This window comes from Mesoplodon mirus (genome assembly GCF_964341445.2).
Source record: "Mesoplodon mirus genome assembly, chromosome: 13".
Taxonomy (NCBI): domain Eukaryota; kingdom Metazoa; phylum Chordata; class Mammalia; order Artiodactyla; family Ziphiidae; genus Mesoplodon; species Mesoplodon mirus.
This window is the reverse complement of record NC_138989.1, coordinates 82,262,634-82,501,226: the sequence shown is the minus strand read 5'-3', so window position 1 is coordinate 82,501,226 and position 238,593 is coordinate 82,262,634. Positions and strand designations below refer to the sequence as shown.

The window sequence follows — 238,593 nt, the reverse complement described above, 5'->3', positions numbered from 1 at the left end:
AGGATAGAGCTGAATAGAAGGTTCTTCCTATGTTGGCCCCCAGATTGTCCCAGGGCCTTCTTGAGGGCAGGGTCAACATAACCCTTCACAATCTCACCTCTGCTCTGTCATCCCGACAAGTAACGGAAGCCCTATAGTTCAAAGCCGTGCTTTAACATGGCAAAAACTTTTACCCTAACACATATGTAAAGCAATACAAAACTCAGACATTTTCTACTAGATGAAATAAATTCTCTTTATATTTTCTAAACTTATTTACCGCTTCTTGTTGATTATCCACTTTAGTGTACCTTCTTATTTTGAAAGAGGAGGTGAGGATCCATATAGTAAAAATTAAGAAATACAAATACAGGTTTAAATAATAGCTAATTTTCAGAAATACTCTGATTAAATATTTTATCATGAATGCTGCCCATTTAGAAGGACTCATTGTTTCAAAATATTTTGGTTGAATTTTAATTTTGTTTTATTTTAAATGTGTATAGAAGAATCCAAAAGGCATTTTCCTCTCTAATCTTATTTATACCTTTTAGTCTCCTACATCAGAGGCTTTTAAATCAATTACTTGAGATATATATATATAATCCAATCTTGTAATTCAAGACTGAATTACAAGAATGAAGTATTTCCTAAGTAATTATTTAGTAAGTATTTCCTAAGTAATAGTTATTATTACTTATTTCCTAAGTAATTTCCAACAGAGGAAAGAAAAAAAATCAAATTATTTTACGCTAATTCATACTTTATAAGGCAAGGTCAGAGATTTCCTGTTAATTTTTTAAACTAACTAAAAATCGAAGAACACTAGGAAATATTTTGACAGTTCCTTTTAGTTTATCAAACCAGTGGAAATAGACACACTGAAACTGACATTCAGTTCTAATTAAATTAATTGATACCAATAGCTCAGCTTTGAGAAACTCAGGTAGGTTGTAGAAATGCTTGCACAACATCTTCTATTTTTCGTGTTTCTATTAAAAAAAGATTCAAATATTTGTCCAAGAGTAGTAATGCACTTTATCAGTGAAAGAATAAAAAAATCCAAAATCTTAACATCTAGAAAGAAGCAAAATAGTGAGTTTTTTTAGAAGTGGGAATTAAAATTGCAGCTCTGTAAAATATCTTCTAACTGCTTATCAAAGCTACCCTGGGTTCACAAGAATCCTGAGTGTCTTTCAAAATAAAATTCTCTTCATCCTACGTTAGTGTTAAAAATTTCTTGTTACTGAAAATATAGCCAGATTCATCACTTAATGAATAATTAATAAATAGAAAACCCCATCACCAAATCAGGGGGAAAAAAACAGAAAAACTTTGTCTCAAGGTCTAAGGCATTCAACAATTATGCCTCGCTTCATGAATATATTTGTAAGATGTTCCAGACACAAAAGATCGCTTCAGGAAACTGGCTTCATTTGAACCATGGTTAAAATCCCTGAGAGAATTTCTAGGGAAAAAAAATACTCTAAAACCCTCCCTAGGCTCGCTTCATGGTCTTGGGACCAGCGTGGCTGCCCGGCGTCCCACAGGCAGAGGGTCCCACAACTGTGGGTTAATGCTCTGCGGTGGAATTCTGAATGGCTTTCTTTTTGAATTTGATTTTTGTTAAGTGGAGCATGCTCTGGGGGCTTGGAGCCTCAGCTCACACGTAGTCGAGCTCCCCTGCCTTCCCGTCAGGTTCTAAGTCACCTGCTCCACGAACTCGCCTCCAGGCCCACCTGTTCACCCCCGCCTGGTCCCTGCCTAGGGCCCATCTGAGCGCTGATTGGATCAGGGACCGGGCCAGAAGCGCATGTGCAACGCCTCGGCATGGGGCGTGGCTCACCTTGGGCCGGCAGCACCTTGTCTCATCCTAGATGACAGGCAGGACGACGCTCTTGCCCTCCCTCCTTCCAGGTACGTAGTGCGTCCCTCAGCGGAAGTTGCAATACCCTTGGCCTTGGGTAGAGGCAGCAGACCCACGGGCAGGAGAGATGCTGCCTCTACTGCCCGGCAGTGCGGGCGAGGCGCGTTGGTTTGACATGGTCGAGGGTGAGGGGTGGAGGGATTGGAGAGGTAGCGGAGACCCAACAGTCGGTGACTTACACTCGCACCAAGTAGGGGGAGGGGGCAGCCGTGAGGGTCTGCACTTGCTCTGCAAGTGTCCTAGTACCTGAGGGAGCATAACATCAAAGAGCAAATAAGAAACACCATGGTGGGGGGGGGCTTCCCTGGTGGCGCTTCCCTGGTGGCGCAGTGGTTGAGAGTCCGCCTGCCGATGCAGGGAACACGGGTTCGTGCCCTGGTCCGGGAGGATCCCACATGCCGCGGAGCGGCTGGGCCCGTGAACCATGGTGGCTGAGCCTGCGCGTCCGGAGCTTGTGCTCCGCAGCGGGAGAGGCCACAACAGTGAGAGGCCCGCGTACCGCAAAAAAAAAAAAGAAAAGAAAAAAAAAGAAACACCATGATGGTAGAGAAACAGACTCTTAGGAACAAATACCTTTTGAGTAATTTAGTATTTCCCAGGAATTTGTCAACCTTAGTAATATTTACACAAGTCTGTTATGGACTGTAGCTTCAGTAGGATAAGCAAATATCTATATAGATATAGATGTAGATATTTGCTTATGAAAGAGGCCATTTTGGTTTAGACTGATCACTTGTGCTGCTTGTTCTCTTTTCCACTCAAATCCATGCTCACCCTTCTCCTGTCTGCGCTTGCTGTAGGAGGCTGACCGCTCTGGCCCCATCCCCTGGGCTTCCTTGCCCCCTGGTGTCCAAGTAGGTCCAGCAACGTTAGGAAAGAGTATGAGTGGAGACCCGGAGCAGAGAGAATTCCGGTGCTTGTTCCCCTGGTCCGTCCTAGCAGGACTGGAGTTTGGACAGAGGCCGCCTTCCTTGGCTCTAGGTCTTGTAGACACGCCTCTCAGCCACCACTCCCTCGCTCACAGGGGCTGTTCCCTCTGCTTGCCATTTTGGGTGGTAATGGACTTGCCACTGTGGCTAGTTCCTGGGTGTCATCTTCCCATGTTAGTCCTTACCTGTGCTCACCACTCTGTGTACTCTTCCTTACTTATGCTTTGTTTGGTTAAACCTTTTGGGTCTGCCTTGTGTTTTGCCAGCACTCTTGAGTGATACAGCACCTCTCCTCTCTTCTCAATGACTGCAGTTCAGCTTTGTAGCTGGAGGAGTTTTATTGGAGCATATATCTTAGAACCATGCTGTCATTTCATTTTCTGGATAATCCCTAAGCATCCTCTGGTGGCCTGACAATATGCTAACTTGGCTGGGCTAGCCAACATTTCCCGGAATTCTCGTCCCTGTATATTTCTGGTTAGGGCGGGGGCTACAATGACATTTGAGAAAGGGAAGTGAAGTAGCACTTATACTACACTTATGCTCAGAAGATCGGTAGAGAGGCACAGGTAATGTGGCAGCTCCCTCCTGGTATTATTTACCTGCTGGGTCACCCAGTGGATGTAAGCAGTACCTGAGCCCTGCAGCTGTGCCATCACCACCCACCTCCTCCTTTTCACGTCTGTGATGCCTGCGCCAGGTGTGTGTGTTTAGCTCTAAGATGAAAAGCGCCAGGTCCCAGTCTGTCTTTGCGGGCTCCAGCTCAAGTTCATGCACCCAGTTCCTTTTCCTGTTCTCCAACCTTATACCTTCTTCCCTTTCTGCCTGTAGCCCTGCAGACTGAAGGCCAAACACCAGGCAGAAAAAAACTACAGCCTTACAGAGGCTGCCTAACTAACTATAGTTCCCAAGATTGTGTGAGGTCAATCTTTATAACATATCAATAGTTGAATAACCAAGAATATATATATAGTGGTTCTGCTTCTCTGGTAAAAACCCTCACATATTTACACAACAATTCTTTTATCTTCCCATATGTACATTAGACGTTCAAATACTTTCTGTTATTTATCTCTCTATTAACACCATTTCAACTGTTACTTCAGAGCCTCATTACCTTCTAAAATATCTTAGAAATAGCACCGTGAGATTGTATTCTCTTTGAGAACATAATTAACTAATTAACATCAGTCTGGATGCCTGATTTGAGGCTATTAGCATCCTCACAGAAGCTAAGATTTGGAAATTAAATTCAAATGAGCTATTTTTCACATTTCTCAAACTATTGTACGTTATTAGGTTTTTCAAAAATATTTTAAAAATCATTAACTTTTAAATTTGAAATGACCTGTACATTTCATTTATCTCTATTAATCCCATTCTTTCTCTCTTGCCTTGTTTCTCTTTAGTTTATGCATGTCTAAATTTGTCAGAAAATGGGTGTTATTTATTCTTTCATTAAATTACTCCTAGGAAGCAGCATCCTTTCATCCCATGTTTTATCAGTGGAAGGCAAAGACCTTCTTTTATTGGGCCAATAAAACTCCCTCCATGTGAACACATTTCGGATTGTGACGTTCTTTGCAATCACAGGAACATTTTCCATATTCTTCTTATAGAATTTTTTCCCAAATATTTGAAACTTACTATGTCATCCATGTCTTCTGTGTGTGTAAGAAACAAAGGGTCCTAATTAGTATACTAAGAAAAAATTCTGGATGTGGCTACATTCCTAGTTTCTTATTTTGGAATTTATTCTTCAAAGTTACGACTCTAATGCATAGAGTTTATTCATTGTCTGATACCCACATCTGGTAGAAAATGTGACACGACATTAGGTAATAACATTCAGAACAAATTATTTGGGGACTTTCTTTTTTATGAACATCTTTGCTTTTCTGGATTATGTGATATTGTGGATTGTACCCAAATATTTTTATATTAAAAAAGGGAAAAATTTGTTTTTATAAAGATAAGTATAATAAACATGACCAGCATATCTAAGAATCATAAGACCTTTTGTTTATTTCATAAAGGAAGGTAAGAGAGCAAAAGTAGAATCTTAATTTGTCCATTTATGAAGTTAACTAAGTATAGCACAATAATTATTTGGAAAAAAATTATACTTTAAATATCTTTTCTATTCACCAGCCTGAAAAATATTATTTAATGCAACCATTTTTTTTACTGTGTGAACTTCCTCTTAAGAGATAAGGAAGACCATTCATATTAACAAGAACATGCATTATCTTATTTAATTAAGTGCCATCCACAATGGAACTCATCAATCTGAAGGGGATAATGGAGTTGGGTAATGTTAGACCATTACAGAAACTAAACCAAGAATTTTTTCTAACTTTAAAAATTATTTTCTAAATCAAATATGTATATTGGCACAGTGTTCACTTTAGTTAAAAGATGTTTATTTTAAAAGTGATTGGCACCGAACCTGGACAGTGTTCTATTCCATTAATTGTATAGTCCTGGGGAGCTCACTACAAATAGATGCGAAGCATGGTCAGTACCGAGCCAGAACTAAGTTTGTAATTAACACAGAGTTTGTTTTGATGGGCTGAGGGAAAGGGAGAGAAATAAATAAATTCATAGCAAGGGCATCTGAAATTAACATTAAACTTTCCACAGTGAAATATATTTTGTATAATTTACCACTAACAAATTGATTTTATTTGTATGATACATATTCCATAACTCTTTAAAATATAGGCTAGTATGATCAACAATGATACCAAAACATATTCATTACCTAGATTTAGAAAAATCACTGAAAAAGAAGCAATTTCTGTTCTGTTTTCAATGTGGAGAGAAAGGAAGAGATCATTTGCCTTATGCATTTTATTCCTTGACTAATGGAACAATTATTGGACATTTTGGAAAAAAAGAAAAGATTAATATTTCAACAATAGATGAAAATTACCAAGTAATGTTTAGATACAGAACTCCTAGTGGAATTCCAATACATAATTAAAGGTGAAGTGCTACTTTCCTTTTCAGGAAAACAGAGTAATTAAATTAGCCTCTTTTAAATAAGATTGATTTTTTCTATTCCTTTTGAACTGGTATAAGTTGATTTCAATATTTTCTATTTAGTAACATTGAAATGATCCTTTCACATTTTGTGATAATATTAAGCATATTATTTTTCTTGTATTAGATGCCTAGCATTCTAGTTCATATTAAAGTTATTTATATATGCACTTTCAATTCCTGATAACTTACACATGGATGTTAGCTCTTTAACTGTCTTAATATCTTAAAATAAGCAGAACAAACATTTAAGTGCGTCAGTGTGAGCATATTTATATGTCTCTAAAATTTTGACCACATTCCTCACTCTGTTGGTTTCAGCATCACTAAGTTACAAGAGAAATTTTGGGTGTTGTACTACTGACTGATTTTCCTACACAAATTCAAAGGCAAAGATGGTGGTTTAAGTCTAGGAAATGTTATTGCCAGAAACACGTCTATAGTATTTTAGGTCTATACAAAAATAATCATTGGACTTTTTCTCACTCATATTTTAACTTTATGAAGTAATGTTATGTTGACTCTACTGCACGAATTTCTACTCCAGAATATAACTGCCATGCTAAAACTTTAATACAGACCAATCTATCTGCACAATTGTCTGCCATGAAATTACTGATTGATCCCTTTGGTTGGACCCTGTTAACTGATTTCTTCTCTCTGTTTAGATAGATTTATAGACCTATTAAACATTACATAAAGCCAGTAATGTAGAAATGTTATTTAATGAGGCTGCACAGCCAGTGTTACAAACTATGATGTTAAAATTTAAAAGCAGGTTTAGAGAATAGGACTGGCTTTAACATTTTTTTTCCTTAGAAAATTGCAAACACTTGAAAATAATGAGAACTTGTTAAAAATATATTAAACTTAAATTAAACAATTAAACTTAATACAGTGAATCAAAAACATACATGAAAAGCTTTCTCTTGAAATTAATCACACACTTATTGCCATTTATTATATTTTCATGCTTTCACAAAATTCTTCCATGGTCAGAGCACAGTAGAAATTTAGAAAATTCTAAATAATCAAGTGTTGCAATTTAATATTTTATCTGAATTTTAAGATAATTCTCCCTAAGCATGTTTCATGTTTACTTTTTAAAAGCATCTTTTGTTACATTGATGAAAGAGTTGCTTGATCCAGCAGTTTGTGAACTGCTTGGAAGGAAAGCCAGGATCATAAGGCTATGGCATGGTTTCACTGAAAACAAGTGATGTCTCACTAACCTTATTTCTTTTTTAGGCAGTGTGACTAAAGGGGAAATTAAAGGGCATGCTGTAGACCCAGGGTATCTGGACTTCAGCAAAGCATTTGACAAGTTCTCTCACATGATATCTTTAAGGATTAGATAGAGAAATGTTAGCCAGAGGCAAGGACAGATTGCTAGTTAGAGCTCTGGATGAATGATCGCCATCAAGAAATGTCAAATGATCATTGTCAAGGGTAAGCTCTGTCCTTGGCCCTTTGCTGATCGAATTTATTAATGGCTTAGATAAAAATGTAGAGCCCCTTAGATTTACAGCTAGTATAAAAAAACTGAATAGAATGATCTGGACAATTGGATTGAATTTACAAAGACGGAATTTAGCACAATAAGTTCTTGACCTTTGGTTGTAAAACTTTTTTGAACAAGTGTGATTGGAGGAAATTTATCTCAGCGATTTTAGTGAAAATATGAATCAACCATATGATGTGACCTTAGCAAAGCTACATTGACCTTGAGCTGCATTACCAGAACTATAATGTCCAGAGTGAAGAAGGCTGTTGTTTCAATCCACTCAATCAGACCCCACTTGGGAATTATATTATCTGTGTGCAAATGGGAGCTTGTTCAAAAGAAAGTGACCGGAATGGTGAAGGAATTCCAAAGCGTGTGATAATGGGAAACAGCTAAAGAAATGGGGGTGTTTAACTGGGAGACCAGAAGACTGCAGGAATCTAAAATCAAGGCTTTAAAACATTTGAAGGATGGCCAGGAAAAGAAGGATTAGACTCCTGTGTTGTCCAAAGGGGGAACACTGACCATCCTCCGTATAGAAGAGGCAAAGCTCTTCCTGCATATCAATTTTAGCTTATAAATGTAGAAGGATTGATGGGATTATCAAGTCACCACTTTACAACTATGACTGAAATCACTGCCTTGGGCAAGGATAATCAATGGATTCTAAAACCAGGGAGAGAAAGGTTGGTGAGGAATGAGGTATTCATATGGTATCAAATCATCAACCCACAGATTACTTTCTGCTATAACACTTATTTTAAAACCACACTTTGGTTTTGTCAGAGAAACTACTGTTATATAAGTTCATCTTAAGTAAAATCAATTTCAAGTTTTTAATAAGTCAGATTCTTTTTGAGCTAGCAAAAAAAGACAAACTCATTAGGGGAAAATATCAGTTACGTTGCCTATGTTACATAAATCTGATTCTACTCTTGTTTTAGTTTTAGAATCAAGTGTGATGAACTATGATCACAGGGCAGTCACCTGTGATGTTATTACAGCTCTTCATCACTGACAGAGCTTTGCTTTTTCTATACTTTGGCTTCTCTTTGAATTGTTCATCTTCATACATTTTCTCTATCAATGGGAAGGAAGTAAATTTTATTTACATAAATCTAAGACCGTTTAAATACCAGATGATTTCCCAAACCTGAAAATTGATGATCCGTATATCAAAATTACAAGACCAATTGTTACATTCTAATTTTTACTCAGAACAAAACTTTCATATAATAGACTTGACCTCTGTCTCATAGAGTCACAGGCCAGAGCAAAATTAATTCTTATGGAGAAGAATAGTGGAAAAATGAGGGTGAGAAGTGTGGAAAGATGGGAAACAGGTCTAGATTCTCGATCCTGTGGGTGGTGAATGAGACAGAAGGCGTCGAACATGTGCCTGGGTTCAGAAGAGCAGACTCCAGATAAGGGCTGTGACCTGGGAGTGATAAGGGCTGTCTGCGCTGCTGTGTCTGAGGCCAGGGTGTTAGGGCACAGAAAGCCAGGATTAGGAGACAACCTCGAAAAGCCAGGAGAACTAGCGCATTTCACACATTGGTGAATGCATACATCGTGGGGATGATTCTTTTGCACCATGGTTGATAGTCAAGATACGTCTATAATTTTTGAGTGACAAATGACTTACCTCTTTCACCCTGAAATCTATAACTCCTGGAACTCTGACATCTCAGTTTTGACTGACAGCTGGCCATAGTTTGCAGTTTCTTTCTTTCTTTCTTTTCTTGGCCTCACTCCGCCTCTCACGGGATGTTTGTTCCCCGACCAGGGATCGAACCCACGACACTGAAAGTGTGGACTCCTAACCCACTGGACCACCAGAGAATTCCCCACAGTTTTCAGTTTCTTGATATCATGTTGGAAGCCATACTTAGACCATGGATGGCATCAGTTCTCTGTCTTTGAAGGGTTCACTCTTGGAGAAGTGCTGGAGGAAAGAGAGAAGTTGACTCGATCTTTCTCACGTCTTCTCTTCATTGATCATATACTTGCTCAGCATGCTCCGCACCAAATTTCTGAAGCAAAAGAGGAATCTCTTCCCCATCTGCTTTTTTGTGCCTCTCTTTTTCCTCAAGGGAGACCGAAATTTATTTAACTAGGTTTCAGCTGGACAAAATTGATAGTTAGGGAGAGAAGGAAGCATATAATATGATTATGTGTGCCCCAGTACCTCCTAGAAATAGCTCTGTGGACCAAATTCCCCTAAGGAGATGGCTTGCTGTTGTATAATCCACAGAGCATCTTATAATTATTTATTCCTTTTCCTGCTCCCAATTTCACTGATTAACTTATCTAACTGTGCCATTAAAACCCATGTATCATTTTTTCACCATTAATCAGTTATTCATGAGTTTTATCCATGTCTGAAGTATGTTCATCAGGAAAAAGAACCTCAATTTGCATTTTAATTGATCAATGTATAGTGTAGCTGATAATACACATGGTGATTTCTGGTTAAGTAAAAGCTTATGTTTAGGAAGATTAAAATGATCTTTATTTGACAATTCTCTGATGTGATTGTCATACATGTACTAGAGTAAAAAGTAGGGATTGCTTATATGTTAAGCTGGTTTTACCAATAACCATACAACTAGGGTTGCAAGATAAAATATAGAAGGCCCCATTAAATTTAAATTTCAGGAAAACAAATAATTTTGTATATAAGTACACATACAACATTTGGGACATACTTATACTAAGAATATTCACTGTTTATCTGAAATTCACATTTAACTGAGTGCTCTGTGGTTGTATTTGCTAAATCTGGCAATCCTGAGCACATACGTATATACAACTACACACAAAGTCAAAATAACTACATAATTGTCTGCTATCAACAAGGCTTTCCTTTATTAACCATGAATACCTTCTAAAATATATTTTTTATAATTTTGAAAGTAATTACGTTATTGGAATTAGTTAAGTCTTATCAAATTTCTTTATCTATAAAATATAAATAGCCTTATCTATATATAGTCTTGAATAACGTTATTAGTAGTACCAGGACACAGTGCTGACTTTCGCTTTTGGTCTTGCTGTTGAGAGAATCATGTTCTAGCCTTCCAACTTTTCATTGTGTAAAACCATGTAATACTTGCTATCTAATTTCATATCTATCAGATAACAAGTACACAAAACTTGGCGTATCTGTCTTAGACAAACATTTGTTTAATTGATCTGCAATTTTCTTCTTTCTTAGAAGAGTTAAATACTGTCTTTTAAATCAGTTCGTGTCCCTACTTCAGAAGAGCAGTAAAATACCAGTAAATAAAGACCATGAACATACTGTGTCTAAAAATAGTCTTAATTTCTACTTCTCATTGTCCTTGACTTCAAGGGAAATGTAGTAGTTTCCAATTACTGCTGGAATAAATTAAGCAAACTCAGTGGCTTAAAACAAGACAAGTTTATTCTCTTACAGTTCTGCATGTCAGAAGTCCAAAATAAATCTCATGGGACTAAATTCAAGGTGTCTGCAGGGCTGGTTCCGTCTGGGGGCTTCAAGGGAGAAGGCATTTTCCTACTTTTTCAGCTGCTAGAGGCCCCTTGCACTCCTTGGCTCGTGACCCCATCTTCACATCACCCCCATCTCTTGTTCCATCATCACGTGACCTGCTACTCACTCTGATCACCCTGCCTCCTCTGTATGACCCTAGTGATTCCATTGGGTTCACTCAGGGAATCCAGGATAATCTCGCTCTCAGAAGCCTTGATTTAACCACATCTGCAAAATCCCTTTTACCATGTAAGATCACATAGTCACATGTCCGGAGAACTAGGATGTGAATCTTTGGGGTGGGTAATTATAGAGTCAACAACAGGAAGGGATTTCCACAGCTGTTATAAATATATTATGCATATATACACACACGTATATGTACACATGTTCATATGCACGTATCTTACATGTGTACAGTATTTATATATATATTTTTAAGAACAATGCTTTTCACTCACATGAACTAATTTGAATATTACAAAACACAGCAGGGTAGACAAGACAGGTGTTGTTTTACTGCTTTTCGTAAACTTATGAGTAATCACAATAACAAACTTTTTTGAGTATTCACTCTATGCTAGGCATAATGTTGTAAATACTTTATTTCCTTAGGAAAACCCTATGAGGTAGAATCTATTATTATTCTTATTTACAGATAACAATAATGAGGTATAGAGGGGTTAAATAATTTAGCAAAAACAACAATTTTTAAAACACAAGCTTTTTTTTTTTTAAGTATTTACTCCGGCACTATAGTACTTCATATATATTGTCCCATTTAATGCTTACAAAATTTAAGTGAGTACATAACGGTATTTTTTAAAATAAATTTATATATATATTTATTTATTTTTGGCTGTGTTGGGTCTTTGTTGCTGCGTGTGCGCTTTCTCTAGTTGCGGCGAGCAGGGGCTACTCTTCGTCGTGGTGCGCAGGCTTCTCATTGCGGTGGCTTCTCTTGTTGTGGAGCACGGGCTCTAGGCACGTGGGCTTCAGTAGTTGTGACACGTGGGCTCAGTAGTTGTGGTTCGCAGGCTCTAGAGTGCAGGCTCTGTCGTTGTGGTGCACGGGCTTAGTTGCTCTGCGGCATGTGGGATCTTCCCGGACCAGGGCTCGAACCTGTGTCCCCTCCATCAGCAGGCAGATTCTTAGCCACTGCGCCACCAGGGAAGTCCCATAATGGTATTAATGCCCAAGTTTAAGAAGAGGTTAAGGGATGTGCCCAAGGTCACACAGTTTGTAAAAGGCAGAGCCAGGATGCAAACCTAGATCTATTGGATTCTGGGGATCATATACTTTAAAAGCTGCCTGGGTGATTCTAATACGAAGCCACAGTTGCAAGATCCTGAACTCCTAGGAAGTAGCAGGTTATGAGCCACAGGGAAAGCAGAAGATAAGAACATTGCTCTGGAGGTCAAATATGTACTTTGTCACTGGCCTTTGGGAGGTTTGCTACATCTTATAGGAGGTGACTATATGCAGGAGGTGACTGAGAGCCTGCGAAGATCCATTAACTATTTTTTTGGTAGTCAGTGTTCTCCACAGAAGAACCAATAGAACCGAGAGAGAGAGAGAGAGAGAGAGAGAGAGAGAGAGAGAGAGAGAGAGATTTATTATAAGAATTGCCTCATATGATTACAGAGGCAGAAAGTCCTATGGTCATGTACAACTTGGAGAACCAGGAAAGCTGATGGTGTAAACTGGAGTTCAAGTCCAAAGTCTTAAGAACCAAGAGCGCTGATGTCTGAAGGCAGAAGGAGGTGGATGTCCCAGATCAAGCAAAGAGCAAATTCATCCTTCCTCTGCCTTTTTGTCATGTTCAGGCCCTCCACGTATTGGAGGATGCCCACCTGCAGAGCAAGGGCAATCTTCTTTACTTAATCCACCGATTCAAATGCTAATCTCTTCCGGGAAACACCCTTGCACCTGTTCCCAGAAACACCCTCAGAGACTCACCCAGATATAATGTTTCACCGGGGCACCTCTTAGCCCAGTCAAATAGAGACATAAAATTAACCATCATGGTTTCATTCTTAATTGAGTATGGGGTAGGTTTATAATTCTGGGTTGGAATTTTTCCTCAAAAGTGTGACCGCACGGCCCCATGGTCCTTAAGCTATTTGAATTCCTCTGCCTTTACATATGACCTGTTTTTTTCCTTCAAGGAGCAATTAGGATCTTCCTTTTATCCCTGTTGCTTTAAAATTTCACAAAGATATTCTTTGACATTGGTCTTTTCCCATTCATTGTGTTATGCCCTTGATAGGGACTTTTATTCCAAACATTCTTACTTTTCAGTTTGTGGGGATGTTCTCATCTTATACCTTTGATATGTCTATTTTCTCTGTTCTCTGTTTCCAGAATTCTTACCGGTTGAATGATGGGTCTCTGTTGTAACCTTATTTTTTCATACTTTTTCTCATATTTTCTCTCTCTTCTCCTTTTAATTCTCTGAGAGATGTGCTCAGCTTTATCTCTCAATCCTTCTATTGCATGTTTTATTTCTGCTATCATAATATTAATTTCCCACAGCTGTTTTTGTTTTATGCATGCTCCCCTTGATGTAAGATCAGGCTTTGTTTCATGGAGGAAATATATTCTTGTATAACTTTAAGAATCTATCTTTTTTTGGGGGCTTCCCTGGTGGCGCAGTGGTTGAGAGTCCGCCTGCCGATGCAGGGGACACGGGTTCGTGCCCCGATCCCGGAAGATCCCACATGCCGCGGAGCGGCTGGGCCCGCGAGCCATGGCCGCGGAGCCTGTGTGTCCGGAGCCTGTGCTCCGCAACGGGAGAGGCCACAGCAGTGAGAGGCCCGCGTACAGCAAAAAAAAAAAAAAAAAAAAAAAAAATAATCTATCTTTTTTCCTCTGCTTCCCAAACTTTCTCTATCCTTTGCAATTTTCTTTTCTTTGTTCTTTTTTCTTTGTGTGTGTGGAGGGTATAGTTGTTTTACAATGTCGTGTTTTTGCTTTGTTCTTGATCTTTCATTTCTGGGTTTCTTCAGATGTCTAATGGTCCCTCCTGGTCTATTACTATTTTAAAATGAGGCTCTAAAAGACTTATTCGGAAGCTCTGTGTGTTTGAGCAGGGTTTTTTTGTCCTGTGAGTGTCATGTCGGTCTACTGAGACACAGATGTATCTTTAAGGTTTGTTTTTTGTTTGTCTGTGTGTTTGTGTTCTCTTTTTTCACTGGTCAGTTTCCTCAGAAAGGAAGACATGGCTGTCTGCATTCTGGGGAAGGGGACAGAGGACACACTTTCCATGACGAGGACTTTCACTTACCCCCACCCCCTTCCCAGTACAGGGGAAAGTGTGCATCTGTTTCCTGCCAAGACCCAGCCTGATATACTTTTGTCTGTGCCAGAAATCTGTAGTCCAGAACCCTCTACTTCAGTGTATTCAGTGAATAAACCTCTAGTCTTTGCCACAGATGAAAGGAGGAAACAAGTATTTAATATGTACAATAGGATTCAAGTTATCTAAAAATCAGTGTGCCCACATTCTATTTCCACATACCTCCTATATGTTTATATAGGCATACACAATATCTGAAAAAATATACATTGTACTGTTAACAGGGTTATCTCTAGGAAATGGTTTGTGGGGAGAAGGAAAAGAGTGGGGACTTCTAATTTTTAGTTCTTACAATTCTATACTTTTCATGGCTTTATAATGATTTTTGAAAACAGCTCCTAGTGTAATTCCGATGTCCATCTAGACTCGGAAACACTGGCATCTATCTAATTTCTGGGTTCCCCTCTCATCAGAGTGTTGGAATATTGGCTGTGATAGGAATTATAGCAAAGGCTGCATGGCCAGATGAAAGAAATTTTGCAGAAGTCTTCCTGTATGACGTTATGGGAACGTGGGTGTTGCAGAAAGGAAATGGTAAGCTTGGAATTCATGTTTTTTTTTTATTTAATGCATTTTTGGCATAACAGTGTCTGAGTAGTTGTTTTACAGAGTACTGTGGACATTTAATAGGTATTGATAATTATCTCTACAATCTACCTGTGACCCTAAGCAATGCTGTAAAAGATGATGCAATACAGCTTTAAGCTGAGTAAATGTTTCTGTTCTGAATGTTCGCTTATACTTAAAATATACATATGAGAAATTGATATAAATTGGTTCCTTTTTGTATCTATATATCTCTATCTTTTTGTATGTATGTATCTATCTATATTGGAATATTTGTAAAAACAAAGAAAAGCCCTAATTACCCGACCACCTTAACACAATGACTATTTTAAAAAATATTTCTTTACGTTAGAGGTTTTGATACATTCTCCATGTAAATAAAGGTTCTTAAATTTTTGTCTGATTTTTATGATTCTGAAAATTATTTCACTTTTCAATACATTTCACTTTTCTGTACACTGATTTTTTTAAATAGATAAACTGTAGTATGTTTGAAAAGTATTTTTCCGTTAAATAAAAAAATAAAGTATTATGTTTCTGAGTGTCTGTTGTTACTGTTTCCACCCGCTAAAAAAACATTCCATTGCTACTCAAAAAATGTCACATTTTTTTCCCCGAAACATTGTCAGAAATTCCTGGGTAGTCTTTTTTTCTGTTTTTAATTCTTTGCTAGTGTGAAAGGGAGTGAATATTATGCTGTAGACCTTTGTCTTATGCACCATTGTAATTAAATTTTGAGAAAAATAATTTTGAGAAAGAACTAAAGCACCAAATATTTTATTTGTAAGCACAGTTAAATCACGTGTGGATCTTTTGTTTCTGGAGATGGGAAAGGTAAATCGGGCAGTTCCTCTTACAATTATGAGGCAGATTCCGTTAAGCTTTCCTGCGCGCCCAAGTTAGCAAACAATGTTATTTGCTGATATTCACTGTTAATTATTGGTCTTCACACAAATCGAAGCAATGATTTGTAATTCCTTCAAGCTCGGTCCATGTTTTGCCTTGCATTGTAATGCCCTACAAATTTGTGTAAAGAAATATATCATTGGTAAACAGAAAAAAAATGCCTTTTTGAAAAGAATTACTTCAGAACTTTCAATAAGACTTTTTTGTCGGTTTTGTTTGTTTCTGGCTTCTGTCTGAACGTTGGAGTAAGCAGCGCACTGGTTTGTGAGCTTTCCGTTGTCTGTGAATTAGGTGTCCTCTAACGCTTTTGTTTTTATGTCTTTAACTCCATGTGAACTGTGGGCTCCACCACGCCCTAGCTAGTTTTTACTGAAAAGAGGCACACCTTTGAAAAGTATGCAGGATGTGCTGTCACTTTTTCCTTGTTATACAATCTTACCATTGAGTAACGATGCTCTTGATGTTTAAGCAATTACATAAAGCTAGAATGAAGAAAGAGTCATTGCTTGTTTATTCGAATGAAAGTGCAGTGGTTGGAAATGGCTGTAAATTTTCAAATAGAAATCTTCCTTGCGAAAGACCGTCGCTCATTTATTGAACACGCCCTTCAAAGAGATTTTTATCTCAGATTCCCCTTGTTTTTCTTTTTTTTTGCGGTTCGTGGGCCTCTCACTGTTGTGGCCTCTCCCGATGCGGAGCACAGGCTCTGGGCGCACAGGCTCAGTGGCCATGGCTCACGGGCCCAGCCGCTCCACGGCACGTGGGATCCTCCCGGACCCAGGGCACGAACCCGCGTCCCCTGCATCGGCAGGCGGACTCTCAACCACTGCGCCACCAGGGAAGCCCTCCCCTTGTTTTTCCCCCTAACATGTTGGTGTTATTTAAGATGGCCAAATGGAATGCTTTACAAACTGAATTTACAGAGTTTCACTCTCTCTTACCAGATTTTGCCGAATGTCCTAGCCACTTGTTCCTTTTACCCAGAGACAGCAGGCAGGATGTAGGCTGAGCCCATGGGGCGATGCCCCTAGGATTCAGATGGTTGCCCAATCCAGCTCGACAACCTAAGGCTCTGCCTCAGGCCAAGAGAACAGGACCTCTCCTTCCACTGCACTATTTTAGAAATTCCCCTCAACAGTCACTCCCACAGAGACACACACAGCAGAGGAAAGATAAAGATATCCCCTGAATGGACTTCTCTGTGATGGACATATATTCATGAGATTTCCACCGAGTTTCATGGTGGGAGTCTCTCCAGGAGTTGCTTATTAACTAAACGGCTACCCTTTTTCATGAAGTCATGCTCTGTTTGATCGCTGCGGGTGTGTTTTGCCCTTTCCTTTTCACTAGTTTTTCCACTCACTTTTTATTAGGAATGGGAATGGCAGATTCTGTGGTTTGGTTTCCTTTCTCTGCCTAGACTTCCTTTCCATCCCCATCTGACTGAAACGGGACTGTGGCTGAAGACATGAAGTAACTTTGCCCACGTTGCTTACAGCCGGTGAGCTTCAAAGCAAACATTTGACCGAGGGTTGACTCCCCAGCCCTGCTCCGTCCTGCACCAGGAGGCACGAGCTCCAAAGCCTCAGGGACCTGTCAGGTTAGTGACAGAAACCAACTGAGTGGGGAAGACGAGCAGCCCTGGGGGGTCAGCGGCTCCCTGTGTCGGGTTCCCCGTGGAAAGCCATCCCGTGCTTTTCGTCCCATTTAGTGACTTCACATTCCTTTACCTGCCCTGGTTAGACCCCGTTATCTGAGCAGAAATCAAATCCAGATAAAAGAGGCAAAGTGACAATTTCCTACACACAACGTAAGTGTGGTAAGCTGTCAGCCAGATGCTGGGTCCACTCAGGATTTCCATCTGAAATGAGGAGGATGAATTATGTCAAATGAGAAAACTAAGACAATATAGTGATGAGTCTGATGTCCTTTATTCAAGGGAATGCAACCCACGGACTGGGGGAGCCCAGTGCCCCACGAGCAGTGGAGCACACTTCCTGAGAGATTTGGGGCAAGAATGGGCTTTATGGAGCTTTAGAAGAGGCAACTCAGAAACAGGGCGTGATTGGCTAGGAGGTAGGGGATTTCCTTCTAAGGCAGCAGGTCCTATTTTCCAGGGTAACGTGAGCCAGCTAAAGCTAAGTTGGAGGACTGTGATTGGTATTTGTTAGGTTTCCTTGACAGATGTTGCGCCTAAGTGCAGGCTGACTTCGGTTTAGATTTGTGACATGGGCCGGGCCACTGGGGCGCCTCCATTTTGTGCGTCCTGATATATGAATTCACTTCATCAGTAGGATCAGGGCTGCGATGGTGTGGGAAACAGAAATGGGCAGGCAGCAGGAGGGGCCTCCCCTCAGCACACGGAGATAAGTAGCACCTGATTTCCCTTCTCGAGAAGCATTGGGCTTGTCAGCACACTCCAGGTACCCAAGGCGCTTGCGTGAAGGACCGAAGGGTTTGCAGGAGAGGCAGGGGATGCCTGGCAGACCTGTTTCTCCCTCTACTTACCTGCATGGTGAAGGCTCTTGGTGTATGTCTGTCTAGACTGAACTGCAGAAAGAGAAAACAAAAAACCAAAAAACTCCCACCGCCCTTGATGTTAGTTTGATGTTCTGTTAGAGCTTGAACCAGAACAGGGTAACGGTTTATTATTAAATTAGGTTCTGAGGGACTTCCCTGGCGGTCCAGTGGTTAAGGCCTCGCTTTCCAGTGCAGGGGGCGCGGGTTTGATCCCTGGTCGGGGAACTAAGATCCCACATGCCTCACAGCCAAAAAAACCAAAAACATAAAACAGAAGCAATCTTGTAACAAATTCAATAAAGACTTTAAAAATGATCCACATCAAAAAAGTCCTAAAAAAAAAAAATTAGCTCTGAGCCTGCTGGTACTCAACTCCAAAAATCCATCTGTTGACTCATTGACTGTCAGCTGTATTAAGTATCAGCTATGATAGCGTTGCCTGCGGGTAACAGAACACCCAGGTGGAAAGGTAAGGGGAAATTCTTCCATTACGAGCAGTCTGGAGAGAGGGTGGCTCCCTGGGTCATTAAATCAGAGGCTCAAGACATCACAGAGGATAAAGTTTTCATCTCTCTGCTCCGCCTTCCTTACAGCATTGAGCTACCTCCTGCCAGTCCCTACGGTCACACGTTGGCTGCAGTAAGCTTCCAGCATCACATGCTCACACGAGAGTATCCAGAAGCTGATGGGCAGTGAAGAGCACCTTCCCTCTCATGTCCTGTTTTTAGAATGGATCCCCTACAGAGTCCTCCTTCCTGTCTCATTGGCTGGTATTCCATCACCTGCCATCGAAATGAGCAAAGGAGGTTCACCCCTACCCAGGACTGGGACGGGCTCATCTCCTTGATAACTGAATACAACCCAAGGAATAAAATGCACAGTGAGTGTTATTCACTGGCCCCATGAAAAGGTCTGACACTAAGCACCATCCCGAGGGTAGCACAGCTGTCAGTGGTATAGGTGGTTCCCAAGAGCTTTTGTCACAATGGTTTACACAATTCTTTCATCTGGGTAAAAGAAACTACATCTCTCTCTTTTTTTTAAAACAGAGACTAGTCAGCATTGATATTCACTCAAACATGTTTGGGATATTTATTAGCTAGGCACTTTCGCACTTATGTATGTCCCAGAGTAGAGAAACTAAGAACAGGCTATTAAAATATATGGTGATTAAGTCTTATGTGACAGCATGCTCACACCTGGTGAACTCCACAAAGCAAACTTGTTTTATTTTTACCATGTGTTACCCAATTTAGCTTGCTTCAGGAAAAAGGCTAACAATTTCCAACTGGAAGGTGTCTTTTTCTGCAGTAAAATAAACACTCCAGCACAATAGATTTCCCTGACCAAACTGATAAATACTTCCAAGTGGAAAGCCTAGTTTAAATGAAACGAATGGGATCATTGAAACTTAAAAAAGATGAATCCTTCCTCAAATACTTGATAGACATTGATTTCAATACTGTTTTGAGAGGCAGTTTTTCAGTTAAGAAAAACACTTGTTCATTACCTTATTACCATGTATGGAGAAAAGTGAATAAACCATGTAAAACTTAACTTGAAAATAGCCACAGAATTTTAGTGACTGTGATTTGGGAAATACAGCCGTTTCAGTTCCCTAATGTAAAGAGATGCTGAGTAAACTGTAGATGTAACTGCAAAGGAACTTATGCATTATTCAAGACAGTTACTCAGAGTTTAAAAAATCTTAATGTCATTTTTTATTTCCTGGATGTTTTCTGTGATTTTTTTCAAGTCTAAAAATATAGTAAGTGTGGGAAAAGCAATAAATTAACCACACTGCAATTCTTCATAAACTTATTTTTTGTAAGATCTTTGTGAAATTCAGAAACTTCTAAGGAATTTACTACTATTTGCCTCTATTTGACAAAATGAGAGTAAATTCATCTAATGTTGATCTTTGATTTGGGTAAATATATCAAATTTTGCTTATCTTCTCTGTGATGATCAGTTCTCAAAATTGGAAATTAGCATGCTTCACAAGGCAGTTATCGACAAAACTGTTTTGATTTATTTTCTAAAGGCAGATCTCTTTTAAATATATTACTTTTTCTCTCTGGAAGCTATATTGGTAAATGCTAAAGCAGTATATTTACCAGGTCTTTTCTCATGCATCACCACTTTTGATTTCCATAACACTGAAAAATAAAGAAGTGTTCATATCATTTCCACTCTACAGATGGAAGTGGAGCTCCAGAGATCGAGTTTTCCAACCCAGCCATGGCAGAGCTAGACCTTGAATTCAGATTTTTTGACCTCAGTAAACTGTTCTTTTTTTTTTTTTTTTTTGCGGTACGCAGGCCTGTCACTGCTGTGGCCTCTCCCGTTGCGGAGCACAGGCTCCGGACACGCAGGCTCATCGGTCATGGCTCACGGGCCCAGCCGCTCTGCGGCATGTGGGATCCTCCCGGACCGGGGCACGAACCCGTGTCCCCTGCATCGGCAGGTGGACTCTCAACCACTGCGCCACCAGGGAAGCCCCTAAACTGTTCTTTTTGAATTAGTGAATGTGCATCTGACCAGAAGGACTGTTGGCATAAAAATACCAAAAGTGAACGTTTAGGTTTCTTTCCTAAATCTGTAAATGATTGCTGGGGAAGGTAATGAGATAACTTTGGGAACTCTCATACTTACTCTTGATATGTAGAGTCTGATCCTTACTTTCTCTGTGAAGGCATGAAAACAATCTTTTTTTTTTCTTTTTTTAAAATTACTTTTTATTGGAGTATAGTTGCTTTACAATGTTGTGTTAGTTTCAGGTGTAAAATGAATCAGCTATATGTATACATATATCCACTCTCTTTTGGATTTCCTTCCTATTTAGGTCACCACAGAGCACTGAGTAGAGTTCCCTGAGCTATACAGTAGGTTCTCATTAGTTATCTATTTTATACGTAGTATCAATAGGGTACATATGTCAATCCCAACCTCCAATTCATCCCACCCTCCCTTTCCCCATTGGTATCCATACATTTGTTCTCTACATCTGTGTCTCTATTTCTGCTTTGCAAATGAGATCATCTATACTATTTTTCTAGATTTCACATATATGCGTTAATATATAATACTTGTTTTTCTCTTTCTGATTTATTTCACTCTGTATGACAGTATCTAGGTCTATCCACATCTCTACAAATGACCCAATTTTGTTCTTTTTTATGGCTGAGTAATATTCCATTGTATATATGTACCACATCTTCTTTATCCATTCCTCTGTTGATGGACGTTTAGGTTGCTTCCATGTCCTGGCTATTGGAATAGTGCTGCAATGAACTATTACACTGGGTCGAGCAGATGAACTTAACAATAAGCACACCATCTTTGGAAAGGTTCATGTCCAGTTATCTTAGGCTTCTATGATATATATGATCAACTTATCTAAGAGCTGCCTTCATAAAAATATTCCCTAGGATATTTATTTATTATTTCTAAAAATGATGGTATATCGTATATTCCTCTTATAATAAACTATGAGGGACCACCTGAATTTTTATGTGTGTTTTTCAAACAAGTCATTGGTTTTAACTTTAAATTTTTCTTTATAAAATTGTATTAATGGTATTATTAACTATTATGTGTCTTTTTGAATTCTGGTTTTCTCAGGGTATATGGCCAGTGGTGGGATTGCTGGGTCATATGGTAGTTCTATTTTTAGTGTTTTAAGGGACCTCCATACTGTTCTCCATAGTGGCTCTATCAAGTTACATTCCCACCAACAGTGCAAGAGGGCTCCCTTTTCTCCACACCCTCTCCAGCATTTATTGTTTGTAGATTTTTCGATGATGGCCATTCTGACCGGTGTGAGGTGATACCTCATTGTAGTTTTGATTTGCATTTCTCTAATAATTCGTGATGTTGAGCATCTTTTGGCATGAAAGCTATCTTACAGTCTTGAAAAATATCATGGATGGGCCCCCACTTAGATTATTTAAAGTTAAGGAAAGATACTAGTACCAGACACTGGTGTTGTTTATTCCTTTTCCATCTAGGCAATTGACTTTGACCTCAGACCTAGTAGTCACTTTAACTAAAAGCATAACTATAGGCATGCTGCAGGGTGGCATGGAATGAGAGTACGTGCCAATGTGAAGAGGCTGGGGCATCTTCATTTTATGTTGTTTATGAACAAGAGAAGCACTAAATAAGTGAAAACAAGTGAACACACTTATCTTCTTTTTTGATACGCTGAAAGATGAGTCCAGTGTACGATATCCGTAGACCAGCACTTGCGAACCACCCGCAAGGGTGAGGGATGTGGGACCTCGTGTCTAGTCCTCCCTGTGTCACTAACTCTGCCACCTTCCTTCAGGAGCTACTTCTTGCTGGGTCTCAGGTTTTTCTTGTAAAATAGAGAAGGCATTGGATTAGATAACTTCCAAAGGGCTTTCAGTTCTAGAATGTTAGACTCTTGCATTCTCTTAGGAGTCTTTGGCAGTCTGAACCGACCTCACGGTGCCTTGCCACCCCAAGCCAGTTGGTCAGCATTTTCCCACCCACCATTGACTAGAAGTGATGTACTGATTTTTATGCTAACTTGCTAATTAGAAAGGTATGTCTACTGGGGAAAGTGGGCAAAAGAGAGAGAGCTGAGAGTGGTGTTTTTGTCTTAGAGCTCCAGCAGGAAAAAAAAAAAAAGAGCAGATGACCAAAAGGAGATGGATAATTCCAGTGCAGTAGAGATGTTGTTTCTGTCTCTAGCCTTGGTTGCCAAGCCAACCTCAGAGTAAATTCCAGAATGGTAACTTCTCCCTAGTCATTGGGACACACTTTCATTCATTCACTTATTCATTTATTTATGCATCCATTCAACACATTCTACTCTGTGTCAGGTACTAGTGGAGATACTTTCGTGAGCTAATGATAAACATACTTGACAATATCAGTTAATACCTCAGCAGAGATGAGGTTGACGCCTGAAGAGGGAATTGGATTTCAAGATTCACTTTCAGAATTTGAGGAGCAAAGAGGAAACTTCTATGGAAAGACCTCCAGCATGAGGCTGGATTGCACACTGTCAGGATGGTGACTGGTTACAGGTACAAGTGAATGGAGTTCCTGTCCCTGGAGATGCCAAATACAAAGCCATGACTTGGTTTGGTCTTGTAGGTTCTCAACATGAGGCCAACGTCAGACTTGGGACCAAGAGGTTCTCTTGCTCCTGGCAAGTTCCAGAGTTTTACACAGTTGTGACTTTGTCCCCTTGAAACTGTGGGAAAATAAAACTGTTCTAAGGAACACCAGCTCTTAGGCACTTTTATGAGAAGAGTGAAACTGTGTCACTTATTAGTTGTGTAATCCTACACTAATGTCTTTAAGCTTTTAAACACATTCTCCTCATGTGTAAACAATCTCCTCATAAAATCATGGCGAGTAAATGAGGGATTAAATCGTGCACACACATATATTCACTTTAAGTCATAATTATTATTAAAAACAAGCATTTTCAAAATGGAGAGTCCTTCTGTGATCTTATTAATCATTCCATAATCTTCTTGAAATCCTAAAGCCCAGCTACTGAACTAAATATATTCAGGTTTACTCACTGCACTGCTATGGTTGAGCAACCTGCACGCCCATCAGTCATCTAAAAATTGTAAGGAATTTCTGATTGTAAAGGAGGTACAGTCTTTAAAGTATCCTAAATAAAACCCTTTCATCTGTTGGCACAATCATCGTCTATGTTTATGTCTTTAAACTAAAACTTAAATTCGGTTATTGCAATCAGCAATAACAAGCTCTTAAAAGTTCCTACTGCAACCACACCAACAAAAAACTAACTTCAATGGTTAAGCAGAGGAGAAAACTGTAGATTATCTAGTGACTATGATCTGGTGAGTTTGATCAATGATACAATCTGACAAAAAATTCTTGTTTCACTTTACTTGTCTGAAAAAGTGCTTTAACCTTTTCTATAACCCCATGTATATGCTATAAACAGTGGTTGAAGATGTTAATTAAATAGATAACATATCATAGGCACTTGCACACTAAAGCAGGATGCAGAGACTAGACCGGATGAGTACCATTGTGACAAAATTTGTGAATATTACATCTCGATCTGAAACCAGGTGCTTTTTCAAACCAATAATTGGATTCAAAGATTGCAGAAGAAAGATGAATGCACATGAAGGATAGACCTAAAATCCTAGATCTTACTTAACTCCAAGTTCCGATGGGGCAAGGGCAGTAACATTATTTTTGTATCTCTACAAAAAAGATATTTCTAATGGATAATTGATAAATACATGATAATTTTACTTCAAATATATAACACGTTAAAAATCTTTTTTTTTTTTTTTTTTTTTTTGCCGCTCGGCATGCAGGATCTTACTTCCCCAGCCAGGGATCAAACCCATGCACCCAGCATTGGAAGTGCAAAGTCCTAACCACTGGACTGCCAGGGAATTCCCTAAAATGGTTAAAATCTGGACATGTATCTTTCAAAAAATATTTTCACAACTGACACTACATTTATCGTTAGTAAAACAATATTCTTCATGAAAACAATATCTCTTGCTATAGTGTGCAATTCTTGCATATTCTTCTATTATGACAGAGGTGATAAATCATTATTATTTTAGTTGACAGATATATAAAACTAAAGAGTATCTTTTTAAAATAAGTTATTTATTTACTTTTTTATATTTATGGACTTCTATTTATTTATTTTTGGCTGCGTTGGGTCTTAGTTGCTGCGCGCGGGCTTTCTCTAGTTGCAGTGAGCGGGGGCTACTCTTTGTTGCGGTGCGTGGGCTTATTGTGGTGGCTTCCCTTGTTGCAGAGATATGGCTCTAGGCGTGCGGGCTTCGGGCTTCAGTAGTTGTGGCACGCAGGCTCTAGAGCGCAGGCTCAGCAGTTGTGGCGCACGGGCTTAGTTGCTCCGCGGCATATGGGATCTTCTCGGACCAGGGAACGAACCTGTGTCCCCTGCATTGGCAGGCGGATTCTTAACCACTACGCCACCAGGGAAGTCCCAGAGTATTATTATTGATGTGACTAATATTACTTTGAAAACATTTATGGTAAGTGAAGTATGCAGTTAATAGCTCTTTGAGGCAAATCCCAGGTTTGATTTTACTCTGCTTTCAATAATATGATGCAAACTTGCTTAAAATCAAAACAAGATGTTACCTCAATAAATTGTTTTTTCATTCGGTTTTTTTCCCAACTCTGTGGTCTCATTTAAATATGATGTATATTTTTCTATGCCCATGCTGTGTTATAAGAAGTCATACAGAGTATATGGGGCTTCATTAACATTGCATATTTCCGATTAATTGTTTAAATTTCAATATAGTCTTGAATTTCTACTGATATTCAAAAACAATTCAAGCTGCAGATCTCTGATTATTGATATTGGTGTAATTCTCTTGATAGTTACAATGAGCTTTGCGCTACAGAAGTAAATTACTAAACATAACCAGTATAATGATATACCTCAAATGGAGCTCCTTTTGAATCATAGCTTAAGTATTTCAGTAGAAGGATGGCGCTGAGGAAAGAATTTACAGCCAAATTTAATACCCCATGGGACAGAGATAAAAATTCACAGGGCAATTGAGAGTGACCCTTTATAGATTTGTGGAAAATGGGGGCAATTACTAGAGGTTTAATGCTTAGAAATATCTTACCATTATATGCTAGCAGGAGCCACCAAATAAACCTTTCTGAAGTCTTGAAAGTAATACAGGTTATAAATTAAACATTCAGGAGGATAAAGAATTGACCATTAGCTGATAATTCATGACAGTCTCCCCATTCGAGAGAGGAAAGTTATGTTACTCCTTTGGGGTCCTATTCTTAGGCTTCACCCAGAATAGAATACCAGTTTATCACATACAGAAATAAAGATTGGCCCTTGTGGCTTCAGTCCATACATAGCTCTGATGTCAGTGAGGAATTGCTGCCTGCTTTTTAGTAATAATAACATGTAACAAATTATCTAACTACATTGGATAGGATGGTTGTGCCAGTTACCGAGTCATCAGCTCTCAGCTCTGAACTACCCTGTCTCTGCGCTTTGTGACATGGGGGCTGGCATCTCTGCCAACCACATTTCAGCCCTGCCTACTGGCTCCCTGTGGGTCCTGCCTATAGAGCGGGGCTGGAGGGATGCTGCCAGGCTGGGGAAGAGGGTTCTCCTTCCTGTGGGTTTCCTGTCTAGTCCTGTTGCTCTGAGCCCTACCCCAGGAACAGCAGCTGATTATGAGGACAGAAGATGAACCAGTTGGCAGCTTTTCTAATCCATGAAGGACTAGACTCAATGTACCTCCTCAAGATGCACCAGTATCCTTTGCTGTGCAAAAGCTTTTAAGTTACATTACGTCCCGTTTGTCTATTTTACTTTTTATTTTCATTACTCTAGGAGGTGGGTCAAAAAAGACCTTGCTGTGGTTTATGTCAAAGAGTGTTTTCTCCTATGTTTTCCTCCAAGGCTTTTATAGTGTCCGGTCTTACATTTAGGTCTTTAATCCTTTTGGAGTTTATTTTGTGTATGGTGTCAGGCAGTGTTCTAATTTCATTCTTTTACATGTAGCTGCTAACGAATATATATATATATATGGAATCTATATCCATATATATATACATATCTATATCTCTCTATATATATACATATATATATATGGAATCTAAAAAAAATGGCACTGATGAACCTAGTGGCAGGGCAGGAATAAAGACACAGACATAGAGAATGGACTTGAGGACACAAGGAGGGTGAAGGGTAACCTGGGACAAAGTGAGAGTAGCATGGACATACATACACTACCAAATATAAAATAGATAACTAGTGGGAAGCAGCCGCATAGCACAGGGAGATCAGCTCTGTGCTTTGTGACCACCTAGAGGGGTGGGATAGGGAGGGTGGGAGGGAGGGGATATGGGGACATGTGTATGCATATGGCTGATTCACTTGTTGTACAACAGAAACTAACACAGCATTGTGAAGCAATTATACTCCAATAAAGATGTATAAAAAAAAAAGATACGCCAGCATTGACCAGAAGTCTTGGTTCCAGTGCCAAAGAGCAACCCCTCTCAGGGGTCTGGGATTCAACTCTAAGGGACCTTTCCTCCAAGCTTCTCTTTAGTTCCTCAGAGGAGGGACCATCTTCTTCCTACACTTGTTACCACGGTGGAGGGTAAGTGTTCTCTTTTTTACCTTTTCAGTGCCTCAAACATTTCTTTATACTAAATTCTCTACATTAAAATAACACGTTATTTCTTTCTCTTGACTGATACAATTGTATTTGGAGGAAAGGAGTGAAAACAATTCAACTATAAAAATCAGTCATCTAATAGGGCTGGTATTCAATACTTTACAGAGGTCCACATTTACTTGGAAGGTCAAATGGCTAAATTTTATAATATTTTATTAAGAAGGAGTAATGTGAAAGTACTCTAAAAATTGACCCGATCCGAGGGTTTTTCTCAGTTGTTGTAATATGATTTTGCTGTATCTTTATTGAATATTTAATTCTGCTACAGAAGGCAAGAAAGACAATGGTGTATTAGTCAAGGTTCTTCAGAGAAGCAGAGCCAATAGGAATTATATATGTGTGCGTGTGTGTGTGTGTATATATAAGGTAGAAATTTGTATCACATAGTTATTGAGGCCAAGAAGGCCCATGAACAGCCATCTGCAAGCAAACAACCAGGAAATTGGTGGTACAGTTCAGCTGGAGACCAATGGTCTGAGGATCAGGGGTGTAAGTCTCTGCCTGAGTCTGAAGGCTGGAAAGCCAGGAACACTGATGTTGCTGCTTGAGGGCAGGAGAAGATGGAGTTCCCAGCTAAAGCAGAGAGAGCAAATTTGCCCTTCCTCTGCCTTCTTGTTTTACTTGGGCCCTCAACGGATGGATGATGCCTGCCCCGTTGGTAAAGGTGGATCTGTTTTACTCAGTCTACTGATTCAAATGCTCATCTTTTCAGAGACACCTTTGCAAACACATCCAGAAATAATGTTTTACTAGCTATATGACACCCTTGCAAACACATCCAGAAATAATGTTTTACTAGCTATGTGGGCAGCCTGTAGCCAAGTAAAGTTGACACATAAAATTAGCCATCATAAATAGGATGGATGAAACTCATGGGTGTTAAGCACAGCTAATAAATAAGCTAGTAGCTTATGTGTTATAGGTAGAATTCATAGGATGTGTTAAAGATGGAACATGAGTCAACAAGTAGCTTGAGAAACATGAGCAGAATTCATATGTTAAATATAGATAGTACATAACATTCTAGAGATATATGATAAATAGAACGAAACCAGAAAACTTTTTTTTTTTTTTTTTTCGGTACACGGGCCTCCCACCATTGTGGCCTCTCCCGTTGCGGAGCACAGGCTCCAGACACGCAGGCTCAGGGGCCATGGCTCACGGGCCCAGCCGCTCCACGACATGTGGGATCTTCCTGGACCGGGGCACGAACTCATGTCCCCTGCATCGGCAGGCGGACTCTTAACCACTGCACCACCAGGGAAGCCCCTTGTTTGTTTTATAGAAAGAAAAATATGAGAACGATCAAGTCATAAGGTATGGACCACGTCTTTTCCAGATGGAGAGCTAGTCATCCCTAGGTTGGCTACTCATTTGGACCCATCCTGCTGGCCCCATTTGTGTTCTAGTAGACAGTACCTTGGTGGTTCAGCAGGCCAATGGGCAAGCTATAGCGGAGGCCAGGTGTCTGTGGCTCTATGTTCTAATGGCGGAAGTGCATGTTACTGATCCCAGGCACTTACTGCTTAACTTCAACTCTGGTGCTTGTAACTATGAGAGAGAGAGAGAGAGAGAGAGAGAGAGAGAGAGAGAGAGAGAGAGTTTTGATTATAGCAATCCTAGCGGGTGTGAAGTGGTTTTGATTTGCATTTCCCTAATGACTAATAACACTGAGCATCTTTTCATGTGCTTATTGACCATTAATCTTCTTCAGATCTTCAGAGAAATGTCTATTCAAATCCTTTGTCCATTGTATTAGTTAGGGTTCTCCAGAGAAACAGAACCAATAGGGTGCATTTATGTAATATATACATATAAAGACAGAGAGGGTGTGTGTGTGTGTGTGTGTGTGTGTGTGTGTGTGTGTGTGTACGTGGAGAAAGAGAGAGAGAGAGAGATTTTAGGGAATTGGCTCACAGCACTGTGGAGGCAGATGAGTCCAAGTTCTGCCGGGTTGACTGGCAGGCTGGAGACCCAGGGAAGAGCTGATATTTCAGCTTGTGTCTAAGGTAGTCTGTAGGCAGATTTCCTTCTTCCTTGAGGGACCTCATGGTTTTTCTCTTAAGGCCTTCAACTGATTGGATGTGGCCCACCCATATTATGAAGCTTAATCTACTTTACGCAAGGTCTACCAATTTAAATGTTAATTTCATCTAAAAAGTTCCTTCACAGATACATCTAGACTCATGTTTGACCAAATATCTGGGTACTGTGGCCTAGCCAAATTGGCACAAAAAAGTAACCACCACACCCATATTAAAATATTTTAAGATCAATTGTTCTTACTGACATATAATTCACGTGCCATAAAATCACTTTTTAAAAATAGTACAATTCACTTATTTTTAGTCTATATACAAGGTCCTGTAACCATTACCATGATGGAATAGCAGAACATCATCACCCCCAAAAGAAACTCCGTACTCATTAGCAGCAACTCCCCATTCTCTCACCAGCCCATCCCCCCCCAAATCCTCCTACACCCTGGCAACCAATACTCTACTTTCTGTCTCTATAGACTTGAACATTCTGAACCCTTCATATCAATGAAATCATAAATATGTAGTGCTTTGTACCTGGTTTCTTTCACTTAGGAAAAAGTTTTCAAGATACAACTATGGTGTAGCATATATTAGTTTTCTTTCTTTCCTTTCTTTTTTCAACAGCTAAATAATATTCCATTCAATGGATATATCATACTTTTTATTCATTCACTTATCAGTTGATGGATGTTTGCATTGTATCATTTTTTTTTTGGATGTTAAGAATACTGCTGCTATACATATTTGTGTATTGATTTCTACATGAACAGGTTTTCATTTCCCTTGGGTGTACACCTAAGAGTGGAATTTCTAGGTCATATGGTAATTCCATATGTAGCATTTTGAGGGACCACCAAACTGTCTCCCACTGTGGCAGCACCATTTTACATTCCCACAAGCAACGTATGAGATTTCCAATCTCTCCACACCCTTACCAATCAGTACTTGTTATTTTCCTTTTTTGTTATTGTTGTTTAGCCATCATAATGGGTATGAAGTGTAAATGTAAACACATTGTAATATTTTTTTAACATCTTTATTGCAGTATAATTGCTTTACAATGGTGTGTGAGTTTCTGCTGTATAGCAAAGTGAATCAGCTATACATATACATATACATATATCCCCATATCTCCTCCCCCTTGTGTCTCCCTCCCATCCTCCCTATCCCAACCCTCCAGGTGGTCACAAAGCACCTAGCTAATCTCTCTGTGCTATGTGGCTGCATCCCATTAGCTATCTATTTTACATTTGGGAGTGTATATATGTCCTTGCCACTCTCTCACTTCGTCCCAGCTGACCCTTCCCCCTCCCCGTATCCTCAAGTCCATTCTCTGTGTCTGAGTCTTTATTCCTGTCCTGCCACTAGGTTCTTCAGAACCATTTTTTAAGATTTCATATATATGTGTTAGCATACAATATTTGTTTTTCTCTTTCTGACTTACTTCACTCTGCGTGACAGACTCTAGGTCCATCCACCTCACTACAAATAACTCAATTTCGTTTCTTTTTATGGCTGAGTAATATTCCATTATATATATGTGCCACATCTTCCTTATCCATTCATCTGTTGATGGACACTTAGGTTGCTTCCATGTCCTGGTTGTTGTAAATAGATCTATTGTAAATAGAGCTGCAGTGAACACTGTGGTACATGACTCTTTTTGAACTGTGGATTTCTCAGGGTATATGCCCAGTAGTGGGACTGCTGGGTCATATGATAGTTCTATTTTTAGTTTTTTAAGGAACCTCCATACTGTTCTCCATAGTAGCAGTATCAATTTACATTCCCACCAACAATGTAAGAGGGTTCCCTTTTCTCCACACCCTCTCCAGGATTTATTATTTGTAGATTTGTGTGTGTGTGTGTGAACTGGATATTTGTTACAACAAATTGGTGATGTGATAAAGACAGTGTTACCATGGCCTGAATGTTGGACACAATCACAACAAAGCTTTATTTGTAGATTTTTTGATGATGGCCATTCTGACTGGTGTGAGGTGATACCTCATTGTTGTTTTGATTTGCATTTCTCTAATGATTAGTGATGTTGAGCATCCTTTCATGTGTTTATTGGCAACCTGTATATCTTCTTTGGAGAAATGTCTATTTAGGTCTTCTACCCATTTTTTGATTGGGTTGTTTGTTTTTTGGATATTGAGCTGCATCAGCTGCTTGTAAATTTTGGAGATAAATCCTTTGTCAGTTGCTTCATTTGCAAATATTTTCTCCCATTCTGAGGGTTGTTTTTTCGTCTTGTTTATGGTTTCCTTTGCTGTGCAAAAGCTTTTAAGTTTCATTAGGTCCCATTTGTTTATTTTTATTTTTATTTCCATTTCTCTAGGAGGTGGGTCAAAAAGGATCTGTCTATGATTTATGTCATAGAGTGTTCTGCCTACCTTTTCCTCTAAGAGTTTTCTAGTGTCTGGCCTTACATTTAGGTCTCTAATCCATTTTGAGTTTATTTTTGTGTATGGTGTTGAGTGTTCTAACTTCATTCTTTTACATGTAGCTGTCCAGTTTTCCCAGCACCACTTATTGAAGAGGCTGTCTTTTCTCCATTGTATATTTTTGCCTCCTTTATCAAAGATAAGGTGACCATATGTGCATGGGTTTATCTCTGGGTTTTCTAGCCTGTTCCATTGATCTATATTTCTGTTTTTGTGCCAGTACCATACTCTCTTGATTACTGTAACTTTGTAGTATAGTCTGAAGTCCGGGAGCCTGATCCCTCCAGCTTCTTTTTTTTGTTTCTCAAGATTGTTTTGGCTATTCGGGGTCTTTTGTGTTTCCATACAAATTGTGAAATTTTTTGTTCTAGTTCTGTGAAAAAGATCATTGATAGTTCGATAGGGATTGCATTGAATCTGTAGATTGCTTTGGGTAGTATAGTCATTTTCACAATGTTGATTCTTCCAATCCAAGAACATGGTATATCTCTCCATCTGTTTGTGTCATCTTTGATTTCTTTCATCAGTGTCTTATAGTTTTCTGCATATGGGTCTTTTGTCTCCTTAGGTAGGTTTATTCCTAGGTATTTTATTCTTTCTGTTGCAGTGGTAAATGAGAGTGTTTCCTTAATTTCTCTTTCAGATTTTTAATCATTAGTGTATGGGAATGCAAGAGATTTCTGTGCATTAATTTTGTATCCTGCAACTTTACCAAATTCATTGATTAGCTCTAGTAGTTTTCTGGTAGCATCTTTAGGACTCTCTATGCATAGTATCATGTCATCTGCAAACAGTGACAGCTTTACTTCTTCTTTTCCAATTTGTGTTCCTTTTATTTCTTTTTCTTCTCTGATTGCTGTGGCTAAAACTTCCAAAACTATGTTGAATAATAGTGGTGAGAGTGGACAACCTTGTCTTGTTCCTGATCTTAGAGGAAATGGTTTCAGTTTTTCACCATTGAGAATGATGTTGGCTGTGGGTTTGTCATATATGGCCTTTATTATGTTGAGGAAAGTTCCCTCTATGCCTACTTTCTGGAGGGTTTTTATCATAAATGGAACACATTGTAATTTGATTTGAAGTTCCTTAAATGCTAATGATATTGGGTATCTTTTCATGTGTTGATTAGTCATCTTCTTTGAAAAAGTGTGCAAATCTATTCAAATCCATTGTCATTTTTCAATTGGTTTATTAGTCTTTCTATTGTTGAGTTGAAAGAGTTCTTTATGTATTCTGGTACTAGACATTTATTTAATTTTCAAATATTTCCTCCCATTCTGTAGATTGTCTTTTTGTTTCTTGATAGTATACTTTGACACACAGAAATCTTAAATTTTGGTGAAGTCTGGATCATTTTTCCTTGGTTGCTTTCACTTTTGGTGTCATATCTAAGAAACCGGTGCCTAATTCAAGGTCATAAAGATTCAGACCTGTTATCATCTAAGAATTTTATGGTTTTAGTTCATACATTCAGTTTATTAAGTAAATAAATTCATACATAGAAATCCTAAAGTAAAAGTAAAATGTAATTTTTCTCTTTTTCTACCTTTTTGCAATTTCAAACATGTCTTTAATGACAATGATTATGGTGAAAACTCCAAATATATAATTTTAAAAATCCAGTGATATAGAATTATTTGGTTAGTGGAAATACCCAGACTAAACTATAAAAAGGACTATACATCCTTTTTGAGAGTTTTATTGCATGTTTGTTTTTACAATGCTCAAAATAAAGTTGTTGTATTTGATATCAAATTGACACTAGTTAATTTTATATATATATATATATATATATATATATATATTTGCAATTTCTAATGCTAAGTAGCTCCTGTAGCCTTCTTTTATATACTGTTTAGATGTAAGTCATTTCTGTTTTCTACTTATTAGGTTTTTTTTGCCAAATAGGTTTTCAGTTTCTTTTTTATTCTTCATTGAATCATATTCTTGCTATATATTACCATAGAGAATCCTTAGATAGCTCAATAGTTAGTATATGTTGTTTAAAAAAGTTTATGAGCAGCAAACTGTGCATTTGACAGCACAGGAAATGATTTTTATTTTCCATGGGGTAAATAATTCAAATTCTGACTGCAGCATACAGGCCATTATCAGGACAGTCCTCAGACCTCCTGACTGGTCATTTCATGCATACAAGAAAAAGCAAACCAGCATCTCTTATATTTGCTGTCAACATCGCCTGAAGCAGATTTAGAGTCGTGCATAGGAAAATGATTTATTACTTGAACCTTCCCCATTCGTAAAACTTGTCTCTCACCAGCACTAAGTGAATCCTCTGAGCTGATGCTGCACAGAGGCTGGAGCACATGTAAGCACTGTCTGAGCTGCTCCTTTTCCTGTGAATGCCATTGCTCCCTAGCTAATCTCAATAGGTTCTTTGCTGCTGACTTCATGCTGGAAAGACTGTGCCCCATAATTTCATTAGTTGATCATTCTAATCTGCTAATTTAACTTCTTTTGAGCATTGTGTCCCTTGCAGCGACATTTTTGAGACTTAATGGACAAGTGTACAGTTTCCGGGCAGTGTGCCTTCCTTTACTGAACCACTATGGCACCTTCCTCAGTTGATTTAACTCTTCTGTTCTTTGGTATTGTGAGGTGTTCAGCCAGAGCTACTGATGTGTGCTCATTATGACCAGTTGTCTACAAAGCACCTGCTTTCCTGAGAAAGGATCTTATTACTAAAACATAATTAGTTCTTGCCAAGAAGAAGACTTACGTTTCTTTGGCTGGCTCAGTGCTTGATCAGACTGCCTGTTTGGTCTTTGTTGTGCTCAGCCCAAATTTCTTCCTTCTCCTTTTGTTCTGGGAAGGTGCTGCTACGAATCACTTTCCATCCTCCCTTCTGGAAGCTGGATCGTGCTGTGCCTGGCCCGGCAGCAAGATTGTGCCCCGATATGAGTACAATGGTTCTAGTTCCTGCCACCTTCTCAGGGGAGTCGTTTGGGTCAAAGGACGGCCAAAGAGTTACATTCTGCACCTCCCCCTCCCCCATGGCTGTCAGCAAATACTGTCCCTCCCTCTGTTCCTCTTTCTGGTCACCCTCCTCCCTCCCTCATTAAAGGACTCCCATTGGAATCAGTAGGGGCAGGGCCTGCAAAGTCAGGGTTTGTGCTACCATCTGTCCCTTTGTTCCAGGACAGCTGGTTCCAGCAGAGCTGGCTTAAAAACGGAAATACTCCCACAGGGGAAATCACCTGACACTCAAAAGCACCTGAGCAAAAAGAAGCAGAATCTCCTATAACGAACTCTGTGACCTTGGGCTTGAAGCCTCATTTCTTCAAATTTCAGTTTCCACACTTGAAAAAGGTGAGAGTGAACTGGATCTCTTTCTTTATTTCCTGCAAGTTGATCAACGCTTTGGGAATCTGATGAAAGCCACGGACTTTCTCTTTAAACAGTGCATGTGTACAAATAAGAAAAATGATAAAAAGTTAGGGATTGACTGACACCCTGGAGGGCCAAGGCCACTAGGTTAAAATAAAAAATAAAGAAGCAAACAAACAAAACCAGAAACACAATCTCTAAGTTTGTGTTTTGACATCTCACATTCTGCGGTTCCAGCCTCCTCTTTCCACGTTCTTGACCTGCCTGGAATGTCCTCAGCACTGACGTGTCCCTCATGCCTCATTTCTGTGTTATGTTGTCACATGTTTGTTTTCCCATGAGTTAACTGTAAAGGGACACCTTTTGGCAAAATTATGAAGCTGGGATGAGACACTACAGGACCCTATCATTGGCCATTTCTTTTCACCTTTGAAATTTCTCTCTCTCTTTTTTAAAAATTATTTTTAAAATTGTGGTAAAATATAATTAGATAAAGTTTACCATCTTCACCATTTTTAACTGTACTGCTCATTGGCATAAATAGATTTGCATTGTTGTGCAACCATCATCATTATCTATTTCCAGAACTTTCTTTATCGTCTGAAATTGAACTCTGTACTCATTAAACAATAACTCCTCATTCCTCCAGCTCCTGGAAACCACCATTCTACTTTCTTTTTAAATTTGACTACTCTAGGTATTTCATATAACCGGAATCATATAGTATTTGTCCTGTGTCTGGCTTATTTTACTTATCATAATGTCCCCAAGGTTCATCCATGTTGTAACAGGTATCAAAATTCCATTCCATTGTAAGGTTAAATAATATATCATTGTATATTTGAGCCACATTTTGTTTATCTATTCATCTGTTGAGGGACACTTGGGTTGTTTCTGCATGTTGGCTATTGTGAATAATGCTGCTATGAATAGGTGTGTACGAACGTCTGTTTGAGTACTTGCTTTCAATTATTTGGAGGTATGTACCCAGAAGTAGAATGGTAATTCAATTTTTAATTTTTGGAGGAACTGCCATCCTATTTTCTGTAGCAGCGCTAACATTATACATTCCCACCAACAGTGCACAAGCATTCCAATTTCTCCATCTCTTCGCCAACACTTGTTATCACTTGTTATTTTTTGTTTTTTGTTTCTTTAGAGTAGCCATTCTAGTGGGTGTGAGGTGATATCTCATTGTGGTTTTGATTTGAGTTTCCCTAGTGATTAGTGATGTTGAGCATCTTTTCATGTGTTTATTTGCCATTTGTATTTCTTTGGAGAAATGCCTATTCATTTCTCTCTTTTTAACTCATACATTTATATTTATTTCTGTGCTTTATTCCCACCTCTTTCTCTTAGATTTTTGCTCAGTTGGTGGTGCTAAATACACATATAATTTAATTGTGTGGTAGTTTTGAGTGTAAAAAAAAGGAACAATTGCTTAGTTTTCTCTTATTTATTACTATTACTCTTATTGCATTTATGTTACTAAAATTGAAATGAATCTAAAAAATAAGCATCAAAAGAAACTTGCCTGCTCTCAATTATAACATAATTCTCAGTGCCTACCCACCTACTAATATAGACACACTTTGAAGATTCTATGCATCTATCAGATTAGCTTAATTATTTCCACTGGTACCATTTCACAGGGTTAAATTTTTTTCTATAAATTTTATTTATTTATTTATTTATTTTTAATTTTTGGCTGTGTTGGGTCTTCATTGCTGTGTGTGGGCTTTCTCTAGTTGCAGCGAGAGGGGGTTACTCTTCGTTGCGGTACATGGGCTTCCCATTGCGGTGGCTTCTCTTGTTGTGGAGCACAGGCTGTGGTGCGTGGGCTTCAGTAATTGCAGCATGCAGGTTCAGTAGTTGTGGTGCACGGGCTTAGTTGCTCCGTGGCATGTGGGATCTTCCCAGACCAGGGCTCAAACCCATGTCCCCTGCATTGGCAGGAGGATTCTTAACCACTGCGCCACCAGGGAAGCCCCACAGGGTTAAATTTTAATTAATACTTGGATCACTAATTATTAACTAAATGTCTTCAAAAAAATTACACCATGATGTAACATTGAAACTAAAAGACAAAGATTTCACAGAATATTGTTACATGCCAGGCAATGTAATGAAAAACAGGAAAACTGGCTAAATCTGCCAAGTGTTAATAGAAATCCCTTGGAAAATTATAAAATACTCAGAGATAAATGACACTTAAAGCATTACATGCCAAAAATTTGGGGACAAATCTAGAGCAGAATAACATAAGTTTATGTCTTTGGATACATTTATCAGAAAGCAAATGAGAATCAAAATCTCCCCTGGCCTTTGAGATAAAACATGTACTAGAACAGCCACTTGGCCTCTGATATGGAAGGCACACGTACAGGCCCTACACATCTGTATTGCCTGCTGATATCTGGACTGTAATGAGAAGGAAATAAATTTCTCTCTTTCTTAAGCCACAGATAGTTTGGGCTTTGTTAGGGCAGCTGAGCCAATATCCCAACCAACAGAGATCTACTTCACACCTCTTACAAGATAAACTCCACCCCTGTGAACTGGAAACATAATGGAAATGGTTAAGCCATGACACTAACCAAGGAAGATAAGGAAAATGTCTTTGACACTTGGGGTGGACGAGGTGTTTTAAATAAGACCCCAAAAGTACCATCCATAGGGACTCACAATGAGAGAGATTTGAGTACATAAAAATTAAGTAAGGATTTTTGTTGAATGAAGGACAATATAGAAAACACTAAGTGAGTGACAGAAGATCAAAAGATATTTTCAATGTGCAAAACGAGGACATAGATCAGTATCTAGACTATGTAAGGAACTCTAGTCAGTTGACAAGAAAAAGATAGGGAACGGTACTCATTTTCTGTTTGCTGCTATAACGGATGACCACAAACTTGGTGGCTTGAAACAACACAAATTTACATCCTACAGTTTTGTAGGTTTCAAGCCTGACGTGGTCTCACTGGGCTAAAATTAAAGTGTCTGCAGGGTTCTGTACACTCTGCAGACTCTAGAGGAGAATCTCTCTCTTTGCCTTTTCTTTCCAGCTTCTAGAGCTGCCAGCATTCCTGGGCTCGTGGCCCCTTCCTCCACCCTCAAAGCCAGCACAACAGCATGTGAATCTTTCTCACACTGCCTCACTCTGACCTCCTTTTCTATCTTCCTTTTCCACTTTTTCTTTTTTTTAAATCACTGAACTGTACACTTTATTTTTTATTTATTTAAATAAATTTATTTTATTTATTTATTTTTGGCTGCATTGGGTCTTCGTTGCTGCACGCGGGCTTTCTCTAGTTGCGGAGAGCAGGGGCTACTCTTCCTTGCAGTGTGCAGGCTTCTCATTGCAGTGGCTTCTCTTGTTGCGGAGCACGGGCTCTAGGTGTGCAGGCTTCAGTAGTTGTGACACAGGTTCTAGAGTGCAGGCTCAGTAGTTGCGGTGTGTGGGCTTAGTTGCTCTGCAGCATGTGGGATCTTCCCGGACCAGGGCTTGAACCTGTGCCCCCTGCATTCGCAAGCAGATTCTTAACCACTGTGCCACCAGGGAAGCCCTCCTTTTCCACCTTTAAAGCCCCTTGTAACCACACAGAGCCCACACAGATAATCTAGGATAATCTCCTTATTCTAAAAGTCACCTGATTAGGAACCTTAATTCTCCTTTGCCATGTAAAATAATGTATTCATAGGTTCCAGGGATTAGTATGTGGACATCTCTGGGGGTAACATTATTCTGCCTACCAGGCACACACCAGTACAAAAAACAGGCGATATGAACTTCTAGAAGGGGGAACACTAATGATGAACAAATTTAGGTCAGAAACTACCAGCACAATGATCTAAAGCATTATCTGGAAGTTCATTCATTTATTCGATCAAAATATTTATTAGGCAGATAATGTGGGCTAGATTCCTACAGAAATGCAAAGATGGAGAAGGTTTCGAGCAGTCAACCACAGGCCCCTTTGAGACCCAGCCTGCCTTGAGCCATACAATGTGTCCTAAAATACTATAGGTAAAAAGTCTTTTTAGAATAGGCATCCTCAGAAAATCTACAAACAACAAATGCTGGAGAGGGTGTAGAGAAAAGGGAACCCTCTTGCACTGCGGGTGGGAATGTAAAGTGATACAGCCACTATGGAGAACAGTATGGAGGTTCCTTAAAAAACTAAAAATAGAATTACCATATGACCCAGCAATCCCACTATGGGACATATACCTTGAGAAAACTATAATTCAAAATGCACCCCAATGTTCACTGCAGCACTATTTACAATAACCAGGTTATGGAAGCAACCTAAACGCCCACCAACAGACAAGTGGATAAAGAAGATGTGGCACATATATACAATGGAATATTACTCAGCCATAAAAAGGAATGAAATTGGGTCACTTGTAGAGATGCAGATGGACCTAGAGTCTGTCATACAAAGTGAAGTAAGTCAGAAAGAGAAAACAAATATCGTATATTAACACATATATGTGGAATCTAGAAAAATGGTACAGATGAACTGGTTTGCAAGGCAGAAATAGAGACACAGATGTAGAGAACAAACGTATGGACACCAAGCGGGGAAAGCAGGGAGGGGTGGTGGTGGTGGTGGTGTGATGAATTGGGAGATTGGGATTGACATGTATACACTGATGTGTATAAAATTGTTGACTAACAAGGACCTGCTGTATAAAAAAAAATAATAAAATTCAAAAAAAAAGTCTATTGATTGTGGACACCTGCCCTATGAGAAATGTTCTTCAGAATTCCAAGACTTTTGTCTTCATCTGGAAGTCAAAATGACAGTGTTTAATCTACCTGATTGCTGTACAAGGTTACCTTCCCAAATTAAAAGACCAAAAACATTAATAAAAAATTACCAGGGTTACCTCTGGATTACCTTTTTTTGTCTTAACTGATATCCCACTTTCCCATAGAGATACCTAACTTTAAAATGGAGCCAGCCCTGAAAAATACCCACTGTATCAACACGCATTCTGTGGCAGCGACTGGAATCAGTATTTTGTTTACAGATCCAAGATACGTTCAGCACAGCTGTATCACTGGCCAAGGCAGGCCTGAAAGTCAGGGTCATTTTCTGATTGTCAATTAAATAGATTACTTTCTGCTGGAGCACAAATGGAGGTCATTATTATTAAAGTTGAGTTGAGAGAGGTTACCCACATGGGAATCACCTGAAGATTACAGGAAAATATATCTTTGTGCTGGATCTCAAAGGAGCTGGCTTTTATTACATTTTCCTGGAAGTAACACTTGCCCAGCATCATATATCTGACTGCAATAATGAGGTTATGTGACTTTACACATTGAAAAAAATATCTAAACATAATCACAATATTACTTTGAGCTTCCCCTGCACTCTTCATCCAAGGACTTTATCATTAGCTAATTAAATCTCAGAGTTTGGAAATGAAAGTGTATACTTACCTCATTTTACCAAAGAGAATGTTTTGGGGAAGTTAAAGGATAGGCAGTTACCCCAACTGAAAGGAAGTAGGGAAACGGGGCAGGTATGTCTTGCATTTACCGAATAAGGTAGGTGATAAATGTAATGAATCTCAAAGGTTCACGTGAGGACCACCCATCTAATCTATCACTTTCAAAGGGCTGCATCTAAATGTCACCAGATACAGGGGGAAAACACTCTCACAAATTCACAGGAAAGGACATTCTGTGATTTTCCTCAGCAATCTATTTTGGTGTCTTTACAAAATAAGTCCTTTATAAAATAAATTCTTGTTCTCAATTTAATGTCTTCTTATTGCTTTTCTTTTTATAACATGTTCTTGAGATATAATTCATGTGCCATATTATTCACCAATTTAAAGAGTACTTTTCAATGGCTTTTAATATATTCACAGACGTGTGCAACCATCACAAGCAATTTTGGAACGTTTTTATCATTTCATAAAAGAAACCCCTCACCCCTTAGCTATTACCACTCTATGCTCCAATGTTCCTCAAATCTAAGGAAGCATGAAATCACTTTCTGTCTCTATAGACTTGCTTATTCTGGACATTTCATATAAATGAGATCATATAATTCGTGGTCTTTTGTGTCTGGCTTCTTCCACTCGGCATAATGTTTCCAAGGTTCATCCATGTTATGACATGTCTCAATCCTTCATTCCTTTTTTTAGCTATATAATGTTTTATTGTTATAGATATGATTTATCCATTCCATACACTCATTGTTTCTCTTTTCATGAATTGATGGACGTTTGGGTTGTTTCTACCTTTTGGCTCTTATGAATAATGCTGCTGCAAACATTCATGTGCAAGCTTGAGTGAATACATATGTTTTCATTTGAGGGGGTATAATACCGAAAAGTAGAACTGCTGGGTCATATAGTAACTCCATATTTAACCTTTTGAGAAACTGTTGACTATTTTTCAAAGTTGCTGCAACATTTTACATTTCACCAGCAGCGTACTGTATAAGGGTTCTTATTTCTCCACACCCTGGTGGAAACTTGTTGTTCTCTGACCTTTTTTAAAAGTTTCAATTAATTTTTTTATTGAGGGAAAATTCACATAACATTAACATTTAAAAGTGTACAATTCAGTAGCATGTAGTACATTCACAGTGTTGTGCGACCATCATTTTTATCTAGGTCCAAAACATCTTCATTACCCCCAAGAGAAGACTTTGTAGCCATTTATCAGTTACTCCCTATTCCCCCCTCCCGTCTTCAAGCCAGGAAGAGAGGCCTCACCAGAAACCAAATTTTCAGGCACCTTGATCTTGGACTTCTTGCCTCCAGAACTGTGTGAAAATAAATGTCTGTTGTTTAGGCCCCTTGGCCTGTAGCATTTTGTTATGTCAGCTCGAGCAGACTAACACACAGATAAATGGAATCATAAAATATGTGGACTTTTGTTACTTGCTTCTCTTACTTAATAGAATGTTTTCAAAGTTCATCCATATTGTAGCATGTATCACTACTTCATGCCTTCTTATGGCTGAATATTATTCAGTTGTGTGGATATACTATATTTTGTTTATCCATTCCTCCATTTACGGACACGTGAGTTCTCTTCACCCTTGGCTATTGTAAATAGTGCTGCTATGAACACATGTGCAAGTATTTGCTTGAATACCTGTTTTCAATAGCTAGGGGTATAAATCTAGGAGTAGAATTGCTGGGTCATATGTTGATTCTGTGTTTACCTTTTTCAAAAACTGCCAGAGTGTTTTCCACAGTGGCTGTACCATTTTGCACTTCCACCAGCAATGTATGTGGTTTCCAGTTTCTCCACATCCTTGCCAACAATGTTACTGCCTCCAATTTTTTGCACTTTTTTTTTTTTGCGGTACACGGGCCTCTCACTGTTGTGGCCTCTCCCGTTGCGGAGCACAGGCTCCAGAAGTGCAGGCTCAGCGGCCATGGCTCACGGGCCCAGCCGCTCCGCGGCATGTGGGATCCTCCCGGACCAGGGCACGAACCCGTGTCCCCTGCATCGGCAGGCGGACTCTCAACCACTGTGCTACCAGGGAAGCCCACTGCCTCCAATTTTGATTATAGGCATCCTGGAGGGTATGAAGTAGTATCTCATTCTGTTTTTTGATTTGCATTTCTTGGATGACTGATGATGTGTAGGATCGTTTCATTTGTTTATTGGCCATTTATACATCTTCTTTGAAGAACTATGTATTCATATCCTTTGTCCATGTTAAAATTCGGTTATTCACCCTTTCATTGTGGAGTTGTAAAAGTTCTTTACATATTTTTGTTAATAGATCCTTATTGGATATATGATTTACAAATATTTTCTTCCACTCTCAGGTTGTCTTTTCACTTTCTTGATAGTGTCCCTAGAAGCACGAAAGTTTTAAATTTTGATGATGTCTAATTTATTTATTTATTTTTGCTTGTGTTTTTGCTGTCACATCTAAGAAACTATTGCCTAATTCACACTCCTGAAGATTTATGCTTATGTTCTCATCTGAGAATTTTATAGTTTTAGCTCTTGTACTTAGGACTTTGATCTATTTTGAGTTAATTTTGTTAATGGTGTGAGGTATGAATCCAAATTCGTTGTTTTGCATGTGGGTATCCTGTCCCATTTGCAGAAAAAAATTATCCTTTCCTCGTTGAATTGTCTTGGAACACCGCTTGATAATCAATTGACCATATATGTGAATGATTATTTCTGGACTTTCAATTCTATTCCAGTAGAGTATATGTCTGTCCTTATGTCAGTACCAAACATTCTTGAATACTGTAGCTTTGTAGTAAGTTTTGAAATTGGGAAGTATAAGTCCTTCAACTTTGCTCTTTTTGAGATTATTTTGGTCAGTCTGATTTCCACGTGACTATTATTTTCATACGGATGAGGTTGTCAGTTTTTACTAGAAAGGCAGTTGAGTATTTGATAGAAATTGCTATGAATCTGTAGCTCATTTCGGGAGTATTGCCATCTTAACAATAGTAAATCTTCCAATCAATGACACAGGTTGTCTTTCTATTTATTAGGTCTTCTTTAATTTCTTTCAATGATATTTTATAGTTTTCAGTATAGAAGTCTTACATTTATTGTGTTAAATTTATCTCTAAGTATTTTATTCTTTTTGATGTTATTGTAAATGGAATAATTTTTTCCTTTTCATTGTTTTAACTTGAAGTATAGTTGATTTACAATGTGCCAATCTCTGCTGTACAGCAGTGGAATAATTTTCTTAATTTAATTTTTGGATTGTTTATTGCTAGTATATAGATATAGAATTGATTTTGTGTATTTATTTTGTATTCTCTAAACTTGCTAAGGTCTATTTTCATCTAATAGTTTCTTTGTGGATTCCTTAGGATTTTCTCTATATAAGATCATGTCAACAGCAAACCTAAATAGATGTACTTTTCCTTTCTAATCTGGATGGCTTTTCTTTTTCTTGCCCAATTACCCTAAATAAAACTTCCAGTACAATATTGAACAGAAATGGTTATAGCAGACATCCTTGTCTGCTTTGCTACATGTATAATTAAGACTCATATTTATTAAATTGTGCAAAAAAGGCATAGTTCAAATTTATGTTGCTTTGCTATTTGAAATGGAACATGAATATATCTTGGTTCCATCCTTCCATTTTAAAAGGGCATAAACTATTTATTAACTTTCTATCTTGGTATTGGGAGGATAAATTAGAATTTGACAATCCCCTTAAAAATTAAATATTATGTAAATTCACAGGACAAAGTTAGGGGGCATGATTAGGAAAATTCATGAGAGTGGGATGAAACCTCAGGCCTCAACCATTTTTCCTTCTTAGAGATCAGAATTATTAATAAATCGTGAGCTTTATTCTTAAATAAGGCAGGCTGGGGTCCAGGTGACTTTCCTGGAAGTCGCACAGAATGTTTGCTGCCCTGGGGGACTGTGAATTACTTCTGCATAGCTATTGGTTAGAGCCCTTTTGTTTAGGAATCCTGCTCGCATTGTCTTCATAAATAAATTAGTATCCCAATTAATATAAAAGTAGCCTGTAAAAGGATTGCCCCTTTGGGCCAATAAATTTCTTCTCTCTGAAAAATGAGGAAAAGGGGTCAGAGCACTGCTTTTTTTTCCTGGAAATTTCGCCTTGATATGGCTGTACAAATGGTTGTAAGGTTGTGACCTCCAATCATTGAAGCCTCCCTCGCTGAGCAGCAAGGTTGTTTCTGGGGCCCAGGACCCCTCTTATGAAGGGAGCCCCTCCCCTGTGGTTATACCTGCAGGTAGCACTGGGAAATGGTCTGACATTGCATTTGATTCCTAGAAAGAGGATTATTTCAGTCCTTTTGGGCTACTATAACAAAATAGACTGGATGGTTTGTAAAAAACAAATTTAATTCTCACAATTCTGGAGGCTGGAAAGCCCAAGATCAAGGCACCAGCAGATTCAGTATCTGGTGAGGACCTGCTTCCTGGTTCATAGGTGTTTTTTTTTTTCTTCTGTGCCCTCACATGGCAGAAGGGAGGAGGGAACTCTCTGGAGCCTCTTTTACAAAACCAGAAATCCCACTCATGAGGAGCCCACTCTCAGGACCCAATCACCTTCCAAAGGTCCCACTTCCTAATATCAGAATGAGGATTAGATTTTAACATGAATTTTTTTTTGGTGATGGATGGGGGCAAGACATTCAGTCCATAGCAAAGAGGCATCCTTCACTTTGACAGCTGCTCAAATGTTTATTAGTTGTAACTACCTATTATGGAGGTCCTGGGATAAGTGCTTTCTCTGAGTTATCTCCTTTGGTCCTCAAACAGTCCTATCACTAGGTACTATTATTAATCCCAATGTCTACTTGTAGAAGTTGAGGTTATAGAGGCATCAGGTTGTTTTTCCCCTACCCCAAATTCTTTCCCCCCATTTTCTGTTAATACCATCCTTTTCCTTAGTGGAAGTCTTCTGCCCACCTCCTTGTGACCCTAGCATAGTATCTTGTTATTAGATCTAGTTAAAATATCCTGCCCTACTGTTCAGAGAGTGTGAACAAGTAACCTAGGATCAGGTAATCTCATAATAATGATTCTGATGAAGTTCTTATCATGGATTTGATATCCAGATGTTGAGGGAGAAGGTTTCCTTTTCTCCTAGAGTCATTACATGGAAAGATGGAAGCCTGGATCACAATCCTCTCTTTCCCTACATTTGTGGAGAATTTTGCCAGCAATATAAGAGAATGAAACACACTGAGAGAAGCATAGCAAAGAGATTGAGAAAAAGAATCGTGATATTTTTGAGTCTCTGAGGCCAGATCCTTTTCTATAGTGAGATAATAAAAACTCATTTTTGCTTACTAGTTTGAGTTAGAGTTTTGTCATTTGCAACCATAAGCTTATCCACAATTATGCAGCTAAGGTTGCAAAGCTGGTTTTAAATCTCTGCCTGTCTGGCTCTAAAGTTTGTGCTCTATGCAATACTTTGGTTATACAGCTCTGAGCCAGATATTTCAAGTGAATCAAAGTATCAGGAATAAAGTATATGAAAGACTCAGGCTCACCACCGGCAGACCTACTGTACATAACCCCAAGTGTTAAAATTCATGTCCAAATTGTGAGGAGAGCAAAACTGCACGTCTCTTCGAGAAAACAAAATTAAGCATTTCTTTTTCTCCTAGAATAAATCACCATAGATAGTAGTCATATGAGTTCTTAGAAGGGCAACTGAATATTTCCTGTGTAAATATCTTCATCTAATCTGAATGATCTGATATAGCAGACTGAGGCAATGACTGATTTCTGGGTATGACTGTAAGGTTGAAGAACAATTGAGAATTAAGTGGATCTCGGGAGTAATTAGTAGAATTTGACCTGTGCTCTGGGTCCACATGTGGTTCTCCATAACGTTGCAAGGCTTGTGCTGATAAGCAGACCTCAACACAGAAGATCTTCATCCTTCACCCCTTTCCTGATCCACATATGTACTGCCAGTTGAATGACTGCCATTTACCATCATGTAAAATTCGACGTGTATTTATTTTGTTTGCACTCAAATAAATATAACAAAAACTGTTGTGAGTATACATAGAAAATTACAAAGATACATACACATACAGTTCTCCATACATCTACGCAGATACCTATTGTCCATTTTTTTCAAGTACTTGGGCATCATTTAAAATATTTGACCTTGAAGTTCAAAATTACAAAAGCCCTAGCTGTTGACTGGGATATAAAAAAGTAGACATTAATAACTAAAGTATATGCAACAAAGACAGCAACCACCCTTCTAAATAGATCTTGGGTGAAATAGGAAATATCAAAACAGTAGTTTCAGGATGGTTGAGAATAATAACAGAATATTATAAATCTGAATTCATGATATATGATTGATGATTTTCTTAGGTGCAGATTCATGGACTTAAAATTCACTATAACTAAATAAGAATAAAAGTAAAGCAACAAAACCTTAACCTCAAGAAGTTAGAAAAGGAATGGTAAAACAAGCCTAAGGAAGGAAGGAAGGAGAAAGTAACTGATATTAAATAAAAGTACAGTTAATACATTAGAATATATATATATTTTTGGCATGTGGGATCTTTGTTACCTGACCAGGGATCGAACCCTTGCCCTTACAGTGGAAGCACAGAGTCCTAACCACTGGGCCACCAGGGAAGTCCCTATGTATGTTTTTTTTAACAGTAGAATTAATAAATTGAAGGTTGATATTTTCAGGAAAAAATTGGCAAATCAATACTTAGTCTAATAGGAAAATGATGGATAACTGTTTTGCTTTGAATGTAATAAGCAGGACTTAATGATTTTTGTCTAATTAAAAAGCAATATATGCTCAACAATAAGTTAGAATATAAAAGCAATGTAAACTATATCATTTCATAGTTTGATCCCCCATTTTACTTACAAAATGGCTGTTTTAAATTATTTTTCTCCCACAGTATCATCACCCCATACCCACTGACATCCTCAGTTTATTATCACCTAAGACTGTTCAACTTAGAAATATCATTGAAAAATTATTTCTCTTATTCCTCTGAACTGTTTTGTGCCTTTTGACCTTGACATTTCAAATCTACAGCTAAATCCTTCATACCTGTATAACTACAGATACTTCTCAGCTGGTATAAGTGCCTCCATATTTCCATTTTTGGTCCATTTGGGACACTTATGCATCAGGAACTATTGTCCTAGGGTTGAGCAAGGCAGCCACTGTTACACTCTTGGCCAGGCAGGCTTAGGTATGGGCTGTCAGAGTCTTGGTTAAATATCCACAGTCTCTTTCTTCCCCCGTCTGATTTCTTTCTGGTTTCTCCCATTAGCCACAGTCAACTGGATGCCTGAGGGCCAGGGAGCCTGGGTGGTGTAGCCTTTTCCTGTGTACAAGTCAGTTACCTGCAGAGGCTGGCAGAGAGGGGAGGAGCCACTGGAGGGCCACATGGAGAATAACAAGCATGCTAGCTGCCCCTTCCCCGTCTTCTCTTCCTCCCAGAGGTAATCTGGCCGCACAGACTTTCTCATTTTCCCTGACTTTGACAGACTCACTCTGAATTCTTGCCTTTGCATGTACTGTTTTCTTTGGCAGAAATTCCCTTACTCCATTTCTTTGCCTGGGAAACAAACTCCTACTTATCCCTCAAGCTCCAGCTCAAATGTCACCACTCTTTTACCTACACACTTGTAGAGGCAGCAAAGTCCGAACAATGGGACAAAGAAGCATAAGGTCGGGTCCTCAATCAGCCACTTACTAGCTGACGTGGGCCAGGTACTTCTTTGATTTTACGTAGTCCCCCACTCCCCCTTTTTTTTTTTTTGCAAAATAGGAATGGGAATTGCTGCCTTGAAATCCTTTCTCCAGGGATGAAAAAAATCCGTGAGATAAAATGTTCTCTAAAATGCAAATCACTTTACAAATTTAGTTTTGTTGTGGTTGCTCTTACCATTGCTTAGATTTTTTCCATTAGTTCAGACCAATCACAGTGCAAAAGGCAACTTTAGTGGCATTCAAATACGAATTCAAATTCCTACTCACCCCCTTTTCTTTCTACAGCCCCCTTTTTCTCTCCTGTTCAGTTATTCCCCCCCCCCCCCCCACCCCCAACCCCGCCGCCGCTCTCATTTCTTTTTCGGCTTGTTTACTCTGAACCCAGGTATCCAAGGTCATTGCATGATTGTGCAGGTTCATCTCACAGTTAAAGAGGTTAAGTCATTTAGTAACGGCAGGGAGGTAGGGGTGGAACGGGGTGGGTCATCCTAACAAAACGCTGCACTCTAAGTTGTAAAGTTCTGGGAGCTGAGAATTCAGACTGGCAGGGTCATAAACGAACCACTCTCAGAGGGAGGGTGCAGGGCCGACTTGGGCTTCTGCGCGAGCCTCCGCAGCCCGCGCCACAGCCCGCGCTTGGTCCCCGGAACCCCAGGCAGGCGGGAGCGGTGGCGGGTCCGGAATTCCGGAGGAGAGCACGAACTGGCGAAGACTACAACTCCCGACGTGCACGGCGGCCAAAACCCGTTCTATCCCTGCTTGACTCCTCATTCTTTCCAGTTCTTACGACGGAGTCCGCTGTCTAGGAACTGCATAGTAGTCACTATAGCGAGACTGTAAGCTTCTCTGTTGGCGCGGGGACCGGAACAGCTCACGGAATGCCTCTCACTCTTTGGGTCCTTCGCTCAGGCGTTGAGGAACTCGCTTTCGGACCGGCCGGGTTTCTAGGGGGACAGTAATTGTGGTAGGACGCTGTGGCGCGGCAGTTTAATTCTCCGGCGGCGGCTGGTTGAGCGGGACGAGATGGTCCTGACGGGGCTCATCAGGAAACTGGGTAACAGTCTGAGTTGCCCCTCGCCCGGGTCGCCCACCCGTCGTGGCCACTTGCTGAGAATGGCTGTGTCACGTTGCCGAGGCCGGGCCACCCCGCCACGGCTTCCTGTCTCGTCCGGGCTTCGGCAGGGCAGCCCCCGGGGGCCCACCTCGGACTTTGTGTAAACTCCGCAGTTCGCGTCGTGAATGCACCAGCGTCCTGCATGTGGAAAAAACTGGTTTCTTTATTTCCTTCTTCACCCCGCTCCCGCTCCCAGCGTAGATAACGAAGTTTTAGGGTAAACTCCCTGTGGGCGTCTCTTTGGATTCGGGAAATAGCTCTGTGCTGTCTTCTTTGACAGGTCATCAGCTGGCCGAGATCAGGGCACGCGCTCTCAAGAATATTCTCTGCAAGATTGAGCACAGTTTAATCTGCTGTGCTGATCTGGTTCAGGAGAGGCTCCTTTTTCTCCATTTGCTGGAATGGTTCAATTTCCCGTCCGTTCCAATGAAAGAAGAGGTTCTGAGTCTGTTGAACAGATTGGTTAAGGTAGGATCATTTTGAAATAAAATAATCAAACAAGTGAGTATTTCGTAGTCATTTAATTGTAGCATTTGTTGAAAATTTAAATTATTAATTTTTTAAAAAACAGCTGTGAATGTTGAATTTTAATTCATTTGGGTATATAATGCTGCATCCTCCTTTTCTCTTATTTGTGATGTTGAATCTCACATTGTCTCTGCTGTGTTCTGAAGTAACACAGTTTGTGACTCAGGTATGTTCTGATTTGGGGGAATCGTCTTTGGAGGTTAATACTTACTCTGTTTTCCCTTATGGTTCTGTTATTTACATGTAAAAATGAGATGTCTTTGTATAAAAGAGAACACATTTAAAGATAAAGTTATAGATCATGATACTAAACAGCACAAGTATGTTACATTGTTTTTCCCGTATCTGTTTTTCAGATTTATGTTTCTCAGTCTGTCTTGAGAGTAGTTAGTTGTCAGGGTCAAATATCAAAGTGGCAGGTTTAACTTTTCCAACCTGTAACTCACTATGCAGTTGTAGGGGATACTTATTACTTTGGCGTCCTTTGAGTGATTGGAGGTAGAAGAGGATACAGTGAGTGTCAGTGAAGAGAAGTAATCAATTTAATAAATAAAAGTAGGAATGGATAGTGTGCATTTCTAGTGTTCAGTGTCTGGGCTTTTCTCTTATAAGTGTTATTAAATGTTTTACGTATGTCTCTGTAAATCTACGTCTTATGTATATCACCGCAAAAATTATGCTTTAAAAAGGAACATCTGGTATACCAAAAATAATGTCATGTTTTGATTGCTGTAAAATAATGTCTAGAGATTTTGATATTTATAGTTGTTCTCAAGACACTCCTTTTCTTATTTCAGTATCCCCCAGCAGTCCAGCATTTGGTTGACCTTGGTGCAGTCGAATTCTTATCTAAACTTCGTCCTAATGTGGAGCCGAATCTACAGGCTGAAATTGATGGCATTCTGGATGGACTTTTTATTCTTCCTTCAGAAGTTCCTGACCTATATTCTGCGTCTTACCAAACCAGTCAAACTGGTAACTCTTTGGAATCATTCTGATGAAATCAATCAGTCAATCAATCTGTTAAAATATAATATATTGGTTCTAATGGTTAATTCTAAGGAAAAGGAACCTTAGATTAAAAAAACAAACAATCCTCCTCCTCTCCCCCCTGCAACTCTTATTTTTCTTATGTTAACTTACATGAATTTGATCTTCATTCCCCTCCTCTAATGTTACAGAGAGGAGGATACTTGTGTGTTTTTGTTTTGGTCAAGGGGCATAAAAGATGAAGTGACTTTCTTTTTGTGAGACTAGTTTGACAGATTATTTTTATAGCAATAACAACGGATTTTCATTGAGCACTCATTACTATGTGCCAGACGTTGTTTTATATATTCTATACTTGCATTTTGGGGCTGTGTTCTTCATATAGGGAGGATGTCTGCCCTGCTCATGATTTTGTTATGGGGTCCAATCAAAATGAGCTACACATGGTATACTGGCTAAAATCAGAGTCAAAGAGACATGGATTTAAGTCCCACTTCTGCCACTAGTTGGGTGACCTTGGCTAAGGTACTTAATCCCTCTAGGCTTTAGTTTTTTCATCCAAAAATTGGTACAATAAGCAAGAACATCTTATAAGATTTTTTTTTTTTTTGCGGTACGCGGGCCTCTCACTGTGCCTCCCCCATTGCGGAGCACAGGCTCCAGACACGCAGGCTCAGCGGCCATGGCTCACAGGCCCAGCCGCTTCGCGGCATGTGGGATCTTCCCGGACCGGAGCACGAACCCATGTCCCCTGCATCGGCAGGCGGACTCTCAACCAGTGTGCCACCGGGGAAGCCCCTATAGATTTTTATGAGGATTAAGTGAGGCAATGTCTGGACGGTGCTCAGCATAGGGCCCTGCGTATGTTAAGCACAGAATCCTTGTCTGCTACTGTTACTTGTTATCATTTGATGTCCAGTATAGTGCCTTGCTCATGGAAAGCATTTAAATTGATTTGAAGGAAAGAAAATGCTCTTGAAATTTATATGATTGAGTAGTAAAAGTATAAAAAACTGTGTTTTTGCTCATTTAATCTGTTAGACCCTATTCTTCTCTGTGCCAGTGCTGTACTGCCACTGCTGTGACCCCCGGTCCTGCTGTTAACAAGAACAACAGTAGCAGCTGCCATTTACTGAGTTCTTGTGTGATTGTGGTTTTTAACAGTGTATTTTACAGTTTCTGTCTAAGCTATAACAAATAAAGTAGACTCTTAAATCATGAACTTTCAACCTAGTTCCTTGCAGGTGAGTTTAGAGGTATGGTCTAGGGCTAATTTTTAGTTTTCTGTATTAACATTAGAACTACTGGCATGAAAACTTCAAACAGAAAATTACAAAATTTGGATTTAGCCTTCATTCTCAATCTCATCACAACTGAAGTGATAAATATGTAATCATGTATGATAGAGGATCGTCAGAGTTATTGAAAGATAGTGTCTGACTCTTGCTTTTGACAACTTTTTCTTAAAAAACATGAAAATTGAAGTGATCAGGAAATATGTAGAGTAAGGGAGAGGAGAGAGATGGACTAAGAAGCTGAGATGAACAGTTCTTGAATAAATACCTTGTAACAGATTCTTTATGTACATTGTGGATGTTTTCATTCTAAGAAATAATTGTAGTTACATAACAGTAAAAGCGAGAGGAAAAAACCCCCTCAATTCGAAATTGACTCGGCATCCACATTTTTTTCCTCTTTAGGAGGACAGATTATTCAGAGAACCATAACTGGATTATTTTTCTAGTTTTTAAAGTGATTCAAAAACTTAAGATAAACCATTTATATTTGAAAAGAGCAAGTTTCTCTTTCAGCAAATAATGCATCAGTAACACAGTAATATATATTTTCTTTTCAGAATTGCCACAGCAACCTGAAATCTTAACGGGATATTTTCCTCAAGACAAAAGTACTTTCCAGCAGATGGAAGTACCTCCGAGACCTATGGGTGTGTATCTACAGGGACGTAGGTCCTGTCTACCTGGGAAATTGGAAATTAATGTACTTTGCCTTATTGTTGTGAAGACATATTGTGGTCAGACTTAAATGTTTAAACACCAAACTGAATGTTTGTTCCCTCAAGTTAGATTAGGATATAGAGTCTAAATGGTGAAACTGTATGTTATTCTAAGTGCCTTTGACCAGCTCTCTAGGCAGTGGTAACGGTGGCCATGGTACTTGGTGCTTATCGAGCCGGGAGTCTTTGTCAAGAGCTGAGCTGTGCACTGTACATGCCACCTCATTAATTCTCCAGATCACTAAGCGGTACTGTCGACCCAGTGACTCAAGCCAGAGGCTCAGGGTCAAGTTTGTTTCCTCATTTATCTTTACTCCAACATTCAGTTGACTGAAGAGTTCTGATTTAGAGCTTCTCTCAGGAATCTCATCCAGGTCTTTTTGCATCTGGTCTCTGGTCGGTCATATGCCGCCTCCTCAAAGAGACCTTCCCGAGGACTCTAGCCAGAGATCACTTTTTATCTACATTTGGTTTTCTTCCTATATGTATTTATTATATTATGTATTCATTTACTTCCTGTTTGTCTCCCTCATTATAAACTTAATGACAGCTGCAAATACTGCTTTACCTGTGTGGGTGTGGGGAACAGTGCCAGAAATGGATTAGGCACTCAGTATGCATTTCTTGAATGAATGAATGAATCTTCTTGGAGTCCCAGTGAGGTTGATATTATTATTAACCCCATCTTACTGGTGAGAACACTGGAGCTTAGAAAGGATAAAACCTTTGTACCAGGTGACACAGTTAGGGCTTGGTTAAGTGAGCGTGTACTTCACATCTTACTGCCTGCATAGTTGAAATAAGGCTGCTTCCAAGGATATATATGCGGACGTCAAGCATCCAATTTAACTCAGTTTGGAGGCCCTCTGTTATAAAAAACGATTTCGTAGAAACTCTCAGGTTGAGTACAGCATAAGAAAGAACAGAAAGCTTGTTCAGCTGTTAAAATACTTTACCTTTCCTTTCTGGAAAAGTTTTGTTAGGCTTATAGGGAGCTTTGGTTTTGACATGGTAGTTCTTTGTGTTTGTGGCTGAGAGGCTTAACTGAGTGACAACGAGAGACATCTGAAGGGAGATATCTGAAGGGAGTGTCTCCAGGGCTGGGCATCATGGGTATTTGAGTGAAGCGGTTGAAACATTCAGGAGGATTGAGATGGTAACATGTTTCTATGTGAGTTGCAGTTTGTGGATTGATGGTGTGGCTTATTTTGGGTACATCTTTATGTGTGCAGTATGAGCCTGTCCTTCCCTTCACCCACCTCTTGTTTTTCCCTTAGAAAGTAAACCCTGCTTTTGTGTTAGCACTTTTGAAGGAAGCAACTGCTATGTTTGAGAATTTAATAATACTATTATCTGAATTTAACAATTCCATGCTCTTTCAGAGCATTTGGCAGAAAGACTACTGGCCATTTGGAAGGGCTTATATGTTGCCACCTTAACCTGTACACTGTGTGTTTAAAAATAATTTGAAGGAAGGTAGTATAAAATTGCATTTGGCTTCTCGGATTTCTTTTAATCTTGTCTGAGCACTGATATTTGATCTTTAATCTTATGGTCTTCAAGTCATCTTCAAAGAGGTTTCAATATCTAACACGATTTAGGATATTTGAACATGACTAATTAAATATAGTATATGATTACGTTTATATCGTTTTTAATTGCTATAGTTAGAGATCTCCAAATGCCAGTTCCTTTTTTGTTTATGTTCTATGTTCTGGTTAGCCACATGGTGAAATAGAAAATTTAATTGATGCTCTAAATGTCATTCAGTATTGGTTTGTGTTTAATACCCTTCTAATAATAATATGTGAGTTCTGTTTAAGTTATGAAAAGAGAGCTCTGCTATTTATTCTGTGAGGGAACAAATTTGCAGCTGATCTTTTTGGTATATTTTAGGGTACTGTAAGCTGTGACTTTATTTGAGGACTTGTTTTAAAGGTGAAGCCTTATTCTGAACATTGTGAGTCTGTCAGCATTGTCTCCTTTGATGCCTTAAGTTTTGCTCTTCCATTAGCAGCAAATCCGACCGTGAAGTGTTTGAAGTTTTCTACCTTCCCTTGGCTCCCCCTGACCACAGCTGATAGGCATGTTCTCTCCTCTAATGAAAGGTATGGTACCTGATGTATTTCAGGTGTTTTGGCTTTTGGTATTGATATTTATAACCATGAAGTCTGAGAGTTATTACTGTACATTTTCATCAGGAAAAAAGATACTGAGTGGCTGTGATAGGTAGCAATGGGAATATATGAATGATTTTCATTATTTCAAAAAACAAGCCAGAAAATTCCTGTTTGCCTTTAATCAGGCTTCACATCAAGTTTCTTTTTTGTGCTTAGAATCCTGTGCACTCCTTGGTGATATGAGTCATCTCTTATTGACCAGATTGCCTGGCCATTGCTTAGACCCTTGGTGGACAAAAATGGAGAAATTAAACGTAAATGCAGTCTTTTTAGTAGACAGTGTATTTCAAAACATGGACTCTGTTAGGAGAAGGTTGGGGACCACTGATCTGATCTGATGTATTGGATTTTATTTGGTCATCACCCCGAAAAGTAGATCGCCAATATCTAGAAGTTTGGAGACCGTTTTAATGTCTAGTTTCACTTTTTGCTGAAACGTAATTTCAGTGAATGCCACATCAAATGAGTTGTCTGCCTTTTTTTTGGTGAGAATCTGAAAAATAAAGACCAACTTCTAGAGTTAGGGCCCAATACAGGGGGATGCTATTAAATGACTTTGGATGATGGCCCTTTTTACTGATGGGCATCAGTAAATTCTCTTGGAATAACATACTGAAGAGGTAGTGTGCACACGGGGATGGGGCAGGGGTGGTGTTGATCTGTCACTTCTGAGTCGGTCGCTAAGGAAGGAGGAGGTATGGTCTCTAGTGGGCGCCTGTGGGTGGTGAACTGTGGGTGGACTGGAGCTGGGCTGAGAGCAGGTTTGGTTTCTTGGGGTGAGAGGTGAACGACTGTGACATCCCTAGGAGGGCACATATTGTCAGAGAAGTTGAGAGGTGTCCTCTCCATGAGATGAGAGGAGTACCAGCTTCATTCCCCTCGAGCAGGGAAGAGCAGTAAGGAATCTAATTCCTGGAATTTAACTCTGTACTTACTAGATCTTCTCTGTCTTATTTCCTGATTCATTCAGCAGATTTCATTGATCTCATTTCATGGCATTGTGATAGTCTTTGGGTATACAGTGGTGGACACTGTGTAGTCCCTGCTCTTGAGGAGGGTCTAGTGGGGCTACGAAGTCAACAGGCAGTTACCGTAGCACAGGTTATGGGCACATGAAAGAGCACACCTACCCCAGGGTTGTTCATTGATTAGGGAGGAGATTTGGGAAGGCTTCCCAGGGCAAGATGTCTTGGCTGAGACCTGAAGGATTGTGAATAGGTTACCTAGAATCTGGTATAGGTAAATTCTTTTTAAAAATAAATAATACTGTATTTTGTGTATTTTGTAGCTCTTTAAGAAGTAGTAACCACACTTTAATCTGGAACACCTGTGAACTGTTGAAAGATGTTATCATGCAAGATTTTCCTGCTGAGATTTTCCTTCAAAGGCCAAAAATTGTTCAGGTGCGTTTCCTCTGTAATAGTTTTAGATTTTGAAACAGGGAAGTTTTTGCAATGAAACACATTTTGCAAAGTAGGAGTCCTTGGGAAGCAAATTTGCCCTACCATATTTAAATAATGAAGTATTTGGTTCTTTAGACCACTTACTCTCTAACTTACTTAGATAGTGGTTGTTCTCCTGATAGGAAGTAGTCTCATTTGACACATGCAGTCCAGTTTGACGACCTTGAACTTACCATTTATGGATCACTTGGGGAGACTAGACCTGGGAAACTGAGGTTGGGCAGCAGTGACCAGTCTTAATAGTTAGAATTGCATCACTTTGGGTATCTAGGCGTTTAAGGCACGGTGCTGGATACTGTGGAAATATGGCAGAGGTGAGCAATGTAGGTGGATTCTTTGCAGTGCAGTTTATTGCATACGTGTATAGTAGAGAGACTGGGATCCCGGGCTGGGATTGTGGTGTATCCACGGCATCTGGTAAGGCTTGGTACCCTTGCTCCGCAATCACGGGGCTGAGATGGGTGCTGGTGAATGGCAACTATGACTTCATACTGTCCCAGCTATGAGTGATAGCAGAGGGAAAGCTGTAAATTATCAAAACATGCAAAATGATTCAGCTGTTGGAGATGTAAGAGGCTTCTTGTGGTTTTTAAAAAGTACTGTGTAACTTAATGTCCTGAATGGGGAATAATTCCTGTGTTCTTCACGATAGGTACTCAACTAACAGTTCAGATATGAGAAACGCTGACTGTTGTATTTACATTTTATCTTACTTTGACCCATCTTCCTGCATTATGCCAAGTCATTTTTGCCCTTTTCTGTTTCTTATGCTTTATAAATATTTGCACCTTACCTTAATTCCTTTGACTGTTCATTTAACCTCACTTAAGCTCCACATCCTTCTTTGAAAGCCGAGCACTTTGTTCCCTTGATCATTTTCATAGCTCTTCTTTATTTCAGAGCCTTTTATCTCTGTTGAAACTGGCCTTTGGAGGAGATGGAAAACATCGCCTGGCATTGCAGTCAGTGTCCTGCTTGCAGCAGCTGTGCACGTATTTAAGAAACAGACTTAACTTTCACCGAGATCCAAGTTTTTTCTCTAGTAAACAAGGTATTTATGTTTATATATTCCTTGGTCACTGGTGGGTTTTGTAGATTCTTCCAAGAACTCCCCATTATATTTACTGTCAGGGTTATTGTGTATACATTTTCACAACATAAATTCCCCATTCCTGAATGTAATCAAATTATAATCTTTGAAAACAAACCGTACGAATGACAGAAGCACTCATGATCCCATCCTCTTTTTTTTGATAAGAGACATTTGCAAGGTGTTTTTCTCCCACGTATGCTGAGTGTTGTTGGGAGCCAAGGACCAGGATTCTGAGTCCAGCTATTCACGTGGGACTTCGGGCATTTTAGCAAGTTATGTGTTGTGTTAAGAAATTGTTTGGTTTGAAAAATACCTATTTGTATTTTATGAAAACTATTTTTATGCAACTTGTGATGTAGGCAGATATTATATGATAGCAGTGCCAGACTTGTCAGGGAAAAAGCACCACCTCATGGCCAAATAGAGTACTAGGCTGGCCTTGTCAAACTAGCATTTACAATTTAGGATTTCTGTGCACTTATGTAATACAATATATATTGAAAGTCGAATATTAAATTACAGTGGTTTGTCATCATGCTTCATAGTTAAGCCCTATTTTGTTGAGAGTTTCACTGATCCTGTGCTACTTGAATATTTATCCTTTATGTTAGCTTTATTATAGACCTCAGGGGGCATGGGGTTTCCTCATTAACATTCTTGAGAGCTTGTGGGTACCCCATATTTCATCAGAAAAAGAGTTATAATGTGGGTAAAAATAGTGGATAAATCAGAAGACTTATTCGTGTATTAAATACATATTTATTTATCACCTACTCTGTGCCAACCGATACTCTAAGGGGTATAACACTGAACAAAACAGATAAGGTCCCCACCTTTACGAGCTTGTATTGTAGAAGGTTGGGACAGGTAGTAAACAAACAAGTTTTTAGATATGAAGTGCTCAAAGGGAATAAGAAGAGTGATGTGGCAGAATGTGACTGGGGATGTGGCTTTCTCGGGTAGGATGGTCAGGGAAGGTATCTGACAGGAGGCAAGCTGAAGTGTGAGAAGGAACCTCCGCTTGAAGAGCGGCAGGAAGAGTACTCCAGGAAGGTCGGAGGCCTCAGCCCTGAGGGCCACACGCTTGAGGAACGAAAATCAGGCTGGTGTGAGTGGAGCGTAGTAAGCAGGCTGGGGGTACAGAGAGGGGAATGGGGTGAGGTCAGAGAGGTGGCCTGGGCCCAGGGTGCAATGGCACTGGCAGACCTCTGTAAGGATTTGATCAGTATATTCGCAGTATTGTGCGAGCCCCACCATCATCTGTTTCCAAACCTTTGTCATCATCCTAAGTGGAAGCTCTGTAACCATTAAGCAGCTCTCCCCATTTCCCCTTCCCTCTGCAGCCCCCGGTAATCTCTCGTCTATTTTCTGTCTAGGTCCCTAGACAGAGAGCGGGATTGTACAGTATTCATCTGGCTTATCTCACTTAGCGTAATGTTTTCAAAGTTCACCTATGTTGTAGCACGTGTCAGAACTTCATTTTTACGGCCGAATGACATTCCACTGTATGTACACACCACATTGTATTTATGTATTCATCTGTTGGTAGGCGTGGGGCTTGTTCCCACCTTTTGACTGTTAGGAGTGATGCCGCGGTGAACGCTGGCATATCTGTTTGAGCCTCTGCTTTCGATTCTTTAGGTGTTTACCAGAGCAGAACTGCTGGGCCATACGTTGATTCTACGTTTAGCTTTCTGAGGGACCGCCAAACGTGTCCCACGGCGGCTGCGCCGTTTGACATTCCCACCAGCAGCGTATGAGGCTTCCAGTTTCACCACAGCCTCGCCCAAACTTGTTTCTTTTTCTTTCTTTCTTTTTTGTTAACTGTAATCCTCCTAGTAGGTATGAGGTGGTATCTCGTGATTTTGATTTGCATTTCCATAATGACTAGTGACTCTCTAGTGACTTTTCACGTGTTTACTGGCCATTCTTATATCTTTGGAGAAATGTCTATTAAAGTTTTTTGCCCATTGTTAAATTGGGATGGTTGACTTCTTGTTTTTCACTGTTGAGTTTTGGGAGTTATTTATATATCCTGGATACTAAATCCTTATCAGGTATATGATTTGCAGATATTTTCTCCCATTCTGTAGGTTGTTACTTTCTTTGTTTTTTTTTTTGAAGATCTATTTATTATTTACTTTGTTTATTTTTGGGTGCGTTGGGTCTTCGTCAAGGCACTCGGGATCTTTGTTGAGGCATGCGGGATCTTTTGTTGTGGCGCACAGGCTTCCCTTTAGTTGTCACGTGCAGGTTTTCTCTCCTCTAGCAGTGGTGTGCAGGTTTTCTCTCTCTAGCAGTGGTACATGGGCTCCAGGGCCCGTGGGCTCTGTAGTTTATGGCACGCAGGCTCTCTAGTTGAGGTGCACAAGCTCAGTAGTTGTGGCGTGTGGGCTTAGTTGCCCCACGGTATGTGGGATCTTAGCTCCTGGACTAGGGGTTGAACCTGCGTCCCCTGCATTATAAGGCAGATTCTTTACCACTGGGCCACCAGGGAAGTCCCGGTTGTTACTTTCTTGTTAATGTCCTTTGACGTATGAAAGTTTTAAATTTTGTTGAAGTCCAATTTATCTCTGTTTTCTTTGGTTGTTTGTGTTTTTGGTGTCATGTCTAAAAATTTATTGCCAAATCCAAGGTCATGAGGATCCACCCCTATGTTTTCCGCTAAGAGCTTTACAGTTTTAACTCATATTTAGGTTGTCAATACATTTTGAGTTAAGTTTTGCACAAGGTTTGAGGTAGGGTCTCTGGGACGGTTTTAAGTGGGAGGGTGCATGATTCGGTCTCTAATGTTGTAAGTGAACAGTGTTGGCTAAAAGGTTCCGTGTAGTCAGGTCAATTAGACATGAACCTAAATGTGCTAAGGGAGTACTGCAGAAAAGGTTGACTTTTACTTTTACCTCATAGAAGCATTTATACTATCTTAATTTTGTTAATTTTTTTTCCTGAAGAATGACAAGAACTACATAATCAGTAATCTGTCTCTACCAAGGAATAATTTTATTCTTTTTTTTCTCCCCCAGATACAGTTTCCCAAAATTCTTCTTTGTCTTATTGTCATGAAGCAAGAGTCACTCATCATTCCCAGAATCCTTCTCCAGGAAGCAGCAGCCCTCGGCCTTCTGTGGTGGGACGCACAGGCCAGCGACCCAGAGGAGACGGCCAGGACTGGGACGCCGCATCTTCCAGGTGACTGTAGGAAAGCCAGGTTAACTTGTGTGTGTGTTTCAGTTTTAGAGGGAGATTGTTGTTTTGCTCTTTCGTCTTTTCTTAACACAGGTATTGGCCTTGTGTTAAACCAGTGACTTTCATACTTTTTTGACCATGACCCCCAGTAAGAAATAAGTATTATACTGCAACTTGGTACTCAGTACACAGACATATACTCTGTGTATGTGTGCGTGTGCATCTGTGTGTGTCCACTGAAACAAAATGTTCACAAAATTGTTCTCTCATTCTGTGTTACACAGTGCATTTCTATTTCATAAAAAAAATGGTGATTCTGACCCACTGAATTGTTTTTAGCAGCCACAAGTGGAGTGTGATCTAGTTTAAAAGCATAGTTTTAAATGCTAGATACTTTTTGATAACATTTTAAGCCCACTTTTGTAAGTTTAATCATAATTTAGATGCATTGGTGTTTACTATTAAAGGGAATGATTGGAGAATCTATAAAACAAAGTCCCCTTCAAGGTGCACAGTTACGGTATTTTATTTGTTGGTGTAAAGAAAGATATTTATATATCTAGTTTTCTTAAAGGCATTGGCATGGTATTTGTGTGTTACCTCATTAGGCTACAAGCATCTTAAAACCTCTTTTTAAAAAAAATTTATTTATTTTATTTTTATTTATTTTTGGCTGTGTTGGGTCTGCGTTGCTGTGCGTGGGCTTTCTCTAGTTGTGGTGAGCAGGGGCTACTTTTTTTTTTTATTAGTTTCTGCTTTATAACAAAGTGAATCAGTCATACATATACAACTGTTCCCACATCCCTTCCCTCCTGTGTCTCCCTCCCTCCCACCCTCCCCATCCCACCCCTCCAGGCGGTCACAAAGCACCGAGCGGATCTCCCTGTGCCATGTGGCTGCTTCCCACTATCTATCTACCTTACGTTTGGTACTGTATATATGTCCATGCCTCTCTTTCGCTTTGAGGGACTACTTTTTGTTGTGGTGTGTGGGCTTCTCGTCGTGGTGGCTTCTGTTGTTCTGGAGCACGGGCTCTAGGTGCGTGGGCTTCAGTAGTTGTGGCACACGAACTCAGCAGTTGTGGCGCACAGGCTTTATTGCTCCGCGGCACGTGGGATCTTCCCGGACCAGGGCTGGAACCCGTTTCCCCTGTGTTGGCAGGCGGATTCTTAACCACTGCGCCACCAGAGAAGTTCTTAAAAAGCTCTTTTTAAGTCTTTTCTTCAGTGTCATTCTGCTAAATGCTCAGTGAGACCAGCACTTGTCTGTTGGCTTGATTTTTCTCTTGTGACGTGGCTACTGCTGCTCCAGGCTAACACTGACTCAGGCTTGCTGCATGTTTGGTGTTACGTTAAGTGCTTCGTGTGCTTTGCCTCCCGTGGTAGTCCTCATAACAGTCCTATAATAGAATTGGTATTATTATTATCATCATTTTATAGAAAAGCCTGAGGTTTGGAGAGGCTGGGAGCCAAGCCCCAGTTTATACAGCTGGTGAAGAGCGAGGCAGGGGTGTGGGCAGGGGTGTGGACGGGGCAGGGGTGTGGGCAGTATATGGTCCGGGAGCCTGTGCTCCTCGTCCTTACGGGGTGGCTGGTGTCGATCAGGTGTGGTTTTTCCCTTTACCTCATTCTCTGAGCTATATCTAGTGTGCTACGTGCTTGTAGATGTTCACTCCTGAGTGAACGTCCTCCTGGGCCCTTTCAGAGTTTGAGAGAAGCCCAGCTCATTTCCATATTTTGGGATGCTTGGCTTATTGGAATTGAAGAAATGACAAAATGTATTAAAATTTGGGAGTTTTACATGTTCAGTAGTGTGAGTGCATCTCTGTGATTCAGCTTCAATGGTGGATAACATCAAAAGTCAACATTTTGAGGTGCTCTATAAATGTGAAGTTCAAGCCTTTCTATAGCACTTTTATCCCCACCCCACTCGTTTACACCCAAGGTAAAATTTTTTTATAAAGTAAGCCAAGAAGGGATGTTCTATTTTGGGGTACATTTTCAAAATCATATGATGTTGACTGTACTAAATAAAGTAATCCATTTCTCATCATGTTTTTCTGGCATTTTCTAGAATTCTTCAGTTGCTAACATTGGCTTACTTAGAACATTTGGTGAAAATCACAGAAAATCTAGGAAACCATACGAACTATTTAGTTTTGCCTTTATAAGTTACAGAAGAACTTTGCTATGAATCTGTTTGCTTTCCTTTAGAAATGGATGGGTTATCAGTTTTCATGCTGATTGCTGCTATAGGAATGTTGACACGTTTGGAGAACATCAGTTTGAAAAGCAACATAAAAAAAGCATTCTTGGTTTCACTTACAATTTTGAGTCATCTTTATGGAATTTAATCTCATAAATTTGTCAAGGTTTCTGTAAATCTGACCAGAATTGTTTCATGGAGCAATATAATTGTGCACGGTATGAGTCTCCTAATATGCCAGGCAGCAGCTATGCAGTAAATCTGTTTGGGGGCCGTTTCCATACTCAAGGTTTATTGTTATCCTTGTCTACTTTACAGTGGAAGTAGTAGTCACGCTCATGTCAACTCAGGGGTCTCCCTCCCTTCCCCTTTGGACATGGTGCACCTGGACCTGCCAGAGCTGGAGGCTGAGGACACGCTAGAGCTGCGATTTCAGCAGCTGAGCCTGCCCCAGCTCTGCGTCTCCATCCTGGAGTCTGCCGTTCCTCTCTTAAGAACAGGTTGGTTGTCCTTGAAGTCAGAGTTCCTTTTGTATACTTGGTGTTGTTTTGTCTATTTTCTAGGACTCTTAATTTTTCTCATTTTTGCTTTCTATCTGTCTTAGGACCTTTAAAATCTGGATTTACTTACCTTTTTTTGGGGTACAGATTCCTAAGAACTTAGTAAGGTCTTTATTATGTCTTAATTAAACGCGGGTGCCATGGAGCACTGTTCAGATAGAGTATCGCCTTCCATTTCTGGCCTTTTATTGCACAGACTTCTATTTGTGTGTGGCTATTTTGAAGGTAAGCACTGAAAAAACAATGCAACTGGAGTAAGTTAGAGAAGATGGGCTGGCATAAATAGACCAGAATAAAACACTCTGGCTTTTGCTCTTTAGACATTTTTTGAGTTGCTTTCGGTTGTTCACTCCTCCTACTCAGTTTTTTTTTTTTTTTTTTTTTTTTGCGGTACGCGGGCCTCTCACCGCTGTGGCCTCTCCTGTTGCGGAGCACAGGCTCCGGACACGCAGGCTCAGCGGCCATGGCTCACGGGCCCAGCCGCTCCGTGGCATGTGGGATCTTCCCGGACCGGGGCACGAACCCGTATCCCCTGCATTGGCAGGTGGACTCTCAACCACTGCGCCCCCAGGGAAGCCCTCCTACTCAGTTTTTACTTGAGCTATGAAACATGTTAAAAACCATAACAAACCCAACACTGGATTTGTACCTTTGCAATAATTTCTTTTTCTTAAAAAACAAAACAAAACTCAGAAAACCCAAACGTTCTGGAGTTACATTTTCTCTCAGATGTGCTGGGTCAGTTTGCAAAGATGTACTGCAGTATATACACTGGGATGTAGTTGTGATTCTAGTGGAGGGTGATGAGAAGGATAACAATATGGCCGATGTCCAAGAGAGTCTAGTAATCAAACAGGTTACCACGCATTGAGTACCTGCTGTGCTCGGCCCCCGGATGTGGTCTTGTGCACATCATTCTGTGCACGCCTCGCACCAACCCATTTTATACATCCCTTAGTGGTAATTACTGCTTTTCTCCCTGTTTTACAATGTGGAAGCTGAGGTTTAGAGTGCTTTAGAAACTTATCCAAAGTCAAATAGTGAAGAACAGAGGCTTGAACTACGGTTCTGGGACCAGAGTCCATGCATTTTGCAAGGTAAAGAAAGGTTTGGAATAAATAATGATTTTTATTCTCTAAATATATACATTTTAAGTAGTTGATAAACTTGTCAAAATATAAATACAAGATAAACAGGTTTTGCTTTTTTTTGTTTATACTGGCTGAGTAAAAAATCTGTCCCATGCTGATGGTTCTTTAAGTCTTATGGCTATTTTTTGCCTGCTTGGAAGTGATAGGGAGGAAGGCAGGAGGTAGGTGTATATTTGGGAACATTAACAATTTTTTTTATTCTGAAGAAAACTCTATACCTTAACTTCTCACTGACTGAAGAACTCTGCTTCCAGGAGTGAGGAATACATATTAATTCATGTACTAATAATGTGACACGAAGGAAGATCTGAACTTCGGCATCATCAAGTGTATATGTTTGTCTGCATGGTATACTGAGGAGAACAGTTTTAGATTTAATGATTTTGCATTTAACCTTTTCTTAATTTGCTGTAAAAAGTCAGATTGATAATTATACAGCTGTATCATGGTACATAAAATTTTCTAAATGTTCTCTTGCCCTTTTGTGGAAAATTATTGCATAATTTGCATTTGTGCAGTGTCGTAAGAGATTTCAAAGAGAATTTGCTCCAGCTGTTCTCATGAAACAACTAATCTAGACCCTTATGATCTGGTAGTTTGTTTTACTTTTATTCATTAGAAATTGACCTTTGGTATGTGGGATAGGAAAGTCTTGATTGAACATTCACCTTACTTAGAATTATGGGTGGTGGAATTCCTTTGTTATTCTATTTCTGTGGAGAAAGGAGATTGCTCACGTGGGTGTGACTCTGACAGCACAGTTTCCTCCGGAATGTTTTTAGAGTTTAAGGTGAGTGTAGGTTTCCCAGGTAACTCCTGTGTAGGAAACTACTAATTCATGACAGGGCTTAAGCCTTCTAGTCCTAAGTGGGAAATTTATTAGACTGCATCTTCTCAACTAAACCTGTGCTTTGTCACCTATTACACGTAACATGGATGGTCTCTGAATCTGAATCTGAAAAGTTATTTTAATCTATTTCACAGTGCTTTTAGTTAGATTTTTGTTATACTCTTCCTGAGTATCTTTCCCACTTATGAGCACATTTGATTTTTTGTAGTTAAATAGTGTTATGATCGAAACAGAAGTCTAATGGTGATTGTATATTGTGACTTCCCTATTCGTCTCTTTTAAACAATTCTAAAAACATCAAAAAATAAAAATAAAAAGAGAATAGGAATTTGGGGGCATTAGCTAACCAGAAGATTGAGCAATATGATATTCAGCTTTATTTGAATTAACTTTTTTTTTCTTCTCTCTCTCTCTTATTTGTATTCCTAGGTAGTAGACAAATGATAATAAGAGTTCTGGAATTGCTTGCAGAGGATATGGTACTCACTGGTGAAGCGATTTCACCAGATATCTGGGATGACAGCAGTCTTTTTGCTATAGATATGGTGAGAATCAAGGTTTCCCTTGGGATGCGGGTAATAATATTAGTATTTTAGTTTATCTTGGTCCTTTTAAGCTGGTTTCATTGTCTCATTAGTCTTTGAAAACTTTCTTTGTTTTAGACACAGTAGATCCCAGGCTTATTTTGCGCATAGTCTGGAATAGGCCATTTCTCCAGAGATTCTGGTTACTTTTAATGGGGGAAATGTATATCAAGACCAGAAACAGGCCATTAGGGCTGCTTGTAGTTATGGTGATATCATTCTTTCCCTTCAGGAATAGAACTAGGAAATCTGTATTTAAAAAAAACTCATGCATTCAGACTGCTACTTCTGAGTTTACACTTGTATTTCTTTGCTTGGACTTTATTGCCCTTCATAGATTCTTAGCAACATCAACATAATTGCTTATGAGTTTTAACCTTCAGCATAAAGTAAGTAATTTCACAGTAGCAGTATTAGTATCACTGTGGTCAATAACTAATAAAGTTCAAGATTTTCTTGCAGTTCTTTTTGACTTAGACTAAATCTCACTAAGTACATAAAGTCAAAATTCTGTGCCTTAAAGTCACTCAAAAGAATTATTTTCTCTGTTACCAATTCAGTATACAGTTAGATTTTTGTTTCAATTTGTTTTCATCTTTGGGAATTGTTTTCTCTTCATAAAAGTGTAACTCAGGGATGTCTCCCTGCCATCCTGTTTTCTAGTTTATTTTTTCCATTTTTATTTTAGTTTTTGCAAATGTAAGAAAATAAATACATAGATTCTTATTCCCTCTCTCACATCTTACATAAAAGGTGGTATATCATATACAGTTTCATACCTTGTTTTTACAACGTAAGAGTAAATCCTGTATAGTAATTAGACTTATTGTTGTGACCATTATGTATAGAAATATTGAATCACTATGTTGTGTAAGTCAGTTATTCTTCAAAAACAAGCAAAGAAACGAACTCAGAGAAAAAAAAAATCAGATTTGTGATTAACAGAGGTGGGAATTGGGGAGAGGGGGAATTGAATGAAGGTGATCAAAGGTACAGATTTCCAGTTTTAAGATGAATAAGTACTAGGATGTAATGCAGAACTGCTGTGTGTTATGTATGAAAGTTGCTAAGAGAGTAAATCCTGAGGGTCTCATCACAAGGAAAGGAAACTTTTTTTCTGTCTCTCTAATGTTGTTTCTATATGAGATGATGGATGTTCACCAAACTTAACGTGGTCATCATTTCATAATGTATGTAAGTCAGATCATTAAGCTCTGCACTTTAAACTTACACAGTGCTATATGTCAACTATATCTCAATAAAACTGGGAGAGAAAAGAATGCATCCTGGATAGATGGATGGATGTAAATGTAGGCATGGAGATTATTCCACGTTCATACGTGGAGATCTTCATTCTTTATTTCAGGCTGCGAGTGCTTCATTGTATATTTATTCACTCAATAAACATGTTAATAGACATAATTGCTAACAAAAATTATGTGAAATGAGTAATGTGCATTTTAAAAAATTAATTAATTATTTTTGGCTGCGTTGGGTCTTCATCGCTGTGCACGGGCTTTCTCTAGTTGTGGCGAGTGGGGGCTACTCTTCGTTGCGGTGTGCAGGCTTCTCATTGCGGTGGCTTCTCGTTGCAGAGCATGGGCTCTAGGCGTGCGGGCTTCAGTAGTTGTGGCATGTGGGTTTCAGTAGTTGTGGTTTGCGGGCTCTAGAGCGCAGGCTCTGTACTTGTGGCACACAGGCTTAGTTCCTCCGCGGCATGTGGGATCTTCCCGGACCAGGGCTTGAACCCGTGTCCCCTGCATTGGCAGGCAGATTCTTAACCACTGTGCCACCAGGGAAGCCCTCCCCCAATTTTTTTTTCTCCCTTTTTTTTCTTTTGCGGTACGCGGGCCTCTCACCGCCGTGGCCTCTCCCGCTGCGGAGAACAGGCTCCGGACGCACAGGCTCAGCGGCCATGGCTCACGGGCCCAGCTGCTCTGCGGCATGTGGGATCTTCCCGGACCGGGGCACAAACCTGTGTCCCCTGCATCGGCAGGTGGACTCTCAACCACACCAATTTTTTTTATCTACACAAATCTTTTGAAAAGAAACACAACTGAAACATTTTACAGTAGGTGTAATATATTGTTTCAAGTCCTACAATTTATTTATAAAATAGGGATAATAGTTCTTATCTTAGTTTTTCGTTAGTCCTTAAGGTTATCACATTATTCTGTAGTACTTTTAGAACATTTTCACATATTGAAGGTTTTCAGCAAGTGAGTTTTCCTTGAGAAGTGTGAAGAATGTTTTATCAGTTGCTTCTTAAAATAGCTCAAGTTTCTTGGCCAGAACATTTATCTGTAAAAGTTAGTCATTCATTTTTAACTTTTGGCTGCTGATCTTTTATGATTCAATGAATTATTTTTACTTTAAAGGTTAAATCTGTTGTGCAAGTGCCAATTGGTATGTTAGAAATGTTAATTAGTACTGCTGGAAATTATATTTGACTTATTTATTTAAAAGAATAAATGCTTCCTAGGAAAAATCTCACCCCTTTGGGCTATATATTAATAGAAGCAGACAATTAAGTAGAATTCCTTAATGTCCCTACTTTTGTGAGGTTTACACAGAAGGCAGAAGCATATTTTTGTCGTGTCATTAAAGGAACCAAGTAATAAATGTTGACCAATTCAGTAATTGAATGCCTGTAGATATGTTATCAATTCTCTAGATCTTTCCAAATAGTGCTAATAGCATTCATGTCTGGAATTCCATAACTCAGTTTATGTAAGCATAGTCAAAGAAATTTTTTCTCCATAAATTGAATATTTTTATTTCACTCGAAGTAAACAAAAGAAAAAATATTTTCACTGAAATTATATTCTGTTAAAATAAAAATTTTTTTGGTAAGCACTTGTAAAAGTTAGGATGACCTGAAGTATGTCATCCCTTTTTTGCCTACCTATGAAATTAAGTTTGTTTTTTCCTTATTCACATGGTAAGTTAGGTTCACGGGAGTAAGGCTCTTTTCCTCATGCCAGATAACCCCAGACTCTTGGGGCTGTTTTCTGTTCATGTTTTGCCTTTCTTCTTTCTGTCACTGCTGTCACTCAGTGTCATGAAGAGCAGTCTTTTCTCCTTCTTTATGACTCATTCCTTCTAAATTCCCATCTGACCAGCTGTGAGGTAGTAACTTAGATTTCCAGGCATGTTGGAAGAATTGCTGGTTGAAGTTCAAGTGAAGTTGAGAGGATTATGAAAGTTTCTAGAGAGAAGGGCTTTGGTATCCAGTAAGGGCTCGAGAAGGGTAATTGAACCAGATTGTGAATTTATAATTGGCTGAGTGACATCGCTAATTAGCGTATGCTTTTTCTGCTATGCCACCAGTCCAGAGACAGGTATTTTTAGTTCACCAAACATTCTTTGATTGCTTATTATATGCTAGTGATAAACGGAATAGTGCCTGCCATATCAGTAAACAAAGGATGTCACAGTCATCAGCGATTGCAGCCACCTCCGATGGTGAGCTGGTGAGCGGTGAGGAAACTCAGGAAGGAAAAGAATACCTGCCATCTAGCAGCCATCAGACTGCAATGATTTCAGTGAGCCCAGACTCTTGCATCTTCCCGTGCGCAGAAAAGCGCTAAATTCCTTAACTTGAGATATCTGGTTTTCTTTAATTAACAGTAATCTTTTGACATTCAGACTCCCTGCCCTTTGTTACAAAACTCCCAAGTACCCTAGCTCCCCACCTCGCCTCCACGGAGCAGTTCGCTCAGGGTTACTTGAGATGCGGCCTCCCGGGCTTGAGGTCCTACAAATTCCCGCTGAATAAAACATAACTCTCAACTTTTAGGTTGTGAATAATTTTTTAGTCGACCCTGGGCCCTGGGGGTGCAAGATGAATAAGCAGCAATTCTTTTCACTCTTGTGGGAGATAGATTAAAAGTTGACTGTATTCCCCATGCTGTGCATTTCATCCCCATGACTCATTTATTTTGAAATTTGCAGTTTGTACCTCTTAATCTCTCTCACCTACTTCACTCATTCCCCCCCTCCCTTCCCCTCTGGCAGCTACCTGATAAGTGATAAGTGAAATATGATAAGTGAAATCATACGTTTTTTGTCTTTCTCTATCTGCCTTATTTCACTTAGCATAATACTTTCTGGGTCCATCTGTGTTGTCACAAAGATTTCATTCTTTTTTATGGCTGATTAATAGTCCATTGTATGTATATGTGTGTGTATGTTTGTTTACCCATATGCGACATCTTCTTTATCCATTCATCTGTCGATGGTCACTTAGGTTGTTTCCATATCTTGGCTGAAGTAACTAGAGCTGCTTTAAACATTGGGGGGCACGTCTCTTTGAATTGGTGTTTTCATTTTCTTTGGATATAAACCCAGGAGTGGAATTGTTGGATTATACAGTAATTCTCTTTTTAGTTTTTTGAGGAATCTCCATGCTTTTTTCTATGGCGGCTGCATCGATTTACATTCCCACCAACAGCATACAGGGGATCCCTTTTCTCCATATCCTTGTCAACATTTGTATTAGTGGTCTTTTTGTTGATAGCCATTCTGATAGGTGTGAGGTGATATCTCGCTGTTGTTCTGATTTGCATTTCTCTGACTAGTAATGTTGAGTATCTTCTCATGTGCCAAGGGTGCTTTGAAAACACTCCCAGCCGAGAATCTCAGGGAGGGCTTTTTGTAAATCGTGACTGAATTGAGTTTAAATTCCAAATACGATTTGGCTAAGAAAGTAAAGGTAGGGCTTTTTGTCTGGCAGAGGGGAAGAGAATGATGGGGAGGAATGAATAGTGCTGATTGGTGGTCAAGGGTAGGGCTGTTGGGAGGAGTGCAAGCAACCAGAGCATACAATGTGAGGTGGATGTGGTGGGAGAGAGGCTGGAGGGTTCAGGTGGGGTCTGCTCACAGAAGGCTTTTGACATGCTGCTGAGTAGTTTGGCTGTCATTCTGAAGGCAGGATGAGCTTGCTCTTAAACAGAAGTGCCTGGTGAGACTTGCATGCAGAACAGTAATTGGCTGCCTTGTAGAAGGGGAGTGGGGAGTGTGAGGCTGGGAGCATATGGGGGAGAGTCACTTATTTCAGATGCTTTATAGAATCCAAAACCTGTTTTATATTGTGCAGATAGTGGAGAAATTGTGTTTGCACTATAAATTCTGTTTTATTGGGAATATTTAGAATATTTTGCTCATCTGATATTTTAAGTCTAATTTTGTAAAAGCTTTGACTATCCTCTGAAAACTGGCTCTTTCTTTTTTTTCTCCATCAGCTACTTTACAGCTGTTTAAATATCTTTAGCCCAGCAAATTAAAACTGTGGACCAGATAGTATTGTTTTAAAATTCTTTCTTTTCTTAAAACATTAAAAACAAAACACTTTTTTTTTTCCTTTGGCTTGGAAGAAGTGTTGGAAATAGTAAAAGCTGCAAGACTGATTCTTATAGTACTTCCTTTTCATACTATTTTGAGAAGTACGTCAATTCATCATTAGAATTAGCAAGGTTATTTGAAACAATTTCACAAGTAAATAGAGTTTTACAAAAAGCCTTGCAATACTGAGGTCTTAAATGTGTTCATTGATTTAAATTGTAAATTGTCAAAGTTAGTCTTGAATAACAGAGATATGTTGTCTGTAGATGTAAAAAAGTACTTTAATGGAGAAGCACTGGGTGGAAGAATTGCCTGTCCATGTAATAAGACTGTCACTGTGTTTCTAATTTGTTTTCTCTAGACCAGTGGTTATTAATATAAGTGCTATTAAAATTTTCTATTTTAATTTTATAAGGGTGGCCCTACGTTTGGTTGAAATTTTTAACTTTTAGTTTTATTTCCGTGGGCTCAAAGAACATAGTCCTAAATATACATTGACCATTTTTGCGATTAAGTAAATGGCTAGTTTTAGTCAGTGTTTCTTGGAAACTCGAGGAGTTGTAGTCTTTGAAATGTTCAAAGTTTATATCTATTTAATTTATTAATTAAGGTAAAAAAGACTGAGTTAAAACCTTTAAATCCAACTTCAGGTCTTGCTTGATATTTATGTTATTCAGACCACAATGACTCATTCATGTTGGGTCTTTACTCTCTGTTATGCATTTCATCAATAGAAAATTATCTAATTTATCTAATTTTTTTGTTCTGAATTATTCATTTTTTATATTTCATACATTTTTGTTCATATTTCACTACACTAGTTTTTTTTGAATTTTTGAATTTTATTTTAAGTATTTTTTTATACAGCAGGTCCTTATTAGTCATCAATTTTATACACATCAGTGTATACAGGTCAATCCCAGTCTCCCAGTTCATCCCACCACGACCCCCACCCCGCCACTTCCCCCCTTGGTGTCCATACGTTTGTTCTCTACATCTGTGTCTCTATTTCTGCCCTGCAAACTGGTTCATCTGTACCATTTTTCTAGGTTCCACATACATGTGCTAACATATGATATTTGTTTTTCTCTTTCTGACTTAATTCACTCTGTATGACAGTCTCTAAATCCATCCACATCTCTACAAATGACCCAATTTCGTTCCTTTTTATGGCTGAGTAATATTCCATTGTATATATGTACCACATCTTCTTTAGCCATTCATCTGTCGATGGGCATTTAGGTTGCTTCCATGACCTGGCTATTGTAAACAGTACTGCAATGAACATTGGGGTGCATGTGTCTTTTTGAATTATGGCTTTCTCTGGGTATATGCCCAGTAGTGGGATTGCTGGGCCATATGGTAATTCTATTTTTAGTTTTTTAAGGGACCTCCATACTGTTCTCCATAGTGGCTGTATCAATTTACATTCCCACCAACAGTGCAAGAGGGTTCCCTTTTCTCCACACCCTCTCCAGCATTTATTGTTTGTAGATTTTTCGATGATGGCCATTCTGACTGGTGTGAGGTGATAGCTCATTGTAGTTTTGATTTGCATTTCCCTAATGACTAGTGACGTTGAGCATCCTTTCATGTGTTTGTTGGCAATCTGTATATTTTCTCTGGAGAAATGTCTGTTTAGGTCTTCTGCCCATTTTTGGATTGGGTTGTTTTTTTTTAATATTGAGCTACTTGAGCCGTTTATATGTTTTGGAGATCAATCCTTTGTCTGTTGATTCTTTTGTCTGTTTGATTTGTTTGCAAATATTTTCTGTTTGTCTGTTGATTCGTTTGCAAATATTTTCTCCCATTCTGAGGGTTGTCTTTTCGTCTTGTTCGTAGTTTCCTTTGCTTTGCAAAAGCTTTTAAGTTTCATTAGGTCCCATTTGTTTATTTTTGTTTTTATTTCCATTACTCTAGGAGGTGGATCAAAAAAGATCTTTCTGTGATTTATGTCAAAGAGTGTTCTTCCTATGTTTTCCTCTAAGGCTTTTCTAGTGTCTGGCCTTACATTTAGGTCTTTAATCCATTTTGAGTTTATTTTTGTATATCGTGTTAGGGAGTGTTCTAACTTCATTCTTTTACATGTAGCTGTCCAGTTTTCCCAGCACCCCTTACTGAAGAGACTGTCTTTTCTCCATGTTATATCCTTGCCTCCTTTGTCATAGATTAGTTGACCATAGGTGCGTGGGTTTATCTCTGGGCTTTCTATCCTGTTCCATTGATCTATTTTTCTGTTTTTGTGCCAGTACCCTATTTTCTTGATTACTGTAGCTTTGTAGTATAGTCTGAAGTCAGAGAGTCTGATTCCTCCAGCTCTGTTTTTCTTTCTCAAGATTGCTTTGGCTATTCGGGATCTTTTGTGTTTCCATACGAATTGTGAAATTTTTTGTTCTAGTTCTGTGAAAAATGCCATTGGTAGCTTGATAGGGATTGCACTGAATCTGTAGATTGCTTTTGGTAGTATAGCCATTTTCACAATGTTGATTCTTCCAATCCAAGAACATGGTATATCTCTCCATCTGTTTGTGTCATCTTTGATTTCTTTCATCAGTGTCTTATAGTTCTCTGAGTACAGGTCTTTTATCTCCTTAGATAGGTGTATTCCTAGGTGTTTTATTCTTTTTGTTGCAGTGGTGAATGGGATTATTTCCTTAATTTTGCTTTCAGATTTTTCATCATTACTGTATAGGAATGCAAGAGATTTCTGTGCGTTAATTTTGTATCTATCCTGCAACTTTACCAAATTCGTTGATTAGCTCTAGTAGTTTTCTGGTAGCATCTTTAGGATTCTCTATGTATGGTATCATGTCATCTGCAGACAGTGACAGTTTTACTTCTTCTTTTCCAATTTGTATTCCTTTTATTTCTTTTTCTTCTCTGATTGCTGTGGCTAGGACTTCCAAAACTATGTTGAATAATAGTGGTGAGAGTGGACATCCTTGTCTTATTCCTGATCTTCGAGGAAATGCTTTCAGTTTTTCACCATTGAGGATGACGTTTGCTGTGGGTTTGTCGTATATGTTCTTTATTATGTTGAGGTAGGTTCCCTCCATGCCCCCTTTCTGGAGAGTTTTTATCATAAATGTGTGTTGATTTTGTCAAAAGCTTTTTCTACATCTATTGAGATGATCATATGGTTTTTATTCTTCAGTTTGTTAATATGGTGTATCACATTGATTGATTTTCATATATTGAAGAATCCTTGCATCCCTGGGTTAAATCCCACTTGATCATGGTGTATGATCCTTTAATGTGTTGTTGGATTCTGTTTGCTAGTATTTTGTTGAGGATTTTTGCATCTATATTCATCAGTACTATTGGTCTGTAATTTTCTTTTTTTGTAGTATCTTTGTCTGGTTTTGGTATCAGGGTGATGGTGGCCTCATAGAACGTGTTTGGGAGTGTTCCTTCCTCTGCAATATTTTGGAAGAGTTTTAGAAGGATGGGTGTTAGTTCTTCTCTAAATGTTTGATAGAATTCAACTGTGAAGCCATCTGGTCCTGGTCATTTTGTTTGTTGGAAGATTTTTAATCACAGTTTCAATTTCATTACTTGTGATTGGTCTGTTCATTTTTTCTATTTCTTCTGCTTCAGTCTTGGAAGGTTGTACCTTTCTAAGAATTTGTCCATTTCTTCCAGGTTGTCCGTTTTTTTTTGGCATAGTGTTGCTTGTAGTAGTCTCTTAGGATGCTTTGTATTTCTTCTGTGTCTCTTGTAACATCTCCTTTTTCATTTCTAATATTATTATTATTATTTTTGTTTGTTTTGCGGTACGCGGTCCTCTCACTGCTGTGGCCCCTCCTGCCGCGGAGCACAGGCTCCAGACGTGCAGGCTCGGCAGCCATTGCTCACGGGCCCAGCCGCTCCGTGGCCTGTGGGATCTTCCCGGACCAGGGCATGAACCTGTGTCCCCTGCATCGGCAGATGGACTCTCAACCACTGCACCACCAGGGAAGCCCTCTAATATTATTGATTTGAGTCCTCTTCCTCTTTTTCTTGAGTCTGGCTAAAGGTTTATCAGTTTTGTTTATCTTCTCAAAGAACCAGCTTTTAGTTTTATTGATCTTTGCTATTGTTTTCTTTGTTTCTATTTCATTTATTTCTGCTCTGATCTTTATGATTTCTTTCCTTCTACTAACTTTGGGTTTTGTTTCTACTTCTTTCTCTAGTTCCTTTAGGTGTTAAGTTTAGATTGTGTATTTGAGATTTTTCTCACTACATTAATTTTTAACCTTTTATGTACAAAGATAATGTCTTTTTTGTATGTGTAGATTATTTTTGATTTTTACTTCAGTATGAAATCATATTTCACTTACAGGGAAATTTAACCTTTTTTAGTACAGTTATTGTACTTGGTCTTCATGCAGAAGTTTTGCTATTTCTTTTGTTTCCTTTTTCTTTTTTACTCTATAGATTATTTTATCTTCCTTTTACTTCTGTGGTGATTTGGAAAGTATCATAGTTTTAATTTTATTTGTGTTTATCTTTAAATTTTTCAAATGATCCATGTAAGTAACAAAAAAATGTTTACTCCTTTATATAATTTTTAAAATTTTGTAAAATATACATAAAATTTACCATTTAACTCTTTTTGAGTGTATAATTCAGTGGCATTAGGCACATTCACATTGTTGTACAGTTGTCGCCATTATCTGTTTCCAAAACTTTTTCATCATCTCAGAGTGAAACTCTGCACCCAGTAAACAATAACTCCCTACTCTGCCCTTCCCCAAGTCCCTGATAACCACTATTCTACCTTCTTTCTTTATGAATTTGTATATTTTAGGTACCTCATATAAGAGGAGTCATACAGTACTTGTCTTTTTGTATCTGGCTTATTTTACTTAACAATGTTTTCAAGAGTCATCTTGTTGTAGCATGTGTCAAAATATCATTCCCTTTTAAGGCTGAATATTTCATTGTATGTATACCATCTACTGCATATTGTTTATCCATTCGTATGTTGATAGACACTTTTCTACCTTTTGGCTGTTGTGAATAATGTTTCTGTGAACACTGATGAACAAATAAGTGTTTGAAATCCCTGCTTTCGATTCTTTTGGCCATATACTCAGAAGTGACATTGCTGGATCATATGGTGATTCTATGTTTAATGTTTTGAGGAACTGCCATACTATTTCCACAGTGACTGAACCTTTTACATTTCCACCAGCAATGTACAGGTGCTCCAGTTTCTCCACATCCTTGTCAACATTTGTTATTTCCTATTATTTTTGATAATGTCCATCCTAATGGATGTGAAGTGTATCTGTTGTGGCTTTGATACTTTATGTAACTTTTGTAGGCCCCATATCTTTTAGTTTTATTTCCTGTTTATTTATCCTTGAATTAAAAAATTTCTGACATACGTTATATTTTTGTCTTTAGCTTACAGGTAATTTCTCATGTTAATTTTCATATATTTTCCGTGGAAAGTTGAGAGTGAGAACTCCAGTGCTTTTTTTGTTCTACCCCTTTCCTGATCCTGTCCTTTCAGCAGCTAGTTTATAGGGTCATGTCAACATATCTAGGATATATTTTGGTCTATGTTGTTGTGACTTGCCAGTTAGTCTGCTGTATTTTAGTTTTCATGTTTTATGCATACCTTTCAATTTAAAAGATATAACTTCTGTTTAAGTAGTAACGTATCTAGAAATTTATGATGGTGGAACATTTGCTCTGAAACAACCTTATTACCTGAAGAGGGAGATTATACAATTTAATATTTCATTGTTTTTTAATTATTTGACTTTCCCTGTTTCATTTCTTTAGTAACTTTGGGATTACTTTGAGGGCGGGATCATGTCTCTTGAACTAATGCATTTTCCCCCATATACCTGCCACTGTGTTAAGCATACACTAAACCCAATAAATACTGGATGAGAGATTTACATGCAGTGTTCAAAGTTGGAACAATTAAGCACTAGAAACTAGGAGGAACTAATGGTTCATTAAGTTTTTGTATTTTGTTTATTTTTATTAGTTGGAGTTCATCATATTAAATACTTAAAAACTGTTAGCTTTTAAAAAAATTTAGGTATACTTATCATTCTTTCCTACCATTAAAAGTATCTCTGCATGTATTGGTTATTCTTATAGAGAGGAATACATTTATATTATTTAATGATAACATTTTATATTGTTCTCCATGACATTTCTATATTGGCCCCTAAAATTGATGGTTTTCTTCTGTTTTGTGTTTAAATGTTTGCAGAAAAAGAAACTGCTCATGGTGTTGGGGTCCCTTGGAGACAGCATGTGCTACCACAAAAGCAACATCAGTCTGGAACAACCAGAGGCGGTGCTGGTGCACCACAGGATGGCCTTTGTCAGCATTTCGCTGTTTGCAGTCCGACTGCTGCAGACGCTTCTCCCTGTTGAAAAGGTAAGGCAGGTAGCGTGGCTTCTTTGTAGTTTACTGGGTGTTACAATCACTGTCCTGTTGTAAATTCCTTCTGATGATTTCATGGTGTACAAAGATTTTATTGGAAATGTAGAAATTGAGAAATGGCTAACATTTTTAATTAGTTTTGACAAATCAATTGATAGAAAAAAATACAAATTTTTTAAGATAACTTTTAAAAACTGTGGTGTTTAGAAAGGTGCACAGTTCAGTGCATTTTTACTAAGTGAATATATCTGTGTTTAGAAAGTGACCACCCCCCAAAACATGAAGTAGAACATGACCAGCCTTTCAAGGCCGCTTCCCGTTGCTTAACCTCTCCTGTCCCCACCCCTGCAAGCTAAACTCCTTTCTGACTTCTGTCACCATAGAGGGTTTTTTTTGTTTTTGAGCTTTATATAAATAGACGTATAAAGTATGTAATTGCTCAAGAATTTTTTTTTTTTGAGATTCATTTTTGTTGTTGCTTGTAGCAGTTGTTAATTTTTATTGTAAAATACTATTCCATTATGTGACTGTATGTTAAAGGTGATTTTAATAGGTGTAAATATTTCTTTTAAATCATCTTATTGACTGTACTTTAAAGTGGAGGTTATATCTCTGAATTTGAACGTCGGTGGTAAAAATGTCTCAGGTGACTCATATGCAAGTGTTGTGTAGTATACTTATTGCAAAAAGAAAGGTGTGGCATCGTGCTTAACTGAAGGTATGGGAAAAATTACTGCAGCTAAAGAACTATTTCCTGTGCCTTTTGTTGTCCTTTGTTATAGCCACGTGCCCTTTTGCTCCGTAGAATTCTGCAGAGCATGTAGTCTAAACTCCATTTAATAACACATATGCAATATATGCAATATAGTATCAGGTCATCTGGAAAAACAAGAATAGAACATTAAATTTTAAATATAGTATTTTCCTTTAGGGAAAATAACATTTCTGTTAATTTTTTTTTTTTGCGGTATGTGCGCCTTTCACCGCTGTGTCCTCTCCTGCCGCGGAGCACAGGCTCCGAACGCGCAGGCCCAGCGGCCATGGCTCACGGGCCCAGCCGCTCCATGGCATGTGGGATCCTCCTGGACCAGGGCACGAACCCGTGTCCCCTGCATCGGTAGGTGGACTCCCAACCACTGCGCCACCAGGGAAGCCCGCATTTCTGTTAATTTTAATTTTTAACATTTTTATTAATTGTTATGTTTCTGAATAACACTCTGTGTTAAAGAGTGATAATTTTCCAAGGCATAAACATTATAAATTGAAGAATTTCAGTCATATAAAACTGGAATTGCATTTAAAATGTAGGTGTCTCAACTCTACATGATAATGTTATATAACTGAAAATTTAGTAGTGCTACAATAACTTGTTATTCAGTATTACAAATGATCAATCTATGTATAGGTTGAGGTATTTTTGGAAAAGTTACTTGTCAGTTGTACCAGAGAGCTTATTTACTGCTTTTTTGATTATAGAGTTTTTTTCATCTATGTGCTTATTTGGGCAGGAATCAAAATAGAAGTCAATAATCTATTTTATTTGACTTACTTTAGTGTTAGAATAATGTAAAACCAGCCCTCCATGTCTTTTTTTAAGGTAGCTATTTTTTGTTTTTGTTTTTGAAGGTAAATCAGTATCTAATTTTGGGGAGCTCTTTTAAATATGTAGCTTGGAACTTCATTAGAACAGTAAGTGGGGTCATTGAAGAGATTGTAATTAAGGTATCAGCTTATAGATGGTTATAATTGCTTTGATTGATTAACTAAGAACTTTAAAATGAGATCTAAACAAACATGCTCTTCCATTGCTGTTAAATTTCTCCTTCAGTTTATATAAATACAAGGTTATGCTGCCCTCTGCCTGTTGCTAGCCCACCAAAAATTGAAGTGGAATTTGGACTCTGAAACTTTCTACCTTAAAAGTGGCTTTTAAATATTTGAGTTGCCACTTACCAAATATGTAATTTTGAAGTTGGGAAATGATATAGTATGAATCTGTGTAGAGATTTCCTGAATTTGAATGTTTTGACAAAATGCCCTTGAAGACCTTTTCTGAAATTGATAATTGCTGATTTTAAATGAATTTGGAGAATACCCATGTATAGGTTAAAATTATGCATTGGCAAATGTCATTACCAATGTTATAAATTAAAATTAAAAGTGTTCTGGTTGGGTAAATCAAATTGGTAAGACAAATGAAGTTAACTTCATATGGGGGAACCATCTGGGAAATAAGAGCTAAAAATACTGGCCCTGTGCCAGAAACAAGATCCCAGAGCATCCTAGGAACCCCTGTGACCCTTTCTCAGCCAAGCAGACTGAAGGCAAGGAAGAATTTATACCACAAGATTTTGACATTTTTAGTGAGGTATATAAAATCTAATAATTGGTGTAGCTGATTGATTCAGAACAGCGTTTCTCAAAGTGTAATGTGCACCCAGATCACCCAGAGATCTTGTTAATCCGATCTTGCATGTTCTGGTCTGTAAGGTCTGGATAGGGCCTGAGAATCCGTACTTCTGACAAGCCATGCCAGGATAACGCCCTGGCTGCTCTGAGTGGCAAAAGGTTTAGAGAAAACAGTATTATACCCCTCCTCCTCCAGCACGCACAAGATGACGATGTTGACTCTTTTCTATCTAATACTGGTAATGGCTTTCCACTGAAATGTTGTCACTTTTAGTTCCAACTGACACGTGACTAATGCTTATATATGTAGGACCACCGTCTTCAGTCTGGGGTGTAAACTGTGATGGGTCCATTGGCCCTGCAAGGATTAAACGTATGACATTACCTTGGTGCTTTGAGTTGCTGAGAGGAGTTTCAGATGTAGGTATGCAGAATGAAAATGTCAGAATTCCTTAATGATGGGGCGAAAAGAGGAAAGAGAGGAAATTAGTACTTATTGAATGTGATATGCCGGACACTCTGCCCAGTGCTTATTTAATCCTCACATCAGCTATTATTTTTCTGCCTAGAGTCAGAGAAAGCTCTTTTAAACTAAAACACAGTGCCTTTGGAGTTAGACCCACTAGGATTTACTATCTTAGCGCAGAGCCCAACTCGCTGAGTCTCCTTTGCTAATTCCTCTCTATCTTCCTAACCTCTTAAAGGGGTGGAACCCCAGGACTGGCCATGGCCCTCATGAGATATCATCCCATTTTGGTCTTTAAGTGCCATCTATTTGCGGACACCTCCCAAACTTATATTTTCAGACAACACGTGTCACCTGAACCACAAACTCATATGTATATATCCATATCCTTTTTGACATCTTCACTTGACAGTTGATATCTCCGACTGAACATGCCCCAAGCCTTACTTCCCTGCAGAAATGTGTTCTTCCTCTAGTCTTCCCTAGCTCAGTAAATGGCACCTTCATTCTAGTTGATTGTTGATCAGGAAAAAACCTTAGAGTCATCCTTGATTCCTGTCTTTCACACACACTTAGATCCAATCCCTGAGCAACATGTGTTATTTCTCCTTTGAACGTCTATCCAGAACCTGAACACTTCTCACCACTCCCACTGCTGCTACCTGAGTTTAAGCCACCATCCTATCTTGCCTGGATTATTGCAGTAACCTTCTCTTTGGTCTCTCAGCTTCCACCCTTGCTCTTTTCCATCTGTTCTCTCCAGACTCATCCTGAGGCTTGCTTGAAACCTTCCAATGCTCCTTCTGAGGACAAGTCCTTAAAGTGACCCAAGGCCTTACCTGATCTGGCACCACTGCCCCCTGACTCCATCCCTCAGCACTAGCTCCAGTGGCCTCCTTGCTGTCAAATATACTCTGTGTCCGAGCCTCTGTACTTGCTGTTCCCTCTTCTGTGAGTGCTTTTCCCTCAGATATACACTCCTCCATTTCTCTGCTTAGATGTTACCTTATCAGAGAGGCCTTCCTCTGCTTCCATCTCCTGTAACTTCCCTATTCTTCTCCATCTTTCCTATCCCCTGTTTTTAAAATTTGCTTAGCACTCCTAGCCACATTGGACAAGTATGGTTTACTCTATGCTTTCTCCACTGGAGTGTTAACTTCGTGAGGGCAGAGGTTCTGTTTTATTTCCTGCTGTGTCCCTAGGATCTGGAATGGTGCCTGGCATACGGTAGGGGCCCAGTGAGTATTTGCTGAGTGAGCAAATAATTGGTGACTAGGTAATTTGGTTTCTTGCTCTCTCTCTCTCTTTTTTCCCCACTAGGAGAGTTCTTTACAGAATAAGAGAAATTTCTCTCAACTTTATAATAGCTGCTGTCTTAATAGTTGGTTTTTTTTTTCATGCTTAGTAACCTAAAATTTTGATTCCTTTAGCTTTTGATATTCACTTGGCAATTGTATTTCATTTAAAAGCATTATTTAGGGCTTCCCTGGTGGCACAGTGGTTAAGAATCCGCCTGCCAATGAAGGGGACACGGGTTCAAGCCCTGGTCTGGGAGGATCCCACATGCCACGGAGCAGCTAAGTCCGTGTGCCACAACTACTGAGCCCACGTGCCACGAGCCCGTGCTCCGCAACAAGAGAAACCACCACAATGAGAAGCCTGTGCACCGCAACAAAGAGTAGCCCCTGCTCGATGCAACTAAAGAAAGCCCACGTGCAGCAAAGAAAACCTAATGCAGCCAAAAATAAATAAATAAATTAAAAAAAAAAAAACAGTAATTCTAAAAAAAAAAAAAAGGCATTGTTTAGCAGATTCAGTTCTTAGACTTTCAGGCAGTTAATGATTAGCCTTAAAATAGGTTATCCATGAAAAAATTATGACCAAACCTACTTTAATAAAGGCAGCATTTCAGCCATAGTAGTGAACCCTGCCAAATGGTTTTCTCTGAACATTGAATTTTCAGGCCTTTTCATTTTCTTAATTGATGCCTAAAATCCTATTGCAAAGCTGGAATCATTAAAAGAAACAAAATCTAGCAAAGGGTTTTTTTAGTCTTAAATCAATTGATTTAAGTTATAAAACATACACTATTTCATTTGGCCCCTTGATTTTATACTAATTAAAGGTCAGTCTTTTGTGAGTGTTCTAGAACTATTTTAAATATGTTGAATTTCTCCTTTCCCCTCTAAAACACAAACAAAACCAAATAAAAATGAATTTTTGTTCAAATCAGTCTATAGCTGTACTTGATTTAGTGTTATTCAATTCAATATGTAGTTAATAAGCCCTGGGCTTCAGGGGTTTATTGCATTTTTCTGGAGATTTGTGTGCACCTGCATGAAAAACTTAGAGAAAAAGGCCTGGTACCTTCAGTTCAGTGGCAGAGGCATAAACGAGGTATGGGCCCAGAGGGAGAGCAGTTCTGGGTGTTGATGTGGGGAAGAGGAGGTATCCTGAATCCTAGGCTTTGGGAAGGAGTTGAAATTTGGACTTGGGATATTTTGGGCAGAGAAAAATTGCAGTGAACCTAGGTGTAGATAAATGATGTGTTGGGGAATAGAATTTTCTTTGGAAAAGCATAGACTTTGTGATAGAGAATTACTAAAAAAGTTGAACTACATTAATATTATAGTTTACTATATTTATCTAAAAATGGTTAATTTTTTTTTTTTAATTTATCAAGGCAAGCCACTTTTTACCAGAGCCTATGTCAGCAGCATTATTTCTAGTTTCTTTGGACATGCCTGTTTCTTTGGAATATCCAAATATTCATGAAGCTGTTGTGGCCTATTTGGAACAGCTGAATTCTGAAAACTACAGTATTTATAAACGAACTGCAGAGGCTGTTTATTCACTTGAGTGTACCTGTAACTTCCTGTCTGATGTTGGGAAGGAGGTAAAAAGTTTTGTTAATATCTCTTTAAAATTCCTTTGATAAAATATTTAGAAAATTTAACCTATAGTTTTCAAATTGATGGACATTTAACAATTGAATTCTTAGGGGTGGGATCCATTATTACTGAATGGCCCAATTATAAGATTAAAGTAAGGGTATGATTTATATAAAAGTAAAATGAAGATTTAGATTAATGAATGGTATATATTCATGAGACCAGTGGTTTTTAAAAAACAATAATTATTATCAATATCTTTATTAGTGAATTCCTCTCTGAAGTGGCTTTCTGTGGGTGAACAGAGTGACAATTGACGTAAACAGAATTATAAGGGCCATTTTAGTGCTTATTTGTAGACACATTTTTTCCCTTAGTATTTCCCTTAATATTTAGTGCTTATTTGTAGACACATTTTTTCCCTTAGACACATTTCCCTTAGTATTCCCTTAGTATTTGTAGACACATTTTTTCCCTTAGTATTTCCCTTAGTATTCCCTTAGTATTTCCCTTAGTATATATGTGTCTTAATAGACACATATTTTCCCTTAGTAAACAGAATTATAAGGGCCATTTTAGTGCTTATTTGTAGACACATTTTTTCCCTTAGTATTTCCCTTAGTATTCCCTTAGTGCTTATTTGTAGACACATTTTTTCCCTTAGTATTATAAGGGCCATTTTAGTGCTTATTTGTAGACACATTTTTTCCCTTAGTATTTCCCTTATGTGTAGACACATTATTTCCCATAGTATCCCTTAGTATTTTTCCCTTAGTATTTTCCCTTAGTATTTCCCTTTATTTAATAAAAAATCAGGCTCTTTCTGTGCATAAATATTTATTTATGCACAGAAAGAGCCTGATTTTTTATTAAATAAAGCCATGAACTAGATTGTAAGGTAGTTGGATGACTTTCGATACCATGTTATAGCAATAGTTATGTATTTGTTATTTATCCCTTTTAGGATATTATTTAGTATATTATCAATTAGAGGGTTAATGAGTCTTAAAATAGACATTGACTACAATAGTTGCTTACTGTTTGAAAATACCAAAATGGGCCCTGAAGATCTTGAAAAATTAGGAGCAAAATTTTATTCTGTTTGGCCCCTACAGTGGAGTTTTTTTGAACTTCATATTTTAAATTTTCCTTATTTACCCACTATTGTTTATTTTTATTTTCTTTTCCCCACATCTTTATGCCACTGTATCTTGTCTCCTCCATGATAGAATTTTGAACTGCCTTTTAGTTGAATTATTTCTGTGGCATTCTGCATGGTCAGTTAATCACACAGGTATTGATCACCCCCTATTTTCCCTAGAACCAGTCAGGATGTTAGAAGTGGGAGGTGGATCTTAAAATACATGAGTCCTGCCTTGAGCTGCAGTTAGTAGAGGGATAAGGCCACAAGTGAGCAGTCAAAGAAGCATGCCACTCAGAGGTAAATAATATAAAGTCTTAAGTGGCGTTGAGTTAGGCATGTTCCCCACATTTCTCCTCCTAGGCTGACGTTTTTGGTTTGCTTGTTGAGCAGGTTGACTTAAGCAAATGTGAACAGTCTCAGGGCCTGTGGATGATCTAATTTCTTGAAGCTGCTTTGTTAGCTGTTGAGAATTTTATTGTACATGGCCTTGACATTTACTGTTCCATTCTCTTCTTTTTTTAGGGAGAGAAGAATCTCTTAGAATTAGTGGAGCTGGCAGACAAAGCCTTACATAGCTTTTCCTATCATCAGCATTTCCCCCTAATAAAGGAAATCATCTGCATTTGTTCAAAGATGTAATATTTTCTTTCTTAATATGATTATATTATTATAGGTTTTGTGTGTGTGTGTGTGTGTAAGTTTAGGAGCAATGAAAATGAAACTGGTCTTAAATCTGTTATTTTTTAGTTTAAATTGCTTTTATATGTTTTGACTTTTAAACTGTATATGTATAGTAGCATTAGGACAGTTAACTGTTTTATTCAAGAGTAAGCTTTAAAAATGTCATGCCTGTAATCAACATGGATTATCCTTGGATTTTTATACATTTGTTTTGGTGTCTTTCCAAACAGGTATTCAAGCACATTTGTTTATTTATCTTTAACATTTTAATTAATAACTTGAATTGAGGATTTTTTAAATGTAAATTTCATTATTCCTACCTTTTATATGGATTTTTGGAAAGCATCATGCATTGGTTAATTTATTTGGGGGACATTGGAACAGATTTTTCTTTAAAACTTAGTATTTTCATTGCTTTTGGAAAGAGTAAATTCCATGGTGATAAATATCCATTAAATATGGGATTTATTTTTCTTTCTATCTATCTATCTATCAATCTATCAGTCATCTCACATAATTACCTTTTTTTTTGTGGTGAGAACATTGAAGATCTACTCTCTTAACACATATCAAGTATACAGTACAGCATTATTAACCATAGTCACCAGAACTACCTATCCTGCATAACTGAAACTTTGTACCCTTTGACCAACATCTCTGCATTTCCTCAAGCTCCTGGCAACCACCAATTCTACTCTCTGCTTCTGAGAGTTTGACTTTTTTAGATTCCACATATAAGTCAGATCATGCAGTATTTGTTTTTCTGTACCCTGACTTATGCCACTTAGCATGTCCTTCAGCTTCATCCATATTGTCACAAATGATAAGATTTCCTTCTTTTTTAAGGCTGAATAATATTCCATTATATATATATTATATATATATATATATATAAAATATATATATATATATACACACACATACACATACATACCACATTTTAAAAAATCCATTCATCTATCAACTGACACATTGTTTTCATGTATTGGCTATTGTGAATAATTCTGGAACGAATATGGGAGTACATATATCTCTTTGAGGTACTGATTTCATTTTCTTTGGTTACATACCTAAAAGTGGAATTGCTGGGTCATATGGTAGTTCTGTTTTTAGTTTTTTGAGGAACCTCCGTACTGTTTTTCATAATGGTTGTACCATTTTACATTCTAAATATAGGTTTCTAAAGACATTTTGTTTTTTTGTATTCTTTAAGAGAGAATATTCCCTGCCTTGAAACAAGTAAATGCTTGAGTAAATATTAATTCTGGGTTAGTTAAACAAGATCTCAGTTGTAGGAACTGGAGTAGGAAGAAACCCCTTTCTCTGTGCTTTTCAGTCTCATGTTTAGTACCTTACTTGCCTTAGATGTCTTGGATGTTTACCTTTTTACCAGCTGGAAATCTGCACAGGCCAGTCCATTATTACAAGGAGAAAGTCAGAAGGTGTTTCTACGTATGTTGTCTCACCCTTTGCTACAAGTGAAAGTGAAAACTTACCACTGTTGTCTGGAAATTGTTAAGGTAGATTTTTTTGATTTTGATTTTTTGGGGGAGCATTAACAGTGGATTTTCTGATTATAACTCCAAAATTAAATTACTTGACCTTTTGGATATAAGAGTTATTACCATAAAAATAGATGGTAGTTATTAGTCAACTCTAAGAAATTTATACTATTGAATTCCCTTAGTAAGTCTAGCAACTGAATTGCCTTATTAGCAGTTTTAATAAGAATTACATTTATGTTGTGTTATTTAATGATGGAAAAATTGTAAGGAAAAGTTGACTTCTATCAAGTATTCAAAGGTGATTTCTATGCTCAGGAAAAGTTTTAGGTTATTATGGCTTAAATTTTATAGTTTCAGATCTGTTTTCTTAGTAATATTCTTCTTTTCTTTCTTTTGAAACAAATATTTCCTGCGTTTTTAAATTATAAAATATTTCAACATAGAATAGTACATAAATATTAACTATTTCAATATTGAAAAGAACACTGTACATAGGACAGTATAGAAAAATATATATATTCCTGTGTACTTTTGAAAATGTCCTCTTGTATTCAATACTCTTATTATAAGTACTATCTAGATATAATGTTTACATTTTGCCATTTTTACTTATGATCCTTTTTTTTCAGAGGAATAAAAATATTAGTTATAACTGAAGCTTGTTTCTTTTCTCTTCCCCCTTTTTTTATGCCACCAAGATAACCACTCTTACAAAGTTTTTGTTGACCCTCCCATGCATGTGTTTTATATATGCATATCTCTATAAATCATATATATTACTGTTTTCCTCTCTTTAAAAAAGTATATAATTTCATACTGTACACATGTTTTTGCTGCCTGTTCTTTTCCTTTAGTAGTAAGGTTTAAGATCTACCTAGTAGATTCATCTTAACTGCTCTTTACTTTGAATATACTTTCTTCTATTTATTGATAAGTATTTAGGTTCAGTCTTTTTACTGAACTATGTTTTTCAGTATTTTCAGTGACAGTCTGTAACTGATAGTGCATGTGTTTGAAAATGTCTTGATTTCACCTTACTCTTGAATGATAGATTAGCTGGAATTATAGAATTCTATAGAATTATAGATTGACTGCCATTTTTCCTTAGCGCTTTGCCAATACTGCTTTGCTCTTGTTAGGCTTTTATCATTGTTGAGAAGTCTGCTATCAGTTAAATTATAATTTCTTTGTATTTTTTTTCTTCTAGTTGCTTTTAAGATCTTTTCCTTAGCTCTGGAGTTCTGCAGTTTCATTACAATGTAACTTTGTATACACCTTTTTTTTAATGTATCTTTTTTAGCGTGCTTCAGTTTGAAAACTCATGTCTGCCTTCACTTCTAGATAATTCTCAGTCATTATTGTTTCCCTTATCCTTGCTATTCTCTCCAAGTGGAACTCTCATTAGATCATGTTAGATCTTCTTATTTTACCGTTTGTGTCATTTAAGCCCTCTTTTATATTTTATCTTTTTTTGTTTTGTTTGGATAGAATTCCTCAGTACTGTCATTCAGTACACTAATTCTTTGCTCAATGATGTCTAATTTGCTTTTTTAAAATTGTGGTAAAATACACATAACATAAAATTTACTATTTTAACCATTTTTAAGTTTTTGGTGGCATTAAGTGCATTCACATTGTGCAGTCATCAACATTATCCATCTCTAGAACTTTTTCATCTTCCTAAGTTGAAACTCTGTACCCATTAAAAAATAACTCTCTATTCCTCCAACCCCCCCAGATCCTGACAACCATCATTCTACTTTCTGAATTTGACTGTTCTAGGTACCTCATACTTGTGGAATCATATAATTGTCTTTTTTGTGTCTGGTTTATATCACTTAGCATCCATGTTTAGTATATATCAGAGTTGCATTCCTTTTTAAGGATGAATAATATTCTGTTGTATATATACCACACTTTATTACCCATTCATGTGTTAGTGGACATTTGGGTTATTTCCACCTTTTGGCTACTGTGAACAATGCTTCAGGTATACAGATATACCTGCTTGAGTTTCTGCTTTCAGTTTTTTTGGGGTGCATATCCAGAGTGGAATTTGTGCTAATTTTGTCAAAGAGATGATACAGAGTCATTGCTTATATTCAGGTGCATCACTGTATTGATAAGAAAAATCCCACATATATGCTGTCCTCCCCCTCACCCAGAAATTTAAGTCTGTTTTGATTTGAATTTTCTCTTTGTCAAACCTCAATAAGCAAAATGCAAACACCTTAGGATAAGTTTATGGTGTTGTTTATTTCCTTTATGTCTGTTATTATGAACAACTTTAAAAGATTATGGTTGTCTCAGCAGTTTGGTTATTTAATTTGTCAACACCACCACTCTTGGCTGAAAGAAATATAATAGGTATCTCATGCAAACTCAAAAACTGTTAGCTAAGAGAATCTTTTTTTGTCTTCTACCAGTTAAAAGAAAAGTTTCAGTGACATAAGTACTAAAATTGGATTTGAATTATAAACAGAAGAAAGAGGAATGCTTTGGAAAAATCACTGTCACTAATTTTTAAAAACTTTTTGTATTATTTTGCAGGAATGTTTAGGTGTCCATAATGTCAGTAAACCTGTGTCTTCCCTTTGTAATGGAATCCATTTTCTACTTCACCCAAAAGTTCTGTATGAAATCTCTGCGTTTGGTATTCAAGAGCCCAAAAATGAGGTATGGCATGTTAGAAGGAAGTACAAAAGACTACTCTGATTCTTTAGATACTCAGCTAAATCAAGATAATATTCTAATGTCACAAGGTAGTATGAGAAACTAAAAAGAAACTTGTCTTTGTTGTATGGGTTCAGTTAAGTTGTTGTTTAACTAAAAAGAAATGTCAAAAAAAAATGAGGCTCAAAATACAGGACATACTTGTTCTCAGAGAATTCAGATCAAACTGTTAAGTTTTTCATGTAAGATCTAGGAATGATGCAGTAGTTGTAATAAGCAGAGTATTTCCTTAAGGAACATTGTTATTCAATGGAAAAGTATACTTTAAAGGTTAAAAAAAAAAAGGAAATCATTAAGGGGGAAGGACTGGTTGAGAACAGAATGTAAGATGATGCTGTGGAAATAGGAATGTTTGAAGGAAGAGATGCTAATTACCTTTCCAGATTTTATGAAATATTACAGGTATGTAAGATGACTTAACGGGCCACCTCCTCTTGGATTGTTTCCCCTGTATTGTTGAGCAGGTGAATGCCACTGCCAAGGCCATCCTGATACATCTGCTGCAGGGGCGACTGAGGATGACAGCACTGACCTGGAACAAGTTTATTGAGTCTCTGTGTCCTGTCATCCCGGTGCTACAGGTACTCTGTGCTCACCCGCTTACGCTACCATTTCTCTTTGGTGAGTGTGATTGATTTAAACGCACGCAAGCAGTAGAACCATTATGCTGTGAGAGAAATGAAGTGAAGCCACGAAGGCGCTGTGGATAAGGGAACAGGAAGTGGGCGGCTGTCTTGTTTCTGGCAGAAGGTTAAAGCAGGCTAGCGAATTTGTCTGTGTACACCGGGTGGGAGGTTAAGAAGTGAGGCGCAGGCATTTAGCATTGACTGTGAAAAATAGAGCTCAGCCTTATAGAAAGGCTTTTAGGCAAAGCTAACAGTGCTTTCTAAATAGACTTTATGTAATGAAACTGGCTTCATGAATTCTATCTGTGCATGTATGGATTAGCCTGATACTTTGATTAATGAGCTCTTAGAAACAACGCTTTTTTAGCAGTCCTTCTGGGCTTAGGTAAAGGAGGGAGGGAAGTGCAGGGCCTTCCCTCCCTTGCATGAGAAGGTGGAGATGGGAAACACCATCACAGGAACAGTCCTCGTAGAAGAGAGAGCCCGGGCCTCAGGCCCTGCCGCTTGCACAGCTCAGTTCCTTGCAGGCGCACCGGCAGCACTCCACCTTTGTGGTGAGGGGACAGGTCTGGAGATCTGGTGGGGGGGCAAGATCTTTCCAAGATCTAGGATCTTGGAAAGTAGGAAAATTAGCAAGTGTCAGGAGGGTTGGCACATTTTCCTGAAGTTCTCCAGTATTATTTTTTAAATACAGTTGTATGTAGGCTTCTTACCTCATGTAGGTTATTTTGAAAAGTCATATTCAACTGAATTGAAAGAAATTTGTGAGTTGCCTGACAGGTCAACACAATTCTTATTTCAAGTTAAAAAATTAAGCAGTATGTGCATACAATCAAATGGTCATTTCTCTTTTTATGAAATCTGTTAGGGCTATGCTGACACAGAGGATCCTTTGGGTAACTGCATTCTCCTCCTAAGCAAAGCGAGTTCTGAGGCTGGTGAAGGGATTCTCCCCTGTACCACGTGGTTAAAGTCCATACTACGGCTCCTGCTGGTGAAAAAGCCATTGTAAGTACAGCAGAGTCTACCGAATGTGAAAGATGAACGGGAATGTTCTGGGAAAGGGTAGTAATTGTATCAAACAGTATAGAACCAGAGGAGGTAAAGGAAAGTGGTTCTCTTACTAGACAGAAACGGGGAGCTAATGGCTGAAACTAATTCGGTGAAGGTCTTTTAGACACTTTCCAAGACGCTCTGTCCATCCTCCAGCGTTGCTGTCAGATCAGCCTATGTTACGGCATCGCTGCCCTCAGTGCTGTTCATAGTGCTGCTGCGGGCAGGGTGGAGAGCCGTGGAGAGAAACAGATTGCAAAAACCATAGGGCATTCGCATTGTCTTCTCTCGTTAGAAATTGTTAGTCTCCTGGAGTGCAACTTTTCTAATTAAATACTTGTTCTGAAAATTAAAGTTTTTCATGAAAGTGTAGTGGACCAGTTGCCTCACATACCAGGGTATGCATGTATCTTAATCTTGTTTAGCTTGTCCTCTTATTTGGGAAACTGAAAAAGTGTCCTTTCCTCTACCATTAGTGTAAGTGTCATTTTAACTAAAAGAAAAGAAGGAGAGAAAGATTGTCTTCCTTCCCTCTCTGTCAGTGCAACATGAATCTTGTGTTACTCTCTTTAGGTAACAGTGGTTAGATTTTTCTCTCACTGAGAAGAGAAAAAAATCTTAGAGTAAAGATGGATAAGCAGTGATGGAGAGAAAGCGTCGGTTGAAAAGACTAGGAGAAACAGGTGTTCTTTTGACAATGGATAATTTTGTTTTCCCCATACTTACATCAGGATAATGCAGTGGCTTATTTATAAACAGATGATCAGACTAAAAATTAAGGAAGTAGGTGAAATAAACTAAAATGTTAAGAGAATGGAAGGAGGAAAGTCAGAGGGGATTGTAAGGGCTCATGCATTGTACAGAGAGGAAAGTTGTGGGTGATGCAGGAAGCAGAGGGGCAGATGGGGTGAGTGTGTTTGTGCTCCTCGGGGATTGGCTTCTGCAAATGTTCCCGTTGACCCTGGGCAGTGTCTTTATTAATGTGCTAGTGTAGTATTCCCTACCCCAAATTTGGTGATGTAACACAATAGGTGTATATCTTTGGTTCGCCTTTGGGGGCCCAAAGTCTCCAGGTAAACAAAAACACTCTTATCAGGCAGGACATTCTAAGGGCTTAGAGATCCCCTCCCAGGAGCCAAGGGCAAGGCCAGACCTCTCTTTGGGTAAGGTAATTCTCAATTACACAGAACTTAAAGCAGTCTAAATTACGTATTTGCTTTCATCATTTGACTAGTTGTACCCCGTCTCACCAGACCATAAACTCCATCAGGCAGGAATCCCCTCCATTGGCTAATCTTTACATCCTCAGAACTTCATTGAGTACCTTGGGCATAAATATGCTCAAAATGTATTTGTTGAAAGAAATAAGTATAGAGAAATAATCGCACCATGGTGCTCATGCTAAACCTAAAAAAAAGGCTAAATTTATCTACCAGAGGAGGAGGTGCATTAAAAACATGCTTTACATATCCCACTCTAGGCTTTTGCCTGGGGGTGGTGGCTGTCTCTCCACTGACGACCCGAGATGTTAATACAGAGAGTGCTGGCACAAAGCAAGAGCATCGTGTGGGTGTCTGGCTGTTCTGGGCTTTCATGAGGTCACAGCAGATGGGAGAGGGAGGTTTGCCTGACTGCCACGCCATCTTGGAGTAAATATTTGCCCTTCAAAGATGATATCTATTAGTAATACAGTAAATTCCCGCTTTCTCTAGATTTGGTAAGCGCTTGAGAACCGTGGTGGGCAGTGGGACCCAGCAGCACACAACACAGACACGACACTGCCCTTCCAGAGTTGGGCATGTAATTGAGAAGAGGGATCTTACCAGTTATACTTTATGATTAATTGTAATACAGCGAGATCAGTGTTATGATGGGAGACTTCAGGGGGACAGGACACAGCCTTTGCTGTGGTAGGGATGCCCCGCGAGTGTGCAGGTTTTAATCATAGTCTCACAAGTAGAACCTAAAACCTGGAACTTGTATTACTGCTTAAAATTTGCCCAGTGTCCACGTAGTTCCAGAACCTGTCTCCGTAACTCATTGCCGTGCGTCCACTCAATGGTTTTCCTATTTTTCCATTTCATTGTCTCGTGCATGCAGTAGTTAACCTTTTCTTGAAATCTTCTACCTCCCCACTCAGTGCTCAACCGACCTTGATGCTCATCCATTCCAGATAAAATAGAATTTTGATGGGAACCAAAAGTATTTGTATTTTCATATCTGAGGGGATCTATTTCACCCCCAATATCTCGCATTAGCTGTTAGTATGATGACTCTCCTGGAGGTTCGACCTGTTGTTTGGGCTCTGCTCCTGTGATAGTTTTTATGATTGAGATACATCATTGGCCTTGGAGTCAGGAGCTAGGGGCTCTTTCATTTGCAGAGCGACTCGCTGGAGCTGAGGTGATGCTGACAGTGAAGTTCGCGGTCTCCGTGAGTCTGCACCGTCACTTGTAATTACTGATGATTCTTTATTTCTGCTGCTTATTCATAACTGTAAAATGCAGGAATAACTGTGGTTATACACTAAGTATTTTAATAGAAAAGGTAAAATGTCATCAGTAATGTCAGTATAAGCATAGCTAATTATTGTGTTGATTTGTAATAATCCTTTGTGTTATGGGCCTTTATAATTTCTATACATTTGTATATTACAAACTGTTGACTTAAAGACTTTGTTTCTTCAGGGTCCGGGTGCTGGCATTAAAACTTTTAGCAAGTCACCTTACAAGGGAAGAGGGGGCGGATACCAAGCGCCCTTCAATCGATGCCAGAATTCTCTCCAGAGTTACTAATTTATTTATTGTGAAAAAGCCTATTGAACTCAAATTGGATGACAGAAGAGAACTGATTATTAAGGTGATCATAACTTTCAAGTTTATTTATTCATAACTGTGTGCTTATTTGATATATTTTATGTTACATTTTTCAATTTCTGTTATGTATGGGAGAGGGAGAGAAATGGTGGCTTCACCTGTGGTTTTTCCTGCCTAGTGTGAAGTTGTGTCCTGGCTTTTTCTGGCTCCTGGATACATTTATTTATTGAACAAATATTTCTTGAGTGCCTCCTATATGCCAGCCATCGTGTCCCTTTTCATTCAGAATATACGCTGGAAATGCAAATTAATTTGAATAGTATCTTAAATACAACATAAGGTAATCTAGTGGAAAGAAATTCTCTGATGACTCTTAAAAACAAACATCACTGACATAAAATTATTCTTCTTTTTCTTCTGTTGGAATTGCCTGTAATACTAAAAAAGAAAATATTATGATGATAAAAGTTTTCAGCCTCTTCATTACAGGAAAAATAATATAGAAGGCAAGGGTAATTTCTTTTAAATGTTACAGTGGTTCTGAGATTTTTTTTGTTAATCTCTTTTCTAAATCTTTGGCTTTTTCCCCCCCTCTTAAGAGGTGTAGCCTTCATCTCCCTGTCTGTCCAGAACTGCACCCAAATCATCGCGGGCTGATGTAGGATCAGATAAAGCAAGCTGTCCGTTACCTTCATTGCTTCATTTCTGTGTTTTGTAGCTTCTCCTGTGACTCCAAGTGTGCAGTCTGGCAGTTTTCTTTAAGTTTGGACCAGCCCCCGAGGCCTGTGGTAGAGCCACATACAACACAATGGATTTTTTTTAAAACAGGGAAACACTTTCAGTGTTCTTCTAACCTAAGTGTTTGGGGCCGTCTGATGGCCCTGGCAGGAGGATTGGAGAACCTTCCATGGGCCTCACACCAGGTCCTGTTGGGGAATTCCTGCGTACTGAGCCACTGGTATCACTACTGCGCCCTGTGTGTCGCGTGGAGGAAGGTGGAGTGGGGTTCTAGAACTCTCTTTCCTGAGTCCACATGAGGGCTGCAGGTGGCAGTGGGGGGGAGAAAGGAGGGGTGTGCTCTCGGTCCCTTTCTCCCCCCCTTTCCTGTTGTGTTTTGCCTCCTCAGACTGTCCCGCCAGAAAGTGACAGTCAGGGACTGCTGTTGGGGGGCTTGGTCAGAGTGCTGGGCAGCAAGCCCCAGAGAGCTGTCTGCTTCGGGGTCCCTGAGAGGGGGAAGCGGAGAAGGCCAAGGGAATTCCAGCTGGCGGCTTCGGGGAGCAGCAGAGAAATCCCAAGTCACGTGTCTGGGGTTGCTGTTCTCAGGCTAGCCTGGAACTACCTTTAGTGATGCTGTGTAACTTGGATGGTTAATGGGTCATGAATGGCTTCCTAGTGGAAATGTGCGTTAAGAGGAGAGGCTTATTTGACATGGTGGATCTTTGTTTTAGATCCTAACTCCCTCTCTGACCTAGCACATCATTGTTGCAAATGTAAGTATATCAGTTACTTAAATAAGTTGGCCTTCGAGCTTTTGTTTTTATAACTGTAGACTTTTACTGGAGAATTGGAAGTAGATGAAAAAAAATTTTTTTTTCAGCTGGAGACTGTTGAAAAGGTATATGACATCTTTATCTCAGACGATATTGATCTTATTTTGAGAAAGTCAGCCGCAGAACAGTTAGCTGTGATTATGCAAGGTAATGTCTTTTTTTTTTTTTTACATCTTTATTGGAGTATAATTGCTTTACAATGGTGTGTTAGTTTCCGCTTTATAACAGAGTGAATCATTTATACATATACATATGTTCCCATATCTCTTCCCTCTTGCGCCTCCCTCCCCCCACCCTCCCTATCAAGGCAATGTCTTTTAAGGAAAACGCTGCTGAGAATAGAATTTTAGATTTCTGTGTGTAGTAGTACTGGGGGTTGGCAAACTATGGTTTGTAGGCCAATCTGGCCTGTGGCCTGTTTTTCTTTTGCAGCCTTCAAGTTAAGAATGGTTTTTACATTTTTAACAAAGAATATGAGACAAAGGCCATATGCGGCCAGCAAAGCCCAACACATTTACTATCTAGTTCCTTAAAGAAAAAGTTTGCTGACCCCTGGTCTAGATTATTGTTGTTTGACCTGTGGAATGTCATTTGATAAAATTATCTTTCTTCTGAAATGTTGATATAATTCTAACAGTAAATTGCTTGTTCCTTTCTCAGTCTACCTAGTATATGATATTTCAGTTTGTTCCATCTTGCTTAGAGAAATCAATCAAATTGTACTTTGTGGGTAGGTAAGATAAAAATAATGCAATAAAAAATAATGTAGCTATGTATTTTCTTTAAAAGTTTATTTTTAAAAACAACTAGTAAAATTTACTCTTAGCTTTGTTTGTAGTGTTGTTATTCTCTGAGTTTTTAATTTTTTCCTATATGTGATGTATGTAATTTATCTTTAAAGTTTGAGAGAAGTAATTTTGCATTTACATAAAAATATTTTTTTTAACTTGGAAGGTGGGGTATGATGGATATTCCCATCCTGACATTAGTGGAAACTGGGATGAGAGAGTAATTTGAAAGATCATATTCAACATATTTGTGCTTTTAATAACAATAATAGAGACTACAGAAAATAAGGCTCAAGCAAATGTGGAGAGCCTTGGCTAAGAAGATTAAAGAAAAGTTTAGAGGGTATTCTTTTGGTGTTGTTTAACATTTCAAAAATAAAGCTTATAATTTTGGTATGCACTATATTGGAGGGTAGTGGAAACTAACCTTTTTAAAGTGGCAGCTAAAGGTAGTTACAGTGAAAGCTACAAATTAAATATCAACTTTATATTTGTACGTCTTTCTCAATGAGAATACAGGAGTACAAACTAAGAAAATTTGTCTGCAAGTTGTGAAATACTTGTCACTAATCTATAAGCAACTAGAGTTTTTGGTGCTAGTGATATCTAGTACGTGTGTGTGTGTGTGTGTGTGTGTGTGTGTGTGTGTGTGTGTGTGTGTGTGTGTCTTAGTCTGTTTGGCCTTCTATAATAGAATACAATAGACTGGGTGGCTTATAAACAACAGAAGTTTATTCTCACAGTTCTGGAGGCTGGAAGTCCAAGATTAAGGCGCCGCAGATTCAGTGTCTGGTCAGGGCCTGCTTCTTGGTTCATAGGTGACTGTCTTCTCCCTGTGTCCTCGCATGGAGAAGGGGCAACAAAGCTCTCCTCTTTTTATAAGGACATGGATCTCATTCAGGAGGGCTCCACCCTCATGACCTCATCGCCTCCCAAAGGCCCCACCTCCACGTACAACCGCACTGGGGATTAGGTTTCAAACATGTGAGTTCTGTGGGGACACAAACATTTAGACTGCGACAGTGTACACCCACACACCCACATGTATATGTTTATTAAAAAAGAGGTTATATTCTCTAGAAATATGTAGAGTATGTTACAGACCCTTTCTTTTATATTTGCTATTAACAGTTTGAGGTTAACGATTTTGTATTAATATTGATAGAAAAATGCAAGTCATATTTACACATTAGCTTGTGGAGAATTCTAAACATTTTGAGATGATGGATTTGGAAAAGAGAAGAAATGTCCATGAACATAAAATAATTCTCCATGTACAAATAAAAGTGTTCATTTGTATACTTAAAATTCTAGTCCTTTTCAGAATCTGAGCTAGTTCATTTAATTATTCTTCTTAAATAGTTTTTTTTATATTACAGAAGTAAGATGTGCTTGTTACTTAAAAGTTTTCAAATTGTTCAGATGTGTATAAAGTAAAAAGTTTAAAGTGTCATCCTCTAATTTTCAACACTAGGTATAATTATTTTTAAAAGTTTGAAAGTTGTGTGGATGTCTGTTCTATTTTTAAAACTATAGAAAATGTTCTTTAACTTTTAGTAACTTTTTTTTGGTCTACAGATATTAAAATGCATGCTGTGGTGAAAAAATTATGCTTAACTGACAAGATAATTGAGTATTTAAATAAATGTGTGAGTCAGGATGGTGAGGTAAGACATATTTTTACAGATTGGTTTTTTTATCAATTAAATTTGAAATGAATTCAACTGGATTTGGATGAGTACTTGGAGTTTCAGTCTTGAGTAACATCCACTACCTTGTTCATTTTTTTTTTAATTTCGAAAAGTGAGGTCTCTTAAGGAAAACCTTAAAATTTCTATTAGATGTGTAAGCAGAAGTATATACAAAACGTACTTTCAGTGGAAAATCTTAATATTTGCATTTTAGTTTCACGCAATTTTGATGAAAAAGCATGACATTTAGAATAAGATGATGTTATAGTATATTTTATCTCACCTTAGAATTGATAAAAATAAATAACTGTGTTTTCCCCTGCTGGCCAGGTAGTAGAGTGTCTAGTACAGCCAAGCCTCACGCTCCTGAGGAAGATTCTCTGTGCTGACCCAGTCCTGCGTGTTTCCCTCTCCCAACAACCTTCTCTCTTGACTCTGCTGTTCAGAGGTAAATAAAATACATTCTGACAGTAATGAGAGCAATCTTCAGCTTTAACTGTTTATTCTTTAACTGTAGGTAACATCTACTTTCCGCTTTACTAACACAATAACAAAGTTTATTAGTGAATATGCCACTGAAAAAACCCATCGCAGTGGAAAATGTTTAACACTCTTGTGGGAATTTTCTTAAAATCCTGTTACAGAGTGGACCTTAGGGCTGAGGAGGGCTGAAGCCTCTGATCGCTCTCCGCACCTTAACGTAGCTGTCGTTTGGTGCTCAGATGGTCAGTTCTTACCTGGAGAGAGCGCGCTGCAGCTGCTGTCACTATTGCCTCTCTCCACCGTCTGTTTCCTCATTCTTGTTTTGTTTGTGCCTTTAGATCTGACGCTTTGCTGTTATAACTGATTATGTCCTTAAACTGGCATTCAGAGTGTCTAGACTCAACTTGTGGGGAGTGGGAACTAGACCATCCTGAATGACTCTGAGCATTAACTTATTACATTTTCTAAAGTGTGATTTTTTTTTAACCTTTTTCAGTGTGGTTGTAATTGAGTAATGTATTTAGGTGGGAAAATTCCATGTTATTTTTTTCTCTTTTTTTCTCTTCTTTTCTGACTGTTCTCAGTAGAGAGCTTGGTAACATTCTGTGCTATTTTCTTTCCTAGAAATGTAGGCCATTGCTTTTAAATATTCTACAAGAGACATCTTGATCAAATGTCTCAATATGCCTAGGCTTGTCAGTTATCAGGCATGTGAGAGATTAATGATATTTATGTTCAAAATATTATGAGTCATTTTATTTTAGCATTTTCTTCTCTTCTAATGGCTTCTGCTTGCCAAGTGAATAGGACACAGTTTAAGTAACATTGATAAAGGTTCAAACCAGGTAAAGTTCTAAAGAGAGTCAGTGTGTTCGGCTTCATAAATTTTGAATAGTGTGTAAAATTTTGTAAGTTTTTTTATAGATTGATGTGGAAGAGTAGCAGGTAGGGATCTCTAGTTTTCTTTTGTCTTGTTAATAATTGTCTTCCTGTTAACCTCATTCAGTAGAATTTAGTTCCTAGTTTATCTTTTCATTTATAATTTTTTTTTAAGATGTTGGGGGTAGGAGTTTATTAATTAATTAATTTATTTTTGCTGTGTTGGGTCTTCGTTTCTGTAGGAGGGCTTTCTCTAGTTGTGGCAAGCGGGGGCCACCCTTCATCGCGGTGTGTGGGCCTCTCACTATCACAGCCTCTCTTGTTGCGGAGCACAGGCTCCAGACGCACAGGCTCAGTAGTTGTGGCTCACCGGCCCAGTTGCTCCGCGGCATGTGGGATCCTCCCAGACCAGGGCTCGAACCCGTGTCCCCTGCATTAGCAGGCAGACTCTCAACCACTGCCACCAGGGAAACCCCCATTTATAATTTTGATTTAAATTATTCAAGCCATCAATTAATTAGGAGCACCTACTAGATTCAAAGGCATTTTCTAAGGCAACATAATCTGTACCCTTTTAATTACTTTACGATCTCATTGATGTTTCCAAAAATTACTTAAGTGATCCTGAAAATGAATTATAATATCTCTCATTAATGAATTTAGGGCAAAATTAGTTTTTTAACTAGGTACTCAACAAGGAAACTTAATCCCTCAGCAAACATTTATTGAGTGCATACTATGTGCTAGGCCAGTAGTGTCTGTATCCTCCAAACCTACCAGATCAGAAACTCTGTTTTAACAAGCCCTGCAGAGATTTGCATAGATTTGAAGGTTGAGAGCCACTGTTTTAATGATGTCAGTTTATCTAGGTTAACATCGCATTTCTCTGAGAATGGCATCTCTTCTTTTCGAGTTCAGATATTTTAAATTTGAAGTTCATTCTTTCGAGGTAAAAATATTTTATAAAGTTATGCTTCTTTTTATTTACAGTTTCCTTGATATTTCATGAAGATTGTACCATTGTGACTGAAGTTGGAGCATTATTTTGCCTTCTGTTATTTGATGAAGTATCAAGAATGGATATGTGGTGAGCTATAAGAGTTTTAAAAGGTTTTTACTCTGAATTGTCTGTCTGAGTTTCTGATGCAGTCTTATAGCAGTGTGTGGAAATTTCTGACTTAGGAAGCTTATGCTTTCTATGGTAGATATACATGGTATGATTTTTGGTTTGAGTAGCAGTATTATGCACATTGGCTCAAAAAGTCACCCTGAACTTTTATTGTTGAACATTACTAAGTATAAAATTTGATAATTACTATAGTAAGTTTTATCATTAATATGTTTTTGGTATATACTCTCAATTTTTTGTGTTTTTTCTTTAATATTTAATTTTTAAAAAACCTTGCAGAAGATGTTTAGGATGTAATATCTGATTAACACTGACCCTGAGCAGGATCAGTGGGAGGGAGACACAGAGGCCACCTGCCAGTACAGCGTCTGCATTGTATGGGTCATTTATTATATGGACTTGTTAAAGAAAAGCATAATTTGCTCTTCAAAAGCAAATCTGGGTAGTAGCACCATGTTATAACTATACTAAATGATAGAACCAAATGCAACTCTTGATTTGAGTTTCAGTCAAGGAAGCGAAGCAAGTTGTGTTTCTTAGACAAAACGATGGTCTACTCAGTTGTTTCTTTTGTGTTTCTTTTGTGAAATAGGTCTGATAATCTTTCCAATAAACCTTCTTCACCATCAGTCTTCAGTTTGCCTGTTTCAGTTTCTAGAAGGTAAAGAATTTATTTCTTTGATTTTCTCAAAGATAAAATACTGTTACAGAAAGGGAAATCAAAATCTATGATTTGTTAAAGTTTTCATCTAGTGTTTCATCACATGACTTGTAATGCTTTAATCTTTCCTTCATGGTGGTGCTTCTGAAAGTTCAGTAAGTGTACATCCCTGTCACCAAGTTTTTATTTTGATATTGTTCAAGTCTACACAAAACTTGAAAGAACTATATGGTGAACACTTGCATACCCTTCAGCCGAGATTCAGCGACTGTTAACACATGGGTCTGCTTTTCTGTCTTTCTCTCTCTCTCTCTCAATACATTTATTTATTTTTATGTAATCTTTTTCCCCAACCCAATTAGATATAAGTTTCAGACATAATTTTACTTCCCTCCCAATTATTCCGGCATGTACCTCCTTAAATTAAGGACATTATCCTACATAACCACTGTACCGTGAATGGTCAATTCTAAGAAAATTAAAAATAATTCTGTAACATGATCCAGTTTCTCCAATTATATCCCAAATATCTTCTATAGATTTTTTTTTTAAATGCAGGATCCAGTCAGGGTCATGAATTGCATTTGGTTTTCATGTCTCTCTAGACTTTTTAAAAAGTAAATTGTTTTCATTGAAGTATAAGATACATAAAGTTTACAAATCCTGAATTTTTCCAGATAAATACACCCATGTATCTAACACGTAGATTAAGGTACAAAATATCACTAGCATGCCAGAAACCACTTTTGTCCTTCCTTATTACCTTCCAGCACCCACAAAGATAATTCTATTTTCATTTCTGTTATTATACATTGTTCTTGAATTTTATAAAGTATATTCTTGCATTTGCCTTCTTTTGCTCAACTTGGGGAGATTTGTCCATGTCATTGCATGAAGCAGTATTTGATTTATTTTCATTTTTGTGTAGTATTCTGTGTAAGAATATACAGCTGTGTAGTTACCATTCTATCACTGATGGACATTTGGTTTGTTTTCTGTTTGGGGCTCTTATGAATAATGACCGCTAAGAATATTCTTGAACACATATGGATCAGAGGATGTTTATATGTTTAGCTTTAGTAGATGCCACCAAGCAGTATTACAGAGTGGTGTCCTGGTTTACATTCCTGCAGCAGTGTAGTGGTCCCAGATGCTGCACACCCTCTCCAGCTCTTGGTATTGACATCACCCCCTATCCTTTTATATACATATATATGTGAATGAATGTTCATAACAGCTTTATGTATAGTAACCAAAAGCTTGAAACATCCCAAATGTCCAACAGCAAGGAGAATTGATAAATGAACTGTGCTATACTCACACAGTGAAACACTATACAACATTTAAAAACTACTTTTCACACAACAACATGAGTCTCATAGACATAGGGCTTATGACATAATCATAGACATAATGTGAAAACAGCCACAAAAGAGTATATACTGTATATTCCATTTATTTAAAGTTCACCAACAAAGTTGATCTCTGGTGAGAGAAATCAGAATAGGTAACAATAATAGTTACCTCTTGGAGGAGGGCTAGGGGAGTAATTGACAAGAAAAGGGAACAAAGAAACTTTCTGAGGGGATGGAAATGTTCTGTGTTTTATTCTGGGTGGTGGTTACACAAATGAACACATATATAAAAATTCATCAGGCTGTACACTTAAAATCTGTGTATTTTAAAGGTAAGAAAATTATATCTTAATAAAACTATGATTAATTTTAAAATAACATTTTATAGCTTGCTAGATATTATTACATGTAGTATAATCATTTCCACTGCTGTATAATACTCTTGTTAGATGATACCACAGATTATTCATTCTCCTGTCATGGGGTATTTGGGTTGATTCTGGGTTTTTGCTCCTGTATACATCCCTGTAAACATTATTGTATGTATCTCCTGGGATATGTGTCCAACAGTTCCTCTTGGATATATCCTTAGGAATGAAATTCTTTAGTTGTAAACATCACATTCTTTATGGTCTTTAGGTTTGGCTAAATAATAAAACACACACGACAGTAGGTCATGCTTGAAATGTGATTACCTGTGTGGGTGCTGGGGGCTCTCTTGGCATAGGAGGCCCACGTCCCAATAGAAAATGTGATCTCTAGGAAGCACCCCGTGGGCATAACGTCCAGGTTCCCGCAAGGCACATCATGTATGAGAGCCACAGCATTCAGGGATACTCAGAGCTATGGCTTCCCACTGTACATTTACACACAGGTATGGGTTGTTTCCACACCTCCCAGTCCAGATGCAGGGAGTGATTGTCACCATAAGCAAAGCGGTTTAGTAAAATTGTTGACATTCCATATCTATTTGGTTGTCCTGGGGAGAAGGGTCAGAGAGTTACCTCAAGATCAGGGTTGTCCATAGAGAAGAAATGTCAACAGTAACTTCTTAACACGTAGTAAAAATTGTCCACGTGGTGGATGTGTAGTGGTTTCTCAAACTGGTCATGATGTATACCCTTTGCTTTTTATTATTTTCTTCCTTCTATGTTCTTCAGGTGTAATTTGCAGTACATTTTGTAACTTATTAAAAGCTTGACCATTGATTGACAGCCTTAACTCTTTTCATTTAGTGCAAGTCCTTTCAAGGAGGCTCTTGTGTCCTTGACATGGCTTCACAAGCCGTTTAGTACATTCTTGCTTTCTGGCATGAAGAGATGTCCATGGTTCACCTTTGATTTCCCTATTTCAGACCTAGCATTAGCCATTTCTCTAAGGAGCCCTGGTTACTTCTAAGGAAAATTCCAATTTTTAAAATTTATTATCTTTTAAAAAATTATTCAGCTTCATTTATATACAGAACTCTACCTTAGCCTCTTTTTTTTGAGATGCATGAAATGAAAAAGCACACTAAATTTCCCCTTAAAAATCCTGCCCAATTGTGTTTCTCTAATATTAGTTACAAATATGTGAATTAGGGGTTTGGGATATGTTTTATAAGCAAAATTATTCTTTAACATTTGAGATGCTAGGCATTGCAATCCTGCTAAACACTATTAAATTAACATTAACTAGTTTAAGAGATGCTGCTATTGAATCTTTTCTTAGATCTAAAAATATTTCTGGGTTCTCTTGGTGACACACAGTGACTGAGTTTATTGATGGTGCAACTGTGTTCTCAAGTGAAAATAGTAAGTTGTGATTCTGTCACTTAGTGACCCCTGTGAACATAAGCAATTCATTTAGCATCTTTAAGACTCATTTTGATCATCTGTAAAATGGATTTCACGGTGCCATGCCATGTAACTGTGAATGAAAGGTAGATAATGTACAGTGTGTAGCATAAAGTAGACATTTGTGTTTCAACTGAACACCTTGTGTGTGTGTGTGGTTCACTGTAGCCAAGGGGCGTCAGTCATCTCTGCAAACAACCCTAATACAACACAGAGTATGGTAAGTCCTCAGGAAAGAAGTTTAATCAGGTGTTTTTGAAAGTTTAGAGGATGGCAAAAGAATCAAGCATGGTAACTGTTCAAAACTGGGACCACGAGAGAGATCTTTGTATTGCTGTAGAATGGGAGGCGTAGAACTAGCCCTCATTTGTGGCTCATTCTTTTGAGTAGCATTTAAGAATTTAAAAGTATGTAATTATTTTTATACATTTTCTTTAGGTATCATCTACCAGTACATGTACTTGGCCACCATGCTGTGAGTCCTTACTCCATAGTTTTGCCATTATCTGCTGATTGTTTGGCCTTGAAGCCGGTCTCAGATATGCTGCGAATAGCTTGGAACCTATCATGGTATCATGGGAGTGATAATCTGTTGAAGCAAATGAACTCTGAAACGGAAATCCAAGAGTAAGCTGTTACATGTCTTAGAAAAGCATTCACATCTACCTAATTATGATTAATTAGCTAGGCCTTATTTTTCCTTTAGGTCAAGTAGCTTTCTTACTTTTTATCATCGGACCCTGCTTTCTCACTGAAGATTATAATTTTTACTTTGTTTTAAAGATTACCTGTTGTTCATTACTTTTTAAAAACTATCACACAAAGAAATTTAAATTAAAAAGCATTGTGTTCTATGCTGTTTTGGAGATTATATAAAGTTTGGTTAGTTAACAGATGTAATTCACTAGGAAGAGTGCTCTGGGTTAGGGTAGAAGCTTGGTAAATACATGTGTGAATTTCGTTATCGTTACTGGGGTGATGATGATGATGATGACTTTTAAATACCTCAGTATTCTGATCTGTCAGTACTTTCTCATTTGAAGGCAAATTATATTTCTGTAAGCAGGAAAATGTCAATATAAACATCCTCATGCTAGTGTGAAACCCTAATATTGACAGATACACATCAGATTTTCTTTTGGCCGTGAGTCACCCTTAAATTAAAAGGAAACAAAACAGAATTTGGGGGAGACAGTTTATAATAAAAATAATTATGAACTTTTACTTAATAGCTTTATATTGCTCTTTCTTTTTTTCTTTTTCTTTAGATTTTTAGATACATTGAAGTTATCCACTGAGGACACCCTTACTCTGAAGATGACACACACAGCAAGTGGACTGAAGGACTGTCTCCACTCCATTGTTCAGGCTGCAGCCCACCGGGAAGTGAGGGCTGCTCTCACGAGGATGAGTTTTTATCTTCTGAATGACAGATTGTCTTTCAAGGGTGGCACTGGCCCATGTGGGATTACCTTGAAGTCCTTGTCTTGGCACACCACACTAAACAGGTCAGTGTCAGCTCAAGCCTGCTGGTTTCAGAGGCCTGGATGGAATTGTATTTGGGTTCATCTCCACATGTTTGAAGATAGGAGCATGTGTTCTTATTGTTGGTATCATGAGAGAAATGGTTTTTAGAAAGAAAAATTTAAGGACTTTTATTATCTGTAATACAGGTCTAATAATAGCAAAATAAAAAATTTTAACATAATTACTGCGTTTTGGAATTATTAATTGTTACAATTTTTACAAATATTATAATTATTATATTTTTATATCCTAACATAGCAAATCTTATTTTTTATCTCACAGAAGTAAATGATTAGGATAAGACATGGGTAAACAAACTGAATGTTTATCCCTGTCCATATTATATCAGTAAATGAGCTGAGACATCAGGGAACTGATTAAAGGCTTGGTAACTCTGGCTGTTTTGTTTTGCTTTCGTTCTGTTCTTAAGTAAGTTATCTCATTTTTCTTTCTCCTCTGAATTTCGTGAAGTTGATAGCCATGTGGAGGTCCTTTAGTAGTTATTGGGAAGGCCCCGGCTTGTAAATTTAACACGTTTAACTGGTAGCAGATGGCTGCATTTGAAACAAGACTGATAAGCAGCCATTGCCAGCAGTTTTACATTTTAGTCTCCATGTGACTTCAGTATAAAATGTATAACTCTCTATTATGTGCCATTTTCAAAATGCAAGGTTATTTGAGTTTCTAAAATGTGGGCTCTTATTTAGTGTAGCTCTCACAATTTGGATATCTAGTTCACCTTTTTCAGTGGTGTGCTGTAGCCAGCTAGGACTGCCTGGTAAGAGAGGTGATGGTTAAATTATCTGGATTTTTGCAAGTTAGTTGTTAAACACAACCACTGTTAAAATTGAACTTTGTAAACTTACAATTAAATAAATTATATGAAAAATAAAGGTAATGATTATGCAGAGTCATGGCTTCCGAATTATTTTACAGCATTTTACTGTTATCAGTGCTCTCGATGTTATTTATATGGATTCTGTCTGTGCTGTGGAAATGCTGTATAATGGTGTGCTGCAGTGCCTGTCTCCACAGCTGTGTGGTAGATTGGAGGATTGCAGTCAGCCATGGCGGGGTATTTACACTTTGGAAATTGGCAAACACGGCAAATCAGCACCCCACTTCTCAGCCAGTTGTTAAATACTTATCCGCACGCCACTTACTTAAAGAACTAGAAGCCATGATCACTGTCTTCTTTATTGTAGGTTTTTACAAGTACTTCCTGCTTGCACTGAAGATGAGAAGCTGCTAATAGATATCATACATTTTCTAAATAAGTTATTGAAGGAACAAAGAAAAAATGTATCCGTAGAACTTCTAAACTGGCTTCTTGAATTAATTCTTAGACATGTAAGTGTTGTTAAGGAATTTGAATTTTAGGTTTGACAAATGATATATTTGTAAAAATCATTAATACTGTATATGAAAATATGGAAAAGTATAATTTTTACATAGCCCATGTTTAGCCAAGTAGTCCTTATGTTGTAATAGATGGCTTTTAGCAATATGCCTTCCTGACGTGATTGTTACTAGGTTTAAGTTAAAAGTCTGTAGACTAAATGGGACCTTCAGTCTTGGCATTTAACGAAACCTGTTCTATATGTGAGCTTTCAGCAGCAGCTGTATTAAGCGAGGATCTTGGAGTGGGGGAGTTCAAGTAGGGATGTGGAGTGGCAGCGAGACGAGCATGGCGGCAGTGAGGGGTAGTGAGGTGAGGTTGGAAGGACTCAGTCAGACTGTGCTCAGGCTTCATGTAAGTTTACTGTAGTGTTTACCTGTGTTTGCCCCCCCACTACTCTCTACTTTTTATAGCTGTGTTCTGAGAAACTTGCCAAGAACCCAGGAAGCTAGCTTGTTTTTTTATCGTTGGCCTGTATTTTTTTTTTTTTTTGCAAATACCATATGGATTTACTTAACCTGGTAAAGATAAACCTTCGCACAATCACGAAAAAAAACACATTAAAATTAGAAAAAAAGGCCTAATTTGAAATAGAACATAATAGACCTTATAAAACAAATATATTTCATTATATGTTAATACGTTTGCAAAGCTCATTTAAAGACATGATTTTCTATAAAAATGCAAGATGCTAATGTAAGTTAGAAATTCTAATTGAGAATACTCTTTAAAGTATTTACAGATTTAAAAAATATATTATGTATATGAATGTTTATATGTGTATAAAGCTTGTTTAGATGTTTATTATTTTCTACCTTATTGTGGATTGGTGAAAATAGGGACTGTTTCGTTCACCGTTGCATACCCAGCGTCTACCATAGTGCCTTGTACATAGTGAGCTCTCAATAAACATTTATTAACTTACTAGTAAACATATCACTTTAAGGAAGGTATGTAGTTAATTACAAGAAACACACATAACCTTAATTTTGTAACATGTTAAAATACAACAAATGGAAACTATAAATTCCTAGAACTGTAATTGCTGAGTCAGTTACAAGTTGCAAAGATACATGTGTATATGTGTTTGTATTGAGGTTTTTTTTTTTTTTTTTAAATACGTTAACTCTTATTTTGAATGATACGATGATTTTCATGATTGGGGCTTTTTGGTTTTCCGTGAACTGTCCCTTGATGCCCTTGCTAGTTTTGGCCCACAATTGGGTTTTTAGTCTTCTCTCACACGTGTGTGCTCAAACACGCGCTCTCTCTCTCTCTCTCTCTCTCTCTTTCATTTTTGGTAACAGAGGAGCCCTTCATAAATTAGAGAGATTAGCCCTTTATCTGTGATATGAGTTGCAAATGTTTTTTTCTTGTCGTTAGTCTTCTGACCTTACTGTATTTTGGACTTATTTTCCTATTTTATCTACCCCTTTCATCCCCTAGCTTTTGTTAGTTATGTTGTTTCTACTTTTCATCTTTTATAGTACTTAAATTGTGTTCCATGATCATAATTTCCACATTTAGGTATAGTGCTACAGGGGTGTGTGTGTGTGTGAATGAATGAGAAAAACCTGACTTCTCACCACCTTGACCATTATCACTCTAGGCTGAGCCATCACCTCCTTCTTCCAGGTAGTTGTTAGGTCTTCCAGCCTCCACCCATGCTGCCTGTGGTTCTCAAGACAGCTGCCACAGTGATCTTAACCTTAAGTCACTTCATGTCCCTGTTCTCAAAATCCTCCACCAGCTTCCTCTCGTTCAGATTAAGCTCCACAGGCTACAAGGCTCTATTTGAGCTTGATTCTGAGTATCTTTCTGACCTTCCCTCCTACCACTGTACTCCACTCCTTCTTTTCCAGCCACACTGGCCTCTGGTTGTTTTTCAAACACCGCACTCATAGCTCCCTTTGCATTTCTTTTTCTCTCTGGCTGGAATGCTCTTCCCCTAGATATCTGTACAGCTGACTACTGCACTTGACTCAGTGCTCTGTTCAGATGTTAGTCATCCTTATCATCATAATGTAGCATTTCTCCGTGCCTGACTCTCTGTGCCTTCTTAATCCTATTTTATGTTTCTTCATTGTACTTATCGCTCCCACTTGCAGAATATCTTTGTTCATTTTCTTTCTACCCCACCCCACCCCACTAGAATGTGGGCAGTGGGAGGACAGGTTATGTAGTTTGTTTCATTCACTGCCATGTTATTTTCGTGTAGTCATATTTATAGGTTTTGTTTTATAGTTTCTAAATTATGTGTCTTCTTGGAAAGATCTTCTGTTTTCCAGTTTTGAGAAAACACTCTCATATTTTCTTTTATGATACTTAAGGTTTTATTTTTGTTTACATCTTTATTCATCTGGAATTTCTGAGGATGTAGATTATTTTTTTTAATGGTTAGCAATTTTCTCAAGTCATGTCTACCCCTGATTTGAATTGGCACCATTTTTTAAAACCGTAAACTGATTTCCTATATTTGCATGACTCTTTGATTGAATGTTGTATTATGTTCCTTTGATGTGCCTGTATTTTTCTGAAGAACTACATTTTTAAATTATCATAGCAAATTTTTCCTTAATAAAATTTATTTTTTATATTTTTCTCTGGCTATTTCACTTCTATTTTCATTTTGTGAAACTTATGACAGAACATTTGTCCAGTAAGAGGGCATTTATATGTGAATTTTATTGGTTTCTGTATGTATGGCAAGAAATACCTTAAGCATAGTTAAAAAGACATGATAAACTGAGAAAATTATTTATAACACAAATGAGAGACAACATACTAATTTCTTTAAATTATAATTTTTGAGTCCTTAATAAGATGATTGCACTTCCAGGGTACATAGATTTATTGTTCAGTAAAGTTTGCTCTTCTGTTACTTTCCCAAGGATGATTTCAAAGTACTGTATTTACTTCTATTTTCTCTTATCTTTTATTTATTTATTTATTTATTTATTTTTGCGGTACACGGGCCTCTCACCGTATGGCCTCTCCCTTTGCAGAGCACAGGCTCCGGATGCGCAGGCTCAGCGGCCATGGCTCACGGGCCCAGCCGCTCTGCAGCATGTGGGCTCTTCCCGGACCGGGGCATGAACCCGCATCCCCTGCGTTGGCAGGTGGACTTTCAACCAGTGCACCACCAGGGAAGCACTCTCTTATCTTTTAATTATTAAAAAAATTTTTTAAAAGCATTCGGAGGCAGTTTTTTTCTGGATATTTTTTAATAAAGCAAACAGGAAAACCTATTGTCATACTTCTTTCAGCTTTTAGTCCTGCTTAAATATTTTATAGATTAGACATTAAAATATTATTAAAATAATGTCCGTGAAGCTTTTCCTCTGAATGAGTTTTTTGATAAATTGATTTTTGATCTATAAATTTTTTATAACTTCATAATCTTACTCTTTAAAAAAAAATAACCTCTAAAACAGTCTCCTTCTTCGGTTAGAGTTCTTGTACACTGGGAGCTGTGGTTGCTTTGGTTTGTGAAAATAGCAGATATATGGTGGGCTTTAGTTTTAGAATCTTTTCTTGAAAATCTGTGCAATAGTTGAATGTTTGCATATGACTGTAAATAGTATATAACAATAGAAAAATTAAAATATACGTACCTAAACTGTAACTATAACTAGATAGTTAAAACTTTACGTTTAAACGATTATGAATTTTGTAGTATGTCATGAGTGCTGATACATATTGCATAATTTATTCATAGTTTTGAAACTAAAATGAAATTTCTACAGGACTCTAGATGATTGTACTGTAGTTTTAATGCAGTTTTAGGAAAGGATTTTTGGTATAATTAGTTTGACTTTGTATGGTGTCAAAGCTGTCTTTGGAGAGCTTTTACCTTGTCTCATATATTTTCATCACTAGTCTTATAAATAATAGTAATACTTTTAAGGGTGAGTAAAGTGGACTTAAGCATCCACTATCAGGAGAGTTTACTCTCTAAATATCATGCTACGAGGATTAAATTATTAAGCGTTATGTAACAACCAATGTTCAAAATAAAAGAAGCATGAAAATAGAAAGTCAAAAAGTGACTTTTACAGTTTATCATCTGAAATGGGTAAAATAAATGAGAAATGGCTTAAGAATGTCAGTAAAATAGCATTTCCAAAGGAATTGTTTTGAATGTATGGACATAACATATGAAGATGTGCAGCAGTGATGGTGGCAACAAGAAAATTAGACAGAAATGAATACCTACCTGATTAAGCAGAAGAATGCCTAAAAGATATATAAAGAAAAATCAGCTAACTTACCGAGGGAAGATACAGAAACTTTCTCTTGTGAAAATTTTGTCTACATGTTTTATCAAAACTTTCATTTATGACAAGCATTTTACATACTTAAGGAATTTTTTTGTACTACTAATTTATATTTTAATGTATTCATATTTTGTTAGTATATAAAATAACTCAGAAGTGCTGAATTTGAATGCATTTCTTTTCAGAATGAGTTTTTGATGGAAGTTTATCAAAGTGGGGCCATTCAGTTCTGAATGGGGGGACCATTCAGAACTACACAGCACATGTCTGTCTGTTGTTGGACTTCCACTGGCTCATGGGCACTCAGAGTTCACAGAGGGCGTTGTCCATCCTGCTATTGTAGGTTGCTGATGGATGGAAAATTGGATATGATGAGTGGTAACTCTGCGGGTAAAGAAAATGAACCATCATTGCAGAAATTGTTGCCTTTTGGAGGTCAGCACTGATGAAATAATGGCCCACGTAGTTGGTTTAAAATTAGGATTGAATACCAGTGTCTAAAGACAAAACCTTCAGATATGATTAAGTACTTGGGATCAGTAGGCATCAGTAGAGACATCTATTTCCTCTTGTACTTGAGGAATGGTAATAAATCCCATATTTTACAAGTGGTGTTGCTGAGGTTCACTGAATCTTAATGTTAACATGTCAATCCAAGATATGTTATAAAGGGAAAAAATCTCAGCAATATACCTGCAAAAATAAGTTATTAATAGGATGAGATTCTTTGGAAGGGTCTTAGTTTTAGGTATATATTTACATACTGCTTCAATATATTAATATGTTAATCAGTAGCTTCTACTTAATTTTTATATGTATATCAGAATTAATAATTGCTGATGGTAAAATTACATTTTACCAATATGGGGTTTGCATTAAAAACAGCTCACTCATTTAGTCAGTATTTCCGGGATTTAGAGGGAGTGTGGGTGTAAGCCTTTGGTTATTTGGGGCTAAGAATACTATAGAATATATATTTATTTTTATGATTTTATTAAATGTGTGTCTAGTTGTTTTATTCATGTATGAAACTTAGAAGTTGTAGTTATGTTTTATGTAATTTTACTTGAACCAAATGAGACACTTCTTGTTCAAGATGAAAGGAAAAGCTGAAAAAAAATGCTGCTTAGGTGTGAAACATAGTAAAGTAAGTTAAAGGTAAAGCATCTCTCCTCAGTATTTTCCAAAAGCTGTCAGTTAGATTATTTTTAATTCTTGTACCTGGTTGAAGTATACTGTACATACTACATAATGTAAACAACTTGGAATTTTCTTCCCATTAAAAAAATTTCTTTTCCTTAAAAAGAATGTCGTTATTTTTGAATTGAGTTCTTTAGGTGAAGGATGCCATGACAACAGTAATTACATTTTGATTTTATCTCTTTTTGAACGTTGTAATATGCATTCTTGATGTGACATAATGCTGGGGATGGAATGTTAACTATCTCTGAAGTAAGATGGTCCTGAGGTTGAATTCTTGCTCTGCTCATTCATATGACTTTGGTTAAGTTACCTACCCTCTTCATGAACCTCTGTTTGCCCATCTATAAAATATGAAAATGCAGATCTTCTAGTTTAACTCAAAAGTTAAATAAAATCTTATTTTCTTTCTCTTTTTTTTTTGGCACAGTGCCTATGACATTATAGATGATAGATAAATATTCCATCTATTTTTAATGCTGTTGGTTAATGTAACATTTTCTGCTCTCTCAGTATTACTAGAAATCATCTATTACATCCTTTAGCTATTTTTTTTAAGTTGGAAAACAGGTTGAAATTTAAGTAGTACTAGTTTCCTTTGTTTATCAGCCTGTCAAATTGGCAAAGATTACAACAGTAATAATACTCAGCGTTGGCTTGGGTGCTGTGGGCCTTAGTCATGTGTACTGGTACACTTTTTGCAGGGACAATTTGGCAATATACACTGAAAGCATTAAAACTATTATAATGTTTTGATTTAGTGATTTCATTGCTTAGAATTCATACATAGGGTATAATCAGAGTTGAGCATTCTGCTGAAGCTCAGTGAAATTAGAAATCACTGATTATCCAGTAGTTGTGGTAAACCCTTATGGCTGAATAACAATCAGATACTAAAATAATGTTTTTGAAGAAATATTGATAATAACATTGTTTAAAAAAATGGTCACAGTAGTGGATTTTTTCACTTGATATCAGTTTTGTTAAAAATATTGAATTATAATTCTGTTTGCACTCACATAAAAAGAATAGTATGTACCAACATACTAATAACAGCTACCTCTGTGAGGTGTGATTATGGGTGGTTTTTGTTTTTCTCATTGTGCTTCTCTGTATTTTCCTCAGTTTTCTGTAATGGATATGCTTTCCTTTTCTTGAGATAACATATGAAGCACCTTCTGAGTTGAGAACATCTCTACTAATGCCGTAGAAACCTACGATTTAGGTGCTATAATTTAGTTACTCCAGAACATGATTAGCAAAAAAAACCTTTATGGGAAACAACATACAGCTCCATTAGAGGGTAAATATATGTTTTACAAATTCCATTTTTTAGAGTCCAAACCCACTGTTGGAGCTGCTGCTTCTGACAGAGTCCCAGGCGCGAGAGGAAGCAGATGACATCCGCACCGCCGTCCGGCAGCAGCTCCAGAAAGAACTGGTCGCTCTCTTCAACACCTTGCTGCTCGGTTCCGTGGCACTTACCGACAGGTACCATTTGTATTATTGGAGGTCTGGGAACTTCACACAGAACCTAGTTTTCTTTTGATTTCGAAAGGGTCTTACTTTTCCTTAGTTTCAAATTAAGAGGAGAAAAGACTTCAGTAAAAATCAGTTGTGGTGGTTTGTTTTTTAGGTCAGATCAATTTCTGATATAGCCTGATTGTCATTACACACACACACACACACACACACACACACACACACACACAGTATTTTGTTGTCTCTAGGTTTAGTTCTTGGTTCTCTCTTAATTTTCTACACATCTGCCTGAGCAGTCATACCCATTTCTATGACTGTACAACTATTTTTGCATGGATGATTTTCAAATGTATATCTGTAGCTCTGACTTAAAAATTTTAAATTCACAATTTTAACCATTTTAAAGTGTACAGTTGAGTGGGTTTTGGTATATATACAGTGTTGTACAACTATCACTCTTTAATTCCAGAACATTTCCATTGCCCCCAAAAGAAACTTTGTACCCATTAAGCAGTCTCTCCCCATTCGCCCTTTACCCAAGCCCCTGGTAACCATTAATCTTTTTTCTTTCTCTATGAATTGTGTATTCTGGACATTTCATATAAATGGAGTGAAACAGTATGTGACCTTTTGTGTCTGGCTGTTTTCATTTAACATCATGTTTTCAAGGTCCATGCATGTTGTAGCAGACTACAGTGACTAAATAATAGTCCATGTATGGATATACCACATTTTGCTTATCCATTCATCTGTTGGGGGACATATGAGTTGTTTCTGCCTTTCACTGTTGTAAAGAGTGATGTTATGAACATTCATATGCAAATTTCTGTGTGGACATATGTTTTCAGTTCTTGAGTATATACCTAGGACTGGAATTGCTGGTTCATGTGGTAACTCTATGTTAACTTCTAATTTCATTATTGGTTGGCAATACTAATACCCATTTATGCATTTTTCAATGTAATTGTTACTTGTATTTTACATCACATACTCTGGATGGTATATTAACTATGTTTTTCTTAAAAAGTCTTGTTTTAAGAGGGAGTATTTTCTGCCATTTCCTGCCATTTCCACTAGTTCATACTTTTTTGATACAGTAAGTTGTTAGTAACCCTCCACCACCACCAAGAAAGCCCATTAAGCCAGTTACGTTTGTTCCATGGTTGATTTTTTTTCCTCCTTTACATACACAGGAAATGCTTGGAACTTTTTTATGTTTTCCAAACGCAGCTGGCTCTGAAACTGCTCCAGTGTCTGAGAGTCACGGACGCTCCTCGCTTCTACGGCCTGCCGTCCCTCGAGAGGACCTTACGAGGGATGGCCCACCTTACAGCGTTTCCGGGATGGAGCTCACACTCCCCTTTCACAAAGCCACTAGAAATTTGTGTGAAGTACTTGTCAGGTCTCCTCGAAGTAAGTAAAAATAGTCAATAACTATAAACAGCAATAATAAAACCCCTAAATGGTAGCTATTTACAAACCCCCAAATGATAGCTATTAACTATTTACTGACCACTCAGTGTATACCAGGCACAATATTAGGTGCATTGTATGTGTTATTATAGTTAATGTAGATTATTATTCAGTGTTTATGGCTCATTAATAGTTAAACGTGTTAATGATTTTTATTAGCAAATATGTAAGTAAGATTACTTTTATGAATAAGCTCATTTTCAAGAAAAGTAAGGTTTACACTTCATTAAGCCCCTTTATTTGGGTAACTTGTTTATTTGCATTTATTAACCCTTTTGTTGTGAAATACACGCATGCAGAAAATACACAAAACGTAAATACATAGTTTATTGATTATCACATAATGAACACACATGTAACCACCTGATCCTAAAACAGAGAGTAGCCACCACCCTAGAAGCTTTCATCATAACCACTTCCAGTCTCTACTCCTCCTCTGAAGGTAGTTTTTATTTTGATTTTTACGGTAATAACTTCCTTGCATTTCTTGATGGTTTTACCAGTTAATTATGTGTCCATATATACAATAATTTCTCATTCTCTTGATTTTGTTAAATGGAATTGTATTTCTTTTTAACATTATGCTTATGAGAGTTACTCATTTTGCTTCCTGTAGGTGGAGTTTAATTTCATTTTTGTGTAGTATTCTCTCTACTACAATGCTGAAGGACAATTTGGCTTCTCTTTTTCTTCCTGTTTAGGGTAATTTTAGATACTGCCACTGTACACTTGTGTTGAAAATGAGTATATTATGTCTTCTGTGAAATTTTATTTTCTAACTATTGCTGATGTATGGAAATATATTCAGTTTTTATATGTTAATTGTGTACCCAGCAGTCCTTGTTTCCAAACTCAAAGGAAAGGCCTTTAATGTTTTATCTTTTAGTAAGCTATTTATGGTAGTCTTTTTTCAATTACTGAAAGAAAAGTCAGATTAAGGACATTTTCTTTTAGTTTTACTTTGCTAAGAATTTTTTTGTGGTACGCGGGCCTCTCACTGTTGTGGCCTCTCCCGTTGCGGAGCACAGGCTCCGGATGCGCAGGCTCAGCGGCCATGGCTCACGGGCCCAGCCGCTCCGTGGCATGTGGGATCTTCCCAGACTGGGGCAAGAACCCATGTCCCCTGCATCGGCAGGCAGACTCTCAACCACTGCACCACCAGGGAAGCCCAATTTTTTTTTTTTTTAATCATAAGTGTGTATTGTTTTTTCTGTATCTTTTAAGATAATCATATGGGTTTTTTTTTTGTATTCCATAAGATGATGGATTACATTGGTTGATTTAAAAATGGTAAACAACCTTACATTTCTGGAAAAATTTCAACTAGTTTGTGATGTGTTATTCTTTTTATATATAAACAGATTTCGTTTGTTAATGTTTTTAGAATTATTCTACCTATTTTCATTGGCAAAAAAAGTTTCTAGAATTACTATATCTATCTTCTTTCGCATAAAACTTTTGTCAGTTTTTTAATATCAAAATAAGTCCATCCTTATATAATTTTCTTTTTCTTTATGTAACTTTCTCTTTTTTCTTCTTTGGAATAGTTGGCTTGAATTGGTGTTATTTCTTCCTTAAATGTTAAGTTGACAGTATAGCAATCTGGGACTGGAGTTTTCTTTTTGGGAAGATTATAGATGAATTGAATTTTTAAAGTAGATCTAGAATTGCTCAGATTTTTTGTGTGTCAATCTTAGTAAGCTATGTTTTACTGAATTTTATCCAAATTTTCAAATTCATTGCCCTAAAATTGTTCATCACATCATCTTGTTTTTAAAATATCTGTCAGATCTGTAGTGAGGTTCCATTTCAGTCCAGACGTTGATTTTTCCTTCTCTCCAGTTTTGTCGATGGCCTTACTAGTGGTTTGTATGTTTTATTAGTCTTTTCAAAGAATGAATCTTTGGCTTTGTTGATCCCCCTTTAATGTTTTTTTCCCTCTTTTATTAATTTCTGCCTGTATTTATATCCTTCTTATTTTGTTTTAATTTATGGCTTTTTTCTACCTTTTTAAGGTAGAGCCTTGTTTCACTGATTTTTTAAAAAATTTTCTCAAAAATATATTTTTAGCTCTAATCACCTTCCAATCATGGCCTTAACTTTATGCCTTGTTTTCATCATCATTTAGTCCAGTATATTTTAAGAATGATGCAGTGAATAGAGCAGTGATAAGTTTCTGTAAGAGAACAGCTTTGCCACGGTGCCCTGGCAGCTTTGTGTGTTTGCACATGGGCCACATAGGCAGGGCTTAGGTGCGGCTGATCTAAGCTCTGGCAGAACTTCCTGTGATCCTTTTGGAACATGAGAAGCCTGTAAGGAACTGCTACAAGGCTGTTGCTCATTCACTTCACTCTCTCTTAGGAAGTGTATCACGGGCCTGTTTTTATCGCCTCCTGGGTTCTGATGCACTCGCGGGCTTTCTGCCTCGCTCCCTTGAGGTACGGCAGCAGGCTGTAGACGGCTCAGCTGCAGCTTGCCATTGCACTGCTGTCATCTGGCCCCTTTGTTTCAGTGTCACCCTGTAAAAGGGACACTGAGAGCTGGCACCTTTGCCTACTCTTGCTTATGCTTTTTATGTAAGTAATAAACTGTCTAGATCTATAAATGGCTCGCTGTTTGCTTAGTGACCAAGTCTGCCAGCATTGCTTGCCTTGGAAGGTTCAGTTATAGAGGTTGACATCTTTAACTGTTAGGAATTAGGCAAGGCTCCTGTAGGAAGCAGTGTAGAGAGAGGTATGGAAGATGAATAAACTGATCAGAAGTGATGGGTGTTCTAGACATGGAATGTTTTGACCAAATCATGTCTGTAACTTCCTATTCCTTTTTGTGCTGCACGTTCCTACTTGCCACTGGTCTCTACCCACAACCAGATCATTCTTCAAAACAGAAACCTTTCACTCCCACTCTCCTTTTTCAAGTGCATAAGGCTCATTATAATCTTGCATTTTGAGTCTTATCTGTTTAAAATTTTCCCCACATCTCTTGAAGTTTCAGTTATATGTGGCTCTTCTCATTAAATAAAAAAGCATGCTTAAAAAATCTGTTTCTTTCATATAGCTTCTTTTCTCTTTGGGCGGCAATCTCTACACAAAGTTGAAGATCTCACTTGTTCATTTGCCTTCCTTTAGTAAGCCTTTTCTTATTCTTTCACACATAGTCACCCAGTAAGTATTACTTGACTGACTGATCTCTTCTACAGGTTATGTACCTCAAGCAGTTTATATATGCCACTATTATGGCACTTAATACATTGTATTTTTATTTTGCTTTATGCTTTGATCTGTTAGACTGTGAGCTTGTGAGAATCATCTGTGGACCATTTCCACTACCCCCAGCTCCCCACTGGCCTAGGACAGTGATTTGTACATAGTGGACAGATAGTGAATAATTTAGTTTTATCTTATCTATGATTTTTAAATTAGAATAAAGTTTGAATAACTTTGGAAATGTGACGTAAATGAATGTAAATGATGTGTATTTAATTTTTGTATTTTCATTATTAAATCATACTTTAGGTGATGTTTATATATTCAGCTGTAAATCATGCTTCAGATGATATTATCTAGGATTTGTTTCCAAAAGTACATCTTGTTTTTTAAAAAATATTTCAAAATTCTAAATACTCTCAGCTGTACTATAAAATTTAATATGAATTTTAGTGTTGTCACTTTAATGAAATAATTTTTTTATCTTGAATACTTGTAAATACTGAAAAAGAGCAAACTGTCAGTAAATTAATTATCTCATGCTTCAAGGTATCCATGATCAGAAATAATATGAATTTTTTAGAATAGATATATTAGCTAAAAACTTACCATAATGTTTTTTAAGAAGTCAGCTCCTCCAGTGCATTTAATATAATTTAGTCTACAAGTAACTAATTTATAGCATTATTTGTAATGTGATTTATAAATACTCCATTTATAAACCTTTTGGAACACGTCTCCTCTATTAAGTGATTTTTATCTGTTTCAGATCAAGGATATGTAAGGACCTACTACAGCAGTAATAGAAGAAGTGTTACATTGTTTATATTTAGAAACCCTCAGAAGTACTTTTGTTTGTAAAATTGTGTAACAGGAGAGACTTCAGATCACACCTGTGTTTCAAATACCTGGAATTAAAATGAGCTTTCTATGTTATTGGAGAACAGAAAGGCTTAGTTCTGAGTTAGACGTCGGGGAAAAAAGACAATACTGTCATTTTAAGCTCAGTTGTCTTTGAGGTAATAAAAATCAACACAGTTTATTAGCTAAGGAATAGATATAAAGTGTGATGCTTGTTTTATAATGTTTCACTGTTATGAAAACCTGATTAACAAATCTTTATTTGGTATAAACAGAGAGATACATGTTATGCTTCATATAACATCTTGGGAAGAAAATCTTTATGTCTTTACATTAAATGACAGGAAAGTATGAAAAAGTCTGTCACTTTTGTTAGAAATTGTGTCAGTGTCCTATTAAATCTTACTTGGGTCCTTCTGCTTACTTAGCTAGCTAAACAGGTTTCTTTATTTTACTACTGGCTAAATTGATCTTTTAGAGAATAAAGTAATGCTTATGTAACTGGACATTGAAACAAGCCATAGTTGGTCCAAATGATTTGCATCATAGTTTCTCAGTAACTAAAGCTGATTCCTTTTCAGATGGGAGTTGTAATTCATTATTAGATATTTTGTTTCTGCACAGTGAAATTTGAATGCAGTATTTGCCTTTTGTGGTTGGGAAATGAGACTTTTAGACTAAGCATGATTCATTATGATAGATGAATAAACTATGATAATTAAAGCCTTAAAAATTATATATGAAGTATAATTCCAGGGATCTGACGGTAAGTTGAAAGGAGATAATATCAACGTTCTTGACTTCTCCCTTTTAATCTAGAACCTAAACCATGACAATATAGCTCTCTCCAGTGACATACAGGAAGATAATAAAGACTTGATCATTTAGCTCTCTTCTAAAATAGTCCCTTAAAGTTTTAAACTTTTAATTATAAAAACCTTAAACATATACATAGGCAGAAAGAATAGTAGAGCAGGGCTCCTGTCGCAGTCACCCGTAGTTGTTAACCCCTGGCCAAACTGTTTCATTTTCAGACATACTATGCAGTTATTTGGTTTATGAAAATTCTAATTTAAGTCAAAATCCCCAAGTTACCTTATGAATAAATTGCTTTTGTTAAATAAGCTGTGCCTAACGTGATTTATATTTATGCCATTTTTTTAAACTAATCTTCTTTGCTGCCTGAGCTAAAAAGAATCTAAACTAAAAAGTAGTCTCTGTTATAAGACAAGATGGCTTACTGTGCTGAATAAAAGCATTGAGTCCTTGGGTGGATGAATTGAAATACTCTCTGCTGTATTAGATAACATGTGGTTTTGATTGCTTTGATTCACAGGTTTTTCCTTCATAATATATTGACACCTAAATATAGTTAGCATTCTTTTTTTATTAAAACTTTGTGAATTATAAAGTGATCTTTTGTCACTTTAAATTTTTTATTTTGAGTTGAAAGCTATAATGATGCTTATTATTCAGTGTCAACAAATATTTATTGAACCCCTATATGGGGGACAATATATGATTTACACAGAACTTTTCCAAAAGAGTTTGTCACATATTTTAAAGGATTTTCTACATCAGGTGGAAGGACTTTTTCTCAAACTGCTGTCTCCTAACCCCCCATGTTCATTCTGATTCAGCTTCTCAGTTAAGGGCATAATAGCTTCAGAAAAGAAACATTTCTTTTGTTGTTACTGTTTTGTTGTTACTGTTAAGTCGCTCAGGTATGTGGGAGAGAAAAAGTTGACAGGCAATGATGTAAGTAATAAATATATGCTTAAATATGGAGTAGAAATCTAAGATCGCTTAGAAATGTAAATGTCCATTTACATTCAAACCATAATTCTAGAAAACTTAGCCTAACTCTGGTAGTTAGTAAGAGTTTTATATAGCTAGCAATTTCTAAGTATACTTTTCAACAAGGTATTTATAAAATAAACTCTTTTACTTAAAGGATACTATAACATTTGAAGAATGTTACAAGCATATTTTAAATCACAAAATCTTCTAGGAGGATACTACACATTCTTTGTACAAATTCCAAAGGAAAACAATTTAAACTAAGAGTGTTTGTTTTAATTGTGGTGAAATACACATAACATAAAATTTACCTTCTTAACCACTTTTAAATGTATAAACTAAGAATATTATAATATACTTCATGTGGTTAGGATTCAATTCAGACAAGTCAGTAGAAAGGTATATATTTAGCCACTAAGAGTAAAGCTGCCACAAAATTGTTTGCATTTGTTTTTCAGGTCATTACTTCTTTTTATGTGGAGCGTGGAGGAAATGCTATGTCCTTCATGGGAAAAGGTGTCACAAAGAGCACGGTTCTCTGCTTGCTTCACTTATCCCATGAGATGATGGCCCAGGCCCAGAGCTCGGTGAGAGCTTTCAAAGCTGCCTGTCTTCCCACAGTTGCTAGAAAGGGAATGTGCTGTGTCTAACACGTTTCAAGCCTATATGTTTACTCTCGGAAAATGTCTTTTGACTTGTCTTTTTAGGAGGCAAAAATGATTTTTGACAAAGATGTTTCTTAGAAGCTGTATATTACACAAATCTGAATTTTATTTTAAATTTATTTTGATTGAAATCTGCATGTACTAGAGAACTACGTTTTATCTAAATCATGGGGGAAGTAGCTGTTCTGAAGAAAAATTGTTATGTATAACGTTTTAAGGAGGAGCTGAGATTGTTGTTTGCCTTGTGTTGGCTAAATAATGAATTAAAACCAAGACTTAAGCATATTTTTACTTTGTTTTGATTTTTAAAAATTCAGTTACTTTAAACTCTATTTTATCCTTAGAAACGTACCTGATGTGTTTCTGTTCCCTTTTTTTCATTCTAGGAGTGGATGTCCCTTTGGTTCTTGCCTTTGGGTAGTCACAGTGAAGAACATGCTACCACTCAACAGGGATTGGCTTGGTTGATTCCGTTGTGGGTTGACCGAGACCCAGAGGTCAGTGTGAAGGAAAATCGAGTCCATTATGTGTAGATTAAAGAACAAATGAAACAAAACATATATGCATATACTTGTTCATATTTTCTAAAATGAGGTTATTTTAGTGCTATACCTTAAGCTATATTTACCCCCTGTCTTGGTCAGTTTGGGCTGCATAATAAAACACCATAGACTAGGTAGCTTGAACAAAGAAATATATTTTCTCACATGTCTGGAGGCTGGAAGTTGAAGATCAAGGTGCCCACCCACATGGTCAGGTTTGGTGAGGACTCTTTCTGGCTTTCAGATGGTTCCCTTTTCATTGCATGCTCATATGACCTTTTCTCTCCTCCTCTTCTTATAAGGCCACCAATCCTATCAGATTAGGACCCAATCCTCAGGGTCTCATTTAACCTTAGTTATCTCCTAAAAGCCCTCTCCTCAATACATGAGGAGTTAGGGCTTCAACATATGAATTTTGGGGGTACATAATTCAGTTCATGGCACCCCCTATTCAGTCAAGTTCAGAGTACAGATTAAAAATAGTAAGAAAGGAACTATTATAGAATCTATCAGTTTTATAAAGAACAGCAAAATACTATTGGAGAAGTCCAGCCATTTTTAAACAGTTTAGAAGGATAGCGGCCAAGTGACTTTTGAGTGTCATTTAATAGGATAGTATCATTACAGTGCAGTGTTTTATATTAATGAATTTTCCAGTTTTAGTCATTTGTCTACTGATTTGATTTTTTAAACCACTTTACTGAGGTATGATTGACATACAAAAAGCTATATCTGGGGCTTCCCTGGTGGCGCAGTGGTTGAGAATCTGCCTGCTAATGCAGGGGACACGGGTTCGAGCCCTGGTCTGGGAGGATCCCACGTGCCGCGGAGCAACTAGGCCCGTGAGCCACGACTACTGAGCCTGCGCGTCTGGAGCCTGTGCTCCGCAACAAGAGGCCGCGATAGTGAGAGGCCCGCGCACCGCGATGAAGAGTGGCCCCCGCTTGCCACAACTAGAGAAAGCCCTCGCACAGAAACGAAGACGCAACACAGCAAAAATAAATAAATTAATTAATAAAAAAAACTCCTACCCCCAACATCTTCTTTAAAAAAAAAAAAAAAAAAAAAAAAAAGCTATATCTATTTAATGTGTACAACTTCATGAATTTGGAGATAAGTATACACCCCTGAAATATACCTCACCAGATTCAATGCCATAAACATATCCTTCACCTACAGAAGTTTCTTCTGTCCTCTTACTGCTTGTTTTTGTGATTAGAACACTTACCATAAGATCTACCCTCTTAGCAAATTTTTGTGTATATAATATAGTACTGTTAACAGCTAGAGATACATTCTTGAGCCACGTTGAACTTGGACCTGTTGCTTGATTGCCTTATGACTGCATTACTTTTTGTTACCCTGTGGTTATCAGTGAAACTCTGTTCTGAAATCAAAATTCAGAAGTTCACCCAATACGTAGCTTGAGCAGTGGGGGTACTATGGCAAACATTACACCATGTCAATCTCTTTTGAAACATTTTTCTTTTAGAATAATTTTGGGGAAAATACTAAGTACCTTATAAAAAGATAATTCAATTACTTCTGTTTGAAAAGAAGTTTCAAAGAAGTTAAAACCATTTGTTTGAAAGAAACACTGAAAAATTAAGGAAGGTGGAACAAAATAATAGTATCCTCTTAAAAATGAGAAATAAACAAGAATCATGTTCATGAAAGATACGTAAGCACCCTATGCTTTCCCTAGAAAAAGACTTTTGAACTATAATTTTTAGTCTTATTTATAGCTGGTTTTGACTTTTTGTGACATTTGCTTTTATTTAGCTTTTATTACCTATATTATTACTTTCTTAAATCATGGAATAGGATTTTTATTCACTCATAAACTTATAGGACAGTATTCTTTGAGTATCTTATAATTTAGGATTGTCAAGACAGTGTCATAAAAATGTGATATTTTATGTACCAGAAAAATTAAGAATTCATGTTGTGAAATTGGGTTCTTTGGTTTCACAACGTTTTCTCTAATTTGAACAGGTGAGGTTCACTTCACTGGGATTAGGATCGGCACTGACTACCCTTGAAACTGGCTGTGTGGCCTTAGCAAACAGTTGTCAAAACATTTCTGGTGGGCTCTGGGGAACGGTGGTGAACATTCTTCTGGACCAGTCGGAGTGTAGCATGGTACGCCGGGAGGTAGGCCTGTCTGTTTAGCCTCGCCCGTTTTCCCTCAGAGACCTGTTGTGGTAGTTCTTAGAAACCATACTCCCTGTTCAACACCGTGGGCTCACCACTGACCATTGTCTCTTTGACCTGCGAAAAACTGAAATGAAATGGTTACAGAGAACAAAATGGTATTGATTCACAGTCAGAACAGGAGTCCTTTACTCTGAAAGATCAAAGCAGAATTCAGTGCATTTTAAAGGGACTCTTCTATTTTATTACACATTGAAAAGTAGTTCACAGGAAAAGAAATTACTTTTATATGATCTCAATGTTTAAGTTTATAAAGCTTTACTTAAGATAAGGGGCTGTCAAAATACTCTGTAGTATTTATTATATAACATGTAAGAGGAAAAGTAAATGCTATTTTAATTCTTTCTAAATAGTTTGTTATTTTCCTTACTGCTGCTTTTATCAAAGTGATGATTGATGCAGACCATTTTAAGAACAGTAATCAAATAATGCTTAGAGGCTTGTAAAGAAAACAGCAGCTCCTGGGCCCACCATTAGCCAGTTTCCAGTTCCAAAATCCAAAGGCTGTAGTTTTCTTATTACTTGTTTTTTTTTTTTTTTTTTAATAATAATGCTTAAACTTGTAGCTTCCTCCTGATTTACCAACTTTAAAGACTGTCTACTGGCTTCCAGTTAAGGTGGTTGAAAATTTCACTCCCTTTGGATCCCCTCTGTTACTCTGGTCATTCTCCCGTTATAATCTTTCACTAAATAGATAATCAGTGTTCATAATTAGTATGATTATTTAATTTGACCATCTTCAGGACCTAGGAGGTTAAGTTGGACATTTGTGGTTTGTATTTCTAGTTAGCAGTTTTTTATTGGGAGGAGCTTGTATGAGAGAGGAAGAAAGAGATGGGGAGAGAGGTGTGTGTGTGACCTATAGGGGGATAATAGAAACATGAAGTAGATTGCTTAAATGCTACCAGAACAGTTTATGGTTTACAGATCATTTTTTGGAAAGACCAAATTCTGAAATAGGAAAAAATATCTTTCCTGGTGAAGTAGCTTCCCCCACTACTATGTCATCACCTAACAGAAGGGCAGTGGGGAGTTCTCATAATGACCTCTCAGCATGTGCAGCTGACCAGGGATATGCTTTTTTGTTATTAAATAACACTATATCGGTTATTTCAGACATGACAACAAGATGGCAGTATTGACATTTTTTTCCTTTAATTTCAGGCTGCATTTATTTTTCAAAATCTCCTTGTAATTCCAATGCCTTCAGTAATCATAAAGGATTATACTTGGCAGGTAGGTGACTTTAAACAATTATCAACCTAGTAGATATTTGAGATTAATTGATGATAAAGTTTCAGCATATATATATATATATATATTTATATATGTATATATTTCCTTACTGATGAAACTTTATACAAGCCAACAGGACCTCTTGAAAGAGAATGTAGACTTTTTTTTATGCTTGATCAGATTTACCAATTCTTCTCTGTGGTGTTAAACATAATTTTAAACAGAAATAATAATCACTGACATGTTTACTATGTACTAGGCACTCTTCTAGAAACATAACAAATATCAGCTTGTGTAATGGTTTGAGTTATGAACCATTATTATCCTCATTTTTTAGATTAAGAAAATTTAGCACAGCGGGTTTAAGTAGTTGGCCCTAAGTCACACCCTTTTGCTTTCAGTCCAGGCAGTTTCTCTTTTGCACTCACCGTATTGTCTCTCTAATTTAATAATAATAAACAAATTTGTTTGTAGTTAAATATGCATTGATGTTAACGTCTTTTTTTCTTTTCTGGGTAAGTACACTGAGTCATAATTTATCTTTCTTTGTTTTCTATTAGATTTATTTTTTGTATCATGTTCTGAATGACAAGTCAGTAGATAGTTTTACCTAACTTCTTTTTATAGCCTACTGCTTTTTAGGTGATTTGGAGGATAGAAAAGTGCTCACCTGGGGCAGATGAGACATGCTTTTTTTCTACCCTAGTCTTTATCCATATGTCCTCATCCTATACGTGCATATTTATCACACTGTTGCATCTCATCCCCCAGGATCTTGGATAAGATCTAAGGTTTCTTTTTAAGTTTTTGTTAGAATATATTTGGAGGAGTTACTGAATCTAGTTGAGCTGTAGTGAGGGCAGCTTTTGGGGCAGTCACCTAGAGCCTGAATCCTGGTGGTTGTTAAGGCCTGGATCTCATTTAACTCTTGGAAGCTTCACTTTTCCAAACTTTGCAAACACAGTTTAATGCTGTCAATTATTGAAAATCCCAGGCTGCTTGTCCACTGGCTCCTTTAATTTGTTTAACATGCCTTCTGATGATGGTTGTTATTCACAGTCTGTGTTGTAATAAAACCATAGGAGACAAATTAGAAAAGAATACACAGGATTAATATTTATATTAACAGTGTAGTGGTTTTGATGCCTGTTATCCAATAACTACATTTAAAAATGTTGTTTTTGGCTCAAATGCAAATGACCTCTACTCCCATTGTTAAAGTAGTGAAACTTGTATACTATAACCTTTGTGATGTACTGCCAGTGAGTTTCTTTTTAATTATTGAAATAAATATAAAGGCAAGAGTAATAAGTTTTCTGGGTTCTACTAAAGCGCTTGGGACATTATAATATAGAACCATGTGTAGAAGTTCACATTTTTTTCTAGTAAGTTAAATAGTATACAGCTCCTTTTTGCTACTGGTGACATGCTTAGTGCAGCTTTTTGATTTTGTTATTTTCCAGTTCTTCATCACAGAATTAATTTTCTACTAAAAAAGTTGGAAACAGTGGTTTAAGTACGCTTTTAGAGTCTTTTGCTTTACCTATGTTGGCCATAATCAAAAATATTTGAGAGCTATTCTAATCCAAAAGAGTACTTGATGATGGAACTTCTACTGGTCTTAAGCAAAATTAGAAAAATCAGTCTATTTTTTTGTGTATTTTTAATGAACTCACATTTTCTTCCTCTCTCTTTTTAATTTGTTTTTGGTTATTATTTTTTAAGTGTCCTCACTTGGTAGTATTAAATAGTTGGTAATCTAGTATATGTCCCCCAATTTTTAAAAAGTTTAGTGGTACTTTAAATCCCAAAGTGGAAACAGCTGCTCTAGTAAGGGAGGAAGATAGTCTTCAAATATAGATAATGGAATTTTATAATCTCCAAGAAGTTGTGACCTTTGCCAGTTTACTACAGCCAGAAAGAAGGTGCTACTTTTTCAGTAATTTAAAATTAAAACTGTCTTTGGTAGAACGATGAGTAATAATCTTATTCAATAAGATGTTTCATTTACTTGCCTTGGTGTACGTTTTGCAGTGTTTGGGAGGATATAGCAGGAAGTAGCACTAGTATATAGAAGTTTTGTAAATATTTTATTTTGGTTGAGGTAGATATTTGATTAATAATATTTTACAAAGAGAACTGCTTTTACTGCTTTGTACTTTGTCTTCGTGCCTGAAGTCTGAGTTGATGGCCTTTACGCTCTTGTTCCACTGGGTGTTCTGCAGTGTTTGCTTTAAGATTATTACCTCTGTCCCAATTCTTTCCCCACACAACCAGTCTAGATTTCTGTTTCATGTTACTATTGAAATTGTACTTCTGAGTGGGAATCATTTGCATAAATAAATTATGAGTTATATAACTGGCCGGGTTTCCTTTTGTTGTTAAGTAAAGTTTAGTGCTCTCTTATCAAATGTGGTAGATACTTTTTAGCTGGTTCCACTGTTTACATACCTTTTGTTTTTCTTTCATTTCTGGTGTACTTTTCATGTTATAATTTACCCTTCCTTGTAATAGGGCTTAAATCTTTTCTGGAACAAGGTAAGGCATAAGTCACATAAAACATTTTGGGGGGGGGGTTGAAAGGAATATTTAATTTATTAAAGTTATAAATTTTATAAAAATTTAGTTCTTCTTAAGTTCTTAGTTCTTAGTTCTTAGTTCTTAGTTCTTCTTTAAGTTTTAAGATTTAGCTTATAATTTTTCTTTTTCTTAGTCTATTTATAGGGCTACCAAAATTTAGCAGTGTTTTCAAGGGGCTTTTGGATAACGTTTACTTCATTTGCAAACTTTTTTTTCTTTTTTTAAATTGAGGTATAGTTGATATACAATATAAGTTTCAGGTGTAATTCACAGTTTTTAGAGCTTATATTACATTTATAGTTATTATAAAATATTGGCTATATTCCGTGTGTTGTACAATAAAACTTCTTTTAATTTAAAGAAAGTATTTTTTAAAAAATACTTTCAGCAACTGCTACAATCCATCTTAATCTTCCTCTTCTCTGAAAGATACTAGCATTTAATGTCTATACCATTAAATTAGGTTCTTCTCATATATTACCTTTACTACCTTGCATATTTCTTACTATTTAACTTAATCTTCCTAAGTGGAATGTGTATTTCAGGACCATGTTTTTAATATTAAAAAAAAAATGTTTCTCCCAGCCCCATCCACAGAGAATGGTCCTCCATCCGTCTTTGCTAATGCGTAGAAATGTGCAAATCATTCCATTTATCCTGTTAGTCTTCTTGATGTTGCTAAGTAAATAAAGTTGAAAATCAGGTCTTAATTTTTGTAGTGTAATTCCCATTTGGCTTTCCATGGATACAGAAGCGCACTGGGAGTGGGCGGTCATGAGGAGTAGGAACAGGTAAAGAGCGTCTCAGCACAACTTCCCCAGGTGCCCAGCAGCCCTCATAGGGCCCAGTTCCTGGTGCATTGGTCCTTGGGGCATCACAGACCTTTTCTATTCTGTTTTCTAACAGCAGCGTTTATAACACTGGCCTTTCTTTGTTCAAGGCTACATTCCTCTCTTAGGGAGGGAAAACAGAATTAGTGTCCAAGGGACCCTCAACTGTGTTGTGTTCCCAGCTGTGCAGTGTCTTGTAAACTGGTTTCCTAGAGTCTGACTTGGATTTAGTACTCCTGGATGTGGAAGATTCTGTTGCTGGGTTTAGTTTGAGAACTAATGTCACAAATCCATATCCCTGCAACTTTAACAACCAGAATGGAATCTTAGAGTTGATTATAACAAGAAATCTGTTAGATAGGGATTATCTGTGTAGTTTGTTTCAGTTCATTTCTCTAAATGTTTGTTGAGTATTTAAATGTTGGGGATTCACAGATGATCTGACTTAGTGCTCTGGGGCTTATGGCCTGTGGGGGGAAGACAGTGTTCTATCAAGAGAACATTACTACAGTGTTTTATATATGATCATGGTAGTTTATGTGTACTTTTTACGATATTAAAGTTGTTCTTTCCCTTGAAAATGGTGTCACAGATTTAAATGTAAAGGTAATTTCATGCACTTAAGTAATATAATGAGATGTCAGTTTGTGATGTAAATACACTTGTTAATGCTTTCATTCCTTTCCACGTTTGTGAGAGGAGTTGGCACATAGATTTTATTTTTTAAAATTTTATTTTGAAAAAAAATTAGACTTAAAGGCAAGTTGCAGAAACAGTATAGCATTTTTTATATCCCCTTCACCCAGGTTCCCCAAATGTTATAATTTTACCATATTTGCTTTAGCTCTACCTAGTGTCTTTTTTCTGAACTATTTGAGAGTTGCAGACATATACTTCTATTTTCCCTAAATAGTTAATTGTATGTTTTCTAAAAACAATGACATTCTCTTACAGAATCACTATAATAATTATCAAAATGTGGAAAGTATTCAAATTTTTCCAATTGTCCCACTACTGTCCTTCATAGAAAACAAACAAACAAAAAAAACAGTCAGGATCTAGGATCCAATTTAGGAATACATGTTGCATATAGCTGTCATGTCTATTTAGTTTCTTTCATCTAAAATAGTTCCTAAATCTTTAACATTTATGACCTTGGCATTTTTGAAGAGCATAGCCTATTTAGTTTTTGTAATATTCTTTAATTAGGTTTGTCTGTTTCCTCATGATTTGATTCGGGTTATGCATTTTTGGCAGAAAAGCCACAGAAGTGCTCTGTGCTTCTCATTGTATTATATCAGCAGATAGGCTATCTCTTTGTCCCATTGCTGGTGATATTAACCTTGCTTACTTGGTTAAGGTAGAGTTGGTCTGTTTTCTCCATTGTGGACTTAAAATTTTTCCTTTTGCCAGGAGGTGCTTTGAGACTGTAAAATATCTATTTCTCATCAACTTTTATTAGTTTTAACTTCCACTTGTGATTCTTGTCTGAAGCAGTTATTACAGAATGGTTGCCAAATGATGATGTTCTAATTCCATTATTTCTTCCACATTAATTACATTTTACTGTAAGGAAGAGCCTTCCTTTCTTATTTATTTATTCACTTATTTATTTACACCAGTATGGACTCAAGGATTCTTAGTATGTTTCATGGATTATGATCTCTTTCTATCATTATTTATTTAGATGTTCAAATTGTTTCAGGTTTGGCTAGGAGGACTTCCTTCATGAAGACTCCTGTATCCTTTTAACATGTCTTTATCAACCTTTGAGTACTTGTTTACTTTCTGGCATAGCAAGATGTTCTCGACTTTCCCAGCACCACCCTGGAATCAGACATTTGCTCAAAGAGCCCTGATTTCTTTCAATGGAGAATGTATATAGAAATGAGTTCTAGATATGCTCGTTGCTCCGAGGGAGGGGTCTTTGCTTCTATACACTCTCAGTGGACATAGCTAGACTGTCTGCATATGTGTTTATATGTGTTGTAGAGAGATGGCCGACTCATTTATAGTTGTAGTATGTATCATTTTCATATTTGATGTGATAATTATCAATGCATATTTTTCATCTTCTAATGTGTTCATAATGGATCATTATGAGTATTGATTTCACAAAATGCTAAGTACTTGGTGTCAGAGGAACAATACCATTTTAACTATATTCATAATTTATATGCAGTTAGGGATTTCTTATGTAATTAGGGTCATTTTTTTCAATCTCTGCATTACATTATAGCATTTAAAAAATTTGTTATGTATCAAAATAATTCCTTTTTCTTCTTGAAAATATTCTCCATTCTTCTTACATGTAATTTTGTTTTGCTTCTAGTTCCTTCTGAATCATAGCTAATGGGTATGTTAGTACTGTGACACTAGGAGTAAAATGTCTTAAATGTAATATTGTAGCTTATTGCACCCTTGAGAACAATATTTTTAAATTAATCGGAGTATTCTATGACATAATTGCTGTTTTCTTTGCAAACTTATTTGTTATGGCTCCTGGTGATTTGAAGAGTTTTCTTTCTTTGCATACTATCCTTCTCAGCTCTCCCTGGCAATTTTGCAGATGATCTGGCAGCCCGAGCACTCACCTGAGGGCAAGGCTGGTAAGGATATAGACGTCCTGAGACAAAGCAATTAGACTGTGCTGATTTCCCCACTTTACCAGAAGACAGCCCCATCAATTACTGATGAATCTATGGAGCGAAGCCTAGTACATGAGTGAAAGGCTTCATTGTTCTGGCCCTTGTACATTAGTCATGTGTGGAAAGCCTGAGCCACACCATCTTTTGCGCTTATGCTGGACTTGGCTTCACTGCTGTGATTAAAGCTCTGTTGATAATGTGCCATTGCTACTAGGAAGCTCTGGCACGTGGAGATTGGGGATTCAGCCTAAATGCTTAGCTAAAATAAATCAAATAAAAAATAAATAATGGTTATGTAATATGTAACTATTCCAGATCATCTGGTTTTGTTTGAGAAGTTTAAAAATATTTTGAGTGAAATGTTTGAATTTTTAGAAGAAATTATTTTTTTCAAGTAATGAATATATATGGTTAAAAAAGCTAATAGAGCTTATAATGAAATTCTTTACCCTCTTCATTCACAGAGACAGCTTTACCTCCTACTGATTTTAATTCTTCAGGTAGTTACCTTCCTGTCTCTAAATAGTGTGTTTGCAGTAATACAGTATGTTTGTTCCTTTACTGTGTCAATACATAGGATTTAGCTCACTTAAACAATGTCCTGCCAATATAGTTCTGTTACTGGTCTTAGTTTCTCCCCTGGTCACCCCTGCTGTTTCTGGTCTCCTTACCTATGGGTCATATCTCTTGCCTGCCCCCATTTAGAAGGTAAGATGTGGCTAAGTTGTTCCTTTTATCGGTATCTCGTCCCCCACTTCTACTGCCAATCTTTGCCAGTTTCATCTCTACTTTTACTTTGTGAAGGCTGATTACGGTTAGATTCTCTTCTACAGCCTCCTTATATCTATAAGTTGATTCTAGAAAGTGAAAACTAGTAATTTGCTACAGAGCCATTATTTGTTGGGCTGTGGTTACACTTCCTTATCTATGCTTCCAGGGCTATGACCCCTCTGGCACTCAGAGGAAAACTTTCCCGTTATTTGTGTGTGTATGTGTGTGTGTGTGTGATTTAAAAACTTGATTTGGGCGTTGGGTGATTTTTTTGCCCTTGGAGTTTCTGTTAATTTTTTTTCTTGCATTGTGAGTCCGTATCATAGATCAAGTTTTTCTAAGCTCTTAATCATCCTTTCTCTTCAGTTAGAATTCCCTTTCCCAGTAATCATCCTCAAAATAATTGTATTCCTACCTAAAAACAAATGCATGAGTGACAAACTTCTGAGTTCTTGTTTGTTTGAAAATGTATTTAAATTGCACTGGATTGATAATTTGGGCTACTAGGTATTAGGCTGAAATCATTCCTCATAAGAATTTTGCTCCACTGTCTCTTGCTACAGATGAGAAGTTGGATACCCATCTGATTCTTTTTTTTTTTTTAAGTTTTAACATATTTATTTATATACAGAGAGTTAGTATTGTTTCTGAGGAAAGTAGATATGCTTGATGACCCATTCAAGAAGTTCACACTTAGTTCAAATTAATGAAGCCAATGTCCTTCGCATACTGGCGGAAACACTGGCGGCACATATTGAAGTCATATTTCTGGATCAGACCGTGCCGATTTAAGCAAACGCAGCAAGAGTGAGAACCCTGGCCGAGTTTTCTCAGATGGCTCCTGTAGAACTGCTGGTGACCCATGTTGCTTTCTTGGCTGCAACGAGGCAAAACAAAAGAGGGAGCGCATGCAGGCACTCTTCAGAATTTTTCCATCTGATTCTTTTTACCTCTTTATGGATGACTTTTTCTTTTACTATCTTCACTTTGTCTTTAATGTTCTAGAATTTGATTTTATGTCTTTTTTTCATTTCTCTTGCTTGATATTTATTAAGCTCCTTAATTTGGAGACATAGATGTTCTATTTCTTTTGGCTCTGACAATTTTTTTTTCATATTTATTTATTTAAAAAATGACTTTTCCTTTTTCTTTATTTTTCCAGAAATTATATGAGTCTTATATTAGGCCTCTTGAATTAATTTTCTGCTCCTTATCTTTTCTATCTCCTGGTCTTTAAATTCTGGGATATTATTTTTTTTGTTCATATCAGAATTAGTTTAACTTTTTTTTTTTTTTTTGCGGTACGCGGGCCTCTCACTGTTGTGGCCTCTCCCGTTGCGGAGCACGGGCTCCGGATGCGCAGGCTCAGCGGCCATGGCTCACGGGCCCAGTCGCTCCGCGGCATGTGGGATCCTCCCGGACCGGGGCACGAACCCATGTCCCCTGCATCGGCAGGCAGACTCTCAACCACTGCGCCACCAGGGAAGCCCAGTTTAACTTTTTCAATCTTGGTAGGCCAAATAACTTTCACTGTGACTTATAGGTGAAGAAAAAAAATCAGGTCCTAAACTTTACTAGGTGGATTTAAATTTATGTCTTTTATGACTTCTTTTGTTATCTTTATTTTCTAAATCTTTTTTCTTTTTATATTAGTAAGAACTAGAGAAAAAATGAATTTTTAAAATATATTAATTAAAGGGTGAATATTATGCAATTATATACCATGATAATTACCATGATAATTATACATATTTATAGAATAACTACTATAGTTCTACATCATATTTACATGTGTAATTTCTCACTTTGAAAATATTTATAACTAAAGAAAAGATGGATTTTAGAAGACAGTGGGTTTGTAACACTTCTTCTAGCACATGGTGAAACCATCAGCCTCAGTGGGCCTTTACCAGATAAAGAATCAGCAGATTTAGGAATCTTGAGGAACTTGTTTTCAGCATTTATACAGTTTACATTCCTTCATGTATTTTGGGCTAAACCTTTGTTAATTTGGACTGTGGCTGTTAACTCATTCAGGAAACAATTATATAGACACAATTTTGCACAAGAAAAATTTTTGAATAATTTTATATAATATGTATAATAAAATATTTGAAAATTATTCTTAGTATTATTATGAAATAAATTAAAAAATAGTGTTTGTGGTACTTTGTTTAACAATTTTATTTTATTGATTTATTGGGGTTTGTTACACAGCTGCAATTAAGCTAGTAACCTTTGCTGCATTATTTTTAATTCTCCTCTTGGTTGTTGATCCTTCCTGGAATCAATATAATGAGGGCTTTAATTTGTGATGTTAAGCAACTATTGCAGATCTCATGTGTGCTTTTTACATTTATGAATGCTATAAGTTGCTTAAAAGATAGAACATTTTGAATGTTAGGATTGGCTCTGTGGCTTTGGATGAATTACTTCGTCCTAGATATTTAAATAAAGTAATGCACGAAAGGGCCACATTGCCTGAAATGTGTACCTGGTTCACAAACAGGAGCCACGTGACCCTGTTCATGTACTCCTCTCTGTTTCGCCTGCCGCTTCTCAAGCTCTGGATTTAAAGTTAACACGGTGACCAGCGTCTGTGACTGCTCATTAAAGAGTCTTATTTCTTCTTGGACAAGTAAATTGCTCTATTTGTAAAGAGTAAAGCTCACAGTGTTGGGTAGGTTTATTAGAACACAACAATAACAAATTCATAACAATAAAAAGTATTTAATATTGAAGTAAGACATTTAATTTTAATAATATTCTTAAAGAGAAGGGTTAATGGAAATAATCTTCTTAATGTAATTATATCTTTAACTGTAATTATACGTTTAACTATTACTTTATCTTCCTGGATAGTAAGTTTTAATATCCATCTTTCTTTGGTGATCAGGAGGAATGAGAGAAGGGACACGTATGCAAATTTCAGTTAACGGTAAACTTTGAATAGGCTTTGGCCAGACCTTTCCTGTTGGCACTTAGATTTCAATTTTCTATCTTTTATTTTTCTCTCTATTATGGTCTGTTTGAAAAGTCTAAACTATATTGATTATCATTTTCCAAAAAAGAAATATTTATAAACTAATGATGTGATTATTTGCATACTTTAAACCGATCCTTTGCATACTTTTAACGGATTGCTTGATTTTTGCCATTTGGATATTCCAGGAAAAGTAGTGAGTGGCAGTGCAAAAAATTATTTGAAAAAAAGTGCAAAGAGATTAAAATTTTGCAATGGCAGATCCTTCTCAGCCTCCTGCTGGAAGGTGTGTGTGTGTGTGTGTGTGTGTGTGTGTGCGCGCGCGCGCGCACGCACACACACGCATGCATGCATGTATGCAAGGAATTCCCTTGGAAGAAGGGTTAATTCAGTGGCAAGTAAAGTGGCAAACAGATTTTACTGTGGATATCAGTGGGCCTTTTCATTCTATCTAGTTTATTGATAGGTACAAAAAATAATTTTGAACATAATTATTTGGACCACGTTATTTCAGATATTTTAATACAACTCATTTCATTGTTCTGTGTGGGTTGCAAAATACTGCTTTTACTGTATTTGTGGTTCAAGTATATAATTACTTGGTTAAAGCTGTGCCATTTCGTAGAACCACGTTAAGCTAAGTGGCCCCCCAAGAGAGGGACTAGATCAGCCTTCTGCCTTCAGTGGATTTTTAGGCAGCAGAGACCTGGAGTCCTGTGAAATCCTCTGCCTGGGTCAGGCTGGTGTACGTGTGGAAAGACAGAGGCAGGTGAAAGGAGAATGGTCACATCTGGGACCCATTTGTTTCGTTGAGGGGAATTTGGGGAGACGTGGGTCTTTTTGAAGAAATTAAGTGATAAATCACTGCCTCTCTCCCCCTCTTTTCCTACAGGGCCCCTGTGTCCATGATGAGGACTCTGGCCTGTCACTCATAGGAAAACCTGCCCTTCAGGCTCTTTTGTACCACTGCCATTTTTATGAACATTTGAATCAGATGGTAAAACATTGTTACCTGGGCCGGTATACGTTTGATTTGAATTGTTCTGCTCTTAATGGAACTTCTGAAGGCAATGATTTAAATGGTAAGAATATTATATTTATATTTTTAATAAAATGTAACATTTCGTAAACTGTTAAAAACCTATGTGTTTGTTACAAAATATTTGAAAAATAATGAAAAGTACACAGGAAAACATTCTCTAGTCCCACTACCCAGAGGTTGCCTTTGTTACCTTACAGTGTATTTTCTTCCAGTCTTCTTTCTCTGTATAGCTTTTGTTTGTTATACATAATTGTGTTCATATCTTATGTACATTTTTGTATTTCCTCCTTTCACTAAACATTGCCTAAGCATTTTTCTATGTTATAAATTCTTCATGGAAACCATTTTTGACATTTTACTAATGTTTCATAAGTTATTTCATGCCCTTCAGTAAAGTTTTACAGTTTTTTCCTCTATTAATGTCTTAAATTTTTGGAAGGTTCTTCCCAGGCAATCACGAATGAGACCTTTCCTACTAAATTTTCTAATTTGTTTTGCTAATATATTGAAAAGCTATTGGTTTTTTGGAATGTTACTCATTTATCAAAACATATGCTGAAATCTTTTCATTTCTACTTGTTTGTAGATTCTCTTGGATATCCTAAGTATAAGATCTTGGCACATATAAATGATAATTATGTCTCATAATAATAAGTGATAATTTAATAGTAAGAATAAAGATAATTTTAAGATAAAAATTAATATAAAATAATAAAAATTTTAAAATTAAAAAAATTTTAAAGTAATGTTAAAAAATCTTGACATAATTTCCCACAGAAAAGGTACAAGAATAGAACAGAGAATTCCCAAATGTTAACATTTTACTATATTTGCCCTCCTACACCATGTGTATGTGTGTGTGTATAAGTGAAATATATTTATTTATATGCATATATACATATATATATATTTTTTCTGAGCCATTTAAGAGTAAACTGCAAACATGAAGTTCCCTTACCCTGAAATACTTAAATGTAAATTTCTGGTTCACTTTTCTGCTCACTTCTTGGAGGCATTAAAGGAGAATGACATGTGATGAAGTTTTTGAACATTCTAAACAAATGTCCCTGTGAGGAAAGTGACTGCTTTAATTGTTCGGATTCCTCTGTATCTGTGTTACTGGAAGCATGGCCCTTGAACCAGCAGCACTGACATCTTCCAGCTTGTTAGAAATGCAGATTTACGCCACCCCCGACCTTGACTTGGGGAATGGAATCTCTGGGAATAGGACTCAGGAAACCACTTTAACGAGCCCTTTATGATTCTTCTGCACTTTGAAGTTTGGGAGCTGGTGCTCTTGCTAAGTAGTGTTAGATTAAGCTAAAGCACAGTCAACTAATTGTTTAAAATTTTTTTGTGTGAAACATGCTGTATATATAAATTAATTAATAATAATAAAAATTAGGCACACTTCTTTCACACTTCTTTAGTTCTGGATTGGTTTCATGTAAGGAGTATTCTTTCTGTTAATCGTTACAGTGCCCAGAAGACTATTCACGTTGACAGTTTTCTTGTTGTCACAGGTTTAGATGACTCATTCAAGTTTTGGAGGGCTCCATCTCGGATGTCCAGTCAAGATCGAGATCCAAGTTCTCTCTCCACTTTGGAAACAATGGTACTTCCAAAGAACGCATAAGTGCTGCATTTTGAATTTCTGAAAAAATTTGAATTTACATAGTGGAGGGATAAGAATGGATGTGAAATATAAGGTTATGACCATAACAACTGTGATTTATTTGTAGTACCATCTATAGCAGAACTAGTGTCTGTCTTGCTCAAATAAGTGCACTGAATATCCTTTAGATGAATTTTCAACCTCTTTCCTACCTTTTGTGATAGAACTGGAAGTTCAAAAGTTTTAAAATGTTTATCAGTAGTAGTAGAAAAAGAGAACAAATCCCATATGATTAGTAATGCTTGACTACCCTGAAATTTTGCTTAAGGACAAAGCAGTTTGAAGAATGTTGATCCATTCAGATGATTCCAGTGTGGTACTAATGATTTTAAACACATTTTTAAATGTTTGCATCAAATAGAAGCTTGTCTTGATTATCTGAAATACCTGAAATTTATGTACACCTGCCTGCCTTTCTTCCTTTTTTTTTTTATTTATAAGGAGCTTTGTTCTAAAAAGTTTGAGACACTAAGTATTTCTAAATAATGACATGCTAGGTTTCATTTGATTTATGAGCATACAAAATCATTCTCAACTGGAAAGCATTGCAATGTATTTTTGGAACAATATACTGTGTTGTAGAACCTATTAGGAAGGCAAAGCCTCGACACCACTGCTTCCAGGAGCAAAAATAATATGAGGATTAAATAATTATACAGGCATTAATAAGATTTACCTCCTACAGTTTCTCAAGAGACTGGTACTTTTTGCTAAGTTTTAAGAGACTTTTTTTTTTCCCTCTAGACTCAGAAGAGTTTATGTTTAGTGCTAAATTGAACCTTTATTTAGAAAAAGAGAATAATTACTACAATTCCACTAGATGTCATGCTTTCTTTTGCAAGCTAGAAATAGTGTGTATCTTTGTCTCAATAAGAGAAATAATTATATGATTCAATGCTAAAGGGAATTGTATTAATTGGTTATTTAGTTCAAAGAAGTACAGTGTTAATATGTGCTTAAAAATAATTCTTCTTAGGTTACCCTGTTTGTTTAAAGGGCTGTAGACTAACTTTGAAATCTTTGTACATTCTTCAGTTCTTTGCTTATAGTAGGTATGCAGTAAATAGTAATTGCTGTAAATAACTTTGATTTAGCTATTTTGTAGATATCAAGTTACATTTATTTATTTTTTAATTAATTAATTAACTTTTAACTGTGTTGGGTCCTTGTTGCTGTGCGTGGGCTTTCTCTAGTTGCGGCAAGCGGGGGCTACCCTTTGTTGCAGTGTGTGGTTTTCTCATTGCGGTGGCTTCTCTTGTTATGGAGCACGGGCTGTAGTCATACGGGCTTCAGTAGTTGTGGCACGCAGGCTCAGTAGTTGTGGCTCACGGGCTCTAGAGTGCAGGCTCAGTAGTTGTGGCACACAGACTTAGTTGCTCCGCGGCATGTGGGATCTTCCCAGACCAGGGCTCCAACCCATGTCCCCTGCATTGGCAGGCGAATCCTTAACCACTGCACCACCAGGGAAGTCCCCAAGTTATATTTATTCTATACAAGGAAACTTACATACAAAAAACAAAAGCAAATCAAACTTTTGCATTTCTCTATTTTATAATAATATATAAATCTTACAGATTAAGATACTAGATTTTCCAAGAAACACTTTGGAAATATGTCACTTATTATAATCATTATTAAAATAGAAGCACCTCTATTAATGCAAAAGTCTTTAACTTGTTTATGTTAGGATATCACATAGACTTTTAGAAATACATACCAGTGAAATCTTTTTTTTTTAAGAATTCATATATATAGTCTTATGTAAGATTTACCTTCTTGTAGTTTCTCAAAAGATTAGTATTACCTGTTAGAATTTTTACAGTCAACTTTTTTCTTTCTGTTTTGGTTTCCAAACAGAAGGGTTTTGGTATTGGTGAATTACTCACTGAATTGGTGACTTTTATTCACAAAAATTAATCTAATTACCCCAATTCTACGAATTGTCATGTTTTCCTTACCATATGAGATATACTATGTATCTTTTTTCCAGCAGGAGACAAATATGGAGAGTTTATTCATTATACCATTACTTTAAATTTCTTTTTTTCTTTAGTTTTGGCTGCTTTGGGTCTTTGTTGCTGTGTGCGGGCTTTCCGTAATTGCAGCGAGCGGGGGCTACTCTTTGTCGTGGTGTGCAGGCCTCTCATTGCAGTGGCTTTTCTTGTTGCGGAGCATGGGCTCTAGGCACACGGGCTTCAGTAGGTGTGGCGCTCGGGCTCAGTAGTTGTGGCTTGCGGGCCCAGTAGTTGTGGCTCGCGGGCTCTAGAGTGCAGGCTCAGTAGTTGTGGCACATGGGCATAGGTGCTCCACAGCATGTGGGATCTTCCCGGACCAGGGATCAAACCTGTGTCCCCTGCATTGGCAGGCGGCTTCTTAACCACTGCACCACCAGGGAAGCCGTTATACCAGTATTACTTTAAACCTAAACTGTCAGTACCCAGACCAACTAATACTTTCTCGGGTATAAGAAAATGTTGAAGTTACAAACTGAGGTATCAGTTGAGTGGATGTAAATCTTGCTAATGAGTTTATCTGGTTATTTATATCATTATTTTATATGTCTCCCAGAATTGAGAAAAGATACAATTTGTTGATTGGTTTGTTTTTCCACTTTGTCTTTCTGAGGAAAGCACTGTCTTTTGATATGGGTCGTATCATCCAGTGTGCTGTTGCTGGGTCATTATCCTTTCTGTGCTGTTAATGCCACATTAGGGACTTTAATGGTGTTATCTAATGAATATTAGTTTAGTTGATTTCGACTTGTATGTTTTGTAAATTATAGGTAGAGTAAGGAGTGTCATTGTTACCTTGGGGGTGTTGCCCTGGTAAATAAATGCCTTTTCAGAGATGGCTTCCCTCAACTCAGTGTCTCCTTCCCCAGGGGAGGAGGGGTCAGGTATCAGTTGTTTTTCCTCCTGAAATCACATTTCTACTTCTCAGAAATACCCAAACTGGATAGGTGTTTATGCCTAGGACAAACCAGTTTGTAGCAACAGCTTTAAGAACAAAATTTGATCTTTTCTGCTGCTCTTGAGCAGATTATGTCTGTATTTTTTAAAATCTGTTTTATCAATTATCAAAAAAGAGGAAATGTAGGTCATTTGCTTTTGAGCTTTTCTTTGTGAAATATGTGATTCTTTCAAACTTCCTGGAGCACTAATTTAAGGAAAACTGATTTTACTTTAAGTTTATTTAAACATTTATAGAGAAATTTTACTCATGGGTCCTCTTAGTCTTTAAAAAATTGAAAATCGTTTTACTGTTTTACAGAAGAAGAGATTAAGGCATGGAATGAATAAGAGTCTTGTGTAAGGTTCCAGCACTGCTAACTGGTGGAGCGTTATTTGAATCCAGAAGTGTGTTTGGCTCTAGAGCCCAGGTCGTTGGCCATGATGTTTTGCTCCTTCACTACAAAGCAAGATGTGATCAGTCCCGAAATAGATGTTACAGTCAGGGTGAAGTGAGCTTAGATTAGAAGGAATGATGAAATAGGCAGTGATTTTGTGTAAGAAGTGGCGATTGAAATGGGCTTTAAAGGATCAATCCCTTTTTTGTATTATGTACACATTTGCAAGGAACTAAAAAGATATTCAAATATGTCTTAGAATTCAGTACCCACTTATGAGGTTTGAAAGTCTACTTGAGAACGTAAAGCATAATTAGGAAATAGCTGAATGCCAAGCTGTGTGGTACTGAATGCCTTAGATATTCAGAAGATGCAAGATGGGGTTTTTTGTTTGTTTGTTTGTTTTGTTTTGTTTTGCGGTACGCAGGCTTCTCACTGTTGTGGCCTCTCCCGTTGCGGAGCACAGGCTCCGGGCGCGCAGGCTCAGCGGCCATGGCTCACGGGCCCAGCCGCTCCGCGGCATGTGGGATCTTCCCGGACCAGGGCATGAACCCGTGTCCCCTGCATCGGCAGGCAGACTCTCAACCACTGCACCACCAGGGAAGCCCGATGGGGTTGTTTTGAGGGTGGGAAGAAGGCTGAAGTTTGATTCCTGGTGTAACCAGGTGGGGTTAGCCAGGAGAGCCGAGTCCGGTTTTGGATTTGAAGAGATAAGAGATAACAGCTGTAAAGATATAAAGACATTTCAGCAAAGTAAAATGTCATGAAGCATTACAAAGGACATTAGAGAAAGATGAATTGACATTTGTTTGATGATAGTTACAGGTTATTTTATAGAACAGGATGACAATACATTTGTGTATTGATGTGTATTATTAAATATAATCAAATGAGTGTCCATTGAAGATTATTTTCAAGCAAGCAGGATTTGAGCATAGTAGTAGAGCAAGTCAGCTTAATACTTTTTTACCTTTATTTATTAAAACAGTAATATGTTAATATAGCAAATTTTAAAAATATAGATAGGCTAGTAGAAATATAAATCACCCCTAATCAATTTTTAAAACACAGTATATTGCTATAGAAAGAAGTTCTTGGGTTTTCTCAGCTATATGGGGTAAGTTATAATGCAACTATTAGATGCTTTCTAAAATCATATTTTCAAAATTTGTGTATCCCTTCCTTGGACTGTACGGAGGAAAATCATGGCGTTTATTAATACCTGACCTTGGTCACGAATGGTAACTCAGCGTTCTAATGAGCCAGGTGTTTAGTGGCCCTCAGAAGCTCTCTTTTCCTGCAGTGAATGCTATCTCTGTTTTCACCCGTAGTGAGGACTGCTTGAGTGTTTGCCAACTGAAAGGATATTCAGTGAAAAGATAAAGGATTCCGGCATCCTTGTCCTCTTAAACTTTCTTGTATAACCAAGGGAGCTTGTGGCAGGAGCCAGGCTCGTTCATCAGCTCCTGCATGGTTGTGATGTCAGTCTCCATGTGTGCTTGTTGCTTCACACGCTAAAAGTTATCTGGATGTCTATTGATAGGAACTGTTCTTTTTTCTAAACACATATCTTATAACCAATTTTAGGTAAATATAATTTGTAAAATGTCTTTAGGTTTTTTTCCCTGTTATGTAGATCTAATGTTATATCAAACAAGGCATTTTATACATGCTTATTTATGAGTGATTTATTTAGACTGAGATTTATCCAGCCTTCATTTTTAGATGACTTTATGTGCTTAGCTTACTTTTTTGGCTACAGCTTCTGTATTTCTTATTACTGTAATGTCATACTTGAAGTGGTGAGAGGCAATTGAGGTCTTAAGTTGAAAGAGGGATTTTTAAAAACTATATATTAATTTCGTGTGCCATTTTCTTCAAATTTATATTCTCTTTACTATCAGAAACTGCAAATGAAAATAACCTTGGGTTTTGTTTTCATCCTGTTATATCAAGTCTAAGGTACCTACTTTAAGCGTTAGAATAGATATGTAATCAATATGCAAATACTGTGAGCTGTACAGTATCTGGGTTTGTGGTAGAGTTGATTCATAAGTTCTGTTGACAGCTTACCTGTGTACATGCACGGACCTGGAGCTTATCCAAGTATGGAAAGTTCATGCTGTCTCAGAGTAAAGAAAATTGATGGGAAGATACAGTATTTTTCCACATATGAGGTACTTGACATCAGTTTGGGCTTTTTCAGTTTTAAGGCTTTTACAGCCTGCTCATTGGTAAACCTGTGTGTGAAATTGTGTTTGTTTTCTACAGAATTTCTGTTATGTTTAATGTTTCCAAAAAATGTATTCTGAAGAACAATGTCAGATATTGCCTAATTTTTAAAAACAGTTCATTTGTGACATGGGGAGAGGTAGAGAACAATCTTTTAATACTTCTGCTGATTCTTTTAGAGGCACTATTACAATTTGTGTGTGCCATTTGAAACTTTAAAAAACCCTTTTTTAGGGGGCTTCCCTGGTGGCGCAGTGGTTGAGAGTCCGCCTGCCAATGCAGGACACACGGGTTCGAGCCCTGGTCTGGGAAGATCCCACATGCCACAGAGCAGCTGGCCCTGTGAGCCACGATTGCTGAGCCTGCACGTCTGGAGCCTGTGCTCCGCAACAAGAGAGGCCACGATAGTGAGAGGCCCGCGCACTGCGATGAGGAGTGGCCCCCACTTGCCACAACTAGAGAAAGCCCTCGCACAGAAACGAAGACCCAACACATCCGTAAATAAATTAATTAATTAAAAGGAAAAAAAAAAAACCCTTTTTTTATAAATTAAGAAGTGCAAAATATCTCGAAGGACACAACGAATTATAATGTAGTTTTTTTTTTTAGCCTTTCAACATTTGAGCGTAAGTGGGAAGAGGCTTTATCAGGACCTTAAACTCTAGATGGGCTTCAGGTCAAAACTGTGCTCCTTTGAGTTACTGATTTGTATAAACTGTAACAGCACCTATAAGAAGAACTAGAAAATGCCATTCAAAAAACTGTTTTAACTGTCGAGATACGGAGTATTTTCCGTTATACGAACTAGTGTACTTTTGTAATATACCTTTTTGTTCGAGGATATCTTGTATAGATATTGCTCGTGTTTCATTTTCCAACTAGTACTGTGAATGAGTGACTGTTCCGAGTATAGAATGATTTTCTTTCCTGATCCCCAGGTGGCGGCGTCGTCGGCAAGTGCTGAAGTTCAGCCGCTACTGCTCTGCACAGCGCCTCTCCCCGAAGCCTCACATGACCAGTTTGTGGCTCAAGGTATCCTTTTAGGAAGACATTCTACTTTCAAAAATAAAAATGATAAGTTGGTCCAGGCAGATACGTTGAAAGTAAATGTTTAGATAAGAACCAAATTAAATGTCACAGAACAAACTGTCTAGATAAGAACAAAATGAAATATCACAGAACATGATAGAATAAATATATCAGAAATTAACAAAACAAATACTCTTAACTAATAAATGGGAATTTGGCCATCAAATAAACAGTCTGACTGCCATATGGTTTCCTATTAGATAAGAGTAGATATTTGGTGTTTGAATCGAGGAACTAATGAATATTAATTAGCTTCATTTTTTTTCCCTTTTGGGAAAACACCTCAATTTACCACAGTAATCCACTTGAAAGTGACGAGAATGGGGTCATAAGTATTTTGCAAAGCCTATGCTTTCATTTTAAAGCACACAAAGTGTTTTGAGTCTTTATTTTGTTAGAAATGCATGATGAGTAGCCTAGGGTTTATTTTTATTAATGACAATATATCAATTTTACTCTTTGTGTTAGGCACTGCCTCCAACTCTATTATGCTTTACGCTTTATATATTTATGTAGATTACAACCTAACTTTTGTTTCTTCTAAGACAGTAGATAGACCTTTATTCAGTAGCATTAAATTCCTAACCTATATAGAATATACTACCTAAAAAAAAGGTAATTTTAAACACTGAAATATAAGCATGTGCAGAGAAAATGCTTTCTAAAACTTTAGAGATACTTGCTTAAGTAAGACTTTACTCTGAATTTTCATTACAGTGTTTGTTCCATAACTTCCTAAACAATGTCTCATTTTGGTTTTTAGTAATTTATGTTAACAATATACAAAAGAGTTTAATTATAGAAAGTACTCATTTGATCCTCTTAAGAACAAAAGGAGCAAACTCAGGTTGTTTTAAGTGGCTAAGGACACAGAGCATGAAATGAAATTTGATAATGAATTTCATGAATATTTATTTCTAAGAGTGTGTTACGTTACTATTTTTTAAACAGCTTTATTGAGATATAATTCACATTCATACAGTTCACCCATTTTAAGTGTACAATTCATTGTTTTTTTAATATATTCACAGAGTTGTTCAATCATTACCACAGTCAGTTTTAGAACATTTTCATCACCCCAAAAAGAAACCTTGTTGCCATGAGCAATCACTCCTGATCTCCCCCATTCTCCCCAGCCTGAGGCAATCACTAATCTACTTTCCCTCTTTATAGATTTGCCTGTTTTGGACATTTCATAAAAATGGAATCATACGATATGTGTTCTTTTGTGTCTGGCTTCTTTCACTCAGCATAATATTTTTAAGATTTATCCGTGTCGTAGTCTGTATCAGTGATTCATTTTTTATTACTGAATGATATTCCACTATGTGGATATACTATATGGATATATATGGATATACTGCATTTTATTTACCCATTCATCAGTTGATGGACATTTGGATTTTTTCCACTTTTTGACTTTTATGAATAATAATGCTACAAACAGTCATACAGGTTTTTATGTGAACATACAGTTGTGTGGTTTTTGTTTGTTTTTTGACTTCCTTATTCTTGACTTGGATTTATTTTATTTTCAAGGATTGTGCTTAGAATATATATTCATGCTCAGTTTTACTGTTTGCCAATTACTTGAGTGTATGTATTTGACAAAAAAGTATTTTACTCCTTCTTGTTGAATCTGCCGACGAATCTTTGAATAGTACTGGAAAGCATTAAATATATTTTGTCAGTGAGCCTTAAGACTAAAGCAATTTTGTTGTTACATATCTTTCTAAATTCCATCTCTTTAAAATAGTTAGTGTTAAGATAAAATTTTTTTAGTGATAATGAGATTATAGTTCTCTCAGCTGGAATTCTCAGTGAAGGATTTCTCCATGAAGCTGGTTAGTCCTTTTATTTCTTGTTCTGTTAATTCTTGATTAACCAGGGAATTACAATGCCCCAAAGCGATTTAGAGCAGGATGACGAGAATTTTCCCTATCATGTACATTAGGGCCACTTTAGATGTCCAACTTCTCATTTTTAAGTTTAGTTTCTAACTTTTGTAAAAGAAAAATCCTTTTATGTTTTAAGAAAGGCTTTAACAGTGTCTCATGATCTATAAGCGTACATTTGATCTACAAAGTTGAAAAGAATCATTACAAAATAAAAATGTTAGTATATTTGAGTATTACAAATATAAATAATTGAGATAGTTCTCTCCAGATAAAATATTACATTTTTAAAAATATATTGAATGAGTTTGAATTTCTTAAATGTTAAGCCCCTCCTATTTTATTGGTATTCTTTTCTTCTGTATGCTGCCCTAGAAGTGCTGAAGACATGTAGTACATCTTTTGTAAATATATAAAATTTTCCCTTAAAAGCAGTTGAACTATTTCTGTGGAATTCCCTAAATTTAATTTTCCCAATTTAGTTTAAAATATCAAATCTGTCTTGACAGTAAATAGTTCCAAAGTGCCTCCTCCAAGGAATTAGTAAATTACAAAGGAAAATATTATAACTTTATAATGGAGAAACCTAGTAGACACCACCTTAATCCATCAAATGGCCAAAGTTAACACCACCCATAATGGGCCAAATAGGAATCATGTTTCTCCTGATATAATGTCCTGAAGATCTAATTATGAGGGAACATCAAACATCAGACACTCTACAAGGAAACTAGCTTGTGTTCTTCACAAAATGTCCAGGTCCTGAAAAACAAAGCAAGACTGAGGAACCCTTCCAGTTCAAAACCCAGAGACATGAGAATTAAAGGCAAAGCAGATCTCGAATTGGATCCAAACAAGAAAAAGAACTTTTTCCTTTTGCTGTAGAGGATGCTGGTGGGACAGTATGCAAAATTTGGAAAAGGTCTATGGATTAGATAGTACCACTGCATCAATGTTAATTTCCTGGTTTTGATAATTGTACTGTGGTTATAAAAGACAAAGTCCTGTTTTTAGGAAGTTAACTTAGGATTAAAGGGGCATTTGTGTGCAGCTCACAAACAGTTCATAAGAAGGTAGGTAGATAGGTAGATAAAACGTGGTAAAATACTAATATTTAGGAATCTGGGTAAAGGTATATTGGGAATTTTTGTACTCTTGTACTTTTCGGTAAGTTTGATTTATTCAAAATATAATGTTTCTTTAAAAAAGAAATAAGAAACGAAGGTCATGAGGCAATCTTGAGGCAGATTAAGCTTTCTTGTTAGCAGTACCCTGCTGAGTCTTCTAGGAAAGTTCCCTCATATCTTCAATTCTAAAATCCAGAATCTCTGAAAACGGAAAGTTTTCTCAGAACACATGTGGCAGTAAAACTTGCCCGTACCTGTATATAGTTGGCTGCAAAATCTGACCTAGTTTGAGGTTGTATTTGCTTATGTATTCATCCTGCTTGCTGTGATTATGTGTCTCCTACATTGCAGAAATATTTATTTTCTTATGGGCTGATGCCCAAGATTCCATTGGAAGTGTTAATTAATATATGGTACATGTACCTTATTTTCTAAAATCTAAAAATATTTTGAATTCTGAAACACTTCTGACCCCTAGAGTTTCATAAAAAGGATTGTGGAGCATCTCTTTGTTCCTCAGTGTCTGAATGCTTGGGACACAAAACCATGCCCTGCCCTTCTTGTCTTGGCTAGTACACTGTCACCCAAGGTAGACACACACACCCTTGCGTACATGCATGTACACACACACACACACACACACACACACACGCACTTTGGAGGAGTTGGATGTCTGACTTCCTGGCCTCGGGGTTGAGGTGTGTTGAGCAGTTAAGGGAATTTCCCAGCCATCTCTCTTTGGCAATTTTAGGAACTTTCCTCTGATTATCAAAACTTGTGAGTATTGTACATAACCACAAGGTAAACAAAATGGTGATAATTTTCACACTTATTTCAATAATAGGTCAGCATGAAACTGCATCTCCGCGGCTTCCTCATGATTCATCCCTTTCTGCTCCTCTGCCCAGACAGTGTGTTTTTGTCACTCCGCCTCTTCTTTCCGCGATGTGCAGCCTCCTAGACAGCCTCTTGGCAACGACTCCAGGCGACACTGCAAATGCTTTTCGACAAGCTCGTCTCATAGAGCTTCTTTGTAGGTAAGAGATAAATACTCCCAGAGAGGCGTGTAGACTGCAGGTTTTTGCTTTTGCCAGAATTGTCTCGACAGTTTTTATTTTAGATCTGTTAAAGCACTTGGATGGGTTTGTTACGTTGACTGTTAAGCTTCCCCAGCTCCCCGTCCTGATTTTTTTTAAACTCCGAAGTTCTGAAACCTTATTTGTCCTCTGCCACATTCAAGGAATGTGATGCAAGTCTCCTTGGTCATTCAGAATGGAAGAAGGAGTTTTGGAGTTCATCTCCCTAGCAGTCATATCAGAATAATGTCCTTGGTTTGAAAAGTCTTTTTTTTTTTTTTTTTTTGTGGTACATGGGCCTCCCACTGCCGTGGCCTCTCCCGCTGTGGAGCACAGGCTCAGCGGCCATGGCTCACGGGCCCAGCCGCTCCGCGGCACACGGGACTCTCCTGGACCAGGGCACGAACCCATGTCCCCTGCATCGGCAGGCGGACTCTCAACCACTGCGCCACCAGGGAAGCCCTGAAAAGTCATTTTTAAAGTTCATTTGGAGTTACTTAGTTATGGGAGCCTGAGAGTTTTATTAGAAAGTAGTCTGATAAAATTCAGGGAAATCATGATTTGGTTCTTTCATTTATCTAATACTAATCAGTGTCTGACATAACTTTTTCTGATTTTCTGATTGGCTATATGATATAGTTGAAAAGGCCAAAGATATTGAATTCAGTCTGACTTAAGTCCTAATTAGAGTTCATTCTCTCACTAGTGTTGCAGCCTTGGGAAAGTAACTTTAATCTCTGAAGTGTCATTAATAAACACCTAGTTAATGGGGTTACCGTTAGGATTAAAAGTGATGTTGTCTAGGATACTGTCTTATCTTAAGTGTTCCTTTTCTCCTGACATATGTTTATTCTGGCCAAGTGTACCTACCTCCTGCTCACCACATATTCACTTGCATTTCTCTGTCTCTGCCCTTTGAACATTCACTGTCTGAAAGGTCTTCCTCCTCTTTGCCAGATCACAGTGCTTTCTCTTTCTTTCTGGGATAAGAACAGTCTAAAAAGAAAGAAGCCTACCTTGCCTCCCTTCACAAAGTTGTGGTTACTCCTTTACTCTGCCCTTTATAATAAGCAGCAGGGCGTGAGTTTGTTCTGTTTACATTCATTTGTCATCTTTTCTACTTTGATGCCTACTAGAGTTGAAAAAAGGAAACTGCTAGTTGATTGTCTTTCCTTCTTGAATGTTTCCTGCCTCAAAAAGGGTCAGAGTGGGGCTTTTGGAATATTCTGGCTTCTCCAGAGTCAGTTAAGAGTCTGTTGTGACATTGAGGGCACGGAGGTATTAAAGACTCTTTCATGGCAAAGGCTTATTTTTCCATCCCTGTTCTTTATTTCTGATTTAAAATTTTTTTCCTGTTTGTTTTTCATTATTTTGTTTTTTACTTTCAAAATCAGAACTTATTTCCTGGCAAATGTTTTTCCTGTTTTAAATAGGGACATAACCACCAGGGTCTTTCTCTTGTTTCTTTTCCTTCTGAAAGAGCTTTATTATATTTTATTCTGCTTTTAATAGGTTTCATTAGATATTTTTCTTAGAATTCCTTGTTTCCCACATTTATCTGATGAGATCTTTTCCTGTGTTCTGAAATATTGTAGGGTAACTTTTATAAACATTTATTTCCGTTATTTTATAAAAATCCTTTTTCTTGAATTCTGTTCATGGTTATATCCGAACTTTAAATTCTGACGAATTAGTCTTCAGTAATAAGCATACTGATCATCTGAAGGGCGTTCCTTCTCTGTCCTCACAGCATCGCAGATGCCGCCCTCATAGAGACGAGCGTCCAGGAGCTCCAGGCCCTGCTGCCCGCGTCATCTCCTGTTGAACACGCTCAGGCTCAGGTAAGCGCCTGCGCCTGCACGTGCATTCGTTTACCCTTAAATGCCAGAAATGTAAATTCTACTGAGGATATACTAACCACAGGAGAAAGTTGAACATCTCTCAGGATATACGTGGTATGACGAGGTTATTTGAAATAGGTTACTTAATAGATGGTAGAAAAGAGCAGTGGGGTTTGAAGACCTAGATTGTGTTCTGGTTCCATCATTAACCAGCTAGAAATGTTTAATCAAGGATCTGGGTATCTTTGAGCACCGTGTTAAAAAAAGGGGATGTTGTATAGCCCACCTTCCCCTTCTGTGATTTTAGGCTGTCTCTGTCATTTCCACCTAAATTGAAGTTGTGAAATACTTAGTGACTAAATTCTGTGTATATTCAAAACTCAGTCTAATAAGAATAAATTTATGTTTGTTCCTTCACAGATATTTAGGGTAGTTGCTGCTAATAGAAATATTATCGTAAAATCAGATATTGTAAGAAGGGCTACATGATTTATTTGGGATGAGAGATAATTACAGGCAGACTAGCAGTATCTTTTGCTTTGTGATGTCTTCTTTGAGCTTTCTGAATACGGCAGACCCCCTAGGGCAAGGTTGGGTAACACTGTACCTCATCTTCCAAACACTGTCCCACTGCAGCGTTTTCATTTGTGAGTGTGCTTATTTGCATAATGACCATCGCCTCCATTTTTCTGTCTGTCCATCCAACAAATCTTTATTAAGGCCCTACTGTGTACCAGGATCTTCCCTAAATGAATGAAGCAAAGACCCTTTCCCTCAAGTTGGGAGAGTAGATAGTGAGCAACTACATCTATACCTGATGATGTCTTAGACGTGGAAGAAGAAAAACTAAAGCAGGGACAGGAAGTGAGGTCAGAGTTGGGGGGGCAGGGCTTTTCCGCATGGGGTGGTCAGGGAGGGGCTTTCATACAGTGACGTGTGGCCTGAAGTTTTAGTGAGGAAGCTGGTCCTATGGGGCATAGCAGGGCCCCTGAGAGCTGGCCTATTCAAGAAGCAGAAAGCAGTGGCCAGAGCAGAACCTGCGAGGCGGAGATGGGGCTAGAGAGTTCAGGGCTCCATGAAGGCAGGGCCTTCCTGTCTCATGCCATTGTGTCCTGAGTGTCAGGCACAGTGCCCTTCCCATGGCAGGTGCTCATTCAGTCCCTGCGGAATGAATGAATAATAACAGTAACGAACCTTCATGGGTGCTTGTTTGTGTGAATTTATGTAATGCTCACATCAATCACATGAAGTACCATTAGCGGCCCTTTTTTTTTTTTTTTTTTTTTTTTGCATTACGCGGGCCTCTCACTGTTGTGGCCTCTCCCGTTGCGGAGCACAGGCTCTGGACGCGCAGGCCCAGCGGCCATGGCTCACGGGCCCAGCCGCTCCGCGGCATGTGGGATCCTCCCGGACAGGGGCACGAACCCGCGTCCCCTGCATCGGCAGGCGGACTCTCAACCACTGCGCCACCAGGGAAGCCCCTAGCGGCCCTTTTTTATAAAGGAAATGACTGGAGCCCAGAGATGAGTAGCTTGCCCAGGGTCACTCACACAGTAAGGGCAGAGCCAAGATGCCAGAACACGCAGGCTGGTTCTAGAAGCCACGCTCTTACTGCTGCACTGCCTGGCCTTATGTAGACTAAATGTTCTTGCCTTTTGTCCTTACATAAGGTCATTCATTCCAGAAAAGTTTTGGAGCACATGCTTTGCCACATTGTGTCGTAGGTGCTAGTGATGCACCTCTGAACAAAGCAGACACATACCCCTGCCCACATGAAGTCTGTGTCCTTGGTACCGGAGAGACAGTAAACAGTAAATAAAATTTAACTGTTTTATCGGATGGTGGCGAATGGTGTGGAAAAAAATAAAGGAGGATGGGTAAAGGGGAGACAGGTTGATGTTTTTCTTGTCGGGTGGTCAGAAAAGGCCTCCTGGAGGTGAGATGTGAGCAGATGCCTCGGAGGTGAGGAAACAGGCCGTGGGTCGTGGGCAAAGTGTGTGGGCAGGACTCTGCACGGTGAGCCTGCAGGCAGCCAAGGTACGAGGGTTCTGAAGCATGGAGTCGGTTGGTTGGTCTATTTATTTGAAGAAGGAGTTTCAAACATAAAAAAAGAGCTACTTTATGAACTACCATATCAATAGCTGATTACATCTTCAGTATGGTAATTTACAAAAGAATCTTTGACAGCTCAGTTGTTCTCTCTCTCTAATGCTTCCTCACCTCCCATGGTTTATCTGTTTATGGTTACACCATACCTGGAGAGGGCAGACTCGCTGTAACTTCAGTAGTGTAGTGTATGAGGGGATCAAAAAATACTTCACAGCAATAAGGAAATTAAATTTCACAAACTGCTTGCATTCTACCCAATAGGAAAAGCATAGCGCCACCTATACTTTTATGTAAAATATATCTGCAGATTAGATAAAGGGACTACCTTTCATCAAGAGAAGTAGGACAGGAGAACTATTTGGAAATAGTCTGAGGCCATTTACCGTAGAGGCACTATGCCTCCACAAACGCCCAATGGTCCCTGCTCTCACAACAGCAGCCGAATAAGGTGGGAGCAAAAACTGTGAGTGTGTGTGTGTGTGTGTGTGTGTGTGTGCGTGCGTGCGCACATGTGTACAGAATGAGACAGAGGCTTCAGAATATCTCTGTAAAGTTCATTTATATGGGCTGTCTCATTGCCCGGGGATAGTGGACAAATGAGTCCTCGCAGTTTATTCTTAAATTATTATATATCCAGAGAATTTTTTTTAAAGTACTCTTGCCAGTTAATACTTCTTATGCTATTAGTATGTATCAAGCAACATTCCAGAGATGTTTTTATTGGTAATTTGGGGGAAGATTTAATTTTTCTTTTGTAACTAAGAATAGTATTTTTATGCTGAAGGATAGTTGAGGCCAAACATTGGACATGTTTGCAGTTTATTTGTAACAATAACTAGGCTATTAAGCTGGCTTTTCCCACCCCTCAGTTGTACACTTTAAAGAGTATTTTATAATCTTTCTTTACAAAATTGTAGATTTTATGGTTTTGGACTGCCTTTTTTGCTTCTTCCAGAGTATTGGTTCTACAATTTAGCTACTTGAAAAATATGAAGACTTTCTTTCTCTAAATAGAATTCAGAATTTGGTTTTGGAAATATTGCTTTGTTTGGTATTATTATAGTTGACAGTGTTAATGTGGCCATTAATGACAAGCTTATGAGAAAAATAATGCTTTGCTGTGTATTCATTTTAGGTCTTTAAAAATTATGCTGAATATTTTATTACCTTTTTATTAACTTATGTTACAAAAAAGTAACTTCTTATAATGCATAGAGAACTAAAATACTTTATCACTGAGATGGGCTTTTCATGTGACATGCTTTGTTTTACTTTATATCCTTTTTTGAATAGGTATCCTTTCTCCTAGAATACCTGTCCTCTTTGTCCAGGCTTCTGCAGTCATGTTTATTGGTAGATCCTGACCTTGTGATTCAGGATGAGATTCTGAAACCTCTTATCACAAACATCATCAGAGTTCTCACCATATGCACCAAAGATATATCAGGTAAGCTTTATTTTTTTAGTTTAGGATGAAAGTAAATAATACTGAGGAAGAATATCTTACCTTGCACCAGGTATTCAGATCAAGGTCACATTTTGGGTTGTTCTTTGCCAGTATTTTGGAAGCCTTTTATAATGTGTTTTATAGTTTGGATATTTTAAGTGGTTCCAGGAGACCATTTGAGGCAATTATGTAGTATAATAAAGGACCATTCCCTGTGCTGTCATTTTAAATGTGGGTAAAGTTCTTTATGAAATGTTAGAAAGTGCACTAAGTATTACATAGTAATTATTCTTATAGTCTATGGCTAAATAACAAGTTTAAGCAAGTCTAGAATACAGTATCAGAAATTTCCTAAGGTCTGGATTTTTTTTTGGTTTTTTTTGGCTGTGTTGGGCCTTTGTTGCTGTGCATGGGCTTTCTCTAGTTGCAATGAGCGGGAGCTACTCTTCGTTGCGGTGCGCGGGCTTCGCATCGCAGTGGCTTCTCTTGTTGCGGACCACGGGCTCTGGGCCTGTGGGCTTCAGTAGTTGCAGCACGCGGGCTCAGTAGTTGTGGTGCGCGGGCCCTAGAGCATGCGGGCTTCCGTAGTTGTCGTGCGTGGGCTCAGTAGTTGCGGCATGCGGGCTCTAGGGCACACGGGCTTCAGTAGTTGTGGCACACAGGCTCGGTAGTTGTGGCTCATGGGCTCTAGAGCACAGGCTCGGTAGTTGTGGCACACTAGCTTAGTTGTTCCATGGCATGTGGGATCTTCCTGGACCAGGGCTCGAACCCGTGTCCCCTGCGTTAGCAGTCAGATTCTTAACCACTGCACCACCAGGGAAGTCCTGGAATTCTTAAAAAATATACTTTGAGAGCCCGGAGGAAGATGGCGGAAGAGTAAGACGCGGAGATCACCTTCCTCCCCACAGATACATCAGAAATTCATCTACACGTGGAACAACTCTTGCAGAACACCTACTGAACGCTGACAGAAGACCTCAGACCCCCCAAAAGGCAAGAAACTCCCCACATACCTGGGTAGGTCAAAAGAAAAAAAGAATAAACAGAGACAATAGGATAGGGACGGGACCTGCACCAGTGGGAGGGAGCTGTGAAGGAGGGAAGGTTTCTACACACTACAAGCCCCTTCGCGGGCGGAGACTGCAGGTGGCGGAGGGGGAAAGCTTCGGAGTAGCGGAGGAGACCGCAGCAACAGGGGTGCGGAGGGCAAAGCGGAGAGATTCTGGCACAGAGGACCGGTGCCCTCAGGCACACACCAGCCCGAGAGGCTTGTCTGCTCGGCCGCCGGGGCGGGCGGGGCTGGGAGCTGAGGCTCGGGTATCGGCTTTCAGTCGGAGCGCAGGGAGAGGACTGGGGCTGGCGGCAGGAAGAGAGCCTGAAGGGGTTAGTGCACCACGGCTAGCCCGGAGGGAGTCCGGAGAAAGGGTCTGGAGCTGCCGAAGAGGCAAGAGACTTTTTTCCCTTTTGTTTCCTGGTGCGCGAGGAGAGGGCATTAAGAGGGCTGCTTGGGGAAGCACCGGAGACAGGCGCGAGCCGCGGGTAAGGCGCGGACCTCGGAGACGGGCGTGGGCCGCCGCCGCCGCCGCGGGGCCTGTGTGCGAGCGCGGGTCACTGTCCGCCCCGCCTTCCGGGGGGCCTGTGCACCCCGCCACTGCCGGGGTCCCGAGACCCGGGGACAGCTTTCCCGGGAAAGCGCACGGAGCGCCACGGGCTGCTGCAACGTCACGCCGGCCTCTGCCGCCGCAGGCCCACCCCACACTGCGCGCCCCTCCCTCCCCTCTGCCTGAGTGAGCCAGAGCCCCTGAATCAGCGGCTCCTTTAGACCCGTCCTGTCTGAGCGAAGAACGGACGCCCTCCGGCGACCTACGCGCAGAGGCGGGGCCAGGTCAAAGGCTGACACCCGGGAGCTGTGAGAGCAGAGACAGGGAAATCTCTCTGTGCAGCCTCGGAGGCAGCGGATTAAAGCTCCACGGTCCAATTGATGTGCCCTGCATCTGTGGAGGATTAAAGCTCCATGGTCCAATTGATGTGCCCTGCGTCTGTGGAGTGCATGAATGGACAGCGAATCATCCCAAATTGAGGAAGTGGACTTTGAGGACAAGATTTAAGACTTTCCCCCCTTTTCCTCTTTTTACAACGAATTATTCCAAATTAAGGAGGTGGACTTAGAGAGCAAGATTTCAGACTTCTCGCCCTTTTCCTCTTTTTACAACGAATTATCCCAAATTGAGGAGTTGGACTTGGAGAGCAAGATTTTTGATTTTTCCCCCTGCTCTCTTTTTGTGAATGTGTATGTGTAATCTTCTGTGTAAGATTCTCTCTGTATAGCTTTGCTTCCACCATATGTCCCAGGGTTCTATCGGTCCGTTTTTTTTCAATAATTACTTTCTAATTTTAATAACGCTACTATATTTCATACTTTATTCTATTTTACTTTACCTGCTCTTTCTTTTTTTCCTACCTTCCCTTCCTCCCTCCCTCCCTCCGCTCCTCCTTTCCTTCTTTCTTTTTCTTTCCTCCCTCCCTCCCACCCTTCTTCTTTCCACTTTCTTTTTTTTCCTCCCTCCCTCCCTCCCTCCTGTCTTTCTTTCTTTCTTTCCTTCCTCCCTCCCTCCCTTCTTCCATTCACTCTTCCTTTTGCTTTCATTCCTCCCTCCCTCCCTCCTTTCTTTCCTTCTTTCTTTCCATCCTTCCTCCCTCCCTCCCTCCTTTCTTTCTTTCTTCCGTCCTTCCTTCCTTTCTTCCCTTCTTCCTTTCTTTCCCTCTATCTTTCTTTCTTCTACTAATTCTTTCTTTCTACTTTTTCTCCCTGTCATTCTGAGCCGGGTGGATGAAAGGCTCTTGGTGCTGCAGCCAGGAGTCAGTGCTGTGCCTCTGAAGTGGGAGAGCCAACTTCAGGACACGGGTCCACAAGAGACCTCCCAGCTCCACATAATATCAGGCAGCGAAAATCTCCCAGAGATCTCCATCCCAACACCAGCACCCAGCTTCAGTCAACGACCAGCAAGCTACAGTGCTGGTCACCCTATGCCAAGCAACTAGCAAGGCAGGAACACAACCCCACCCATTAGCAGAGAGGCTACCTAAAAACATAATAAGGCCATAGGCACCCCAAAACACACCACCAGACGTGGACCTGTCCACCAGAAAGACAAGATCGAGCCTCAACCACCAGAACACAGGCATTAGTCCCCCCCACCAGGAAGCCTACACAACCTACTGAAACAACCTTAGCCACTGGGGTCAGACACCAAAAACAACGGGAACTATGAATCTGCAGCCTGCAAAAAGGAGACCCCAAACACAGTAACATAAGCAAAATGAGAAGACAGAAAAACACACAGCAGGTGAAGGAGCAAGATAAAAATCTACCAGACCTAACAAATGAAGAGGTAATAGGCAGTCTACCTGAAAAAGAATTCAGAATAATGATAGTAAAGCTAATCCAAGATTCTATTTCCAAGATCCATAATCTTGGAAATAGAATAGACAAAATGCAAGAAACAGTTAACAAGGACCTAGAAGAACTAAAGAGGAATCAAGCATCGATTAAAAACACAATAAATGAAATGAAAAATACTCTAGATGGGATCAATAGCAGAATAACTGAGGCAGAAGAACGGATAAGTGAGGTGGAAGATAAAATAGTGGAAATAACTGCTGCAGAGCAAAATAAAGAAAAAAGAATGAAAAGAACAGAGGACAGTCTCAGAGACCTCTGGGACAACATTAAACGCACCAACATTCGAATTATAGGGGTTCCAGAAGAAGAAGAGAAAAAGAAAGGGACTGAGAAAATATTTGAAGAGATTATAGTTGAAAACTTCCCCAATATGGGAAAGGAAATAGTTAATCAAGTCCAGGAGGCACAGAGAGTCCCATACAGAATAAATCCAAGGAGAAATACACCAAGACACATATTAATCAAACTGTCAAAAATTAAACACAAATCATATTAAAAGCAGCAAGGCAAAAACAACAAATAACACACAAGGGTATCCCCATCAGGTTAACAGCTGATCTCTCAGCAGAAACTCTACAAGCCAGAAGGGAGTGGCAGGACATAATTAAAGTGATGAAGGAGAGAAACCTGCAACCAAGATTACTCTACCCAGCAAGGATCTCATTCAGATTTGATGGAGAAATTAAAACCTTTACAGACAAGCAAAAGCTGAGAGAGTTCAGCAGCACCAAACCAGCTTTACAACAAATGCTAAAGGAACTTCTCTAGGCAAGAAACACAACAGAAGGAATATACCTACAATAACGAACCCAAAGCAATTAAGGAAATGGGAATAGGAACATACATATCAATAATTACCTTAAATGTAAATGGACTAAATGCTCCCACCAAAAGACACAGAGTGGCTGAATGGATACAAAAACAAGACCCATATATATGCTGTCTACAAGAGACCCACTTCAGACCTAGAGACACATACAGACTGAAAGTAAGGGGATGGAAAAAGATATTCCATGCACATGGAAACCAAAAGAAAGCTGGAGTAGCAATTCTTATATCAGACAAAATAGACTTTAAAATAAAGACTATTAGAAGAGACAAAGAAGGGCACTACATAACGATAAAGGGATCGATCCAAGAAGAAGATATAACAATTGTAAATATTTATGCACCCAACATAGGAGCACCTCAATACATAAGGCAAATACTAACAGCCATAAAAGGGGAAATTGACAGTAACACAATCATAGTAGGGGACTTTACCACCCCACTTTCACCAATGGACAGATCATCCAAAATGAAAATAAATAAGGAAACACAAGCTTTAAATGATACATTAAACAAGATGGACTTAATTGATATTTATAGGACATTCCATCCAAAAACAACAGAATACACATTTTTCTCAAGTGCTCATGGAACATTCTCCAGGAGAGATCATATCTTGGGTCACAAATCAAGCCTTGGTAAATTTAAGAAAATTGAAATTGTATCAAGTATCTTTTCCAACCACAATGCTATGAGACTAGACATCAATTACAGGAAAAGATCTGTAAAAAATACAAACACATGGAGGCTAAACAATATACTACTCAATAACGAAGTGATCACTGAAGAAATCAAAGAGGAAATAAAAAAATACCTAGAAACAAATGACAATGGAGACACGACGACCCAAAACCTATGGGACGCAGCAAAAGCAGTTCTAAGGGGGAAGTTTATAGCAATACAATCCCACCTTAAGAAACAGGAAACATTTCGAGTAAACAACCTGACCCTGCACCTAAAGCACTTAGAGAAAGAAGAACAAAACAACCCCAAAGTTAGCAGAAGGAAAGAAATCATAAAGATCAGATCAGAAATAAATGAAAAAGAAATGAAGGAAACGATAGCAAAGATCAACCAAACTAAAAGCTGGTTCTTTGAGAAGATAAACAAAATTGACAAACCATTAGCCAGACTCATCAAGAAAAGAAGGGAGAAGACTCAAATCAATAGAATTAGAAATGAAAAAGGAGAAGTAACAACTGACACTGTAGAAATACAAAAGATCATGAGAGATTACTACAAGCAACTCTATGCCAATAAAATGGACAACCTGGAAAAAATGGACAAATTCTTAGAAATGCACAACCTGCCAAGACTGACTCAGGAAGAAATAGAAAATATGAATAGACCAATCACAAGCACTGAAATTGAAACTGTGATTAAAAATCTTCCATCAAAGAAAAGCCCAGGACCAGATGGCTTCACAGGCGAATTCTATCAAATATTTAGAGAAGAGCTAACACCCATCCTTCTCAAACTCTTCCAAACAATATCAGAGGAAGGAACACTCCCAAACTCATTCTACGAGGCCACCATCACCTTGATACCAAAACCAGGCAAGGATGTCACAAAGAAAGAAAACTACAGGCCAATATCACTGATGAACATAGATGCAAAAATCCTCAACAAAATACTAGCAAACAGAATCCAACAGCACATTAAAAGGATCATACACCATGATCAAGTGGGGTTTATTCCAGGAATGCAAGGATTCTTCAATATACGCAAATCAATCAATGTGATACACCATATTAACAAGTTGAAGGAGAAAAACCATATGATCATCTCAATAGATACAGAGAAAGCTTTCGACAAAATTCAACACCCATTTATGATAAAAACCCCGCAGAAAGTAGGCATAGAGGGAACTTTCCTCAACATAATAAAGGCCATATATGACAAACCCACAGCCAACATTGTCCTCAATGGTGAAAAACTGAAACCATTTCCACTAACATCAGGAACAAGACAAGGCTGCCCACTCTCACCACTCTTATTCAACATAGTCTTGGAAGTTTTAGCCACAGCAATCAGAGAAGAAAAGGAAATAAAAGGAATCCAAATTGGAAAAGAAGAAGTAAAGCTGTCACTGTTTGCAGATGACATGATACTATACATAGAGAATCCTAAAGATGCTACCGAAAAACTACTAGAGCTAATCAATGAATTTGGTAAAGTAGCAGGATACAAAATTAATGTACAGAAATCTCTGGCATTCCTGTACACTAATGATGAAAAATCTGAAAGTGAAATCAAGGAAACACTCCCATTTACCACTGCAACAAAAAGAATAAAATATCTAGGAATAAACCTACCTAAGGAGACAAAAGACCTGTATGCAGAAAATTATAAGACACTGATGAAAGAAATTAAAGATGATACAAATAGATGGAGAGATATACCATGCTCCTGGATTGGAAGAATCAATATTGTGAAAATGACTCTACTACCCAAAGCAATCTACAGATTCAATGCAATCCCTATCAAACTACCACTGGCATTTTTCACAGAACTAGAACAAAAAATTTCAAAATTTGTTTGGAAAAACAAAAGACCCCGAATAGCCAAAGCAATCTTGAGAACGAAAAACGGAGCTGGAGGAATCAGGCTCCCTGACTTCAGACTATACTACAAAGCTACAGTAATTAAGACAGTGTGGTACTGGCATAAAAACAGAAAGATAGATCAGTGGATCAGGATAGAAAGCCCAGAGATAAACCCACGCACATATGGCCAACTTATCTTTGATAAAGGAGGCAGGAATGTACAGTGGAGAAAGGACAGCCTCTTCAATAAGTGGTGCTGGGAAAACTGGACAGGGACATGTAAAAGTTTGAGATTAGATCATTCCCTAACACCATACACAAAAATAAGCTCAAAATGGATTAAAGACTTAAATGTAAGGCCAGAAACTATCAAACTCTTAGAGGAAAACATAGGTAGAACACTCTATGACATAAATCACAGCAAGATCCTTTTGGACCCACCTCCTAGAGAAATGGAAATAAAAACAAAGATAAACAAATGGGACCTAATGAAACTTCAAAGCTTTTGCACAGCAAAGGAAACCATAAACAAGACCAAAAGACAACCCTCAGAATGGGAGAAAATATTTGCAAATGAAGCAACTGACAAAGGATTAATCTCCAAAATTTATAAGCAGCTCATGCAGCTCAATAGCAAAAAAACAAACAACCCAATCCAAAAATGGGCAGAAGACTTAAATAGGCATTTCTCCAAAGAAGATATACAGACTGCCAACAAACACATGAAAGAATGCTCAAGATCATTAATCATTAGAGAAATGCAAATCAAAACTACAATGAGATATCATCTCACACCAGTCAGAATGGCCATCATCAAGAAATCTAGAAACAATAAATGCTGGAGAGGGTGTGGAGAAAAGGGAACCCTCTTGCACTGCTGGTGGGAATGTGAATTGGTACAGCCACTATGGAGAACAGTATGGAGGTTCCTTAAAAAACTAAAAATAGAACTACCATATGACCCAGCAATCCCACTACTAGGCATATACCCTGAGAAAACCATAATTCAAAAAGAGGCATGTACCAAAATGTTCATTGCAGCTCTATTCACAATAGCCCGGAGCTGGAAACAACCTAAGTGTCCATCATCGGATGGATGGATAAAGAAGATGTGGCACATATATACAATGGAATATTACTCAGCCATAAAAAGAAACGAAACTGAGCTATTTGTAATGAGGTGGATAGACCTAGAGTCTGTCATACAGAGTGAAGTAAGTCAGAAAGAGAAAGACAAATACCGTATGCTAACACATATATACGGAATTAAAAAAAAAATGTCATGAAGAACCTAGGGGTAAAACGGGAATAAAGACACAGACCTACTTGAGAATGGACTTGAGGATATGGGGAGGGGGAAGGGTAAGCTGTGAGAAAGCGAAAGAGAGGCATGGACATATATACAGTACCAAACGTAAGGTAGATAGATAGTGGGAAGCAGCCGCAGAGCACAGGGAGATCAGCTCGGTGCTTTGTGACCGCCTGGAGGGGTGGGATGGGGAGGGTGGGAGGGAGGGAGATGCATGAGGGAAGGGATGTGGGAACAGATGTATATGTATGACTGATTCACTTTATTATAAAGCAGAAACTAATTTTAAAAAAAAGGAAAAAAAATACACACACACAAAAAATATATATGTATACTTTGATGAAATGTTGAACATGGAGCTTAGTAGTGGAGAAAATTAACACAACAAGGTTCATTGTCAAAATTAAGATATGATAATTGTCTAAAATAGTTTATAATGAAGTAACTGATCATGTGATAATTCTCTTTGCCCATCAATTCTTTTTTTTTTTTTTAAGAAGATGTTGGGGGTAGGAGTTTATTAATTAATTAATTTATTTTTGCTGTGTTGGGTCTTCGTTTCTGTGTGAGGGCTTTCTCTAGTTGTGGCAAGCGGGGGCCACTCTTCATCGCGGTGCGTGGGCCTCTCACTATCGCAGCCTCTCTTGTTGCGGAGCACAGGCTCCAGACGCGCAGGCTCAGTACTTGTGGCACACGGGCCTAGTTGCTCCGCAGCATGTGGGATCCTCCCAGACTAGGGCTCGAACCCGTGTCCCCTGCATTAGCAGGCAGATTCTCAACCAGTGCGCCACCAGGGAAGCCCCATCAATTCATTCTTATTTAGTCCTTTGAATTTATGGATTTGCAGGGTTTAGGTCTGGTAAGTGAAGTGGTTTATGATGCCCAGCAAAGCCGGTCCTCAGTGTCTCATCAGTACTAAGTTATCCCAGTGCTAGAGCAGCAGTAATTACTTACATGGAAATTTTGCAAGTGGCAGTGATGTCCTGAGTAAGCTAATTAGGTTACACCATGCGTTCTCTACAAGGGTGATGATGTCTCCCTACAAGGAGCAAAAAGTGATTCTTGAGGGAAAGGGATGGGGGAGAAAAATCTTAGCTGTTACAGTGGTTTGTGGCCCTCAAAAGCTCAACTCTTCTCAATAAAATCTTATTCCTTAGTATTTAGTTTCTCTTGTTGTGTATCACTTGAGAAGCTTTGACATTGAGCTCATGGAACATGTATGAGAAATATGCAAGATAAGTGTTAAAAACCTGGTGCGAACATGGATGTGACTGGAGTGCTTTTGATCTAATGCTTGATCCCAAAGTCACATGACAAGAGGTGGCCTGCATGTTTTGGCTGCCAGCAGCTGCCTTGTGGATGTTTTATTGATTTCCTTGCTTTGATTTGAGGCTTTGAAAATTAAATAAAAATGGTATATATTTTAATATTTAAGTATATGAAAGTTATTTAACCCATAATTAATTATGCCAAGTGCTGAAAAGAAGAAATGTCAGTAATATCTGAATGTATATTTAGCAGGTGGTTAAGTTAAAGTTATTTTCTCATATCTTTCAAACATTAAACATTAAAATAATTAATTTTTAAGAAATTAAATTTTTTTGGAAAAATAACAGTTTTGAATGATTTTATAAAACATTGATTATACTTCTGGTATATATTTATATGATTTGATGATTTTCATATATAATTTTATATATCTTAATTTATACGTGTAAATAAATTACATTAAAATTGTTCAGCAAGCACAGTTATAAAGTTAAATGTGAATAGCTTTTTAGTTTTTAATTTAACTTTCAACTTAAATATTTTATTTGACCATCTTAAGCCTATATTAAATAAAGCTATTTACTCTTTTTATGTGTAAAGTACAAATATATAGATATTACATAAACAGATATATGGTATCTGTGAAATTAATATTTCACGGGGATTGTGATAAGGTGACATATGATTAAAAAGGCTCCTATCTATAGAGCTGATAATGACAAAAGGTTGAGAAACACCAAAGGTTGCTACAATCCAGCCTCCCTGGAAGATGCTCTTTCCCAGTGCCTCATTGATGCTGAAGAACACTGAGCGGGGAGCCTTCAGTTCCTTGTAATGAGTTTGACACAGTTGGCAGATAACTGCTGGTGGTGTGGCCACAGATGACTGTCCTAAGGTAGCTACTGCCCTCCAGCTCCCATTTGCCTAGTAGAGAGAAGGGAAAGGCTGTTTTTCCTCTAGAAGGTTAATTGCTGCACCCTTAGCCATACGTAGGCAAAGCTGCAGAATCCTCTTTGGTATCACAGTTTTCCTTTTGGGGAAATACTCTTTTCCGTTCTTCAAAGGAGTTTCCTTTCTTTACTGCTGTGACCTTGGCCATTATGTTTTCCCCTTTCACCCCTACACAAAGCTGCTAGAGGGGATAAAGAAAACAGGAGAAACTTCACTTTTATAGAAGTAGCACAAGCAATGACATGTTTTTATGATGTGCCCAATATGTAGTTCTGAGGCTATGGCTTAATATTTAGTTTGCCAGTTTCTGCTTATTGTTGAATATGCTTTAATAAGAGGAGGATGTGTGAGTGTGTATTCATTTATCCATAGGAGGGTGGGTGGAAGAGAGATCTTTAAGAAGCAATGAAAAGGAGAAATTGAAATAAATTTTGGATCATGCTGAATTACATTTGTCTTCATTTGATGAATGCATACTTCTTATTTTATGTGTAATGAAGTGTCTTGGTGAAGTTTTTCTTCTTTGTGCTAATAACTTGAAATGTTTTGATTAATTTTATAGATAAAGAGTTAGTATCGGCTTTTTATCAGACATGGACACATTTATTTAACCTTCTGGCCACACTCCTGAGGAAAGCTGGCCCTGCCTCTTTCCCATCTATTACGATGGGTCTGGCCAGGTACTGGGCGACGGTGGTCGGTAAGAAGATAGTCTCGCTGGGTTTGGGGTTGTTCTGCTAATAAAAATTAAGATAATCCCTTATTTCTGATTTTATGTATGATTTATATGTATTCTCTAAAATTAAGTAGTTATGGCATGGTATATGAAAGAGGAACAAGGTACTTGCTTCGAGAAATTTGCAGTGCTCTTGAGGAGCCCAAAAAATGCATTAAAAAAAAAATGAAACATGTGTCAAGATACTATAAAAACAAGTAAGAAAAGCCCGTGGCGTTATGAAGATACATATGATGTGATTATAAAACAATGAGATAGATTTTCTTCTGTTGATGTAGAAACCCACCTCTTTTCTCACACATATGCATTGTGAGTGGGTAAAGCTGCCTATATAATATCCTGCTTACATGATAACTTGGAAAGTTATAATAAAAATAGTGTCTTGTCTTGAGACATGAGGATTTTCTGATAGCCAAGGGTATAGTGTAGTTAATTATTTTTGTAAGATGTTTTCCATATAGTAGTTGCCTACTACAATAAACAAATGATTGTTTTTTATATTACTGCTGTCTTCAATTTTTCATAAAGTCTCTTCTAAATTTTAGTATAGCAAGAGCCTTTTTATAAATGTATATAAATAACACTTGTTACCTTTTAAAAATAGCCAGTTAAAATGTATTCAAAATTGAGTTCTTTTAAGTTTCCACTAATTCAACTGACTTATTTTTTCACATTTCATTTTATCATTTGGTCATTCTGTAAACTTACATGTATGGTACATTTTGTCACCAGAGTGATAGTTTTGAAGAAAGGTTATGGGGAAGTACATGTTCAGCAAGAAACAGAATTGTTAGTTATCTGGATATAGGCGTTCTGAGTTTACCCTAAGGGGAATAGTGTCCATTTAGGGATTATTATTTTGTTAAAAGAGATAAAAATTGAAAGAGATTGACCAAGTGCGTGATTAATATTTTCCTCTTGCGTCCATGGTGTGGGGCAGGGGGGAAACTACTTTATCATCTGAATCTCCAGTAGTACAGAGCAGCATGCTTTATGGCACTCATATGGGGCACCTAGGCCAGCTGGTCAAATCTGGCCACTGCCTGATCTGGTAAATAAAATCCTACTGGAACACAGCCACGCTTATTCATTTCCTTATTGCCTGTGGCTGCTTTCCTGCTACAGCGGTAGAGAGGTGAATATTTGTGACAAAGGCCCATGACCTGCAAAGCATGAAATACCTAGTTACCCTTTGACCCTTTGCAGAAAAAGTTTGCTGACCCATGATTTAAGCCTGTTTACCTGACACTGTTTCCCTAGTGATAAAATAAAGACATATTAAATTCAGTCTTTCTACAAAATATACACACGGTTTTGTATAATAATGGTGCTAATAAAAAACAACCTACATATACTTTTAGCTTTGATAATCGCAATGTTGATGAAAATATAACTAATAAGAATGATAATTGATATTCCTCACTGAGGGGTTGTTTTTGTCTGTTTTCTGTTTCTCTTATCATTTTCCATCCCATGTGCCCATACGCATTTAAAACATATTAAGTCACTTTGTAACTTAAGTTATCTATAACAGTTTTTTCTCAAATCTAATATTTAGACATCATTTAAATGATTCCCATGAAACCTGCTGACTAAATTTCTTTTCTTGTTACTTAAGAACATAAGAATTTCTATAAGCCTGAATCTAGGTAGAAATTCTTATGGTTATAACTCATAGACAAGTATAAATCCAAAATAATATAAAAATAAAACACAACAAAATTATAAACCAGTGCAGTCAAATTAATAAAATTAATGTAATATAGCAAACATTCTTTTGATTAAATTTAAATCAGTGCTCACAACAGGAAATTAATGATGACTGCTTCAGTCTAGATTCTTTTGAGTTTGTTTGCCTATTCTTTCCTCTCTGTTATACTTGGAGATCACTTCATAATCACTCTTGTTCTCTCTCTGAACTACTTTGAAACCTTTGTTCCTACATTATGCCAACACTGCAAGCTGGGTCTTATTTTAAGTACTGTTTAGCATCAACTTGTTTGAAAACAGAAAAACAATCACACTTACTTGTAAAATAGTAATCTAGATAATCCAGAGTGTAGTTACATTAACTATTTTTTAAGGTTAACACTGAAATAAAAACTCAAAAACTCTAGAGTGTTTTTGGGTCCCCCAGTAGACCCCAGAGGGATCAGTACTCATTTATATATAATCCTCTTATTTTAGATCTTAGCAGATATTGTGTATATGTACACTTGTACACACACACTCACATTCATATAAAAAAGAACCTATATAAAAAGAACAAAATGAAAATTAGATTCCTTCATCAGTAGGTTGTCTTAGTACTGTTTAACTTACCTTTAAACACTACGGTTATTCGTGTGCTAATAAGCTTTACTTCGTTAGAAATAAAAAAGCAATAAACTTCATTACTCAAATGAATCTGATTAACTTCTTTAATTTTGAAGAAGTTTTCAGTCATTTACATATGGAATTATTCTCTCTTTCAGATATGTTCTGCAAATGTGTGGGTTTGTCTAACACCTGCCCCACTCTGTGTACTGCCAGCCTGCAATTCCTTTCTCTTCTCCTGACTGAAGAAGCAAAAAGACATCTCCAGGATAAGGATAAAACAAGTTTATGCCACAGTCCAACGATGGCTTCACTTCTTGACAAAACCCAGGAAAGTCAGAAATCTCTAGAACAACTTAATGAAGTAATTCTTCAGGTATGTGATTTCTTAATTTTTCAAGATTTGGTTTAGTTTTTAAATGAATTGACTTTCAGTCTTGGTCTTGTAAGAATTTTTTTCCGTCATTTGAATTAAAAAACAATTAATGCTCACTATGACCATTTAAATAATAGAAAAATACATAAAGTTAAATTAACCATCTCCTCTCCAGTCTCATTCCTCTGATGCTGACCGGTTTCTTTAATACACATGATGTAAAAATTCAAAATGAAACATTAGTAATTTAAATCCGCTGTTTATCAGAATAGTTTGCTGGGTCATGACCAGAATGATCACGTTTCAGGAATACAGCTATAATTCATAATTTATCGCCACTTTCAAGACATGTTTACGTCTTTGAAAATATTTTTACCTAAATGGCATTTGGCTTCTACTGTAAACGAGCTATATATTTAAGGGGTATGTCCGTGGAGGTAGGTGGACGTGGTTGGTATATTTCTGAGAAAATGCCCCCTTTCCAAACCCTGCTGCCTATTTTATCTTGTAAACTTATTTTTTGCAATCCTAAAATATGAACCAAGAATTTTGTTTCATCAAAATCTTTCTAAAGCCGCTGAAGTATTGTTATTTTATATATAGATTAACAGTTAAAAAAAAAAACAGGAAGTGTTTCCTGAGTTGCACAGCTTTTTACAAATAGGAATATTACTAGATTTTTCAGTATTAAGAATCCTTTTTAATAATCACATTTAATAAATCAGCTATACTCCAATAAAGTTAAAATTAAAAGAAAATCATCATACGGTTTTATGAGTTTTGTCTTCTCACTGGAAGGTGGGTCAGTGGTGGGTGGGCACACTGAAGGGTTTGCTCCTGCTTCCCGGGCAGCCAGCCGTGTTTCACAGTCAGCCTGTGTTCTGCCCACTTGCCGCCGTCCCTGGGGCCTAGGGTTCTGGGATCTTTGCGCCTCCCATGCCCGGGAGGGTTGTGGCCACGCAGGTCCTTCTGGTATGGCCCCTTGTGTGTTTGGCATGACAGCCTGATTGTGTTGGGGTGCGGAGGTGGCAGAGGCAGGGGCAGCCCCCGGCCCCGCCTGAGCTGCCTGTGGAGGGGCTCACGGGCTCCTCGGGGACTTCTGTCCCCCTCGCCCAGCAGACTCTAGTGGTCTTCATGGCACGGGAAGGAGCCTGGTAAGGGCTCCCCAACACCTCCTCTTCTGTCTCAGCAGCTTCCTCAGGAGCTGGAGCTCTAGGGGACAGGTCCCCAAAGTATTCCTCAAAGACACCTATTCTTGGGAAGCCACCACTTCCTGTAGCTCCTCCCTCACTTATTCCACTCGATTTTTCTTAGTTTAGAACCCAAACTGGACACTGTTCTAATTGTCTCAGTCACCATCACAACAATAGGCTTTATTCCCCCATGATAAACTGAGTCCGATTTTGCACTTTATGGAATACGGTTGGCTCTCCGTATCTGCGGGTCCTGCCTCCGGGGAGTCAACCAAATGCGGATTGAAAATGTTTTTTAAAAAATTTTCAGAAAGTTCCAAAAAGCAAAACTTGAATTTGCTGTATGCCCAGCAACTATTTCCATAACATTTACATTGTATTAGGTATTAGAAGTAATCTAGAGATGACTTAACGTAAATGGGAGGATGTGCCTAGGTTATATGCAAATACTTCGCCATTTTACGTGAGGGACTTGACCCTCCGCAGATTTTGGAATTCCCGGGGATCCTGGAACCAATTCTCCGTGGATACCGAAGGACCCCTGTGTTCTAAGCAGGAAACGAAACTTTACACTTGACCGAAGTTCTGCCCCGGCCCCGATCAGCAATCGTTACTAGTTTCCCAACTTTGGCTTTGGTGGAACACTCTTCTCCTGGGCGAGGGGCCTTTGCTTGTGCCAACAGGTTTTTCTCTTCAGGGAAACCGAGGGTATCTCAGTGGTTTTCCTGATGATTAGCTAACTTTCCTCCCCATTTCTTCCACATTACAAAAGATACAAGATCTGTGTGGATACGGATATGTTAACCAGTTATTTAAATCGTGTTTCCTCATAAATCATACTCTTCTTGCTCATGTAAACAGTAGAATATGAACATGTGACTTTTGTTAGAAGGGCACAGAAATTGAAGACAAAGGAGAGAAAGGAATTGTACCTATGACAGTTTATGAGAGAAACGTATGCCTGACATGAGATGGGGCATTTATTGATGAACTTGTTAAACTGCAGATACTGTGTTTTCTTTACAGTGCCCCGCATAAAGATGATATGTGAATTAAAATATTGTTAGAATGCATTAAGCAGCAATACATTATAATAAATCGCATATGTTTCGTAATATATATCCATGTGGGCCATGAATTGTGCCGGGAGTTATATGAAGCAAAGTAAACTCTAGTCTTTAAATCATCAGAAAAAGTAGTATTCTGAAATTGCCCTTCAAAGGCATATTTAAATTTTCTGTAAAACTGTACTCAAAAAATATTAGACATGTGACCTTAGGCATATCACTTAACCTTTTCTGATTCGGTTCTTCAGTGCAAATGGTAGGATTGTGTTACATTGTTGCTCAGCTTCTGCTGGCTCTAAAATTCTCCGTCTCCTGATAAATTATATTGTATGTAACTTCAATTAAAATGTCTTGACAAAGAATCTTTTGTAACGGCTGCTTTACAGCAGTATCCTACAGATGGTACATGGTGAAAGTTTGCATTTGGTACTCATCTCTTAAATCACGTATGTTTATTTTTCCATAATTTTTGTAATTCTGTTTTGAGGTGCCTTCAGGTTCAGAAACTGTTAGCTGTCTTTTGAACATAAAATATTGAACACATTTGACTTAATGGAGATTTTGCCTTCTCTAGTGAGATACTCAATATGTTTCATTTGCAAATACATATAGATAACAAGATTAGTAAAAGCTATCTCTATAATAGGTTTTGTCTGTAATTGCTATGTTGGATTATTTTTACTCTTTTTATATGATATGATATCTAAGGATAGTAATGCAAGGAAACAGCAAACTTATGTCACATTTTAGGAGGTATGTTTTGCACTACTGCTTAGTGAGTGGTAAAATTCAACAGTAAATCTGTTGGAGAGCAGACTTGTTATATATTTGAGATTCTGCTGTGTCAGTGAACGTTCACTGTAATTAAAAAGGCTTTTCTCTACTTTAGTACCTTGTGGAAAGAAAGCAAAAAGTCTAGATCACCTAGTGTATAGAAGGAGCTATATCAAAAACTGTGTAATATTTAAACAAATTACATTGGGTCCTCTTAGTTTCTTTCTGCCTATGGTTTCTCGCTCTGTATCCTCTTGATTTGTTTTGCGTGTCTGCGTCATCCAGTAGCTAGTCGTCTGTCACTTCACCTGTTGTGTGTGGAATCTTAGCCTCCCCTCCTGCCCCCGGCTTCCCACCCTTACAGGGTGTCCTGCTCTGATGCTGTAGCTCCTTGTCAGTCTGCAGTAAGAGCTAAGTGGGAGACGGAATTAAATCCTGTGCTCTGGCCTTTGGTCTGTATTGAAAAGTGTGTGGATTTACTAGACGTTAGTTCTCTATTTCTTTCTTTCTTTTTTTTTTTTTTTTTTCAAGTTTTGGGTTTTCATACCAGTTTTACCACCTACACATTTTTTTTTTTTTTTTTTTTTTTCAGTACGCGGGCCTCTCACTGTTGTGGCCTCTCCCGTTGCGGAGCACAGGCTCCGGACGCGCAGGCCCAGCGGCCATAGCTCACGGGCCCAGCCGCTCCGCGGCACGTGGGATCTTCCCGGACCGGGGCACGAACCCACGTCCCCTGCATCGGCAGGCGGACTCCCAACAACTGCGCCACCAGGGAAGCCCCCACCTACACATTTTAAACTGCCAGTTTTTTAAGTTTTTTTACCCAAAGTAGGGAACTTCTGCCACCTTCTCTCATTTCCCTCTTCTCAGAGGTGACTCCTTGTACCTCTTTAGCTTATTATTTTATAGTTTCCCTTCCATGTCTCTAAATAACATGCTTGTATTTCTTTATCTTGATTATTCAGTTTTAGACGCTGTTGATTTTCTCGTGTGGAAAATGAGACTTTTTTCTTTTTCTTTTTTTTTTTTTTTTTTGCGGTACGCAGGCTTCTCACTGCTGTGGCCTCTCCCGTTGCGGAGCACAGGCTCCGGACGCGCAGGCTCAGTGGCCATGGCTCATGGACCCAGCCGCTCCACGGCATGTGGGATCCTCCCGGACCGGGGCACGAACCCGTGTCCCCTTCATTGGCAGGCGGACTGTCAACCACTGCACCACCAGGGAAGCCCCCGAAAATGAGACTTTTAACTCTCTTTCCATGTCCCACCTACCTACCCAACCGCAGTGGGTTCCCCTCTCATTCCCCCAGTATTACATAGCTTCACATTGACTAGGATTAGGCAGGGTGTAGTGTTAAACTGTGAAAACGTTGTACACAACTGAACCATGTTGCAGTGTTCACCTTTCTTTTCCTGCACAGCTTTCTTTTTCCTTAGACGTAATTGTATTATTTTTCATTTGATGAGTTTTCTCTTATCACTGGAAAGCTCCTTGTTCTTTGCCAGCCATTGAATGTCTTCCTAGTATAGTCAGAAATGTCAGGACTTATATCAGCTTCATCTTCCGGAAGAAATCACTCCCGATTCCTTCTGACCTGGTTGGTGCCCAGTGTCATCCTGGGGTCTCCATTCACTTCCTTCCTGGGGAATTCCTTCACCTCTCTGTCTTTTCCTGTGAGCCCCTGTGCCCCGTGCCTTCTTTGGGTAGAGTCTCTTTTCCAGCAGCTTCCAGAGAAAAGGTGCATAGGAGGCTTTTTTGAAATCTAGCCACGCTTCCATTTAATTTATAGTTTGGCCAAGTGAGAATTCTAGACTGGAAATCATTCTCTTCAGAGTTTTAAAAGCATTCGTCTATTTCCTTTAACTTTTCACGTTACTGTCGAGAATTCTAAAGTCATTGTGATTCCTGGTATCTCTCTCCTGGAAGTTTTTAGAATTTTTTTTTTTTTGTCCCTAGTATTCTGCCTTTTCCTGATGAAGTACCTAGGTGTGGGTCTCTTTTTTCTGTTGTGCTGGGCTTTCTTGGGGGTTCTTTTCATCTGTAAACTCCTGTTTTTTAATGACTTCATTGACATTCCCTCCACTTTATAGGCTCTGTGTGCTGGGAACTTTTGTTAAGTTTTCTTCTTCCTACATAATCTCTCTTTTCTTCTTTTTCCTCTCATGATTTTGTTTTCTGTCCCCTGCTGTGGGAGCTTTTGTCAGATGTCTGGTAATCTTGGTTGTCTGTTATATTTCAAACTGGGAGACGTAAAGCAGGTGGATGCTCTGAGCATGTGAGCGGCGCTGGTGAGCTGCAGGCTCTGTGCGGGAGGGATCTGGCTGGGTCGTTTTGTGACCCTGTCTCGGTGAGCTTGTCACATTCCCGAGAGCGGAGTCTTCCGACCTCCTGCCTGGGGTTGAAAACCCACCTGCCAACTGTTTTGCAGCAAAGTTGGAGAGAGCTGGGGTCTTAGAATTTAATTTGAACAGTTTCACTTAATCCTTCCTTGTTTTCAGTAGAACACCCTCACCTACACAGGTGCCGAATCTCTGCCAGTTTAGAATCCTTCTAACTCATCCTCTCCAGAGACTGAACCTCCAGTTTTTTACAAGGATTGGGAAGGAAGAGTGGCTTGGCTGCACAGAGCCTGATGGGAAGAATCTGGTCCCATGTAACTGCTCCTCAGAGATTTTTCAAACAGTCCTCCTTCACTCTCACTCCCCGGGGTACATGGTACTAAGTTTCCTCAGCCGTTGTCAATTCAGTGTATGGACTGGGGTGATACTCAGTTTTTCTCACTCACCGCTTAGAATCTGGATTCTCAAGCCTGCGAGTGCATTGGCCGTTCATCCATCGACTTTCTAGTTTCCAAACTTGCATGTGCACGTGTGTGTGTGTGTGTGTGTGTGTGTGTGTTTAATCCCATTGCTGTCATTTTAATGAGATTTCACGAGAGAATAAAAGACACATCTGTGTGCACAACTATTTCCCTAGAGGTCTTACCTCCTTTTTTCCCTCATTGCTGCAGATAGTAGATGAGTAGAGTTTTTCAATGAGCTCAGTTTTGTTTTTCTCGAGTCACTAATATGTGCAAATTCAATAAGGATGTGTTTGTGAGAGCAGTTTTCCTATTAATGGTGAAGATTTTTTATAGACAAATTGGGATTCTCATAGGTAACTCTAATGATTATACTCCATAGATATTCATCATCCTATAACACTTCACTGCCTTTTCACCCCTTTCTCATGGTCACACTCAGCATGGTCTTTATCAAGCATCCCTGGCCTGGCCATTTAATATCTAACATTGGCCAGACAGGGACCTGCCTGGTTCAAGGCAGCGACCTAAGTGAGATATTTAAGATGGAATCACTGCCCCTGGTGGGAGGGCTGGGAGGCCCCCCGACTCTGCTCTGCAGGCTCCTCCAGCATCATGCTGCCGTGTAGGCCAGGCTGAAATTGTAAATGGAGTTGCACCTGTGTAATTATGCTGTACTATATTTTATGTAAAGTTATGTCATTTAAGCTTAATTTTAATAATACTATACGGCTGGATCATTTTTAAATTACTGGTAGAAGGAAAAGTTATGAATTTGAATGATATCTAATATTTATAAACCAAACGAAGAACTTCTAGATTCTTCAACTTGAGCTTATGAACCCCTTGAACTTGTAATAAAAATGTACTCATATATCCACATGAGAATCTTACCATGAAAAATTCACCTGAATCTATTCAACCCTTTAGAGCTAAAACACCCAGTAAATGGGAAATAATAGAGGAGAGAAGACAAATTAAAATCATTACAAGGAAGCAAACAGACTGTTCCATAATGTGAGCCATTCTGTAGGATGACTGATCTGGTTTATTCAATGTCTCAACAACAACAGTGAAAAACCCTGGTGGGTGGGGTGGGGTGGGGGGAAGAGGCAGGTGATCGTAGGACATATAATGTACAGATATGATGTGAATGCTCCATTGGGTCCTGATTCCAATAAGCCAACTGTGAGAAGACATTTTTGAGACAAGAGAAAATCTGAATTTTGACTGCATATTAGCTGATACCAAGAAATTATTGATAAGTAGTTTAGGCATGATAGTGGGTTTATGGTTATGTATACTGGAGTGTGCCATTTTATGATATCTACTGTTTACTTTAAAATACTTTAGCCAAAAATGTTTTAAAAGAGTATGAGGATTTGTTATCCTGTTTTTTCTACTCTTACACATACTTGAATTTTTTATAATGAAAGATTTTTAACTCATAAATTCAAATGTATAAAGGAAATATACCAAAATATCAGCATTTTCAAAATTACAAGTGATTTTTTCATTTATGTGAGAGTCAAAAATTTAAGTAATATTTTTTTTGAAAAACATGCCACACAATAGGTTAATGCTGCTCTAGAAATGAAAGATGGAAAGAACCAAATCACCTGAGATACAGGGGTACATTGAGTAGAAATTGAGGGAGGGGAATGTGTCTCAAGAAGAAGACAGGAGGAATTTGATAACAGTTCTCCAATTCCACAGTTTTCCAAGGGCCCTTTTAAATAAATTACACATGTGTTCATATATTCCCTAGTGAATTTAAGTGTATAAACTTGCTATGTGTTAGTATTAAACATAGCTTTTTTCTTTAGATGATGAGCCTTGGAGAATGATTTTTGGTCTTTTCCATATTATAAATTTCTTATTCAGTCTTATCCACATAGAGCATTCTCAAATCTTAATAATTTTTCAGATTCCAGTGAATTTCATGGAATAGTTGAAAACTAACCATAGCTTTTAAATGGAATGCATCTTTTATTCACAACCATTTTGCTCCAGCTTAAGTTTTTCTCGAAGGCAGTTTGATATATGTTCTTTGCAGTGTTACGAAGGAAAATCCTCCAGAGATGTCCTGAAAAGAGTCACTGTGAATGCGCTGATGTCGCTTCTGGCCGTCAGTAGAAGAGCACAGAAACACGCGCTAAAGGGTGAGCCACCTGACACATCAGCTCCTTTTATGGCATGCTTTCAATTCGTATATTGTACTGCCTCTTCATTTTAATTTTCTTTGGACTCAAGTGTAAAGAACTTTACTGTCACTAAAAAAATATAGGTTTTATTTTCCCTGTACAGAAACATAGTAAACATGCATTGCTTTTAAAATAAAAAGATTACACACGTAGATTATTTTTTGTGTAATGATTCTGACTGCAGAGAATCTATATCTAAATATTAGAGAAGCTTTTAAAAGTAGCACATCACTCAATTTCATAATCTTAACAACAAGCACATATTGCACACGTGAAGAAATCACGTACTTTTGATAGTAATAACAACTGCATTAGATGATCCTGTATTTTCATAGAAATTTCCCCTCTAGGATGTCATAATTTCTCATCTGGAATCAGGGAACACAGGTCTCAGAGATGAAAGAGAACATCAAGCAGCAACATCAAGCCCACTAATTTGAGTTGTGACTTTGCTACTGAAACAAACTCTGCACTCCTTCAATATAAATGAGACATGGGTGGTATCATACTAAGTTGAAAACAAGTGGGCTTTAGCATTTTAGTTCTCTTACATTTTTATCCTCTGATTCATTAATGTTTCACTGAAAGTGCGAAAATGAAGTTGGTTGGAAATAGAAAATGTTATTTTTTTGAGAGTTTGTTACGTGTAGTTTTAACTGTTTTGGAAATGGAATATCCTTTTGATTGTTTTGGATTTTCCCTTTCAGCCGATCTAATAGACAGTTGCGTGGAGCAGATGAAGCACGTTCATGCACAGCTGAACCTGGAATCTTTGAGGCCTGGGAGGGCAGCACTGAAGAAGAAGGTGACTGAATTCTCAAATTCTGGGAGGCAGGAATGGCCATACGTAGAGACCGTCTCTCCAGTATCTTTGTGCTTATAAATGACACCAATGTTTGGTTGAAATGAGTGTCTGTTTTAGAAGAAAGGTACAGCCGAATAAATTGATGGGATTTCTACATTAGAAGGTTTGCGTTCGGGGTTTGTGTGTGTGTGTGTGTGTGTGTGAGTTCTCACTTGAAAATCTTTTAATGATATTTATATATTATATGTTGTTGTTATAAACATTTTGGAGTGTGCATGATACATTTTTATACTACAAAAAGAAAATCTTTCTCTCATAGGTTCACTAGGAATGAGATAACTTCCTAAGTGTTTTCTGTATGGTAGGCACTGTTCTAAACATTTCATATTTATTATCCCCTGCACACTCATGACACCACAGTCACATAACTGATAATGGATAAAGCCACTGTTTGCCCCGTATCTGGGTGGTTGCAGAGCTCGTATTCCTAATCGTGTTTATTTCCTTCCGTGACTTCTGAATGTCTCTTTTAAGCGTTGAGTCTGCTGGACTCATGTTCAAGCTGCATTTTCACTGTAAACTTGAAATAACACAGGTTTTTTAAAAAATTATATTTTGTACTGAGGTAACATTGGTTTATAACATTATATGTTTCATGTGTACGACATTATATTTCTATTTCTTTATACGCTACACCATACTCATCACCAAAAGTTTAGTTTCCATCTGTCACTGTAGAGTTGACTCCCTTTACCCTTTTTGCCCTCCCCCTCATCACTTCCCTTTTTGGTAACCACTGCTCTGGTCTCTGTATCTCTGTGTTTGTTTTTATTTGGTTTGGTTTGTTCATTTATTTGGATTTTGTTTGTTTGTTTGTTTTTTATATTCCACATGTGGTTGTAATCGTGCAACATTTGTCTTCCTCTGTCTGACTTCTTTAACTTAGCATAGTGCCCTCAAGGTCCATCTGTGTTATTGCAAACAGCAGGATTTTGTGTGTGTGTGTGTGTGTGTGTGTGTGTGTGTGTGTGTGGCTGAGTAATATTCCATTGGATATATACACCACATGTTTTTAATCCATTCATCTGTCAGTGGTCACTTAGGTTGCTTTCATATCTGGACTATTGGAAATAACAGTTTTTATATAATAGCAATGGTTAATACTAATAACTATGGTTAAAAAGATCTGCCACACAGGCTTATCGAGAAAATGAATATGTGTATATGTTTAAGTATATCTATTTTATACATATATATATATATATATATATATATATATCTAAGACCATTATTGCAGCGGTCTATGTAATAACTAGTTTCTACTGCATTTGATAAGAAACCAAGAAAAAGCCATATTTGATCATTTCATTGGTCCAGGGACTTATATGTTTGTCAGTTTCTTTTCTTGCCTCTTTTCCTTTTTCCTCTCATGTAGAGGCCCTTTACTTAATCATTGAGAGTGTCAGCCAACACCTGATATGACTGAAAACCAGTCAGTACCTGCTTCACTTTATCGAGATGAAACATGGAGCTTATTATATATCTCAGTTCCTCCGTGCTTGATAGAACAGAAATAGCTTTTTCTTGGTGGATGCGCTTCTTGAGATATGGTCATCTTTCAGAGATCATTAGCCTGTCAGTTCCCTCAAAGCTATGGTGGTCAGGCACAGTGAGAGCATAGCTGCATTGTAATGTGACCCAGGGGAGAAGGAATTACTGTATGTAAAAAGTGGAATATGCTATTGTTGTTCACAGTTTTCAACTGCTTTTTGTTTAAACAGGAGGATGGTTTTACTAAAGAGTTAAACATTGCCATGCAGCTCCTAAGAAATTGTCTTTATCAGAATGAAGAATGTAAAGTAAGTAGAGCTTCTTTTCAAAATTTTGATAGTGCTGTTATTAAACAGTTTAAATTTTATATGAGATAATTAGGGAAAATGGAAAACTCTTCGAATTTTTTTTTGATGCACAGTTGATTGGTTTGTAAGCTCAGTGTTCATTCTCAGAAATGGATGCACCTAATCTTTTAATTCCTCAACCCTGATGACATTTCTTTTTTTTTTTTTTGCGGTATGGGGGCCTCTCACTGTTGTGGCCTCTCCTGTCGCGGAGCACAGGCTCCGGACGTGCAGGCTCAGCGGCCTATGGCTCACGGGCCCAGACGCTCCACGGCATGTGGGATCTTCCCGGACCGGGGCACGAACCCGTGTCCCCTGCATCGGCAGGCGGACTCTCAACCACTGCGCCACCAGGGAAGCCCCCGATGACATTTCTTATGTCGGCGTTTTAACTTTATCACTGAAACTAACTTCAGGCAGCTAAAGCACACTTGAGCCTCTTTTTTTCTACTGGTAGCCATTTCGGTTGTTTTTTTTTTTTAACTAAGATGGAATGAATGGCTGTGTATGTCTTTTTTTTTTAATTAATTAATTTATTTATTTTTGGCTGCATTGGGTCTTCGTTGCTGCACGCGGGCTCTTCTCTAGGCGTGGCGAGCAGGGGCTACTCTTCGTTGCAGTGCATGGGCTTCTCATTGCAGTGGCCTCTCTTTGTTGTGGAGCACGGGCTCTAGGCTTGCGGGCTTCAGTATTTGTGGCACGCGGGCTCAGTAGTTGTGGCTCGCAGGCTCTAGAGCGCGGGCTCAGTAGTTGTGGTGCACGGGCTTAGTAGCTCCACGGCATGTGGGAATCTTCCCGGACCAGGGCTCGAACCTGTGTCCCCTGTATTGGCAGGCAGATTCTTAACCACTGCGCCACCAGGGAAGTCCCATGGCTATGTATGTATCTTAAGGCAGAATTTTTTCAAAGGTGGTTGTTAGACAACTGTCCAAGGGGGTAAGTAGAGGTGTCTGCATCCATAGGAAAGAAGATGAGGGTGTCTCCCGCTTCAGAGGAGAAATCGCTTACTGCTATTGCCGAGTGTGGGCCTGTTGACGTCCAGGAGGTTCCTCACTCCCAGCCCTGCCGCAGCCCCTCTGTTGTTTTGCTCTGTCTGTGAGCATTGATGCTGTCATTTAACACAGCCGTTGGTGCTGTTATACAGGATATAGTGTCTGGAACACTTTGATTTGCTCGGTCATAGTGATACGACACTTTTGAAGAACTAGCTTCCACACAGAATTACTATGGAAAATGAGTACGATGAAGATAAATTACAGAAGTTTTGTTTTTTAAAAAAATTTCTTACCTTTTTTGTTTTTAGTTGTGATAAAACTGGAAAATACATACTATATCTAGGAAATGAACATCTTGAACACATGTCCCTTAAACTGTGTAAAATAATTTGTTCAAGACACATGACTAACAATTTACATTTCAAAGCAATTTGTTGGGAATTAAGCATTGATAGATTTCATTAAGATTCCCAGTGGTACAAACTTTTTACTCCAAATAGAGGTGTCATTTACTAAGTTTGTTAGGGTCCTTGTGACTGGGTGCAGTTAGTATGCATCTGTGACACCTCACTCAGGCAACACGCCAGCACACTTTCCAAGTAGGATCTGCCTGTGGATTTCCGAGATGCTCGCCTGGGTACTGGTTGTAAGTGTAGTGTTCACACTTGTAACACATCATCCAACTATGAAAGTGTAATCTCTCCATAAGTCACGTGTTTCTGCATTTCCAAGTTGTTTAATAAGGAATAAATCCAAAGAAGAATATTTAGATTACTCTTGAGAATAGACATAGTTCTAGGGGGCAAAGATTCTTAATCTCTTTTCCTGTTCCAGCTTACCTGAGGTGGGTGACACACTCCCATCACTAACTGTTGGTCACTCTTGTGGTGATTCGCCAAGTCACCCATGCCCGCCCCACCCGGCTGTCTATACGTATGACACGGAGGAGTTTCCATACCGGAAAGGTCACCGGGGCTGTGAGGTAGATGGAATGAAGAGCGGGCAAGGTTAGAGGGGGTGAATGTGCTGGTGCAGCAAGAGGTGACGAGACCTTAGCCGGGCAGGGAGAGCGGGGAAGGAGGGAGGGGAGCAAGTGCGAGAGACCGAGGAGAAAGAAGAGAGATGTAGACTGACTTCCAGGCTCAGGTCTGCCGCAGGCGTGCCTAACAGAGCGGCCTGTAGCCGTGAGGGATCCTCGTGTTGCGTTCGCATGTCACAGTGTAGAGTCTTCGGGCTCTCGGGGTGGAGAATGGCTGGTAGTCAGTGGATTACAGGGCTCTGGGACTCTGAGGGGCGGCGCGGGCTGGGGATCTTAGGAGCTAGCAGTGCACAGAGGGGTTTGTAGCCGTGACTGCTGTTGACATTTCCCAAGAGGGCATATAGTGAAAGCCTAGGTCATGTCCTCAGAAAATACAACTATTGAAGAGGAGACAGAGAACAGCTGAGAAGGGAATGCTGGAGAGAGTTTGGAGGTGATCTAGGATAGAGGGACTGCATGGAAACGAAGAACAAAGAGCCCTTGATAGTTGCCACAGTGCCTGAGGGTTTGACAGCTCTAAAGGTAGGAGCGATTTTACCAGCCTCACCAGTTCGGAACAGAAATTGAAGTAAGCTGAAGGTTAAGTAATAGCTGGGAAATGACAGCAGTAAGAGCACTCTTCCTAGGAGCTTGGCTCTGAAAAGCAGCAGCTACAATTGAGGACATACAGCATCAAAGGAAGCTAGTGTGCGTGTTTACTCCTGACACGTAAAGTGCTTAAATATAAACAAATGAGCAAATCGGGGCCTAGTTATTAAAGAGACAGGAAGGGAAGAGCTAATAGATGGGTAAAGATCCCCGAGGAGGCACGCGGGGCTGTGTTCCAGAACACAGGTGGACGGATCAGTCTCTGCCCAAAGAGGAGCACCTGTTGCTCCCTGCCAGGCAGGAAGGATGGGTGCAGGGACACGCAGATACACCGTGTGCACGGAACGGCAGAGTAGAGCAGGAGCTCGCACCTCGCCGTTCCTGCCTTCTGTGTGAGACAGGAAGCAGGGTCGTCTGCGGCAGTCGTAGGGCTGTGCTCCAGGCCTGCGGGGAGTGGGGAGTAACATTGGGAATAACCTGCCCACTCTCTTTATGGAGCATTGATACTCCATAAAATTGTGTAGGGCATTATATGAGGCCCACATGTGTGCACATGGCTCTACAAATTGCCTAGTAACTCTGTTCATTAAAAAAATTGTTGTGTTTACTGCCGATAGTTACATTTTGTCCATAATATTGTCCCAGCGGTAACTGATCTTCGTAATAAAACCTGAGTTACTTAAGAATTATTGACTTAGCATAATATTTTGACTGAAGTTTATCATATCCAACTTATTTAAAAACAGTAATCTACTTCTGATCTATCTGTCTAGCCACACATATTAGATATATATACATATACCTACACACAGGGAGAGAGGGGGGAGGGGAGAACTCAGAATTGATCAGAATGTTTCCTTAACCAGAAAATCCCTTTTCTTAACCATATCATAGCACTTATAAGAGTTTATTTAATGTTGCAAGATATCACTGTCTTGCTTAATTTACATGTTCAGAAGCTGTTTTTCTACATTTCTGACCTAAGCTGCGTATCCTGGTCACCCCAGTGTTGCAGGGACTTCCTGAGACTGGTCAGGCTTGTGGTCAGGGCAGTCCGGGTTGCAAGGTGCTGAATCTGTCCATAGGATTCCTTTCTCTAATCAGAACACAAATCAATTCAGTTTTTGTCTCATGTCGGTGACAAGTTTTTTGGCTTTGATTTTAATTTATATTTTCATTATTCAGACTAATGCTGCCCTTGTTTCCTTCCTGCTGCAGGAGGCAGCCCTGGAAGCTCATCTCGTCCCTGTCTTGCACTCTCTCTGGCCTTGGCTTTTGATGGATGATTCACTGATGCTAACTGCCCTGCAGCTGCTTTGTGTCTATACTGCAAATTTTCCAAATGGTAAATGGAACCCAACGCTGCCTTTCAAAAATACACTACAATACTAATCTTATGTAATGTTGTTAAAGTGGAAAAATGAATATACATTTTGAAGTGTTTCTTCCACTTATTTGAGGGTATGTTGGTTAGAGGTATGCTTTCTCATAGGTATTATAAGAACGAGCAGTTACGTTAGTATATGTTTGATGAGACAGGAGAGTCATTAGACAGCTCAGGGAATAGAGAGGGAGAAACTGTCGTGATTATGTGGCAGCGGAACATTGAATTTAAGAGGAAAATTGAGAGTGAAAATTATGATGGAAGACCTTAAAAACAGGTTAAGGTTAAAACTTTAAGAGATTCTAGAGCAGGAGGCTGGCGTGATGAAAGGTAGTTCTGGGTTTGGTTGGCTTGGCAACAGATGGTATCGTTGGGGTGCCTCTTTCATTCCTGCATTTGACAGACTTTTTATTGAGAGCCTCCCGGGGCCCTGCATTGTTAGAGGCCAGCAACCAAGAGAGAGTGGAGCAGGCGGGGAGGTGACGTGGGAAGAGGAGGTGTGAGGTAGCTGTTTGAGGGGAAGGAGGTGGGGGGCATTGCGGGCAGTGTGAAGTTCCCATGTAAACTTAGGGTCACAGATTTAAGGCTTAGTCAGCAAGTTTAAGGTTTGCGTGCTTTTTCTAGCAACAGTCAGCAGCGTAGCAATTGGATTCGCCCGGTATCAAAAGACAGACAGAGAAAGGACCGGAACTGAGAATATTCACAGCCATCTTGTCACTGCTGTGTGCTGGGGGTGGCTTTTTCCTCCACCCTGGAGCCGCCTGTCCTGTCGCCCACTCCGCGTGCCTCTGGCCGTGTGAGCTGGCGGGAACAGAGCCTCAGGCTCTGTGGTGTACGGAGAGCACTGCAGGGCAGCGTCGTCCTTGTTTTCAGGCCGCTGCTGTTGACCTTTCCGTCCTCACTTCTGCTCTCACTGCCCCCCACCCCGGCTCACGGCCTCTCGCAGTGTGACCGGCGGGGCACGGCGGTCTCTGAAGTGTGGCCTCTGCACATCATCCTTCTTTTACCCCACCCGTCACTCCTTAATTTAGGGTTTAGGGAGATGTGCTTAGGGGAAGAAAAGAATCCGTTGCAAGATACTGAGCAAAAGAAACATATATTGGGTTGGCCAAAGTTTGGGGTTGTTCCATAAGATGCTACAGAAAAACCCGAACGAACTTTTGGCCAACCCAATACTTTACGATAGATCTTTGAAACCATAATCTGTGTTACTTACATACTTACAGTTGATGCAAATATTAGAATGTGGCTCTAATTGAGGAAGAAGCTTTTTATTTTCCTGTCTTGTTTCCAAGCAAACCTGCATCATTTAGTGATAGTTTTGTGTAACATGAACGGAAACCTTGGTATTTGGATACTGCTGTGTAGTGTGAATACAGGAAAGATCACTCTATTTATTTGTGTTTACTTACCTTTTATGAGTTTATTTTACAGGATGTATTTGATTCAGATCTAGTTGTACTTAAGCTGGCCTCCTTGCATGGACTTTCACAAGCTAATCACACCTTAGGCTTACGTTACAATACAGTAAAATGTATTTCTAATTCTTTTATGATTATTTTTCTCCTTTGATAAATCCCATATAGTTGTTTAATTTACTGAGTAAACACTGGACTCTGGAAAACCAGTTGATGCTACTGCTGGCGCTCACTGCTTGTGAGCTGTGTTACCTTGAGCAAGTCACTGACACCTCTGAGCCCTGAGATGTCGTTTAGCATATATGGCTGGTGGCATTTGTCCTGTCCTCCCACCCCAGGATTATCATGTTCCTCATTTTTTTCTTCTGGAAAATGGAGGCATTAGACCACAGTCTTTTTAAATGCTTTATTGAGGTCATTAGGCCCTCAGTCCATTAGATCAGATGCAGACATATCAGCACCAGCCTTCAGTGCCATTGCAGTTCACAGGCTAATGGCCGAGTCCTTTGATAGACATGCTTTACCACTCAGGTTGTTGAACTAAAGCGTGAAGCTGAGATGACGTTGTGATGGACTGTTGTTTTTGAAGGTTGCAGTTCTCTCTGTTGGTCAAGTTACGGACAATATCCTGTTCAAGCTGCACATCGAGGGGCCCCTGGCAGCTCCCTGATGCTGTGTATCCTGAAGATGGCTTCCCAGGTGCCTCTCGAGAACACTGCAGTCCAGCAGATGGTTTTCATGTTTCTTTCAAACCTGGCCTTGTCTCATGACTGTAAAGGGGTAATTCAAAAAGTGAGTACTTAAACTCTCCTTCCTATCATAAAAAAGAGACTCAGTAAAATAATCCTTTCAACCGAGGACATGTGTGACAAGTCTAGAACTCAGTTTCTAGGATTAATTATTATGATTTTAAGGCATTTTATTTTAAAGGATTGTAAAAGGATCAGGAGGTTCACTTTGTTTAAAGCCTGTTGATAGATGATACATGGAAAGTGACAGAAACTAGAATATGATCACACCATTCCCTTTTAGTTTGTCTTCTTAGCTTTTGGACTGTATTTTCTCTCTCTCAAAGATGACGGTTTTAGAAAGGCAGCTGTGTTATATTTATTTTGAGATCATAAAAGCGATATATTGGTCTTTAAACAGACCAAATTGAGCATAACAGTTCTAGTTCAATTTACATTGTCAAGCGGTTTATGAAATCACAGCCCCTCCCCAAGTTATACCTAACTTCTTTATGGCACACAGGTGACTTTTCAGTCCCTGAGACTCCTGTGCCAGAACGTGACTTCCCGCCCCTGGTTTCAACTTGGGCGCTTTAAGAGGGACGGTTGGCTTAAGCAAACCCAATACATATGTTCCCTTAGGCTGTATTTAGGTGTGTATAAACAGGATCCCTAATTTGGAAGATCCCTTAAAGTTTGAATATGATCAGATTATCTGTAACTTACTAGTACATAGTAATTTGAATGCTTCCCTTTCATTTGCATGAATGCCAAGGTAAATTGCGAAATTGAGTCTCCTTTTCCTCTATTGTGTCATCTCCCCAGCCACCACCCCCTCCAAAAAAAAAAAACACACTTTGAGTGCAGTCTCTAAATAAATAGCAGTCTTACTAAACAAAGATCTTCTCAGTGCTATGTTGGAGCTAACTCACGCTGGTTCATGAGTGTTTTTGTTAATTTTCAGGAATTTTGCAAGCCAGCTGACATCTTGGTGGTATTTTGAAATCAGCCATGGTGGGAATATTCACGCCATGCACATCAGGGACCTACTACTCTACTACTACTCTCACCTCAGCTGTTTATTTGCCAGCACATGGCTGGATATTTGCTGTGTGTGTGTGAAGTCACCCGGAACTGGATTTTGTTGCGGGGGGAGACAGTGCTTTCTGCCACTTGCTTACGGAGAGCACGCTGGTAGGAAGCAAAGTAGGAATTCCCAAGTGGAATATAAATGCTAATCTTGGATCTGATGTGTGACTGAGCTGATGCTTATTCTTTTTAAGCTTCAGTTTCTTCATTCAAAAAAATTTTAGGTTAAACAAAATGATCTCTAAGATATTTCAACCCCCAATCTATGATTTTGGTAAGGTACTTAAGCATATTTTGTTTTTCTCCTTTTTTATTAAAAAAAAATGTATTTATTTGGTTGCGCCGGCTCTTAGTGGTGGCAGGCAGGCTCCTTAGTTGCGGCATGCATACGGGATCTAGTTCCCTGACCAGGGATCGAACCCCGGGCCCCCTGCATTGGGAGTGCAGAGTCCTATGCACTGTGCCACCAGGGAAGTCCCCTTAAGCGTATTCTGATATAAGTGTGATCGGACTCCATTTCATCAGATTTCCGTTTCAGGTGCAGATCAGTCAGGTTAGTTTTCCTCTGCTCTAATTAGGAATCCTCCGAGCCTTCCTCTGCTCATTGTTATGACGAGCCCTGGACACTTCCAGCTACACCTCCCGTAACTCATCTGTAGTTATTAGAAAATGTAGCTAATGCTATTGTACAACTAAAATTCTAAAATCATCTGTTTTCTCTCTACCATGGCATATTTCTTTGCATTCTACCCAGTGCAGGAAATAGTCTAAAAACGTCTTTAGGCCCAACAAAAAGAAGGACTGCCCAGAGCATATTTACAATTTAAAGTACTATCATATATTTTATCACTGTTGTCAACTCCAGATCTCCAAGATCATGGCAGAATCTAGCTGAATGGGAAAGACAAGGGATGAATCTAAAAAGCACTAATTTGGGCTGAGAGGTGGGAAGAGGTGTGAGTGGTGGCAAGGGCAGGGCGGAGTGGGATGCAGTTCTGCAGTGTACTTGTTGCTTGGGTGGTGTTGCTAATGCTTCTGTAGCTCGTTTCGTTCTTGTGCTCAGTCCTTTTATGTAAAAGTGCAGAATTTATTTTATAGATTCAAGCCAAAATTTTGATTTAGGTGTAGGGGAACCCAAGAAATAAGCCAGAATAGATTGTTAAACAGGAAGAAAGATGAGCTATTCTGGAGAGTTGTGAAAGTTAAGTGATTGTATTTCTACACCCTGATCCAAATGCCTGTGGTTCCCATGCTGTCCTGAGCTTCTTCTTGATCTAATACTTTTATGCTTTCTTTCCTTGTTTGCATACAGATTATTCTAGGCAATAAGTTATTGTCTTTCACATAGTTCAGGGTTTGGTGTGGTTTTATAGAAGGAGTTTTATTTGGAGGTTGAAATAACTCTTACAGTTAAGTAATGGAGCTTTCTCATCTGTAAGTTTACAAGAATGACATGTAGCCACGAGAAATCATCTGTAATGATGAGCAGCTGGGGTAAAGTGAATATAAGATGTACTCACAGATTTTTTTAAAAAAACACTTGTCCTTGGTACTACCAGAGTTGTTAACTGGTGTCCAAGACTGACTGAGGTTTTGTTTCTTTTTCTTTCCTGTAGGATAGCTTTAAATGAGTAGCAAAATTGCCAGAAGGCAGACATAAAGAGAAAACTCAAGAAGCCTGAAATAATCCCCAAACTGAATGATCAATCCTAAATAACTAAGAGTTGACTAGTTACTTTATCCATCATCAGGAAAGGATTAGTAAGAATTAAAATTTGAGCACTATTTTGTTCTCCTTAACCTTTTCACTTATTATACCTGGAAACAGTATAGATGGAGTATTTGGAAGGTATTGGGAGGAAGGAGAAATTAAAGTTGGGGAAAAGAGGAGCAGAATGCTAGTACTTGGTCTCTGAGGGTCTAGGAAAATAATGAAAAGACTCAAGAGGAAAATAATATTCTCTCTATTTATCCACAGAGTAACTTCTTACAGAACTTTCTGTCTCTAACGTTGCCAAAAGGAGGAAATAAACATCTCAGTAATCTGACCGTTCTTTGGTTGAAGTTACTGCTGAATATATCACTTGGAGAAGATGGGCAGCAAATGATCCTGAGGCTCGATGGCTGTTTAGACTTACTTACAGAGATGAGCAGATTCAAGCATAAGAGCAGCCCTTCTTTACCTCTTCTTATTTTTCATAACATTTGCTTCAACCCTGCCAATAAGCCCAAGATCCTGGCTAATGGTGAGTATTCTGCCTGTACACCACACGCATCCATTTATACGTGTGGTTATTCAGGTGAAAACACAGAGTAGTTTATAAATGTGCCAGGTGCTTATGCATCACGTGCCACGTTCAAGGCACCATGGGAGGCCGCAGCTGTAGGGACGAATCGAATCGGATGTGATTCCCACCCCTGAGATGCTGCTGAGTCTCCCAGGTTAACAAGTCACTGCACGACAGCCAGGCTGGATCCAGGAGGTGGTACCGAGGTGGGCCTGGGCCTCACCTCCCTCCTCCCGTCCCTCGTCCTGGTCCTCTGACTTCTGCACGCCTTCGAGCGGGTGCCGCCCTGTCCGTGGAGCCTGCCCAGACCAGCCTGTCCGCGTGGCGACCCCACCTCTTCCTCCTGCCTCCCGCGCTCTCACCCCTGCCCCTTGCCCTGTTGTACGTTTCTCCACAGCAGTACCACCCGCTGCTGCACTGTGTTTTCGGTGTGTACCTGCGGGTTCCTCGTCTGCCTGCACTGGAACATAAGCTCTTACGAGTCAAGAGGTTTCTGCCTCTTGTTCACGTTTCTCTGGAGCAGCTAGACTCGCGCCCGTCACTAGTGGGCGCCCAGTGGGTGTGTGAGCTGGAGACCCACACTGAGCAGGCAGCAGAGTTCAGGACCCAAGAGCACATGGTGACAGTAGCTTCACAGCGACTCCATTCTCTGATCTCAGGACAGATGGAGGCGAGGATCAGTGAGGATTCAGAAAAATTTTGGAACAGAAGGAGCGAAGTGGAAACATCTGTTTGTGCAGCCATGTGCTGTTTCTGTGAGGCGTGTGTGAATTTCAAGTTTTATGAGGAGGCGCGTTATCATGAAAAGAAGAGAGGTGGGCTCTAGACTCCCACGTACCTGGTGCCGGCTGCCAGGCCCTCGTGTGCTCCCGCAGCGTCACCTGGGGCAGCTTCTCCGGGTCCCCTTTCTTCATCTAGAAAATGGTCCCTCCTTTCTTGACTTCGGTAGAAATCAGTTGTTAACACAGAAACTGCCTGGCAGTGTTTGTGGTACATGGTAGATGCTCCAGATGTATTAGTTCTCTTTCCATTCATGTTTTTCACTTAAACTTTCGTAGAGGTGTTTTTCTATGAAACACGGAGTTTTCCAAGTGGAAAGGATTCTGCTTACATTCTGTTGTGTATAGTCATGATTCTAGTTTTCTGATAATAATTATTGAATTGCTAGAAATGCAGGGGAAGATTTTAGAAGCTCAGCCAGCCTTTAACTCACCTGAATGAACGATGATCTCCTCTCCCGTGGCCCCTCTGCTGACTCTGTGTGGCCGCCATGGGGGAGGGGGCTCCAGCGACTTGTTTCCAGGTTTCCATCCACCTTCGCTGTGTCTCCCTCAGTCCTTACGTTTGTGAAATGAGGGTGACGTTAGGGCCCTACCTCCGAGGGCAGTGAGACGGCCCGTGTGAGGCATCTGTTCCTCTTCCTGCCATCACCTGTTAGCATTCACCTTTCTCAGAATAAGTTTTTTCTTTGGGGACTGCTAACTGCAATTTTATTATTGAGAGAGTTGGGAAAAGGTCAGGCTTTAGGGAGCTGAAGGAAAAGTCTGCATTTCTGGATCACTCAGGGTTTGTTTGTTTTTTTTTTTCACAAATAAGATATTTTATTTGTCACCATTAAAAGTCTGAATTTTAAACAGGTATTTAGACCTGGTGGCTCATATCCATTAGCTCGTTCAACTTTAGCACCTGTCTCATCCCCAATAGCTTTTCCAGGACTACTACCTTCACCCTGTAGCTCCATGAGTTTTCCCAGTTCAAACTTGGGTTTCTTCAGCATTTTTACTTTTCTAACAAAAACATCATGGACCTTTTCTTTGTCTTTTCCAGTGCTGTCTGGAATCAGTTTATTGACCACCTCTTTCAAGTCATTTGTCTGCTCCTCTCTGGTCATGATTTCCATCATCTTCTTCTGGATCTGGGGGACTTGCTGGTGCTGGGCATAAGAGGTCTTCCCGAATCTGATTGTTACATTTTTTAGTAAAACCCACACAGAATAGACGAAGCAAATAACCATCGGTAGTCTTGACATCGACGTGAGCTTCAATCGTGGTCTGCCATTTTTTGACCACGGAGCACATTTTGTCATGCGTAAGATCCATGCCATGCAAATTAGTCAGGCAGTTTTTTCCCTGAACGTCCTCAGTAATTAGCTTGAATTTTCTAAATGCAGCTTCATCATTCTGCAGATCAGCAAGGCTCACTTCAAAAACACAACCCTTGAGGCCATCAGATGTGATTTTGGTTCCTTGAGTTCTCGTGACCAGTGTTTTCCCAATATTTCTTATATTGAACATAGCTGGTACTTTCACATCATACCAATCTTTCTTAGAAAATTGGTCAACCACTTTCTTCTTGGCTCCCTTTTTGCTGCCTTTCGTAAGATGCTTGTTATTGCTGACTGCCAGGGTGCTGCTCAGAGAGCCAAAAGGCTGGATCACTCAGGATTTATATTTAAACATTTCCTTGTATCAGCAATGTGCTCTCTCCTTCGTTAGCTTAAAGAAGGAGCTTTCCCCAGCCCCACAGATGTCAGATCAGGGGCCTTCGAGGCAGGGTAGGAGGCAGCAACTGTGCCGTTTCTACATGGATGTGTCGCAGGCACTGCCTCCGTCTCCACTTGGGGATCCAGAGGGAATGCTTGGCAGGGTCAGGCAGCTTGGAAATCTCCCCAGCAAGGCTGCATAACTCTGATAGTAGCACCCAAACATCCAGTTTAGATGGCCAGGAGTAGAGTGGGCAGTGGGGCTTGACTTTGCTGTTTAAACAGATGCAGAGTACTCCTTGTGTCTGGTCATGTCAGCGTAGATGTCCTCTCTGAAAACAACAAAAACATGCTAGATAAAATGTATTAAAATTCACCTTAAAAAATCAAAGAACTGAAAACATAGTGGGAAACTTATAGGCCAATTTTGATTGAAAGTCTGTGCCCAGAGAGGTAAGAAGTTTGTAGAAGGCTCTTTAGCTCCCAGGACATTTGCCAGCTTTGTGTGCTTGGGCTTTTGTCCAGGAGTGCCAACAGGGGAGGGGACAGACACCAGGAATCTCTGGAGTCTTATGGACCATCCTGCAGGTATTGAGCTGGAATCTCAAAGGACTAACCTCTTAGAAAAGGATGAATCAGAATTAAATTGGTGCCCCAAACCTCATGCAGGCGACTAGAAAGAAAAGAAAAACAAGTGTGAGAATGGGCACCACAGACTGCCCCTCACAGCTCTGCACCCCAGACACACATAGACAAGTGGCCCATGACCTTGGCTGGAGCTGATCCTCGACTGACAGTGCCGCTGGGGGCTGAGCAGAAGCAAACTGCCCTCTGATGGATGGAGGACACGTTTGTACTGGGCCTCAGGGAACCTCCACAAATAATTTTTCAAAAGCATCAGCCAGTATACAGTTAAAGATGACCAAGCTTGTCAGGAAAAATGGCAACATGAGTGAGAAACAGCAGGGGGAAAAATATCAACTTATCTGCCTAGATTTCAGATGTTGGAATTGTAAAACACAGATTTGAAATGACTTTTTTAATACAATATTTAGATAAATAAATGACAAACTTGAAAGTATTTGCTGGGAATAGGAAACTGAAAAATTGAAAGATTTGGAAAAAGAACCAAGCAGAAAAAAAAAAAAAAGCAGAAAAAAAAAGAGAGAGAAAAAAAAAAATAGAACCAAGCAGAGCTTCACTGTTGAGTATGATAATCAGTTAGCCACTTACAGGTGTTTAAATGTAAATTAAGATATGCAGTTTGTTAGTCACACTAGCTACATGTGGCTATTGGCTATCTTATTAGACCACATACATATAAATGTTTCCATCATTGTAGGAAGTGCTATTAGACAGGACTATTCTAGAACTTCAGTAGCCAAAATTAAAAACTCAGTATACATGTCGGCAGCAAGTTAGGTGCAGTGGAGGAGAAAATGTAGGCATTAGAAGATAGATCAGAAAAACAATACCCAGAATGCAGCACAGATAGCTAAAAAAGATGAGAAAGGATTAAAAGAATAAAGGGTTTAAAAAAAAAGGTAAGTGACATAGCAGATACATTGGGACAGTCTAATTGCATGTTTAATTGAAGTCCTCAAAGGAGAGAAGAGAGGAAATGTAAGCGATGACAGCTAAACATTTTAAGAACTGTTTTCGTCAGACACTAATCCATAGATTCAGGAGACTCAGATAATTCCGAGCAGATAAATAAAAATAAATCCACATCTGTTCTCGAGGTTATTTCTCTGTTTCTGTGTGAGTTCAGTTCATACCTATTTGTTAAACTTAAAAATGTTTTACATGCTTTTTTGTATACATGTTATATTTCACAATAAAATGTGTTTTTTAAAAAAATTGATGCACTTGCATTATCAGAGGGGACACTACATTAAGTGACCTATACATTATACAGTACCTATACAGTACTTTATTAAAAATTTTAAGAGATAGTAACTGGTTGAAGGAGTTATATAAACTTATTTAGATCATGGGTTATATGTTCTGAGTGTCTGATAAAAAGTATGGAAACATCCCTGGATGATACTCAGTTGGAGAACACACAAATCACCCTCCCATTTGATGATGGTCCCTAAGAGTACCAGCTGCCACCCATCACCTCACATGATGAATTGCATCAGGTAACTGTTGTATATAGGCTGGGTCTGGGTAGGTTATGATACAGAGGTGGCGGGGAGTGCAGAGCAGGTGGTGAGGCAGGAGGGGTAGTCGGCAGAAAGTTGCTGCACCCACACCTCACTTCCACGCTGTCTGTCCCTCCGCTGCACAGAGTTCACTTTATGGAGCCGCTTTTTTTTTTTTTTTTTCTGTAAAAGATTTTAAATTTCTTAAAATTTCTTTTAAAATGCTAAATAAGATTACTTAAACTCATTTTTGTTTGCTTTAGTTATGGAATCTTTCATCCAACTAGTATTTATTGAGCCTCTACAATAAACTTGCAGTGTGAATATTCACCAGTGAGCAGACACACAGACTGCCCTCAGCTAGGTTACAGTTTCATTAGGTGCATTCATTGAGGTTGGGATAATACATAGAGTTCCCAATAACAAGTGTTTCACCCCTAAGAGTGCAACATGTTTTTAAAATCACACATTTTAGAGGGAAAATAATTTGATAGAATTTAATGATACATACAGTTAAGTAAAATAGGTTCATGTTTGTTCTGAAACACTTGGACGATCTCCTTGGGGCTAGACATCTCTACTTTAAAATGAGTAGGCTGCTGCAGATAATTTGTAAGTCTTTCATACTCTGGCCAGCTTTGCACAAAGGGGGTGTATCTTGTGTGTTGTTACGCCTTTAAATAACATTTTCCTCTCTCTCTCTCACACACACACACACACAAACATGCCTTTGAAATGTTTAGTCCTTTTTTAAAAGGCTTAACTAATATGGTATTTCTTGATTATTGTTTTATATAGTAGCCCATGCTATTGATACGTTTGTATAATGTCTTTATAATTTATCATAAGAGCAAGTCCTGTTTTCCTGCATGTGACAATGTGAGATATGATTGAACAGCTCATTGATAAACTCATTGTGTAGTGGCTTACTTCTGCTCTATCATTGTCTTTAAATGAATGTGCCTTTGTTGAATTAGGGCCGAAAAAGTTAAGCAGCCGTGGCTTCCCTGTGCCTGCTGTGAAAACAATTTGTTTCCAGGTGGTTCTCCCACATACCACATGTTATAAAAGATGGCTTTTGCCAACTTTGTATTTGTTTGGTGGGTAAAAAGGGTTATCTGACCAGTCTAAGATATGAATACAATGTATTGTCTGGGACTAAACTTTTTTTTTTAATGTGCTTATTATTAGAAAAAGTCATTAGTGTGCTAGCTGCCTGTCTGGAAAGTGAGAATCAAAATGCTCAGAGGATTGGAGCAGCTGCGCTTTGGGCTCTGATTCACAATTACCAAAAGGTCAGTTTTTAAAATCGTTGTCCCTAGGGGGCAAACACCAAGGCTCTTGGGACGTCAGAGGACTGTCAGCAAGGAAAAAATCAAAGTCACAGATAGTGTTGCCTTTGTGCATTCAAACCATTAGTAAACTATCTGTCAAAATCTTTCATGTAATCATTTCAATAGGAGGTGTCTCAGTTCCAAGTGTTTCTCTCTTGAGTGAATTCTCCCTGTTAATATAACTTGATTTGCCATATTGGTACAATGCTAGTATGAACTGTTTCTTCTAAAAGACATGTCAAGGAAAAACTCATCTTGAAGTCAGGCCGAACAATGAAGTTTTATCCAGTTGCGAGATTCGCCTTTCTCTAGGACACGTCATCACTGAACTTTGAAGTCAGCTCAGTCCTTGTAAGGCTGTGACACAGGGCCAGCCCCAGGGGAACGGCCAGCAGGTGGGACTTGCACCTGCTCTCTCTGGCCTCTGGTCTTCTCTTTGATTGCAGACGTCTCACTCCTGAGAGAAATACCTGTGTGTACCTAGTGGCTGAGTAGTGACCAGGTGACAGTGTTAGGATAAATGGCCATCCCCAAACGGTGCTCACGCAGTTGGCCGTCCCTGGTGCGCACTGGCTGGTGTCAGCACTCGTGAGGACAGAGGCTGCTCTTGTCACTGTCACCCCTGTACCCCCAGGGCTCAGCACAGGGTTATGCACTTTGGAATCGCTCAGTAAATACTTGTTGACCAACTGACCGACTGCTAGTATTGTGTATCCTTGATCTGAAATCTGAGGTTTAAGGAAATAATGAAATACTGAAACTGAGATGGCATAGTTTAAAATAGCAAATTGAGATCAGGGGAGAAGGGGGAAAAGAGGGAAAAGGGGGAAAAGGAAGAACATGGGACAGTAAAAATCAAGTCAGATAGGGAAGGGGTGGGCGGTGGCACAGTGGGGTGGAGTGGGGTGGAATCTCCAGCTACATTATTATCTTCTGTAGTATCCTGTTTAATACCGTAGTCAACAAGCGCAGACCTAGTATTGTGCTATCCTGATTCTTAAACACATGGGAATGAATCTAATTGATGGATTGCTCTGTATTATCCTAGGCAAAAACAACTTTGAAAAATCCATCAATAAAAAGAAGAGTGGATGAAGCATATTCCACAGCAAAGAAAAGTAAGTTTTATTATTAAAGAGATTATAGTTAAACTTGGAAGCTGTTCACTGAATTCTCTGATTAATGATATATTTGGACAGTTCACAGCAAAATGGCAGTTTTCTACACTGATGTTTGAGGAGCTTTTATGTTGAAGCATTGTAAAGTGTGCCAATATTTGGTCTATGTTTTTCATTGTAACATTTTTTAAAATAATAAAATGATCTAATAGATGAATGATTGAGATACAGTATTTTCTTGACATGTCAATGATCTTTCTCCAACTCATTTTTTTGTATCAAATTTCCTTTTGCCGGTGGCTACCACTGTGCTAAAGTGTGTTCTTACGTGATAAGAACTAGGCCCAGTTAGAACTGATCTTGAACAGAAAATGTTGGTCTAACATCAGGGAGTTGAATTACAGTCTTCCAAGAATAGATCCCATTGCCCCAGTATCCACTCGGTCCTGTGAAGTGATCATGATATGAGGCAGGGTTTTCCTCTCAAAGTGCATTTTTCATTTTAAGTGATACCAGTTTGCAATGAGCATTATTCTCTAAACCTTCTTTCCGCTAAGATACTGAACTGTGTCTTTCCTGTACTGTTCTGTGTCTATTGGCTATTAATTTGTGTCTTTACAGTGTAATTTTTGTAAGTGGTTTGGTTTTGGGGTTCCCCCCCCACTTCGGTTTGTTTCTAGCTATGACCATGAGTTTCTAGAGGCAATGAATGTTTGAATTTATGTGGTAGGAGGTGTGGTACGTAAAAAGAGCAAGGCATTCATTTGGGATCATAGGTAATAGTGTCCATTATGGAGGTGTATCGTTTTTTGTTTATACTCTGTGGCTAAACCAGTAATTAAAAATAAATTCCATAACTTCTTAATTTTTAAAATGTTTAATATTTTAAATATTAAATTTAAAAATATTCTTATAATGCTAGCGCTCAAGAATTGGCATAGAACTTTGTCACAGATAATCCTGTTCACGTGTGTTTGTGTGTGTGTCTACTGTTCAGTGAAGTGCTAAAGTTTAATAAATTGCTCTTCTGTGCTCTAATTTTTCTATCTCAGCTTTCTTAAGCTCAGAAGAAACCCCTCTAAATGCCTATTATTTGAAATGTCTTGAAAACCTTGTGCAGCAACTTAACTCTTCGTGAGCGCTCTGAGATGCTTTGCCCTGAAGCCAGCGGCCACCGGACAGGTGAGCCAACCTTGAAGCAAGTTGTGTGTAGACCTGTCCCTGAAGACGTGCTAAGCCTCTGCATCAAAGGGCATAGAGAGTCCTGGGAACACAAACATCTTTTTTTCTATGCAATGTGTTTTGTAAAAATCCTATTTATCAGTTATTTAATAAAATAAAATATTTTTAGCAACTGAAAATTGACTAATAATTGCTGCTTACAGGCTTTTATCAGTCTCATGGATATAAATTTTAGTAATGGAAAGAAGACACTGTGTTCTGATTTCCTTTTTTAAAAAAATTTTTACGTGAAATTTGGCTCATCAATACAAATCCTTATTTTTCAAAGCATACACATCAGTGAAGGAATATTTGTAGTAAACGTGTATAATTTTGTGAGTAGCTTCTTTTTGCAATTTTTAGTGAGTAATTCCTTTCCATATGATTTATAAATGTGTTATATTTTATTATTTTCACCTTTCAACCTCTGAAATGTTGTGTAATAAAAAAGGAAGAAATAGTGTTTATGGTCATGTACCGTGGCCTGGGTTCAAATTCTGTCTCAGCTCAGAACATCATGAAGAACAGGAATGTGAAAAATCCAGCAGGAACAACTCTGTCGAGGCCTCCTCACATAACTCTTAACTAACATGTAGTTCTGCACTCAGAACTTAAGATTGGGAGTTCCCTGGTGGTCCAGTGGTTAGGACTTGGCGCTTTCACTGCTGTGGCCCGGGTTCAGTCCCTCATCGGGGAACTAAGATCCTGCATATACACACACATACACCACACACATATATATACACTCATTATTTAGGAAACATTTTTCTAATTAAACCATGGTTAACAAGAAAAAGGAAAAAAACTTTGTTTATTAAGTACTGTTAGCAAATTGCTATCATTAATAAAATAAACCATGGGATGTTATTTACGCTAGAAGCATGGGGACAAAATATGTGTTAAATGCTGAAATAGAAGCAGATAAATTTGTAGTTTCTGAAAGTTATTCATTAGAGATCTGAAAAATAGGTCTAGGAAGTTCAGAAGTTTCTGGATAGCCCAAATTAATTTGAAGCAATGGACATGCCAATATTCTGAAAAATTCTAAGAGCAGGAATCTTAGGAATTATTTCTTTTTTCCTGGTTTCTTATATTCTATGTCATTTTCTTGGTATCACCTTTAAGCCCTCATTGGTGAATGATAGAACAGATTTCTCTGTAATTTCCATTTAAAGAGCTCTTTCTATGTCATAGACACTATTCTCCAAACGTTTATTATTTAATCTTTCTCTAAAATACTACCGTTGTACCTGTGTTAGAGGTGAGTGAATGCAGTGGCTAGGTGATCCATTTGTGGGTGATGAATAGGGAAGTTGAGGTTGGAACCAAGGATAACTGCTGACAGGCCTCAGGGTGTTTTTGTTTTTGTTTTTTGCGGTACGTGGGCCTCTCACTGTTGTGGCCTCTCCCGTTGCGGAGCACAGGCTCCAGACGTGCAGACTCAGCGGCCATGGCTCACGGGCCCAGCCGCTCCGCGGCATGTGGGATTCTCCCAGACCGGCGCATGAACCCGTGTCCCCTGCATCGGCAGGCAGACTCTCAACCACTGCGCCACCAGGGAAGCCCAGGCCTCAGGGTTTTAACCACTGTGCTCTGCTGCCTTTTTTCTCATTGAAATACCTGTCTTTGTGTTTGGATCTTATGGATAACTTACATATTTCTACAAAACTGGGATCTCTCAGGGAAATGATCACTTCCTTTATGGTTCATTGATTGATCGATTCACATGCCAGAGTTTGCTTTGCCTCATGCCTTTGGAATCGGAGAGAATTGTAATTGATTATGTTCCCTAGCAGTTCAAGGTAGTACTACAGGGGGATTTGTAACCCAGCAGGGATGTTACCTGCTGAATCCCAGGGGCCCTGGAAAGAGGGAGAGAGGTCGTGGCTTCAGGAGAACATGTCCTGGGTGTGAACCCCAGGGGCACATGGTGTTCCAAGGCCGTGGTGGCCCACCCGCCCATCTGTCTCTCTTCAGATTGTGTTCAGCCAACCAGTGCAGAAGCTGCTAAGCAGAAGACCCTTGAGGTGACCGGCCACTGTTTCAGCAACTGCCATGGTACTACCTTGGGGACCCACCGGCATCAGAATCCCCCAGGATGCTTGTTGAAATGCAGATTCCTGGGCCCACTGAAGCATAGTCTTAGGCCTGTGTCTAGAATTGTTAGCAAACTCGCCAGGTGATCTTTACACTCACCACAATTGGAGAAGCACTGATTAATCCCCTGACTTTACAGAAAACTGCCTAGAACATGAAACTGGCTTCATACCACTTGATTACTTAGTGAGGAAATCAGAACTTGAATCTGGGTCTCTGGAATGCTAGTCAAGTGTTCTTTCTTTCACACATCCCTAGTTTAGGCAGAGGTCCAGAAAGCAGGTGTAGGGAACTAATTCATGCCTTGCGGTCTGCAGATTTCCCATTTCCTGGCCTCTTTGGTTGGTTGTGTTAGTGTGTGTCTGTGCTGAGAATGAGCTCGAAGACTGTGCCGTGTTAACCAGGGCAGGCAGACATTGATCCTGAGGTGTCTGTATTTAGGGCCTTGAGCAGTCTGGGGGGCGAGGCAGCCCCTGGTTTTGAAAACAGAGGAAACAAGTAGAATAATTAGCTGACCTAGTTGGAGCCTTTCCCCACTCTTCCTAAAATCGCTTTCAGAAGTGAATAACTGGAAGTACTTTTCTTTGGTATTCTGTAAATAATGGAGTGAAAAATAGAATTTGACCGTTTAACAGCAGGTCACCGATTTTCCTTTGTAGTGTTAAATTACTACAGATGATGAGTATGTTTTCCATCATTAGTCTTGTGGCTGCACCTTGTCTACCCACCATTTCCTGAGATCTGCTGCTTGACCCATGATGTTTCTCAAACTTGGCAGATTGGTGAGTAAGAATAATGATTGGCATTCCTGTTCCTGCCGTACGAGGTGTGCCCACAGTTATTTCGGGGAATGTGGTGAAGTGGTTAAGGGCATAGGGCTCTGGAGTCATATGGACCTGGGGCCAGCCCTGGCCTCACCCTGCACAGCTGCAGGGACCTGGGATAGCCTCCAGGCCATATCTTCCGCTGTCACTGGGGATAAGTATACCCACCTTGTAAAGTTGGGGAGAGGATTGAGTGCCCAGTCTCCTCTGTGTACCTGGTACATAGCTCATTGTCTCTTAGATGTTATCAGTGATTGATTATTCTTACAGTCTCAGAAATGTATCTCTCTTTCATTAAAGCATTAACTCTTTTGTGTCCTTGCAATGCTTCTCTCCCTTTGGGGAGGGTGATGTGCTGGAAAGTGAGTTTTGTTGTCAGAACTAAGGCTTCCACATTCCAAAAAGATCATCCGTTTCTGGTGGAGGTGCACATCCACAGTCCTGAGGTCGCTAAAGGCACAGACATTGAGCAAGTCGTCTAAGTCTTGCAAAGCAGTGCATAGAGGTGCTAAATACACCTGGGTGACCTGATGTTTTTTCTTCTTCGGCTCATTAGGTTGTCTTGATTGAATGTCAGTTGGTGAAATATTGCTCTTTGTCCCCTGAATTGTGAAAATGGAAAATACAAGAAATTATAACCTTAGCAGCCGAAAGAAAATCTTAGCTTACAGAATCCATCAGTTTGGGAGCAGGCCTTTTCCTCTTGCCACCTGTTGTTGACCTGTGTGATCCAGGAAGTTAGGGGAATGGATGATAAAAGGCCATTGTTTCTGTGAATTAGGAAACTTAGTTTTGGGGAACTTAGAGCTTATTTTTCTTAAGTCAGAAGTTATTCCTCACAGGAAATTCCTTATAAAACTCAGGTAACAAGTCTCATACATAGGCTCAGGATGTACGGAAGACCATGCCAAGACCTGGGATTCTGAGGTTTGGCAGCAAGACACGAGGGGCTCAGCATGATCCTGTTTTAACTGTTCCCAACAACGTTCATCTTTGCGTTTCATTTGCTCCTTCTGCATTTGGGAAATCTGCTTCAGAAAAAAAATCTGCTTTTTTTAAAACGGTGTTTCATAAAAGATCCATATGGTAACGTTCAATAAATTTCTTTTTAACTAATTTCACATGAAAACCAAGAGAAATGTATGTGTTTTAATGTAGACTCCAAGGGAAAAATTCTTTCATGCATTTCTTCTTTTCCAATAACGTCTGTTTCCCTGTGGCCTTACCCGTGCCCGCAGCCGTGCCTTTGGAGCGTCTGCGTCCCATTTGGTTCATTCATCTGGGCAGCAATGCTCGGCATTCTGGTAGCAGATTGCTTGCAGTTCTGGAAACATGACTTCCTCAGATACTCTGTTAGAACATTCTTCCCTTGGCTTACCCTGGGAAGAGACAGATTATAAAGTGGAAAACTATTTTTAATCATTTTCTGGTGATATTTGTAAAGACTGGATCACAAAGAATCAGTTTATGTATATGATACCTCTTATAAAAAGTTACCTCTTACATCTGTTAGGAAAAGCCATGATTGCAGAGTAAAAAGTCCAAAATAATAATGGCTTCAGTGAGAGAAGAGTTTCTTCTTCTGTTTTTTGTTTTTTTTCCACAGCCAGCAAGCTCCCCACCGCCACCCCGGGGTGGGGTGCAGTCCTTGGCTGATAGTGTCCTCAGGGGCTCAAGTGCCCATCCTTCTTTGATGCATTCTTCCTTCAGCAAGTTGCCACGTGGACATCTGGAAGGAAAAGAACTCCCCCAGCTGTCTATTGCCCCTTTCAGGAGGCTTCCCAAAAGAGCAGTCTAACAACTTGTCCTTAGGTCCTTGGACAGAACAGTGTGTTGACTACAAGGGAAGCGAAGGGTTGTAGTCCTTCAGTGGGGCTCACTGCACGTTTAGTAACACAGGCCTCTGCCGGGCAGGAAGGAACAAGGGGTTCGGTTAGGCAACCACCAGTCCCTGCCCCACTGGCCAAGGTTCTAGCTGATTTAAGAGAAAAACATGATACAACTAGAAGTTAAAGTATTATGTTTCCAAATTAAAAATAAGAGGTTAGATGCTTACTGAATTTATTCGATCTGCATTTAGACTTTGTGATTAAGTCTAGTCGCGTTTAGAACTGGAAATAGTACTGTCAGAGAATAAAGTAAGATCACTTCCTGGTGTGGGTTTATCCCCATGACATGAAAGCCTTCAGTTGTCAGAACCCACCTGCTTATCATAGAGAAATATGGCGGTGAAGACAGAGTAGTTGGTCTGAGCAGACACCAGCATTCTCAATGATAGTTTAATTAATCAAAAAATTAATTGGAAAATTAAAAAATATATGTACTTTTACCATTTATTTCAAATATGTAAATATGTGTTCATTACCCAGTCTCTTAATAAGGGCTGAGGCCATTTTTGAAGGTAGTTCCTTCACTGATGTGTTTTGGGGCATAAATCACATCTCTGGACAATTTCCAGTTTCAGTTTCTGGAAGTGGAGCAAAAACTAAGACACTTACTAAGTGATCTAAACCTCAGCCTCTTCCAGATTTTTCTTTACCATTTTATCCAAGAATTCTTCCAAATTTCTATTATTTCTGACTTTCTTTTGTAGTTAGCTCACCACACCAGATTCAACAACAATTTGTGACTCCTTGTTTCTAATTCTTTGCAAAGCATCCAACTTAGCTCTTATAGAAATAATTATTTTTCATCTTACTGCTGTCCTTAGTATTTAACCAAATTCTATAATTACAGTAAGGAGTCCAAGCGGTACAGATGTTTTAGGAACAAGTACAGCCAGATCCTGGTCAGTATGAAACTCGCCGAGTGGAAGCCAGAGAGGCCTGTGCTGGAGGGAGGTCCACTCACCCCTGTACTCATGTGCTCTGGCATTGGTTAGCCGGTATGTTTATTGGGAAAATGGAGAGAATTGTTTAAGCTTAGCAAATCCATTCTCTAGTGGCCAATAAAGAGAGGTTATACTATGAGCTTTTAAGATTTCTTGAAACTTTGAACATCCTCTTGTTTGTTTTTGTGGCTAATCCTTGCCTGGCTCCCTGTATTAGACACAAAGAAGGCCAGAGGTTAAAGGACACGGGTCCTTCTTGGACATTATTCTCAACTTACCTTGTACCTTCTTCACATTCTCTGGCTTGCTTATCCGTGCCCTTTCTTCTCCTGCCTCTTTGATTGAATTCTCTAACTTTCCTCCACCCGTGTGCCTCCACCCACCTTTACGTTTCCATTTCTGCCTGCTTTAAAAGGCTAAGATCAAATGTCACGTCTCCCGTGAAGCTGTGTCAGATTCCCCAGCTGGCAGGAAAGTCTTTACTCTTTGAGTTTCCACGCCAATTTTAGTCGTTTTTCTTTTTTTCTTTTCTTTTCACTTTTATATCACTTAGTGCTTTTTGCTTTGTATTATACTCACTTGCATAAAGTCATTGTTCCCACTCTCTTCTTCAAAACAGGACTTCTGACCGAGCTTGTGACTCCATGCCTCCCACAATGCCTCACAAAGCAGGTGTTCAGTTTATATTTATTTACAGGAATGAATGAATGAATGGATGAATATGGAAAATACTTTATTAACAAAAGCTATAGAATTTTGTAATGTAAATTAGGCTAAAATTCTGTAGACTTTGTCAAAATGCCATTACTATAAGTAGTTTTCTATGAGAATAGATTTTTGTTAGGTTCTAAAAATAAAGAATGAAACCAAAAAGCACTGCTTAAAAACACTTTAAAATCCTTAGAATATTTTTTTAGTTTAGCAGAGTAGGAATAAAACCCCAATATTTTAGATATGATTTGAAAATATAACCAGCACTGACATGGAACAAAGATTCTAGTCTAAACTTTCAAGATCCATTGCTTACTAAGAATCTTATTTGGGCTGTTGTTTTTGGGAGGCAGGATGTAGGTATCAGCTTTTTGCAAATAGAACCTTAAATTCTGAAAGTTATATAAGCTGCAACCCCGGCAGTGTGGAAGAAACGGAAGAAGCCAGTTTGCATTACCCATGCTGTGTAAAAAGCACAAATCAACAGATAAGCTGTCAGCTTCCTTCCAGTTCCTGTTTCTTAGTGCCCACATTTGGCAGCAGCAGGCACTGTGAGAATCTGACTAAAATAAATGTGACCCTGCTTTGCACAGAAAGAGAGGAGGGGCAGCAGTAAAGGCCGAAAGGAAGCTTTTAATACTTTGACTTAAAATTGGCGAAAATGCTTAATCTCTTGGTACCATTGCAATAGGGAATGAATTCTGTGATTGCAGCACTTTACATTTTTCATGCATATTTCCTATCCACAGCTGATAATACACAGTTCCATCTGCAAGGTGAGGATAATACTACAGCTCCTGCACAGTGATTTTGAGTTTTGACCCAAATGGGGAAGCTTTAAGTGTACAGAGTCTGATTCAAAACTGGTAGATCCAATGTATATGGCATTTGCTCTGTCTGATTTAAAGATTTGAAGTTGTCAAGGAGATGGGGGCTGAACCATCAGGACTGCTGGTCCCTCCTCCCAAATTCACTCCCAGGATGGAGAGAGAGAACGGTGAGCAAACCGTGGTGTCACGGGGCAGCTGTTGGAGCTGCTGTGTGTAGGGGGCGGCCGTGTCTTTGGTCATGGGCAGCAGACGGCCCCGCAGGGCTGTGTGAGGGAAAGCACACACTGGGGGTCTGTTCTCGCTCCCACCAGCCATTGCCTTGAGGGAACCAGTGCCTGCCCCTCCGTTCACATCTCTGGGCCTGGGGTGCTCATGAGCAAGCTCAAGGCCACAACACAGAACCCCTGCAGTGGTGAGGGGCTGAGAAAACGGAGCTCACTGATCTCCATCAGGCCCTGCTGTGCCCTGCCGCTTCAGAGCCCCAGGCCTGGGCACTGCAGCGCAAAGAGTGTCTCTTCCTAACGCTGCTTCTCACCAAGAAGGGGGTGGTTTTTGGAGTGCGGAAGTGACTGATCGATGGGTGCCTTGGACCCGCACTCTCCACCCCTTGAGCTGACATGGCCTCTACAGATGAGTGCACGGCCTTTCACGGTACTTGTCTGACATTCCCACAGGAAGTGAGCTCGCTGGTCAAAATAACAAGACATTAGAGGAATACGACAGCTTCAAAAGGAAAATCACATGCTGGAAATATATTTTCCAAAGAAGCGTAAGTGTTAAAACAGATGAACCAGGAATTTTAAATTAGCCAAATTTAAAGAGATAAGGAAATAAAACTATAAGACCCAAATGAGAAAACATTTAAAATGTACAAAAAAATATGTACAACAAATACAAAGGTTGAAAGAAAGACAACAATAGGTAGGACAAGTAGAATGGATCCAGCTAAGTTATGAATTAATGACTCAGAAAACACGATTGAGGAAATCTTTGAGAAGGAAGAAAACAACAGTAAGTAGGAAATACAAAATAAAAATATAAAAACTAGGAGAATATGGAGGATAGAAGTAGAAGTGCTCACATCTGGATGGCAGAAGTCTCAGAAATGGAAAAGAATAAAAAGAAAATAAGTACTTGAAGAAATGTGGAAGTAAGTTTCCTAATACTGAAAAGAGAAGATAAAGTTTATACTTAAACAGCTCATAGAAAGCCGAAGAAGAGAGGGAAGAAAAAAATATATATATACACTCATTGCAAAAATCTAAGAATATGAAAGACAAAACCCCAAACAACCCAATAAAAATGATAATAACCCCAATCTGGAAACAACCTAAATGCCCATCAATAAGAGAAGTTCAAAAATATTGTGGTATATTTATGCAATGAAATATTGCTCAGCAATAAAAAATAACAAAATGCTGATAAACACAACATCATGAATAAATGTCAAAAACATTAAATTGGGCAAAAGAAGCCTGATGCAAAAGAGAACATACTGGTTGATTCCACTTATATGAAGTTAAATAACAGGTAAAACTAACCTCTGGTGACAGGAGTTTATAATAACAGTAGTCTTTTGGGGTGTGTTAACTGAAAAGGCACAAAGCAATCATCTGGCTTCTGTATCTTGATCTATAACATTTTATTCCTTGATCCAGGGTGTGGTAACGCAGGTGTATGCATGTGTAAAAAGCCTTAAAAGTGTACCTGTTATTATATGTATATTATACTTCAACAAGACACCTGAAAGAAAAAAAGTTTAGATAATATCAACATGATGGACATTAATGAGGAGAAGAACAAAGCAAGTAAAAGGATGCTATACTGTTATTGAGAGGGGAATGCAGGCTCTAGAGCGCAGGCTCAGTAGCTGTGGCGCATGGGCTTAGTTGCTCTGCGGCATGTGAGATCTTCTAGGACCAGGGATCGAACCCATGTCCCCTGCATTGGCAGGCAGATTCTCAACCACTGCACCACCAGGGAAGCCCTGAAGATGTGGCAATTTTAATACATGTATCTAACAAAATAACCTTAAAATATTTGAACCCCAAGGTGGCAGAACTATAAGGATAAAATGGTTACCTGGTATTGCAGAAGTAGCTTTCAACCCATGCTCTTGATTTTCGATAAGTTGGCAATAACTCAGAAAAGATATGGAAAATCTGAATAACAAAATTGATAACCTTAATCTAATGGATATATACAGAATTCTGCAACCAAGAATTAGAAAAGACACATTTTTTCCTCAGTCCATGTGAAGCATTTACAGTTGATTCAAGTATCAGGCAAAAAAGCCTCAATAAATTTCAAAGAATAGGTCCATATAGAAGGAACTGTTGCCACTATGTAATTGAGTTAAAATTTAATAACAAAAAGATAAGGAGAATATCTTTGTGTATTTGGAAATTGAAAGACAAACTTCTAAATAACTCACAATGAAAAGAAACCACAATGGAAAGTTACTGAATGATAATGAAAACTACACAAAAAGACCTGTGGGATGCAGCAAAAGTGAAAGTTCTCTCACTTTTTTAATCCTTGAGAAATTTTTAGCTTTAAATCTGTCTAAAAGAAGGCCTCAAGGGCTTCCCTGGTGGCGCAGTGGTTGGGAGTCCGCCTGCCGATGCAGGGGACACGGGTTCGTGCCCCGGTCCCGGAAGATCCCACGTGCCGCGGAGCGGCTGGGCCCGCGAGCCATGGCCGCGGAGCCTGTGTGTCCGGAGCCTGTGCTCCGCGACGGGAGAGGCCACAGCAGTGAGAGGCCCGCGTACAGCAAAAAAAAAAAATAAAAAATAAAAAAAAAAAAAAAAAAAAAAAAAGAAGGCCTCAAAATGAATAAGCCATGTATATATCTTAAGAATTAGAAAAATAATGACAGAATAAACCTAAATTAAGTTGAAGAGATAATAAAAAACAAGAGCAGAAGTTAATGAAATAGAATCAAAGATATTACAATATAGAAAATCAACAAAGCAAAAACTGGATCTTTGAAAAGAAATAGTAGACAAATTTCTGCCATAAATGATCAACTGAAAGAGCAGAAGAACACAAACACTATAATGAATATAAAGGGGGACATAAGTACAGATAAAGTAGAATAAAGAGTTACTACTGGAATATTATCAACAATTCTATGCTAGCAAATTTGAAAGCGTAAATGGACAAATTCTTGGAAAAATACTTACTAGAATTGACCTGAAAAATAATAGACTTCAGTAGTCCTATAGCTATTAAAGAAACTGAAGTAGTGATTATCATCTTCCCACAAAGAAAACACAAGACAAATGGTTTTATAGGCAAGTTTTAATAAACATTCCAAGGACAATCCCAATTTTATTCAAACTCTTTGCAAGAGTTATAGGAAAAGAAGGAAGAATACCAATTCATTCTATAAAGCCGGTATAACTATGCTACCAAAACCAAACCAGAACAGTATGAGAATGGAAAAGTATAGGCCCACTTATCTCATTAACAGAAACAAAAATCCTAAACAATATTACTAGCAAGTCAAGTAGACATTGTATATAAAAAAAGAAAAATATCTATATGTTTCTCTTAGTACATGTAGAAAAAGTACTTGATAGTATTCTAATTAATGTCAAAATCTCTTAGTGAATCAGAACTAGAAGGCAATACCTTAAACAATAAAGAGTATGTTTAAAAACCAGAGCACCAGCACTCTAAATGTGGAAACAGTCGAAGTACAGTTGGCCTGCCGTATCTGCAGTTCTGCATTCTCGGATTCAACCAACTGCAGATCAAAAATATTAGGAAAAAGAATTCCAGAAAATTCCAAAAGCAGAACTTGATTTGCCACACACCAGCAACTATTTACATTGTATTTACAGTTATTTACATAGCATTAGGTGTCATAAGTAATCCAGAGATGATTTAAAGTGTGAGGGAGTATGTCCATATGCAAATACTAAGCCATTTTATATGAGACTTGTGTATCTGTGGATTTTTGGTATTCGTGTGGGTCCTGTAACCAATACTCTGTGGATGTCTAGGGATGACTGTATTTATTCCCTTACAATTAAAAAATGCCACAAGGAGGCTTGCTATTATCACTTCTATTGAAATTTCATTGGAAGTTCTATGCAGTGTAATGAGGTTAAAAAAATACTGACTGGAATCATAATGATTAGGAAGGAGAAATAAAAGTATCATTATTTGCAGATGATATAATCACATTAAAAAGTCAAAACAATTTAAAATAAATTATTTTAGGAGTTGGGAGTTTAGCAAGGTGGCTGGATTCAAAAGCAGTTGCATTTCTTTACATCACAAGCAACTAAAAACACATTTAATAAGAAACCATCATTAACAATAGTTATGGAGCATATAATGTACTGAGTAGTAAATCTAGCTAAACATGCACTATCTCTACAGGGAAAATTAGAAATGGTTATTAAGTCATGATTAACACATAAAAATGAGCGATACCATGTGAATAGACAGGGAGACTTATGTGGCAGACTGTGTTTTCCAAAGATAGCCACAGCAGTATTTACTATCTCATCTACTATCTTAGAAAGTGACTGGTATTTCTCCCTCCAGAAGTGGATTTATGATTCTAGGCTGGAAGTGATACTACGTAATTTCCCAGGTTAGACCATGAAAGGTGATACAGCTTCCTCTTGGTTCTCTGGGAACCAAGCCACTGTGCTGTGAGAAAGCCAGGCAGCCACATGGAGAGGCCATAAATGGATGTTCTGAATGACAGCCACAGCTGAGTTTCCAGCAGACAGCCAGCTTCAACAGCCAGACATGTGAATGAAGGAGCCTTCAGACGAGTCTTCCTGTGAGCTACTGAGTCCCATTCAGTCTTTCCATCTTCCCACCCGAGGCCAGATGTCACGGTAGGTGTAGAACCGTCCCTGCTGTGCTTCCTCTGAATCCTGACCCATGGATTCCTGACTAACAAAATGGTGGTGGTTTTATATCATTAAATGTCAATTCTTCTCAAATTAACGGATAGATTTAATACAATTCCACCCAAAATTTCAACAGGGTATTCCTGGTAGAATTTGATGAGATTATTCTGAAGTCTACATGAAAGAATAATGAGATAGCCAGGACATTTTTGAAGAGCAATAGCAGGAGGAGGGGATTTACCTTACCAAGCAGCAGAATTTCTTATGAAATTATGGTAATTAAAACTGGGCTTCCCTGGTGGCGCAGTGGTTGAGAGTCCACCTGCCGATGCAGGGGACACGGGTTTGTGCCCCGGTCCAGGAAGATCCCACGTGCCACGGAGTGGCTGGGCCCGTGAGCCATGGCCGCTGGGCCTGCACGTCCGGATCCTGTGCTCCACAATGGGAGAGGCTGCGGCGGTGAGAGGCCCACGTACTGCCAAAAAAAAAAAAAAAAAAAAATCAATTCCAAATGATTAAGGACTAATATGTAAAAGCCAAAACATGAACATGGTTGGGAAAATTTTTTTTGACTAAATTTTAAAAAACATTGAATATAATGATAAGATTGATAAATTTTAATATATAAAAATTAAGAACTTTAAGGAAAGAATTACAAAACAACCAGAAAATAAGTGACAAAATGACAATAAGTACATGCTTATCAATAATCATTTTAAAGGTAAATCGTTTTACCTTTAAAATCGTTTTAAAGGTAACTCTACAATTAAAAGATGTAGAGTGACTGAATGAATAATAACAAACAAACAAGAACAAGACCCATATATATGCTGCCTACAAGAGACACACTTTAGAGCTAGAGATACACACAGATGAAAGTGAAAGGATGGAGAAAGATATTCCATGCAAATGGAAATGAAAACTGGGGTAGCAATACTCATATCAAACAAAATAGACTTTAAAACAAAGTCTATGACAAAAGACAAAGCAGGGCATTACATAATGATAAAGGAGTCAATACAAGAAGAAGATATATAACATTCATAAACATATGCACCTAATGTAGGAGCATCTAAATATATAAAGCAAATATTAACAGACATAAAGGGAGAGATTGGTAGTAATACATTAATAGTAGGGGACTTTAATACCACACTTACATCAATGAATGTTGATAGATCAGACAGAAAATAAATAAGGAAAGAGTGACCTTAAATGACATGTTAGACCATTTGGAATTCACAGATAGTTACAGAACATTCCATACAAAAACAATACACATTCTTTTCAAGTGCACATGGAACTTTCTCCAGGTCACATGCTAGGCCACAAAAGAAGTCTCAATAAATTTGAGAAAATTGAAATTATATCAAGTATCATTTTCTGACCACAAGGTATGAAACTAGAAATCAATTACAGGAAGAACACTGGAATAAAACACAAATATGTGGAGACTAACCGACATGCTACTAAAAATCCAATGGGTCAACAAAGAAATCAGAGAAAATTTTAAAAATACCTTGAGACAAATGAAAATACAAACGTAACTTTCCAAAATCTATGGGACAGAGCAAAAGCAATTCTAAGAGGAAGGTTTATAGTGATATAAGCCTACTCAAGAAACAAGAAAAATCCCAAATAAACAACCTAAATTTCCACCTAAGGGAATTAGAAAAAGAAGAACAAACAGAGCCCAAAGTTAGCAGAAGGAAGGAAAGAAATAAAGTAGAAATAAATGAGAGACCACCACCACCACCATCAATAATAATAGAGAAGGTCAATGAAAAGATCTGTTTAAAAGATAAACCAAATTGATAAACCTTAGCCCAGACTCATCAAGAAAGAAAGAGACAGGGACCCAAATAAATAAAACTAGAAATGAAAGAGAAGTTACAACCAATGTCACAGCAATACAATCTTAAGAGAATACTATGAAGTTATATGCCAATAAATTGAACAACCTAGAAGAAATGAGTAAATTCCTAGAAACATGTAATCTTCCAAGACTGAATCAGGAAGAAATAGAAAATCTAAACAGACCAATTACTAGCAATGAAATTGAATTATTAATCAAAAAACTTTCCATAAACGAAAGACCAGGATCAGATGGCTTCACAGGGGGAGTCTACCAAACATTTAAAGAAGAGTTAATACCTAGCCTTCTCAAACTATTCCAAAAAATTGAAAAGGAGGGAACATTTCCAAACTCACTCTATATTAAGACCAGCATAACCCTGAAACCAAAACAGGACAAAGACACTACCAAGGAAGAAAATTACAGGCAATATCCCTGATGAACATAGATGTGAAAATCTTCAACAAAATATTAGCAAACCAAATTCAGCGATACATTAAAATGATCGTACATCGTGATCAAGCGAGATTTATTCCAGGGATGCAATGATGGTTTAGTATCTGCAAATCAATCAACACGATACAACACATTAACAAAAAGAAGGATAAAAAAATCACATGATCATCTTAATAGATGCAGAAGAAGCTTTTGGCAAAATCCAGCATCCGTTCACGATAAAAACAAAGTTTAATATAGACGGAACATAGTTTGCATCTGGATATCTAGTTTTCCCAGCCTCCTTTGTTGAAAGCAATATTGATTCTGGTGGTTATAGGAGGCATGACACAAACTTTGCTGATCATGTACCCCTTCCCCTTCTCCACATGGGCTGCCAGGATTTTGGGGTGAGATTTGATGTGTGCACTGAGAGTGGAAGTTTTTCTTATTCTTTTAAACTGTCAACTGTAAAAGTAGTCACTTGGAGCTTTTTATTTCATTGATTTTGTAGAATCGATCCCTCAGTTTATGTTTCAAGCTATATAATGTTGTATGATGGGTTTTTAAAAGTTCATGTCACAAATGTACAGAATGAAACTTGATAATATACATTCATATGTTTTGCAAGTCTGTTTGGTATACTATTCAACTTAAGACTGCTCTATCTCTTATTCTGGTTATGTATGAATAACATAGGAGAAAAGCATTATTTGATGCAGGACTTGGAAACAAACTGAGAAGTAAATTGGTAGAACAAGAAAAATGGAAATTGTATGCTTCTTAAAGAAGGGCTATAATTGCCAACATTTTTTAATTGAAAAGTTTAAAAATGCCTTTAACCTATTGCCGTAATTTAGAAAGAACCTCTCAGATTTCATTGTTATGAAAGCATACCTGGAATTCTGAGCATCACTATCTAAAATCTCAAAAAGAAAAATGCTATGTACTAGGCCACTGTACATTTCCCCCGGCGTAGACTTGTATTAACTCAACACACATTTATTGAACACTTACTATGTTCCAGGCCTGGATACCCTGATATGAAACAGAGCTTCTGGTTAAGCAGCTCCCAGCCCTCAGGGCAGAGACAAACATATACACACATGAACTGCCAGGTGACATGACCAAATAAGAGCACGGTGCTCCTAGAGTCCAGCGGATGAGGCAGCTAACTTCACCTGCCCCAGACCACTGGTGCTGAAGATGGCACTTAGAGTCAATGCTGATTTCATGGGGCATCTTAAAACTAGCTCAGCTCATGGATGCCTTCTGGTTACTTCTGAAATTAGAAAAGTAGTATAATTTGAACTCGTATTCAGACACAATCCACAAAAGTCCTAAAAGTACTTCAATCCCAAAGGAGAGGAGTAGATAAGAAAGAGGTTTGCTCTGGATGGACTTGGAAATATGTGGATTTGACCCCCAGTATCCTCTAGGGCGGGAGAAAGTAGAGCTCTGCCTCGCACAACACAACACACACACACACACACACACATACACACACACACACATCATGGGCATATATATTAGAGTTTGGAGAAGATACCTAGAAACAGAGAGAGAGTGATACCAAGCAACACAAACATCTTCAAATTGACTACTTAACACCCTGTTCAGGCTCCAGCATTGCTTGGGCTTGGATACCCTGCGCTGGGCAGGGCTGCGCTACTGTGCAAATGCTACCCCACATGGCTCGGGCTCTAAGGCCACAGGCAGGGCTGCCCTGATCTCGGGTCCTGTCACCTTGCTCTGGGTGGTGCTCCACCCACCTCCAGCTTGAACGTCCACTGGCTCCCACACATGGGTATTTCTGATTATACAGTGATGCTCCACCTAATTTTACATTTGGATGCCAAACAGTAATCACCAACCTCACTCCCTGAAGCATTTGAATTATGTGTTATTGTTCTCCAATCCAATGAAGTTAAAGGTCTGTCTCCTCTCTGCTTAGAGCTGATAAGAGCACAGATCAAGTTAATACAGTTATTAAATTGAAAAGAAAACAACTGCTAGTCTGCTTTTATTCCATACTTAGAGAATCGTATATTCCAAGTGTTCGGGCAACAACCACTGATTTCCTTCCCTCTGCTCGATTAGCAGGTGAGACATTTCATATATCTGAATTCAGTATGTGTGCTTGTGTCTTAGGGACCCCTAATATTATTCTTCTAGCATCTTAAGATGGCTAAACTTTTCTTATTTAGTCTTCAGACTTCCTTCTTATTTAGCACACCTTGTTAGTGCTCTATTTTATGGAATAGAAATGTTATTATTTATTGTTAGCTATAGGATGATCACTAACTTGAAAACACTTGTGACAAGGGCTTATGTTTCACTTTTACCTCTACTCAGCGATGAGCTAGTTCTCATTTCTGAGAATTTGAACCCACCATAAGATCTGTCTTCTGATCTTTCAAGGACTCTTTAGAAATGTAAGGTTTAGGGTTTGATTGGTGTTATTTTTGCTTTAGTTTTACTATAAACATTCTTCAGCTCTTTCTCCTATGTACTTTCCCCAAGATGTCATATCACCCCTCTGACTTCAGTTATGACCTCTACTGGGAAGACCCTGGCTCTGCTTGTAAACCCTTGTCTCATTCCTACTGTTCCTTCTCAATATCCATATGCCTCTCTATTGGCCTGATTTCTCAGGTCCTTTTAGATCTAAGTGGCCGCCTGTCCAAGAGGAATTAAAGTTTCCTCCACATTCTATGCACTACACTGTGGAATCATCCTGTGGTTAACAGTTACTCTTTGTCACTGTAACTGCAATTTGTTCAAGCTGACATGACAGCAGTCACACAACCAAGGTTATTGACAGTCTCGACAGGACATGTGCAGACTGCAGAGGATCGTGAAATGTAATATGGGGAAATTTTTGGTGTTCTTATACAAAAATTTTTATAATTATGGTAATTAAGGAATAATAGAGATAAATGATTGGCTTTGAAAAAGAATAAAATATCCTACTAGAAGCTCATGTTTATCTCTTCTAAAAATGTTTCCAAATTTTCAACAGACTACAGTTTTGCTCTTTCATATCCACTGACCTTGTCAAAATTATAGCATAACTGAGTGTGCTTTTTGATGGCTCCACCTACCACACTCTCAGAAGTGGTCCCTCCTCTACTTTCCACTCCCACTTCCTCTTCAAGGGCCTTAGATCATTAGATTCAGAAAACTGGCCCAACCTCATTCTGCTCATGGCTAAAATAAAAGGCGCCTCAGTGCCCAATTGTGTCATTAAATATATAATGTTGCTAGTATATTCGTAGCTGTCCAAAATACTATAGGGAATGAGATCTAGAAACCAAGCCGATGGGGGTAGATAGGCTTGTGCTTGGCCACTCAGCTGTCACTGCTTCTAGACCCTTCTGGTGGACAGAGCCAGAAAACTTATTTTTAAATTTCATGAGTTTACACTGATAACTTTAATATTAGCTTAGGAACACAGAGTTCTTCTCCTTTCCCCATTCCATATTTGTATGTCTCTTTTTCACAGTGAGAACCCTGGTTCCCTACAACATCAGAATGAATATATCTACTCAGTTCCTCTATCCTCCAACCCCAGCAAAATAGTTTCAGAATCACTATATGAGTGATACCACCAGCAACAAGTTGGTCCTACTTTACTGCTAAGTAAAGTTCAAATTTTTTTTTTTGCAATTGCAATTATCTTGTGTTTACAATATAGCCTTAGTATTAAAGTTTATAGTCAGAGAACTGAGTTCCAAAGTGGTTGGAATTAAGTCTTCTTCTTCTGTGTGGTTATATATTAGAAGTACACAGGTTAATTTTTTTGTAGTCAATTTTAGTTTGATTTTTTAAAATCCTTTCATTTAATTGTTTTCTTTTGAATATGTAAAACATACATAACTCAAGTCAAAATCATATAAAGAGGAATAGCTAGAGAGGTCTCATTCCTATCCGTTTGCCTCCACCTGCTTCCCACCAACCCTACATATAACTATCATCCCTGGTTTATGACTATCCCTTCTGTAGTTTTTTTTGCAGTATGTGTATATAGATATATAATTATTCCTTCTTTCTTCCAGAAAGGACAGCATGCTGTACACACTCTTTTGTACTTCTTTTTCATTTAAAATATATCCTGGAAGTCACTCTGCATGAGTTCAGAGGGCTCTTCCTCATTCTTGGTACTCCAGTATATAGATGTACCATACTTTATTCACCCAGTTTCTCATGAATGAGTATCAAGTTGTTCCCAATGTTTTGCTGTTATAAATAATGCCACAATTATTAAAAACCTGTTCCTATGTTGTTTTGTCCTTGTAGAGGTGTCTGTTCAGAGCAAACTCCGAGAAGTAGAATTGCCAGATCAAAGCGTAAATGCAGACACAGTTTGTTGGCTCCTTCTAAATTCCTTTGTTGGGGTACCGCCTTGTCCTCCACCCCACCCCACCGGTCCCAGGAGTGTATGTGAGGCCTTTCTCCCCAGAGCTGCTGTAGGAGATGCTCTAACTTCTGGCCCACATTCCCCCAGCTCCCCTGAGTCCTGCAGCTGTGATAGACAGTTTCCAGGTCACTGAGAGCTGCCCACTTCCAGCACCTGTGGCTCTCTCCTCTTCTCAGGGAGAAGCAGTTTACTAAACCCAGAGGGGAGGCCCGTTTCAATGTAAAAGCACAGAGGTTGAAAGAGAATGCTTTGTTTGAGGAACAGCTTGAAATTAACTGCTATGAATGTGACTAGAGTGTGTAATTTGGAAATTCATAAAGATCCATTGTGGACAAATTGTGAAGGACACCGTATGCCATTTGCAGAGCACAGACTCAAATGAGTGTCTGCTCTGTGTGGGACCTGTGTTCAGAGTCACATGGTCTAAATAAACTGCTTTCAATGCATTGTTATCTCTCTGAAATTGACTTTAGCAATGACTTTCTCTTCCTAAGAATCAAGCACATTCATATACTTTTTGTGCTCACCTATTTTCATTCAGAACCTATTCAGGTCAATCAATACTTATTGAAGAGTTTGTCCATATTTTCATGGATTGTTTTACTGTAGTAGCTTATACAAGATTTGACTGCAGCAGTTATTGATCCATTCAATAAATAATCATTCATTGCCTTTTTCATTTAAAACATTCTTGTCTTATTATAGTAATAATACATTTTCATATGAAATTCGTAAAATAAAGAGGTTCATGAATAAAAATATAAAATTGCCTTTAAGGCACCAACCCACATAACCACTGCCATTTACATTGTGGTATCATTTTCATTTATTTAATCTCCCAATAAAGTAATTCCCTAGTGACAGGAAAAATGGCACATTCATTAAAAAAAATTCCTCCTTTATCAAATGAAAGCATGCTCATATTGTAGAGAAAAAAGAAAATATCACTCCTGTTCTACCTCCTACTCTATTCTTTCTAAGCGTAAAGGAAGAAAATCAGACCCTTGCCACTGTTTTACAACCTGATGTGGCGTCTTCTTTCACCTGTTAGTATTACCTAAGCTCCTGGATGCTGCCTAGATAATTCCCCTGCTTTCCTTAAAGTTATGGGGGAAGAGGGAACTGCAATGTTTAGTATCACCTATGCTACTTTATATCTATATCACAGTCTGTTTGAGGTGGGAAAATCACAGGCAGTGCATGAATTGTAACTATCAAAAACCCAAGTTAAATACCCTTTTTTTCAAAATTTTTATATTATTTGTTTTTTTATACAGCAGGTTCTTATTAGTCATCAATTTTATACACATCAGTGTATACATGTCAATCCCAATCGCCCAATTCATCACACCAGCCCCCCCCACCCCGCTGCTTTCCCCCCTTGGTGTCCATACGTTTGTTCTATGTATCTGTGTCTCAATTTCTGCCCTGCAAACCGGTTCATCTGTACCATTTTTTCTAGATTCCACATATATGCTTTAATATACGATATTTGTTTTTCTCTTTCTGACTTACTTCACTTTGTATGACAGTCCCTAGATCCATCCACGTCTCTACAAATGACCCGATTTTGTTCCTTTTTATGGCTGAGTAATATTCCATTGTATATACGTACCACATCTTCTTTATCCATTCGTCTGTCGATGGGCATTTAGGTTGCTTCCATGACCTGGCTATTGTAAATAGTGCTGCAATGAACACTGGGGTGCTTGTGTCTTTTTTTTTTTTTTTTTTTTTTGCGGTACGCGGGCTTCTCACTGTTGTGGCCTCTCCCGTTGTGGAGCACAGGCTCTGGACGCGCAGGCTTAGCAGCCATGGGTCACAGGCCCAGCCGCTCCACGGCACGTGGGATCTTCCCAGACCTGGGCATGAACCCGCGTCCCCTGCATCGGCAGGCGGACTCTCAACCACTGCGCCACCAGGGAAGCCCATCTTTTTGAATTATGGTTTTCTCTGGGTAAATGCCCAGTAATGGGATTGCTAAGTCATATGGTAATTCTATTTTTAGTTTTTTAAGGAACCTCCATACTGTTCTCCATAGTGGCTGTATCAATTTACATTCCCACCAACAGTGCAAGAGGGCTCCCTTTTCTCCACACCCTCTCCAGCATTTGTTTGTAGATTTTGTGATGATGCCCATTCTAACTGGTGTGAGGTGGTACCTCATTGTAGTTTTGATTTGCATTTCTCTAATAATTAGTGATGATGAGCAGGTTTTCATGTGCCTCTTGGCCATCTGTAGGTCTTCTTTGGAGAAATGTTTATTTAGGACTTCTGCCCATTTTTGCATTGGGTTGTTTGTTTCTTTAATATTGAGCTGCATGAGCTGTTTATATATTTTGGAGATTAATCCTTTCTCCATTGATTCATTTCCAAATATTTTCTCCCATTCTGAGGGTTGCCTTTTCATCTTGCTTATGGTTTCCTTTGCTGTGCAAAAGCTTTTTAAGTTTCATTAGGTCCCATTTGTTTATTTTTGTTTTTATTTCCATTAGTCTAGGAGGTGGATCAAAAAAGATCTTGCTGTGATTTATGTCAAAGAGTGTCCTTCCTATGTTTTCCTCTAAGAGTTTTATAGTGTCCAGTCTTACATTTAGGTCTCTAATCCATTGTGAGTTATTTTTGTGAATGGTGTTAGGGAGTGTTCTAACTTCATACTTTTCCATGTAGCTGTCCAGTTTTCCCAGCACTACTTCTTGAAGAGACTATCTTTTCTCCATTGTATATCCTTGCCTCCTTTGTCATAGATTAGTTTACCATAGGTGCATGGGTTTATCTCTGGGCTTTCTATCCTGTGCCATTGATCTATATTTCTGTTTTTGTGCCCATGCCATATTGTCTTGATTACTGTAGCTTTGTCATATAGTCCAAAGTCAGGGAGTCTGATTCCTCCAGCTCCGTTTTTTTCCCTCAAGACTGCTTTGGCTATTTGGGGTCTTTTGTGTCTCCATACAAATTTTTAAGACTTTTTGTTTTAGTTCTGTAAAAAATGCCAATGGTAATTTGATAGGGACTGCATTGAATCTGTAGATTGCTTTGGATAATATATTCATTTTCACAATATTGATTCTTCCACTCATTTTGTATCATTTTTAATTTCTTTCATCAGTGTCTTATAGTTTTCTGCCTACAGGTTTTTGTCTCCCTAGGTAGGTTTATTCCTAGGTATTTTATTCTTTTTGTTGCAATGGTAAATGGCAGTGTTTCCTTAATTTCTCTTTCAGATTTTTCATCATTAGTGTATAGGAATGCAAGAGATCTCTGTTCATTAATTTGTATCCTGCAACTTTACCAAATTCATAGATTAGCTCTAGGAGTTTTCTGGTGGCATCTTTAGGATTCTTTATGCATAGTAGCATGTCCTCTGCAAACAGTGACAATTTTGCTCTTCTCTTCCAAATTCTATTCCTTTTATTTCTTTTTCTTGTCTGATTGCCATGGCTAGGGCTTCCAAAACTATGTTGAATAATAGTGGTGCGAGTGGACATCCTTGTCTTGCTCCTGATCTTAGAGAAAATGCTTTCAGTTTTTCACCATTGAGAGTGATGTTTGCTTTGGGTTTGTCATATGTGACCTTTATTATGTTGAGGTAGCTTCCCTCTGTGCCCACTTTCTAGAGAGTTTTTTATCATAAATGGGTGTTGAATTCTGTCAAAAGCTTTTTCTGCATCTATTGAGATGATCATATGGTTTTTCTTTTTCAATTTGTTAATATGGTGTATCACATTGATTGATTTGCATATATTGACGAATCCTTGCTTCCCTGGGATAAATCCCACTTGATCATGTTGTATGATCCGTTTAATGTGCTGTTGGATTCTGTTTGCTAGTATTTTGTTGAGGATTTTTACATATATATTCATCAGTGATATTGGTGTGTAATTTTCTTTTTTTGTAGTATCTTTGTCTGGTTTTGGTATCAGGGTGATGGTGGCCTCATGGAGTGAGTTTGGGACTGTTCCTTCCTCTGCAATTTTTTGGAAGACTTTGAGAAGGATGGGGTTTAGATCTTCTCTAAATGTTTGATAGAATTCACCTGTGAAGTCATCTAGTCATGGACATTTATTTGTTGGACGATTTTTAATCACAATTTCAATTTCCTTACTTGTGATTGGTCTGTTCATGTTTTCTATTTCTTTCTGGTTCAGTCTTTGGAAGGCTATACCCTTCTAAGAATTTCTCCTTCTTCCAGGTTGTCCATTTTATTGGCATAGAGTTGCTTGTTAGTCTCTTAGGATGCTTCCTATTTCTGCGCTGTCTGTTGTAACTTCTTTTTCATTTCTGATTTCATTGATTTGAGTCCTCTCCCTGTTTTTTTATGATGAGCCTGGCTAATGGTTTATCAATTTTGTTTATCTTCTCAAAGAACCAGATTTCAGTTTTATTCATCTTTGCTATTGTTTTCTTTGTTTCTATTTCTTTTATTTCTGCTCTGATCTTCCTGATTTCCCTCCTTTTAGTACCTTTGGGTTTTGTTTGTTCTTCTTTCTCTGCTTCTTTTAGGTTTAAGGTTAGATTGTTTATTTGAGATGTTTGTTGTTTCTTGAGGTAGGATTGTATTGCTATAAACTTCCCTCTTAGAGCTGCTTTTGCTGCATCTGATAGGTTTTGGATTGTCGTGTTTTCATTGTCATTTGTCTCTAGGTATTTTTTGATTTCCTCTTTGATTTCTTCAGTGATCTCTTGGTTATTTAGTAACATATTGTTTATTCTCACTGTGTTTGTGTTTTTTACATTTTTTCTCCCTATAATTGATTTGTAATCTCATAGCGTTGTGGTCAGAAAAGATGCTTGATATGATTTTAATTTTCTTAAATTTACTGAGGCTTGATTTGTGACCCAAGATGTGATCTATCCTGTAGAATGTTCCATGTGCACTTGAGAAGAAAGTGTAATCTGCTGGTTTTGGATGGAATGTCCTATAAATCTCAATGAAATCTATCTGGTCTATTGTGTCATTTAAAGCTTGTGTTTCCTTATTAATTTTCTGTTTGGATGATCTCTCCATTGGTGTAAGTGAATTGTTAAAGTCCCTCACTATTATTGTGTTACTGTCAATTTCCTCTTGTATAGCTGTTAGCAGTTGCCTTATGTATTGAGGTACTCCTATGTTGGGTGCATATATATTTATAATTGTTATATCTTCTTCTTGGATTGATCCCTTGATCGTTATGCAGTGTCCTTCCTTGTCTCTTGTAACATTCTTTATTTTAAAGTCTATTTTATCTGATATGAGTATTGCTACTCCAGCTTTCTTTTGATTTCCATTTGCATGGAACATCTTTTTCCATCCCCTCACTTTCAGTCTGTATGTGTCCCTAGGTCTGAAGTGGGTCTCTTGTAGACAGCATATATATGGGTTTTATTTTTATATCCATTCAGCGAGCCTGTGTCTTTTTGTTGGAGCATTTAATCCATTCACGTTTAAGGTAATTATCGATATGTATGTTCCTATGACCATTTTCTTAATTGTTTTGGGTTTCTTTTTGTAGGTCCTTTTCTTCTCTTGTGTTTCCCACTTAGAGAAGTTCCTTTAGCATTTGTTGTAGAGCTGGTTTGGTGTTGCTGAATTCTCTTAGCTTTTGCTTGTCTGTAATGCTTTTGATTTCTGCATTGAATCTGAATGAGATCCTTGCTTGGTAGAGTAATCTTGGTTGTAGGTTATTCCCTTTCATCACTGTAAATATGTCCTGCCACTGCCTTCTGGCTTGTAGAGTTTCTGCTGAGAAATCAGCTGTTAACCTTATGGGAGTTCCCTTGTATGTTATTTGTCATTTTTCCCTTGCTGCTTTCAATAATTTCTCTTTGTCTTTAATTTTTGCCAATTTGATTAGTATGTGTCTTAGCGTGTGTCCTCTTGGGTTTATCCTGTATGGGACTCTCTGTGCTTCCTGTACTTGGGTGGCTATTTCCTTTCCCATGTTAGGAAACTTTTCAACTATAATCTCTTCAACTATTTTTCGAGTCCTTTTTCTCTCTCTCCTCCTTCTGGGACCCCTATAATGTGAATGTTGTTGCATTTAATGTTGTCCCAGAGGTCTCTTAGGCTGTCTTCATTTCTTTTCATTCTTTTTTCTTTAGTCTGTTCTGCCACAGTGAATTCCACCATTCTGTCTTCCAGGTCACTTATCCATTCTTCGGCCTCAGTTCTTCTGCTATTGATTCCTTCTAGTGTATTTTTCATTTCAGTCATTTTATTGTTCATCTCTGTTTGTTTGTTCTTCAATTCTTCTAGGTCTTTGTTAAACATTTCTTGCATCTTCTCAATCTTTCCCTCCATTCATTTTCCTAGGTCCTGGATCATCTTCACTCTCATTATTCTGAATTCTTTTTCTGGAAGGTTGCCTGTCTCCACTTCGTTTAGTTGTTTTTCTGGGGTTTTATCTTGTTCCTTCATCTGGTACATAGCCCTCTGCCTTTTCATGTTGTCTCTCTTTCTGTGAATGTGGCTTTTGTTCCACAGTCTGCAGGATTGTAGTTTTTCATGCTTCTGCTGTCTGCCCTCTGGTGGATGAGGCTATCTAAGAGGTTTGTGCAAGCTTCCTGATGGGAGGGACTGGTGGTGGGTAGAGCTAGGTGTTTCTCTGCTGGGCAGAGCTCAGTAAAACTTTAATCCACTTGTGTGCTGATTGGTGGGGCTGGGTTCCCTCCCTGTTGGTTGTTTCTCCTGAGGCAACCCAGCACTGAAGCGTACAGACTGTTTTGGGGGCTAATGGTGGACTCTGGGAGGGCTCATGCCAAGGAATACTTCCCAGAATTTCTGCTGCCACTGTTCTTGTCTTCACGGTGAGACACAGCCACCCCCTGCCTCTGCTGGAGACCCTCCAACACTAGCAGGTAGGTCTGGTTCTGTCTCCTATGGGGTCACTGCTCCTTCCCCTGGGTCCTAATGCACACACTACTTTGTGTGTGCCCTCCAGGAATGGAGTCTCTGTTTCCTGCAGTCCTGTCGAAGTCCTGCAATCAAATCCCGCTAGAGGGGCTTCCCTGGTGGAGCAGTGGTTGAGAGTCTGCCTGCTGATGCAAGGGACACGGGTTCGTGGCCCGGTCCGGGAAGATCCCACATGCTGCGGAACAGCTAGACCTGTGAGCCTTGGCCGCTGAGCCTGCACGTCTGGAGCCTGTGCTCTGCAACGGGAGAGGCTGCTACAGTGAGAGACCCATGTACCGCAAAAAAAAAAAAAAAAAAAAAAAAATTCCCACTAGCCTTCAAAGTTTTATTCTCTAGTAATTCCTCCTCCATTTTGCTGGACCCCCAGGTTGGGTAGCCTGACATGGGGCTCAGAACCTTCACTCCAGTGGGTGGACTTCTGTGGTATAAGTTTTCTCCAGTTTGTGAGTCACCCACTCAGCAGTTATGGGATTTGATTTTATTGTGATTGCACCCCTCCTGCCATCTGACTGTGACTTCTCCTTTGTCTTTGGATGTGGTGTATCTTCTTTGGTGAGTTCCAATGTCTTCCTGTTGATGATTGTTCAGCAGTTAGTTTTGATTCCAGTGCTTTTGCAAGAGGGAGTGAGAGCATGTCCTTCTACTCTGCCATCTTGAACCAATCTAATACCCTTCTTGATGACACCTAAAAGGTGAATGAGTCCCCAGTTCTGACTCTTCACAGAAGATTCCTGGCAGCGGGGCATCAAAGAACCATAAATGTTATGATATGTTATTGCCTTCTCTCTTTATTTTCATTGAAATTTCATTGAGATAATTGTAGATTCACATGCAATTGTAAGAAATAATACAGAGAGACTCCATATATTTTTACCCAGTTTCCCCCAACGGTAGCATCTTACAAAATAGAGTACAATATCACAGCCAGGGCATTGACATTGGTGCAATCCACCTACAGTATTCAGCTTTCCCCAGTTTTACTTGTACTCATTTGTGGGTGCATGTGTGTTTTAAGTTCTATTGTATTAAGCTGTATAAGATGCATAAGTATATCATGTTAATACAAGAATAATTGCATTAATTATATTAAGATCTCTACAGTGTTGTCCCTGGTGTAAATTTGCATATCTCCCACCACAGTCAAGATACAAAACAGTTCCACCATCATGAGGATCCTTTGTGTTGCCTGTTATGACAAATGTTTCTTTCCCACATCACTCCCCATTTTTTAACCTCTGGCAACTTCTAATCTTTTCTAAAATTTCTAAATTTAAAAACTTTTGTCATTTCAAGAATGTTGTATAAATGGAATACATTCACTATGAAACCTTTCAGACTGGCTTTTTTTTTTTTTTACTCAGCATGATTCCCTGCAGATTTATCCAAGTTTTTGCATGTATCAATAGTTTGATCTTTTTTATTGTTGAGTAGTATCCCATGGTAGAAATATACCAGACACCTAAGTCTTTTATTTTATTTGGAGTGATTATAAATGGTATTATGTTTTAAATTTTGGTTTCCCTATGATTATTATTAGTATATAGAAATGCATTTGAATTTGGGATGTTGATCTTGTATTCTGCAAACTTACTGAACTCACTTATTAGTTCTAGAAGATTTTGTAAATTTCTTGAGTTTGCTACATAAACAATCATGACCTCTGCAGTTCGGAGTAGTTTTATTTCTTCCTTCCTGATCTGTATGCCTTTTATTTCTTTTTCTTGCTTTATTACAGTGGCTGGAATATCTAGTACTATGTTTTACAGCAATGGTTCAAGCAGACCTCCTTACTTTTTCCCCAGTCTTAAGAGGAGAGCATTCAGTCCTGGCTATGGGTTCTTTGCAGATGATCCTGATCAAGTTGAGGTAATTCCCCTCCATTTCTAACTCATGGCTTTTATTGTGCGTGGGTGTTACATTTTTTATCAAATTCTTTTTCTGTGTCAATCAATATGATCACATAATTTTTCTTCTTTAACTTGTTGATATATTGAATTACATTTATTTTTGATTCTCAAATGAGAAGTGACTTTGGACAGGTGAAGAAGGGAGTACACCATGTAAGACTTTGAAAATGAAGCCAAGGTGTTTAGATGTGAATCTATTGCACACCATTTTCCAAAGTATGTTCTGAGACTTATGCTAATAGAGGATACATATAGATGTAATTTCACAGTCAAACTAGTTTGAGAAACAGTGGTTTAAACTAAATTCAGTAGGCTTCTTCGTTCCTGATTTTCTCAGAACCTTTAATATGCTGCATTGAATGATATCTGTATTTCAAAAAAGGGAATGAAGAGTGTAAAGTTTCCAAATCCAGTTTATCCACAAAATCCACATTTTCCATAATGTCTGTGATAATTGGAAGATGCACTTTGGGAAACATTGCCATAGGAAATAATTTTTTCTAATGAAAATTTCTGACCTGGGGAGTACCATAGAAGAAAGGCAGCGTGCTGCGGTAGGTCTTACACATGGTACTTCAGGAAGGTTTCCTACCTGCTGAAAGCCCACTTCATTATCTGTTGAGTGGGGAAAAAGCCTGACTCCATGGGTGGGCAGTAGGATGTTGAGGTAAAGAGTGTGTGCTCTACAGTCAAACATCTGAGTCCAAATCCTGGTTTTGCTACCTAAAAGGTGTGGGGAACATTGGGTAAGTTACTTAATCACTCTGTGCCTGTTTACTCACATGTAATGTAAGAATAGTAACAATTCCTACTTTCTAAGATTTTTAAAAGGTTTAATGAATGAAACATGTAAAGCCTTAGAGAAGTGTCAGGCAACTGGTAACCACTTACTAGTCATTACCTGTGCTGTTTATAGTTGAAGGATTAAGTGAGATGATCAGAAAAATGCCTATCAATTTTATTACTCTGAAAGTAGTTGTTAGGAAAGTAGATCCAAGGGCAGTTGTAGGATGAGTTAGAAGCAGGTGAATCTATGCTCCCATGTTGGATGCTTTGAGGACTAGGCCAGTGAGAGTACAGATGTAGAGGTTGCTTTTTAAAATACTTTCTTTGACCCTGTAGTATTTGGTGATTGAATATGAGGGGTTGAAAAAGATGACCCAAAGGTGACAGCAGTGTTCAGCCTTGGCATTAGGGAAATGGATGTTGTACCCCCCCCCATGAATGAAGTGTGTCCTGGATATTAACGTGTCAGCCAGATAATTTTAGCGTTCTCATTAAAAAATAATAGATATTTTAATTTCCGGTTTTAATAAATGCAGGAAAATAAAGAGTTTCAGCCTGTTTATGCTAAACTATGAAATTTGATCCGTGTTGGTAAAGGAACAATTTGATTACATAGCTATACTACAAGGAAAATTATGCCTGTGATGCAACTTTGAACTTTGAGGACATCTCAGCTTTTTATTTAGGGCACTGAAGTGGTGGAATGGTTCCTCAGAGTAAATTAAGGGAGAGAAAGGCATGCTGGTGCTCAGAATAGCAGAGAAGATTGAAATAAATGGGAAACGTGGTAAAATGACTGAAAATAAGCCAAATATATAAGATAAAGTTAGATCATAGTTATTGTTTATTGAACACCTGCTACATACTGGCCATCACTTTTGGATTGGAGATAGAGTTAGTTACAACTGCCGAGGTCTACCTGGGACTGTCCTGGTTTTAGCACTGAAATCCCATGTCCTGGGAAACTGCTTGGCCTCAGGCAAACCAGGACGGTGGGTCACACTCAGCACAGCAGTGAACAAGGCAGTCTTTGCACTCAAGGAATTCACATTCAAGTTGGGGGATCCAGAGACAGATGCAAAGCAGATAAAAATAAGACAAAAGGCACAGTTTTATATATAGTGCAGCGTCAGGTTAGAAGGAATGTAAACTATTGATATATTGGTTCATCTATTCATTTTGAAAAAGGAGCTGGCTCCTTCTATATCTAGTGTGGGAAAGAGAGGGTCACCGCAGGTCATAATTTGACTTTCAGAAGGATCACTGCTTACCCCCTCAGAGTGGATACACATGAAGTGGGTAGGCTCCCATTGCCCTGAGGGAAGGGAATAGAAGGACTGTTTTTCTGTCTGACCCAGCTTGCCCTTCACAGGACCTGGTGGAAACTTTTCAAAAAGGCCACATGCACTGGGGAGAGGAGGATGGAGACTCTGGCCCTGCCTCCTTGAGAGCCAGCAGTGTTAGAAGCTTTATGATGGATAAGGGTAATCCTGATTGAGGGCTGGGTAGAAAAGACACCATAGCCTCCCAAGGTGACCAGGAGCTGACCAGGAATGAAGATGGGCTGCACCCAGCACCAGGGCCCAGGCGGTCTTTGTTAGTGCTGTATAAGTGGAGACCAGCTATCCTGATTTGTCCAGGACTGAATGGTTTCAATGCTCATGGGATTTCAAACCCACAGCTAACTGAGGTGGCTTTTAAGATGACCTATTATCCAAACCAGGACACTTTTGAGAATGAAATGGGAGGCTATTAATAAACACACCAGTTCAACCAGGTGTATGTTGGAGCCATTCTGGGGGGCTCCAGAGAGAGATGGGACCCTATCTACATTAGACTACACTTATTCTGGATTCAAATTACAGGAAGATGTGGGGCCTTGTGTAGCTGAGGCAGCAAACCTTCCCTTATCTAGTTACCCTGCCATGGTGACAGGCTATGGGGACAATGACCTTGGTGTAATTGTTAATCAAACAGCTCAAATATAAGCTCCATTACTCGACTGCAGACAAAACTGTCCTCAGGGCACTAGCAAAGCAGAGGAACAACCATGACAACAAAAAAAAAGTTCAGAAATTTGTAATAACAGTATCTATCAAGGATCTAATTTAAGTATATATATATATTTTTTTAATTGAGGTGTAGGTGATGTACAATTTTACATAAGTTTCAGGTGTACAAGATAGTAATCCACAATTTTTAAAGACTATATTCCATTTACAGTTATTATAAAATATTGGCTATATTACCCATGTTGTGCAATGTATCATTGTAGCTTATTTATTTTATACATACTAGTTTGTAACTCTTAATCCCCTACCCCTATCTTGCCCCTTCCTCCTTTCCTCTCCCCACTGGTAGTCATTATTTTGTTCTCTGTATCTGTGATTCTGTTTCTTTTTTGTTACATTCACTAGTTTGTTTTATTTTTTACATTCCACATATAAGTGATAATCATACAGTATTTGTCTTTCTCTGGCTTATTTCACTTAACATAATATCCTCCAAGTCCATCCATGTTGTTGCAAATGGAAATATTTCATTCCTTTTTATGGCTGAGTAGTATTCTAGTGTATTTATTTATACTACATCTTCTTTATCCATTCATCTTTTGATGGACACTTAGGTTGCTTCCATATGTTGGCAATTGTAAATAATGCTGCCATGAACACTGGAGTGCATGTATCTTTTTGAATGAAGGTTTGGGATTTTTTTTTTTTTTTGAATACCAAGTAGTGGAATTGCTGGGTCATATAACAATTCTATTTTTAGTTTTTTGAGAAACCTCCATACTGTTTTCCACAGTGGCTGCACCAATCTACATTCCCACCAACAGCATGCAAGGGTTCCCTTTTATCCACATTCTTGCCAACCTTTGTTATTTATGTCCTTTTGATGATGGCCATTCTGACAGGTGTGAGGTAATATCTCATTGTGGTTTTGATTTGCATTTCCCTGATGATTAGCAATGTTGAACATCTTTTTATGTGCCTGTTGTCCATCTGTATATATTCTTTGGAAAAACATCTATTCAAGTCTTCTGCCCATTTTTAAAAATTCAGGTTGTTTGTTTTCTTGAGCTATATAAACTGTTTATATATGCTGGATATTAATCCCTTATTGGTCATATTATTAGCAAATATTTTCTCCTAGTCTGTAGATTGTCTTTTCTTTTTGTGGATGGTTTCCTTTGCTGTACAAAAGCTTTTAAGTCTAATTAGGTCCCATTTGTTTATTTTTGCTTTTATTTCCTGTGCTTTAGGAGACAGATCCCAAAAAATATTGCTACAATTTATATCAGAGAGTGTTCTACATATGTTTTCCTTTAGGAGTTCTATGGTTTCTGGTCTTATATTTAGGTCTTTAATCCATTTTGAGTTTATTTTTGTATATGGTGTTCTAATTTCATTCTTTTACATGTAGCTGTCCAGATTTCCCAGCACCACTTATTGAAGAGACTGTCTCTTCTTCATTGAATATTCTTGTCTCCTTTGTCATAGATTAAATGACCATAAGTGCATGGGTTTATTTCTGGGCTCTCTATTCTGTTCCATTGAGCTATGTGTCTGTTTTTGTGCCAGTATCATACTGTTTTGATTACTGTAGCTTTAGTAGTATACTGTAGTATAGTCTGAAGTCAGGGAGTGTAATACCTCCAGCTCTATTCTTCTTTCTCAAGATTGTTTTGGCTATTTGGGGTCTTTTGTGTTTCTATACAAATTGTAAGATTATTTCTTCTTGTTCTGTGAAAAATATGCTTGGTGTTTTGATATGGATTGGATTGAATCTGTAGATTGCCTTGAATAGTATGGTCATTTTAACAATATTATTATTCCAATCCACAAACACGGTATACCTTTCTATCCGTTTGTGACATCTTCAGTTTCTTTCATCAGGGTCTTATCATTTTCTGAGTACAGATATTTTACCTCCTTAGGTAGGTTTATTCCTAGGTACTTTATTCTTTTTGATGCAATTGTAAATGGGTTTGTTTTCTTAATTTCTCTTTCTGATAGTTCATTATTAGTGTATAGAAATGCAACATATTTCTGTATATTAATTTTGTATCTTAGCACATGTATATTTTGTGCTGTTTTGGAAAGTAAAAAAAATTCTTTAAAGTACCTGGGATGCAGCAGTATTGAGAGTATAAGAGGCCGAATAAAATATTCAGAGCTTTGTGTCTGAAATTCCCCATCTGAGTGGAGGGCACTTGGCTGGGTTAACATGAGGGTGGGGTTTGCCAGCCTGGGTGCTCCACTGGGGCTGGCAGGGTCTTTGCTGTCATCAAAGTCCTGGGAGCTGGAGGCCCCACGGCTAGTCCAAGATGGATCAGGATTTGAACATAAGTCTCTTTGCAAAGCCCATACTCTTTTGTTTATAGGGGAGTAACTCTCACTCTCTCTCACTGACTAACCATAATGCAGAGGGAGTGTTATCACATAGCAGCAGCACAGAGTAACGTGGGATGCAGAGGAGAAAGGAATGAGCTCTGTCAGGGGATGGCTGTGGAGAAGAGATAGTGAATATCTGCAAGTCCCCATCCGTCCATGGACAGTGGCTGTCTGCTGCTTCCTGGGGTCTTTAGAACCAATTCCCAAAGAGGAACTTAGTACTTACCCAGGCCTGATACTCAGGTCAGGAGTCCTGAAAATGTGTGTGCAAGTATTTATTTCCTTGAAACCTTGAGACCATCAGGAGAGGGGAGGTTGATAAACAGAGGAGGAAGAAGAAGACAGTGGCCAGTGGAGTCCTGAGTGCTGCCTGCTGGGCCCAGCAATGCCACACCAGGTGAGGAGAGGGTGTGGGCTCCCACTCTGGGTAGAACTTTTCAGAATGGCTCATTTGCTGCCTTAGTTTTATGAGTGGACGTGTGTTGAAAAAAGTTCTTCACTTGGTATACTACAGACATTTTGCATGTCTAAATATAGATCTGCATAACCATTAAAGAGCCGCAGAGCATCCCAGCCTATGGACTTAGCACAATTAATTGAGCCAGGCCACTAGAGAAAGGCATGCAGATTGTTTCCAGTTTTCATTAATAGAAATAATGCTGTAATAAACATTTCCATTTTTAAACACATATCTTTGCTAAATTTATTGTTCTTTAGGATAACTATCTTGTGGTGACCTTGCTGGGTCAGAGGATACAATAAGTCATATCTTAACTCTTCTGCATAGAAAATGTGTACCTGTGTGCATTTGCACTCACAGCATATGGCATTTGTGTTTCCATCTGCTCTTGTTAACAGTGGTCACTATCATTCTTTTCATTTGTATATTTACATATGTGACATGCAAAAATTAATTTGTCATTGTTTTCATTTTTATTTATTCATTCATTTCATTTATTACAACTGGTGAGATTAAATATCTTTTTACATTTTTCTATCTGTAGTTCTTCTCATGTGAATTGATGTTTAGCATCCATTGCCTGTTTTCTGTTGGGACATTTGTGGGATTTCTTTTTGTCATTGATATTTAAGTACTTTGGACTTAGAAAATACTATACTTCTATGTCATCCCTCTCCTGATTGTCCTGCCTTTTGCTTTATTAGTGTGTGATATTTGCCATGCCAGACTTTTAAGTTTTTATGTAGGAAAAGCTATCACATTTTCCCTGGCTTTGGCATTTTATATGTGTGTATATATATATATATATATATATATATATATATATACACACACACACACATATATATATACATCTTAAAATGTGTACCTTAATATATTTATATATATACATATTCTATATGTATGTAATCTCAAAACCAAAAATCCATCTCTACCCTCAAGCTTATAAAACATATTCTCCCCTTTTTTAGAATATTTTTCTTTTTCGAATTATTAATACCTTTGAAATGTGTGCTGCTGTGACAGTTGAGTGTAGTGATCAGGGTTCTTAGTTGTAACTTTCCAGAGTACTTCTGTCTAAGGTGAGAAGGAAGCAACTTGAAGGGACAGGGGACGCGGAGCAGGTCACAGAACGAATGGGTGTGAGTTGGGGGGCACTGGCTCCGTGCCACTAGGCCGGCCACAGTTCCCCCAGGGCCACCCCCGCAGGCCTGCGAAGCCACCCCTGCAGCCGGCACAGGCCCTGCCGCCACTCCACGGGGACACCCAGCTCCCCTGCTGCTGGCACAGCCTGTGTGCTGCTGTCTTGAGCATTGGTAGGGCTGCAGCCCTGCCGCCCTCTGGCCAGAATGGACCCTTGGGGCCCTGTTGATACCCTGCTTTGAATCCTCAAGCTTTGGATTTGGATTCTGATGGAATAAATGTGTTAGCAAGATTCTAGTTCCCCCACCCAGGCACTAGCTGTGCGGGCCCTCTGGTGGGCGTGGGGAGGTCCTGCTTTCCCGGGGGTGGCAGACGTCCACGGGGTGGGGGATGGATGCCGACTGCAGCTTCTCCCAATAGCCAGTCGCTTTCACTAACACCCTACAGTAGACAATGAGTTCTTTCCCTGCTGTGCTGAAATGTCACTGTTGTCATATGCTGAACATCGGTAATTCTTTTTTTTAAACCCTAATTAATTCTGGGTTTATGAAAAAGAAGCTGACTTGCAGAGCCACCATTCACTGTCTACTCATTTCTGAAAAAACGTTTTCCATGAGACCTAATTACACTTTGTTTGATTCAACTTAATTACGGGAAAACATTTTACACGTATGTGAAACGTCTATGCAATCCTGACCGACTAGAACATTGGGTGACACAGGAGTTTAGATGTTAGTGTTGAAAAGATGGTAAACCATTCACATAAGACAAAGAAAGCCCTTTTAGTGAAGTAAGAGAGTATTTCCTGTCCCACAGTTGCTCAAAGCATCTTTTTCTCCTCCAGGAGGCCTCTTCCCTTTGCTTAGACATATTCTTGATATTCTTCCTCAGTGAGGTTGACTGACTTCTTGGGTGAGCCGAGCTTCCGCCACAGATCTGGTTACTTCTTTCACTAACTCACTCTTTAGCCAGAGGGAACTCTGATGAAAGAGTTCTGTATTGGTTTCCTGCATGGTTTGTTGCTTATTATTATTTCAAGCCTGATTGTATCAGAATGGCAATGCCTGTGCAGATATTCTTGCTGTTTCGAAGGAACGTAGCAGATCCCCCTCTGGTCCCAGCAGAGGTACATTTGTTTTGAAATCTTTGAAGGGATCCTGGTTTCCATTCAGAGCTGCTCTCTGGGCTGCATGAGATCAGTAAACCACCTTCATTTTTTAGGTAAGCAGCACCTTTAAGCCCAAACTATTAGGTGGGTCTGGAGTGAAGGAAGGGAGTGAGCAAAGGTGTCAGATGTAAGACAGGAAAAAACAGCAGAGTTCAAGTGCATCTGGCCTCGTAAGTCCGTAAGAAGTTGGATATTCTTTTGAGGATGGGGAGGCCTTGAAGAGAGTGACACAAGTCAGGCAGGTGTTTTAGGAAGCTTCCTCTGTCCCACAATTAAGTGCCCAGAAGATATTTGTGTGATGCAAGGCAGTACTTCAAGGTCTTTTGCATGCTTTCAGGCATACACAGTGTGCAGAAGAGGCCAGCCTGAATGTGTGACCTGTCGTTCAGTGTTTGGGGCAGGTTAGCCCCCAGCAAGTGGCTTCTCTTCTGTCAGATGCCAGCTTTTCTCCCCAGTATTTCCACGAATTGCATGAACTCAACTTCAGCCACAGCCCTTCATGGTGGTTTAACCTCCATTCCCTAGTACATCAAAAGGAAAAGTAAAACTAACTCTCCTGTCCTCTGGAACAACCTAGAAACTATTGCATGTCTGGGACAAAGAAGCTGATAGACTTGCGGGGACAGTTCTTAGGAAACCACCAACTTGTGTGCTTTTTGTGTCAGAGACTCAGAGAGTCAGAAAACAACACTGAAAAGAGTATCTAGGAGGTAGGATTCAAACGCCCTGAGATATGGGCAGAGATAAGCTTCCTGCACTTCAGAGACTTCTGACTCTGAAGTGCTTTGATTGGCAGGAAAGCAGATGGGGAAGAAAAGGCAAAGTAACCAATTTCAAGTTTTTTGTGTGTAGTTTCAGTTCAGAGTTAGAACATTCACAGTGAAAGTATATCCTTTCAGACTGTAGAAGCTTAGGTGGGGCAAAGAGAAGGACAGACGTATATCTGAGTTGGGAATGAGTCTGAGAAGCTAAAACGGTAAAGATGCTTCCAGAAGCAGGGACACTTCTTGACTGGTTTTAATCCTCCTTAGTGAAATATTAGTGATTTACTTCAGCTCCGACCTGAGGGAGCTCTGGTGGAGAGGGCATAGGACAAACGCCCCCAGCTGCTGCCAAGATGCAAACTAGGGGATGAGCACAGCCAGGGAGATGGCCTTGACCAAAAGGGGGTGAGGCCAAGAGGCCATGGTAAACAGGAAGCCCTTAACCAAGACACACACCGGGAAAGAAGAGTCAGAGCGAGCAGAGCGCTCACATCTCAAGGTTAGTAACCTTCTAGAAAAAAGACTGGATGTGACCAAGTTCACACTTTTAAAATTATTAGTGGGCAGGGAGTTCGGGCTGTGGATACAGGAGGATGACCAGTAGGGAAAGCAGGAGGAGAGCTGTGGGGAAAAGCTTTAATTAATTCGCAGAATGGTTGATCTCTATGAACCTGTACGTTTACTGATGGGCATAGCGTAGTAAAAGGGTGTTGCATAAAGTCCTTTTTCTCAATCTGTTCCTGGGAAAGTCTGGTAGTTTGGGTCTTGAGAATAAGAAAATTTAGCTCTTTTACCAGTGTCGGGCTATCAGGCTTAAACTACCTTCCTTCAAGTAAGCCTGAGCAAGGATGAACTTCAATAATAAAGATTCACTCTCCAGGTATAAATAACCCTAAGCAAGGGCTGGTGAACTTTTTCTGCAAAGGGCCAGAAAGCTCATACTTTTGACTCTGCAGGCCACATGGTCTCTGCTGCAGCTACTCATAGTGGCATGGAAACAGCCATAGACACGTAGACAGACGGGCATGTCTGAGTTCCAGCCAAACTATTTCCAGCAATGGGACAGTGGGCTGGCTTGTTCTGGAGGATCCCCCTGAGGCTGAACTAAAGTCTTTGCTTTGAATGGAAGTACGTTTTTATGGCCCCTCAGCGGCAGTGGAACCTGTCCTGGGGGCAGGTCTGCGACTCGCCACAGGCCCTGGTTGGAAAGATTCTCTTAAGAAGATGCTGTGAGGCAGGGAATGGAAACCTGGACCACTTGCACCCCCTGGAAGCAGGAGCCTCTGAGCAGCCCAGACCTCCCAGCCACGGGCACCATCAGGTCTGCCTCTATAAACAAGGGAGGGGACTAAGGACCACACAGCTGTGACCCTTCCGGCCCAGCAGCTTGTTCTCAGGGCTTAGCCCAGGTTTTCTCTTTCACAGGCCTCGGGTCCTCAGCATGTGGACAGTTGTCCAAGCTGGGGAGGAAAGATGTGGGAGCAGGAATGGGCTCCCAGACACAGCAGGAGTCTCAGCGCGGGCTGGGAAATGCTGGCTTGGGGAACCGAGGGGAGACTAGGATCCTCCCAGTTTCAGAAAGGGCACCGGCATCCGGGAAAGCAGAACATCTCACAGAGGGCAGAGCAGTGTGGCTGAGGAGGTGGAGAAGGTCTGTAAGGACAGCCAGGAGAGGAAGCAGCAGGTCTGAAGAGGGACACCCAGCCCAGGCCACCTAGGGGCACCCAACCCAGATGAACGTGTGAGACGAAGTCACTTCTGAGGTTTGCTGAGACATATTAACAGTAGAGAAATCCAGGAGTATCTTGATTAATGCCATCCTTGAGGATGAAGCTCTTTTATACAGACAGCTCTATTAGAAAACAAACCTTGAGCCAAAATCCCTTCATAAATCATGCAAGAAATGGCTGCCTACACAACAAAAATAGCTCCGGGCCAGTCTCTGTTTGCCTTTGGTTAGACATTGATAAATAGGGCTCATCCTTAGCAAAGTTGTAACAGTTGAACTTTACCTTCAGTTCCGTGTCTTTCTGCACCTTTCGTTCACATCCGAGACCTCTAGGTCCTTTGAGTTTAGACACGTCAGAACGCAAGTGCCCTTCTGCTTTCTTCATCCTTGAGCTACGCTGACTTCGGTGCCTTGCAAATGAAGGGGTTACTACTAGTTATTATCAATGAGCACTTTTTTTCCAGTAATCCTCCCACATTCCTGAGTCCTTACTCCCAGTGCCGGGGCAGGCATTCACTGAGGGTCTTTCTGTCTTTCTGACGTGAAATATAATTTCCTTGACTCTGATTGGATCTACTCAGTCCACGCTTGGCTTCTCCACCTCCGGCCCCCAAATTAGTCATAGTTGTCAGTGGAATGGCTCAGATTTGTCATAATATCCCAGTGGTGTGGGAGACATGGATGCCCAAACCAAAACAGGTTTTTGTTAGGAGTGAGGAGAGGGAAATGGGTGATGCTCAGCTCTGTTTCTAAGAATTTAAATCAGATCACGTAATTCTGGTGCCTAAAAGCCTCCAACAGCTTCCCCTTGCTCTTAGCATTGTATCAGAAAATCTTCATCCTATCTGTCTACACAATCTAATCTCTTATCATTGTCTGTCCCCATCTCCTCTCAATGGCTCCAGCTATAATGATGTTTTAAAACAAGTTCCTCCTAGAACTGTTATTGTTTATGCCTTAGACACATGTCCCAGGAATCGTGCTTGGCGCTGGAGTGACAGATGTAAGCAAGATGTCAAGTTTGGGGGCTTCCCTGGTGGCGCAGTGGTTGGGAGTCCGCCTGCCGATGCAGGGGACACGGGTTCGTGCCCCGGTCTGGGAGGATCCCACATGCCGCGGAGCGGCTGGGCCCTTGAGCCATGGCCGCTGAGCCTGCGCGTCCGGAGCCTGTGCTCCGCAACGGGAGAGGCCACAACAGTGAGAGGCCCGCGTACCGCAAAAAAAAGAAAAAAAAAAAAAGTCAAGTTTGAACTCCCTTATGGATGTCATTCAAGACATTTTCAAACCAGACCCAATTTCATTTTTGTCCCTTCCCACCCACTAGACGGTAATCACATCATTTCCTGAAAATGCCCTGTGTTTTTGCACCTTTATCTCCTCTTCTTGTTTCTCTACTTGGAAAGTCTCATTCAGGTTGGAAGGCCCAGGATGTGGTACACTTTTTTTGTTGTTGTTTTTTACAAAACATTCCCCGAATCTGTTAGAATGAATTGTTCCTCTCTGGGATGTTGTAAAACTTGATCAAAGAAATGATCTAGTTTTATTATAATGAATTGCTCCTTTAATCTATCTGACCCAATACGTTATGCATGACTAGAGGGCAGAGACTGTGTCTTTCTCATGCTTGTGTCTCCAGGACATAAGCAGGGTACCTGGTAGAGCTCAGTAAAATTTTCATCAAATTGCTTCATTAAATTACTTACAAGACAGAGATGAGAGTTACTTCATCTGACTATATCACAGAGCTATTATAGGCACAGATAATATAGATGTGAAAGGTTTTGGAAAATAGAATGCTCTGTAACCATAAGGCAGCATTATATGTTATTATATGGACACATTATAATTTTGTCCTGATTATCATTACATTTTTTATTTCATATTTGATTTTATGTTTCCTGAGAAAGTTCCCACATTAGATACTGATGTTAAGGAGAAGACACCTGCTGGTGAACTTTTAGATGGAATCACATAGGCTCAGAGTCAGCATTAGGCAAAGTTGTCTTTAGTGGTGCCTGCTCCCCCTTTTCTCAGTTTTCACCCCCCTTTTATTTTGAACCTCTCATCAGGGGTCAAATGCATTCTTACATTGTTGCCTCTTGTTACAGAGGCAATAATATATTTTTATGCTGACATGTTATACGTTCCCAGCAAGTTCTTAGGAAACTGAACTGTTATTTTATTAGAGAGGGAAGGGAGTAATGACGTACCTACTAAGATTATATAAGACAGAACCATGGGGGAAATAAGGTTAAGGGTACACAGATCCTCTCTGTACTATTTCTGCAAATTCCTGTGACTGTACACTTATTTCAAAATAAAAAGTTTAAAAAAATCAATGATAATGGTGGATTTGCATATTCCCTGAGCCACGACACTTTGGAATCTGGAGGGCCATCAGCGGTCCCTTCATCACCCCCGAAGCAAATGCCTGAGGTCAGCGAAGAGGCTGAGGGGACAGGAAGGCCATGCCCCGTGGGCCATCCATGCGGTGGAGCAGCAGGCCTCTTCCTGTGCCCTGTAGACTCTGCCCCGATCTCACATTCTCAGTGCAGACTTCCCAGCCCTCCTATCCAGGGGGGAACACTACCACGCCATCCCGGTCCTGCTTTGTGTTTCTTCATGCACTT

At 38.7% G+C, this 238,593-nt stretch overlaps 2 protein-coding genes and 1 pseudogene across 6 annotated transcripts; 1 reads left to right on the top strand and 2 right to left on the bottom strand.

The window, feature by feature from the left end:
• Positions 1-49,384: 49,384 nt before the first annotated feature.
• Positions 49,385-225,428, top strand: RTTN (rotatin). 4 transcript variants are annotated; one of them, XM_082641618.1, is made up of 50 exons: positions 49,385-49,608; positions 49,949-50,136; positions 50,994-51,171; positions 53,042-53,131; positions 55,215-55,308; positions 56,669-56,783; positions 57,744-57,894; positions 60,960-61,125; positions 63,646-63,827; positions 66,318-66,433; positions 78,033-78,203; positions 83,768-83,980; positions 85,642-85,754; positions 87,194-87,320; positions 89,856-89,981; positions 90,503-90,619; positions 91,533-91,672; positions 94,405-94,576; positions 96,131-96,230; positions 98,450-98,538; positions 98,893-99,010; positions 100,915-101,011; positions 101,646-101,714; positions 105,343-105,531; positions 106,173-106,412; positions 107,637-107,781; positions 114,644-114,798; positions 115,983-116,202; positions 122,588-122,716; positions 123,181-123,291; positions 125,332-125,490; positions 126,715-126,786; positions 137,491-137,680; positions 139,164-139,255; positions 145,832-145,925; positions 149,849-150,041; positions 151,831-151,921; positions 155,324-155,477; positions 166,406-166,543; positions 169,054-169,271; positions 177,160-177,265; positions 178,015-178,112; positions 179,894-179,971; positions 183,851-183,977; positions 186,024-186,226; positions 189,230-189,497; positions 195,360-195,463; positions 196,551-196,620; positions 197,673-197,802; positions 225,348-225,428. In XM_082641618.1, the coding sequence occupies exons 1-49, from the start codon at positions 49,578-49,580 to the stop codon at positions 197,756-197,758; spliced, it is 6,693 nt and encodes a 2,230-aa protein (XP_082497744.1). In that variant the 5' UTR covers positions 49,385-49,577; the 3' UTR covers positions 197,759-197,802; positions 225,348-225,428. The 4 variants fall into 4 exon arrangements, with proteins under 4 accessions (XP_082497744.1, XP_082497745.1, XP_082497746.1 ...); XM_082641619.1 differs by lacking the exon at positions 225,348-225,428 and having other exon boundaries at positions 55,218-55,308; positions 197,673-197,981; XM_082641620.1 differs by lacking the exon at positions 225,348-225,428 and having other exon boundaries at positions 125,332-125,478; positions 197,673-197,981.
• On the bottom strand, positions 133,879-135,036 carry LOC309815101 (small ribosomal subunit protein uS14-like). The gene has a single exon (XM_082641624.1). It carries the CDS (start codon positions 134,477-134,479, stop codon positions 134,309-134,311), a length of 171 nt encoding a protein of 56 aa, XP_082497750.1. The 5' UTR covers positions 134,480-135,036; the 3' UTR covers positions 133,879-134,308.
• On the bottom strand, positions 191,141-191,938 carry LOC309814798 (40S ribosomal protein S3a-like; annotated as a pseudogene). The gene has a single exon. The product of its transcript is annotated as a 40S ribosomal protein S3a-like (transcript).
• Positions 225,429-238,593: the final 13,165 nt, after the last annotated feature.

Excerpts from the sequence above, each read along its gene's own strand:
- RTTN (XM_082641618.1), top strand. The coding sequence starts at position 49,578 with ATGGTCCTGACGGGGCTCATCAGGAAACTGG. Across the intron at positions 55,309-56,668 it reads GTTCTCTCCTCTAATGAAAG|CTCTTTAAGAAGTAGTAACC; the intron begins GTATGGTACCTG and ends TGTATTTTGTAG. Across the intron at positions 137,681-139,163 it reads TGAAGGCAATGATTTAAATG|GTTTAGATGACTCATTCAAG; the intron begins GTAAGAATATTA and ends TTGTTGTCACAG.
- LOC309815101 (XM_082641624.1), bottom strand. The coding sequence starts at position 134,479 with ATGGGTCACCAGCAGTTCTACAGGAGCCATCTGAGAAAACTCGGCCAG.